Raw genomic sequence first — 288,358 nt, 5'->3', positions numbered from 1 at the left:
ATGCTGGGTAGTGATGAGATTAAAAGAAAGATTCTTACTCCAAAAGCTGATTCTTTAAAAAAACATGCATACTATTAAAAATGTAAAACTACTATTCCTACTCTAAGTTTCTTTTTATATCAACAGATTACTACAATACAACATCAAAAGTCAACAACATCTCAACAAAGAAATCTCAAAATCCACTGGACAACAGCAACATCATATACCAAGTTAATTCTCTGAAATATAACCAACTAACAAAAATAAAATAAATGGAAAAACATACACACACAAAATACATCATCAACATAAAATATTAACAATGTTCATTTTTTTTCCAGCTTTCAAACGTTCAAACAATGAGAGAAAACAAAACAAAAAAAGGTAATTTCCACATCAATAATTATTAACATTTTAAAACTGTACAGTAATTATTTTCCAGAAAATAATATGTTCTCTTCAACAATCAAAAAATATGACAGATACATAAATGTATTATACTTTAATAAGAGATGTTCACAGATAAACACAAATGTAAGTCTTAGCATAAAAAGGTTCATTTTTTTTGTATAATAATAAAACATGATTTTATTGTTCCCTAACCAAATACATGCTATTATATTTCAGAGAAATTATGTAAACGAAATGTAGTACACTAACATTCATTTTCTGTAATCGTTTTCAGACTACAAAACATCTAAAAATATTAACCGCATCGCCGCTAGCGGTTTTCCCCGCTGTGCGCAGTAATTTTCAAATTACCGCGTTACATGACGAGCTCAGCTCGTCATCCGCGTTCGGCGGGTTACGCTCATGACGAGCTGAGCTCGTCATCAGCATGGAAGCGGTTAAATTAAAGGAATAAATAACCAAAACTATTTTATATAGGTAAGATTACAAAAACAAAAACAAACTAATATAAACAACTATGTTATTCTCAGTAGGAAACTTCACCAATAAACTAGAGATACCTAATAAAACTTTAGTTATTATTTTTCCAGAAACACAGACTACAACACTGTTTTAAAAACCCCAAACCATAACCACTCTGCCTCTGCAATGGAGATTGAAGTACATGAAAGAATAAATTAAATTAAAGATATTGCATCCACCTCCAATAAACCCTGTGGTTCACTTTTAAGGGAGGTATCACAACAATTACCCCCACATGTTGCAAGTAGTATGCCCACAATACTTAATTTGAGAATAATTATTCAACGTCAAAAACAGACAAGTAACCCACAAAGAGTAACACCTCAAACACACTCTGACATTATAATTACACCTGAACTCTCTGCTACTGCTTCTAATGAACCTTTCCTTTTGCATGATAATGAAAACCTTCAAAAGAGAATCTTAACATTCAGCACACCACAAAATTTAGTATGGTTAGAAAACAGTGATATTTGGATGATGAATGGAACGTTTCAAAGCACCCCCATCCAGTCAACCAAATATACACTATTAACAATACAGTAATTCCCTTAATATACAGTTTACTGCCTTTTAAACAATCCTCAACATACACTGAATTTTTATTAGTGATAAAATCTAAAATATCTAACAAAAGCCCTAGAAAAGTAATAATTGACTTTGAAATATCTATGACTAATACAATTACAAAAACATATCCAAAAAACCAAGTTCAAGGATGTTTCTTTCACCTTTCCCAGGCACATTGGCGCAAACTTCAAAAAACAACCTTAATTGAGGATTATATATCAGACAGTAAACTACAGTTTGAGCTTAACAAACTAACTGCCCTTTGCATTGTTCCTCCTGATAGTGTAGACGAGTAGTACACCTCAATTACTGAATCAGAATATTTTACAGCAAATGACTGGCACCTATACTAAATTATTTTGAAGACACATGGATTGGCCATCTAAGCAGGTCGGGTCACAGAAAGAGACCACGTTTCCATGTGGACTGGTGGAACTGTTACTCAACCTGCTTAGAGGGAGGAGCAAATACAAACAATGCCTTAGAGGGATGGCACAACTCCTTTAACAAAGCAATTGGAAAACCTCATCCTTATTTCTATCATTTTTTGGACATTTTGAAGAAGGAGCAAAGTTTCCCAGAAATGAGAATGGCGCAATCATTAATAGGTAGTCTGAACCCACTCATTTCTAACAGAACTAAAGAAATGTCAGAAAGACTATTGGGTGTAATTCAACAATTTTGGATGACAGTGGTTTCAGACTACCTTGATAATCTTGCACACATCCTACACTTTTAAAACACATTATTTTTACTTGTCTGTTTTACCCTAAAACAACTTGTGCTAATTCAATTGGTCATATTCACCAAATATTAAATTTAAAAATTAAAGTCGGGTCTTCTTACCTTCAGAAGTTTTCTATCTTCAACTCATGGACTTGCATACCATCCATTACTTCACCAAGAGTCCTTTTATTCTTAAATCAATAGTAGATAACAGATAATCCATTTGAAAAATCCATTACCCGATGAAAAAGATATTAATATGCACACTAAAATCAATGCATATATCAAAAAACGCACCCAATAAAAAAATCCTGAAAATATTTTTATGTTTAGAAAAAAACGCACGAAAATCCAATGATGCAATCCAATGGTAATCCAATTCCAACAACATTTGGAAATCCTTCAAAATCCAAAATAAAAAACCCAAGAAAAAAAACCTGAAAAGTATGTATTTTTTGACAATTAAAAAACACCACTAATTTAAAAAAAAAAATCCATCTAGACCCAAAATCCTGTACAAAATAAGTTATTAGCACATCTAAAAGATATTACAGTTTAAACAATGTATAAATACAGCTAAACGCGGATATAATAAAAATGAGTCATTTACTAAACAACGTACCGCTAAACAAAAAAGGTACACCTTTACAAAAAACTTTTGTTTAATTAAGTGTTTAATATATATACCATCAAGTACTTAACTAAACGAAAGTATTGTAGAAAAATACAGACCCGACGTGGGCCTACTACTGCAACATGTAATGGCGGAAATCAATTCGTAAAAACACATCAAACATACTTAAAAAACATGTCCTAAATAAATATACCTCTCTCATCCCTACTTACAATAAACATTACCACTACACTATGGGGCCCATTACAATGTTGGGCGGATCGCCACTGCCCGCATGGCGGTGGCGATCCACCCAACATTCTGTCCCGCCCGCATGCAAATTCCCCCCACCATATTACTATGGCGGGGTGGACTCCGACAGACAGAAAGACCATCTGCCGTTTTTTTGCCCGGTCTATCAGTCGACTGGGCGGAAAAGCTTTTAATATGGTGGCGGTGTCTGTAGACACTGCCATCCATATTAGGATGCATGCGGGGGTTTGCCTGCATGCAGTGTTTAACATTGGGAGCCTGTAGCGGGCCCCCAGATATTTTGGGGGGTGGGGTGTGCACATGGAGGGGTACCTATGGTACCCCCCTGCATTTGCATGTACAACGTGGCAGGCACCGTGTGGTGCCTGTCACGTTGCGCATTTAAATGCCTAACTTGCATTTTTGGCAATGTTAATAATACGGGATGCGCCCGCCAGTGTGGCGGGCGCATCCTAATTGTATGTGTGGGACCGCCGCATGCATTGCGGGCAGTCCCAGTTCCCGGGTCTATGGCGGGCGGGCAAAGTCCGCCCGCCATACAAATGAGCCCCTATGTATTTTAACAAAGTAAATGTATCTTACCTTAATGCAGCTCTCCCTTGGTTCTGTTCTCTCCAGCGACGATCTCCGTAATAATGAAACTCACGTCTACTCGTTGACGTCATACATTTTTGTAAAAATTTAAAAAAAACAATTTCTCTCATTGAAAACAATGGAAAAGTGTGAGAAACGTATTCAGATATGTATTATAAAATGGTACTATACTTAATATACTTAATGTACTTATACTTAATATAATGCACAAACATTTTTATAAAATATATTAATATATACTGGATTTATTTTAATTTTTTTAAAGAATTTATTACAACTATTCTAAAAATGTTAAATTAACAATAAAAGATTGTGATTTTTTTTACCTGTTTTCTATTTCTTTATAAATGTTTACTAACGTTTATTCTAAATTGAAAATGGAAAAAAATAATTATCATGTAAATATTTAAAAATATATACATAATAATTGTTTTACATTTTTATTAATTATTTACATATACTTTACATTGAAAGATATATAATATTATTCACAATTTACTTTTAACAATAATAACTTTTTACATTACAAATAAATACTTATACGAATTATTAAAACCTGAATATTCATTAATTCAATTTTTAAAAGAAACTATATAACAAATTAATTAGTTATTATCATATTAAATGTTTACCTACATAATTAATACCTGAGTATTTTTATATATCATAATTAATAATACATATTTCTGTAAAGTTCTTCGTATGAATTATAAGAGTAGCATTAATATTAATATCGGAGTATTAATTTTCTAAAAAGTGTATCCTACACCTTAAAATAAAAAATATATATATTATCCTGAAATTAATATATCTTCCAACTACATTAGTATCTGGGTATTATTTTTTATACTAATATTTCTCTAAATATTTCCATATTAATTACAACAGTAGCAATAATATTTATTTTTTATTTTAAATGTTTTATATAGCTCTGGCTGGACCGGAGGCCATCAGAGCACTTTACATGGGTATTGTCTGCAATATAGTAAATTTTACAATGAGGTAGTATTAAAAAAACCAATATAAAACGGTGGAAAGCAGCATAAAAATTACACTATCTAATTACATGAATTTCAATGGGTTACAGCAAATTCTGAGCGATTGGGCTAGTGAGAGAGGGAAAGGATGGAAAGAGGGAGGTAGGGTATGGGAATGGGGAGAGGCTAGGGAGGGGGGTAGGTTAAGGCAATATCATACCGCTATACATGGATACTAATTGTAATGTAACAGAGTTACAATGAGGTAGAACTCAAAAAACCCATCCAGACAGTAAAAACAACTTCAGTTTTACACGATTACATGAATTGCAATGGGCTACAGCACATCCTGAGAGATTAGCCTAGTGTGGGAGGGAAAGGATGGAGAAGAGAGGGGAAGGGTATGTGAATGGAGAGAGGCTGCGGAGGTGGGGTGGTTAAGGCAATACGAAGTGGGACAAAGCAGGTCCTAAGGTAAAGGCTAGTGGGAGGAGTAAGTGGGCGAAGGAAGATGAGGGAGACAGTAGGAGGTGGGGTGGGATGAGTGCCCAGGGGAGGGATTAAGGACCCCAATATTTGTTGAGCAGGAGAAATTTGAGGTCTTTTTTTAAACTGACGTAAGAGGGGTTGCAACGAAGAACTTTAGGGAGGGAGTTCCAGATATTAGGCGCGTTCCCGGAGAAAGAGCAAGATTGTGTGGTTTTCTTGTTTAACACAGGAGGGACAAGAGCGAGGGTGTTGTAGCTCCTTAATGATCTAGAGCAGCCAGCTTTGTGAAGTTTGCCTGAGAGGTACTGCGGGCAGCATAGATGCAGGGCTTTGTGTGCAATGCAAGCTGTCTTGTTGGAAGCTCTTCCTTCAACGGGAAGCCACTTAAGGTCTTTTTGGGCAGGGGAGATCTGATCGAACCATTTGAGGTCGGTAATGAGCCTAGCGGCCAGGTTTAGAACAGATTTGATTGGGGCTAGTTGGACTTTGGGGGTTCCAGCGAGGATGGCGTTACAATAGTCAATTTTTGACAAGACCAGCGATTGGACGACTAATTTAAAGTCGTCTGCAGGAATGAAAGGTTTTATTTTCTTGAGGTGATGGAGTGTGAAGAGAGGGCATTTGGCAGAATTTTTTATGTGGGAGATAAGGGTAAGGTTCTGCTCAATGTTAAAACCAAGGGATTTAACTGAGTTAGATATAGTGAGCGAGCAGTTGAGTGCGGTAAGGTCGGAGATCCAGGATAGAATGGGGAGCGAGTTGTTCTTAGGAGAGAAAAGAATGATTTCGGTCTTTTTTGGGTTGAGTTTGAGGTGGTTTTAGTGGAACCAGGATTGAATCTTATTCAAGGCATCATTGAGGTGAAGAACATCCGAGCGGGATTGAATCTTATAGTAAAGTTGGGTGTCATCGGCGTATAGGTGGTAATTGATTCCCGCTTGTTTAAGGATAGAGAGGGGGAGAGGATAGAGCCCTGTGGGACCCCTAGGGAGACGTGCAAATGTTTGGAAAGGCAGTCACAGATTTTAAATTGCTGGGTTCTGTGATGGAAAAAGGAGGTGAACCATTTGAGGGTTAAACCGTTGAGGCTAAAACGATCTTTAAGTGTGAAGTAGAGTAGAGTGGTTAACAGTGTCGAAAGCAGCAGAGAGATCAAGGAGAATGAGAACAGAGGATTCGCCTTTGTCGAGGGCGTGATGGATGTCATCAATTATGTTTAGCATTGCCGTTTCTGTACTGCAGTCCTTTCTGAAGCCTGATTGGAAAGAGTCTAGAAGATTGAATGAGTCAATGTGTCAATCTAGTTGGAGCAGGTGCATATTTCAAGAGTTTTTGAGAGAAGAGGAAGTTTAGAGATAGGACGAAGGTTATTTAGGTCATTAGGGTCACCAGCGGGATTTTTGAGGATGGGAGTGATTTGTCCCAATTGGAGGGAACCAGGAACACAACCCGAGGTAAAGGAGGAGTTGATGATAGAGGTCCAATAAGGGGTGATGATATGTTTTAGATCTTGGACAAGGTTGGAAGGGAGGGTGCCTTTATTGTGAGATGACGGTTTGAGTCTGGAAATGATGTTAAGGACATCAAGTTCAGTGACTGGTTGGAAGTCACGCCAAGAAGCATTATTTTTTTGCTTAAGTAGGAGGGAATGAAGAGGAGTCATGAGGAAGCGTAGACAGTTAAGGAGAATTGGAGGAAATGTCCGGTGAGGGAAGTAGGTTAAGAGGGAGGGGAGTTAGGGTTAAGAATAGGTCAATTTTGGAGATTTTTTCTGAGAAGTACCTGGCAATTTCTTCACATCTCTCAGTGGTGGCAGTAACCTTGGGGGATGCAGAGGATGTTTGGTTTTTATCATTGCTGACGAATTCCCTAGTTCTGTATTTGGCCCAGTCGAGTTGGGAGCAGAAAAAGGAAGTCTTAGCATTGACGATGTGTTTTTTATAGTTGGATCTAGCGGATCTGAGGAGAAAGAAATGAACGGGGAAGGGTTTTGCCTCCATATGTGTTCAGTCGATCTAAATGCGCGCCTCTCAGCGATCTCAACGATGGATTTATTAAAGTGTTCAGTGAGGTCATTGGCGTTTTTGGGAGGGAGGAGAGAGTCGAAGTTGAGCTTTGATTTTGTTCTCAAGTTTGCCGGGGGGGGGGGGTGAGATGAAGATTCCTGGTCAGTTTTATCTGTTTGATGGTTTTGGGTGGAGAGGGTAGTGCAGAGTTAGTGATCGAGAAAAGGATAAGGTGGTGGTAGGACCAGTTGATGGGAATGATGAGGTAAGGGAGGCCAGCTCATTGATAGTAATGATAGCATCAAGAGTGCCTCCTTTGGAGTGAGTAGGAGAGTGGCATAGTTGTTTTAGGTCATTGATGTCGAGTAGATTAGTGAGGAGGTTAACCATAGGATCGTCCTTTTTGTTCCAATGCAAGTTAAAATCTCTGAGGAAGAGGTTTTTAGAATTGGAAGGGGTCATGGGGATAGGTGCCTGTGGGATCAGAGGGTCAGTAGTCAAAGAGCAAGGTGGGTAGGGATTACAGAGGTCAGGGAGGTCAGAGGCGTGGAGGAGGTTTGAGGGGCAGAATGTTCTAAATGTATCGTTACAGAGGGGGTAGTATCCAATTGCTGGGGGAAAGTAGTGTTGTTTAGTTCACTACACAGGGGAATAGAATGATTGGGGTGATTAAGTGAGGAGATGGGGTGACATCCTTTCTGAGAGAGGTGAGTTCAAACGATAGGTTAGCGAGATGGAGTTCTATATTAAAAAGCGTCTAGGGTATAAGGAAGAAGGGGAATGAGGCAGAGAGTTTGTGGGGACTTGGAGGATGTTCTGTGTTAGTCAAGACGAGAGTTCTGGGGTGAGGGAGGGGTGGGAGCCCAGGTGTAGGATGGAGAGGGGAGTTCCGATTACTGGCCGCAGGTAGGGAGGTGAGGTGGGACAGGGCAGTCACTGGAGATTGAAGAGGGTCAGTAGAAGGAAAGGGTGCTCGGGGACAGTGAGGAGGGTTAACATCCTGGTTAAGGAGGGGAAGGTCAATTTGGGGAGAAGAAGTTGGAGTAAGTGATTGAGTCGTAGGGAGGTCAAACTGAGGGGGCTGGGAGAAAGGAAAGAAGAAGATAGAGGGGAAAGGCTGATGAGAGTTGTTGGAGCCTCAAGAGGAGGAGAGAGAGTTTGGGTGGTTGAGTAGGTCGTTGGTGACTCAATAGGAGGGAAAGTTGTCAAGGTGGGGAGAGATTGAGAATCTGTGTTTGGGAGATTTCCATGGTGTTTTCAAAGTCTGTGTGAGGAGGGGTTGGAGTAGGGAAAAGAGGAAGCATAGGGTCAGACTGTGATTGGGAGGCTGATGGGTCAGAGGAAGGTATCGAGAGTAGGTAGGATAAAGTGTAGAAATGGAGTTCAAAGATGGTGAGATGTTTACAAAACCTGAGGATTAATTTACTCATCACTAACTATTCCCTAAATAAATTATTATTATTAACAAACATAGTAACTCTTTAATAACAATATTAATATATACAAATAATGAACTATAAAGAAATGTTTGTGTTATAAATGAATATACTTTACATTTTTTAACGTCCATAATCTAAAAATTATAACAAAAACTTACCATTCTATACTTACCAATGCGTTGTAAAAGCATGCGTTGTACCTACATATGCGTAGTTATACCATGCGTTGTAAAATATTGCAATGTAAGTGTACCTTCATTGTAAAGATTGCGTTGTAAAGGCATTGCGTTGTAAGGCCTGCGATGTAAATGATGTTTCCCGAAATTATTTAGGTTACAAGTAGACCCAAGGTAAGGATAAAACAAGTAAAAAATAGAGACCCTTTACATTCTCACAGTGCCTGCTTGCACAACTGGGTTTGATCTGCTCTGCATGAGCATTAATATCTAAATAAAAGAGAATTATTGCTACTTTACCTACTGTCACATCGACCTTTTGACATTCTCCACATTTCCAATTCTCTATGGTGGATTGAAACACAATATTCTTATAGAGCTGAAAGTCTATTAGAGTTTATTGTATGCTTGCTGTTGATTCTGTGAGCTATTTTGTGTTGTTAGCTAAAGAGACCTAAGCTGGTTAAATTGAGGTTACATTTACAGCAACTGGTAATGGTCTCTGGATCATATTACATCATCTTGCTTATACCCCCAGAAGATCTTGAGAAAAATCTTACCTTTTATTCGATGGATCTAAGGAAAACAGTGATTGTAGCCCTGGTGTTGTCAAAGATTGATTACTATAATGCCCTTTACCTAGGTGCTAACAAAAGGACCATACACAAGCTTCAATCACTTCAAAACGAGGCAGCATGATTACCACTTAAAACACCCATATTTAGCCCGGTGTCCAAAGGGATTCGAGAGCTGCATTGGTTGCTTGTCCTGTCGAGGGTTCAATTCAAGTCCTTGTGCATTGTTCACAAGACACTTTACGGGGTAGGACCTGCCTTTCTCAATAATCGCATTGGATGGCACGCCCCACAATGCAACCTCAGATCATCGACTACCTCCTTGCTGGTCATTCCCAGGATGAAGACCATAAAATGGGGTGGCAGAACCTTCTTTCACTTGGCACCCAAACCTTGGAACACTCTGCCTTTTACTCTGAGAAGCCAAACCAACAGACATCTGTTCAGAAAGGCGCTGAAAACATGGCTGTTCGCGCCCAACTTTAAACTTCTGTTCGCCTCTTCTGCTCAGATTATGACAGCTCCAGCGGTGAGATGCCTCGTCGTACACGCGCCTGATAAAACTTTTACTTAATTTCATTACATTCACTGTAATTGGCTGATAAATTGGTACATTAAAAGTATTCATTATTATCATATAGTTTGCCTAACCAACCAGCAATCAGATGCTCATCTAAAGAAATACCTTTATATACCTTAATACAGTGTAGGTTCTAAGAAGAACATAAGTTCTGTGCAAGATGAGGTTCCTATTAGCTACTCTTGTAGAAAGGTAAGTACAATATGGACTTCATAATCCTGATGGATTGCTTCTTGTATAAATAATAGCGAAAGGCTTTGTAATCCTAATGGGTGGCTCTTTGTGAGAAAACAATAAGTGCATAATATTAGTTCACATTTTTTAATGATGAAGTCCTGAAATAATGGTAAAATGCAGAGTCTCTTCCCTTTAACAGTAATGGCCTATCAAAATACCTCTCTGTTTCTAGTTATGTCCTTTGCTGACTTACACAATAACAGATTGGAACAGTACCTAACCTCTGAACGACAAACTCCCGGCCGCAGCAACTATAGGCTAAACTTATCAAAAGTTGTTAAGCCCTTTCACCACACAACAGGACTCAAGAGCGACTCAACTCTTAAGCTATATTTATCAAGTCACGCATGGTCACCTTGTGTGGTTCTAAGTAGCTTCATAAATCTAGAGTAACTCAACGCAGCATAAATTGCAGCATTGCACTACTGTGCCGCAGGGAAGCGTTCAATGTACGGAGCGTGGGTGTTTCCTCTCATCCACCCATGGATTTTAGTGTATGTTTGGATTTACCATTACTGATAGACCTGGGAATGAGTCAAAATGCTACACCTTCCCAGGTGAGGTGTAACAAGGAGAAATATCTTCATTTCTTCTTGTTTTATCCTCTTTCTATGTGTGCTGCATTCCGGGGATTGTTTTTGTGCCTGAATTCGTACCTTCCTGCACAAAAAAATCCTGCTTACAGTGCAGACACCCTTCCACCATGTTGGAAGGCTGTCTGCATTGACCCTAGACAGCACATTGTAAAATGTTGAATACATTGCATTACATGCAGCACAGCAAGGTCTTCACTCATGTGTCTAGAGGAGTACATCAGTTGAAGATGTGTAGACTCTTTCCAGATGGCACCTTCACTATCTGCACTCTCCTATACTTTTCTGCGCCTGAAGATTCTTGTGTTCAGGATGTTCGAAGTGGTCCATCTACGCAGGGGCCAGCACGAAAAAGGTAAGTGCTTCCAGTGCATCCTGACACAACACTACCCAGGTGGGCGATCTGTAACTATCTTGGTATATGTCGAGAGACTATCTTCAAAATGTGTGCACTACATTTGTTCATAAATAAATTAAAGCAATTGTGCATGTTATATGGAGAACTCCATTATATACACTAGTTAATTATAAACACATATAAATATCTTGAAGTGCAGCGATCGGGCCACCAATTTTATTGAATACGATTACAAGGAAGGCTTAGAAAACGTATGTGTTTAAAATATCCAGAATTTGCAGAACCGAAGTTCTTGTTTTATTACCTACTCCACAAATTGGTTAACAAACTCTGAAAGATAAAAGGCTGTAATTTAAAAAAAATGTGATGTTCATCTTACACAAATGGTGTAAATTAATGTATTTATGTTGCCAGCTCAGTGAAAGTCGTAACTAAACAATATAAAATAGGAATAATAAATATTACAGACTTACTTGATGAATGAAGTGCAACACAAACGATGACACCCAAAATTCCCCAATGTTTCATAATATTGTTTAGATCCACTAAAATATTATTGATTTAACCCCTTAGCTGCGGCGGCTATTCCGCTGCAGTGCTAGGGGCGAGGGGGCGGCCCGCGGCGCTCCCGTACTCGTGACGGAACCGCTCCGTCACGAGCCTCGGGTGGGCTGTGCTTGTGACGGAGCGGTTCCGTCGAGGCTCCGCCCACTCAATAGAACGTGCCGCGCAGGCGCGGCGAGCGGGGCATGACGGAAACGCTCCATCACCAGCACAGCCCACCCGCAGCTCGTGACGGAGCGGTTCCGTCACGAGCATGGAACAGGTTAAGATGTTCTTCCGCAAACAGTACACAAATATTCTTTCTTTGAACTCAACTCAAGAAGGTCAAATGTCGGACGCTGAAGGCGGAACATGCATGTTGCCCACATGTTTTTTACCGACAGCACCACTGCAGGGAGTAGCAATAGTCTTTAAGCTGCCAAACACTTGGGGCTCATTTATGAGCCCCTATGAGCCTCTTGTGACACTTTTGCGCTGCCGTTGCATCACTTTTCGACGCAGCATCACCGTAAATAATGCGCCACATTGAGCCATATTTACAAAGTGACTCATCTAGGCAAATGCTTCACTTTGTAGCCCCCTACGCCACGGTATACCTGCATCAGGTAAAATGTAGACTGGGTGGACATTCCAGCGCAAGAATGCCTCGTAGAAGTTGCGCAGTGAAATCTATCAGATTTCACTGCACCACTTCTAGGATGCCACTGCATCAAAACTTTACGCCTGCTTCATTGCAGGCGTATGGGTGACCCAGTCCAATAGGTATAGGCCTCCCCCATGCAATGCTGGAGTTGGGTCATGCTTATGACACAACTCCGGCAATGTGTGAATTTTGCACCAACAGATACATCAGGATTCCTGACGCATCTGTCAACCCTTGCAACATGGAGCGCCATACAGTAAATACGGCGCATCCATGGTGTCGCAAGGAGGGTGCAGTGAAAAGTGTTGCATCGCAGGTGTCGCAAGGAGGGTGCAGTGAAAAATGTTGCATCGCAGTTTTAACACAGTCATGCAACATTTTTCATGAATTAGGACCTTAAAATGTTGGCAAATGTGAAAATAGATGGTTGAGAAAAGCTTTCACAATTTGTTAACTATTGTATTTTTGTAGCACAATGATTTTTATGTGGTCAGTTGTATTTTCACTCACTGCAATAAATGCGCCATCAGAACTTGCACTCTCAGTAAGTCAGGCACGATTTTCAGTCGCAGTGTGAACAAGCGCTGAGCATACAGTTTGCTGGATCACAGTTGCCCATCAAAATATAGTTGGTCTGCATGTCATGACTTTTTTAAGTAAGTAAGTAAGTAAGTAATATTTATTGTACAGTTAATAAAAACCATTACAAAAAACCAGCAGCGATAAAAACAATTACAAATGGAAGATATCTGTAGCAACCTAAATGTTAGTTCTTGTGAGTAGTTAAAAACTCCAAAAAAAGGAAGATAGCTTTGCTTAAACAGTACTGAGAAAATTTAAAAGAAAGGAAGGAGAGTTTTTTTGGGGTGAATGATTGTCCGTCACTAAGGCATTGCTGCAGTTCCTCTGGGGCGATTTCTTGTGGTTAACCTAGCCTCTTTTCCATTTCGTAGAGCGTTGCGGACCTCACTCCATTTTCGAAGGAATACTGTTCTTTGTCCCCATATGCTCGAGCCTTTTGGGAGCTCTGTCCGTGTTTATGCCAGTTAGTCAACTGTGCCTCTATGTGGATCGAGTGTTTTATGCTCCAGGGGTATGGAAGATACGGTTTCTTTGTCCATTTGTTCTTACTTTATATTGATTCTGGCTTCTACGGCTTTGATATATTTTGCCAGTCGAGAAGCCATTTGGACTTCATCGCCTGAAAAGCAAGCCAGAACTGTTTGCCTGCAGGACCTGATCCCTTTTTTGTTGAACAGTGGTCTCAGCAGGTTCCTGCGCTCTGTCTGCAGCGCCTTGCATATTGTAATGAGATGTATGATGTTTTCCTCATCGTTCCCGCACAGGCGGCATTTTGCTGGTTTTGGAGGTCGCAGCCAAGGGGCCATGTGGTCTGCGGAGGGCAGTACTCCTAGTCAGTGTTTTAGGAATGCCTCTTTTGTTTTTTTGGTGAAGCTGGTCAAAAGATACGGTTGTGGTGCAAGCTTTTTGTAAGTGTGTACAGTTAGCCAGCCGTGTGCTCGCTCCGTCAGTGAGGCTTTATCCTGTAAGAGAGATTCTTTTCTGACGACATTGTTTACTGTTTTTTTAAAGCCTGCCAAGGTCCCTTGAAGATCCCACAGTTGTCGCGCCCCCAATTGCTTTATCGAGTCCTCCAAAAAAAGCCTTGCTGGGCTATTGTCTTTGCTTTGAAGTTCTTTCCAGAGTAGTGCGTTCAGGGTATTTGCCTCTCCCCTACTGATTTTGTACCAGCTTTTGAGGTAAGCTCCCTTGCGCGACAGCTCTTCTTTTACCAACCCGAATTCGAGTCGAATTTGCGCCGTGAAGTCCAAGAATCTTGCGCATCGCTCTTGTTATTGTTCCGTTTACTGTTTCAGCGTCCCTGCCTCTCATTGCTTAACTTCCATAGGTGATGGATGGGATCAGTTTGGCTTGGATCAGCTTTATTAGTGGGGAGAGGTTTGGCCCAGCAATTTTGTTTTTCAACTTTCTTAAAGATACAGCTGTCATTAGGCCTCTCTTTTTTAGTTCCTCTCGTTGTGGTGTGAAACTTCCCCTGTTGTCTATGATTACTCCTAAATAGCGATATTTGTTTGTGATTTCCAATTTCTTTTCGTCCATAAACCAACTGTGTGTTGATTTCTTTTTGCAATGGTTAAGGCACATGACTTTTGTTTTGTCATAGTTGATGCTAAGTTTGTTTAGTTTGGAGTATTGCGCGGTGATGTCGAGGAGCCGCTGTAGGCCTATTGGGGTCCGGCTAATTAGCACTAGGTCGTCCGCATAAAATAGGTTGGACAGCTGGAAACTTCCTAGTTTAGGTGCGTGAAAGTTGTTTTCATTTAGTGTGGTTGATAATTCGGCCAAAAAGAGATTGAATAGAGTTGGCGCTAACACGCATCCTTGCTTTACTCCTGTACTAGTTGGGATTTTCTTGGTTAGGAAGTCCCCTGCTCCTAATTTGACCTGAACCCAAGTATCACTGTGCAGAAGAATTAGTTGGTTGAGCAGTGTTGTAGGAATTTGCATTCTCTTTAGTTTTTTCCACAGGAGATTTTTATTTATGTGGTCGAAGGCGGAGCTGTAGTCGATAAAGCACAGATATAAAGATTGTTTTGCCTCTAGCGTTGTATCAATGAGAAGCGAAAGGGCTAATAAGTTGGTGGTCGTCCCCATGTTTCTCCTAAAGCCTGTTTGATTGAGTGTTATTGCTGAATTTTCATCCGCCCATGATGTTAGCTCTTGAAGTAAGAGGCCAGCATAATATTTTGCCTCATTGTCGAATAGAGCTATGAGGCGGTAGCTTCTTGGGTCATTTCGGTCTCCTTTTTTGAATATTGGAGAGATAATTGCTCCTCTCCATGAGTGTGGGATTGTTGAAGCCTGCCATATATTTTCAAACATTGGTTTAAGGACAGCGGCCCAGTATTCTGGCTCTTGTTTGAATACGATTGGGGGTATGCCATTTGGGCCAGGTGCTCCCTCTCTTTTCCCTTTTGAGATCCTATTACATATTTGTTGGTTCGTGATTAATAGTTCCTCGTCACCTGGTATGGATTCTTGGGGCGAGGGCTTCTGTTCTTTACAGCTAGGTTTAGTGATACAAGATTTTTTCTGCGGTTCCTGGGGGTTATTGAAGTGTGAACTGAGGTAAGATGTCCAAGCCTCTTCCGTCACGTGGGATTCGATCCCCTGGCTTCGTTCACTAATCAGGCTGTTGATCTTTTGCCAGAACTGTGCGCTGTTATTTGTTTTCACATCGTATAGGAGTTTTCCCCAAAAGGCCTCTTCTGCGTCTTTTTTTAGTTGCCATAATAGTTTCCTAGGGCTGCCTTTTAGCTGTGTCAGTGCTTGGCGAGCGGTGGGATCTGTTTTTACTCTCCGCAAAGTATTGTTAATCTGCGTCTTCAACCTTTTTAGCCGTGTATCATTTCTGAAGTTGTAGATGCTCTTGTGTTTCGCGGCGTAGCCCTTTCCGTCTGGCTTTATGTTTCTAGTTTTTTTTCCGGCTGTGTCTCTCAGATTTTTTGTAAAAGCCTCCCAGCATGTAATTATGTTTGGAGATGCGGATTGTGCCTCTTCTAGCACTTGTTTCGCTTGTAATAGGAGGTTTTTTGGGTCTTTGGTTTTACACTTTATCCGTCTTTCATTTGTTGTGAAGTCCGTGCCTAGTTTGCTGCCGCCTGGAGGACTTGGTATTGCTGCTGCATCTATTGTAGTTTCCTGGGGGAGGTGATCGCTGAGGTCCGTTGTGCGAATGTGGAAATCTCTTTCCCTTTTGTACAGACTGCGAGAGAAGAATGTGAAGTCAATTGTGGAGCTTGCCGTTGTGCTGTGAAATGTTGCAGATTGTGGGCGATCTCCGGGAAATCTGCCATTAAGTGCCCTGAAGCCCAGCTCTTCAAGTTTGACCAGCAGACTCCTGGCGGTTTTCGTACTTCTGCCTCCCGAAGTGCGATCTTGATGATTCTGCTCCGAGACAAACAGATCCTCCTCATCGGTGCTTTAAGAAACCGAGATGCCGAGCATATTTAGGTTAAAGTCCCCTGTGATGATTATGCTGTTCGTGTTCTCAGATTTTATTATTTTTGCAACTTCTTCCTTCAGCTGTTGTGCTCCCTTGATTTTCTCCCTCGGATGCAAGTATAGGTTTATTAAGATTATGTCTTCTTTTTTATTCTGTTCACGAAGTGACAGTCTCAAGGCTTGCATTGCATTTGGGGGGGTTAGCTTGTACGCCAGTGGTACTGTTTTGGCTATCAATTGTATTGCACTGTATGTTGCAAGACCTCCTTTCTTATGTCCAAACGGCGAGCTCTGCGTGGGCGGAACGCAGTTCAGATTAAATCCAGACAGTGCCGGAGGGGTATCTGACCAGGTTTCTTGCAGTGAGATGATGGCGAAGCTTTGCAGGTAGATATTTAGTTCTGCTTCCGAGAACTTGTCTCCTAGGCCATTGATATTCCAAGAGCATAAGCTGACAGTACTAAATGTTTTTTCTGTTTTTGCCTTGCTTTGTCATTGATGTGTATCTTTTGTATTTATAGTCCTTGATAGCCAGCTCCAATTATACTCGGGCGGATTGTCGATGTCCGATGTTCTCTTGTAGGACTGTTCTTGATGGCCTAGGATTTCGGGTGTTTTGCTTCGAGCCCCTCTTAAAACTGTGTTCTGGTGTGATTGTTCCTTTGCTCTTATCCTAAGCTGGCTGACAAGTAATAAAGGATCGGGGTATCTTGGTTTCGAGAAAGGTTGTAGTTTTATTCCCCAGGAGTCGAACTTTGCTTTTTCTTTTAGTAGTCTCTCCGGGAATTCTGCCGGTGCCCATACAGTTTTTGTTGATTCTACTCTGAGTGTTCCCGATGGTTCTGTAAATTCTACTGATTCCAGGTCCCTAGATGTAATATATTTGAGGCTATCTATGGTTTTCAGTAGTCGTAGGATGTTCCCCCTGTTTAGGATGTCCATTGGGCCCCTAGATTGATACTCTGGATGGAATGTTATTGAGGTCATACCAGTTTGCCCCATGTCCTGTGTCCGACTGTTATCTACGTTGTCGATTGAATCCTTCGCTTGGCCATGAAGATCCTCCACCTCTACTATGTGTCGTTTGTCAACCATTTTACAACTTTGCGTCGGTTTTTGTCTGGCCGTACTTACTGATGTCGATGCGCACAGCTCGGGGCTTTCTCCAGGTTGTGTAATTTCCTTTATCTGAAGAGGATTTTTGGAATATCCTCGGTCTTGAGGTGGGCTACTTTCATTGTTTTCCTTGTCAGTTGAGATTGTGACTTCCTGTAGATTGTGCCCCCTATCAGTTGGGTTTGGGCTTCTTGCAAGTTATACCCCCTTTCGGTGTCATCGCTTTTGGCCTTCTGCCTTGCTTGTGGTGGGTTGGGCGTTGCTTTCACGCTTTTGGAAGGAGGGCTATCTGTAGGCCTTCTTTCTGATGGCGGGTTTCTTTCGGGTTTTGTTTCCCTTGGTTGGTTTTTATTTGGGGTATTGCGCTCGAAGTCTGTTGCATTGCTCATCTCGCTCATCTCGGTCGGCCTATCTTGTTATAAGTTGGCTGTTGCTTTCTCTCTAGTGGGGTCGTTGCACCATGCTATCACTGCAGGTGTTATCTTTTGGTTTCTTCCCTTCCTTTTCTGTTTTCTTCCCACTTTTCCTTGTTGATGGTGGGCCGGCGCTCCGTCTTTTTGACATGTTTTTTCAATTTGCGCTATGCTCTCTGTTAGAGGGGTTTGGGGTCCTTTGTGTTTTTGTCTATTGTTAGCTGATGCATTCTTTTCATTTGCTTTTCCCAGGGGCGAAAGCGGATCTGGGGTTGACTTTTGCTTCTCCTGAGATGGGGGCGGTGGTCCTATGTGCGTGGGCAATGCCGTTTCGTATCTATTGTTGGCGGAATTACCAGGCCTGTTGTTTTTTACTGCTTCCTTAATGTCCGAGAGGAGGTTGTCCATTGCTGTTGGTAGTGTCGCCAGTTTGTCCACAATTGAGATACGGGAGCAATTGGATTGTATTAATTGGGTCTCAGCTTGTGCCCTTTTTACCATGCCGTTCAGCTCTGCTAGCTTACCGTCAATATTATTAACGAATGTTGACAGGGAGTTGAGGACGGAGAGTTGTAGGTCCATCTTATCTGACTGGTATTGGATGGCGTTTACCGATAGTTGCATTGTATGCAGGAGGGAGGCCCAAATGTCTTCCTTTGCCTTTGATGATTCCGTCCGCGGGATTTCGCTGATGGTTTTCTCTGGAGAGTCCCTCTTGGAGACCGAGGGATAAGATGCTACCAGTTCTTCCCACTCTTCCGGGGTGAGGTACGAGGATTCAAGGTCCATTATCCTTGATGGTGTAGGTGCTCTGTTGGATTGTAGGGTGGATACAGAAGATTGGCCTAGAGGTTCTGTTTCGGTCGGTTTAGAGCGGCGCCTTTGCCCTGCGCCCTCCTCTTGCTCCTCGGGTTTGTCATGTTTTTCGCGTTGTGGGACATTGGGGTGGGGTGCGCATAGATCCCGGGCTCTTGCATCCTGCGAAGTTGTGTTGTTTGGTTGCCTAGCTGTATCTAAGTCTGCCCTTGTTATGGGTTCCCTCAGATCCCTGAGTTTGTGCCTTACTAGCCTGTCCGCTGACGTTGTCGCTGTGTGAGTGAAGGCTGGTGTTTCTCCTTGTATTAGTGTCTCGGCTTTCTGCGTGGATTCGATCTTCTGCCAGTCGTCCTGCAAGGATGAGACCTGAGGTCCCCTGTTTGCTGCCCCGGCTGGTCCGCCTGGTCCCTTGTCGCTTCCCGGTGAGCATCCAGATGAGCCTTGCCTTCTCATCTTGGCTGCTGAGCATTCAAGGTATTCCTCCTCAGTACAGTTATGGAATTGTTGTGTTTTGTTATGTTTGTGAAGGGTGTGGTGCTCCTTTCCTTGCTGTCTGTTAGTGAGGTGTTAAAGTTTGGGATTGCCCTTTGGTCCGCTATAGTGTGTTCCTCCGTATGGACTTCGGTGATTCTGATTATGTTTCGGTTTGTTTTTGTACTTGGGTCACCCCAGTCCTGTCTTTCTCCCATGGCCTGGGCCTGTGCTGATTGGTCTCCGGGAGGCCCCTTGCTCTCTTCTCCTCTGGCTGCCAATGTACCCTCCACTACGCTGTATTCGCTTTTTTTGTAGTCCATTTTGATCATCTCCTCCTTCGCCGGAGGTTCTTGTTTTGGGGGGGATGTTCCGTTTGTTTTGGTTGGTTGGAGTGGTGATGGTAAATTGCTTGCATTGGCGCTGTTTAGATAGAGAGCCGTGCTGGGATCTATGATAAATGAGAATTTTGTGTAGATTTTTGGTTGAAAGCCAGTTTTGCTCCCTAACGGGCTATGTGAGCATTGACGCACTTTAGTGTCCCCATGGTTAATATGAAGGGGGGAAATCAGAGGGAGTTCACCCTCTTCCTCTCCAATCTTTCCCTTGTCCTTCCCGTTCTCGTTTCCCTCGTTGCAGACGTCCATTAAGTTCTTTTTAGAGTTATTCTTTTGCTTCCTTAGTCTTTTGGGTGGGCTTGTTGGCACCGAGTAGTTCCTTGTCTTCCCGGACCTCATTTCACTGCTTTCCTTTCTTTTTCTTGATTCTTATTTTCTATCTCTTATTGCTTCTTTTGGTCCCCTTTTTTTGTATCCTTTTAAGGCCTTTGCCCTTTGTCTTTTATCCTTGTCCTTTGTTTCCTTCGTATTCGTTCACTCTGTTGCCTTTGAAGGCACCTTGAAGATGCCTTGGTTTTGATAGGAGGTTTTTCCTTAGTTTCCTAGTTGATTAGTTTTGTTTAGCCGGTATTGGTTGTTTGGTTCCTTGGTTGCTCCCTTGTATTCAGCTTAATTAATTCGTTAAATAGGTTGAATGTCCTAGGGAGTGGTGTTTGGGGTGGTATGCGAGGTTCGAGCACAGGAGGGAGCGAGCACTGAGTGAGCACTGAGTCGATGCTCCCTCCTGGTTTGCCCAGCTTGACTGGCCGTTTTCCCAGCTTGCCGGTCTATCCTGTTGCAGTACGGTGGGGCAGAAGGGAAACGAAATGGTGAGCGGTGCGCGGGGCAGGGAACCGCAGGAACCGTGAGCAAACTCACCCGCCCGCGCTGACCTCACTCTCTGCCACCCACCCCTCCTCTCGCCCCCAGGTGCTGCAGATTTCAGGTACTGGGCCAGACTGCGAGATCGTGCAAAACAGAGGTAAACAGAGGTAAAGGGAGGCAGGGAGGCAGGGAGGCGGGGAGGACCGGAGCAAAGCGGGAAGGCACGGCAGGGGTCCACTCACAAGCTCACCTGCTCGTGCTCACCGCTTGCCCTACTGCTCCTCTTCCTTCCTCTCGCACCGAGTTTCCAGGTGTCAGGTGCCGGTGCCAGTTTCCACTGTAGCTCAGGCTTTTCGGAGCTTTAGGTGGGGCTGGGGGAGGAGGTGGGGGCTCCTTGCCTTGCCTTGATTCCTTGCCTCGTCCTCACCTCGTCCTTGCTCCTCGCTGCTCCTCGCAGCCTCCCGTCTCGCTGCTCTCCGCTCACAGGATCACTGGTCAGTCACTGGTCAGACTTGCCAAGTCTGGAGTACTGATTCAGCACAACATCTAAATGTCTTTTCTCAAAGGTAAATTTCCATGAAAGGCTATCTACAGACACAGATTTTCACCTATGGCTAAGTGATGATTTCCACTGGATAGTATTCCCAAATTCTAAAAGGAAATCTCCACCCAGCATTCGAATTTAAGAGTCTCCACATCCTGATATGAGAGGTGACTGGATCTCGGTTGAGGAATAGGATGTGTCCTTGAACCCTGGAAAAGTTCTCCTTCAACAGCCTCCCCTTGTCCTGACACTTTTGATTTCTATGAAAAGTAGAGCCTCGTAAAACTGAAATTACAACCATTTGGAAAATGCTGAGTTAGATTTCTACTATATTCGTTTGTTGGAAGCTCTCTGCCCCAACACTGGAGATCTGTGCCACATGGTGGGGTTTGTTTAGACATCTTTCTCATCATTGTGCACTCTTCTTGACCTATTCTGCCATTGCTATGATAGGGCTTCAACTGGTTCATGTTGTACATCCTCTGGGATTCCTAAGAGTCACCTGTGCCGCCTAGGTAGTTGACATCAGAAATATTTCTGACCACATTGTAGGGGCCATTACATTTGTCCTTCAAAGCTTGAGGGAAATCGGTTTGAACACTAATTCCGCTTTAACTTTTTGCTGCCCACTCAGTATTATTTTCTGGTCATGCCATACCTTCATGAGCTCTAGGACAACTGGAGTTTTTTCACCTTGTTCATCAGCTGTGCAGCCAGCTTCCTGAGGCCCAGCAGAGCATAAAATGGCTAGAGGACTCAGTGGTACCTTCCAGCCCCCCGATCAACATCAGTGGACCAAGGGCAGAATATTAAAACTTAATATGAGCCCATGATGTTTGGCCAGCGGTGGTGCCTCCGTTAAGTCAGAGGAAGACCATCCAACTGCTCTCTGATCAGTGTAAAAAGGAAAAATAAAATGATAACACAATGTTAATATCATTATGTTTTTCAGTACTGAACCAGTTTAGGGCAGGGTGGGGCTGGGCTGTCATCACAGATCAGGGAAGAGGAGTGGTGGGCACCATAGGTGCGCATGACTGTTTGGCCGGCCATCTTAGGGCGGCCAAACCAACATGTGCACTTAGCATTTCTCCACCCGGCTGTGTTGCACAGCCGGGTGGAGAACAGTCCCAGGCTCCTAGGCACTGCTTGAGTGGCAAACCAGACCACGCAGACCAATCGCGATGCTGGTATCATGCTGGTAATACAATTACCTGCATGACAGCAGTGTCATGATTGGCTTAGGGAAGTCTGGGAGCCTGTGTGCTGTCCGGAGTCGACTGGAACACATGAGGATGGAGGAGAGGCTGCAGCTGGCAGGTAAGTGATCTTTTCTTTTTTTCTCCCCCACCTCACCACTTCTGTTTCTTAGCAGCTGCCACTGTGTTTGCCAGATTATGCTTAAGAAGAGCACCTAGGCCCCTTTCCCATATGTCCATAGTGACTAGGCTGAGTGCCATCGGACCCTCACTCAATGGGGCAAATTCAACCCCTTCTTTGGGATCTCCCTGCTGTCAAACAAGATACATGGCGGGAGGAGAAAATGTCTGTTTTTGTTAGGCCAGCACTCTAGGCTTCGTAATATTACCGATTGTGAGCGGATCCATATTGTTATTGCAAGAAAGGTGGTAATATCATACTCAATTTTTCAAGAATACGTTAGACAATATTAAATCTAACTGGTTTTCGCACAGTAGTGGCAGCTACAATACCAGGTTGTGGGGTGGGCGCAAGGGGTGGGGGATGATGAAAGAAGTTAATAAAAACATTTACCTGTGACGGCAGGCCCTCTGCCGCCTCTCTTCCCTCCTCTTCTTCCTAACTTCGGTCCTGTAGCAGGATGCAGGATGCAGGAAGCACCTTGCTCCCATCTTCTGGATAGCCAATCACAACGGTGCAATGCAGCATTGTGTTTGGTCTGAAAACCGTGGCTCGGCGCTTGGTCAGGGAATGGGGACCTGGGCATGTTCTCCACAAAGGCTGTAATGCAGCCTGCATGGAGAAGATGCGAAATGTGCATGAATGCTTGGCTTGCCCAAGAGGCCCTGCCAATGAGTCATGTGCACTTAGGAATGGGCGAACCACTCCTCCCCTGCTCCTCTGTAGTTGGAGCAGCCCCGCCCCAAACGCAAAGCTGCAGCAGAAGGAAACATAACATGACAATAACGCAAGTTATCGTTTTACGTTTCCTTTACTTCACTGCTGCGAAGCAGTCGGGGGACGCTCCTCCGCCTTAGCAGAGGAGCAGCCACTGATTTAGTTATAATTTCTGAGCCCATAGCAACGGATCTTCTCTATATTGGTAATTTCTGAGAATGAGGAAGTGAACGAGCCTTAAAGGATACTTCTCTCATATCTTTTTCACAATATTTTATTCTAAAATTATTTAAATTAACAATTTGTTAAGCTGCTTCTTATTTGGTCAATTGCAGCAAAAGTTTGACCTCACAGGATTTTCACAGACCACAGAAAAAAAACGTTTACATCGTTTTTTTTGTTGTTGCAAGAACCTAGATAGACATAATTATCACAAGGATTGAACCAACATACATTACGTAGTAAATCAACAAATCGAAATTGTCTTACATAGAACGAATTACTAATTGACCACGAAACTAAAAAACACCAAAATAACCAGAAGAAAATGATATGGAATATGCAACAATATATTTACATGCCACCAACATGTATTAATTTGGGGCTACACCATGTATCTCCTCGAAGTAAATAACTAGAAAGCGTAGTTGCTTTGCTCAAGCCGCCAATCTCTTGTATTTCTATTTTATGTGCAGTACGGTATAGCTTTGAAATGGCCTGACCTTCATTTATACGGTAGCTCGCGGCCTCGGAAATCACCTCACAGCAGCACATACCGTGACCTACACAGCACCTCGTGCATTATTAATTCGCACAGATGTTCCTTTAGTGGCGCGCAGAACGTGAAGTTGTTACGAAAGTCTTATCTTGTGAAACGGAAATGATGCGGGCAGAAAACGACGTGCGATGGAGAGATCCCCACTGTTGAAAAATATTATGAAATACTTTACACCAAAGAATGTGTGCTGCATATTTTTCACATACATTTGCTCCTATTTAGAAACATGGCAATTTAGGTCTCTGTCCATCTGCAATGATTATGATTATGCTCTTATTATTCACTCGTGGAAATATGATAGAAAATAAAAAAAAATCCTGTAATTTTTCAAGCCGCTGCTATTTTAAAATGTATTTTAACAATGAGAACATCTTTCTACAGCAGCTAACTACTACACACCCTTTACGTTGTTATTTATGAATTACAACCATAGATTTCTTGCAGAAAGAAAGCCAACGCGTTTGCAATGCCACCATTATTTTTGGACATAAATGAGAACTGTGGATATTTTACAGACAGAGAAACCTGCGCTTCTAAAATTTGTAAATGCATAATAGTAAGAATACCTTGACAAAACTCCATAAATTTTTACACAAGAAGCGAACAGATTCTTTATTTGGAAGACAGAAAATATGCCGATTCACGGAGAAAAGTCGTCCGTCATGTACTGCATTTATGTAGCGTGAAACTGGTCTCACGGGCAACAGAGCGCTTCTTAAAAAACACACCGCAATCAAACTAAGAATTGCCATTACATCGATTGGACATTATTTACAGGCATTAAAGGATCTAGATTTCTAGGTATCAATTGAACTAGTGTATTTTAAAGCCTTTTGAAATGAAAGAAGATAAGGTATTACTCTTATATACTAGTATGTTATGTTATGTTAAAAAAATGTATTGAGCGCGACTAACACCATTAGGTTTCTTGGCGCTTATGCTGAGGGAGCGGTGAGGGAAACATGAGACAGAAACTAAGTATAGGACTCGGTGAAGAGGAGGGTTTTAAGGAGTGATCTGAACCCGGAATATGAAGAAGAAAACCTAAGAGAAAAGGGAAGGGAGTTCCAGAAAGATGGAGCTAGAAATGAAAACCTGAGGCCACCATGTTTCTTCCTCTTAAATCTGGGGACTGATAGCAAAGCCATCTGAGATGACCGGAGATTGCGAGGAGGAACATACGGGTGGAGAAGAGAGGAGATAAAGAGAGGACCTTGGCCTGCAAGAGATTTTGAGACAATGCAGCCAAGCTTAAACTTACAGCGAGCAGATACCGGCAGCCAGTGGAGACTTTTTAGGAGAGGACGAACATGTTGATCTCTAGGTTGGTGATAAATCAGGCGAGCAGCTTGATTTTGGATCAACTGGAGTCTCTTCAGTTGGTAGTCAGGGATGCCTACATACAGTGCATTTGCGTAGTCAAGCCTCGAAATGACTAACGCAAGCAAAGCCAAGGTAAGAGCTTCGGTGGTGAGTAGGCGAGAGATTTTTCGGATTTTCCTGAGTTGAAAATGGCTGGCGGACACTACTGCGCTGATCTGGGGTGTCATAGAGAGATCGTTGCTAATGACAACACCCAGGCTTTTGGCTGAATTAACTGGGGAAGGAGGGCTACCCAGACTACATATACGTATATAGTAGTACATGATATAGGACTACGTGTACGTATATAGTACACTGGTGCTTGATTCACATTTTTTTGGGCTTGACAGGAGAAAGCTTGTTTCAGTGTCTGTCCATTTTTCTTTTTTTTGTAAATTCTGTAGTCGCCTGGACATACCTCTATTGTTCCCCTCCTTTTGAGGGGATCCTCATCTTTTGAGGGGTACCTCTTGCTATACAGTTAGCATGCGAGCTGTGATGCAGTGCTTTATGTGTGATGCAAGTCACCTTAAGGTGAATTCTGGCTGCAAGTGCAGTTTTTAATGATTGGTTTATGTGCTCTGATCTTTCTGCCCTTTGACAAGGAGAACTACCTCATGAATCATGGCGTTGGAGGGCACCAGAGTGAATTGTGGAAGACTTGAAACTAGGGTGTTAGACCAGTCAAGGTGAGAGAACTCTTAGGCCTGCATTGCCTATTCTGAAATCACTATACGGGATGTATGGTTTTACTTTCTTTTGCAAGTTTCACAATGTCAGGTATAATTGATCGTTTTTGGTTGATAGTGAAACCACGCAATTTAGCAGGTGGGACCAGTTAGGGAGAGATGAGTGTTTGGGGTGTTTCCATTTAGTAGAGGAGTAGAATTAACGTCATTGCTGAACTCATCCAGTTTGTAAAAAAAATTCTGAGAAGTACAAAGTTGCCGTATCAGATGGATTGGATATTTTGCCCTACATCTGTGTATCATCCCAACATTGCTGTACAATGATCTTTTTTACCTATAGCATTTGACAGAGAGGTGGCATGTCCAAGCTGAATAGCGACTGGGAGCTAATTATGCCTTGAGGTACCCACACTTTACCTGGAAGGGTAGTAGATCTGCAGGATCACAATTTAACACATTTTGATATAAAAGAGAGGAAATATGCAAACCTGCCCAGTATTTGCCCCCAATTCACGTTCTGATGGATACAATGGAGAGAAGGGTATCACGGTCAATGATATCAAATGCTCCCAGCAGAGCCAGAAGGGAGCTATCACCAATGCCAGTTGCATGCAGAATACCATCCAATATTTGGGGAGCTGTTATCCAGAGCTTACATTCCGGTAGGTATTCTGACTGATCTAAGTTAAAGAGATCATTGTTGGGATTGTGCGACAAGTTGTTGAGAAACTAGTTTTTCAATGATTTTTCAGAGAAAGTGGAGCTTGATTACCGTTCTCAGGTTCTGGAAGACGAAGGGTTCCTCTCCAACCTAACACATCCTGCGCCCAGGCTGCTCAATGCTATCCTCAACCAAAATTTAACACATGCTGTTCCTCAGACACTACATTGTTCCCCCAATGCAACCCAAAACTACCTGCCGGTCAGCCGCCATAATCTCCTCTGCCGTGACTGATATACCCTATCCCCATCCTAATCTGTACATTATCTGTGCCCTGGCAGATCTATCCATCTTTCCAACAAAAAATACTGTAGCTACACACAGGATTTACACATTTTTTAGAGACTAGTCAATTCAATTTCAGTCTTTATTCGATCATAAACAATCATAAAAGACACTTATAGACAAACACAATCTGATATAACAGGCATAACATCTCATACAAATCAATATTTTAAAAGAGCATATCATTTAAAATCCCAAGGGTAATTAAAACAATACTAATTAAAACAATGATTATGTTTAAAAGGGAGAATTCAGGAACACAGGATATTCTGGTCAAAATTACATAGGCTAGGTTTTGGTCTCCAATATTTAAGATGAATGTCTAGGGAAAACATAGGGACACCGAGATATAAGAAACAGGTTACATGCTGCTTTGCGAATTTTTCCTTCTGAGTACCCAAGGGCAACTCAGAAACTTAGCCATAGCAATGACTATGGCTTCAGTAGTTCCGGTTTTTAAAATGCGCAAAGCAGTATGGCTTGATCTTGTTCCAAGTTTTTTAAAAACCGGCTTGAGCCATTTCTGTTGTGGGCCCTTGTATGCAGAGCACACAAACAATACATGCGATAATCTGACTGTAGCCATGTCCATGGTTCCTGAGACCAAGGTGTTTGATGTCCCTACATTTAAAGGCTCGGGTCAGGGGTCCTTTATAGACCACATATTACTATCTGCAGACCTTGTAAATTGGGCCTCGAGATTTGTTATCCATACGAGCATTTATAGTGACCATAACCCGATAACTATCAGCTTGCGTGGGGTTTTATTTGAGCAGAGAATGACGCGCGAAGATCAGGGAACGTTACGCTGTATAAATGGTAAACGCAGATTGAAGTGGTCAATGGTAAATCAAGCAGATTTGTATACTGAAATCAATAAGCTATGTGGAGAGGAATTAGCAGTATGTATGTCTACACTCACACCCCCTAAGAAAATCTTGGCAGATTTCGAGATCATAGCTTCAAAAATAGGATCTATGTTGACAGCACCGGTGAAGGGTGATTTTAGAAATACTCCTAAATGGTTTGACCATAACTGCTCTAAGGCAAGTAGAGACCTGAAAAAGGCATTAAAAATCAAACCTAGAGATTATGGTCAAATTAAAAATATGCGCTTGATTTATAAGAAATCACTAGCTATCCGGAAAAAAGAAATTAAGGCTAGTACTATGGAGTCTCTCCTTGACCAATCAGTGCTGGGGAACAGTAATAAATTCTGGCAAATTATCAACAAACCTTTGTTTGATAATTCTAGTGATATAGCTCTTGGCACTAACATTTCTGCGGAGGACTGGGTCACTCACTTCAGTACAATTTTTAAGAGTAACGAGCAACGGGTAGAAAATGCTTTTTTAATTTCAACTGAGAATTCTCTGTGCTTTTCAGTAAAAGAAGTAGAAAGGGGCATACAAGGATTAACTAGTAATAAGGCTCCTGGCCCGGACGGCTTGCCACCGGACCTTTTCAAATCCAGTATCTCCTCCTGGGCCCCAGTTCTCACCGCTGTAGTAAATGCAGCTGTGATTTCGGGGTGCCCAGGGGCGTGGGGGTTATCGACCATAGTCCCAGTATTTAAAAAGGGCGATCGCAGCAGCCCGTTATGCTACAGGCCAATATCCTTAATCAATTCTGTAGCCAAAGTGGTAGGTGGTATAATCTTGAATAGGTTAGCCACATGGGCAACTGATAAAAATATTTTATCCCCTATTCAATATGGCTTCAGGCCTGGCCATTCGACCATTACACAATGTCTGAATCTATATTTGATTTTAAGTAAATATACCCTGGCCAAGCGAGGAACTGTCTATATGGCCTTTATGGACTTATCGTCCGCCTATAATTTTCCTCTATCCACACGATAGAGGAAAATTATGGACCACCCTGCTAAAGATGGGCGTAGAAAAGAATTTAATTAATCTTCTGGTTGACCTACACACCGACACAAGAGCCAACGTCCGTTACACTCAAGATCTGAAAGTAACGGAGGAATTTAGAATAAACCGAGGTGTTCGACAGGGGTGTATACTGGCTCCATTTCTCTTCAACTTGTACATTAACGAGTTGGAGGAGTATTTGCTAAAAACAGGAGCCGATTACCCCTCTGTAGGCCGTAAGGGAGTCCCTGTGCTGCTTTATGCAGACGATGCTGTCCTTATTTCTAGGACAGCAAATGGTCTCCAGAAACTTTTAAATTCTTTCTTTGACTTTATGGAGTCAAGAGGCCTAAGCATAAATAATTCTAAGTCCTATATTCTGAAAACAGGCCAGGGTTTTCGAAAATCTAATCCTTTCTGTATAAATGGGGAAAAAATTCCTAGCACTAATACTTTCTCATACCTTGGGGTCCTCCTTGATCACAAGCTATCCTGGGGCCCTGCTATCTGCAAAAAGAAGGGTGAGGTAACACGCGTTAATGCGGCCATACTTGGATTTGCGAGAAAAATTGGTAATAGCCCGGTGGCAGCCTTGCTTAAACTATATCAGGCAAAAAGTGTCGCCGTTGCCTGTTATGGAAGTGAGCTCTGGGGTTATAACAAGATGAAGGACCTGGAGGTCACAGAAAATAACTTCCTGAAGAAAATATTGAGGCTCCCAAGGGGAACTGGAAACTTCTCGGTACATGAGGAGTTAGGTGTATCCTATTTGAGTGACAGAATAGCAATGAACCCCGTGTTGTGTTGGCTAAACATTTGGCTTAACAAGGATATACCCCTCACTCACGAAATACTAAAAGAAGCCTTAACGCTGGATGGAAGGTTTAAAGTTCCATGGCTGAAGTATATAAATGATCGCCTGATTGCAATCGGCCGGCCAGATTTGTTTTTAACCCCAAACCTTATCACTAAATCTGATGTTATTTTTGTAAAAAATGCCATGCTGACAACCAGATATACTGCCAGGGAGGAGGTTGAGTTGCAGAAGGACAGTGTAAGGAAACATGTTTTACTTAAAACCTGTCCACAAACGGAACCATATCTATCATGGCCTATGACTGGCTATGAACGTTATCTGCTAACAAGGTTCCGTTTTGATTTGTTTCATCTCCTACTGGCAGTACCAAGTGGGGCCCATCGGGGCGAGGTGTTGCCAGCTTGCGGCTGCGACGGAAAGTCTCCGCAAGACCTGGCACACTTTTTATTTTTTTGTCCTTTCTACATAATACCCCGGCAGCTATACTTAAAGCCTTGCCTAAAAAAACAGAATTTTGCACAGATAAAACCAGCACTTTATTACCTTCAATTATTGAAATGCGACTGCACTTTATTTGTTTGTAGTTTCCTGAAACTAGCAATCACCTTCAGGAAAAGCATGGAGGGTTAATTATGCTGCTAATGCCTTTGGCATTTTTTATTTCTTTTTACTGTATAGAGACTATTTATATTTTTAAATTATTCATGCTGCCTGTTGCTTTTGTCTTTTACATTGTCTGAAGAACCTTGTGCTTTATTAATGAATTACCCGGACTGTTTTTAATTGTTTGTTGATGAACTGTTCTTTTATGATTGTAATGTTTACAATCGAATAAAGATTTTTGACTTTGACTTTGACTTTGACTAGTCAATTCAATTTCAGTCTTTATTCGATCATAAACAATCATAAAAGACACTTATAGACAAACATATTCTGATATAACAGGCATAACATCTCATACAAATCAATATTTTAAAAGAGCATATCATTTAAAATCCCAATGGTAATTAAAACAATACTAATTAAAACAATGATTATGTTTAAAAGGGAGAATTCAGGAACACAGGATATTCCGGTCAAAATTACATAGGCTAGGTTTTGGTCTCCAATATTTAAGATGAATGTCTAGGGAAAACATAGGGACACCGAGATATAAGAAACAGGTTACATGCTGCTTTGCGAATTTTTCCTTCTGAGTACCCAAGGGCAACTCAGAAACTTAGCCATAGCAATGACTATGGCTTCAGTAGTTCCGGTTTTTAAAATGCGCAAAGCAGTATGACTTGATCTTGTTCCAAGTTTTTTAAAAACCGGCTTGAGCCATTTCTGTTGTGGGCCCTTGTATGCAGAGCACACAAACAATACATGCGATAAAGTCTCCTCCACTGTTACACAAGTATCACATTTTGTATCCCGGGCGTCTCCCCACTTTTTAGTGAAGGATTTTATGGGTAGTGTTCCTATTCTAAATTGATGATAGATTTTTCTGTCACCAGGACGTGTGATAGTGTCCCAATAGGCCTCAAGCTTATACTCATATTTAAAATCTAAAAACAGGCATGCAACGGAACCACTAGAAACAGAGGACAAAGACTTTACGTCAACCCTGTCCCTATATAAGGATTTTGAGATCTTTTTTGAGGGAAAAGAGTTCCCTTCTGGGTCCTTCCACAAGTGGATGAGGCCCATGTCTAATACCAATGCCTTGATCTTTCCTAGCCAGGAGATTTTGTTTGCATTGTCAGCATCTCTAATAAACTTAGCAGCTTTTGCATAGGTAGCTAACTCCGGGGTAGTCCAAAGTCTTCGCCAGTAGGCAAGTGGTCTAAAACCCGCAGCCTCCTCAAAGGGAATACATCCTAGATCTAATAGTAGTGTCCTGAGAGGGGAAGATTGAGGAAGGCCGGTCAATGCCCTCAAAAACTTGTTCTGGGCTAAGAATAATGGTGCTAGGTTTTCAAACCCCCATAGTTCCGCCCCATATATTATTGAAGCTCTAACCTTCCCTTGGTATATAGATAGGACTGGGCCAACTTGTTTGGTTTGAGACAACCTAAATTCTTTTAACACGGCCCCTGCTAATTGGTTATGCCTTATGACTAGTAGATCTAATTGTGGCTTCCAGTTCAGACGTTTGCCCAAAGTAACGCCCAGATATGCAAAGGAGTCAGTTTGTTCCAAGGGCACATTATTCATTTCCACGCTAGCTTTCACTACTTTACGTTTATGCAAGACCATGAACTTCGTCTTGTCGACGTTAACTACTAAATCATGGTCTTTGCAGAACAAGGTGAATTGATCAAGGGCACGTTGCAGACCAGATTGCGTCTTGGACAAAATTAAAGTGTCGTCTTGCAAACATTAAGAGCCGAACTCTACATCCCGCAAGAGTAGGTGCGTCCGTAGGAAAATCAGTGTAGTATGAGATAACATTATTTATGAACAATGAGAAAAGGGTAGGGGCCAGGACGCACCCCTGCCTTACTCCCTTGCTCACAGGAAAGCAGTCTGTTAATTCACCCTGCTGACCCCAACGTACTTGGGCATATGTTGGATTCATGGAGTTTTACAATAAAGGATAGGATCTCAGCAGGCATCCCTGCCTCCCTGAGGGTATCCCACATCTTGGGTCAGGGGACTAAGTCAAATGCAGATTTGAGATCTACGAATGCTGCATAGAGTGTCCCCCCTGCTAGGACCACTGTGTTCCAGTATATCAACATGAATCTGAAAACGTGGTCGATAGTCCTAACATGGAAACGACAGCCTGCTTGATAAGTGGTTAGTACATTGGCTGAGGTACATTGACGACATCTGGCTCCTGTGGCAGGGGAGCCAGATCGAGCTCAATGAATTCTATGACTGGCTCAACACCAGACATAGAGACATAAAGTTCTGCATCCAGTCCAGCAAAATAAAAATGACTTTTTTAGATGTGGAAGTCAGTGCACATGATCAAAAACTCAAAACATCATTGTACAGAAAGGACACTGATAAAAATACAACCTTACACTTCAGGAGTGCACACCCAAAGAGCCTAAAAGAGAATCTTCCCTATGGGCAATTATTGCGCATCAGGAGAAACTGCACCGAGCTGTCCGATTTTGAAAAACACGCAACGGTCTTCTGTGATGCGATGAGGAAAAGGGGTTACCCCAAGAAATTGTTGAACCACTCTAAAAAACGGGCCAAATTCACGCCAAGGGAAACATTATTGCAGGCAAAAGAAAAACAAGAACTAGAAAAATTGGTATGTGTGACCACGTTTGGTGCGCAAACCAATCAGTTCAAAAAAATTGTGCTGAGAAATTGGCACTTGTTAGAGAATCTTGAGGTCCCCCTACAAAAACCAATATTCGCCATGAAGAAAAACACAAGTATTGGGCAACAAATTGTGAGAGCCGATGTCTCTATTCCCAAACAGAAAAGTGACTTGATTTCTCAATGGAATTTAAAACCTATACAGGGCCACCATAAATGTGGGAATTGCGTGGCATGTAATCATACCATTGAAGGTAAAGAATTTACCCATAATGGAGTTAGGTGGAAACATGAGCAATTTACTAATTGCAGAACAAGAAATGTAGTGTATGCCATCCGCTGCCCCTGCAGTCGAATATACATTGGTAAAACAAATCAGCAGGTGAATGCTAGAATAACGCAACATAGATCGCGTATAAAGAATAAAGGGCCAGATGTAGGTAGGGTTTTACCGGTCGGTAACGGCCGAATTCGGCCGTTACCGACCGGTAAAAGGATTTTGAGATGTAGGGGGCAGAATCGGTAAATTTACAGTTCGGTAAATTTACCGATCGGTAATTTTACGAATCTGTAAATATACCGGTCGGTAAATTTACCGACCGGTATTTTAACAGATTCGGTAAAATTGATATGTAGGTGGGACTCTTATGAGTCCCACAAGGCCTAAGAAATCGGTATTTTACCATCAAATTCAATTTGATGGTGAAATACCGATTCAGGTGTGCATGCACATGTGTGCATGCACACCTGTGCCATATGACAGGCAGACCTGCCCTTAGGGCAGGTCTGCCTGCCATATGGCCCCGACCCTTTTTTGGGGGTGCTAGAGGGTGTCAAAGTGACACCCCCTGCACCCTTGTCAAAATCGGTATTTACCGATTCGGTAAATACCGACCGGTAATGCCCCATTCATTCCTATGGGCTTCAAAGCCCATAGGAATGAATGGAGCATTACCGGTCGGTATTTACCGATTCGGTAAATACCGATTTTTACCGATTCGGTAAAATACACATCTGGATGGACCTACATGTCCACCCTTCGTATTTACCGATTCTTAATTACCGAATCGGTAAAATTCGGTAATTAAGAATCGGTAAATATTTTTTACCTCCATCTGGGCCTCAGTGTCCACAGCCCCTATAGTGGAACACTTTTTGGAAGAAAAACATGGGGAAAATGATTTCCAATGGACTGTTTTATCAGTCATAAATGCCTCAAATCAGTCTTCCGATATTGAAACTGCGTTATTGCGCAGGGAAGCTTATTTAATAATGAAATTCAATAGCGCAAACACTGGATTAAACAGCATGAGCGAAATAAACAGAATTTGAATATCGATATGTCAGGCGAAATAACGTGGTTTGATTATTGTTAACCACCTGTATGAACAAGCCTCATGTTACTATCTGAGGGACTACATAACCCATAATCCTTAGGGAAGACACAAGGTCACCTGATCAATCAAATGATACTATAGGAACACGAAGACGAAAAAACAGTGAATGAAGGAGACATGGCGACTGAGAGAGGAGACTGATTGTTGGAAACACAAGCTATTAACTGCGGTGAGTCTCACAAGCAGAACACTGGCTTAAATAAACAAAACGATATAAGAAGCAGATACTTAAGATCATACTGTTATTTTGTTGCAGAAAGCAATCGAAGAACAGTTTGGGTGCATAAATTGCACAACGCTGCTTAACTGGTCGGATATCACGAGCAACCAACAGCTCATCCAGGTAGCGCCACGTTTTACTTCTAGCGCATAATGCCGGCTTAGGACTGTTTTTAGTTTTGGTAACAAAAACATTAATGCTTTGAATTTCAGAAAAAAAGCCCCCTGAAAGTATCTGCTCAGCAGCATGATTGAGCAAGGTCCAAGAGGACTTCGTGATTACCGCCCTCTGTGGGTATGTAGCCTTTCAATTGAGAAACTTGTGAACCTGTAAAATCGACTGACACACTGATAGAGGCTTAATATGTTCCCCTGCAGGATTTTGTCGGATGCCCTCTGCGCTCTTTAAAACATTTACGAACATTGGAATAATTAGAAAAGACGAGACACGAGAAACCATTCATTCAGGTACCCTCCTAGTCATGATGGTAGAAAGTGCAGAAATTATAATAGAGAGAGGTCCCCCTTTTCTTTTAATGATCATAATGTTGTCAAAACGTTTTATTTATAGATCAGAATAACAAAGCCCTGAAGAGAGTTTGGTGATTAATTATCCGGACTCGAAACGCGTCGGCACAAGCCTCGTAGTACAACAAGGCGCATTGATTCGTACTCATTCCGAAACGACAAGCTGGTCTATTTTCTATCTAAAAAAACTTCATTGTTTATAATGTATTAATGCTTTGAAAGTGGTATATGTATTGTTGAATTGATCATCAACTTGCATACGTGTTTTGACAAGTATTATCTTTTACTGTATGTAAAACGTTTGTCATTTATAGATATAATTTGATTATTTTTTTCACTGTATGAAAATCTCTTATCCTTTATTAATCTTGGGATTGTGGTATGTGAGTAGAAGTGGAAAAGCCAATGGTAACCTTTTTTCACATAGAAATACATGTCCAAAAAATAAAAATAACAAATGGAATGTTAAATAAATTACCATGATAAACAGAAGAAACGTGTTTATCATTGTTGCGTCAGTAATTGCAAAAAACTAGAATATATGAAGGGTGGGCAAATCTTTTTTGTTTATCTTTAATTAGCCCAGCCGACCCTTTGTCCCGTGGGCTCAACTCCCCCCTTTTTTGCTAGAGTTAAATCGTAAAAGGCATTACATCGCACGCATTTACCGCGCATGCTGTTGCCACGCGATTGTAGTGTCTCTGCTGCTTTGGGGCATTACAACGCAGGTCACCAAATCCCCTGTTGTTACATCTTGATTTTCACTTTTGTTTATGAAGGGACGAAACAGAAGCTCACTCTTTAATGGTGCATCTTCTTATTGTACTGTTTCAAAGAACTGATGCTGTGGGTCTACGTTTTACAGCACATCCTGCTTCTACACCCTCTCCTTTCGGTCCTAGTCGACCCGATCTGTGTGGCTCATTTCTAAATAGTTCCATTCCACGATGTATACGAGTGTTCAGAGGCTTCCAAAAATATGTTTTATTTTTCCAAAATGCGCAGATTTTCTTTTCAAGAGGAACTGCAAAGTGTAATGCACTTGAGGAAAGCCTACATCAATGCGTTTGGACAGTATCATTCATTCTGTCACAATACATGGATTTTTAAACAAATACACATATAAATTCCAGGTAGCTTTTCATGCAGTATATTGCCACCAGATGGATTTCCGCCTTTCTACGTTTCGGAGGACACACCTCCAGCTATGTCAATGTGTCTGGGCTGCAGCTAACATTCTTTTTCAGTAATTATGTCATTTTATGCGCGAGCATGCGTTGTAATCATGCCGTGATTGCTAACATTGGGGCATATTATCAAGGGGGTTTATCTCCGCTTTTTTGGCTTTAAAAGCCAAGAAAGCGGAGATAAAATTATCTCCCTATTACCAAGCTGTCGCTAACACCAGTTAGCGACAGCTAATAGGAGATAGCGACCATCTTGGGCCCCGCTTTGCATGTCAGTGATATTTATCACTAATGACATGCAAAGTGGGCGTGCCAAGATGTTAGCGACTGGAAACAGTCGCTAACATCGCTATCTCCTATTACCAACTTTTGGAGATATTCGCGCTAAGCGCGAATATCTCCAAAAGCTAACACCTGCCCTGAGCAGTTCTTAGCCATGTTATCCAATGGGAGGTGGATAACATGGCTAAGAGCATTTGCTCGATAATGCATGAATATCGCTGACTTTTCAGCGATATTCATGCATTGAGGCCGTTTTTTATCGCATTTGCAATAAACCTTGCTAATAGCAAGGTTTATCTGCGATAAAAATCGCCGATTTGCGGCGATAAGTTTTGTCTCTAAACAAGTTAGAGACAAAAATTATCTCTATTGGTTGGTAATATGCCCCATTATTTCTTGTCTGGTTGCCCTGGTATGTTAACGGCCTGCCTCGATTAGATTTCCTTGTCCCAGTCTTAAGCTTTGTTTGGGTGGCCACCAATTCAGGCTCCCCCTGGCATGGTTTTGGGCAGCTGACCCGCATGGCGTCCAGTTAACTTGTCCGTCGATATAGCAGTATCTTCCTTCCCTGGGTGATATTCAGCACTCAGTGGTTCCGTGCATCGGCTGAAAGCTGACCCCCTCCTGTAAACACACTGCAGGCCTCTGCAGTATTCATCCGGCACCCATCCAGGGTTGTGTCCGCCTTCTGGCACCCATAACGGCATCCTACAAGTACTCTCTTGCCCAAAAACCTGTTCAGTGTGAGATGGGGTGCTTCTCATTGTGGAACTTTGGTGCCCTGCTCCTACGCCGGAGCTCCATCATGTCTAACCAGGTCAATTGTTTGGGATATTTTTTTTCTTCTTTCGGGCTGTCAGTCCAAATTGGGGGTCTCTCTGAGCTATAACCAGCCCTCCATCACACGGAAATATATAAATCATTATCAATTTGAATAAAAAACACAACATACAAACATTCTATTTACATAAGGTTAGAATTAACAGTGCCAGGGCATGCCCATCCAACCATCCATCATGCCCTCACCCAGCAACCCATCTATCCACCTACACATACATCCATACATCCATCCACCATGCATCCATCCACCCATCCATCATGCATCCACCACCCAGCCACCCATCTATCCACCATATAGCCACCCATCCATCCATCATCCACCCATCCACAGATCCATCCACAATTTTGGTCATCCATGCTGCGCACTCACATCACCATATGGACCTAAGCGAAAACGGCCACCCAACCATCATGCATCCACCACCCAGCCACCCACCCATCCACCAACCCATCCATCCACCGATCATGCATCCATCCACCCATCCTTCATGCACCCACCACCCAGCCATGCATCCAACCATCCACCCACCCATCCACCCATCCATCCATCCATCCATCCACCCATCCATCATGCATCCACCACCGCTATCAGTCAGGCCACATCCTCTCCCGTTGTGCGGGCCTGCATTTTGTACATGTTTAATTTATTCCCCGGTCGGCCCGAAATCCCTTTTATAATCCCCACCAAACTGTTGAGCTTGCTGCACCATTACAGGAACATTATGTCTAGTCATTGGCAAAATATAGTTCTGCATCCCAACTGAATCACCTGCTCCGGGACAGTCAGTGTGACAAGCACACGGTTCCTGCTAAATAACTGGCAGAAATAATGCGTGAGAAGGCATGAGCAGAGAGTTCTGGAATGACTTTGCACAGAATGCACCTGAACTACCTGCATCCATCCACCCACCCATCCATCCACCCATCCACCCATCCATCATGCATCCACCACCCATCCAGCAATCCATGCACCCATCCATCACCCACCCATCCATCCATCCATCCACCTATCCATCATGCATCCACCACCCATCCAGCAATCCATGCACCCATCCATCACCCACCCATCCATCATGCATCCATCCACCCACCCATCCAACCATCCATTCCATCCATCCATTATGCATCCATCCATCATGCATCCACCACCCATCCAGCAATCCATGCACCCATCCATCATGCATACAGCCATCATGCATCCAACACCCACCCATCCATCCATCATGCATCCATCCACCCACCCATCCTACCATCCATTCCACCCATCCATCATCCACACACCCACCCATCCAACCATCCATCCATCCATTCCATCCATCCATCTTGCATACACCCACCGATCCAACCATCCATTCCATCCATCCATCATGCATCCACCACCCATCCAGCAATCCATGCACCCATTCATCATGCATCCATCCATCATGCACCCACCCATCATGCATCCATCCGTCATGCATCCACCACCCAACACACATTAAAAACTAGCACTTGTAAACACCCAACACACATTAAAATCTAGCACTTGTAAACACCCAACACACATTAAAAACTAGCACTTGTAAGTGTCTAATTTATTTCTGGGTGTCACGAGGCTCGAACCTTGGTTTCCAGCACCAAAGTCTGCACCGCTATCCCTCAGGCCACATTCTCTCCCGTTGTGCTGACCTGCATTTTGCACATGTTTAATTTATTCCCATCTCTGCCCAAAATCCCTTTTATACTCCCCACCAAACGGTTGAGCTTGCTGCACCATTACAGGAACATTATGTCTAGTCATAGGCAAAATATTGTTCATAGGCAAAATATGGTTCTGCATCCCAACTGAACTACCTGCTCCGGGACAGTCAGCGTGACAAACACATGGTTCCTGCTAATTAAGTGGCAGAAATAAAGAGTGCAGGGCTTACACTGAATGAAAAACGATGTATGCACACATACTACCAAAGGCAAAGATGCCCGCTGTTTCAGAATACCAGAGAGCGAAAATGTAGTGTCAGTAGAAATCAACAGACAAGGCCAAAGAAATGTTAATTCACAGGCGAAAGAAATGTTCATCCAAATCAGCCTCCAAATGTTGAAGTTAAAGTCGCTAGCTATGTAATCGCTAGCGATGTAAACGTCAATGCGATGTTATAGCATGCGTCCTGATAGCATGCGTTGTGAAGCCGGCCGCGATGTAATTGTCGCTTTGCGATGGCAGCACGAGGCAATCCATTCGTTGTAATGGGTGTTTCCCCCCACATCACGTTCAACCACACCACCGAACTCCACTGGACCGACCACCGCTGCATCCACTTCACCTTCAAGAAACCAACCACGCACCACCGCACCCAACAGCTACCCCGCCAATGCTGGAGCAAAGTCAGCAGAGACCAGCTGGCCTTCACCTTTGCCCAGAACCCGCAGACCGACCCCACCGACACAGACTCTACCGCCCGCAACCTCAGAAGACAGTGGATTGACGACTACGCCAACACCCTCGCCCAGCTCAAGAAACTCCCCACCAACCACTCCAGCAAGAAAGCCGCCTGGTTCACAGAAGAGCTCCAGACCTCCAAACTTGCCGGAAGCTGGAGAAGAAATAGCTCCACGACCTCAATACAGACAGCCTCACAGCCCACAAGGACACCGTTCGTGGACATCACCACCTCATCAGAACAGCCAAGAGATTTTCCTTCCAAGCCCGCATGGACAACAAAGCACACAACAGCAAAGAGCTTTTCAAAATAGTGAAGGAACTCTCCAACCCCAGCGCCAACACCAACGATATCCCGCCCTCGCAAGATCTGTGCGACTCACTGGCCACCTTCTTCCAATGCAAGATCGCCGACATCCACAACAGCTCCAACACCTCATCCGCCCCGACCGCTATAGACCCCACCCCGAACACCACCTGCACCAACCAGCTGACCTCCTGGTCCCACGTCAACGACGACGAGACACGCATAGTCATGAACTCCATCCACTCAGGGTCTCCATCAGACCCCTGCCCACACCACGTCTTCAACAAAGCTGATGCAGCCATCGCACCCCAACTACGGAAGGTCATCAACATCTCCTTCGACACAGCAACATTCCCGGAAAGCTGGAAACACGCCAAAATCAATGCCCTCCTCAAGAAGCCCAAGGCGGACCCCAAAGACCTCAAGAACTTCCGGCCCATCTCCCTGCTCCCATTCACGGCAAAGGTTATCGAGAAAATCGGCAACACACAACTGACACGCCACATCGAGGACAACAACATCCTCCACCCTTCCCAGTCCGGATTCAGACAAAACCACAGCACCAAGACAGCCCTCATTGCCGCCACAGATGACATCAGGCGCAAACTAGACAACGGTGAAACATCAGCCCTCTACCTCCTGGACCTATCAGCCGCCTTCGACACAGTCTACCACCGCACACTAATAAAATGCCTCTAAGAAACGTGAATCCAGAAGAAGGACCTGGACTGGACCTCATCCTTCCTCTCCGGTAGAACCCAGTGAGTCCGCCTACCACCCTTCCAATCCAAAGCCACCGACAACATCTGCGGCGTACCCCAGGGCTCATCCCTCAGCCCAACTCTGTTCAATGTCTACATGGCCCCCCCTCGCACAAGTGGCCCGCAAGCATAACCTGAACATCATCTCCTACGCCGATGACACCCAGATCATCCTCTCCCTCACCAAGGACCCGCATACTGCCAAAACCAACCTCCACGAGGGAATGAAGGCCGTCGCCGAATGGATGAGAAACAGCCGCCTGAAACTGAACTCGGACAAGGCGGAAATACTCATCCTCGGCCCCACCCCCTCTGCGTGGGATGACTCCTGGTGGCCGACCACGCTGGGAGCAGCTCCCACACCCACAGACCACACACGCAACCTAGGATTCATCCTCGACTCCTCCCTCTCCATGTCAAAGCTGGTCAACGCCATCTCCTCCTCCTGCTACAACACCCTTCGCTTTGCTTCACAGGATCTGCAAGTGGATCCCACCCAAAACCAGAAGACCGGTGACCAAAGCCCTCATCAGCAGCAGGCTGGACTACAGCAACGCACTCTACGCAGGAATCCCAATTAAACTCCTGCAATGACCACAACGCATCCAAAACGCCTCCGCTCGACTGATCCTCAACGTCCCACGCCCAGCCACATCAACCCCCAACTGAGAGACCTGCACTGGCTCCCCGTCGACAAGAGGATCACCTTCAAACTCCTCACCCACGCACACAAAGCACTCCACAAAACCGGACCAGCCTACCTGAACAACAGACTCAACTTCCACACCCTTGCTTGCCAGCTCCGCTCCGCCAGCCACGCCCTGGCCGCCGTCCCGCGCATCCAACGAACAACATCCGGCTGCAGATCCTTCTCCTCCCTCGCAGCCAAGACCTGGAACACCCTCCCGCTCCATCTGCGACAGACCCAAGACCTGCTCACCTTCAGAAGGCTCCTCAAGACCTGGCTCTTCGAGCAGTAGCGCCCCCCCAACCCCCCCCCCTCAGCGCCTTGAGACCCTCACGGGTAAGTAGTGCGCTTTACAAGTTCATTGATTGATTTATTGATTGATTGATTGATTGATTGACCTTCTTCGGGTGATGAAAATTGGGCCTGATAATAAGCGACCCAAACTTCTGAGGGAACATTATTAACTGGAGCCGGGCCAGCACTGCTATTATCCCATTTTATTATGTGCCAGAAGCGACACCAGTTTTTCCCATTGATTGCATCTAGGAGGTCCCTCCATCTGTTTTCATCAAAGGCTTTCTTTGCCCTGTGTTGGGTGGCCTTATAATCTGCCCTGAGTTTCTTTATCTCCTGTGTAGAGCCCACCCTTATGGCTTGGGGCAATTGTCTAAAAGCTACTCTACATTCCCCATCATACCATTTCGCAGCCTTATGGGTGGGAAGGACAATAGACCTTTTTGTATTTTTTGTAAAATAACTTTCAGCTTAGTAAACAGGGACAATGGGTCGTGGTCACTCGCTGGTCTATTTAAAACCTCCATATCCTTTAGTCTTGACCACAAATCTAAATTAATAAAAATGTAGTTGATCCTGCTACTTCTTCTCCCATTATTAAAAGTGGGATTACCTTTACCATCAGATTTAGTTCTCCCATTGAGTGCCCGGAGCCCACCCTCCAGTGTCAAACTTTTTAATTGGAGAACTGCCTCCGTGCATTTGTTAATTGGAGGGAGCCTTAGAGACGGAACACCCCAGCTCACATCCTCTTCGCTAGTAAGACTAGCATCCTCTAAGCCAAGCGGCTCAAACGTACAGTTGAAATCCCCTGCAATGACCCAGTTACTTGATCCTTCCATTAACTTAATGAAGTGCTCTAGGCTAGTGATGGTTGGGGAGGCTTTCCCACCAGCCATACCTCTAGCGTAGACGTTAATCAATATAAAACCAGGGTCATAAACAAAATTAATTTTAAGTGCCTGGATATCAGGATTATCAATCCCAAGTTCTTCTACCTGGAGGCCCACCAGCTGTCTTACCCAAACCAATAAACCTCCCGAGGGACGTCACTTGGGGTTTGCAATGGTCGATTTACCAAAGGCCAGATAACCTGGTCGAAAGATGGTGCTCAAGGACCAGGTCTCCTGCAGGGCAATGATATCATAGAACTCGATAAAAGTAGACCAGTCAGAAGAAGAGGTCTTTGGTAATAAACCAGCAATGTTCCACGCTAACATACTTAATGTACTCATGGCAGTAACTTCCCCCCGGTCTAACAATCTAGGGGCCTCCATATGCTCAGACCCCCCAATTGTAGCCAGCTGAGAGCTTGGGGCTATCCCAAGAGAGGGGGCAGGTTGATTAGTGTGTGCCTCAGTAACAGATGAAGCTACAGGGGACAGTCAATCTCAGACTCAAAAATGAGTCCAAGCCTGACAAGGGAGCAAATCTATTAGCAAGGTTAAGATTGAAGGGGTCACCTGTAGAACGTTGTGGTGCGGAACTACTCCCACCCACTTGCAAAGAGAGATGATTGTTTCTGTAGAAGAAACCTAAAGGCAGAAGTGAGATTTTCCCAGAGAAACGCCAATGGTTTCTGATCCCTAGATGACCCAGTAGAAATCTAACAACGTGAGCATTATTGAAGTTGGCAGCTACACAATCACCCCACCCTTCCTTTATAGAGTGTCCAACCCAAGGTGCACGTCTAGCCATAATCATCAGGTTGCAGAAATCCCATCCCGGTACCCCCTCCACCTTCAATTGAGCACTAAGCCAGTGCATTGTTTTGGCCATTAGCTGCTCAGTGGATTCCGTCTGCCCTTCTTGTAGGGGCGGTACATTCTTTAGAACCACCACCAGAGGGGCAGCAGCCGATAGGAGGTGTAGGACCATAGAACCATTGCTACAACCCAAGGGATTATGAAGGGCTAGGGGGTCACGGTTATTATGCCCAGCAGCGGAATTGGGCTGATTCACAAATCGACAGTGTTAGAAAATGCGATTTCTGGTTGGCTAAGGCTTGCGCCAAAGCCAGGCAGAAACCACCACTCCAGTCAGGGCAAGGAAGTCACCCGCCAAGATAACCCCTGCTCACCCCCTTGGTATCTTGGCACGAGCAGTCAGGCTTATCCCGGAGGCAAGGTGTAAAGCGTTTGCGCGCGCATCCAGCAACAACACCCAAGGCCCACCACAAAAGAAACTCCACACAAGGTTATATATAAAACTAGCCTTCGTATTATACCAAACACATTAGATAATAAACACACAAATTACACTGTGCCACTGGCGGAATTTACAGGGAATTATATACACAGTACAGGGCCACATGGACCCCTGTCAGGAATAAGCACTTGGTAGAAATAACACTATGTAGAAATAGCACTTAGAACATAGACTAATTGTAGTAAAAAATAGCACTTGTAGAACACAACCAGTAAATACTGGTAAAGGTAGGTACACCCTACGCAACCCTAACCACCTTAGGCATATATCAAGCAGGACACAACCTCACTAGTATAACTATACTAGGCAGAACAACCTCCTAGGCAGGAAAAACACATTTAGAGGTATGGGCAAAGAGCATTGCCTCAATCACATTAGGCAAGTAATCATGTTTGCGCCAAAAAGCACACAGAACTGACCCAGGCCAAGCTGGCCTCTCAGGGGCTCACAGGCCGAATGTCCAGAATGTCTGGGCTGGCTGCGCAGGCAGCCAAAGAAGAATGCGCAACAGTTCCTGGCCTAAACGGAGCAGCTGCCCACTAAGTGCTGGGCAGCTGTGGAACTGAGCCTGGCACCAGCGTGCCTCCTGGCTCTCTTCTGTGCTTCAAAATAAACAGAAGGGCCCAAAAACAATAGGGGAGCCCCATGGGCTCTAGGAATAAACAACTGGCCCTCAGGAGCCTCGTGGGCTCTAAGCAACAATGGTGCCACACTGGGGGAGCAGCCCTCTGCCAACCGGGGCCGCTCTACCCTCTGAAATGCCCCTGAGTACTTGTGGGCTGTAAACACAACGAGTGCTCACCACGTGGGAGCGGGCAACGACAATATGCCCCGATGTGCCCCCTCTCCCCCTCATAATTAGGGAGCTTCGTGGGAGCGGCCCGCTGCCAGCCGGGGCTGCTCGGGGATTGATGCGAGGAGCCCTGCACCTCAAAGGAACCAACAACCCGGGACGGACCTCACTCACCGGGACTCTTCCGGTCTGTCTCTTCTGGGGTGGCACCACTCCTCCCGGTCTTTGGCTGTCTGAGATCTCCTGTGCTACCCGGTCTGCCACGCACCGGGTAGGCTGAAGGCGAGAGCGGGGCTCTTCTTACACAGGAGAGCCCCCGCTGGTGCAGATCTCTTGCCCGGTCCGCTCCTGGGACCGGAGCTGAGCAGGGTAACCCGCGAGACGGGGAACAGCTTCCTTCCGCCCGGGGGAAGCGGAAATGGAGCCCGCGAGGCTCGTCTTTGTCTCGGCCGGCCCCGCCCACCGTCAGGCGCGGGTGCCGGCACCGGCTCGTCTGTCTCTCTCTTCGAGCACGGCAAGGCGGGATGGGCACCCGTGAAGGATGCCACTACAGGGTAGGCTTCCGTTCTGTTACGTACACGATCCCTGGCGGGGTGGGCACCCGCTGGGGTTTTCTGGGCATGGCAATGAGCGGGGTGGGCACCCGCGCCGATAATCAAAGTCAGGGGGATCCCCACGCCGGGAAATCCCTCGGAGAGGCGAAAGCAGCTCCGGGCTGCAGTTAAAAGTAGGAGTGCTCCCAGCACTGAGGACATAGCGCTCCCCTGGTGCTTTTAGATGCAGAGTCCAGCAAAAAGTCTTTTAGAAAGGCAGGGGGGCAAGGCTGGGCCCAGGGGCCAGCACACAGGGCCCTCCAGGCAGTGAATAAAGACAGAGCCACCCTGTAATCCCGTGAGGACTGGGTATAATCAATAACAAATAAACAATTGTCCTCAAAGGAATCGTTTTAGCAAATTTCAATGATTAGTATTGTCGCAAAAAGTGATCAATCATTTAACTGAAAGCAAGGTAAATACAGTTTTTTATACTGTTTATTGTTTTTCAAGAGAATTATTAGTACAAATATCATATCAAAAAATCAATTTCTCAAACATTCAGATCTGGCAACACAATACTACTATAGATCATTAGTTTTCAGTAGTATACAACACCTTCTGCTCTCTACATGGATAAACTGAAATACCGTGTACAAAAAATATATCTCAAGCATATAATTTTGTATAACATCAAATGACATTAATAGAAGCAGAGCGGCATTAGGCGTCGACGTTTCGGTCCTTCTCGGTTGCTAAATCCATAGGACCATCCTCAGGACCAGTTGCACAGAATATATCTACAAGTGAATATACACATAAATTTTTTTTCATTTGTACAAAACCTTGCATTCCAAAAATCGTCTAATCACCGTAAAGGAAAACAACCAAATCAAATGACGTGAAGACCAATCAAAAACAATTAAAAACCATTAAAAGCCACCACCAAAAGTGTCCAATATACACTATATACAACACATAAAGGTCTTACCACTGACCACCAGCCGGTGGACGTGAGGCCCCAAAGGCTGAAATATTTTTGAATCTGAAAGACAGCAAACCAAATAGACCATCTACCTATTATATATAACAATTCAAAGTAACTCCATAGGTTAGTGACCTCAACCACAATGAACCTCATACTTACAAGTTATTTGACTCACTCCTGTATGAAAATCGTGAGAGTTTGGTACCCTGTAACATAAAATAGTACCACAGCCATGTAAATTCATCATACCAGATAAATCACTACTTTGCCATCTCAACACCACAGCGTGAACGCAGCCATGCAAATACGTCAAAATCCATAGAAATACTCACAGCTCGATTTGATCGATGTATTCTATACTCTCCTGAAAACCAAAATGACCTCATTACTAACTGCAACCCTCAATAAACTACCACAAATGTAATTACTCATCCGGCAACCACACTTACTTTTTTATCTCAGAGCGTTCACGTCTCTCTTCCACATGCCTCAACGGTCAGGGAGTGCCGAACCCGGCACTTCCGGCTGTTTTTACCTTTCATTTGCAGCACGTGACCAAAAATGTATAAAATAAAAATATCTACAAACTGCAATGTACCAACAATCTTACACATATTGCGTGTTGGCCATGCCGTATATAAAGTGATAAATGTAAACAATGAAGGACTTGGAACCCTTGTCACTCGTAGTAATTACTCATACAGGAACCACACTATATTCCTTTAGTGGTCCGGTTATTAATAGCCTTTTTATTTACTACTCATTTTTTTGAAGGACTTTGGCCTTTACAGTGAAACACAAGCGGTTTTCAACACAAATATCACAAATACCAAATGTACAATATACAAATATACAATTATCACATACCAAATACGAACAAACCTTGAACAAAAAATGTTGCATAAATTCATGAGACAGTTATAGTGCTTAATTACATATAAACCAATGTTAAACCAATGTAGAACAATTTATTCCACTCATTTCATGCAATGGAAATTTTTTTTAGGGGCTGTTCTTAAACAACTCAGAATTCAAGTTCATCAAGTTAACAAAGAGTCGATGCTTTATTTCATCCAGCTAGATCAATAGCTGTTAGCCGACGCGTTTCGAGCCTCTCTGACGTATCTAGGGACTCTCATCGGGGCGACGCGTTTCGAGCCTCTCTGACGTATCTAGGGACTCTCATCAGGGCTTCTGAATCTCCCACATTGGCTTTTGCCTATAAACAAAAATTAAGACACCTGTCACTCATAAGTGCTGTCTCCCTGTGTACAACCCTTTTCTTACTTTTTGCCTTTTTCTTTTTACATACCTGCCAACGTGGCAAAAAACTGTGCAGACCTTCTCTGTTTCTGAAAATTGGGTGAAAAGCATACACACTTGATCCTGTTCCGCTGTCTGCAAACAGTAAGGATCATTTTTAGGGACAGGTACCTCTCAAACCCCACATTTTAGTACTTCATGTGCCATAACCTGAACGTACCTGGGTACCTTTTTAGAGCAGGTCGGTAAATGTTCACTTCTATAGCGTTCTATTCTAAACACAAACAAAAAGCGCAAAGCCTGGTGAGTTTCAGGTATTCATCAAAATGTGCGCCAAGCGATTTACTCAGGAAGAGACTGGCTCCTACCTTTGGCGTTCGTGTGCGTCTATATTTCTACTTCTTTGCTGACACTGCCTGTCCTGTAACGGAAAGAATGCCGTTGAATCTGACCCATTGAGCGCACGCGTGTGCTCATATTGTGTTTCAAAGCCCAGGCTTTCCTTACCTAAACCGATGTGATTACTCCACTTCTACTATGATTCACCTCCTTCGTGTGGCTGGGGTGGACCGGCGTCGCGAGTGTGTATACGCAATGCCGCTACTCAAACGTGGCTGGTGTTTGTGGTTGGTTGAAGCACCACGTGATCTGGCTAGTTTTTTCAAATAATGAGGAAGCGGGACTTCGCGTATGGCTCTTGGGAAGTGTAGTTTGGAACGAGACGGCAACTCTCTATGCCTCGGGCGTTAGTGGGGCTTGTGGTTCTTTCTGCCACCACGTGACGTGATGTGTTTGTCTCACCAGGTTTTGCGGTGATTTCAGGGTATTATGTGAAACTAGAGTGGAACCATGCTGATTTATAATAAACTGATGTGTGGCTTAACGCTTGAACTTTTTTTTGGGGGGGCTTCTATATGAGGGTCAAGTGTGTTACCCAACACGGTGCAGGACAGTTGGACTGCATGGGCATGACTGCCAACCTTTAAATCCGGGAAATTTCAGTCATTTTGTTCAACCCTGTATGTGCACTGTTAAACTTCATAATTAAATAAGCTTCTTTCTGCAACAACAGTGAATCGATGTCAGTGACTCTTTTAGATGTTTTAAGGACCAGTAACACGGTCCACTTGAGATCTTTTTCAGAATGGCCTACATTTACAAAATGCTCGACTAATTCGCATGCAACACAGTTCCCACACCTGTGGTGACCCTCGAAATATTGCTGCAGAAAAAGATTAAACCCCCATTGGAGAGATTGGTTTGCGTCTCAACTTTTGGACCAAACACAAATAAATTCAAACAGATTGTCCTAAAAAACTGGCACTTGTTGGAGAACTTAGAGTGTGGTTTTCCAAGACCTTTATTTGCTATGAAGAAAAATAGAAGTATTGGTCAAGAAATTGTGCGATCTGACGTTTCATTGAAGGAAACAGGAACTGATTTACGTAGCCAGTTGGGACTCAAACCAATCGAGGGTCACCACAGGTGTGGGAACTGTGTTGCATGCGAATCCACACTGGAGGGTAATGTCTTTATCAACAAAGAGGTGAAATGGAAACACACTACATTTAGCAACTGCAAAACCAAGAGAGTTGTATATGCCATAATTTGCCCTTGTGACAGGGTATATATTGGAAAGACTTCACAGCAGATTAACCAGAGAATAACGCAACACCGGTCGAGAATTAAGAAAAAGGTGTTGACTGCGCCGTTAGTCGAGCATTTTGTAAATGTAGGCCATTCTGAAAAAGATCTCAAGTGGACCGTGTTACTGGTCCTTAAAACATCTAAAAGAGTCACTGACATCGATTCACTGTTGTTGCAGAAAGAAGCTTATTTAATTATGAAGTTTAACAGTGCACATACAGGGTTGAACAAAATGACTGAAATTTCCCGGATTTAAAGGTTGGCAGTCATGCCCATGCAGTCCAACTGTCCTGCACCGTGTTGGGTAACACACTTGACCCTCATATAGAAGCCCCCCCAAAAAAAAGTTCAAGCGTTAAGCCACACATCAGTTTATTATAAATCAGCATGGTTCCACTCTAGTTTCACATAATACCCTGAAATCACCGCAAAACCTGGTGAGACAAACACATCACGTCACGTGGTGGCAGAAAGAACCACAAGCCCCACTAACGCCCGAGGCATAGAGAGTTGCCGTCTCGTTCCAAACTACACTTCCCAAGAGCCATACGCGAAGTCCCGCTTCCTCATTATTTGAAAAAACTAGCCAGATCACGTGGTGCTTCAACCAACCACAAACACCAGCCACGTCTGAGTAGCGGCATTGCGTATACACACTCGCGACGCCGGTCCACCCCAGCCACACGAAGGAGGTGAATCATAGTAGAAGTGGAGTAATCACATCGGTTTAGGTAAGGAAAGCCTGGGCTTTGAAACACAATATGAGCACACGCGTGCGCTCAATGGGTCAGATTCAACGGCATTCTTTCCGTTACAGGACAGGCAGTGTCAGCAAAGAAGTAGAAATATAGACGCACACGAATGCCAAAGGTAGGAGCCAGTCTCTTCCTGAGTAAATCGCTTGGCGCACATTTTGATGAATACCTGAAACTCACCAGGCTTTGCGCTTTTTGTTTGTGTTTAGAATAGAACGCTATAGAAGTGAACATTTACCGACCTGCTCTAAAAAGGTACCCAGGTACGTTCAGGTTATGGCACATGAAGTACTAAAATGTCGGGTTTGAGAGGTACCTGTCCCTAAAAATGATCCTTACTGTTTGCAGACAGCGGAACAGGATCAAGTGTGTATGCTTTTCACCCAATTTTCAGAAACAGAGAAGGTCTGCACAGTTTTTTGCCACGTTGGCAGGTATGTACAAAGAAAAAGGCAAAAAGTAAGAAAAGGGTTGTACACAGGGAGACAGCACTTATGAGTGACAGGTGTCTTAATTTTTGTTTATAGGCAAAAGCCAATGTGGGAGATTCAGAAGCCCTGATGAGAGTCCCTAGATACGTCAGAGGCTCGAAACGCGTCGCCCTGATGAGAGTCCCTAGATACGTCAGAGAGGCTCGAAACGCGTCGGCTAACAGCTATTGATCTAGCTGGATGAAATAAAGCATTGACTCTTTGTTAACTTGATGAACTTGAATTCTGAGTTGTTTAAGAACAGCCCCTAAAAAAGTTTTCCATTGCATGAAATGAGTGGAATAAATTGTTCTACATTGGTTTAACATTGGTTTATATGTAATTAAGCACTATAACTGTCTCATGAATTTATGCAACATTTTTTGTTCAAGGTTTGTTCGTATTTGGTATGTGATAATTGTATATTTGTATATAGTACATTTGGTATTTGTGATATTTGTGTTGAAAACCGCTTGTGTTTCACTGTAAAGGCCAAAGTCCTTCAAAAAAATGAGTAGTAAATAAAAAGGCTATTAATAACCGGACCACTAAAGGAATATAGTGTGGTTTCTGTATGAGTAATTACTACGAGTGACAAGGGTTCCAAGTCCTTCATTGTTTACATTATTCACAAGGGCCCTACTTGGTTCCGGTCCATGGGCCTATCCCCCCTGTTTGTAACTTTGTATATAAAGTGATAGGCACCCGAATATGAGGGAATCGGAAAATTACTTCGAGAGACTTATAAAAAGGGGGCGGCCATGATGGAACGGGAAAACAAGGCATAAAATGCTGAATCTTTTCGGTATGAGCTTGACTTCAGTGGTGACTATGTGACCAAATCCGAATCTCTAGTCACTTTATTTACCATAATCACTCAAAACTATTCAACAATGGCCATATTAGTCATGCGGGCAAAGTCAGCGGCCATAACATGAAGCTTGAAGAAGTATAAAACAACGGACTCATGACAGCCATAATGTAACGAGTAATTTTGGAAGAGTAAGATGTTAAAAAATATATATATATATACTTGCTCTCCATTGGCCGTACTAGCATTGCTTGCTCTTCATTTGCCGTACTAAAATTGCTACGAAGGAGATAACCAAAGCAATAATTAGCCGTCGCAAAAAAGGGTTAGTAGGGGACGCTCAATCTCCTTACATAAATTTTAAGTAACTCACCCTGTATTCGTTGTACTAGGATAGCAACAGAACGATACAATATGGATACTGACCTATATTTATTAAACCAACCAGGGCACAAAGCTTGATGATTTAAACCAGAGACTCATTTCAAATATGAGCTACAAAATCTACCAAGAAAAAGGAATAGAATTGAGCAATGAAGGAGATCAAAGGCTCCTATTGAACGTAAGCCACAAGAACTGCCAAACACAAGGGTTATAGTGTCGATACAGTATGCCATTCAATAACAGAATTAAGCCCCTTTTGTACGGTATCACAAGTCCAGATCCACTTGTTTTCCTTTATAGTGAGGAGACGATTGACATTATGGTAACGTTTAGTGCACTTAATGACATCAATCACAAACCATAACATTTCATCAGGTCGATGTGACATCTTGATATAATGGTCCACCAAAGGAGCTGTCATTACACTACACCTGATACGTGATTGGTGCTGTAATACACGTTTCTTTACTTCTTGTGTGGTCTTACCTATGTATGATAGAGAACATGGGCATTGAATACAGTAGATAACATTTTTTGTGTTACAGTTAGACTGGTGTAACATCTTAATTTCCTTCCCATTAACATTACATCTCTTCAATTCTTTTGTTGTTACACAAGCCACACAGTTACCACATGGATAATGACCAATAATAGGAGCCAGCCCCCACTGTGATTGTAACGTGATCGGTTGTGGTTCTTTATAAGCCTTTACTAGGTAATCTCTCAGATTTCTTCCCCTTTTGAACGCAAAACGGGGTTGTGCCAGATGTGGTTCAGTTTTATTAATCAAATGCCAGTTGTTTTTTATGATTGATCTAATCTGGTTGGACTCAGATCCAAACGTCATCACACAAGTTATGGGCTTGATGTTCACATCGTCCATTTCCGAATGTACTTTTTTAGTTATTAGGGCCTCGCGGTCATAATACCATGCACGTTTCATGGCTTTTTTGACTAATCTGTAAGGGTATGCCCGCATCACCAATTTGATTGCAAAACCTTTGCCTCACGGAAATAATCCTCCCTCCTGGTACAGTTACGTCTGAGACGTAAAAACTGTCCAAAAGGGAGGTTATCCCGGAGACTACGGGGGTGATGACTCTCATATTTAAGGAGGGTATTCCTTGCTGTTGGCTTTGTATACAAACGCATCGCTAGTACTCTGTTGTCATCATATATAGACAGATCTAAGAAATTAATCGAATTTCTATTACTTTCAATTGTGAAATGTAAATTTGTATCTTGTTGATTTAGCCAATCATAAAGGTTCTTCAAATTATCATCTGTGCCCTTCCAAATGAGACAAACATCATCGATGTACCTCAGATAATGTTGTAAGTGTGTACTGAATGGATTATTATTGTACACCACTTTGTCCTCGAATGCAGCCACATAAAGGTTTGCTATATCTGGGGCAAAAATGGCCCCCATGGCTACCCCCTTGAGTTGGCCATAATAGTCACCACCAAATAGAAAGTAATTTTCATTTAGGGCAATTTTAGCACATTGCACTATAAAGTCTGTAGGAACTTGGTGTGGACGTGTCCTTGTTTCTAAGATGTCGCTGATGATAGCTAAAGCATCTCCCTGTGGAATACTTGTATAGAGATTGTCAATATCCATCGTGACTAGAATTTCTGAATCTGAATCAAAAGGTTGGCCCTCTAGTTTGTTGATGACATCCCTACTGTCCTGGGTATAAGCCTTAGTTAAGGGGACAAAAGGTTTTAAAAAATGATCTACATATTCTGCCAGTGGTTGTAAAATTGATTGGCACCCAGCTACAATTGGTCTTCCCGGGGGGCATTCACTGTGCTTATGTATTTTCGGCAAGGTGTAAAATGCCGGAATAACGTAGTCATTTTTGTTCATATATTCAAATTCTTTTTTACTCAACCACTGTCCATCTAGACCTTTTGTAGTGAGTGTAAGAATCTCTTTTCGTGTTCTGACTGTTGGGTCTCCTCTCAGTTTTTTATAGTGGATGGGATTATTCAATTGTCGTAGGACTTCCTTATCTTAGTCCACTTTATTCTGTATTATAATTCCTCCACCCTTGTCCGCCGGTTTTATGATTAAATCATCTCGATCAGACAAGGTATGAAGAACTGATTTTTCTTCCTTTGAGAAGTTACATTTTACATATTTTCTCTCAACAAAGAGCTGTTGTATTTCATTCAGCACAACGTTTTCAAATGTAATTAGATCTTTAGGCATTAAGGCAGTAGATGGAAAAAAGGTTGAGGGACATTTTAGACCACTGATATTTGTGGTATGGACCATAGGATTATCAGCAAAAAAGTATTTTAATCGTATACTTCTAAAAAATCTATATAGCTCCACATGGGTAAGGTATGCATCATTTCTGTTAGTAGGGACAAAGGACAGCCCATGACTTAATACCTCCATTTCTTTGGAGCTCATTGTATGAGTTGATAAATTAAAAATAGGTACAACTGTCAAATTCTGGTCATTAGTCATAGTTCCTAAACCCCCTGGATTTACCATTCGTAATAGTTGTTCCGGGTCTGTCGGAACCCTGGTGTGTACTGGTTGCGATACCAGCCTCTCCTGTTGTTCCGTGACCGTCCCCTCTGTTGATGTTGGCCCCTGCCTAAAAAAGATGATGTATTCTGTCCCCTACTTCCTCTGTAGTTTGAGCCACTTCCTTGATTATGACTATCCTCAGAACTTGATGAGGCAGTATCTGAGAATGTAGTATGTTTGGGAGCCCAGTTGGACTGGTTGGCCGATGACTGAAAGAAATCCTTCTTGAGATATGGATATGTACGATCTCTACTGTAATTCTTCAGATCTTTCTGTAATTTTTCTGTTTTCTTCAGAATATTGTTTCTCTGGAAATCAGTGATTATAGCATCTAATTTTTTGAGGAAATCTTCTGTGTCAGTGGCCACTGTGTCTTCTCGAATTTGTTTTTCTATATCCGCAATTTCTAGTTTTAGTTTCTCAATATGTCTCCAGGCAGTGAGGCAGCCCCCAGTGGTGGTTCCTCCTGGTGCCCAGCAGCAGCAGGCCCCCCTCAGATCAGGATCAGAGTGAACATTTTGCAAGGGGTCACAGCCCCTTTTTATGCACCTAAATCCTTTGTCTAGGCTGCATGGTTAACAGAAAAACCAGACGCAGCTCAGCCCCTCTCCCCATTTAGAGGACAGGCTAGGGTCATCAGTCGCACCACAGGGGGCGGAGCCAGCATTGAGTAGGGAAGGCCCAGCCCTATTCAGGTCCCAGGTGCACTCCTCCCACCCATCTAGCTGTCAATCTCTCTATTCACCACCGGGGCAGACCCATCCTGACTCCTGGAACCTGGCACACCAGCCAGCTCCAGCCAATCACAAGCCAGACTGTCATTTCACCTTTATTACACAGACATGCCAACTTCTAGAAGTGGCACTTCCACACTAGACACATTAACGCCGCACACATCATCGCGCAGCATTTAATCACACGAGTCCGCACATACCAAACACGACCCTGCACTCCCCACACATCAGGAACTAACATGGACACCCTCATTCCCCATGCATTCCTATGGGAGGGCAGGCCAATCTCACCACACGCACTCAGAGTGCGCACACACTTTACACTGGCACACAGTGAAAGTGCGCAGAAGCCAAAAATAACTAACACCAAGTCACATACCAAAGCAAAAAGTTTAGGGGTGAACCTGCCAGAAGGGCCAAGTCCAACAGACAGTTAGAATAAAGCTGGGTGTGATTACTCGAAGCCCTGCCCCGGGGTCTACTGCCATCCCCCCTAGGGGAACTCAGAATCAGCTGAGCGAATTCACTTGACATATTCCCTAACTACCCTCCTGATCCCACAATGGGCCTAGGACATCATTAGGAACAGTACCCACCTCACCGTTCCTACAAAGGGGCCCAGGCGGAGGATTAGGTGAGGGAGGTATAACAGGAGGGGATCTAAAGTTTACAGGGCACACAGGACATTTGTTACAGAATCAAGTGGCCGATTAATTTTCCCCAAAGTGTCCTAAATAGAACAGATATTAGATGCAACATGCAGCTCAAAGTTGGTTATTCTTTCCTCTATCAAAGACAGTCTGTCGAGGATCGGTGACGGAGGACGAAAGAAGAACCCCAACTTTAGCCAACAAAACCTCATGGGCATTGGACAAGGGGCCACCCAATAAATCTGGAGTAGAGGTTGCGGGTAGAAGAACTGGGGGCAATGGGAATGCTGTCCTGCCATTCCTATCAGTCCTATGCACTTTGGGGTTTTTCTGCCTTTGAGGGCTCCCCTCTTCCTCTTTGTCGCCGACTCCGGTGTTGCGACCGTGGTCACCATAGATAGGTTAGGGGCAGACCTTGTGGCAATACGCGGATGTATGCCACCAGACACGTGCTCTTGGACAACCCCCACAGGTACCGGGCTAGCTGGCACCTCCAGTAATGATGAATCGTCTGGGTGCACCTGCGAGGACTGAGTCATGGGATTCAATCACTGTGACCAGGGGACATTCTGGAGAGCGTGCAGATACCAAGCGACCCAGCGCCGAGCGTTAAGTTTGTAGGGGATCAAGAGAGAGTTGTCGCTCGGTCAGAGCACTTTCGTGAGCTAAGACAAGCTGGCTCTGAATAAAAATTGGTCCAGGGTCGCAACAACACTTCCCCCAGTCAATGCTGATCTACATTTACCCTCGCGAGAGTTCATTTTAGCGGGGAAACAGAGAGCACGCACAGGTCAGAGTTCCCAATAGGTTAATGACCAAGATGTAGCCGAGGACAGGCAACAGTAGGCAATAACTAACCTGGACAGCCACAGAGGTTAGAGAGGGGGCCCAGCCCGGCCTCCTCCAGACTCCAACGGGCTCAAATAGGCCCTCCCTTGGCCAGGGCTGTGCCCAGGTGCATCCTGCGATGCGGGGGCCCTGTCGCCCTTTTCAGCGCCTCCTGGCGCTGTTGTAATTTAACAGCGATTAGATTGAGCATTAGCGAAAGACATCTTAGTTCTAGCCGTTATATAGACATTTAAGGGACTCCATTTTGTATTCATGGCAGCCATTTTTGACTGCTACATGCTGCCTCGTGTCGACCATGTGCTTTGTCCTGTCTTCCTGTCCATGGCACTTGAATCTGCCCAGCAACAGGCTATTCATAGCGTCCCTTAATTGGCCACTGACCGTTAGGGTTCACATCTGGTAGTGATTAGCTCTAGATTGTAATGTGTTTGTCAAGCCCCCAAGACTGTTAACTCCTCCCACTGATCGATTGTGCCTCTCGATATTACCTTATATGTACATAAAATGTGCTCTTGTGCTTTGTACCGCCTTCTTTTGAACCCCTGTGTGGGTATAAATAAACCATGCTATCCTAGATCGTCGTGCTACTTCTTGCAATGCCGAAGGGTACTGTTTGAACCGTAGCACCACCTCATGAGGTGTAATAAATGTTACGTTTTCTATTTCCAGTTTCTGTGCCAACTTCTTCCTATTTGGTCTGAGGACTTCGTGCAGAGAAGGACGAACCCCTTGCACTAGCGGGTCTGGCTGAGGCCTGCACGACACATTGGCGCCCGACACGTGGGGCTCATCGACGACTCGGATGCCCGAAGGATTGGTCGTGACAAAGGTTTGGAACCTCGCTGAGGACGCGATTGCTGCCAGAAGAGACCCGAGTCTTGGCACCCAAGGCGTTTCTTCTCTTCTTTCCGATCCGACCTTCCAGGCGGCGCCGGTCTTCGAGTGAGATCTCTTCTGTTGGTTCGCCGTGGAGTGACCTTTTGGTCGAATTTAGAACTTGGCAGTTGGAATCTGGACACTCTATGATTGGTAAGAGCTGTTTTGCGGCACCTATTGCGGTGTTTTTGGATGCCCTTGTATGGTAAGGTAGTTTTAGGAACACTTACTGTGGCATATTTGTATTTGGAAAAGACTAGTCTAATTTGCATTTGGAATTTGGTATATATATATATGTGTTGCAACCCATATAGGCAGGCAATGTGAAGATTTTTCTTCAATTATTTGATTTGAACGGCGCAACGTACTAAAGGTACTTTAAGTGATACTTTGTGTATAATACTGCATATTTTGCATTATTTTCGGCATGCCTGTTTTTAGCGCACTTTGAAGGTTATGTTGCTTTTGTAATGGTACCAGTCTACGGCTTGAGGAATCGCAGCCGGCTCCCCCGGAGGGGACACCTAATAGAATTATGTATGTGAAATTTGGTCTTTCTGCCATAATGTACAGCACGTTGTGGCATAAATATACCAAAAAGGATCCTGAGTTGCGGTGGCCACTGGATGGGTCATTTGATGCACGGAAGGTTGAGTATGTGGAGCGATGTATGTTTGAGCGAAGGTCTAGACGTGATATGTTTGAATGCGTGCGTATGTGGGAGAAAGAAGTACGACAACAAGAGAAGCGTGAGCAAGCATTGATTGAGAAAGAACAGCAAAAGAATGTGTATGAGAAAGCGCTGGAGTTGAGAAAGAAAGAAGTGAAAGAGTTAAAAGAGAGAGTGGAGAAAGAACAGAGGTTGCAGGTATCTGGCCAATATCCTGTCCGACAGCCTCTCTATCCTGTCCTTAATAAACCGCAAGATGATTTTTTTGTTACTAGATCGACCTCCACCTCCCTATGCCGTTCCGTCCGCTCCGGCTGAAGGCGACGAGGATTCTGACACAGAGAAACAAAAAGCACGGGACACTCGGTCCATGTTGACTGCTGAGCGTTCATCCTGTATCAGACAAGCTGCTCGTATAGCATTATGTAATGCTGATTCTGCTCCCATTCTTTTAGCTAGTATACAGGGATGGTCGGAAAAGGAGCAGTTATGTTTTATTGAGACATTTGCTACGGAAGTTGTAGAACTGTTTTGAAAACACTCTCCAGTGTTAGAACCTGATGATATAGCAGCTGATCGTAAACAGATACTGTGATGGTCTTTTTGGTTCTCTCCCAGGTGGATGACACGATTAGACGGTTGGTTAAATTACGAACTGAAGCAACTCACTTGAAGGAGAAGAAAAAGCTTGCGGATGCAGCTGCGCAGCCCAATCCGTCCGGAGTGTCGCAGTCTCCTATCTTCGGAACAGATAAGATAATGCCAGTCAAAATGAGGCCTATGCGGGAAGCCGCACCCTTGTATGTTCCTCCTAAAGGAGCGGGTGACAGTGATGATAAAAATGCTGTTAATGCTAAAGGATATTTCATTTATAATTGGGTGTACACTCCTTGGATTAGAGCAGATGTAATGGCGTTTAAAGCAGCATTACCCGATCCGCGTAAAAATCCAGCCGCTTTCTATGAGGAAGTTGAAGGCACTTTAAATTCCTGTACTATGACCTTATGTAATACAGATTAATTTTACCACCAGATATGTGGCGGACTGTTCGCAAAATTGATGATCAAGTTACTTTTGGTGCCGATAGGAAGGTTTAAGAACGATTGGATTTAGAAAGAGAGCCCGCCAAAAAGCCACATCGGTTGATATAAGACCTCCCCGCAGCCATTTTAACTAAGCTTAAAACAGTTATTCCTCCTAAAAAGATAGATTGGACTGTTTTAGCATCGTGTAAACAAAAGGTAGACAAATTGGTTTCTGATTTCTTTACACGCTTTGAGGAAGCTTTTCATGATTTTAGCGGTCAGTCTTTGACGGATGATACAGGCAGACATCTGTTTGTCGACAAATATGTTATGAATCTGTTGCCAGGGATAGCTAGTTGCTTAAAAGCCAGTGAAAGTTCTTGGACTACCTCCTCTCCAGCATCTGTTTTGACGATGGCTCAATATTATGAGCGTCAAGAATAAGAAACAAAGGGTAGCGAAGAAAAGAAATCTAAAGATTTGAAAACGAAAATCATGTTAGCCCAAGTCTATGGTCCGCCCTCTATAGGCCATGATAGAGGCTATAATAGAGGTTATGATAGAGGCGGACGTGGATCTTTCTATACCCCCTATACTCGTACGAATTTGTTTATCAATCAATGTGCGTATTGTAAGCAGTTTGGTCATTGGATGGCTGATTGCCCAGTGTTGCGTGCCCAACAGAATTCACGGGGGTGGGGACAAATGAGAAATCGTTCAGGTTTTTCAGGGCCTAGGGGAAATACGAATGATCGTGCTCGATTTGATACTAATGCACGAGCGCAGAATGGACAAAACACTTTGGATAGACGAAATCAATACCAAATGTCTGATTATGTCCAGCCTGGCCTTTATGATTCTGCTCATGCATAGGATTGCCTAGGATGGGGTAAGGAATCAGTTGAAGTTCCAGTAGATCAGACGGGTCCCTATGTTACAGCACATGTTTTGGGTTCTAATGATCGGTTTCTGGTTGATACAGGAGCTACTCGTAGCGCTTTGTCTAAACAGTTGGATCCGAGGGCTCCCCTGTCTGGCGTAACTATTACTTCGATAGGTTTCGATGGAACACCTTCCCTTAGCCCATTGTCACAACCACTTGCATTCCATGTTGATAAATTTAGTGCTCCATGTCCGTTTTTGCTTTCCCCAAACACACCAGATAATATTGAGGGTCTTGATATGCTGAAGTATTTCCGAGCCCCAATGCCATGTTCCCCTGAAGGAGTGCGTGTCATTTTGAATGATAATCATTCCGAGCCTGAAAGAGTTTGTCTTGTTAAAGAAGATATTGGATTGGCTTCACTTCCTAAAACTTTGTGGGCTACCTCAGACACTGATGTGGGTCAAATGGTTATCCCATCAGTACAGATTAGTGTCAAGGAGGGAGCTGTGTTAACTCGCTTGCCTCATTATAGGATTTCACAGGAGGGTGAAGAAGCACTCATACGAATTGTACATGATCTCATTCAAGTTGGGGTTGTTGAGGAAGTTCCCTTTAATGTTTGCAACAGCCCGATTCTTCCAATTCTGAAAAGAGACACTGACACACGAATCTACAGATTCATCATAGACTTGAGAGAGGTAAACAAGATTGTCGTACCGCAGTATCCTGTGGTTTCTGACATCAAAACACTTCTTTCTTTGGTTCCCCCGACTGCTACTACGTTTTCTGTGATAGACTTGAAGAACGATTTCTTTTCGATCCCTATTCATCCTGACAGCCGATACCTGTTCGGTTTCACTTTGAATAATCATCGTATAGATTTTGTAGAGTTCCACAAGGCTATACTGAGAGTCAGAGTATTTACAGTCAGGCATTGAAAAGAGAACTCGATTCTTTTGCATTGCCCGAAGGTGTGGCTCTCATACAATATGTCGATGACATCTTGCTGGCAGCCGACACCCCAGAGCAGTGTGAAAAGTGCACTCGGTCTTTGCTTTCTTTTCTTGCTTCACACCATCACAAAGTGTCGAGAAAGAAGTTGCAATATTGTAGACGAAAGGTAACCTACTTAGGTCACCTTTTGTCTAAGGAGGGACGTGCATTGACATCAGATCGTATACAAGCAATTTTAGACACGCCAGTACCTACCACACAGAAAGGAGTACGTGCATTTCTGGGTCTTACTTCCTTTTGCAGGCAGTGGAGTTTGGGGTTTTCATACATTGTTAAGCCTTTGTTAGCACTTTTGACGAAAGACACTCCCATACCCTTTCCATGGGCAGATGAATGTGAAAGTGCTTTTCGACAGTTACGACAAGCCCTTTGTTCAGCACCAGTGTTAGGTACACCAGATTACACAAAGCTTTTTACACTTTACGTGCACGAGAAAGACGGATGTGCATTGTCAGTTTTAGTCCAGTTACATGGCGATAAGCAATGCCCTTGTGCTTATTTTTCAGCATTTCTTGATCCTGTTGCTAGAGCATTACCTGGGTGTTTTCGCTCAGTTGCAGCAACAGCTGTGTCAATACGATAAAGTGAGGGAATAGTTTTGTCACATAAGCTGTTAGTGTAGGTACCCCATGCGGTTGATGCCCTTTTGAATCAGATAAAGACGCAGCATTTAACTAGCGCTCGTCTGACAGGATATGAACTGACATTGCTAGCTCCTCACATTACATTGAAGAGATGTGCAACTTTGAACCCAGCTACTTTGTTGCCGTATCCGGTGACTCAGCCTCAGTCACAAGAAATGCATGGTTGTATATTCCTGACTGAGTAACAGACAAAGGGTTGCATTGATTTGCAAGATACGCCCCTTCGCCCCTTCCAGATGTGGATTGTGAATTGTGGGTTGGCGGGTCTTGTTTGAAACTACCAGATGGTACGACCTCAGCCGCATATGCAATCACAACGCTTGAAACAATAGTGGAGACAGCTCGCATACCACAGAAATCGGCCCAAGCAGCTGAATTGATAGCTTTGACACGAGCATGTGAGCTTAGTACTGATTTGTGTGTGAACATTTACACAGATAGCTGCTATGCTTTGGAGTAGCGCATGATTTCGGCCTACTCTGGAAGGAAAGAAGCTTTCTTACATCTCACAGAATGCAAATAATGCACGGAGAATTAGTGCATAATGTTTTGATTGCATTGACATATCCAAAGAAAGTAGCTATAGTGAAGTATAGCGCGCACAAGAAAGTGACAGACAAGATTGGACAAGGTAATGCCTTTGCAGACCACGTGGCACGTGAAACTGCGACGCAAAGAAACACTACTCCTATGTATGTAGTGAAGTCACAAGCTGAGAGATGACATGATGCTAGGCAAGAAGTACGAGAGATACAGAGGACAGCCTCTGACAAAGAACGTGAACAGTGGTCTAAAGAAGGAGATTTAGATGATGAAGGTTGTTGGAGGAATAAGCAGATGGATAGATGGAAGCTACCTATAACTTTCGTACAACCTATGGTTCAGATGGCACATGGGATAGCACATGTTGGAGCTTCTGCAATAACGAAAATGCTTACGCAAGTTTGGGAGCATCCAGAAATTGCTAGCACAGCTAAAAGAGTAGAACAGTCTTGCTTGATCTGTTTACAATACAATCCTGGAAAAGGAACGCGAGTTCCATCTGGAGGTTTTGCTACACCGACTGCACCTTTTGAAGTCTTGCAAATGGACTACATCCAACTTGAGCGTTGTAATAACTTAAAGTATGTTCTAGTGGTGATTTGTGCCTTCAGTAAATGGATTGAGGCATATCCCACAAAAGACAATACTGCTATTACTACCGCTAAGGTGCTACTGAAGGAATTTTTCCCGAGGTATGGTGTTTGCAGACTCCTATGGAATGATAACGGACCTCATTTTGTTGGGGAAGTTATCAAGTATGTCTTGAAGGGATTAGGAATTAAACAGAAGTTCCATGCAGTGTTCCATCCACAATCAGCGGGATTGGTGGAAAGGTATAATGCTACTCTGAAGCTGAAAATTGCGAAAATTCAAGCTTCTACACACTTGACCTGGCCAGATGCGTTGTCATTGGCATTGTTGTCCATCAGATCAGTACCACATTCTAGAACGGGTCTCACCCCGTACGAGGTGGTATTCGGACGACCCATGAATATTTGGGGAGTTCCAAAACCGAGTTCTGTGTATGATGTACCTTGTGTCTTGATGAATGACTATTTGGCACAGTTAACCGACAGTTTGGTTTCTATTCATCAACAGGTTTGAGAAGCACTTACTGACAGATCTACAGGTGAAGGCCATGAACTCCGTCCTGGCGACCTTGTGATGGTTAAGGCGTTCGAGAGGTCAAGCAGCTTGGAGCCGAGATGGCGTGGACCAGAACAGGTGCTCCTTGCCACGAGAACTGCGGTTCGAGTCACCAACAAGAAAAATTGGGTGCATAGTACCCATTGTCGGAAGGTATCGTCGACCTTGGTGGAACCTGCTGTGCTGACCGATCATCGAGAGATCTTGACCACGGAGAAAGGCCCTGCTGTATCACCTGACGAATCTGCGGAGTTCTTCCCGGACCAGACGACTCCTGGAGCAACGCGATACAACTTGAGACCGAGGAAAGAGTCTACAGTTTTTTGAGAGAAACAGGTTGAGCAATCGCCCTGGGTAGTGGAAACGGAATGCCGATATGACAAGAGAGGGGGATCATCCCTGCGTAGTGTAGTGACACCTGTCTTGATCTGCGGTGAAGAAAACAACGTCTACCCATGGGAGAAGAGCTCCTACGATCATTTTTGTTTTTGTTGTTTCGTTCTGTTTTTGAGAAAGTTGATTTTGTTGCTATGATGACCACTAAGAAAAAGATATTAGGAGTTATAGGTGTTTTTGCTGCTCTGACAATTATAGCAGTGAGCACCTGGTCTATTGAGATGATGGCTCCTGCTCATGAGTTCTTTGTGGTTCCTACTACTCCAGTCCCAGAAGAGCACCAGCATTTCACTCTTCCGCATCATGAGCAGAAGCATCGAGAATCTTATCTTAATAATACGTTTGTCCAGATGCTCCACCATGTACACAACGCTACAAATACCACTAATTGTTGGATATGTGATATGCTTCCAGCGCATCAAAAGAAAGGTGGAACACCTTTTATTCCACTTCCTTTTTCGCATAATGGTTCTAGTCGAGCCTGGTACACTCTTTTGTTTGCAACTAGAAAACCTACAGTAGGTGGACTTCTTTTTCATCTGAATAAAAAGTGTTATCAAGACAAACATGGGTATCCTCAAGCAAATGGAACCATATGGGAATGGGAGGAATACCGACCTGACAATGCTTCTACGCCATATGTTTTCACCCACACGAGAGACTTTACCACAAGCAACCAGTCTGTAATCACTGTTACAAGGACTAAAGCAGACTTATGTGTACAAAGTAGTGGACGAATTCCAGTTGGAATTAGTGATTGTGTTACTGTATTAAATATAGATGGAATAAACAACAGCTCATTTTTGGCCTCACATAACACATATCTAGTATGTGGAAGTCATGGATATCATAGACTACCAGTAGGGTGGTCAGGTGCATGTTATGTTTCTTTTCTATTGCCTCCTGTTTTCCTGGCACCTGCTTCATACCACCGAGATTTTAAACTGTTTAGAAATATTTCAATAAATTGTTATAAGAGGACAATAAGAATTGATGAAGTGGATCAAACCGACACTAGTATGCAGCAATATGTTGATTTTAATTTAGGCCTGTTTCCTTTTGTGGGTGCTGCATTAAATAGTAGAAAAATACGACGATTGACTAGAGTTGTGGAAGCTGTCACTAATAAAACTGCTATAGCTCTTGGAAATATTACAGAGGAGTTACAAATTGCTAGGATTGTAGCTCTCCAAAATAGGATGGTGTTAGATGTTATGTTAGCAGATAGAGGAGGTGCATGTAAAGTTATCGGTAGTAGTTGCTGTGTTTTCATCCCTGATAATTCGCCCTCAGTGTATGACGCAATTCTTAAATTGCATAAGATAGCTGCAGATATTCATACTAAAAATGGCACCTGGACTTTTGCTGGTTGGTTTTGGGCTCTAGTTTCTGCTTGGGGTTGGAAATTACTGACTATTCTCTGTATTGCAATTGCAGTGATTTTCACCTGTTGAATGTGTATCCACTGTGGCCCAATGCTATGTTCTATGTGCATAACTGCTTGTATACCATCCAAGAAGAATACTGTTAAAGCACAACACATGTTAGATAAAGAAGTAGCTGATATGATGCGTATAGATATACAGGATGAATGTTTAGATTACCCCAAAAGAGCATATGTCTTTAGCTAATGCTAAAAGGGTCGTCTGTTGTAATTTAACAGCGATTAGATTGAGCATTAGCGGAAGACATCTTAGTTCTAGCCGTTATATTGACATTTAACGGACTCCATTTTGTATTCACGGCAGCCATTTTTGACTGCTACATGCTGCCTCGTGTCGACCATGTGCTTTGTCCTATCTTCCTGTCCATGGCACTTGAATCTGCCCAGCAGCAGGCTATTCTTAGGGTCCCTTACTTTACCGTTGACCGTTATGGTTCACATCTGGTAGTGATTAGCTCTAGATTGGAATGTGTTTGTCAAGCCCCCAATACTGTTAACTCCTCCCACTGATCGATTGTGCCTCTCGATATTACCTTATTTGTACATAAAATGTGCTCTTGTGCTTTGCACCGCCTTCTTTTGAGCCCCTGTGTGGGTATAATTAAACCATGCTATCTTAGCTCATGGTGCTACTTCCTGCAATGCCGAAGGGTACTGTTTGAACCGTAACACCACCTCATGCGGTGTAATAAATGTTACGTTTTCTATTTCCAGTTTCTGTGCCAACTTCTTTCTATTTGATCTGAGGACTTCGTGCAGAGAAGGGCGAACCCCTTGCACTAGCGGGTCTGGCTGAGGCCTGCACGACAGCGCGATGATGCGGTGCACCACGTGCAGCGCCACAAAGGGTGGCGTGTTTGTGGTCCACAGTCGAGGCACAATGCAGGCTCTAACCCCTAGCGACGGCGTCCCAACAGATAAGTGGCGGCTCGCAGAAGGCTTGGGCTGGAGTATTCTCCAGCGATCACCGTGCGCGGACCAAACACCCGCTTAGGCGACCCTCCCTGTCACTAGGGTCCACTTGGGCAGTTTACTGCTGGACTCTAGGCCTTCACTTATACCCACGCCCAGGGTCTCTCAAGGCAAGGCCAATCTCTTTGTGATCCAGGTCTCTTATAGGTGTTGTGGCCAGGCAGCTCGCGTTTAGATGGTAGTAGGCCCCACAGATCCCACCTCAACTTGTGCTTCACCGCAACTGTCTTACAGTTCCTTGGTGCCAGCAGCGGCCCGCTGCTCTCCGCTGGTGGCCCCGCTGCTCTCCGTCTACCAGGCTCACGGGAGTCTTAATCCACCCTGTATCACCCCCGCTTTCTTGGGGTCCGTTGGGGCACATTGGAGGGTAATATTAATTACAGTTCAATGGCAGATCAGCAATGAGAATTGGCAAACAGCAAAGGCCGTTAGTTGCTGTTAGTTAATACACACCTACTTCAAACTAGTACTTCCGTGGTGAGCGTTAAGTCTAAATCCTTCATGCGGCTCATACAATGAGGGTCTCCTGGTGATCTTGCGGTTTTCCACCGCTTACAATATTGATATTGATATTGCTATTTTATGGCTTTTAGTTTGTGGCTCTTGAAAGACTTGTTGCTCACCGCCTGCTCACCCCAGATTCAGTGCTGCATGCTGCATGCTGCCTTCCACAGACAAAAAGGAAAAAGGCGCCCAGTACCTCAAGATCCTCCACTCCTCAGGATCAGCTCAGGATCAGCTCGCCGCCACTTGCTGCCAAAAAAAGAAGATAGCAGGTACCAGTTGGTTGGGCGGCTGGAGATTCGATTCCTGATTTCTCTTCCTATGCGTTACTCTCTGAACACCGCTTATCAGCCTGCTACCACAGAACGGAACGGAATGGAAAAGGAAAAGCAGCGAGAAGGCAGTAATGTAAGCTGCGGTGACCTCTGCGATGTCTAGGATGTCATAAGCGATATCGCCGGGGACGAGATCTGGCTCAGCACTAATACAGGCGGGTTTAGAGGGTTTAGTGGGTTTAGCGGAGGCGCCTTGACTCAAAACGATCAGGGTCTTCCCGGTGTCTTCCCGCTGTCTTCCCCGTGTCTTTCTGCTTCCCGTTCGCCCACTCTCAATCTGCTGTTCCGCTCGCTGACACTGACTCGGCTACTCCGCTCACTGCAATCGGCAAATCGGCAATCCTAGAGACTAGTTCCTAATTGTACCTAGTGTTGTAGCAAGTTGAGCAGCAGGTGCAGTTAACTTTACAGATGGTGGAGGGAGCTTTTGAGACAAATGAAATGGGAAGCAGTTTCCTAGTGTCTGTAAACACTACACTTTTTAAAATCGCCAGCCAACAGTGAACCCAAAAATTCCTCCCTCAAGCATTAGAGCAGTTTAGTGCCCAGTCATACTAGAGATGCAGTGTTTCAAGAAATGTTTTGGTCTGTTTGTTCTACTGTTGATGCCATAATGATTTCTTCTTGCAAATAATGTCACCACTTCATGGACTATTTGGGAAACATCTTATAGTGAGGCAATTCAGTGGAATCACAATTTCATTTTACCAACTTAAGAAGGTATCCTGTAAAATGCATTTCTGTTTAAAACAATGAAGATTGGTTATGCTAATTATCAAAGCAATTTAACAAAGCCTTCCTTAATGCCTCCATCAACTTAGCTACCTTCCTGACACCTGGAAACATACCACTGTCATGTCCCTACTGAAGGAAGCATCCACTGACCCAGCCAAGCATTCCAACTACAGACACATCTCCCCTCTCAGAGAAACTAATCAACCAACATCTCACTGACCACCTCAACAACTACAACCAGCTCGATCACTGTACAGAAGCAGCAATCATCGCCACCCCAAGCAACATCAATGTGATCCTTGATAGAGAAGACACCACAGCCCTCATTCTACTGGACCTCTCTGCAGCATTCAACACAGTCTCCACCCAATACTGGTCATGTGTCTGCATGAGATTGACTTCCAAGGACTCGCTCTCCACTGATTCTGCTCCCTCTTAATTGATAGATCACAAGCTGTCAGCCTGGAAGCTTATTTCTCAGAAACCTGCAAACTCATCTGCTGAGTGCCTCAAGGCTCATCACTCAGCCCCATCCTCTTCACACACGGTTGATCCCTCTGGCCAAAGTAATCCGTGCACACAACATCAACATCCTCTCCTATGCAGATGACACACAATTCATACTCTCTCTCTCTGACAAGACGCACAAAAGACGGAATATGACTCTATGACCGCACTTGCTAACAGGATGAAAGTCAACTGTCTCAAGTTCAACACCGACAAGACAGAAGTGGTAGTCTTTGGCAAGAACACCTCACCATGGGACTCCAACTGGTGGCCAGCCGAACTCTGACCCACACCTGAAACCCCTTCCAGAAACTTTTAAATAATTATTGTCCGAAAACTGGACATGACTGCACAAGTCAACACCATCACTGCATCCTGCTTCCACCCCTGAAGATATGGAGGAAGATCTTCAAATGGCTGGCAAGCAACACTAAAATACTGTCACTCATGCCCTGGTCACCAGCAAACTGGACCATGGGAACACCCTTTACACCAGTATTACCAAGCAACTCACAGGAACACTGAAAACCATCCAGAATCCACATCGCACCACTCCTCAGGAAACTACACTGGCTCACAAAACATAAACACATTCAATTCGAATTACACACACTATGTGACTCTGCCTCACCTACTTCAGCAGTCGCATGTCTTTCCACCAACCACCCAAACACTTCAGGTGTGCAGGACTCCTACTCGCACACATTTCACGCATATACAGAACCAGATCAGGAAGATAGGCATTTTCTTATATAGCTTCTAAAACATTGAATGACCTCCCACTCCACATCAGAGCCTCTTCCTCGCTTCTTGAATTCCACAAAAAGCTGAATACCTGGCTTTTCAATTAACCAACCTACCATAGGCAAGTGATAGTGAGCTTTACAAATACACATAACATAACATGGAAGGAAAGGACTATGCATTGAAGAGGGGGCCGAGGCGGGGAAGGTGGTTGGCTGTGTACAGTTTGAGAGTGAGACTCACCTTGCTTGTTTTGCGGGTGGCGCATTCAGCTGGCGGTAGCAAAAGCATTAGCCATTGTCCATCGAACTCCATCAGTAAAAATTGCACTCTCAGCACCAGTGGGTCCAGTGATATTTTGGAGGGGTTGGGCTCTCAGCACAATTGAGTTGGAGCAAATCAGGCTGGCGAGGCAATAGTTGGAAATACTGGACTCTGCTTCTGACCTAATTAATGGTACCGAACTCTTCGGTAGTGTACATGGTTCACCGCATTGTACATGTCATGGCATGACACATGTGAGAACCAATGCTATAACAATGCCATACCAACACTGAACATTTCCCATTCCTGTCACAGCTGAAGTATCCCCTGGAAAGCCGGCAGATTGTAGTAATGGGTTGGCCCCACATTCTGCACCCTTACTGCCCGCACCACTATTAAAACAGAGTGTCACCAGTACTGCTACACAAACAGTGCGCCATGAATGCACAGGTATGGAAAGACAGGAAGTCTGAGCCTATCCAGAAAATGTCTTGAAGGATCTTGTAGGCTGCCAACTGCAGAACAAATCAAAAGTTCAATTCCACTACAATAACTGCTGTTGGAACTCTGCATCAGTCCCTTGTGTAGATTATCCAATTACGCGCACAATTTCAAGGGTGCAAGGGTTCCAAAAGGACACCCTGTTGCATCCCTGAATTGTGCATGTGGAGGTCCAGAGGAATGAATGGGAAGCCATTCACTATTACCGATTCGGTAAATACCGAATCAGTAATAGCGGGAGCATATTCAAGGGTGGCAGGGTGTCACATTGACACCCTGTGTTGCACCCCTGAATCGTGCATGTATGTATGCCACATGGCACTTTGAAAAAAGCAAAAAAGTGCTTTTTTAAAGGAAATCGCAACTTACCACCAACTTGAAGTTGGTGGTAATTTGCAATTCCTTAAGGCATTATCGCAATTTGCAAAGCCTACTAGCTTACAGCCTGATTCATGAAGCAAAATTGCACTCGCAAAGGGCAAGATTCTCAGAATCTTGCCTTTTGCGAGTGCAATTTTGGCATTTGGGATTCACAATCCCAAATGCAAAAATCGCTAATGAGGAATTAGCAAATATGCGAGGATTAGCATTTAAGGAATCTCTATTAGAGATTCCTTAAATGCTATTCATGACACTTGCAAAAATTGCGATTTAGCAAAATTGGGCCGCTATTTACCGAGAGGTCAGACCTCTCGGTAAATAGCAAAAACATAGAAAAATGCTTTTAAAAGCATTTTTCTAAGTTGCATGTTGCACACACACATGTCCTTTGGACATGTGTGTGCGCAACACCTGTTCAAATGTGCATTTTAGGGGTGCTACAGGGTGTCCTTTGGACACCCCTGGCACCCTTAAAATCGCTATCTGATTTGCGAGTAGCAAATTGCTACTCGCAAATAAGGGATACTCCCCATTCATTCCTATGGGCCTTTTGGCCCATAGGAATGAATGGGGAGTTATTCCTTTTTTTGCGAGTAGCAAATTGCTACTCGCAAATAGAGAACATGTAGGAATCGCTATTGATTTAGCAATTCCTACATGAATGCCGTTTTGCGTGTCCTCAATAGCGAGTCGCTATGATTCGCTATTAGGGCCACGCAAGACGGCCCGTACATGAATCAGGCTGATAGTATTTAGGGAATCACAAATTGCGATTCTCTTAATGCTTGCGAGTAGATATTTGCCTTCCTACATTGCACACAGCTGAATTGCGATTGCAAGCACTGTAATTCTGCGAATTTCAGCGTTTGGGTTCGCAATTTGGCTTGCTACATCTGGCCCAATATCTTTTGTTGTGTGCCTGAAATCGCAAGTTCCCATTTATTTCTACAAACTCATTATTATAACATTACAATTTTACTAGGAGTGTGCACACTTTGACTAATTCAGTTTCCCATTTATATGCAAAATGTTGGAAAATTATCTGAAACTACACAGGAGGACACGTTTATTACCCTTGTGTGAGCAGTCATGCACAGAATAAATCGCTGTAAAAACGTTGCTTAAAAATTGCATTAAAAAAATAAGTGCCACGAACAGCCTCTTACATACTTGTTATTTTGCACTGTTCCAGTACTACAATTTTATAATAAACAGGGCTGATATTTGTGCAGAAAATAAAAATGTAACAGGATTTATATCCATCGCCTCAAGCTTGGCATTTGATTTTACTATGTGGTAACAATAATGCTGTCTATAATTTAGTCCTAGACGGTGATTTAGTCCTAAACCCACCTGCTTGGAATTGGTCTGTATGTGCTCTGTTTAAAAGACAATCAATGACTCTTTTCATGCCACATCAATGAAGAAAAATAAATTCCTTTAAAGCATGGGACTGGTTCTAGATAAAATGTGTCCTTGCTTGTCTGACGATTCAAACAATTCATTGGGTTAATAAAAACCGTCACAGTCCTAAGGCGCCAATTTAAACGTTATTCAATTAAATGTAACTGTAGGATGGCCAGGAACCAAAATCCCAGTTTCAGTCTTTAAATTAAAATAAATCCAGCATGGTTCGCTCCTCAAAATGACCTGGTTACTTCACATAACGCAAGCTACCACTATATGCAGTAATTTTACAAAACTGGTCAAGATTTTTTAATCAAGATAAAATGTATGATCACAGTTGGAACTTTTTGATATTGTGCTTTAAAGTCAAGATGCATTGATATATTGATGTCAAAGTCTAACCTTTAAGCTTAGTCAGCAGGCTTTATACATTTCCTTTGTCAGAATTCAGAATTCACAGACCTGCTGCCCACTGTACGCTTTGAATAGCAATCCCTTCATGTGCTCTGCGAACTGCTTTGTGAACAAAATAAGTCCTATTTTAGAAAACGGAAACCCAGAAAATACAATTTTATCCTTAGAATCGCATTTCTAGTGAACATGGCACAAACTTTCTTGTCTATCTCAGTTCACCGCTCTTTATGCTATGGCTTTCCCCCCTATGCTGGTTTATGTCCCGCTCCCGAAGCATTGTTTCTTTAGGTCAGTTCTGACCAGAGGGCTTGTATCAGCCTAATGCTCATGTGAGGAGACTACTTTTTTCAGTTCTGTTTCAGCATTCCATGAGAATGCATCACATTCTTCACTCTCTCCCATCAGCTCATTCAACCACACCCCAGGAACTTTCAACAAGTTGTCTATTGTTCTCCATGCACCTCTCCACCCACTGCTTCAGTATTATTATTATTATTTTTGGAATTACATGTGTGAGGCCCAACAGTTGCACACTGCTACAAGGTCACTCTGTTTCCTGTAATGTTGCTCCCGGTCCCTCCTCCCTGCGCAATGCTCTTTTTTTCTGCAGTGGCCCAGCAGCTGCGCACTGCTGCCAGTCTCCAGCTTTCCTGTCCTTTGCTGTCGACCCGTTTCCCACACCTCCACATTTTTTCTGTGAAGATCTGACAGCTTAACATTGCTTATTCAAAATAAGTGCAGTTTCTTGCGGAAGAAGACGTTGTAGAGGAATGGTCGGTATAACTATATGTCCAGAAGTAGGAGTAGGAGTCTCCCACTTTTAGAACTAAGGTCCTCACACACCCGGCAAGGTGTCATGCTTCATCACAGGTCTTGCTCCTCGTCAGGCCGTTGATGCAATACCTGACAGGCACCTTATGAGAGGCTTTTTGTCGGAGATCTTTTGTTCCCAAGCTGTAAGGTGAGGTACAGGTGTAGGGCTGTGCAGTGTAGATGAGAATCAAGTGTATGGGTAGTGTGCGAGAAAATAAAAAGGGAGACTAAGTATAGAACTAATTTTAATTGGTGAGTGTGAGAGACCGGCTCAGTATAGGATGTACACTTATGTAAGTGGACACCTTGAGCTGATCCAGACAACCCTTATGGTGATTTTACTAATCTTATACAACTTTAGAAAGCTCTCTAAGAGGTAGCTGTGGAGAGCAGCCTTCAGGGTTAGTCCAGAAGGAGTGTAAAGCAGCTTGTGTTACCAGAATGTAATCTTATAGATATAGATTAAGTGAAAAAGAATCACACAGTGTATTTATAAAAATATATATTTACTATAAGACACTCACAAACACATACAGATATCTCCTAGCTGGAGATACACACAATGCACACAATACTTTTTAATAGAAACAGGTAAGTAGCAAAGAATACACAGTGGTCCCCAGGGGGAGACAAAACCCTATACTAAAATAGTGGTATGCGAACCATTACTCAAGTCAAGACATTACTCAAAAGACGTAGAAGTGCTGGGGACCAAAGGAACCACCCAAGGTTAGTATCTAGGAGCCCCACCGAGGTTGTGTGCAGTGTAGGAAAACTACCGCCTTCTCCATACAAATCAACGTGAAAATCGCAGTTACAATTTTAAAGAAAAAGGACCCTTCCAAGTGGACCCTGAAGAAACCTAGTGAAAGACAAGAGGTTGGAAAGCCACCACACCTGTGGATACCTTAGGAACCAGGATACCTGCACCAGGGAAGTCGGCTGCATAGGTGTGAAGTGGCGTCAGAAACCGACGTCGAACCCAGTGGAGGACTTCAGAAAAAGGTTGCTGCTGGAGAAGGTGAAAGTGCCTGATGGAACCCAAACGTGGATTCAAGAAGATATGAAAAACCTGAAAGCAGAGGGGACAGAGTCTAGCCCACTCAGGAGTGACCAGAAGGTACAGAAGACGAATGACCACCCATGTCGGCTGTTGAAGGAGAGCTGACGGGGACCTTGAAACTGCAGCGGTGTGGACCAGGCAATGCTGTGGAAGACCAGGAGCTGTAAGCAAGCTATCCCACTTTGGATGTCGAGAGTTGAGGGGTCGGTGTCCTACGGGAGCATCAACAAGCCTTGGCAACTGCAACCAACAGGGAAGTTGAAGAAGGTGCAAAGTCAGGACCAGCAAGGATCAGGAGACTCACCACAAGCAGGGGAGTCAGGGAAGGCCCCAAGCAATCAGGAAGCCAAAATAATTTAAATGTGACCCTCAACAGGACCCACAGGCCGGAGACATTGGAGTTGCAAGAGGACCTTGAGCAGCTTACCAAAGAAGCAGACCCACAGTGCAAACAATGTGGTGCGGTCAAAGATTCTGATCACTGGAGAGGTTTGAGGTTGGGGCTACTTGGAGCCCGAAGATATTAATGGAAGAAAGCCAACAAGCCTTTGCAACAGCAAGTGGATGCAGTGCACAGGGGTTTGGTTCTTGCGGGTCCTACGAGGGAGAGTAGCCTCAAACTTGGTGAGAGGACACCTCGAGGGATGGGGCAAACCACCATCTATGTTGCTGAGCCTTTCGGAGTCTGTGGGAGCCTATGGTAAGCAGACCGGTCAGCTTATTTGCTGTGCCTGCAGATGCAGGGAAGGGGCTCCTTCACTTTAAGGGAGATTTCTCCAGGTGTCTTGGATGCCCACAGGCCTTGGGAGGTTTACTGTTTGGAGCACAGGCATGGATATTGCAGCAGATGAGCATAGCAAAGAAATCAGGAGCAGCAGGAGTCTTCCCGGTTGCAGCCTTGATGCACAGAGCAAAGTCCAGCAAAGCCCAGAGTGCCCAGACGGTCGAAGTTGAAGTAGTGTCCGAATTCAATCATGTCCCACGACGAATCTAGGGACCCACCCTCAGGTAAGTCCTTAACTACCCTAAGGAAAGAATTGGGACGATTCATGGTTCCCTCCCAGGGGAGGGGTTGGGATGTGGGGAGGATACTCCCATGTCCTTTGTCCAGTTTCGCACCAGAGCGGGAGCCAACGGCTCCCTGAGCTGGTTTGAACTGGACTATGCTAGGAGAGCACCAAATTTGCCCCTCAAGCAGTCTGAGTGGCACCTGTAAGCGCTCCCAACCAGCCCTAATACACTAAACCCTGTCTGGGAGGTGGTCACTGCTCCCAGTGACAGGATACCTATTGTTCTGCCTTCCCCTTCTCGAGCTTGACTCAGCAGCAGAAGGGCAGCATTGTGTCTCTGGTCGGTAGCAGCAATGTTGTGCTGTCCGGGTCTAGAAGACTAGTACTGGGAGCACTGAGGACTTAAGGGAGAACCTTTACAGTGCTTAGAAACATAACCCCCCACCATTTACAGTGGTAGGGTATGATTGCAACATGTTTGATACCAAACATGATATAGTTGGTTACAGACAGTTTCGAGATGGTCCTTGCGTAATGACACAGTGCCCCTCTACATGTTATATGGCTGTCTCACTTACAACTCGAGAGAATGGACTCCGAAGGCTGTAGGGGTGTCCTGCTCATGCAGGGGCACCCTCATACTTAGAAACAAGCACTCTGCCTTCAGGATTAAAAAGGCCTGCATTAGGGATGACTTATAGGTTTTAAGTGCAGTGACCTTAGATACATGGAAAACTATATCTTTCGTAAGTGGTGCTAGCACCAGCTTACACTGGCTAAAATGAGAGGCCTGTAGTTGCAAATTGAGTGGTCTCCCAGGGGTGGCATAATTTTTTGTGCAATTTTTAAGCAAGATTTTTACAGTGATTTATTCTGTGTATGACTGCTCACACAAGGGTAATAAACATGTCCTCCTGTGTAGTGTCACATCATTTTCCAACATTTTGCATATCAACGGGAAACTGAATTAGTAAAATTGTGCACGCTCCTAGTAAAATTGGAATGTTATAATAATGAGTTTGTGGAAAAATTGGGAACTTGCTATTTCAGGCACATGACTAAAGATATTGGGCCAGATGTAGCAAGCCAAATTGCAGTCACAAACGCTGAAATTCGCAGAATTTCAGCGTTTGCGGTCGTAATTGCAGCTGTGTGCAATGTCGGAAAGGCAAATACCTTCTCGCAAGCATTTAGAGAATTGCAATTTGCAATTCCCTAAATGCTATGCTAGTAGGCTTCGCAAATTGCAATAATGCCTTAAGTAATAGCAAATTACCAAAAACTTCAAGTTGCTGGTACGTTGCGATTTCCTTCAAAAAGCACTTTTTTGCTTTTTTCAAAGTGCCATGAGGCGCATATACATGCCCTTAGGGCATGTATGTGCGCCACATGTGCACACATGCACAATTCAAGGGTGCAACAGGGTGTCCTTTTGGAACCCTTGCACCCTTGAAATTGTGTGCGCAATTTGCGAGTACCTACAGGGTACTCGCAAATTGCACACGCAATTCCCATTCATTCCTATGGGCCTCTTGTCCCATAAGAATGAATGGGAAGCCATTCCTTATTTGCGACTCGCAACTTGCAAGTTGCAAATAAGGAATGTGTAGGAATCGCAAAAATGATTGCGATTCCTACCTACATGGCATTATGTGAGTCCTTAATAGCGATTCCCTAAAAATCTCTATTAAGGACTCGCTAAACTGCTTTTACCTACATCTGGCCCAAAATTCTTAGGAGAAGAGGGAGAGAGTGCACAGATGACCGAAGAGATCTAGTTATTTACCGAGAAACAGCAGTGGGTGCCCAAAACCTGAAGATGAAGGCATGGAAAAAGTCTGCACAATATCCAACCCTCCACAGAAAGAAAACGGCAGGGAAAAAGCAAAAGCAGCAGAGAAAATATAAATTCTACTGTCAGGAAATGGTTGTACTGGCAAAGTAGGTTGTAAGGGGAAAGAACTGTGCTCACCTTAAATACAAATCCAATCTCCAACAAGAGAAAAAATCTAGAAATACAATCATTTTTATGTAGTGCTCACCCACCTTCGAGAAATACAGGACTTAAAAAAAATGAGTGAATAACTGTAGTGTCAGGTAGTGGACGTTGCCCAGTGGATTTACTATACAAGGGGTTGATGGAGAGTCCCAACAGTAGTTATTTTAGTGGACTGGAACTTTTGATTTGTCCTGCAGTCAGCAGCCTTGCTCTCCCTGGCAACTCATACCTGGGACATAATGTTTCTGACTGAAACGTGGGTCAGAGACTCCTCTAACCCGACCTCAATTTGGCTTTACCTCCGGAATACCACTTAGTGGGAATAAATGGGGCCAACAACAAGCTAGGGGGTGGGATTGCAGTGATTCTTCCGTTAGGATGGGATATCTCTTTGAGAAAAATCCCTAATATTAACCCTTTGGAAGCTATGTATTTCTGCATTTCCTCCACATCTAACCTTGTGCTGGCAGGTATCCTCATCTATAGACCCCCTAACTCCCCACCTCAACATCTTGCGGATTTGTATGATACTGTGACTGATATATCACTTAAACACGAACACTTCACAGTTCTTGGTGATTTTAACCAACATGTTAATGATACCTGTTGTGCTAAAGCCGGTCAACTTTTAGAAACCCTGGAAGGCCTTAACCTAACTCAAAGTGTTAAAGGCCCCACACACTGGGCTGGCCATACCTTAGATTTACTGTTCACAAGCAACCCAAATGTCCTCATTGCCTCACCTATTCCGCTTACTTGGTCGGACCATTTTTTAATCCTATTCAGTATGATCACCTTCCCCCGATCCACTAAGCTATCTCCTTCCTGGGATCGAAGCAGAAAATGGTGCAAAAGTACTTGCAACACTTTGGCCCCGCCCTATCTGTTTCCCAGCCTCAGGGAGGGAGGGATTTGGATCTTGATGTTTCTAGCTTCAATGACTGGGTATCCTCTGCCCTTGATAAGGTTGCCCCTATTCAACCCATAGTCTCCTCCAGACAAAAACCTTCCACCCCCTGGTTTACCTTCATGCTGAAAAAACTTGGTGCAAAAAGTTGGAGCGAAGCTGGAGACTCACCTGAGGCCCCAGCTATCTATAGAGCCTCAATCAAGAACTTTCATAGACTAAAGCACGTAGAAATGAAAGAATACTTTGTTAAGAAGGTAAACTCTAATGGTAATTCTTCCAAAACCCTTTTTAAAATTGTCAAAGATTTTACTAAACCCGCCGCTCTACCCAGTAGGATTCCCCCTACTCAGGAACTCTGTGATGGTGTATCAGGTTTTTTTTACGTAAAAATTCTGGACATCTTCTCCACGTTCGGCCCCAACCAGAAACACCTGATCCAAAACTCAGTGGTTTCAAATCACAGTTCGTTTACCTCCTTTTCCCATATCCCCACCGATCTTGCTTTTCAAAAATGGCTTGCCTGTAAATCTGGATACCCTAACGATCTTTGCCCAGCATCACTTTTTAGTTCTGTGGCCCCCCTCAATATCTTGCCCCTGAAATCCATATGGAACTCCTCATTGCAGTCTGGGGTGTTCCCCTCTGCCTGGAAACTGGCCATGCTGATACATATCTTAAAAAAACAGATGCTGAACCCTCGGTTTTTAAAAACTATTGCCTCATCTCTGTACTACCAAAACCAGCCAAAGTTTAGGTAAATGGGACGTAGATACATTTTCGGTAAAAATTACCGAATCAGTAAGATTCGGTATTTACCGAATCGGTATTTACTGATTCGGTAAATTGGTGGAAACATTCAAGGGTGTCACCTTGCCACCCTATTGCACCCCTGAATCGTGCTTGTGTGCTGATGTGGCACACATACATGCCCTAAGGGCATGTATGTCTGCGACATGGCACAGTTGAAAATGCACAGATTTGCATTTTCAAAGGTATTCCTTATTTATCACCAACTTATAGTTGGTGGTAAATAACGAATCCTAAAATGGGAAAAGTATTCATTTGAGTGCTCCCTACATTGCAAATTCGGTAATTTACCAATTCGGTATTTTAAGGAATCGGTAATTTACCGATTCCTTAAAATACTGAATCGGTAAATTATCGAATTTGCAATTTAGGCCACCTACATCCCAAATGCCCAATACCGGTCGGTAACGGACGAAATTCGGTAATATCGGCAGTTACCGACAGGTATTGGGCCACCTACATCTGGCCCAAAGTGTGGTGTCACTTACATGTATTACTCCACTATTTTCTCTCAGAATGCCCTATTACTGTCAGCGTATTAGTGAAAAAACTAAATTTCCTCATATTATTTATGTGCCTGAAAGCTCTATAACTTCTAGTCAACTGCAAGCTTCCTACCTTCCTGGATTTGCACACTTGTAAAAACAACAGTACTCCACATTTGGGGATGGACCTATGCTTACAGACAGAAAAGGAACCAGAGCCTTATTTAGATCTCGGCAGACTGGATTCTCCGTCACAATGGTGATGGATTTACCGTCCGCTGAAATAGAAATTCCATTATATCCCATTGTATCCTACGGGATTTATATTTCCGTTGACGAGATATCCGTCACTGTTGTGACGGAGTAACTCATCAGCCAAGATCTAAATCAGGCCCTATGTTTTCTACCCTGTGAAGTTGATGAAGTGTCAATGTGGTCTTCACATGGTCACATTGAATAGTAAATCGAGAAGTAAATATAGCCAAGTGCACTTGTTTAATGGAGTTTCCTTTGTTTTATTATCTCTCGATTTAAGTGTGTGCGATCCAACTGATGTGCGCCCTGTTTGGAGAGCGCAATTGCTTATACTAAACTGATGAATGCTAGGTGTAGAAAAACCACTCCCTACTGTCGGTCTCACTTAACATCAAAACCCAAAGGGGTTAAAAAAAAAATTCTGAATGAAACTACTTCAAATATTTTTTCTTTGCTTCATTGCTTTCTCTTTTCCAATAAATTCGATTGTGTCCTCTTTTGGTTATCACGTTTATTCAAAGAGTTTCCTTATATGGATTTCTATATATCCACCTATTTGTCTAAATGGTTAGCTGCATTATTTAATGCCAGACTAGTTTATACAGAAATATTGGTTTACATAATTTTTGGGTCCTACATATAGTTTACAAAAAAAAACAATCTGCTTATTGTAGTTTTTCGATTATTTACTCTGATGGGATGCTATTTGTGTAGACGATATTTAGGGCACAATAGTATGACAATATTCTTGCCTTGTAAATGAGAATGGTTGTTGAGGTATTGGGAATATGGAACATGTCTGTATCACCCCTAAATTAAGCATATTATAAATATTTTCACAGACTTTGGCTGCAAGGCAGTGTTTTCAGTTCTAGGTAAGTGTCGTGGTCTACGACATAGTCTTGCCTTTCTGCACTCAGCAGGTGCGCAAGCTCACTTCTCCAAATTCAGTTGCATTACTGGAAAGAAAAGGATGGCACTGCGCCCGAAACATCAACACCGCCTGGCTAAAGGCTTCACGTCTGTGGAGATCACACTATATAAATGAGCCTGAAGGCAGAGCTACAATTCCCATGAAACCTTCGAACTCTCACGATATAGGGGATTGCTCATGGTTGTAGGAGAGTAGGGTCTGCTTTCCTATGGTCACCCCACTTTTTGCTTTTTGCTTCACTGGTTTTCGACTTAATGTGGCTGTGGGCCTGCTAATCAGACCCACAGCCCTGCTGTTCTCTCTCTAAATTCACACCATGTACTTTAGGTACATCATCAATTGGGAATTGGGTCACTCTTATGAGTCTCTGTACAGTGTACCATAGGTACCCAGCGCATAGGTGCACCCAAGGCCTACCAGGGGCTGCAGCATATCTTTTGCCACCCCTGGCTGGCCATCCAAACTGACACAACTGGCTGATCACTCAGCTGGGGCAAGGTCGTGTAATCACCCCTTGCTTAGGTATAGTATTCCTATATCTAACCTTATATCTAGCTTTATCAAAACATGTCGTGTAAGGTGTCATACGCTTTGGAATACTACCCCCTCGCCAGTTCTGGTGACGGGGTAGCATTCCCCTCTTCTAGAAGGGTAAAGACATGTTGTTCCTACTAATCCCGGTTAGACTTCCAACAGCCCGATCCACAGTCACAGCAGAGCTGAGACCCGTGGAGGTGACGAGAGACGTGGGACCGGCCATCTTGGAAAGCCAGCGAAGTGCTTTCCGTGCAACTTCTGAGGCACCCTCAAAGTTGTGCATTCAGGATTGAGAAGCCCCAGCCCGAGCACCAACTGCACCGAAGATCAGCCCTCCACACTCCACGAGTTCTGCGTGGGGCCCTTCTGCATTTTCCTGCTCGACACGTCTGTTCAGTCACTTGCCCGTTGGCTAGTGGCCTCTGTGACGACGAACCTTTGAATTTACACTACTGGTCTGGTTGCTCTAGACTGGCCCCTGCTTCCCTGAAAAGGAGAAGCCCATCAGACCTGGCTGGTCTGATCCGTAAGTCATCTTTGATTCCTGCATGGGTTGCCTTTGCCAAGGCTTGTTGATTCCAATCCGGAAGCCGACGTCACTGACAGCGAGAACCTTTGTGGGACAGTCCGTATCCAGCTCCTGGTTGTCGTCGACACCTCCTGGTCCACGTTGCTGCAGAGACAAGCTTCACAACATCACCTGATTGCTTCGCGACATCGCCTGGTTCCTTCCTGGTTCCTTCCTGGTCACTGGCTAGTGACCCAGACTCTGTCCTCTCTGCTTTCAGGTACTCTTCATCCTCGATCCGCCCTTGGATCCCCCCGGACACTTCCCTCCTGGTCGCCTGCAGCATCTTTCTTCAAGGCTCCATAGGATACAGCGACGAAACCTGACACACCTTGACACCTATGCACCCGCTTCCTGCGGGTGAGGTAACACGAGTACTTCGGTGCTCCTGTGGGTATTTACTATCCTAGTGTCTAACTTCGAGTAGCTTTCTCCTTGTCCATCCGGAAGTGACCTAAAAGAACTAGTTTCCAATTCTTTCGTTCCCATTCTAACTCTATGGTAACTCGCGTGTGTGTAAAGACACTGCACACGCATCCCGTGGGCCTCCTGCTCCCTATCCTTTGGTAGTACAGCGTAGCCCCAGTGATTCTCCAGGTCCTAGGCCTATCCTTTGTTCGTGATGTGGTTCTTATACCACTATTTTAGTATATGGTTCGAAGTGCCCCTAGGGCATTACTGTATTTTGTGCAACTTATTGTATGTTGATGAAGTATCTTGTTATATGCTTGTGCCTCTGACCTCATAAAGAGTTCAGAGTAATATTTTAGTAATAAAAAGATATATATTTTATATATATAACCTGTGTGGTGTCCTTTCATTTGGTATTAAAGGGGTTACATATGGTAAAACAGCTGGCTTCACATGCCCTCTTGAGTTTAGCCTAAGACTGCTTTGTCCATGCTACCACTAGGATAGCTGGTATATAAGGTTGAATTTACAACCATCACCATAAGGGTTGTTTGGACTGATACAGGGTGCCCACTAGAATAGTGGACATCACGCATCAGGGCAACTTCTCACAATGGTCATTTTAAATTTATAGAGTAGACGTTTCCTCGTGGTGCACAGCTTTCTTGTTGAGCAATGAAACTACTTTGGTGCTGTTTGATTATGGTTAGATTTTTTTATTGCTGTTTGATTTATTTTGTCGTATTTTGAAGTAGAAACTGAATAAAGAAACATATTTTAAGGAATTTATGAATACTTTGGAAAAATAAATTAAAAGCTTATAAATATAATTTTGGAGATAAACCTAGGAAAATTATGAACCAAGCAGAGATAGGGAGGATTCATCTAATTAGAAAATGGATTATTAGTATCATTTTTAGTTAATCTACTTGGCTATTTTATTGGTCTGATATTTATTTATGAATTTACTGTTATATTGGCCTGGTATTTAGTAGAGTGTGCGATTCAATTTTGTGAATGTTCTTCTTTATTTTTATTGCACTGCGTTTTGCATATTCATATTCTGATGTATCTAATGTATCTGTGTGTTGGTCTGTTCTAGCTTAGCTACTACTACCACTACTTCTACCCTTGATTTTTTTTTCATTTTTTTTTTCAAATATTTTATTAGTTTCCAAAAAGGCATATAAATATTTAAATACAATAAGAAAGTGATACAGTTGATCAAAAAAGAAAATACAAGAAAAGAGATTTGAATATGCCACATACAGTTCCTCCAAATATTTCATAGGCGTAGTACAAAAAAAAAAAGAATAACAATGAGGAACCGTAATAGAAGTCAAATGTATCACTGTGATAAAAAATTGATTAAAGGAAAAAAAAAAGGATAAAGAGAAAGAAAGAAAGCAGAAGACAGAAAGAGAAAGAGGAAAAGAAGAAAGGAAGGATCTCCTGCAGCACTACAAAAAGAAAGAAAGAAAGTAATCAGAGAGACACCACAAAGGGATATTGTGCCACCAACCCTTTTGATGCCAAATCCATACATTCTTCTAAAGCTCTCCAAACCCCACTGGAAATAGAAGGGGAAAGATGAGCCTTATCTACATAAGTATGCGCCCCACACAAAAAAGATACCCACGCCCACCAAGTATGATAAGAAATGGAACTAAATGATTTCCATTCCATAAGGATAATCTTCACCGCAATTGTCAACAACAGGTCTAATAACTGCAAATCTACAGAGTCCCATGGTAATGGTAAAGGGGACGCCCATGGACCCAGCAAAATCATGGTAAAGGAGAGCTGAAATTGAATCTGAAATATTAACATAAGATGTTTATGGACCAAATCTCAAAAAGGCTGGAGTAAGGAGCACTCAAAAAACATATGTGGATAAGTACCCGCGGCTAAACCACAACTCCAACAAAGATCATTATCTTTAAGATTGAGAGAATGTAAGCGTACTGGAGATCAATGTAGTAAGTTAAGAGAATTTTTTTTAGATTGAATTAAAGAAGGGGCAATTTTATTACGAAGAGAAAGTCTCCCAAGCAGCTGCCAAGTGTCTGAGTTAATATGTGTAGTAAGATCATGATCAAAATGATGTAACCATTTCTGTTGAGTAACAGTAGTTAAGGCAGGTGGGTTGAAAGACAAAAATGTATAAATTTTAGAAGCCACTTGCCCAGATCTAAGCCACATCTGCAAAAGGGATATAGTAGGAGAAACTGGAGCAAGACGCAGCTTAGCAAGAGCAACTTTTATTTTTAAAAAGGTATAAAAATCCAAATTAGTAAGAGAAAACTGTTGGGCTGAGGAGGAAAAAGGTAGTGGATCATTATTGGAATCATAAAGATGGTAAATCAACGTAATTCCTTTATTAGCCCAATAAGTCATCAAATTGCAATCAATAACGATTTTAATTTTAGAGTTGCGCCATAAAGAGGACCACCTAGACCTATGTATTGGATTAGACACTTTCTTATCAATAGTTTTACCCGCTGCGATGGTGTCTAAGATAATAGCTCGAGAAAAAGGAATAGACAATGTAGATTTAGTTAAGAAAGAGGAGGAAGGTAAAGGAAAAGAAAGTTCTTGTTCAATCAAAACCCAAGATGGCATATGGCGAGGATCTGAGGAGAACCAAAGGGCCCCCTGAGAGGCTAAGAGAGACACTTGATATTTCTCCTAATCAGGAAAATTACAACCACCCATATCATAGGGCTTCTTCAAAGATTTATAAGAAATTCTAGCTCTCTTATCACTCCAGAGGAACTTAGAGGTGAGGGAATCAATATCTTGAAAAAAAGATGAAGATAACCTAATAGGAAGCATAGAAGACACAAAATTAATAATGGGCGTTATCATCATTTTCAAAGTTTGAAGGCGTCCCCACCAAGAAATATGCTTAGGAGACCACGTATCTAAAAGTTGACGAATCTTGAGTAAAGTTTGAGCTTCTTTAAAGGCTACTGTGTCATATAGAGTACTATGAAACCAAATCCCCAAATATTTAATCTGCTTTGATTGCCATTTAAAACCAGCAGTCCCCATATGTGCTGGAAAACAATAAGCATTGAGGGGAAACATCTCCGTTTTGTCTTTGTTAAGGGAATACCCAGAAACACTAGAAAAAAGAATAATAGTATCTGAAATAGCAGGAATTGCTGAAGCTATATCATCAGAAAAAATTAGCACGTCATCTGCATAGGCAGCTGTTTTGATGCAGTGAGAACCAAATGTAAAACCTTTAATATCTTGATGAAGATTAATTAACCGAAGAAGCGGGTCAATAGACAATAAAAACAAAAGAGGAGATAATGGACATCCCTGTCTAGTACCTTGACATAATTAAAAAACGAGGAGGTAGCACCATTAACTCTAATATTCGCTCTAGGGTGTGCATATAAGGACATAACCATATTAACAAAAGAATCAGCAAGATTGTGTGCACAAAGCACTGCATGTAAAAAGGGCCAGGAGACCTTATCAAAAGCCTTCTCGGCATCCAGGGCAAGAGCAGCCGCCGGCAGGGTAGATAATTTTGCTTTCCCTATAATATTGCAAAAGGTACGGATATTATCTCTAGCTAATCTACCTTTAACAAAGCCCGTCTGAGATGGATGAATAAGCAATGGGATATAGGATTCCAAACATTTGGCTTAAATTTTGGTGAAAGGTTTTGCTTCCATATTAAGGAGGGATATTGGGCGAAAATTCTTAGGATCCGAATGATCCTTACCTTCTTTTGGAATCACCACGATAGTAGCATCTGCAGCTGAACCCGATACCGAACCCGATGAAATAAAAGTATCAAAGACATCCTTAAGGCAAGGAACAGCTGATGGAAGAAAAGTCATATAGAACAGGATGGGAAATCCATCAGGACCCGGAGCTTTTCCAGATCGAGTGGCTTTAATTGCATGAATGATCTCTTCAGATGTAATCGGTCCACCCAATTTCACACCATCATCATCCGAAACAGTCTGAATAGGGATCGTCTTTAAAAATTGTTGACATTGGTCAAAGGAAGATTGATTAATAGGAGTATACAATTTACTATAGTACTCACGAAAAACCTCAAGAATCTCCTTAGTCTGAAATTTCTTAGTGCCAGAGCTATCAGTAATACAAGATATCTGAGATGACCTAATATTAGATTCCTGAAATTTTAATGTCGCCGCCAAAATTTTACCTGCGCATTTTTTTAAAAGTAAACGTTTAGATTTCTGGGCTTGAACCCCAATGTGAGCTCTTTTAGTGACAATAGTATTGTATGAGTACTTTAAATTCTTAATATTTTGTAATAATTGTTTGTCTTTAGAATGACGATATAGAGACTCTTGCGTCTTGATATTATGTGATAAGCAGTAAGTTCTTTTTTAATATCAGCATTTCTTTTCGCCATACGTTTAATAATATGTCCCCGAAGCATACATTTAAAAGCATCCCACAAAACTACTGGAGAGCTGACCGAATCTTTATTATCAGAAAAAAAGTTAGCAACCTCCTCATTCAAAGCCGCAACTTGAGTTTGATCATGCAGAATTTCCGTATTTAACCTCCAAGTACGAGGTTCTTTTTTATCAGCAAGATTAAGGAGAGAAAAGGATACAGCAGCATGATCAGAGACAAGAATAGGATGAATGTAAGGGGACGACGAAAACTGTAAAAGAGCTGAGTGGACTAAAAGATAATCAATACGAAAAAAGCTAGAATGAGGAGAAGAGAAAAAAGTGAAGTCAGTAGGGTTATGTAGTCACCACAGATCTTGAAGATTATCCGAGGCACACATATTGGTCAATTGTTTGTGAGCCCAAGGGGGACGGAATTTGAAAGCAGAATGTCTATCTAAAATTGGGTCCATTGGAACATTAAAGTCTCCACCTACTATCAGATTACCCTTATGAGGAACATCGGACAAGTTTTTAGAAATCGAACGCCAAAATGATGGGTCATCACTGTTCGGAGCATAAATATTCATTACATAAAGATCGAGAGAACCATTAGAAAGACGAGTCAGCAGCCATCGTCCTTCTGAATCATGCTCCGCAGAAACCACAGATAACCCCGAATTTTTAGAAATTAAAGTTACCCCTCCATTCTTTTTACCAAAGGCATCCGAGCACAGAACATCAAGGACCCACTCTTTCCTCAATAATAAAGCTTCTTTGTATGATATTTTCGTCTCTTGTAATAAGACTAAATCCGTAGAGAGATGTTTACAATAATCCAAAATTTTTGTCCTTTTCCACCGGGTGATTCAATCCACGTACATTAAGCGACAATACGTTTAAACCTGGCATAAAAACAGAAGAACAAAACACTCGCTAATCACTGATAATAGAAGAAATATTACAAAGATAATAATCACAAAACAACACAGACACAGTAACATCAAAGACACCAAAAATAATAAGCGCCAGCAGGAGATCCAAGAAAATAAAGGAAAGGGAAGGAGAGGGAAAAGAGAAAGAGAAGAAAGAAAACCGGAAAAAAGAAACAGGAAGACAAGAAGAAAGAGACCCACCAGGGGAGGTCTAAAAGAGAACAAATCCATACGAGGGGGGATTACGGAGAAGTGAGCAGAAAGGCCAACAACGAAAAAGAAATAAAAACCCATCACCCCATACAATAAAGGGAGATATAAGGAGAATTATAAAGATTCATATGAGAGATTCACAAACATACGATATAGCTATACATAAGTAAATCCAGTGATAAGAAAGAGAAGAGCAAATTCGGCGAAATCAGGGACCATCAAACAGTAGAAAAAGCTACAGAATAAATGCATAAAAACAGATAAAAGGTAAATCGCAATGCATAACATCAGAAGTATTAGCATAAGACAAATATAGCAATAAATATAAATTCATCAAATTGACTATAAAAACCAAAGAGATATTAATTCATATCTCACAAACCTTACACAAATAGCAAAAAAACAATTGCTTGCATATCTCAATATAGTAAATCAGAAGAATCATCAATAAAGAACGATAAATATAAAGTTAAAACAACAAGAATAAGAAAGGCATAAAACGGAGCAAATGATATACTCACATGAAGACAAATGAAGACAAATGTAGACGATCACCTAATGAAAAAGGAATGAAACACAAGAATGAGGAAACATATTGACAAGACCTCGGAAAAAGAAAAAAGAGACAATAAACTAAGAATAAACTAAATACAACATAACGGAAAAAACAGAACCTGGAATAAAAAAGATTAAAACATGTCAACCGAAGAACCCAACCATAACAGTTGTATAACAAGAAGAATAAAGACCGTAGGATTAGCATACAGTAAGTCCTACAAAACAAGCAGGCTAAAAACAGTGAAACATTACCACCACATAAGAATACATACACAGGAATAGAAAAAGAAATGAACCACATGAATTAAGAAACATATTAACAAAATCTCAAAAAAAGAAAAGAGAAATATCGACCTAAGAGTAAACAGAATACATCATAAAGGAAAAAACAGAACATGCAATAAAAGGTTAGAAACCATTGTATAATAGTGGAATAACTAGAAGAAGAATGACTTTAGCATTAGCATAAACCAAGTCATACAAGCCAAGAAGGTTGCAAAAAAATCTGCAGAGAACACTCAAGAACCAGAGGGACCAGGAGAAGGTGAAGAATCCTTCTAGCACTCCATCTGATTATCCAGGAAGGTGGAAAGATCTGAAGGCTCATAGAAGATCTGAGTGCGACCTCTAAAAGTTATACGGAATCGTGAAGGACCAGCAAAGGAGAACGGAATGTGCATGTCAAGTAATCGTCGCCGTAGACTAAGAAAACCTTTCCGTCTGATAACAGTGTCTCTAGCAAAATCTTGGGAAATAGCAATCCTGTGGCCCTCCCAAGTGACCACCTTGATCTTCCTCATCTGAGCTAGGGTTTGCTCAGAGTGCTGATGACGCAAAGGTTTAAAAATCACCGCTCTAGGATGAGGTGAAGATTTAGGCCGGAATGTAGGAACTCGATGAGCTCGTTCAATTTCAAAGTCTTTCTGAAAGGAAATCTGGAAAACAGAAGGACTCCAATGATACAAAAAGTCTATCAGTGATGACGCTGATTTCTCTGCATCCTAGGGTAGACCAAAAATAAGCAAATTGCTTCTGCAATTTCGATCTTCCTGCTCCGTAAGATCTCTCCTTAACGCAGACATAGAATGTTCCATCTGTTGAAGCGATTTAGAGTGTTGTTGCTCAGTATCTTCCACACCACTTATCCTTGATTGAGCAGCAGAAACACTAAGTGATAGGGATTTAAAGTCATTTCTGATTGCTGCGACCTCAACTTGAAGTAGGTCAGTATTAGTTTTGGTCGACTGCGCAATATCATGAACAGCGTTTAAACGAGACAAAATAGTATCCAACGTAGTACCAGCGTCTTTCTGAGCTAGCTCCGGAGTAGGAGAAATTTGCTTAGATCTTTTAAGGTTACTCTTCAGGTTTTTGGATTTGGGAGAAAGGCCCATGTTGTCAGCCATTAGAGTATGCAAGAGAAAAAATTCATAAACACATAGCTTATAGAAACTCCGTTGGAAGAATTCCAGTCACTTCACAAAACAAAAAACAACACCCTGGAATATATTAGTTTACACAGTATAGGGATAAACACTGACTGATTTACAAAAAAGATCTCAACATAATGTCGCCACTGAGACAGCTTAGTGAAAAAAAGGTCAGCAGACACCTATTAGGAAAAAGCATCAACAACATTGCACTCAAAATACAGATGCCGCCATTTTGTGGCGAACTGACACAGCGCAGGTTCACATGACTGATAATTAGGTCTTCATTGGAGCTCCATTATACGCCTGAGACAAAGGAAAATCTCCTTCAGAAAGACCTAGGCACCACAGTCATAATTATTGCCTCCTCAATGATTGCCAGAAATGTGTCAGGTACATAGTGCATCAACTGAAGTAAAATACTAGCGCCACCTCCAAAACACAAAATGGCGAAAATATTGCAGAGATGGGTGCCACAACGTAAGGATCTTCAAACCGGGCAGTAGGAGCAGCAAAAGAGACACAGACTGCTCACCTTCTATTCCAGTGCATGTATCACCATTTCAGAGAAGCCGGTCACGTTTGGGGACCACAAGCCTCTACTTCATTGTAATTCCAAGAAGTGAAAAAGGAGAATCCCTTGCAGAGAAACCCAGCCAATATAACAATGAAGGAACACCTCTTCACTAGAGGACCGCGCAGGACTCAGGCAAAAGGCACAGCGTCTGAAGAAAAACGCGAGCGCCGCCACCTGGACAGAAAATGTTGGCCGCCCGCGAAAATCCAGAATGGTACCGCGACGAAGGGACACTCAACCCGGACAGCGGGAGCAGCAAAAACAGCACAAACTGCTCACCGCTGATTCTGGTAACGATAATTCCAGTTTCCGAAAAGTTTCACCGAGTGTGGGGACCGCATTCTGCCTTGCCGGCCTCTGTCACCCCAGAGCTCAAGCGCGACCGGCAATTAGAAAGCTGCGCGCAAGCCACGTCCCCCCTCTACCCTTGATTAACTCTTGGCCAAGACCGTTTCTTTTACTTTGTTGAAAATTACAAGGGCTACTCACATGGAGACTATTCCTAAAATATATTCTGGTCTATACCTATCTACAAAACACCCTCTCAATTTCCCCCTTCACAGTCACGTATCCTGAAGCTCTAACAATTGCCCACACAAATATTCAATAAATACCAATTAAATGAAATGAATTAAACTTCTATTTTTCTTACTCTCACCCTCATTCCTCATAAAGAACTAAATATTGATCTTCAATATCATTCTAACAGTCTGTCCCCAGTTCTTCAACAATACCTTCTTACCCCACCTTATGAAACATGTAGCTGCAAGAACCCTTTCTAGAGAGGAGAGACAAAGGCCAGACAGGGGATACCGGGCCCCAACCATGGTAACTGACACAGTTTGCCATTGGTGTCCTGGGACCTTCCTTTTATGGCTCAACAAAGTGATCCACATAGACTCTTCTGCACTTGACCAGCAAGATAGTGAGGGTGAGCAGTCCAAGGCATCACAGAGAGGTAGTGTGGGCGATAGAGACTCAAAAATACACAATCACCCCAATGCTTGCCTTTTTAGTAAAATATATTTATTTTATTCACAATCAAGATTAATATGCACACACGGAGTAAGCAATTCTACAGGGATGCACTACAGTTTTACAGGATTTTCCACATAATGAAAACATGAAAGTAATTGCAATGAAAGCTCAGGTGCAGGCAAAAATGTGGCAGCGAAGTGGCTTCCTCACCTTTTGTGATTTATAGGTCATTCCATAGTAAATGACTATACCGTTTTTGTGTCGGGATAGAAGGGCTTGATAATTTGTCCTAGTCAGTGTCTCAGGCGCATGGATTTGCACGACGTAGTGTTGCATAAACTGAGCCTCTCCACAGCTCTACAGGGTTTGTGTTCACACTCACGGGTGACATGAGTGAACGTTCAATGCACCAATGCTTTAATGAAAAGGTCTGGTTTTAGTAGACTTGTAGAACCCCACCCAACACATAGTTGAAATTGTGTCAATGATTTAGGGTTACTAACCGCCCCTATACAATGACGATGATTTGAAACAAAACCTGTTTTGTCTTCTCAATACCACACACACAAACTGCACTAGGAAAGCCACTTTAACTAAAAAGAGTATTTATTTCAACACTTGTATGCTGTTTCTCAAAACATCTAAAACAACCACACAGAGTACGAATAAAACACCACAAATGCTTGTTGCAAAAAACAAGAATAAAATAAAAAGTTCTATCATTATTAAAATGTAATCAAATAGAAACTTAACACCCAAAAACATACTTCTGTGCACTACGCTAGGAGAACACGGAGTAGCATAACTTGCATCTAGATTTTCTTAGGTCGAATGAGCGTACCTCATACCTGTTTACAGCCATAGACTGTAATTATCAGTTTTCAGAGAAGCTGTGTTCACTGCAAAAGGAAAGCATAGGCTTGATAACAACTTTCAGTAGAAAGTACGATCGAGCAGCATCTCTGGAAGTGTAGATCTTCTATGGCTGCATCTTGTGCGATAATATCGGGCAAAGGACATCTCCTAACAAGGGGTCAAGTAGCAACCCTTTTATACCATATCAATTCTCAAATAGAATTTCCAACATCTCCTTAGGAATGTTTAGTATGACAAATGAGCGTCAAGATAATAGTCTAAGACACATTCTCTTAAACACATAAGGTAATAATATTACAATTCTATACTCTATTGGCTATTGTTCTTGCTTGACCTTGAAATTGAGATAACAAGGCACTTGTTCCAGACTGATGTTGAATCATGTATCTTGTTGATGTCTATGTCTGAGTGACTTGATACAGGATCTTGAAAAGATAATGATAACTGCATCAAAGCATGATGTGTTGATGATTCTGCAGAAATAAAGAAAATGGAGCCTTGGCCCACTTAAAATGTAGTCAGGCCTTATAATCTTTGCATCAGTGGTATGCACTCAACGGTAACAAGTAGGGGTAAACTGTTTGGCTCACTTAACCTCATTTTGGCAACTCAATCTCCTTCCCTCCATGGTCAGACAGCTGTTACAGCAGCAGTTCCACTAAAACACTTCAGACAGTCTGCTCTACCATTTTCAGTGGATAGATCTTCCTCCTTTAGTCTGGAGCACTGGTGTAATTATTGAAGTTTATCAGTCACCACAATATACCTGAGCTTTTCTCCACTGTTGTCTCCGAATCGGACAGTCTTGTGGTTGACACTGGAATGTCAGACTAGACCTCCACTCAGATATGCTCCATTAGGCAATCGTACAGGGAGGTAAGGGGCCGTCGGCACTTACAAGATCTTCTTGGCACTCTACAATGTTTCCTCTGCTCCCTCTAGGTCTATTCTCACCAGGCTCTGTATCTGGGACCTCCGCCATGGGCAGGCAGATGCCTGTGCAGGAAGGCTTTCTTAGCAGACAGGCAGCTCTTGTGGTCACTGGCAGACCCATAGCTTCTTCCAGAAAGCCTTGTAGAAACCAGATGATAGCCACACACCTTCAGGAAACAGGATTTTGGGTATTCTAGTCTTGGAGCATAGCAACTCTTCAAGCAGTGAAGCAGTTGGAACTCTAACAAAGTGGGTAACTTTGGGACTTAATTTTATACACTATTTTCAGACAGGGAATGATGTTTTTCCACTGTCTGGGTTTAGCAAACGGTCTGGTCGCATATTTTTTTCACAGTTTGTTTTTCCTTGGTAGCACAAACAGATACTTTCTGCAAGGTGAGGGCTTCTCACAGCAGGGAGAGATGTTGCTGCCTCCACGCAAGAGTTCCCACGAAATGAGCACAATAAGTGTGAAGCTCAGCACTTGGCTCTCATCATCTTCCAGGATGGGCCACTCAAAGAAAAACAAGAAACCTAGGATCTCTCCAGAATCTTCTCTTTCATTAGCATCTGTCTGTGCTAACTCAACATCATTCCCCCACCATTGACCAAATGGAAGTGTTTAGGAAGGACTAATCTATAATCCCTTGCTAAAAAGGTCCCAAATAATTTCTAAAGGTAAGCCTGTTTCCACCCCTCCACATTTCTGTGTCCATAGATTCACCCTCCACAGGCAATACACTTCAGCTGTTGGGGAGCATCTTCACAATCTCCATCTTGTGCCATGTCAGACCATTGATACATGCACACTCACACAGGGCAGTCAGTGCAGGGTCTGGCATGGCAAGAATGGAATTTTACTAGAGAGTATCTGTAGGAATTCTGCTCATATTCTTGAACAAGTAAAAAAGGCAGGTTCAGCTACCAATTGCTAGAAATACAGCTTGACTGCTCTGTGCCAACCTAGCCGAGGGTGAGCACAGGTTAATTTAGGTTGCATATCTAACTTACTATGACAAGGATTGTGACTCCTGCTTGGACAGGGTGTATACTCTGCCAACCAGTAACCTCAATTTCTAACACCAGGACAAAGACTTGGACTCCAAAGGTCAGTTTGGTGATCCACTGTGCGGCTATAGTGCTACAACAAGCTGCAGGAAAAATGTTCCTGTACTGCCCAGCTTACCAGTGGCGCCTAGACTGGACTTTACTGTTCACCTCTGCCTGATACCCTGGTAGTCTCTAAGTGCCTTTATCAGAGGTTCTGGAGGCTTTAGTAGTATACTCCTGTATGTTTGTGCGCCAAAAGAAAGTTTGGACCCTTTACAAAACTTTCCCTCTAGAGTTTTAGTGGGACCCACCTGGAAAAGTAGCCTACTGGCCCTTCCACAGCCTTAGATTGAATTCCCTATTCAATCTATGAGGAGACTTCCACACATCTGAGTAAACAACAAAGTCCCTTTCTGCTTTGGAACTCAGAACATTTTCAGCAAGAGATCTTCAAAGCTCCAAGGTAGCTGCAAGGACAACCTGCTAAAAGTACTCAGCCTTCCGTTCCACACCAGCAGAGGGTAATGGAAACAAGTATACGCTCCATACCTCTAGCCTATAAAGGCTGAGTCCAGGTGACTGTTGCCCTTAACAAGACAGCAGTGTCTTGGATAACTTTTCATTGATTCTCCTCATGCTAAGTAACTAACGTAGTCATGGAATCACCTAAGTAACTTATAAGAGATGAAGAGGCAATAGATGGAGGATCTAATGACACAAAAAACTCAAAATAGAAGACCTCAGTGGTAAAGGATGGGATAAAGTTAGAGCATTGGCGGATCAATTATTTAACTTGATGCCCTTTAAGACAGAAACCTTTATAATTGGAACCTTTATAAAGAGAAAGGAAGAAGACATTTTTATGAGGAATGTATGTATTTATAGCTTTTTGTAGAGTCTCTGAGTGCTCAATGAGGATGTAAATGTAGGAATATCGTAGAGGTGTTATGAGGAAAACAGAAAAGCATTGGATCGTAGGGAGTGATGATTTGCATTTGCCTCTTTGCATCTGATAAGATGTCAAAGCATTAGGATGTATAGAACAGAAAGTCATATAAGTGCTCAAATGCGATGTAGCACTAACTTGTCTTGGGTGGCTGAGTCAAACCACTTTGAGTACGGCAGGTGTCTCGGAGCTACAACACTTGGCAGGGCAAGATGGACTCCACCAATATGAATACTAGAAACGCTAACTCAATTTTTGGGCAGTTAACATTAGACGGGGGAATGGAGTAGCCTGTAGATTTAATGAGTATGTAGTCAGCAAGCTAAATTGCACAGAAGGGAGCAAAGAGAGAAAAAATTGTCAACACAAAACAGAATGGGGCATTTGAGATTACAAAAGTGAATAACATTTGCTGAAATACAAGACCAATTGGCATCCCAGTAGTTGTATTTACAAAACTGTTTGTTCCCTCCTAGAACATGCTTCAATTACTCAGTTTAATTGCTTACATTATCACTCGATTAATGCGAGAGGATATGATCTTGGTTATTCCACTGTAGTCAAAAAATAATCCAAATGCATATCCTGTAGACCCATAATTCCTCCCAGTACCAATGGAAATTGATTCTATCATATGGCGCTTCCTCAAGCAGGCACTAAAATCCATGGGAGGTGTAAATGCCTTTACATCTCTGTTATTTGCCCTGATAATAGAGCTATTTGTACAAGTGATGTGTTCACAGCCCATCATACAAGGAGTGCACTGAGGAGTTATAACTGTCCCTATGAACGGATGATGTGTTGGTTGCAATCACTAACTCAGATATGTCATTACTCCGTCTTATCCAGAACTGAGAAACACTGAAAAAGTATTGGGGTCTGAAGAAACCTGGTGAAATCGTCCTGTATCACTCGTTCCATCAGATAGAACAGTTAGAGAGCCATCATGAGTAACTCTAGATCAGTATCACAGCAGTGACAAGTGCCTACCTCAGATAATCTGGATCAGGATAAAGCAAGGTTTTCTCAAAGTCCTTTGGGTTTGGACCCATGATTCCCTCTGGATAAGAAAAAAACCCAGATTGTTAAAATATTGAGGTCAGGAAATTCCCAGCATGTAATAAGTGCGCTTTACAGATTATATCACTGCAAATAGCCACTGTGGAGGTTCCACTGTATTGTTAATACAATCTTACCTCAATGTCCCACACCCTGATCACCATTTCATCTTGGGCTGGTGAGGATTAGACAGTAGACAGATTAGGATAGGATAGGATATAAGTTTATATATCGCTCGAATGCCGTGGCATCTTGGCGCTGATGTAAGTGGAAATGGTGCAATCTACATTATCAGATTATATTGAGACAAACAGTCATGTCTTCAGTTCCTTCCTAAAGAGTCGTCTATTAGATTGAAACCGAATGGATGTAGGCAGTTCGTTCCATAGCTTTGCAGCACTTTGCGAAAAGGTCCGTCCCCCCCATCTTACTCTCCTGATTCTACTAATCTGTAGGAGGCCTAATTTATAGGATCTTAAGAGACGGGCTGGGAGGTAAGGCCTAAACATTTGTTGAATGTCTTTAGCGCCTCCTCCATAAGTAGCTTTAAGGTCCAAACACAGCGCCTTAAATTTCACCCGTTGCTGTAAGGGAAGCCAATGAAGTGCTCTTATTCCGGCGGAGGTTGATTGGCCTCTTGGTATTGTCAGGAGAACCCTGGCAGCCGCATTTTGTATGGATTGCAACCTACTCATCAGTGTTTGTTTATTCCTAACAGCAGGCCATTATAGTAATCTAGCTTGGCCAATAGTAAAGCTACTACCACTGTCTTTTTGCAAATCCTGTCCTATAAAAGGAAAGATCTTTCTAAGCGATTTTATAAGAAAAAAGCAGGACGAGGAAAGGCTATTTACCTGGGCGGAAAAATTTTACTGACTGTCAAAAATGACCCAGAGGTTTCTAACCTTAGAGACTGGGCTGAGGCATATTCCAGCTCTCACTGGCCACCAGGAATCATTCCATACAGAGGGCCCTTGACCAAACTCAATGATCTCAGTCTTGTCAGTATTGATCTTTAAAAAGCTATGGTTCATCCATGTGATGAATTTATCCAAACATGTATGGAACCTGATAGCCGTGTCTTCAGGTTGTTTGTTTATTGAGATTATCAGTTGGGAATCATCTGCATATGAAACCAACGCAAATATGTGTTTCTTGACTAGTTTCGCCAGGGGCATAACATAAATAATAAACATGGTAGGTGACAGTGCTGACCCCCGTGGAACCCCACAAGGCAGGTGAAAACTCTCTGACTGCATGCCCTCCCATTACAAACTCTGTTCTCTGACTTCCAAAAATGACAAAAGGAGAGACAGAGCTGACCCATCAGTGCCAACCTCCTGCAGCCTCCGCACTAATACCGTATGGTTCACGGTGTCGAAGGCTGCCGACAGATCTAATAAATCCAGAACTGCCTTACCCCCTCTTTCCACCAACCTCGGACTGCAAATTGTTCCCTCTTCATTCACCTCATTCATTGTAAACGAGAATTCACACCAGCATATTAAGTAAAGGGGTTCGAGGACCGGAGGAAGGGCATTGTACAAACATAGGCCAGATGTTAAAAGTGTGGAGTACAAATCCATGTTAAACCATTCTGCACAAGAACAATTTTCATTATGACCAAATCAGACACTTAGTCATGCTTTCAACAGGAGAACAAAAGCTGCCCCTTTACTTATCTCATTTGAGAAGCTTCTACAAAAATAATTCAAAACATTCGATCTTATACAGACACATGAACATACATTTTAGAGGAGATGAGAGGATCCATTGGCTTTCTCTTTTAGTGATAAAGCATATGCCACTGTGAAATTACAGCCAATAATACAACTAAACAAATTGTAAGGAAAGAATGCAAGTGGTATTTCCCAGTTGAATGGCATTACACACCTGCAAGTTTACATTGGTTCAGTGTCAAATATTTAGACTGCAGGTAAAGTTAACATGTAGAGAAAGGGACCTGTTACATACCCCTTGTGTATGCAGTTTACTAAATAATTTAAAGCAACATATGAAACATTCTTTTTCACTGTATCCCTCGATGGAGAGCTAATTATCAGGGTCATTAACATGAGCCTGCTGCAGTGCCGGTTGATCAATAAGTCCTATCACATATATTAGGTAAGTTGCATGGCGTCCTTATCATTCGTGGCTTTAGGTATAACCCTTGGCAGTGATTTTAGACTCCTAGAATTCTCAGATCACATGGCATTTCCTCTCTGACGAACCCAATAAAATCCCATCACTGTTGATATTCAATTTGATTCAGATGGAGGTACAGACGCTGCGAGTTGAAATTTTTAGTAGGTGCACAAAATATTACTAATTCAGCGGTTTCCTATCGAAAATGAAGAATTCAACATCTATCATAAATTAACTGGCATTTCATTTCTTACATCTTGCACCAACTCCATTCCAACCACACAAAAACTGATACTGTTTCCTAAGTTTTGTTCACTAACGTCTGTGACCTTTCTTCAGTCGTTTCACCTATTCCCATTAACACAAACGGCATAACAACCTCATATTTATAATGGGCAGTTTTCATAATACATATTATACTACATTATTCTTTGGCTAGGGTGTGCGCATGCGTGAACGTGAATAAGTGCGCCTCACGCTCTCATGAGTGCACGCACGTGTGTTTGTTAAGTTGATATTTAGCTTTTCCTATTTTCTGCCATCTGCCTATAGAAGTTTGCACTTCTGTCTGCACTTCTCGGTTCTGTGCAAACTTTTCAACTTTAATGGGAAGAGATAATCCCAGCTCTGAGTTGTTGCCAAAGTCTGGCTATTGCTGTAACACCTGTGGCTGCCCTTGGACAGAGCTGGCTTCACCATCTTGCTTCTGGTATTCTATTTATCCAATAATCACAAGCACCTTGGACTTGCTTTAGCATTGTAAGGCAACAGAAAATCCTCCGACTTGTGGAGGACAAGAGAAATCCACTGCTGGAGGGTTTCTCCTCCGGTGGAAAACCTACCAATTGAATTACCTTTGGCAGCGATATTGTGTGATAGTGGTAATTCTGCTGACTAGAGCCCTGCAACAGAGTAGTTGGTACTTCCTCCAGAACCTGGAACACCACCCATTACTACCCTACTATAAACCAACAAGGGCTGGGCCCTACATATTACCCGCCCTTGTTAAAGGGATGTTTAAGACCAGGGGAACCTTTACAAACTAAAGGATAGGCCTAGTGCCTCCTCCACCTGCTGGAGGTGTCTTGAATGATGATTCTGTCTTGCTATGCCCTAGAACTAGGCCAACTAAAAGCTGCCTTTTCAGGACTCTAAGTGCCATGAAATACATGCAGCTTAGCCTGATAAACGTTAATCAATCAATCGAATATTAGATTGGTAGAGCGCTTCTTGCCATCAGTGAGGGTATCCAGGCACAGGCAGGGTCCAGTGATTAGCCAAAAAGCCAGATCTCGGGGGGTGACTGGCAGCTGAAGGAAATGGCTGCCGCCTTGTAGAGCTGTGGACCTCCGGGGGCTGAAAACAGAAATGCGGTGCATTTATCCGTGACTTGCCCACTGAAACTCACCTGCAGGTGCATCAGAACTCTGTCCGCACTCGTGGAGTGACTTGCCCAGCCTGCAACGCCTTCTCTATTGCCTGTGACGGCGAGATCCCACCAGCGGCCTATGACCATACCGATACCGGGGACTGGCATTGGTACAGCGTCCAGCGCCAATGTGTGCAGGCGCGGGCCCAGCAGCGCTCACTGACGAAGTGCGCCCTGGGCTCCTGAGCGAACATGCAATTCCACCTCCCGGTACCTCCTGACCAGTGACTGCAGCTTCAACCGTGTGACAGGACACCTGCAGAGCTGCGAGAAGAGGGTCCCGTCAGCCTGCTGTGTCCCGCGGTGGAGAGGAGTGACTGTCCTCCACGCCTATTCTAAGGTACTATCTGATCAATAGGCGCCATTTGTCACCGCGGGAACCCTTATTGAGACTATCACGCTCCAACTTGGGCGCGCAGCTGACCTATGAACTGTGGTGTGCTTGATGGACCTTCAGTGCGCTAGGCCGTGGGTGTGAACACCGGCTTTGATCTGGGTGTCGCTCCTGGCGTATAACCCCGCTGCGGATCGCTCCTGCCTGGGGCTATCATAGGGCCCTTGAGCTGCAGTGGTTTTGATTGGGGTGAACTAGGGACCCACACCACGACTTGACAGGCATCCGGACCAGCAAATACTTTGAAGTTTGGGGGACGTCGCCATCTCCATCCGCGACCTGGACCACAGCTCAACACAAGAACGCTACGCTTCGTGCTCTGCACTCGCCCCGGCTTCTGCCCTATGCTCCAGTGCCACTCCAGAAACTACAGTGAGACGCAGTGGATCGCAGGAAAACTGACAGGCCGGGTGCGCCACTAGGTAACATGGTCAGGCATCGGTAAATACTGCTTCTAGGGGCCAGGCACGATGGGGGGCCAGGCCAACTAATGACCCAACAGAAAAAATTGGAGAAATATACCCACTCTAAGCCAGAAAAAGATGTGAACGATCGTACTGAGGCTGAAGCGGCCTCTGCTAAAGAGACTACTCCAGGGAAAGAGATCACACTACAGGACATCATGTCCACCCTAAATAAGGTTCATACCTCTCTAGAATCCTGCATAGACACTGTGACCATTGAACTCTCACTTATCCGTGCCGACTTCAGAAATCTGAGTACCCGTGTGACAGAGGTCGAATCAATAACAGTCACTGTGAATGCAGACACAGCTTCACCTAAGAAGCAAGTGCAACGTCTGAAACTAGACAACAAGACCATGTCACAATAATGTACGCATAGTGGGGGTGCCAGAGGACACATGAGGCCCTGCCCTGGATCTCTTCATGGAGGATCTTGTCAAGACTCACCTGCAGCCCAGGGGTCTCTCTAATTACTTTTCGTTCGAACAAGCCCATCGGGTCCCCGGGGGCAGGCCCCGGCCTGGGACTCCTCCGTGGCCTATACTGGCATTCATTTTTAATTTTCGCAACTGTGACCTTATCCTCCAGATGGCGAGACCATTGAACTCTCACTTATCCGTGCTGAATTCAGAAATCTGAGTTCCCGTGTGACAGAGGTCGATTCAATAACAGAAATCTGAGTTCCCGTGTGATAGAGGTCGAATCAATAACAGCCACCGTGAATGCAGACCCAGCCTCACTGAAGAAGCAAGTGCAACGTCTGGAACTAGACAACAATACCATGCCGCAATAATGTAAGCATAGTGGGGGTGCCGGAGGACACAGGAGGCCCTGCCCTGGATCTCTTCATGGAGGATCTTGTCAAGACACACCTGCAGCCCAGGGGTCTCTCTAATTACTTTTCATTCGAACAAGCCCATTGGGTCCCCGGGGGCAGGCCCCGGCCTGGGACGCCTCTGTGGCCTATACTGGCATTAATTTTTGATTTTCGCAACTGTGACCTTATCCTCCAGATGGCGAGAGCTGCCCCGCCAATTGGATTTCAACAAAGTACAATTACCTTTTTCCCCAATTACACAGCGGCAGTGGCCAAACAACAGCGGTGAAGCAAGAACTCAGAAAACGTGATCTCAAATATTCAATGCTATTTCCAGCAAACTTAAGGGTGGAATCAGATGGAAAAGCAGGTTTCTTTACCAATCCAGAGGACGCACAGGATTGGCTGGAGGGATGACGTCAGGTCCAACATCGGGGGAAGACCCGGTCGGATATCAATCAGGACAGCGATCCATGACCCAGACGGCAGACTCGTCGGAAACAGAAACTCGACCAGAGGAGGACAGAACTAGTCATGCTGGACACTTGTTATGTGAAAGACTTTACGTGAACTACTACTCTTTAAAGCCGTATTGACGCCAACAAACACAGATGCATGATGTCGGGGCACAGATAGAATGAGAAAGGCACTACTAGTTCCTTCAACGGCCCAAAGAGACGGGATACTAGTGATGGACAAGTGACTATCGATCCGTTGTAAGTCTTTATGTGAGCAAGAGAATCATGGCATCTCACAAAATGTTATTGCATAATAGTCGCAAGGGTAATTAATTCCCTGTTTAAGCCCCCGAGGGACACAGTGAGGGCTCTACCTCCCCACACACAGGTACCGAGTAATATGTATTAGACACTCTGTAAAGTTGGGGTGGCGGGCAGTTCAACAACCATCTTGCAGGGAGGGGGGAGGGATTTGGGATTTTCGGGGAAAGTTCATATATTTTGACTGTTCTTGGTTTTATTTGTTCTTTGGCACACAATCTATCCGCTCATACCATTCCTGCAATGTCTTACAGCAATCTGATTGGCACTGCACAAGAAACACACTGGCCCCACGCCGCAGTCACATGAGCCCATAATACTTTTGGCACCCTCCAGACAGCATCTGCCAATCATCTCCTGGAATGTCAATGGTCTTCAGGATAAGCTAAAGAGGGAGCTAGTTCTACAGTAACTGAAACATAAGGCACCAGCAATTACCATACTGCAGGAGACCCACATAACAGGGATAGTCTGCAGAGCCCTAGATAGGTGGGGTTTTAGATTGGCTACCCACTCAAAATTCACACCTGGTTAGAGGGGGTTGGGAATTCTCCTGAAGAAACAATATCCAATCATAGTTAAGCACACATATACTGACGATCAGGGCCGCTTTGCGGCGATCTCGTGTCAGTGGGAAGGGCGTATAGTAAATGTAGTTTCTGTCTACATCACGCCCGCGCTTCACTCCTCAGCTTTCCCGGCACTCAGCGAATTCCTTCTCCGACTCCCACAGGGCTATTTATTAATAGGAGGTGATTTCAACGCCACTTTGAATGACACTTTAGATCGTACACCCCCTCGACAGCAACACTGATCACACTCTGCACTAACCGACTTCCTGGACGCAACAGGTATGGTGGACATTTGGCGCTCCCATTTCCCCCTGACACAACAATACACCTACTACTCTGGGCGCACAATAGCCTCTCCCGAATCGACTACATACTGGCACCTGCAGCTGAACTGGGAAATTTCCTAACAGTAGCACATTTGCCAAGAGGCATTTCTCACCACTCCCTGGTTAGCACTCTCTACACTTGACACTCCACAGCACAGAACCGTATATTCCCCATATATCCCGTATATTTGAAGTCCCCAAAGATAGGGAAGGGACTAACTGACGCTACCAGATATTACTTCACCGAAAACGCACCTTCTGTCTCCTCCCTAATTGTTCTCTGGGAGGCATTAAAAACAGTGCTTCATGAGCAAGCAATCTCACTAGTCACCCAACATAAGAGCGAGAAAGTCAGAACTGTAGAGACACTGGAACGGGAGGTGGAGGACCTGGAAAGAACCTTAAGTCAGGAACCCTCTGACGCAAACGCCCACCTATTGCAGCTTAAGAAACAGGAGTACAGGGAATTTCTTTAGGAGGTAGTGAAAACGTGACTCTCCAAGACCCAACAAACCATTTATGAAAGTGGGGACAAAGCTGGCAAGATCCTGGCTTGACTTGACAAAAGAGAAAAGGCAGACAGATGGATAACAGAACTTCAACTCCCCACGGGTGGCACAACTTGAGATCTTCAGTGCATAGTAGACCTATTAACACAGCATTTTGAACAGATCTATACCTCCACGATTACAGTCACGCAAGCAGATGTGAAGAAGTTCCTCCGAGATATCAAGCTTCCCAAACTGGAGGAAATAGAATCGCAATCCTTAGAGGTAGAGCTCTCAGTGGAAGAAATCGCGCTGGCAATCGGCAAATTACAGTCGGGTAAAGCGGTAGGACCCAACGGTGTTCCCATCGAATGGAATAAGTGTAACACGACAACACTCACACCATATATGGCAGCGATGTATAAAGCCAGCTTAGAAAAAGGGGAACTGCCATGTGACCAGAGGATGGCGACGATTGTGGCCATCCACAAACCCGGCAAACCAGCACAGGACTGTTCCTCCTACAGACCAATATCACTGATTAACACCAAGGATAAGATATTGGCAAAGGCCCTGGCCAACAGACTTACGCCGCACCTAGCAAAATTGATACACTGGGACAAATCCAGGTTTATGTCCTGGAGAAATACGGCATTAAGTTTCCGGCGCCTTCAAAACATGCTGGGTCGTAGTAATACCATCCAGGAAGAAGCTGTAGTGCTGTCCCTAGAAGCCTGCATAGCCTTCGACACAGTTGAGTGGCCCTTCCTCTTTGATGTTTTCAAAAAACTAGGATTCATACCGAAATTCTGCTCCTGGGTCCGATTACTCTACACTGGTCCTGTAGCCAATGTTGTGGCCAATGGGCATAGATCGAGGGAAATGTCACTACATCGCGGCACAAGAAAGGGCTGCCCGTTGTCGCCCCTCCTTTTTACCTTACTGCTGGAACCTCTGGCGGCCTGGGTACGTCAAGACCTGGTCATCCGAGGACTTAAATGGACTGAGGACCAAGAGCACTGCGTTTCGTTATATGCTGATGATTTCCTTTTATTCATGGCCACTCCTAGACGCTCATTGTCCTGTCTGCTAGATATCTGTAGCTCCTATGGCCGATTTTCAGGATATACGATTAATTGGACAAAATTGGTGCTCTACGTCCTGAAGTCCCCCCCCCCACTCCTCCTAGTAGGTTGCGCAGTAACGGTAGTGGAAGACACCTTTAAGTACTTGGGGATCCACATTACCCAAGACCCGGAAGTGTTTATGACCCTAAATCTCCAAGCCCCTCTGAAATGATTGCAAAAAGATTCCAAGCACTGGCAATCCCTGCCTTTGTCGCTCCTAGGGAAAGCGGCCCTTTTTAAAATGATGGCGCTTCCCCGGTTCATTTACGCCCTTCAAAACACTCCCTTCCCAGTCCCCCAAACCTACTTACAGGCTATTGAGGCGGAAGTCACTAAACTCCTATGGGACAATAAACCGGCCCGCATAGCCATGGTGAAATTATATCTCTCCTGGTATGATGGGGGCATCGCACTCCCTAACATACAATGTTACTATTGGGCCGCCCAACTAATAGTGGTGAACCAATGGATTCACGTCCCCCACACAGACCCTGCCTATGCCCCTGATAACTTACAGCATGGGGCGACGGGGCTACATCTCGCACTCAATAACAAGACCCATCCCATGATGGGCCGACAAACCATACACTTCAGATTTGGAAAACAGTGCACAAAAAGTTAGGCTCGCATGACACATTCACATGACACATTCACACGAGCGACACCCCTATGGGTTACAGACAGGTTCGGAAGGTTGGAAAAAAGTAAATGTTTTCACAACTGGGACCTTATCGGGATATCAAAGATGGGTGACCTCTGGGTTCAGGGAAAAATTATTACTTTTAAGCAACTCCAGACGAGATACGTATTGGCGTCAACAGAATACTTACGTTACCAACAGATTAAACACGCTCTCGAAGCGGCACTCCCCTAGGATACCACCCTGCCTGAGGCATCCCCACTAGAGGACAGATTACTGACAGGCTATTTGGACAAAAGAGCGATCTCCTTAACATATAAAAAATTGGTAATAACATGTCAGACCCGATGGAGAAGCTGAAAGACAAATGGCAGACAGCTCTGGGCGATTTGGATGACACAGATTAGCAGGAGGCGCTGGTGTTCCCCAGAGAGGTAGCGATCACATCCAAACTACGTCTAGTACTGATCAAAATTCTCCACATAATTTATTACACTAGGACTACCCTCTGTAAGATTGGTAAAGTTGACAACCCGTTCTGTTTGCGACAATGTGAGGAGGTTGGCACATTTTTCCTTACTATCTGGACATGCCCTGCTATGGTATCATACTGGGAGTCAGTCATGTCCCTGATCACGAGGGTAAGTGGAAACCTAGTCCCTACGGAACCCAAAAGCAGTCTACTTAATATCTGGGACGCAACAGATTTAAATTCAACACTACAGACCTGGGCTACTCTAGGTATCATGATAGCCAAGAGGAATATTGCCAGCCACTGGGGTGGGACATCCACCCATACCTTAGCAGAATGGTGTAGAGACATGGACACTGTTATGGTGGTGAAGAAGACGGTGTATGTGCATAGGGGGTGCACCAAAAAATGGATCACAAAATGGGGAAGATGGAATACCTATACAGGAGATATTTGCGAATTGCCCTCCATACCTCTAGAAAGTGAATACTTGGATATGACCAATATTGCTGATGGTAATGCTATATAAGTCAAAGCTTGAGCGAAACGTTTTTTCTGATGCACATATAAGAGTGCCAACACTGTATAAACGTAAGTGGACCATATCATTCATATGTGACGTGTATTGCGAAATACTGATTGTGCCTTCTTATTTCCAGAAATAAAAATTTAAAAAAAATAAAAAAAGCCAGACCTCCAGGAGCTTTCGGAAATCTGAAAGAGATGGGAAAGTCAGTAGATGAAAGGGTAGCTTGTCCCATGTCTTCGCTGCTAAGTCGGAGAAGGAGCGATCTCCGCTTCTGCTACATCTGATGATAAACTTGAACAATAAGTTATATAAATAGGCCCTAACTGCCATTGAAATCCACTGTTATTCTTGGCTCCATTGTACAGATCTCTCTAGAGCAGCATGAGCCAAGAAACGCAATGCAGTTCATCATTTTAATTCCTGGAAAACTGGCACTCTTGAGCCTGTGCTGATTCTCATTAGCCAGCTGCTAGCTTGAACAACTGCTTTACACTGTGCAGATTTTCATATAAAATGTCATCCTAGCATTTAGCATGTTCTTCACCAATGTATGTATGCATAGCAAATTATTTATTTTAATTTCTGTGTTTCAATTTACTGCTTTCTGTTTGAATATTGCCCAGCTATATACAAAATTCTGCAACCTCACTCTAATTTCAGAATGGTTGGACAGATGAATATTTGAAAGAGCTCATACTTCTCTTTACCGGCTGTGTGCTGCTGTCCTTTCCTCTCCACCACCATCAGGTCACTGCTTCTGTTGGGCTACGCGAAGCGCACAATTGCCGCCTGAGGACTACATTTCCTGACATTCCTTGCGGCGCGCACGTCGCGCACCGTATCCTTCAACGCCAGGAGGCGTTCAAAAGGGGGCTAGGGCTCCCGCCCCACGGGACGCACGACGGTGTGCCCAGGCCGTGCCCGGGCAAAGCCCGGGCCAAAGGCGTGCCCGTCTAAGTCCGTCCGTGACTGACCATGACTGGACTGGGCCACCCCTCTAAGAACCGTCTTGATTTATGCCCTGGGGTAAGCATATGCTTGGTAGAGATTTGAAGGGGAAATAGTCAAGCTTTGTCTGCTTGCTTTGCTTGCGGCTTGGGACTTGCGCATATTGCCTGCTACTGTTTGTATTTGCAATCTTGTTCACGCTGTTTTGTGTTCACGTATAGGCCCAGTAAGGTAACAACTAACCATGAATAGGCGAAAGGGCGCTGCTGGCACCCTTGACACCTTTATCATCAGAGCTGAATCACTTTTAACCCATGAAATTGAGCTGGCGGAGAGACGGCCGTCACTTGATCCCGCCAGGCTACCTACCAATAGACAAGTAAGCTCACCAATTCCCACTTACATGCCACAACCAAATTCAGGTGGTTTAACATCAACTCCTCCTATTAACCCAATAGACTCTGTATTGTCCACTCTGAGTATCCCAACGACCCCTAACCAAGCCGATACTAATAGGCCAGGAATAGCATCAAGACTATGAGCACCAAGACAAGTGGGTGTTCCAAAAGTAAAATCCAAACAGATACAGAGAGCTATTAAAAATGGTTCTAAGAAAGGTATTAGAAAAAAAAAAATAGGAGAACACCCAGCCCACTTAAGGAAACCACAGATGAGTATGAGCAAGAGGTGCCCCTATGTAATACAGTGGGTACCCAAACCGAGGCTGACTGCACCCCATTTTCAGTTTTACCTAGTGAGGGCGTTGGGAGGCAGAACAAATTGTTACATCAACTTTTGAGGCTGTATTAGATCAAATGCTAACCCAGATCATTGAACGGATGGCCAAAAAACTTAGTGATAAGGACACAAAAATAGATCAGTCAAATTTGGCTATAGATCAACTAGGCACTCTAAGACAGAATGTTAAAATAATACTTGAGAAAGGGGTAAAACAATAGCTGAGGTCAGAGTTACATGTATAAGTAGAAGGAAGGATATATGTGGTGGACAAAATCCAGAACCAACTTTGAAGGATAGGTTTAGCAGGGGACAAAACGCAAGGGGCAGGCCAGAGCTAACAGATACTGGTGAGGAAGGTCAAAGTGATGGACTACGCACCCAGGTGGCTGTTGGCCCTTCAAACACGGGTAACGGCTCAGGGATATTACATAGCCCAAAGGGAACTGATATAATTCCCAATGTAGATATTTTAAAGCTACCTCCAGCAGCATGCCCGTATGTTCTGATTCTAGCCGGTGTTTCTACCCTGAAAAGAGAACAGAAAGAATCTTGGCACAATCTCAGAAATAAAGCTGTTGATTGGTTAACCAAGTTTAAAAAATTCAACACACAAAAAATTAATGAAATTTTTATGGTCCGCAGGGTAGGGTGGGTAGGCGAATCCCCCAAGAACATACAAGGGGATTGTATTGTCATAAATGTTAGGCGTCCACATATGGTCCGCAATCTGCTAAGAATTCAGGAGGAGACTTCCGTACAGAGCACTTGCATCTATGCCTTACCCCTGGGTTACTTCTACAGGCCATCTACTGGAAAGTTGGAGTATGACATCGCTGCCCCTTTTTTAACCTTGAACAGATACCAGGAATTATCACCTTTGGAAGCTGTTGATTGCCAACAAATCACAGTGTTCCCTGGGGAAGAAGTATCTGGAACGAGGAAAGTAAAGTCACCAGGGATCCAGGACTTTGTTTTAAACACAGAGGGGCCAGAGATCCCACATATCCGGAAGAATGAGGAAGGGACGCAGGAAGGAGAAGTACAAGAGCGAAAGGATCAGGAGGGTGGGGGAATAGCACTTATCGTCCAGTCTGCTGCACTAGAGCCGCTAGATGAGGCTACAGCAATTGGTGATGTTTGTAATACTAACTGTACTTTGGTAGTTGAGCCCAAGTTGGTTGGTATAGCCGACAACCTACCAATGCTGTGCTTCATCTCGTGGAACGTAGCAGGGCTCAACAAGAACCTCAGAGATTCAGACTGGCACGAGTACATTGAACTGAGTGATATCTGCTTTTTACAGGAGACTTGGGACCTGAAATTTCAAAGGTTTTCTAAATGCTAATTCTATTAGTGGATAACGTTTAAATATGTTAACATCCTTGTGGGACCACCTGAGCAGCCGTAGGGGGTGAGGGTGTTTCTACCCTGCCCCCTTTTTGCATTCTACACGTTTGTTTTTCTGCTTCTTTTGTGCCTCGGTCTACCGAGCACAAGATGGCTGCCCAAACTTCCTGGTTTGGAGTGTTCACTAACCCTGGGCGAAGCACTACGCTACGCTCGCGGAGTTTGCGAAGTTTTCGCAACTTCGCACTACGCGAGCTGCACGTAGCACAGTGCGAACATGCGTAGTGCAGCGTAGCGTAGTGCAGCGGTCATTTTTTGCTTGTTTACGGTCCTGAACGTCATGTTCGCGACCGCGAGCAAGCAACATGACATCCCGGCGAGATTCTCAACGCGAGGAGGTCAGGTTTCTCATTGTGAGTTGTTGCGCATGCTCGCGACCGCTCTCAATGAGAAACTACCTGTTCGCGTAGAGAAAGCTGCCGCTCGAGTAATAATCTACTCGAGCAGCAGAAAACTACAGCTCGCACTGTGCAAGATGCCGTTTTCAATGCTTGCACAGTGCCGGATGCTTGTCCGCACTGTGCAATCATTGAAAACGCATCTTGCACAGTGCGAACATGCTACTACGCAGCTCGCGTAGTGCTACGTGAAGTTCGCGTAGTGCGAAGTGCACTTCGCATAGCTTCGCGTTGCGCTACTTCGTGAACTACGACCAGGGTTAGTGTTCACAGCCTCTCAATGCAGCACATGCTCGGAAAGGTCTGCGCGCAGTCCTGATTGGCTGGCAGTCATCTGTCAACATTCCAAACTGTCCAAACCAAGAAGTGTTGGCCACCATCTTGTTTCTCAGGAGAACTGAGGCACAAGCGAGCCCAAAACAAAAGTGGAAAACTTGAAAATGGGGCAGGGTAGACATCCCCTGACCCCCTAGCCTTTCTCAGGGGGTCCCAGAATCACCCCCGGCAAAAAATATATTTTTTTTTTTCGAAAATCACGTGTTTTTTTCTGGCCCTTGGGGTTCTTCTGGGACCCCCTGAGAAGGGCTAGATGTCCTATGGAAAATTGCATGTTGAAAAACAAGTTTCGGGACCCCCTTTTTCACTGTTTTCCCCTGTGGTACGCTCAGGGAACGCGTACCTGTAAACGCCCCTGTACACGCACCCTGAGCTTACTCCGCAAAACTTTCAAAAAACATTTTTTTTTTTTTGCCCTTCGTGGTCCTTCTAGGCCCCCCTGAGAAAACCTAGGGGGTCAGTGGTTCTCTACCCTGCCCCCTTTTCAACGTTGTCTCCTTTTATTTTTCACCTCTTGTGTCTCGGTTCTACCGAGACACAAAATGGCGGACTCTCCGGACTGTTTTGAATGTTGACAGACACCCGAGAGCCAATCAGCTTTCCGCTCGCGCACTTCCGTGGCGCGCCGGGTGCGCTTACAGGTACGCGTACCCGAAAGCGCTCGAAGCGCGCATATAGATATATAAATGTTTTGAAGTTCATTTTCATAAAAACTACTGGAGCAATTTTCACCAAATATAGAAAAGGCACTTCTGCGTACCAGTCCCTACAATTTTGAAAAGTTTGGTGTAATTCCATTCAGCGGTTCGGGCTGTAGCCGTGTCTGAACGTCCTATTAAAATTAACATGGGGAAAACACCTTTTGGGACCCCCTTTTTTCTCGGCCCCTGCATGACGAATCCCCCCGAAACTTCCAGGGAAGGAGCGGAGCGGAGTTGGCCAAAATTTTGGAAAATTACACGCAAATTCCTCAACCGACGCCAAAGTTATTCCCAATAGAATGTTGCGGATTTCCTATGGAAACTAGGTCCTAACTATATATACCTACTAGCTATTGCCAGTAGGTAATATATATATTTTTATGTATATATATATATATATATTTTTTTTTTTATTACCCTGTACACCCTAAAAAATAATCCCACCCTGGTCCCTTTAAATACCCCTGCATACCCATAATCATAACCCACCCTTACTCCTTAAAATACCCCAGCGCCCTTAAACAGTAACCCATCCTGACCCTAAAAATACACCTTGCACCCCAAAACCAAAACATAGCCCTGAACCCTAAAAAAACACCCTGCACCCCAAAACCAAAACCTAGCCCTGAACCCTGAAAATACCCCTGTACCCCAAAACCCATACCTAGCCCAGATCCCTAAAAATACACCTGTACCCCAAAACCCATACCTAGCCCTGAACCCTGAAAATACACCTGTACCCCAAAACCCAAACCTAGCCCTTAACCCTAAAAATACCCCTGTACCCCAAAACCCACAACTAGCCCTGAACCCTAAAAATACACCTGTACCCCAAAACCTAAACCTAGCCTTGAACCCTAAAAATACCCCTGTACCCCAAAACCCAAACCTAGCCCTGAACCCTAAAAATACCCCTGTACCCCAAAACCCACAACTAGCCCTGAACCCTAAAAATACACCTGTACCCCAAAACCTAAACCTAGCCTTGAACCCTAAAAATACCCCTGTACCCCAAAACCCAAACCTAGCCCTGAACCCTAAAAATACCCCTGTACCCCAAAACCTAAACCTAGCCTTGAACCCTAAAAATACCCCTGTACCCCAAAACCCAAACCTAGCCCTGAACCCTAAAAATACCCCTGTACCACAAAACCCATACCTAGCCCTGAACCCTAAACATACCCCTGTACCCCAAAACCCATACCTAGCCTTGAACCCTAAAAATACCCCCGTACCCCAAAAAGCAAACCTAGCCCTGAACCCCAAAAATACCCCTATACCCCAAAACCCAAACCTAGCCCTGAACCCTAAAAATACCCCTGTACCCCAAAACATATACCCCTATACCCATACTTACCTTATCCTAACATATAAAAAAAAAATGCTTTTACCATTCATGTATTTACAACGAATTTCGTTGTAAATGTATGCGTGGTAAAAGCATATAAAATGTAGTGCCATGCGTTATAATGGCATTGCGGAGTGATAGTAGATTCGTTATAAAAGTATGAGGAGCGATGGTATGTGGGAAGAAAGATAATGGGTGTTTACCCTCTAATTCACCACGGGCTGCCCCAGCCTGTCTCCTGGAATCCCCCAGCCCTGTCACTCACAAACCCAGACAAGGAATACACAACCCAGCAGAGGCAGGCTCAAACGGTTAGGCAAGCAAATACCTGCTTCCTGAAATTGGTATTTGCAAACACAGAATATTAAAATAAACTTTACTAAAATATGTATTTATTATTCTGAGTTCAGGCATACTAAATTCGAATTTCTACCGTGTTCCCTGAGTCAGTTAGGATTATAAAAATTTAATCTAACTGCCAATTCTGGCCTATGAGAACAGGTATCCTTCAATAGTGAAAAATGAAAATGGCTGTAATTCACTATTAGAACATGCTGCACACATCAGAGCATGGTGGCAGGTGCATTCTTCATCCCAAAGGGCATAACCCGGAATTGGTAGTGTCCATCTGGATCAGAGCATGTCCTACCTTATACTTACAATGCACCCTGCCCTAGGGCCTACCATAGGGGTGTCTAATATAAAGCAAAGGGAAGGTTTAGGGACTGGCAAGTGGGTGCACTTGGACAAATTGACATGGCAGTGCTAGACTGCACACAGGCCTTGCAATGGCAGGCCTGAGACACACTTTACAAGCTGCTTCTGTGGGTGGCACAACCAGTGCTGCAAGCCCACCAGCAGCATTTGATTTACAAGCCCTGGGCACACATGCTGCACTGTACTAGGGGCAGACAGGTAAATCAAATAACCTGATCATGGAATAACCAATCAGTACATTAATTTAACATAGGGGGCACTTGCACTGTGGCACTGATTAGCAGTGGCACAGTGCCCAAAGCATAAATCCAGCAAAAACATGTAAAAACAGAGGAGGCAATCTGTCAAAATGGAAGGGAGACTCATGCCAATGATGCCAGGTCTAACATTGAGACTTCAAGGGGTGCCTGCCAACTTACTTGAACAGATAATAAGGCTACATGAAGACAACTATGCAAAAGTAAGATGGGGTTCGAAGGGTGAACTGACAGAAGCAATCCCCATAAAAAGGGGCGTTTACCAAGGATGCGTACTGGCACCTACATTATTTTCATTGTGTGTCAACGATATCCCAAATTCTTTGAATGGCTGTAAAAATGACGCACCCAAACTGGGGAGTGAATTGGTGTCAGCACTTTTATTCGCTGATGACACCATATTAATATCACAAACACCCAAGGGATTACAACGCCTAATAGACTCTTTCCATACATTTTGCAAAATGGAAGGCCTCGAAATTAACATCAGTAAGACCAAATACATGGCCATAAACTCTCACAAAACCTTTCAGGAAAATATAGCTTTGAATGGCCAAAATTTGGAATATGTACAGAGTTTTAATTATTTGGGTATATCATTGGATACAAAGTTATCATGGAAGACACAAATAGAAAAAAGCAAGATAACCCTGAGCCAAAACTCACTACCCATTATGAAAAGACACAGGGATAGCTTTTACAAGGCTGTTTCTCCAACAAAAACATTTTGAGTTGATACATCAATGATGTCTTGATGACCTGGCAAAGAAGCATTGAAAGTGCCAAGAAATTCCTTATATGGTTTACTAACCAGAACCGATACTTAAAATTCACATAAGCTATATCCAATACAGAACAAACCCTTTTGAACATCCACATTTTTCAAGATACTGTCTTCCTTGAGATAGATGTCCATCACAAAACAAGCAAGGGTCTAATCCTTCAAACTACAGGAACAGCTGTACCCTCATAAAAATAGTAAACACAGTAAAAAAAAAAGCACAAAACATTAATTAAAACAAATATTTATAGAGATCAATGAATTAAGGTACCAAAACTCACCTGCCAACACATGTTCAAGAGTTACCATTCCTGGTGCGGCAGATACACTACAGAGTGTTGATCACCTTGGCAACCAAGCCTAACATCACTAGGCCAGACGATGTAGGATGCAGTGGTATGATGCATTATGCCACATATGGCGTCCACGTGCAGTGAGTGACAGAGAAGTGTTATTTCCTACTTATGCATGACTCTTGCCCATCAAAAAGACTGGTGAGACGTTCCACAATGATACAGGTCCCTTTCCAAAGTAAGCGTCTAACCTAGAACTGGTGACTTGAAAAAGTCCCAATGTACTCTCATTTAGACATGGGCAATTGAACAATTTACCAAGGGCAGTCAAACCGGAGCTGAGACAATGGTCTGGAGTGGCTCTAGGAGCCCATGCATTAGCCAAGCCTGCAAATGTTTAGCATGTAAATCATGCACCATCCATCCTGTAAAAATAAGATAAGTCCCCTCAAAACAAAAAAAGCCAACGTATATTCAGCGAATATTTGGCAGCCTGCCACTATATAGATCATATTATATGACTACAACATCCATCTCCACAGGAAGTGACTTCACAGGTTTCACAACAAAGCTGTCTTTGAAAGAAGAAGTGAAGCAGGAGGCCTCCTTTCTATCATCCTTTTATACACGAAGTAAGATCAATGAATTTCCTATCATTCATCTGCTCAGGAAGTCACATTGCTGGGTTTCCCATCATCCGTCTACACGAGAAATGAGATCGCTGGTTTTTCAATCATCTATCTGCACAGGAAGTGGCATCACTGGATTTACATTCATTCATCTGCACACAAAGTGACATAATTAGATTTCCCATCAATCGTGTGCACAGGAAGTGACACCACTACTCCCCCCATGACCTGCTTAGTGGTGAATACAGCATGGACGTGCAGTGTGCCAAAGGTGCACCAAAGACAAGCTTGTCTGTGCCTGTCCATCCCTGGATCGCACCCAGCACCAGAAACCCTGATCCTCCTCACTCCCTCTGCTACCCCTTTACAACCCTCCATGCCTTAACCCCAGCTGCTGCTCCACACACTGCTGCTTTGCCACACCACAAAACTCTGAGGGAGTCATTCCTGCAAGTTTCTATGGTCCTACGCACACCCATCCCAACAGCACCAAACACCCCACTCTCTTGTACTCACCCAGTCCAGCAGGTATAGTCATAATATCGATGTTTAAATATCGATATGCAATAATATTGATGTTTAAATATCAATGTAACATAATATTGACCTGCAAGAATATCGTCTACCAGAATATCAACAAGCAGATAAGAAATATAATTTTTTTTATATCCAAGTTAGTAATTTCGTTAGTCGCAATATTGTTGTTAATAATATTGAAATTTATTTCAGTGTTATGTATTTTAGTATATGTGTTAAAAGTATAATTTATTTTTGTAATGTATGTCTGAAATTTTTAGAAGTAATTAATTTTATGTTAAGTAATTTTTGAGTATTTTAGTTCTGTAGCGGGCTGTGGGTTTATAGGGGAATAGGGTGGGAAGAAATGTAATTGTAATTTTTTTGAAATACATTTTTAAAAATTATAAATTTTTGAAGAAATTAAATATTGTGTTTTAGTTCTGTAGCGGGTTGTTAGTTGATAGGGGAATAGGGTGGGAAGTAATTTAATAAAAATCAATAAATTAATCATGTTAATTAATTCATATGTTTGTATTTTATAATTAATATGGTTTATGGTATTAATGTTATTAACTGGTTATTAATTGGTTATTACTTATTAAAAATTAAATTGTAAATATGTTAATTGTGTCTTTTTTTAGGAGTGGGTTGTGGGTTTATAGGGGAGTAGGGAGGGAAGTAATTTAATTGAAATTAATGAATTACTGATTGATTAATTAATATTTAGGTATTTAATAGTTTATGTGGTTAATTGTTTTAAATATGTTAATAATTCGTTATTAATTTGATATTCATTATTAAAAATTAATTGGTAAACATTTTAATTGTGTTATTTTTATAAGAGCAGGTTGTGGTTTCATAGTGGAGTAGGGTGGGAAGTAATTTAATTATAATTAATTAATGAATACTTTTTATAATTAATATTTGTGTATTTAATATTTAATATTTTAATTGTGTTAAATAATTTGTTATTTATTAATTATTAATTTGTTATTAATTAATAATAATTCGTTGGTAAATAAGTCAATTGTGTCAATTTTTACGAGTGATATGTGTATTTACTGGGAAGTACTGTGGCAAGTATTTAAAAATGAATATAATTTAAAATTTTCAGAAAATATTTATTTATTGTTATTTTATAGTCTTAACCCTTTTGGTGTATCAGACGGGCCCCGGCCATCCAACGTCACGGTGGGTGTGTGCAGAGGTCGGCCGGTGGCCGTCCGTACCACGCCCACCCTTTATTTAACCCGCGGTCAACGGGTTAATAGTATGAATTAATTCATGACTCATTGTTTTTAATGTTATTGTTTATTGTTATTAGTTAATTAATTAGAGGTTAAGCAATTATTGTGCATGTTTTACAATAGTGGTGGTGTTATTTATAGGGGTATTTGGTGAGATGTAAATTATTTGTTATCATTTAAGTATTTGTTAATTAATGTTTATTATTTTGCTTGAGTGTGAATTGTAAATTATTCCCCTCTACTATCCAACACTTTCCCTGCTGTTGCACTCGCTGGAGTGGGAATAGTAATTTTATCTCCTCCGGTATCCAATACTTTCCCTACTGTTGCACTCGGTGGAGTGGGAATAGTAAATTATTCCCCTTTGCTATCCAACACTTCCCCTACTGTTGCACTCACTGGAGTAAGAATAATACATTTTACCCCTCCACTATCCAACACTTTCCTTACTGTTACACTTGTTGGAGTGGGAATATTAATTTATGCCTTTTGGCTATCCAACACTTTCGCTACTGTTGCACTCACTGGAGTGAGGATAGTCATTTCTACCCACTCGCTATCCAAAACTTTCCCTACTGTTGCATTTGCTGGGGTGGGAATAGTAATTTTTAACCACCCGCTATCCAACACTTTCCCTACTGTTGCACTCACTGGAGTAGGAATAGTACATTTTACCCCTCCACTATCCAACACTTTCCCTACTGTTAAACTTTTTGGAGTGGGAATATTAATTTATACCTGTCCGCTATCCAACACTTTTCCTACTTTTGCACTCACTGGAGCGGGAATAGTCATTTTTTACCCACCCGCTATCCAACACTTTCCCTACTGTTGCATTTGCTGGAGTGGGAATAGTAACTTTTACCCCTCCACTATCCAACATGTTGTCTACTGGTGCACTTGCTGGAGTGGGAATAGTAATTTTTACCCTCCAGCTATCCAACACTTTCCCTACTGTTGAAATTGCTGGAGTCGGAATAGTAATTTTAACCCCTCCGCTAGCCAACACTTTTCCTACTTTTACACTCCAAGGAGTGGGAATAGTAAATTATTCTTCTCCGCTATCCAACACTTTCCCTACTTTTGCACTCTTTGTAGTGGGAATAGTAATTTTATCCCCTACGCTATCCAACTTTTTCCCTACTGCTTTAGTTAATGTAGTGTAAAATACTATTTTACAAATAAATATTAATGTTAATATTTAAATTTATATATATATATATATATATATATATATCAAAACAATTCTCCCCGCATGGAGGAAGGATGAGCCGCACACGTAACTTGCTGGAATGCTTTTATTACGTTCTTCTTTGCACAACAATGCCTGGCAATCCTGACGCGTTTCGGTCTAAACATAGACCTTTTTCGAAGGTAAGCCTGCACCTCATATACCGCTTGTCACCACTGCTGAATGTCCGCAATTATAACTCTATCGCCTCCGGTGGCTCCTTTATTTGTTGCATTCTGGGGCATGTGGTTCTAAGCGGCAATCTTTTGATTTGAACCCTCCTGTGGGCGGTGCTTGTTGTCTTGTTTAGAAGTTCACTTTATAGTGTTGTTTCTTTTAAATCCGCATGTTGTTACCCAGTATCTGAGCCCATGATATATATTTTATATTTATATTACAAGTTTATGTGTATATATATATAAATATATATATATATATATTTTTTATATGCATATTTTTTTGCATATAAAAATAATTTAATGAATGAAATGATAAATGTCAATAACTAACTGACATATGTATAATCATGCCAGGACGTTTATTTGCGTATTTGCACAAGGAATAACCTTTTCTTCATAGAAGATGTTGCCTATGTCTATGTTGTCTATGGTCTATGGTCATGTGACTATGGGAAGGGCGGTGTTTAAACTGGTCACTTGAGCATTATAAAAATCAAAAAGCTGCACTAGTTCTTTGCATGTGAACAAGGGCTCTTGAAGCCCGAAACGCGTATTGCCCTCCTGTTTTTATCAGCTGCAATAAAGTGAAGAACCTGTCAATTACGTGGTCTGTCTCCTACTTTGCCTCACCGGTCCTGGGTGGATCTGGGTGGATCAGGAAGTGGCGTTTGTGGAGTTCCTGCATATATATATATAACGAATCAAGCAAGCAATTGTAAAATCACTTCCAGATTGCCCTGCCATCACCACAAGAACTTTCTTTTTAGCTCCCCCCGCAAAAAACTTACCGGACCTGACACCGTGCATTCTGGGTGTTGTGGTCTATGCACACTAAGTGGTTATCAACATGAGGTGAGATTACAACATCAGTGGGTGGAGCGAGCCCTCAGCCAATAAGAGGGCGACTAGATGGACACTCGCAATGCTGGAAGTTGCACAATTGCTTGGGCGCTGACGAGGCTCACCTATAGCCGAAATGCATCCGCCCTTTTGGAAAATAAAAGCTGCTTCCTGAATTCCCCGTTGTGGCTTCTGCTTCTTGAAAAGGAGGTTTTCGTGGCATACAATTTGCGTGTGAGCCAGGGACACGCTACAGAGGCTCCCGTTCCGCAAGTGGTCCTGACGTCACTGGTCTTCTGCCGTCCACGGCGGTTTTTGCTTGTTTCCATGAACATGGTCAGTCGGGACCCATTGAGGAGCTTTGGGGTGAAAAAGCGGTGAGGGGTTATTAACCTCCTTCTGGACAGTACGTATTGCCGCTACTGTCCCCGCGGGATGTATCCTTGAAGCTCCGAGATTGGAACGGTTTGGGGACTGGAGGAGGCGGTTTGCACCAACGAATCAAGCAAGCAATTGTAAAATCACTTCCAGATTGCCCTGCCATCACCACAAGAACTTTCTTTTTAGCTCCCCCCGCAAAAAACTTACCGGACCTGACACCGTGCATTCTGGGTGTTGTGGTCTATGCACACTAAGTGGTTATCAACATCAGGTGAGATTACAACATCAGTGGGTGGTGCGAGCCCTCAGCCAATAAGAGGGCGACTAGATGGACACTCGCAATGCTGGAAGTTGCACAATTGCTTGGGCGCTGACGAGGCTCACCTATAGCCGAAATGCATCCGCCCTTTTGGAAAATAAAAGCTGCTTCCTGAATTCCCCGTTGTGGCTTCTGCTTCTTGAAAAGGAGATTTTCGTGGCATATATATATATATATATATATATATATATATATATATATATATATATATATATATATATATATGGGGAAAAAAAGAAAAAACAGGAGGGGTGCCTCAATGAGAGGGTCTCACCATCACGAGTTGTCGCACACCAATGCTGGTAGTTGTTCACCAACAAACTCTTTCACCTTCATGCGCTAGATCTCCATCGCGCAGCCAAACGCGTTTCGAGTGAATACTCTTCGTGAGTGGTACATTAATGAATACAAGAGTGGCCTTGATTGTTACTTAATTTATTTGGTTAAAGTCCTGCCCCAATGGGTGCACGGCATCCTGGTACTTATAGTCCATAGAATGGTTGCCTGGGCTTCATGCGTAACTCTTTCCCCAGTGGGCCACGCCCACTCTTGTAACTTCAAACCCAGTATATATATATATATATATATATATATATATATATATATATATATATATATATATATATATATATATATATATATATATATGTATTTATAATTTGTATTTTGTTTCTAACATTTTATAATTAAATAAAATATGTATTTATTATTATTATTAATAAGTTAATATATGTATATTTTTTACATATGTATGTTTATATTACATTTATTATTTGTCATTTCTAACTTTTTTTTAAAATTCTAACTATATATTATTTTTAAGACATTTTTAAAAAAAACGATATTTTAAACAACAATATTTTAAACAACAAAATGTTGGTTTAGATATTTTTGTACTTACCTTTGTAGAGATAGGATCAATATTCTGTCCATCAATATCCTGTACTTGATATTCTTGTAGGTCGATATTCGGTCCATCGCTATTCTGTCAGTGATCCAGTCCAGCAACCACCCTCACAAACCTTCACACTCTCATGTATGCTTCTCAACACCTATTCACCAAACACACCACAGAGATCCGGGATATGCCCCACGACAATACCACATAACCACTTTTCGACACAGGAATATGGCTGAACCTTGCATCTGCACCTGACATCACCACAGCCATCCATTCCTTGGCTACAAGATTGCACTGCAAGACAGACTTCACAAGCCAAGAAGCGAAAGTGCCGTCATCCTCAAAAACACCATCAGCTGCAATACTTTCATGGACAAGTCATCCTCCAACATGGAACACATGTTGCTTAAGCTTAATGTTATAGCCAACTTCACCCTAAGAAGCACTCTCAGCTATAGACCAGTGGAACTGCACACCTACTTTACTGACTGCATCATGGACTTTGTTGTACCACTCGCCCTTGAAGCTTGCAACTACATCCTACTCAGAGGCTTGAACTTCCACATGGAAGACCACACTTACCCAAACTGAAAAGCACTCTTTGAAGACCTTGAAAGGCTGGGCCTCACCTACTGAGTAAAGGCACCTACACACATTGCCAGACACCTCCTGGACCCTAATTTCACCCTCTTTGACAACATCCAGGTCAGCAAGCCCACATCAGTCTCCTGGACAGACCACACACTTGTCCAGTTCAACATCCCCAGAACAGAACATAACATAACATAACAGTCCAACCCACATGCACTACAGCTAGACCAGCCCACCGAAATAAACACCTTCACTGACAAGGACATGGAACACTGCTCTTAACACTCACTATCCCCAACACAGCACCAGCCTCCTCAAACCTATCACGAATTGCATCTACTGGATCACCTTCTGTACCTACCCCTCCAAAACAGCAATACAACAAGTTCTAGATCCCAGGCCAGTTGGTACATGGAGGAACTCAGACTGATGAAATGCCACTGAAAATATCTACAGCACAAATAACTGGCGCGTAAATGGAAATTTGCTAAGGCAATACACACACGACCATATTAAAATCTGAGACACTACCATCAAAAGATGTGGACCACAAAGTGCACCGCTCTGGAGGAAATCATTGATGTTAGCAACAACAGAAGCAAAGAAATCTTTACCATTGTGAAGGATTTCAGCTCATCAGTGGCTGCCTCCAACTTGATCACCCCCACGCAGGGCCTCTGCAACAATCTTTCAATTTTTCAGTAGCAAAATTGCTGCTATTTTGGGCAACTTCAATCTGCAACCAGACCCGAGAGGACTCGTCCAATGCTCCCTGATCTTTTCAAAAGAACCAATGCTAACCACATGGCCAGTCATCACCCCAGAAGAAACCGTCGCAACCTTGAGTCCATCCACTCAGGAGCCCCATCGGAACCCTGTCCCCAACACGCTTAAATTAGTGGACAGCAACCTACCAGTGCGAAGCTCAAACACATTCTAAATTTCTCCACCACTTCAGCAATTGTCCCAGATGCTTGAAAGCATGCAATTGTCATTCTATTGTTGAAGAATCCCTCTGGGGACTCTTCAGTGCTCCCCAACTACAGACCAATCTCTCTCCTATCAATCCTGGCCTAGTTTTAGAGAAAATCATCAACAGTTGCCTTACTGAATATCTCAACGACAACCAATTTCTCAGCACAACTCAGTCTGGTTTCATACCCAGTCACAGAAACCCACCAGAACATGGAAACTGCCATCATCGTTGCCACATATGATATCTGCATGATTCTGGACAGAGGAGATGGGGTGGCCCTCATCCTCTTGGACATCTTGGCAGCATTTGACATGGTCTCCTACCATAGACTCATCCAGCACCTACACGACATTGGTATCTAAAGACACACAATCTGATGTGCTCCTTCCTAACTAGAAGGAACCAGTGTGGCAGCTTGGTACCATACACCTCAGATGCCTGCAACCTCATCTGCAGAGTTGTGCAAGGATCGTCCCTGACTCTGACCCTTTTCAACGCGCACGTAATCCCTCTAGCCAGCATCAACCCTCTGTCACAACATCAACATACTCTCCTCGCTGACAACACCCAATCCTTTCGCTCCCTCGTGGACAAGGTGATATCTGGATCAAGTTCAATGCCTTCATAACTGAAATTGTCAAATGTCTAAAGCTGAACACAGGCAAGACATAATTTGTGGTATTTGGGAATAGCGCTAATCTTTAAACGCGCTAGCGGCTTCAGGTCACGCTATGGTTTAAATCTTGCTTGATCTTTTAATCAATTTAAAGTTTACCTTGTGTGCGTGCAGTCTGAATCCCCGGCACCCGCTCGATACACCAGCTACTTCCAGCTTCTTCCGCCCCCTACCCCGGTCCGCCACGGGCTTGCCCGATTGCTGTGGAGGGTAGGCGGGGTGGCCAATCGCAATCTCTGGACGCTGGGAGGGCGGAGTCTGGGGTCAGTACACCAGGCATTTAAGGCGATACACTTTAGGAGGCGCGCAGCGGGCGCGCCCAAGGCAAGCCCGTCTGCGCCCATCCGCGCCTGTGCCGCGTCCAGCACCAGGCAGGCTGCCTGTGGACACATAACAGGGCAAATACTCCTGGTCCAGCCCTCAATTGCTGGCCATGAGGCCGCAGACCAGTACCTGCATCTCTAAGTGCAACCCCCCTCAGCTACTTGTTGACCATTTTGTATGCAAAGACTGCGGCTTCCCTCTAGAAGCACTTATCATTTGCCCCAGTAAAGAAAGCTACCGAACACCAGACCGTGCATTGCCCAGCGAGGTCAAGGCGTGCCTCGTCAACTGTCGTTCCCTCCCGGGACATGCAGGCGATATCTGGCTATCTATCACCATCCACACATAGGACCTGATGTTCCTTACCAAAACGTGGGTCAAAGAATCTTCCAACCCTGACATATCGCTAGCAATCCCCCCAGACTACCATTTTGTAGGGATTAATCGACCAGGGACTAAAGTGGGAGGGGGGGTCGCCATTATTTCTCGGTCCCAATGGAAAATAACCTCCAGGAAATTGCCTAACTCAGGCCCTATTGAGGCAATGTATTTCAGTATCACGGACCCCACTCACCTGATCCTGGCGGGTGCCCTAATCTACAACCCCCCTGGCACACAGCCCTCTCACCTCACTGAGTTATTGGCCACCCTTGCTGACCTATCCCTAAAACACCCGCATTTTACCATCTTAGGTGACTTCAACCTACATGTGGATGATGCTTCCTGTCCAAAAGCGAGGTCCCTGGTAGAAACACTTGCTGGAATAAACTTGGACCTGAGAGTTCATAGTCCCACCCACACGGCAGGCCACACCCTAGATTTGATCTTTTCGAACCTGTCAGCCCTTTCTGCTCTGGCACCATGCCCACTGGCCTGGTCCGACCACTCGCTTATTCCTTTCACCCTGTCTATCCACCCCCCATTAATCACGAATAGTGTAAAACCTAACTTGGGTAGGAAATGGCACAAAGTCACCTACGACGCTCTTGAACCAGTACTCTCAAACATGGAGTGGCTCCCGTCTAAGGATCTAGACGCCGATGTGAAAAAACTCAACTCCACTCTTATCACAGCGATTGATGCGATCGCCCCCTTACTCCCCCTCTCCTCTGCCAGATCGAAGCCCTCCGCTCTATGGTTTTCCCCAGAGCTCCGTACGGAAAGAAGCAAATGTAAAAAACTTGAGCGCCAATGGCGACGCACTTATGATCCTCTCGAAAAAAATATATATAGAGCCGCGCTAAAAAGGTTTCACAAATTAAAACAAGCCACTATGAAGGAATACTTCGCCAACAAGATTAACTCTGCTGACAATTCGGCCAAAACCCTTTTTCAAATTGTGAAAGACTTTACAAAACCTTCAGCCCTTACCCGTCTCTCCTCACCGAGTCAAGAACTCTGTGATGGCTTATCACATTTCTTTCATCACAAGAATGTGGATATTTTCTCCTCTTTCACACCGTCTAAAGGGCATGGTGAGGTGATATCAGTCCTACCTCCTCTACCTGCCTGCACTACCACATTTGAAGCATTCAAATCTATTGTAAGGGATTCTGTACAACACAGAATGCAAACATGTAAATCTGGCTCTCCCCTGGACCCCGTCCCAGCTCAAATACTCACGCAACTGGGCCCACTTATCACCACCCCCCTAATCTCTAACTGGAATACATCCCTTTCCTCTGGCCAATTCCCGTCGGAATGGAAACAGGCAATGCTAATCCCCATATTGAAGAAAGTGGATGCTGACCCGTCGGTACTTAGCAACTACCGACCCATCTCTCTCCTCCCTAAACCTGCAAAAATTCTGGAAAAAATAGTACGGGAGCAATTGGCCGACTACCTGGAATCCAACGCCCTCTTGCATGACACTCAATCTGGATTCAGATCCGGATATAGCACAGAGACGGCCCTTCTGGAAGTATCAGAGACCATAAGAGAGAGCATGGACCGAGATGAGGTGGCCATGCTGGTGCTCCTCGATCTGTCCGCGGCTTACGACACCGTGACCCACTCCATACTACTGGAAAGGCTGCGTGACTTAGGAATACAGGGCACACCACTGGCTTGGATAAAATCATTCCTGTAAGGTAGAACGCAACAGGTATGGTGCCGCCCCTACTTGTCAAAAGATAAGATGCCCCTTGGCTGTGGAGTCCCCCAGGGGTCGGCCCTCAGCCCTCTCTTTTTTAATGTTTACATGTCACCATTGGCAAGGGTGGTTGAGGCCTGTGGTGTCAGAGTGGTCTCTTACGCTGATGATACTCAGCTGTTTTTTTCCTTTAGAGACCACTCTGACAAAGGACTGGATAATTTTAAATCTTGCCTCACCAGCATTGTTCAATGGATGACATCTAATACATTACAACTGAACACCGATAAAACTGAGGTGCTATTTTTTTATCTGAAAACCCCTCTACTGTCCTCCACATGGTGGCCGCCTGAGTTGAACCCACCCCCCATCCCGGCCAACTCAGCCCGGAACCTTGGGTTTCATATTGACAATGAACTTTCATGCAAAACACAAATCCAAAAGGTTACATCTGCCTGTTTTGGCAAATTAAAAATGATTAAAAAAATCTCCCCCTATCTGTCTAGGGACTCGATGAGGACTGTCGTGCACGCCCTCATCACTTCACATTTGGACTACTCCAATAGTCTTTAAGTAGGGGCTCCTGCATATCTACGTCACCGATTACAGATTGTCGGAACGCGGCGGCAAGACTGATCTGTCACGTCCTCTATCGTCACTCCATCTCCCCGTACCTAAAGAACTTGCATTGGCTTCAGATATCTCAGCGCATCCAGTTCAAAGCCCTGGTCCTGGCCTTTAGAGCATTCAATGGGAATGGACCAAGCTATCTCAGAGACAGACTGAAGCAGGTCCAATCAGTCCGTTCCCTTAGATCCAACCATCTCCGTCTCCTACTCCCTCCCCGTTTCCATCGCTCTAGAAGAGGAGGCAGAGCTTTTGCAGTGGAACTCCCTACCGCTTAACCTCAGACTCACTGACTTAGAACCCCTATTCAGGTCCAAATTGAAAACATACCTGTTCTCCAGCTACTAGCCGCCTTAGTCACTACCGTATCTGTCCACAGCGCCGGGACACCCCCGGTGGGGGTAGCCGTGCGCTTAATCAAATTCCATAACAATAAATACAGCAAGGGACCCCATCTGGTGGCCAACAGAGCTTGAACTGACATCCATGCCCATCACTTATGCCAAGAAGCTGGGGATCATCATTGACAGGAAACCCAACATGACCATCAAAGTCAACGCCATCACTGTTTCATGCTTTCATACCCTGAAGATGCTGAGGAAGATTTTCAAATGGCTCTCAGTTATCACCCAGAAAAATGTCATGCACTCCATGGTAACAATTAAGCTAGGAGCAACAAAAAATTCACCACAAGGGTGCAGACTATTCAGAGCTTGGTGGCCAGAATCACTCTCTACCTCCCACACCACACTCACATGACACCACACCACATCTGAAGGAGCTCAACTGCCTTCCCACACACAAAAAAGCACAATTCAAGGCACTACATAATACCTGCTCAGCATACCTCAACTATTGCATGTGATTTCACAATCCTTCCAGACACCTCTGCTCATCAGGACTCTTACTTGCAAAAATCCCACTCAAAAGGAAAACCAGATCCAGCAGTCAAGCGTTCTTTTACATTGCTTCTAAAGCAAGAATGACCTGCCTCTTCACATTTAAGTCACCCCTGCTGAAGACCTGGCTTTTTTAGTGGTTCCACCAGGCCCTAGATTTGGCTAGACTCAGGCCTGTTCAGCGCCATGATTCCTTACCAAGTGACAGTGCGTTCTGCAAATCTGAATAACATTACATTATCTAACATAACATAACAAATAGATTTTTAACATGAACTTAGAATCATTCCTGCCCCATCACTGATAACAATGTCAGTAATGGACTAACAGTCAATTTGTAGTAAAAAAGTGGAGTATAATTTTATGGTGGCTGGTTAGGTTGCACTATGTAATGCTCCCAGAATACCCCAAAGATGATCCTTGGATTCACAATAATAAATCCTTAGCTCAGTTCTGGTAGTGTGGAAAAAGCAGTCAGGCTTTATTAGAGGAACATGTGTTAAGCTAAGCAATTCAGAGTACCAACATGGACCATAAGTAATTAACACAACTCAATAGAAATCTGACACCAATTCATAAAAATAAAGCATATATTTATATCAATTTAGACACCAAAATGAACACAATCAGATACATATAACTGGAGTTACGGATTTTAGGAACAAAACAAAATCAAATCAAAGCAATACTGCAAAGTTTTATCATTGTGGTCAATGTGGAAAAGCACTTGTGAAATTTGTCACTTCCAGATCAAGCTACTTGGAACCCAAGGAGGACAAAGGTGATGGAGGTCCCAGGACCAAACCATGACAGACAGTTTATTTTACCTGGCCCGAGAAGCCCGGGTGTAGAGCTGTCCTGGCAGTCATGGTGATGAAGTGGGAGCCGCAGGGTAGCTGGTTTTTAGTTGCATGGTGCTGGTAAGTAAACGGGTGCAAAAAGTCGATAACAAAGCTACTGCTCTTTGCGGATGAAAGTGTTGTGGAGTTCCCTCGAGGTGCAGCATTGAGTAAAGGCAGTGGTAAGGTCAGGTAAAGGATACTTCGACGTCCAGAAGTCAGGGGAAAGCGGTAGTCATATGATACTTGCTGGTGGTCAGGACTAAGTTTCCCTAATGCACTGGACCCTTTCCTAGTGGGCGATACCTCAGAGGGCCCAATGGCCAGCGATACTTCGGTTCTGGTATGTTGTTTTACATGCTGGCTGGTGGGGACTTGTGCCACTAGTCCAAGGGATTCTGGAGATGCCTTTGGCTCTCAGAAGGGTCCCTCTGTCTGGGGGAACCAGTCTCTGCTCCAGGACGAGTCACACTCTTGCAGTCCCAGAAAGGTTACCAAAGGTGCAGAGTGTCATGACTTTCCTTTGATGCAAGTCAGATCTGAACTTAGGTTGTGGTGACAGTCGTGCCCCTAAATCCTAGATACAGTAGTGTTAGAGGTGTGCGTGCAAGTGGCTAATAGGCAACTAATTCCAGTGGCTAATCTGCCCCGGAGGTGGCCAAATCTGGGGTGTATGTCACCTTTCCTACCCAGAGCCCTCTAGTCTACCAGTAAAAATGGCAGAAAAGGTCCTCAGCTGTACATACCAGGTAGCCCACCATAGGGATGTGGCGAGCCTTCTAGGGGTGTTCACCTCTTGCCTACATAATCTCCCACCTGCCCAGTTGCAAATGTGTCTGGGGGCAAAGGGAGAGCTGTTTACTCATTTGGGAGGCATCCTAGATGCACATACGATGTGGTGAATGCTTTGAAGCTCAATCAATCAATCAGCCTTATATAGCACAGCATGTCACCCAAGGAGGGTCTCCAGGTGCTGGTGAGCTGTGCGAGTCTCAGTCGAAAAGCCAGATCTTTTGCTGCCTCCTGAAGTCCTTCACAGGCTGGGTATTGTGAAGGTGGAGAGGAGGTTATTCCAGGAACTAGTGGTGAGGTAGGATAAGGAGCTGCCTCCACAGCGGCGGATGTGGAGGATGTAGGCCAAGGCAATGGTGGAGGATCGGAGACTCTTAGACGGTCGGTGGGATGTCAGGCGGTTATTGATGTAGGCGGGTCTGAACTTGTGGAGGGCTTTGTAGGCATGAGTGAGGAGCTTGAATAGGCATATTTACTCGACAGGCAACCAGTGGAGAGCTCTGAGGTACAGGGTGATGCTGATTGTGCTGGGGAGTTCTGAATGGTATGAAGGTGGTTCAGACTTTTGTTGGTGGGTCTGGCATAGAGCTCTTCGCCTTGATGTGCCAATTCACTAGCTATCTCGTCAGGGGGGAGGATTCACCTCCTCTCTGTCCAGGCTAATTATTTCAGACTCCTGGTTGTGTTCACACCTCCTAGAAGGGGGCCAGATCCCTGTCTTGGAGGTAGCAGCTGCAGGCTGCCAGACAGAGTCCAGGAAAGGCTGGGGCAACAAGGTGGTAAACCTCTAAGGTAGCCACCTGGCTGCATGTCATATCAAAACTGGCATGAGAATCATATCAGGGATGATGAGACACCTTGTTTAATACCAAACACGACTTATTTCAGTGGTAGCATAATGGAGCTGGCTACCTCTAGGTTCCCGGGTGTCAACCCATGTTATTCTATGGACCACTGATTACTTACACTATTCTTTAATGTAAAAACCTACCATAGGGATATATATAGCTTGCAGTTACATGTCCTTACCTTTAGTATGCTGCACCCTGCCTCCTGGGCTCAGGAAGCCTACCTTAGGGGTGACTGACTCATATTAAAGATAGTGCTTTGACCTTGCCACACATGGTGATGGTAAAGCCGACTTCGAGCAGTTTACACTGCTCCTGCAGTCTGCAATGGCAGGACTGCTGCAATTTGTTTTTCTTGGGTCACTCAGGGTGGCATAAATAGTGCTTCAGGGCCCGGAACCACTTTAACTCTCATGTCTTGGGGACCCATGGTAACACTTACCACAGACTTATAAGGGGGTTAAAGTTCTTGCCAATTGTGTTTGCCGATTCACATGTATCAGTTTATAGGAAGAGAGCACTAGCACTGGACGCTGGTTATCAAGCTTCAATGCACTGTCAGAGTTGAATACTAGTATCTAGTAGTCCAAATGGGGGCAAAAGGTGGGGGGGCACCTTCTAAAAGCCTGTTTTCTTACCGTTGTCATGTATAACCTAAAGCTGGCCTAGATTCATAATACATATGGAGCAACATTATGGTCAATTAAATCACAGCACACATTATGAAAGTCACATTATTTACTTTAAACTGAAGATGCTGATATTTTGACTCGGTGAACTGGGACTCTGCTACCCAGGTCCCATTACATGTGTTTTATTCTCTAAGACATGTTGAAATTGGCTATACTCCTAATTGGCATATTTAACTTACATATAAGTCCCTAGAATATGGTACAACATGTAACCAGGGGATGTAAGTTAAATGTCGCTAGTGGATTGAAGCACCCATTGCGCCACAGACTACAGTGACAGTTCAAACATGACAGGCCTACCACTGTAGCCTGTCTGGGCAGTTTTAAAACTGGCAAATCAACCATTCAAAATGCCCCTTTTTGACATGTCTAAACCTCCATTTAAATGTTAATGTCAACCTTAAGTAGACCTCAATGCCCATCAGGCAAGGTGTATGGTATTTAAAAGAAGAACATGTAAAAGTGTAGTGTTAAACATGCCTAGGCGATCCTGTTTTAGGTTTTAACCTATACCAAATGATAAAACCCCACAGAAAGGAAATTTGCCTCACCATTGTAGACATATAAACACTGATAATCACCTGCACAATCACAACTAAATGTCATTCAAAGAAAGAACAAGGAGAGTGAAAGATTTATTTTTATTTCTTCATGAAAGGCCCAATACAATGTAACTTTGTTATACAAGGTAGCAGCAAGAAAGGCTGGGCTAACATTATTATGCTTGAGGTTTGTGGTTTATAGATGTTGGCAAAATATTGTTTCTTTTTTTTCACTTTTGTGGTCTTTGGTCTAACGATTTAGAAGCACGTTTTTTTGTAACATCTTTTTATTTGCCACTTTATAAGTATGATATAGAGCATTGACACCATTGTAACTAAATACAGTAATTATAATTACAGTTCCACAAATTTGCACATCCTCAAGATCCATATCGTCAGCAATCTTATTCTGTGGTAATACGTTCCCTGTTTCCAACGTTAGGAAATAGTACTACAAGACCAGCACATAAATTCTCTCTATAAGTGCTCTATTGCCCCCATATCTTCTACCAATTTTTAGGGCAGCCCCCGCTCGTCTATGGTATGGTTGCCACTACCATGCACCAGTCCAAATCTTTCTTCCATTCCATCATGTGAGGTGCCCCTCCTTCCCCCACAGGTGAGCTATATTATGCTTGGCAATCATAATTTGCAGTGTCGCCCATGCGATTTGAATCTGTAGCTTCCCAAACATTTAACAGACACCATTTGGCTGAAGGTGTAAAAGCGGTTCCACACACAGTATTTGTAAGGTTTATAACCTTGTCCCTCCCCTCCACATTTGCTCTGCAAGTAGAATCTGACACACTGTCCATTTTTGTTATGACATTATAGGACATATATGACCTATGTAATATTTTCAATTGCACCAGCCGGAATCGTGCCCTGTTCACCATCTACCTGTGAGAGCCTGTGGCCTCCGGCCATTCTTCTTTCGCAAGATCATCTAAGTCTGTCTCCCAGTGGTGGCATAGGGGAAGAAGCGTGTTTGGGGAGTAAGTAATCAACTTTTTATAGGTGCGGGAAATTGCCCCCTACTCATACAGTCTTCCAATAGTCTCTCTTCCATCGTGATGCCTCTGGAAGAACCTCATCTCGGGGAATTGCCGCCATCAAGGCATGGTGCACCTGCAAATAGCGGAAGGTCTCAGTGGCAGCCATTTCATATTCAGTTTGCAAATCCCAAAATGAAATTATTTTGCCCTTGGGCTCTCACCCTTGAGATACCAATAAGGTCCCACTTGTCAAACCCTGCTCTATATTTTAACGTGCCTAATCTTTCTGAATCCCACAGTGGAGTGGCTTGTGTGATTTTATCTTTCCACCCCAGGGTTTTTAGCGCAGTTTGCCAGGTCAGAACCATGAATGCAGTAGGTCTGGTCAGTCACTGATGGCCCTGGGCTTGTGTATAATGCCTGCAGGTATCCTTCCGGGTGTAGCACAAGTCTGTCCATCCGATACACCAGATTGGACCCATTGATTGAGCACCATTAATTGCGCTGTCCAAAAATATTTTTGTATGTCCGGCAAGGTGATTCCACCATCGCACCCCCCCCCCCCCTAGTCAATTTTGCCATAGCCAAAAGAGGGGCCTTCCCATCCTATAGTAAGATACAGACCTCACCCTCTATATTTTTAAAGTATGATGTGAGGACCAAGAATGGTGTATTATGTAGAGCACATAGAGAGTGGGGTAGCGCCATTATTTTGAAGAGGGACGCTCTACCCAAAAGGGAGAGTGACAGTGTTCTCCAGTGTTGGACGTCTTTTTAAGAGGCTATGGAGATTACTAAAGTAAAATAAGGTCAGGGTCCACAGTAACATAAATGCAGAGTTATTGGAATCCCTCCAACTCCACACGCACCCCACAGTCCCTTGGCAGGGCTGGTGTACCTCTGTGAAGAACAACAATTAAGGACTTGGACCAATTACTGGTGTAACCGGAGTATTCTCCAAAATGTTTAAAAAGGTTAATAATTCTGTCAATTGCGTGGAGTGGCTAAGTAAAGTAGAACAACATCTGCGAATAAATATAGATATTCTGTCCTCCCATCCAGATCCATCTGCATCCACGCTGCCAGTGGTTCAGGAATTAGGGCAAAAATAAGTGCTGCGAGTGGACAGCCCTGTCTGGTGCCCACTGTTATGTGGAGATTTGCCATTACTTTAGCCCAAGGTCCCGAATAGAGGAGTCTCAGCCAAGCCAGGAATCTGAGGCCAAAGTCCATGTGGCTCAACTTCTACGCTCCCAAACGCCAGCTTCGATCAACCAGCCACGCCCTCGCCGCTGTCCCCCGCATCCGAAGAGCCACCACAGGAGGAAGGTCCTTCTCCTACCTGGCCGCCAAGACTTGGAACTCCCTTCCGACCGGTCCCCGGTAGCTTGTCTCCTTTCTGGTGAAGAATTGGCTTGGTAGTTTGGTCTGCCCTGTTCCTATGATGCACTGGGCCAGGGACAGACTAATTTGCATATAGCCAGGTTCTGAGCTGGGATGGGGCAGTGAGATAAATAACGGTGATGGATCAAGCCCTGATCTTTGGACTGGGTAAGAGTGGTCTGCTTAATTCAGACACTCTGTTCATCACCACCCCCTTTTCTGACTCCCTTCCGACCCACCTCCGCCTGACCCAAGACCACCTCGCCTTCAGGAAGCAGCTCAAGACCTGGCTGTTCGAGCAGTAGCGGACCCCCTCCCCCCAGCGCCTTGAGACCCTCCGGGTGAGTAGTGCGCTATATAAATGCTCTGATTGATTGATTGATTGATTGTGTTCCAGCACAGTGAAAAGATGTGGCCATTCGATAGTGTTGAAGGCCAAACGGGCATCTAGCGGCATAACTACAGCGGCTTCCTCTATTGTATCTATGAGACCCAACACTCCATGCAGACGCTGCAGATTAAGAGCCGTATTTCTGCCAGGCATGAAGCTGTATTGGTCCGGATGGACTAATTTGGTTATTATCTGTAAGCGTCGGGATGCCAGGAGCTTAGCCAGGGTCTTTGCCTCTGCATTGAGAAGTGAAATTGGCCTGTAGGAGGTGCATTGATCAGGTGGCTTATCTGGTTTATGTAGCGATATGATGGAGGCTAGTCTTTGATCTGCCGGGAGAATACCTAGTGTGTGGCTCTCCTAATACAGTTAAAACACATGAGGAGCGATATCAGCAGAAACGAGCTAGTAAAACTCAGTTGGGAGGCTTACCAGACGGAATGCCACGAATAGCTTGTTCTAACTCATCCGTCGTACGTTCTTCCTCTAGAAAAGATTGGTCTTCCTCTGAAAGTGTAGGGAGGGCAGTTTCACTACTAAGTCATGAGAGTCAGCAAGCATTGTGAAACAGGGAAGTAAAGATGGAAATAGTAGTCTGCAAAGATGTCTGCTATTTCCAGCGGATCGCTTTGTTTTTCGCCTCACATTTTTTCTACTATGCTAGGAGCTTCCTTGCTTTATCACCTAATTAGTAAGGCCAATGTTGAATTGTCTGATATCTAGCTTTAGCATCCTCCGTCACCAAGTCACTGTATTTTTGCTGTTTGAGATTTAAAACATGCTTGTTCTCTACAGTTGTGTCTAATACTAGCATATATTTGAGTATTATATGGTCTTGTTCCACTTTGTCTAATGCAGCCTGTTTTTTTTTGTAGCCAATAGCCAAGGAAAGGGCCTGTCCCTTAACCACAGTCTTATAGGCATCCCACAGTATTTGTGCGCAGCTCACTGATGGCTCATTTTCTGCAAAATAGAGCTGATTGGTCTCTGCCAAACCATCTCTGACTCTCTGGATTATAAGGTACCAAGAGAGATGCTGCATTGAGTTTGGAATCTATCAGAGCTATAGATATCCGGGAGTGGTCCAAAGTCCTTCTTGCTGTATATCGGACGTCAAAAAAGCGGGACACATTATTGGCATGTGTGAAGGGAGAGTCTATCCGAGACAGGCCAGAGAAAAAGGAATAGCTGAATGTCCCCGGATTATGTGTTCTCCAAATGCCTGCAAGCCTCTAAGCGGAGGTTTAGTCCGCCAAGGCCATCGGAGTAGGAGTTGCCCAAATGGGGTGCATCGGTCCACAGTGTCGCCTAGGGACACATAAGTATATACCCAACAGGGAATTCCAAAGGGCCATGCCAAAATCAGGGACGGTAGCATTGTGCATACCCAAAGGCACGTATATGGAGAACAGATTAAGAGTTTAACCCTCCTAGGTCCCAGATGGCCCAGATATCGGCCCAAGCGATCCAACCAGGTTATCTATGATTGGAAATTGTTCCAGAGAAGTATACCCGCCCACCAAGAGCTAGAGGTAAATCCCACATGCACTACCATCTTATAACCCTAGTGATCCATTGCCTTACATGTAGCACCCTTTGGGTGTGTTTCTTGTCAAAACACCACGTCTAGAGAATGCCTCTCAAGATACTGGTATATCCTTCCCTGCTTGATTTTGTCCCCCAAACCAATGACATTCAAAGATGAACATTTAACTTCAGTTTTAGATGCCATAAAAACATTTTAGTATTGGGCTAACAACTGGATCAAGAGTATCAAGTAGGAATGTACTGGCTACCTGTGCCACTGCATGGACAACTAGTCTGGTGCCTGTTAAGAAATGGTGCCAATTATTTACTAAAAAGGAAAACAGATTACTCTTCAAAACTTCCCTCATCCCTCTCTTCCCATAAACGTCTGAACCCCAATCCCCACCTGCCTCCCTGCATGATGATCCCAGAACTGCCCATCCCTCCAACTCTGCAGGGTGCCTGTCATCACCCCCCAACTTTAACATTTCCATTTTGGAGAGCATAACACGCCAGGAAAAGCTCCCGCTGTTCCCCAACACAACAGAATATTGTTACTTGAAGCCAATCATGCTCAAGAGGCCGCACACGAGGAAGCACCATTACCTGGCAACTATAAGCAAGTCCGGTGACACCCAATCTAAGTGTCTCATCTAAAGGACAAGAACCAATTATGCTAAAAGAATATGCTACAGCTGAAACAAGATCACCATATTGTTACTCCAGAAATGGAGTGTTAGTTCCTTGTAAAGTAGTCTTCGTGGGTGAGCATGCTGGTACAATCCCTCAAGGTGCCCGACGTTGCAGAGATTCATGCCCATCTGAACCCTGTTCTGTTGTAGTTGGACTATTGGGACTCACAGGATGTTTCCTGTGCTCCCTTCAGCGATTCCTTGATCCATTTCCATTGACCGTTCACCATCCATCTATCCAGTACCACGCATATTCAGGGGTCAAGAAAAACATGTCCACCCCTCCCACTCCACCCAAAGCTTTGCTGGAAACACCATGGAATATTTTATTTCTTTATCTTTTAATGCCCTCTTGACCTCCAAGAAACTGCAGCATTACCTCTGGGCCAGCAGCATGAAGCTGGGACATCATTTTATTGTTGTATTTTCATATGTGACGGCAGGACACTACGGACAGTTTGAAGTATGGCATGCTGGTCTCGAAAGTTAAATATACGAGCTATGACTGGGTGGGTGGGACCCCGGCTTATTTGGAGAGGCCATGTGGATGTAGTTCCTTAAGTAAGAGGTCCTCGACAAATAAGTCCACTACAGGTCCCTCAGCCTGCTCAGGGACTGCAAAAATATGCACATTGTTGCAATGTTATCTACCTTATTGATTGTCCAGATGAGCTTCTATTATTTTGTTGGCAGTTATCAATTCAGTCACCTTGGTCTTAAGGTTAGAAGTTTCATTGAGCAAGGTGGTTGTGGAGTCCTCCACCTCCTTAACTCTTGTGCTTATATTCCGCCGGTCTGCCTGCAACAGAGAGACCTCAGGAATGGTGGTGTCAATTCGCCTTTCCAGTACCATGCGGACTGCTTTGATCACCACAATAAGGTTGAGCATTGGACGTTGTGGCACCTCAGTCAATGGTGGAGAGGCAGCTTAAGGGGGCTCTGAGGGTAGTCAGGCACAGCAGACTCTTTAGGCATTGTGCATTTGTCTAGTTTCATCTGATGGGTGCCCCATAGTCCCTTGCCACAAGTCATAGTGCTCACAGAGGAGGTTGTGCAGAAAGCAGGGAGGGTTTGGGCGGGCAGGTCGATCTCACCACCTCCCGCCAGAGGGTGCCACAGTTGGGTTTTTCCTGTCTCGTAGGCAACTTTGACTGAACATCTGTAAGCGCAGAGCACTTCCACACAATGTAGGAGTATAAATCTCTCTGTACAGATATTTTCGGGTAAGTAATCTCCCACACAGCCATGCAGCCGAGATATATGGGTGAAGTGCAAGCTCCTCAGTCGCCAGACACCTCGAATGCCACTACTGCGTACCCAGTAAAAGAAAATGGCTGCCTTGTATGTGGAGCAGGACTACGTGTAGGGATGTATGTCATTACTACGCATGCTTTTACAACACATGCCTTTACCACACAACTTTTACAATGCAAGTCGTTACAACGACTTACGTTGGGGGGTGCTGGATAGTGAATAGTTTAATTTACTACTGTGGAGAAGTGTGGCTCAATGGTTAGAGCTCCTGTGAACAACATGAGAAAAGATGTAGCTCAGGGGGTGTGTACGTGCTATGCTAGAATAACGTTACATGCGGGGAGGGATAGTGAAGTAGAGTGATCGACTCATGACAAGCATGTGCCTTTGGATTCAGTCGTGTGGGTTCCATAGTGCTCGTTATGTAAACGTAAAAGTGATGGTCATGGTGGATTCATGACTTTGTTAAGCAATGTGCTCGGAAGTGTAGTTACGTGCTTAAAGGCAGTAGAAGATATTCATCTGTGGAACTCACGTATATCCTGTTCAGCGTAATTCGTGTAGATGTAGGCTAGGCGACAATTTTAGTGACTTTGGCACTCCATGTTAGAATTCTTGCTACTTTGTAAGCAAAGAAATGTTGAGGGGCAATTCAGGAAATTTTATTTTAGATTGCGTGTGAAATGGCTTGTAATGATGCATAGAAATGTGCATTCCCCGTCCATGGAATTTGAAGTCAATGTAGCCTCACCGTGGAGCTCTGAACAAGTTCTAGCTCCCTTACATAAAGAGGAATTTTATACAGACTTTGAAAAATACAGCTTCATTTTTGATAGCTTCAATAAATTTCAGGGCCTCTATCTTCATTGGGAGTGGGTTTCTTAGGGGGCAAGATGGCAGCTGAGTGAGAACCACAATCACTCACCTCCACAATGCTCCACGCTCCGCTACACCCATCCTGAACGAAGAACATCGCTGTTTGGGTGAAAATCTCTGGAGGAGGGATGAACAGCAGTAAACGCATGGCAAGTCCGGAGGCAAGATCGGAGGCAACCCGATGAACACGGGAGGAAACCGTAAAAAAGCACTGGGGGTCCGCCAAGAGAAATGCGAGAATCGGCAATCCTTTCTCGGATCTGGCAGCTATACAGATTGAGCTGCGTCCGCGGAGACCTACACAAGACAGTCAGCCTCACACGGTGGCAATCCATCACTCGGTTTCTTCTGGCAGCCGCCAGGAGAAGGATGCGCTCGGGCTGCAGGCTGGGGTAGAAATGTTGATGAGGAAGATGAACTGGGTTGGGATTACTCGGCCACACAGCTAGTAGGTCTCGGCATTCCAGACATGGAAGGAAGAACACCCAAAGGTCATCAAGCTGGTCAGGATGAACCAAAAGAATCTTATGACGAGGTCCCTGAGCCATCTCTGTCAATGATATTTCAATCACTAGGGGCCCGATATAGGTCGCCATTTACCGGTCGGTAACGGCCGATTTCGGCTGTTACCGACCGGTATTTGGGATTTGACATGTAGGTAGGCTTAAATTTTCAGAATCGGTATATTTACCGATTCGATAAATTTACCGATTCTGTAAAATACCGAATCGGTAAATTTACCGAATCGGTAAATACAGAAGTAGGTGGCACTGAAAACAGTGCCACAGGCCATCACCGATTTGTTATTTACCATGTAATACTATTACATGGTAAATAACGAATTCCAGTTGTGACACACATACATGCCCTTAGGGCATGTATGTGTGCCACATGGCACACAAGCCAGAAACAGGGGTCCAACAGGGTGTCAAAGTGACACCCTGTCCCCCTTGTAAAATCGGTAATTTTACCGATTCGGTAATTACCGAATCGGTATTTGCTATTGAATCCTGTGGGCTTCAAGGCCCATAAGAATCAATGGCATATACTGATTCGGTAAGTACCGAATCGGTAATTACCGAATCTTACCGATTCTGTATTTTTACCAATTTTTTTTCCTACATAGCAATTACCGATTAGTAAATACCGAATCGGTAAAATTCGGTATTTACCATTCGGTAATTTGCTATTACCTACATCTAGGCCTAGGAACCTCCCAGTACGAAATCAAACCGCCAGGCGAGATTAGCCTAAAAAAACTTCAAGGCACCATGTGCAAAATCGGAAAAACATGTACAGAGATCACTGACAGATTGGGCATGGTAGAGAAACGCACGGAAGACCTAGAGAATACAGTGGGTACATTAAAAGAACAGGCATCCTCCCAAGACTGCATGCAAAAGGATGTCATGTGGAAGCTGGAAGAGGCCGAAAATCAGCAATGTAGGAACAACCTAAGACTGCTGGGAATACCGGAAAATGTCAAAGGAAGCGATGTAAGGGGTTTTACTATAAACCTCCTTAAAAACTCGCTGCCGGAGTGAGCACATTGGGACTGGGACAAAGAAGTTCAGTGGGTGCATAGAATTTCTCTTTCAATGCCTAAACGACAAACAAATGCACAAGGGTACCCACGGGAGATTTTAATATATTTTGGGAACTTGCTACTCCGGCAGGCAGTCTATGATCTGGCTAGACAGAATATAAAAAGGATAGGGGAAAATGTTATGTACTTTGCTGCGGGGAAGAGACCTGTTTAGGCTAGTTGGATCAAACAATCCAGAGAACAGGAATCATGGGTGGGAAGCGTGGTGGGGGAATAGGGGTAGCCTCGGGGTGAGTGAAGTGACTAAATAATACTTAATGACTAAAAATGTATACCGGTAACAAAAGGATGTGATTATTCTATGTATCTAAGGATGCTAACTTTGTGTTTATTTTATCACAAGGGGTCTTCTTTTCTTTTCTATTCTATGTTTTTGTGTTTGAGTTTCACAGTTGGAGAGCTGAGCACAGGATGGGAGGATGGGGCGTAGAGGGGGGAGGGGGAGGGAGAGGGAGAGTGGACAATCCAGTCTCTATCATACAGGCTCAGGATTGCCACAAGAGGGGGAGGGTGGGGGTCGAGCACACAGTCATACAGTCGGGATAGAATCCATAGTCAGGGTTAAAGCTACGATGGCACAACAAGTGGCACTGCTATTTGGGGGAGGACAAATGGTATGGGGAATATGACAAGATTAAGGATGGATAGGATCCAAAATTCTGAATGGCTAAGTTAAGAGTGTTAACTATCAATATTTGTGGCCTCAACAACCCAAAAAAAGACAGAGTTGCAATAGGTCTTAGATCAACAGGGGCTAATATTGTATGTCTCCAAGAGACACATGTGGAGGGGTCCCAACTGCACCTTTTGAAAACCCTTGGATACAGATTGATTATACCCACAACACAGGCAACCAAGACACGGGGGTGGCCATTCTGGCAACAGGAGGGGGGCTCCAATTCACCAGATCAGCAGCCGACAAGCTGGGGCGGTGGGCAATCACGGAGTGCCAGTATAGTACTGGGAAAAAACAAACTATCTTCTCCATATACGGGAGCATTACCGACGATCCAGACTTACTGGGATTTATTACAAACGAACTAGTACACTGGTCACTCCCTATGATTGTCTGCGGCGATTTTAATCTTATTCTAACGTCTGATTGGTCATTGGGATCCGACTTTATATATAAAGGAAGGAAACCTAGGGTATTCAAAGCACTTCAAGAACTATGCACCACACATGGGTTGTTGGATTGTTGGCAGTCTAAACACCCTAACAATCCAGGATTTACTTTTTTTTCCAACCCGCATACCAAACTCGCCAAGTTTGATTATGTGCTTGCCTCCCATACTATGATATCAAAGTGCCTAATGAATAGACTACCTCAGGTCCTATCAGATTATAATCCCCTAATCTTAAGTATCGATAGTGAAGGGATACAACAGACTACAACAGGTGTACATTCGAAAGGGCTATACTTCTAAATGAAAAATATTGTCAACTTATAAATAAATGGATACCCGAGTTTCTAGAGGATAACCTGGTCAGTGCACTGATAGAAACAGTGTGGGATACTCTTAAGGCAGGAATAAGGGGAGAAACTCTCCGATTTTTGCTAAAACCTAATCAAGAGGCAAAACTGAAAATAAAAATACTACAAGAAAAACTAGCGGAAGAAGAGGACGGACTTATAAGGGCAGTACAGGGGGGACAGAATATCGAAGGGGCATTAGGAGAGGTGGCTGTTGCAAGAAACAGAGTTGCAGACATTTTCATGGAAAAAGCAATATGCAAGGCTACAATGAACAGGGAGAAAACATATTAACTGAGTGAGCAAGTAGGACATCATCTTGAAGTTCTCACAAGACAACAAAACATGGCGAACATGATCAAATAGATTAAAGATCCTAAAAATGGCCTTAAGCAAGATCCCAAAGAGACAAAGAGATAAGAGTAGCATTTCAAGATTACTATCAAGAACTATACAAAGAGACTAATAAAAAACAAGATGAGATTGAGGAATATCTAGACCGGACTATAGCAGCTAAGCTCCCACGGGAAGATGAAGATAGCTTAGTAGAAATACCTCAGTGGGTAGAAATTCTATTATCAATAAATAGTTTAGCCCCCGGAAATGCAGCCGGGTTGGATGAAATACCTGTAGAGTTCTATGCCAAATTCCATAAATCACTGAAAGGAATTTTAACCGATTTAATAACCCATGTCTTTCAAGCAGGGCAACATCTAATATTGTAGTTTTTCCAAAGAAAAACAAAGATCCAACAGAACTGGGATCCTACCACCCAATCACATTAATAAACTGTGACTCTAAAATGTACTCTAAACTATTAGCTAGCCGATTAGCACCAGTCATACACAAAATTATATCAATTCGACAACATGGATTCGCCCCGAGAAGATCCACCAGTGATCATGTTCAGAGGGTGATTACACTCTTTGACATAGCGGAGGTAGCAGGAGACCCTATGGCACTTATATTATTAGACGCGGTGAAGGCCTTTGATAGGGTCTCCTGGCAATATCTATGGATGGCAATGTCAAAGAGTGGAATTAGGGAGAAGTTTATAAATGCCATCCGCATGTTATATACGAATCCGGAAGCTGTTGTAATGATAAACGGGGAAATAACAGGGAAAATCAACGAATCAGCGTAATAAGAGGGAGAAGACAGGGGTGCCCATGTTCTCCCCTACTATTTGCAAACTTTATCGACCCGTTTATTCGCAGAGTAGAAACGAATATGGCTATATCACCAATTAAAACCCCAAACGGTGACACCAAGACTTAAGCTTACGCAGACGACATCGCGATTGTCACAAATGATCCAGGCGAAGCAGTAAAAGTAATGGAAGAAGAGGCTAATCAGTTTGGGGAGATCTCCGGCTATAAATTAAATCAGGATAAAACTCAGATAATCACCAACGATAAAAGCACCTTTAGGAACGATCGGATAGTGGGAAACGCAATGTACTTGGGAGTCAACATAGCCTGCAATCTAGACAAACTGGTAAAGATCAACATGGATCCACTCATGAAGCAAACGGAAAAGAGCCTCAGTAGATTGTACAATCTGCATGTAACCATAATAGGTAGATGCAATGCTATTAAAATGTTATTTTTTTTCCACATTTTTATATTTTTTTGAGACCATATGCCTAAACATTAACCCACAGATATTTAAAGATATAGACAATATATTTTCTCGATTTATCTAGGGATATAGAAGACCACACACTAGGCCCAAATGGGAATTATAGACAAGAGAGTGTGGTTCCAACACCGCAATGACTCATTCTTCGTAATGAAGCGAGCGAACATCTTTGGCGACTGACATATGTTATGTTATGTTATGTTACGTTGTTTTTGTATAGCGTACGGCTACTCGAAAGGAGTGTCCCGACGCTTTTCCACCCGTGGCTCATAAAAGTAACACAACACAGCTAAAACACAAGACCCTAAAAGGAGAAAAAAAAAGAAACAGTTTAATAAAAAAACAGACTAGGAATTAAAAAGCCAAGTATTCAGGCTCCTCCTAAACTGAAGCAGATTGGCAGTACTGCGCAGCGCAAGCGGAAGCGAATTCCACACCTGAGGTGCTCGGCAGCTGAAGGATCGCCCTCCTGCGCGCGCCTTCCTCACCCGTGGAACCACCGCTTTAAAAAGGGTTTCCGAACGGAGAGAGCGAACTGGATGATAGAAGTTCAGTCTCCGCTGTAAGTATCCCGCCCCTGATCCATGCAAAGCTTTGTGCATCAGGGTCAAGGATTTAAACAGAATCCGCTTCCTAATAGGGAGCCAGTGAAGCTTCTGAAGCAACCCTGAGGCACGGGCACGTCTGCCAAGACCAAAAATTGCCCGGGCAGCAGAGTTCTGCACCACCTGAAGGCGCTGAACCAGATAATCTGGAAGGCCAAGAAAGAGGGCGTTTACATAATCCAGCCTAGAGCCGATAAGAGCCTGAACGGTAATCCTCCTGTGTTCCTCCGACAACAGGGGCAAGAATTTGCGAAGCATCTTCAGGATTCCGTAGCAGGTACCAGCCAGACCAAGGATATGAGTTCGCAACGCCAGCTGATTATCTAGCTTGACACCCAGATTTTTAGCAACCTGGGAGGACTGAGCCGGAGGATTCATGTCAGACGGCCACCAATGCTGCCAATCAGGCTCGACGACGCAGCCAAAGAATAAAATCTCAGACTTGCCCGAGTTGGCCCTCAGACTGTTCCGTTGGAACCAGTCGAAGACCAACGCAAGGCAGTCCCGGATTCTCTCTCCATCAAACTCTTGGTCTTTCCCGCAAGTGAAGAGGAGTTGCGTGTCGTCGGCATAGGAGACGATCTGGGCCCCACAGGCCTCCACCAAGGCCGCCAAAGGGGACATAAAGATGTTGAATAACGTGGGGCTCAACACAGAACCCTGTGGAACCCCAACTCCCAGTGGCGGCATCTCGGCGGAGCTCTGGGAAACCCAGACCGACTGGCGGCGATCTTCCAGGAAAGAGGTGAACCACCTGAGCACCGTCCCCCTGAGGCCGATGTCATAAAGCCTCGCTAAAAGCGCCTTATGGGGGACGGTGTCGAACGCCGCCGACAGATCTAACATGACCAGCATGGCCCTACCGCCGACATCCAGAGTCTCCCTGATAATCTCAGTCACCTCCAACAGAGCCGTTTCCGTACTAAAATTAGGACGGAAACCCGATTGAGATGAGTGGAGCAGATTGTTAGCTTCCAAAAAGCCCGACAGGACTCCGTGGGCGTGTTTTTCCGTGATCTTCGCCAGTGCAGGTAAAAGCGAGATTGGCCTGTAGTTCGCCAAAACCTCGGTGTCAAGACCCGTTTTTTTTAAGAGGGGGATCACCATCGCTCTTTTCCAAGAGCTGGGGACCCTTCCCTCTTTCAAGGAGGAATTGAGGACAGAATTGACCATAGGATTCACCACCGCCGCCATCCCGGCCAAAAATTTGGCAGGGCAGGGGTCGAGTGGGGAGCCAGATTTAAGGTTAGCCAATAACGCCTGAGAGACATCACAGGCAACAGTAGGGAACTGTACAACTGCTACTTTAAAAAAGTTTGCTTCAAAACACTAGCAGGCATTTACACTGCATGGAATCAGGTGCATAAACTCCTGGGTATCGGGAGGTTCTACTACAATACTGTTTTTTCCAGAAATAACAACCTTCCAGAGATCTTTATAGATACATGTATAAAGAAATGGCTAAGAGCTGGGATTACCCAATGTGGTAGCTTTTACTCCTCAACAGGCTTTAAATCATTCAAAGAGTTAAAAAGCGAATTTGTGCTAGATCATAGAGATTTTTTTAAATACTTACAAGTTAGAGATTTTTTTATGAAAAAAGGGGGTGGACGATCTAAATTTCAGAAAATTCAGGCAATTGAACTAGTTAACAAAAATGCTACAGTTAAAATTGGGGAAATCTATGATAATCTGGTCTCCACACTCCCGGATGATATGGATACAATTAGTTTAAAATGGCAGAACAAGCTAGAGATAATGGAAGGGTCAATTCAGAGAACTTTCAAACTATCCCAATCGTTGCTAATGTCTACCAGATTGCAAGCCCAATATTATAAAACATACTTCCAGTTGTATTACACACCAAATAAGATCGCCAAGTGGGGCACTGGCAAAGGCCCGGAATGCCCACGATGCGCACTGTACGAAGCTGACATAATACATATGTTTGCTACTTGAAACACACTTAGTCTTATCCGTAGGGAAATCTCCACCTTCCTATCTGAAATTCTTAACGCAAGAATATAAATTTCAACGGGAGACATAATGCTAGGAGGGGATGGGGACATTCGACCAAAGGGGATGCAATGGCTCATATTTAGTTCTATGTCTGTTTTTAGAATATAGTGGTACAAAAGGGGGTGGTGATGGACGGAGCACCTGAACCAATCAAACACATTGCATATGGCCATGTCTGAACTGGGGTGGCAGAGTGGGCTAAATAACAGTGATGGATTAAACCCAGATCTGTTGACTGGGTGTGAGTGTTTGATTGGTTCAGATGCTTCGTCCATCACCACCCCCTTTTGTACTGTTTTTAGAATATATCTGGCTTCGGCTTGGCGGATCCAAACCCACCTTCCAACAATGGCGGGCTCGACTGTTGGCTACATATAACATACAGATAGATATTTATTGTAGGAAGGGACAGAAAAAGAAAAAGAAGGGGCTAGAAATTTGGGACCCCCTGGTACAGTGGATGCAATGTTTCGGGTCTTAATAGAAATTTGGGAAAGATTGATTAATGTGATTAACCACTATGTAACATGTATGACGTCATTGATATACCTGACTGTGTATAAGCAGCAAACAACAAAATGCCTGGAGGGGAGGGGGGCAAACGGGGTGGGGGTGGGGAGGCAGTAGGTGGGGTACGGTTGTAAATCAGGATAATGCTTTCATAAAGATTTGTTTATGAAAAAAAAATAATCTCAGGGCCTATGCTCCCAGTTCAACGCATATGTTGCAGAACCTGTAACAGAGAACCGCAATCTTTAGGTGCACCAGTATTGGCATGGAAAGCTATGTCAGTGGCCAGAGTTCCCATCTCACGTGCCAATGTTGAGAGGGCATTTTCACAGATAAAAGTTTGCATGGGAAGCAAAAAGTGAGCGCACATGACCAAAGACACACTGAAGAATTATTGTATGGTGTACTACAATAAGTTTGATTTGTAAAAAATGTATTTGGACCCCAAATACACGGTATGTACACTGTCTATATTCTATGCACTATCAGTGCAGAAAGCAAGCAATAATAAAAAAAACGTTCGATATTCATCGGAAAAACACTGTTTCTGTTGTTATTAATGGTTTGAAAATGTATAACTACTGATACCCACTGTTTTATTAAGCGACTGAAATCGCTGGAAAGTACTTAAAAAAAATCCTCTAGAATTTACCAAAAATAAAAACTGAAAACCCTAAACATGTCCTTACAGTGACAAGGTCCCAAGGAATAATTTCGCTGTAGCAGGGTTAGCTCTTCAATAGGAAACCATTTGTACAGAATATTACATTTAATAATAGTGTATCTGCCTATCAATCAGCTACAAAGTAAATTCTTGGACTGTTTAAAATATTTATTACAAACCACATTCACTGATAAAGTTGAAATTGTAATAGATATTTTAGTAAAGGAACTTATAAAAGCCCCCTTTTCCTTGCCCATAGCCTCTACAAGCCCATTTGCACATGCTTTCAGATGTCCCCCAGGAGATGAATGCCCCTTGGTAAGATGTGAGCTTGCTCCCAGAGCTGAGGCAAAGCCCTTGGGTGCAGAGAGGTGTCCTGTTCCTCTGGCAGGGTGATCACCTGAGTTGTTCCCAGTGGCTTATTCATTTGAAAGAGACCTTCCCTGATGTAGCTAAAGTAAAAGCAGATGTAGCGAATACCTTAGCCTGCCACTTCCTTTGACCCTCTTGTCTGCTAGGCACCAATCCCTGTGGGAGAGGAACTGCCGCCAGAGCTGGTTTGAGTGACAACAGAGGAAGGGTTGCTCATTCCCCTGCCACATCTCTGGGCTGAATACAGGGGCACAGCATGGGAGACGAAAGGTTCTGACATGTTGTGCTTAGGTACAGAGGAGTACTGTGGGATTGCTTGCAGTAGGACACCCAAGAACTGCTGCAAAAATGGGTAGGGTTACCCCAGGGAACTGTGTCCCTGTTGGTTAAGGAAAGGTTAGGAGTCACTCCCAGCTAAAGGCTAGTGCGTGACACCCCTAGGCACCCTCTTCAAAGGAAGACATAAACGATGCTGCACCTGCGAGCAGACCCGAGAGGCAAGACCTGCTCCCATTTGTAGCTAGAAGGAAGAAGTGTCATTTGGCTGACTTCTCACAAAACTAAAGGACACAACTTCCTGCTAAAATCCTTTTCCTGAAGAGCCCAGCTAACACGTTCCAACTACACCCACACTGGGCCCTGCTAGTGGCTTCTGCTGGAGTCTATACAGACACCCACGTTCTGTTGCTGAGGTCCTGGAACTCTTGGCTATGTCAAAGTGTGCTACTACTAACATGCTGAAAAACCAGAGATTCAAAACTATCTGGACCTTTGGCGGACCAGCACAAACCTATCTAGTCAACATGACAAAGGAGCGTTGTCATTGGGCCAAAGATTTAGGATGGCTTAGCTCTGAGTTTTTCCACAGCAGCAAATCCAGTTCAGCAGGATTTCTTGCAAAGTATATCTAACCTTGTGGAGCCCTGTTTGGCTACAGCTTGCTGCCTTGCCCCGCTGTAGGAAGCCTAACTTCAAAACAGAGACTAAGGGGTCCATTAGGATGTCGGGCGGTGGCACCACCGCGGTGGTGGCGGGGCGGAAAAAGTCACGTCCGCCACATTAGGATAGATAAATAGAGGTCATTTCCCGTCCGCCGCGGAGCGACGCGCACCGCCATCGGGACTCTCCGCCGTGCAGAATGACGTCCGCCCCACTCGACAAATTAGGATGGCCAAAACAAGCTGACGCCCCGCAGCGGAGACACCGGCCAGCCTGAGCAGGTGGAAACTCGACAGCGGAGCACGAACGCCGAGACCCGGTCCTGACCGCCATGAACCCAGCCCTCCATATGCATCCGGTGATGTTCCTCCTACAACACTATCGTCAGATGGGCCGCCGCGGACGCCGCCGCAGGTACGCAAATACACAAATGCAACACACAACACACAGGCCGACACAGGGTCCAATCACCACACAGACACCCTGCTGGCGTACACAACACATCCACACGGGCACCCACACATCACCCACCTCACAACAAGGCACCCCTCAGCATCCGGGACACACAGCGACCGACAACCAGCAGCAACGTCCCGGTGCCGGTGACGTCACCGCCACGGTCCACACATGCGCACTATGCAGAAGGCAGGGCCTCTCCAAGGCATGGGCAGGCCACAAACACCACAGGGACACACAGCCCCCAAACACACAGCAACACACCCCACCAACCCACAGGCTAGGTGCCCATCCCGTGCACCCCCATGCACACCAACAAGCACTGCAACAACAAGCACAATACACACCCTGCACCATACAACACACAACCAGGGAGACAGCCACTGCAGGAGTGGCTGAAAACGAACACACAACACCACTGCCACACACACTCAAGGCTCACAATACTTGCCAACACACACACACACACACACACACACACCCTGGGTGTAGCCACAAACACCACACACAAACAGGGATGCCTCAACCGATGCCTGCACAAGAACAACACACAAACAATACAGTAACACCTACAGAACTCAAACACAAACACACATACCCTGTCATCCAAAATGGGGAAAATCAATGGGAGCACAGACACAACAGAAGTACACAACACAACAACATCACGCAGGAAATAAACACACACATCATAACAGTAAACAGACAAGAAGTGCATCTTGACCAACACACACAGCCACATCAAACCCATCACAGATGCACATGAAACCTCAATCACCAAACACCACAAGACAACAGGGGATGTACATCAGGCAATGCCAAGGCTACATACACACAGCACACAGCACCGCCTGCACGACAAGCATTGTCTGCATAACAGCCATGATTGACACAACCGCATCACACACCACAAATCAGCACTGCACAAATACAACAGCACACCCAGGAACTGAAGCTAAACCACACCCTACATCCACACATCCAACACAACAACTACACATGCACCACTCTGGGATACAAGAGCAAAGCACCTCCACCACAGCACTGGCCAGCACACACAGCTGAAGTGCACATGACCCCCACAGAATGACCATTAGCACAAGGCCAGCACACATAAACCTTTGGGGCAATGTCCAGAGCGGAACAACACATATGGCCCAAGAACAGCACCACAAAGCACAAGCCCACATATGAAGTGATGGGGAGGCACACACACATGGAAACCAAGGGAAAAGGTGACGTCTAAGTTAAACAGCCTGCATGTCAGTAGCAGACATGTGAGGGGTGTACCACACACAAATAGAGGGACGGAACACCCACTATGGCCAAGCACAAGTGGCACACATAGGGAATGGCCTAAAACCACTCACACCATGCCATACAGGAGTCGAAAAACCAACATATGCCTGCAATGCATGACAAACACAAGCACAATGCCAGTGTGGAGCTGCAGGGCCACACAGTTCACACAAGAACACCCAAGACACATTGAGGACCAATCAAACACAACACTGACGTGCAACTCACACACTTCGTACACTCCAAAGTGACAAACACAACAAGGAGGTGTCTCACACAACACCATGGATACACCTACACACAGCACAGTGCACTACAAACAGCTCACACAAGTGCATACAATCCTCTACCCAGGGCAAGACAAAAAAAACAACAGGCATACAACTCCTGGGTGACACATGTGTGTCTCACACAATACAGGGGTACACCCCCCCCACAACAAACTGACACCCTTCACACTGCACAACTCTGCTACACCCAACACCAGGCATCTCATGTGGGCCATGGCACCAGGACCAAGGCCCAACACATGATGAACATACACATACAAGGCTGGGCACACAGAAAGCAATCCACACACATACTACATTACATATCCCATCCAGCTTAAAAAAATCTGCACATCATCACACCCTGTGCTGCCAGTGTCCCCCAACCACACATGTGAACAGTGTGGGCAACAACAGCAAATCACTAACAAGATAACTGCATGCCATGTAAAATAGCCATCACAGATCACACAATTTGCAAGCTCTGAATGGACTTAAGACCCTGTCACCCCTGGCCAAAATTATGATGGCTGCAAAGAGCCTTGCAATGTTGAAGTGATACATGGAGCATGGTGCACAGGCAATCAAATGCGAACACAAACAGAACTTTAATCAGCAAGGACACCGACAAAACACACACCAGAAGTAACTGTATTTATTCACATATTGCACAGATGCAGCGGTACAACAATAGTAGACAACAGCAAGGCTCAAAATGATGCAAAAATGCTATATACCATGCACAGGTGAAACACAAACAGGAAGGCCAGTGTCCATGGCAGGGGAGAGTACAGCAGAGCAACAGGCCCAGTGTCCATGGCAGGGGAGAGTACAGCAGAGCAACAGGCCCTGTGCCCAAGGCACAGGTGAGAGCACGACACAGCAACAGGCCCAATGTACATGGCAGGGGAGAGTACAGCAGAGCAACAGGCCCAGTTTCCAAGGCACAGGTGAGAGCACGACACAGCAGAGCAACAGGCCCAGTGTCCATGGCAGGGTAGAGTACAGCAGAGCAACAGGCCCAGTGTCCAAGGCACAGGTGAGAGCACGACACAGCAGAGCAACAGGCCAAGTGTCCATGGCACAGGTGAGAGCACGTCACAGCAGAGCAACAGGCCCAGTGTCCATGGCAGGGGAGAGTACAGCAGAGCAACAGGCCCAGGGTCCATGGCAGGGGAGAGTACAGCAGAGCAACAGGCCCAGTGTCCAAGGCACAGGTGAGAGCACGACACAGCAGAGCAACAGGCCCAGTGTCCAGGGCACAGGTGAGAGCACGACACAACAGAGCAACAGGCCCAGTGTCCATGGCAGGGGAGAGTACAGCAGAACAACAGGCCCAGTGTCCAAGGCACAGGTGAGAGCACGACACAGCAGAGCAACAGGCCCAGTGTCCGTGGCAGGGGAGAGTACAGCAGAGCAACAGGCCCAGTGTCCATGGCAGGGGAGAGTACAGCAGAGCAACAGGCCCAGTGTCTAAGGCACAGGTTAGAGCACGACAAAGCAGAGCAACAGGCCCAGTGTCCATGGCAGGGGAGAGTACAGCAGAGCAACAGGCCCAGTGTCCATGGCAGGGGAGAGTACAGCAGAGCAATAGGCCCAGTGTCCATAGTTGTAAACAATAGTCAGGACTAGCACACCTGTATGAGGCACAGGCGCATGAGGGGGATGTCAACTCACTCCTGGAAGTCATGCAGACTTGGACCTGGCTGTGTGTCGGTGACAGCAGGCCCACTTAACTGGGGTGACAGAGCACCAGGTGCTGTGGGGCTAACAGTGGCTTGGCAAGCTGGAGGGCTGTGTGGACCAGGTGGCATAGTGGCACGTGGAGGTGGAGTCATGCAGACTTCTGACACAGTGTGGGTGGGAGAGGTTGGAGGGGTGCCCTTCCACTTTTTGGGAATATGAATTGGCTTCCCTGTCTTGGGGTTGATGGGAAGTGTTGATGACCCAACAGGCAGACACACCAACTGTCCCACATCAGGTGCAGACACTGGCACTACCTCTGGTGATGTGCTGGATCCTGTGGAACGCTTGGTCTGGCTACGCCTCAGGTGCTCCTTCCCCTCTTTTCCTGGTGTACCCCCTACAGTGCCCTGCTTTGCCTTAGTGCCAGGAGTGGTGTCTACAGTGCCCTGCTTTGCCTTAGTGCCAGGAATGGTGTCTACAGTGCCCTGCTTTGCCTTTTTCACAGGGGTGGTCTCCACAGTGCCCTGCTTTGCCTTAGTGCCAGGAGTGGTGTCTACAGTGCCCTGCTTTGCCTTAGTGCCAGGAGTGGTATCTACAGTGCCCTGCTTTTCCTTTTTCACAGGGGTGGTCTCCACAGTGCACTGCTTTGCCTTAGTGCCAGGAGTGGTGCCTACAGTGCCCTGCTTTGCCTTTTTCACAGGGGTGGTCTCCACAGTGCCCTGCTTTGCCTTAGTGCCAGGAGTGGTGTCTACAGTGCCCTGGTTTGCCTTTTTCAAAGGGGTGGTCTCCACAGTGCCCTGATTTGCCTTTGTGCCAGGAGTGGTGTCTACAGTGCCCTCCTCCACCTGTTTCAATGGACTCGGAATTGGGGTAGATGTGGTGGGTGGATGTGTCCCTGTGCTCTTCCTAGGTGCACCCCTGATTTGCAACACCTCCTCAGTGGACACAGACACTGCATGGGTAGGTCTGTGTAAAGTAGCAGTGACTGGAGAGTCATTTCCTGGTGATGCCTCTGCGGAATGTGAGCCTGATGTCAGCCTCATTGATCGCCTGGCCTTGGTCTTCCCTGACTGGCTCTTGTCTGTGCATTGTGGGGTGGCCCTGCTCTTCAGTGGGGATGGTGTCTGTGGGCGGGAGTGCCTGGCTTGTGTCTGTTGTGTGCTTCTTGTGCTGTATGTTTTTGGTGACGCAGGCGAACCATGGTCACTGTCACCTGATGTGGCCACTGACTGGGGGGGTGGACAAAGGCACCAGAGCAGCAATGGGAGCATGTGCCTGTTGGAGGGCTAACGTCACTGTGGTTGACAACGCCTGGACTGTACGGTGTAGGCCACCCACGTCAGAGTGTATGCCCTCCATGTATGCAACCACCTGGCATAATTTCTTGTCATGGTCACTGAAGGCATTGAGTAGGGCGGTCTGGCCCACACAGAGCTGGAGCAGGATCTCTACACACTCTGCACTGATGGCAGCAGGGGGGACAGGTGCAGGGGCAGCGGTGCCAGGTGTGAATGTCACTCGTCTCCTCTTAGTGACACGGATACGGGCAGCTCCTGAGGAAGTGGATGGGAGGATGGGACATGGCCGCTGGGTTGTAGATGATGATGCAGACTCCCCATCCCCTGTGCCTGCCAACATGGATGCATTCCCGCTGCCATCAGATGATGTGCTACTCTGTGTCTCAGCCACGGATTCCTTCTGCATACTTCTGTCCCCCTCAGATGCGCTGGTGGGCTCTGTGTTACTGGCCTCTGCTGCAGCTGTAGTGCTACTCTCGACACCACTGCTTTCTGGCTCATGTCCCTCCTTGGTCTCTTGTGAATCTGCATGAGAGAGAGAAACAGGGTTGTGTAAGTGTCATCATCTGGTCACACGAATTCAAAGCAATGCAGTACAGGAGAGGTGCAAATGTACATGGTAACCACCACACCCAGCAATCACTCTGCAGCTACACACAACATAGACCATAACACTGCCTGCAACGCTGAAAATCTGCCATGAGTGAGCCATGTTGATGCCACACAGCACTACACCCTGCCCCTACATGAAGTGTACCACACACAACTTTGCCTGCCAACACCTTGGGACATGATGAGGGTACAACACTTGTTACCACTAACTGACCTTCAGGGAATAGGAGGGGACAACACACACACCTATTAGGACATCACAGTCCACAATGCCACGTAGGCCATAGCAGGCACCATGTGTTAATCTGGGGCACATTATTTGCAGATGTTTGGGCACCAACGCTCATGGTGCAGGCAAAGCAGGCATACATGAATTCACACTCAGCAAGTGGACACTGCTGTTCACCCCATAATAGATCACACACGCCATCCCAATGATGAATGACCATGTGGAGCCCAACACATCTGGCAATGGGAATGTACAGCAGGGAGTACCTGCTCAGTAAGGCCAGGGTGGCACAATACCCGATAGAAGCACACATCACACCAGCCACTCACATGACACAGCACAGCACAGCAACACATGCACATCACATGGCTCACCGCTGCCACAGGCCCTGTACACATGCATCCACTCCAAGCAAAAGTCACGATCCCCAGATACTCACCAGCCCTGCCCTGGTTGCCCAGCTCCTTCAGACGTGCATCCAGGTCTGGATGAGTCATTGCCAAGATGCGGGCCATCACTGGAGTCATGCTGCGCCGTGCCAAACGCCCTGTGCGTGGTAGCATCCCCAATGTCATCTCAGCCACGGTTTTTGCAAGCAGACTGATGTCATCCCACCTCTTGTGGCAGTGTGTGCGTCGGCGGTTGGATACCCCCAAGGCTCGCACCTTTGCCGCAAGGGCCCTCCACACGACCTTACGCTGGTTCACCTTGAGCTGTATGTATGAGAGAAAATAAGGGTTAATAACCAGTTCCACATTGTCACGTACCAACATCTATCAGTACAGTAGCAAGAGCCAGACTCAGGACCTATTGTAACCTCCCTCCTAAACTGGGGGACCCCTCACAAGGGCAGTTTGCATGGCCCACACAGATGTGATTGCATGCACACATTGGGGCGTATAGGGTCCAGGATAATCTCACAAATGCAAGATGCATCTACATATTATGCATCGACAGAAGTGCGTAAGTCTGCAATTACACCGGGCACAGATGTGGCATATCTATTAATCATTGTGTAGGAAGTGGTGCAAGAAACATGTGAGTCTGGTGGTGTTTATCGTTTGTGTGGACAGCCACTGCTCCTACTCCCTGGGTCACACTGAGTCAGACAACAGGGGCACACAGGAATACTCACACAATCAAGTAATGTCCTGGCACCTACATGGCTAACATTTGTTGGCTCGGTATGGCTGACAATGTAACACTCCCCACACACACCTACAGGTACAGGCATGGAAAAGACTGACATTGTGACACACACACTCCCTCGCCCTGGAGACAGCTTGTCTGTCAGTGTTTGACACAACCCCACACCCTCAGGCATATGGTGCAGCAGGACAACTACACGTCTGACACCCCCCTGCCCTGCAGCTACCTTCATGGTGACTTACCACTACATTGGGACCACCAAACAGCCTTGGGTACTGTGCCAGCACCTCGTCCACAAGGACCTCTAGCTTCTCGCTGGTGAATGGACTGGCACGGATATTCTCTGTCCTTGCCATCACTGTGGACATGGAACACCTGTGGCGGAAGTGAGTGGTGAGGGGTCCTTGGCAGCAGGCTCAGGAGACAGCAGCAGGAGAGGGTCCCAGGAAGCAGGCTCAGGAGACAGCAGCAGGAGAGGGTCCCAGGCAGCAGGCTCTGTGAGCTGTGGAAATGTGAGGCTCACTCCCACAAACTTATAGCCCCCTGGGGTTGTCTGTAAGCTGCAAAGCAGCGCCAATTGGTTGTCCAGGTCTGCCTCTTTCAAAATCATCCAATGACTGCCTACGCGCTGGCGGAGCACACCTTCTGCGACTTTCAAATGTGCATCATGACACCGCGATCATCGCTCCCATTGGCTGTAGCCAAGGCTCCATGGCGGTGATGGTCCGCGGGTGCCCGGGGTGCACTACCGCGGTGGTGCATCATTCAAAAACATCCTATGACCGCCTACGCGCTGGCGGAGCACACCTTCTGTGACTTTCAAATGTGCATCATGACACCGTGATCATCGCTCCCATTGACTGTAGCCAAGGCTCCATGGCGGTGATGGTCTGCGGGTGCCCGGGGTGCGCTACCGCGGTGGTGCATCATTCAAAAACATCCAATGACCGCCTACGCGCTGGCGGAGCTTGCCCACCGCCATGTACACATGCCCATATGCCAATGGCTTCCACACTTGTGAAGGGGGTGGTGCTGGCGTCACACCGCCGGGGACAGGCGGTAGGTACCGCGATTCATGCGGCGGAGCTTGCCCACCGCCATGTGCACATGCCCATATGCCAATGGCTTCCGCACTTGTGAAGGGGGTGGTGCTGGCATTACACCGCCGGGGCCAGGCGGTAGGTACCGCAATTCATGCGGCGGAGCTTGCCCACCGCCATGTGCACATGCCCATATGCCAATGGCTTCCGCACTTGTGAAGGGGGTGGTGCTGGCGTCACACCACTGGGGACAGGCGGTAGGTACCGCGATTCATGCGGCGGAGCTTGCCCACCGCCATGTGCACATGCCCATATGCCAATGGCTTCCGCACTTGTGAAGGGGGTGGTGCTGGCATCACACCGCCGGGGACAGGCGGTAGGTACCGCGATTCATGCGGCGGAGCTTGCCCACCGCCATGTGCACATGCCCATATGCCAATGGCTTCCGCACTTGTGTAGGGGGTGGTGCTGGTGTCACACCGCCGGGGACAGGCGGTAGATACCGCGATTTCCATTCCCACTAATGGCTATGTCAATCCTGAAGAGTGTATTAGTACACAGCCGCAACATGGTAAAGGGCACATCATTGTACACACAATGCCATACTACCATGTCATCCACAGTTGAAGGCACGTTATGTGTGACACACTTTGGTCTGTGCTCCATGCCATGTTACTTATGCACTTAATGGCTGATGATGCTTGACACTCTTGAGCTTGTGTTCATGATGTGGTACAATTCCATTTGTTGTGGGTCAGTGATGACCTTCACAAGGCTTGTGTCACACCATTGTATCGTATCAGACTGGTGCATTCACAACAGCTCATGCACACAACTGAACGTTTTCCTGATACTGTGATCATTGTGTTGATGGATGTGTGCAGGGTTTACATGATGCATTGAGATGTGACAGGTACAGCAGATGGGTATGATACAGACATGGTAATTTCGAAAGCATTAGCGGATGTTGCTGCACCTTGCCTGCACATGTGAATAGTGTTCCCTAGTATGTGTGCATTCACATTCTCCGATGTGTTTGTATCACTTGTGTAGTGACAGTGGAGAGGTGTGCCCTCTGTGTGTATCACAAGGCCAGCAATGTCACCTGGTGTGCCATGCATCTCTCAAGCAGTCGTTTATTTCCCATTACATCATTGATGGTATGTGCTGTGGCCATCTCAAATTGTTTGTCAATGACATTTCATATTTAACTTCTGTACTAGGCGGAGGCCAAATCTCCTACGTCACCTGACAGTGCTGGAGGACATGGAGAATGAGGTATTAATATGGAAATTCCTCCTGGATAGACCAACACTGAAGATCCTGTGTGATCTATTGGAGCCCCACCTGCAGCCACGCCGTCACTATCCAACGGCATTCACACCCACATACAAGGTGATGGCAGCACTCCACTTTTTTGTAACATGTTCCTTCCAGGAGACGGTGGCTAACGCTGGAGTGATGTCGCAGCCCTTGTTCAGCATGGTGCTGAGGGATGTTCTTGCAGCCATGATGCTGTATCGGAATTGCTACATCCATTTCCCTCGGGGAGGAGAATTGGCTGCCGTGAAGGGGGACTTCTATCCCCTTGGGCACATCCCACATGTTGTTGGTGCCATCAATTGCACCCATGTAGGTCTGGTGGCACCACAGGCGACGGAGCACATTTATAAGAACCGCAAACATTTTCATTCCATCAATGTGCTGGTGGTGTGACTTGCAGACATGACCATTTCTCATGTGTGTGCAAAGTATCCCGGCTCGGCGCATGATTCATACATCATGAGGAACAGCATGGTGCCACGGATGATGGAGAATCTGCATCCCGAGCGTGCTTGGATTGTGGGTGAGTATGCCTACTGATATGGTGTGCTGTGTGTTACCTGCTGCACTCTGGCTGTGCAACATTGCAATGGGTGTTTGTCATTCACAGGTGACTCTGCATATCCCAGTCGGCCATGGCTGTTGAGCCCCCTCAGGAATCCCAGGACCCCGGCTGACATCTGTTATAATGACGCCCATGGCAGGACCCGACGGGTAATCGAACGCACATTTGGCCTGCTGAAGTCAAGGTTCCGTTGCCTTGACAGGACCGGAGGTGCACTGGCATACTCACCTGGGAAGGTGTGCAAGATCATTGTGGCATGCTGTATGCTGCACAACCTGGCCATCCACAAGAGGGCCCCCCTGCTCCTGGACGATGGTAAGGAACCAAGGCCACCACCTGCTCAAGGACCTGAGTCCAGTGATGAGGACAGTGGAGAGGATGAAGGAGTAGACCTGCTCCAGCAGCTCATCAAACGCTACTTCACTTGAAGGTGGGTGACTAGTTACAACGTGTACATTGTCTGGTGTGGTTGCTGTTGTTGTGAAGGGCTATGTGCGGACGTAACAGACAGGCACACGTTCTGTCACCTGTGTGTGGTAAAAGTGACATTGACGTTCCATATGTGAACTTATGGTGGACCCTATTTGTTCACACCTGCAGCCCATTTTCTAGTATGCCTGTAGTGTATTGTGTTTGTTTTGTGTACTGTTCTGCCTGTGATGCCACAATGAGACCAGTGACAGTTGTTCTGTTGTGTCTCCCTAGGTGCTACAGACGAATCCTGCACTACATACTGTACATCATTTGGACACATAATGGACATTGTCAAGATTGTAAATAGTGCACTAAAAACGATACAGCACACACACTGGTGCTTCAGGTTTTTTATTTAGACAGTGGACATGTGATTTGTGCGGAAATATTTACATGACAGTGGGGAATGAGCAGTGAGTTGACAGTCCTGTTCAATGAGATGCAAGAGTAGAGTCCACATGGATGTGGTGACCCAGTCCAACAGACAGGTGCCATTGGCATGGAAATGTGGGTAAAGACAGTCCAAACAGTCAATGCAGTAGGGAAGAGGGTTGTCATCACTGCTGGCTCCGTGACTTGCGTGTGGCAGGTGCTTTGACTCCAGAGACTCCCAGGCTCTTCTTTGGACGCCCCCTAGATCTTTTTGGCGGTGGGGGTCCTGCTGAATGGCCAGCGGCGTGAGGGGACTCGTCCCTCTCTGTTGGCGCAGGGGAGGTTGGTGCACTGTCAGCCTGTGGCACAAGAGGAGGGGACTGAGGTGTTGGTTGGGACACAGGCCTGTCCCTCTGCAACGCCACTTGCTGGCCAATGAGGTCCACTATCTGTCCAAGGCGATTGTCAATGGACCTCATCAGCAGGATGAGCTCCCTTAAAAGTTCATCCGACCGACCACTTTGTCCCAGGACTTCTTGGTATGCCTCCACTACTCTGGTGAAGTGGTCCAGGGATGGTGTCCACTCCTCCCAAGGTCTAGTGGGGACCCTGGCCCTCCTATCTGCCCTGCTGCCACCGACCTGTTGCCTCGCCACTGTATGTCCTCTCCCTGCCCTCCACAGTTGTTGCTGTGGGCTGGTCATCCCCTGGGACAGGGAGGGTGCTGCAGGTGGTACTGGTGGTACTAGTGGTAATGGCGGTGGCGGTGGTGGTGGTGGCTGCGGTGGAGGCAGAGGCTGTGACAGCAGGGGTATGCTGCGCTGTTGTTGCAGCAGATGTGGTGGTGGGGAGGATGGGGACCTGGGACCTCTGGGTCTGTGGCATACCAGATGGGCCGGGCTTGAGCTCATCGTCCAAACTGTCCTGGGTCTCCGCATCTGAGAGTCCATGTGCCGGGGGTGGAGACTGGGTCGGCTGGTCGTTGGTGTGGTCCTCAGCAGTGAGTTCTTCATCACCTGTGGAGTAGAGGGGGAATGGTCAGTGTTGGGCACTGTGCAAGTTTTGTCTCAGCTGGGTGTAGTGGACTGTCTGTACACTACACATATATGACATCTGCAGTAGTACAATTCATGGCAACAGTGTGTGTGATTTCATATTGCAGATGAACCTCATTTACTGATACATGTTGGATGTCAATGCATTGCATACAATTGTTGCTGCATTTCGGGATGCAGGTCTCCCACACACACATCTGGAAGAGTTAAGATAGCTACCTACCTGTTAAGTGAGGGTGAGGAGTGCAATGGCTGACACTTGCTCCTGGGAGGGGTGTCTCCATGCTGCTGGGATGTGGGACAGGGGGGATGCTGGTAGTGGTAGTGCAGGCCTCTCACCCCCACACAGTCCTCCAATACAAGATGGCTACGTACCTGTTAGGTGAGGGTGGACAGTGCAATGGGGGACACATGTTCCTGGGTGGGGGAGGCCTCCATGCTGCAGGAGTCTGGGCCAGGGGGCATGCTGGGAGTAGTGATACAGGCCTCCCACCCCCAAACAGTGCTCCAATACAGGATGTCTACCTATCTGTAAGTGTGTTTGTTAACAGTGCAATGGCGGACACTTGCTCCTGGGTGGGGGAGGCCTCCATGCTGCAGGAGTCTGGGCCAGGGGGCATGCTGGGAGTAGTTATACAGGCCTCCCATCACCAAACACCCTCCACGTGAAGATGGCTACCTACCTGTAAGTTTGTTTGTTAACAGTGCAATGGCAGACACTTGCTCCTGGGTGGGGGAGGCCTCCATGGTGCAGGAGTCTGGGCCAGGGGGCATGCTGGGAGTAGTTGTACAGGCCTCCCATCACCAAACACCCTCCAAGTGAAGATGGCTACCTACCTGTATGTTTGTTTGTTAACAGTGCAATGGCGGACACTTGCTCCTGGGTGGGGGAGGCCTCCATGCTGCAGGAGTCTGGGCCAGGGGGCATGCTGGGAGTAGTGATACAGGCCTCCCACCCCCAAACAGTGCTCCGATACAGGTCGGCTACCTACCTGTAAGTTTGTTTGTTAACAGTGCAATGGCTGACACTTGCTCCTGGGTGGGGGAGGCCTCCATGCTGCAGGAGTCTGGGCTAGGGGGCATGCTGGGAGAAGTTATACAGGCCTCCCATCACCAAACACCCTCCAAGTGAAGATGGCTACCTACCTGTAAGTTTGTTTGTTAACAGTGCAATGGTGGACACTTGCTCCTGGGTGGGGGAGGCCTCCATGCTGCATGAGTCTGGGCCAGGGGGCATGCTGGGAGTGGTTATACAGGCCTCCCATCACCAAACATCCTCCAAGTGAAGATGGCTACCTACCTGTATGTTTGATTGTTAACAGTGCAATGGCGGACACTTGCTCCTGGGTGGGGGAGGCGTCCATGCTGCAGGAGTCTGGGCCAGGGGGCATGCTGGGAGTAGTGATACAGGCCTCCCACCCCCAAACAGTGCTCCAATACAGGATGGCTACCTACCTGTAAGTTTGTTTGTTAACAGTGCAATGGCTGACACTTGCTCCTGGGTGGGGGAGGCTTTTATCCTGCTGAGCTGTGGGCCAGGGGGCATGGTAGGAGTGGTAGTGCAGGCCTCCCTCCCTCCCCCATACAGGCCTCCTGAGCAAGAAGGCTAGCTACCTGTTGGGTGAGGGTGGACATTGTAATTGTGTTAAGGTATTGCAAGGAAGTACTTGTCAGTGTGTTGTTTGGCTTTTGTTTGTACTTACCAGCCTCCGCTCCCCCGGCTACTCCTGTGTGACTCTCAGGCAGCAGTATGGCAAGCACGTTCTCCTCCCATGGTGTGAATGTTTTCGGTGGGATGGGAGGGCCACTGCCAGTCACGTTCGCCAGCGTCCAGTTCTTACTCCTCCTCTCCTTGACAACCCTCTTGAGATCATGCCACCGCTTCATGATCTCCTTCCTGCATCTTGGGGTGGTCCCTACTGCATTCACCCTTTGGACTATCCTTTCCCACATTTGTGTCCTCGTGGCTAATGGTGTCTGTTGGACCAGGCTACCAAACAGTTGTGGCTCTACTCTCACAATCTTATTGACCATAACTGTCAACTCACTGTCGGTGAATTTGGGCATTTTTTGAGTTGTCATTGTGTGTGGTGGTTGAGGTGTTTGTGGGTGCAGGGGTGTGGGTGCCCGGGTATGGTGTTGAGGTGTGAGATGTATTGTGTGCTGGTGGATTATTTGTGCTGGTGTAAAGGTGGTTGTGATGTTGGTGGTGGTGGATGTGTGTGTGTGCTGTGCTCTTTTGCCTCTCCTGTTAGTTGTGGGGTATGGCCTTCTAATCTGGAGTGTTGCAAAGGATTGTGCTTAGTGAAGGGGATGGCTTTATACTCAGCTGTGTGGGTGTGTTCTAGTGGATTTTGGCTGTCAGGTGTGTTGTGGGATTTTTCCTGGGTATTTTCGTATATTTATTCTTTATTTGTTATGTGTTTGTGTGTATTAGTTATTTGGGCGGCATGGATGAATTTATTTGTGCACTGTTTGGCATCACTGCGGTGTTTTGGCATCGTCCGCCATGGTTTCCATGTACCGTCCGCAGCGATGTCTATGCTGCAGCTCTTCCGCTATTTTTCCCATTCACTCCTGTGTGCGACCGCGGCGGTCGGTGACAGCGGTTCCGACCGCGACACCCTCGGGGATATCCTAATTTCACGTGCGGTGTGTCTGCTGTCCTTGCGGCGGGTTATAGCATTTCTGCTGCTTTTCCGACCGCCGCGGTCGATTTTTGGCCATCTCCGCCGCGTCGGACGGCTTTGCTTGGTCCGCTTCCGCCGCGGTCGGTCTTTAGTGGAGGTTAATCCTAATGTGGCCGCCGGTGTATCCGCGGTGCAGGCGGGCGGTTGGTTTCCGCCACCATGGGGGTCGGGGTGGTTTTCCGAACGCTATCCTAATGACCCCCTAAGTCTGCATGTACAAAGCTTCACCGGGCAAAGGTGTCAAATGTATCCAGCTGTCGATGGTTCTTCCCTGTGTGCAAATTTCTTCTTCTTGAAGCGATCCTACCGACTCCAAAGAATATCCAGCTCTGAGGAGCCGATCTCAGCCAGCGCCTGCTGCCTTGGCCAATTTGGGATTTTTAACTTCCATTTCAGTGACTGAGTCAGAAGATAACATTTCTAACCAGAGCAAACTTGTTTTTGTATCTGACCCATGCTGTATCACAGGCAGCCTTAAATTGTGCCTAGGTCCACGGTTGACGCTGAATGTTTTAGGTGCTATTTTTAAATTTAAACTTGTAAAAATCATATTTTGATGTCATTTTGTTCATTATATTATGCTCTATATTTTCAGATTGGAGTGCTTTTTTTTGTTTATTGAGTTTTTGAATCTTTAACTGATTTGGTACTTCTAAATGCTTCATATATTTTGTAAAGTTCAGCCAATCTGTTCTGTGCCATAGCTACAAGGGGTGAAGCTAAGATTTAAATTACTGAAACTTTTACTGGAGGTAATCAGAATAGTGATATCATTTCTAGTGGTGCACTACCAATGACCCTAAGAAATAATCTACTTTACTAGAGTTCTTATATGTGATGAGGAAATAAAAGGAGGCTGGGCAAAATAACATATTTCCATACAATAACACAGTTAGGGAGCAGGGCAGTCGGGATTGATCACAGGTTTCTTTTGTTTGATATTGTGCAATTGTGCCACTAGACAGGTATCTCTTTTCCATTCTGTTTTACATGAAAGTTTAATGGTTTGTATTAATTCTTGGCCACTAAGGGAAGAACGGGGTTAGCACACAGAAGCCACACACAAGCTTTGCTCCTTTTGGGCTTAGGGTGCCAAGAGAACCTTGAGCTGAGCCAGAGCTTTCAGTGGCCTGCCTATCTTTTCTGTCATTATATTTGTAATATATTGTGTAATGCTACTGGAAAGTACCTTCTCTACTTTTCCCTATGAGGGGTGGGTAATGCAGTAAAAATCTTCTACATTTACAATACTTGTGCGTTCACTCTGGAGTGCAGTGTTCCAGTGGGTGTGCAGGGTAGCACTTCTTAAGTTTTGCATGTCAAAATATTTGTCTTTACTTCTAATGTTCTGAAGTCTATTATCTTTGTTTCTCCTCCACAGGAACACATCTAGCAGCAGAAACAATGTGAATATCGTATTTCCTTCTCTATGTCTGTCTTAAGTGATATGCGTGCTGTATGTGCTAATCAAAGAAACATCTGACGGCAGAATACAAACAACAGGAGAGTTCAAAGTTCTGAAGAAAGCCTTGTAACCCTGGGAGCATTAGCAAAACAGGCTGAAACAAGTCAACCTATTAGGATAGAGAGATACATAATTTCCCTAACTATTCAAAGCTTTGATTTTATACTTATCTGGAAAGATTGCAGCCAATAAACTTAGGGGGATAGTCTCAAGAACGTGTGATAGTTATCGCAAAATTTACTTACCACAACTATTCACATCGCAGTTTATCACGGGAAAATAACACCGTATTAACGTTGTAGTCTCAACAAGGTGGTACCATGCGATAGTCTTACAATAACGCGTCAAATGACCGTGTTAAAATTAACGCGCTGCCTAAAAAATGCGAAATACGAACGCGAAAAAAGCAGCGATGTCCAAAACCGCGATACAAAAATCAGCTATAACCAGCGACAGGCCTGCAATTCCCATGCGTCATGCGGGAAAATGTACCATGGAAACAGAGAAAAAAAAGTGTGAGATGACAATGTATAAGTTCGACCTCACATCGGTGATGTAGTACATATGTCCACTGTCCTGCATCAAATAGGCATCTCCACACAAACAGTCACAATGTTCATTGTCATGCAGTCTGTATGTAAACTTCACCAATGCAAAAACATACATGGAACACACTGTGAAGCTGCATCTCCCCTTTACATTGAAGAGGGACAATCAACACTTCCTGCAGAGCAGACCCTACATCACTCCAGTGATGATGGAGACAACCCCCGGGACAAGGACTACTACGAACTCCAACAGTTCATGGACAACCTCCGCACCCCACTTCCAGTAGCAGGGCAACCCAGCACCATCAATGTGAGCCCACCCCTGTTCAGACCACACAGCAGGAAGTACCCACCACCACGTCTGACTCCCAGCACCTCACCGAATAACACATAGCGTTCCAATGCTGTGTGTTAGACCGCCAGGTGGAGTTGGCTGAACAGGTGCAGGTGGGGTTCGACCGCATGGCAGCCAAACTAGATGCCATACGTAGATGTCTAAATCCCATTAGGGACCACTTACACTCCCTAACGGACACCCACAGTCTGCCCCATGACCTCCAACAATACATGGCTGGCATCACTGGAGTCATGACTCTGAGACAATAACAACTGTCTAGTCAGAGTGGCTACAGCGATGTCGTCCGTGATATGGGAAACACAAGGAGGGCCATGAAGAACATGGAGCGGATGCAGGCGCAAAGAATGGCTACCATGGCTGCACACGAGAAAGCTGTAGATGGGATCTTCTATGCTCTGCAGAACCTCATCATGGGAGTGATGCCACAAGACATTGCGTAGATGAATGCTGCTGCTACTTCTACATCCACATCTCTGGCCCCTGATGTGTCAGTGTCACACAGTGCTGCAGAACAAACACCACCACCCACATGTGAGGCACATGAAACGTCAAAGGACGAAGATGAATCTGCCTTAGTGGTAAGAATGAAACAGTAGCACTCATCTCCGCCGTATAGCTTGTTTCTGCTTGGTTCTGCCCTCTGCATCATGCCCTGGAATAACACCTTACACCGTCCTCCGATACACTCTGCAACACTAACCTTGGACCTCGACATGGAGCGCCATATTTTGTATGCTTAACAATGACACAGCAATCAGCCTGCAAACTGGACTCTTCCCCTTCCGAGTAACTCGTCAAGCCCTAAAGAACTCTGGCTGGCCCTCCAAGGGGCAATATTGTAAAGTGTTGTCTGGCTCAGTACTAGGACAGCTTCAACACTCCACTGAACGTAAACAATACATACTAATACACCCAGACATGTTATGTCTATGATTAATCAAGTATGAAAGCATGGACGAATGTAGGGGCAGTGATTCCCCATTACGTCCATATTGCTCATGTTGTGGGACGTGAGTCACAGGGTGCATCCCTGCATAATAGTGGTACATATTTGAGCCAAAAAGAAGGCCTGTTGTCAATTTTAGGTCACAAATGACAGCCTATATGTAATGATTTGTGGCACATGTGAAACGCTGATGAGTGGGATTCCGTACTATCTTTGACACACGGAAATGGCATTTCGAACACGTGACACCCTATACATCCTCTCTGTACAGAGATGACACACCCACCATCTATTTTCAAATTATGAGATTGTTAGCACTACATGTTGCTTCTCCACTTGTCAGAGTGATGTGCTTGTACAGAGGAGTGACATGCACTCAGGGAATGTGTGTTGTGGTCATTTTGTACTGTCCCATGATTGCTAAGGACTGTGACAATGTGACATGCTCATGTGAAGAAATTGTCAATTATGGTGTTCCTACTGCAGCTGCAGTGGGGTGTGGTCCACATGCCTCATCTTCCTCATCATCATCTGGTGCATCCGGCACTTGAATCCATGAGGCATTGGTGCAAACACATATGTTGTGCAACACAGAACATGCAATGATCATCTTGCACACAATGTCTGGGCTGTACAGGAGCCTTCCACCTGTGATGTCCAGGCACCTGAAGCGTGACTTCAACACGCCAAATGTGTGTTCCACGATGCCCATGGTGAATTTGTGGACAGCATTGTACTGCCTCTGGGCCTGTGTGTTCGGGGCTCGGAGGGGTGTCATCATCCAAGGGCAGAGTGCATATCCTTGATCACCAAGGACAGTGCAGAGAGACATGAGTCAATAGTTGGTTACGCATGATGTGCTTGCAGGCTCACTGGTTCATTGGTGTGTGATATGTGTGACTCAGTGGTTCCTGTTTGACTGCTTGTAGCAAATAAGCGGCATCAATGTATATTACGTAGGCTCACTGCTGCTCCTCCCTCCCCCTTAGCCTATTTACTAGTTTGCATAGCGTGGTTGCATCACTTGCACTCCTGCGGCACACCATTGTCATGCCTGTCTGCGCATGTCCACAGCCTGACACCGAAACTTTGATGTTGTGCGTTGAAGGTGGGCGGCCACGTGTGTGTAGGCCTATGGTAAGGATAGGGCGGACACAGATGTAGAGTTCATGGCTGGTTGAACTTGCGATGCGGTTGAGTGTAGAAATTTGGCTTATGTTGCGGTAATATCGACACACATAACAGTTGGCATGTTTGATCCCGGGCCCCGAGCGGACCTGCTCTCCTTCATTTACCCCTTTGGCCGAGTCCGCACTCCAAGGGCATGCTACATTGCAAAATTGTCCATTGTGGGACAGGTGGCGCCGACACTACAACAGAGACACACGCAATAGTTACTTACTTGGCAAGACCAAAACTTAACCATGCCCAGGGCCCCGGGTTGATTAACCACACCCCTTCCCTGGACTTTCATACTCCAGTCCACTCTGCTTACGCTTACAGGGGGGTACGGCACAGCTACATGTCCCAGGTCTTCCCCAGTGCCTGAGGTGACATGGTTGCGTCCGCTATAAACAGCACAATTTAATGTGGTAGGGCCCGGGCCCTCATGCATACATAATGACCACACGGACTCATTTAGATACTTTGTGGAACCAGCTACAGGCACGTGTGCCCGGCCCCTTTTATTGAAAGGGTCACATGTCCAGTGACGCCTGAGCTGGATGGGTGTGGGGTGAGAGTAAGCCAGCCCACAGGGAGTGTTTGCTGCTGGAAACAACTACAACAGTGATCAGACAATCAGAAATTCAAAGTTTAAACAGCAGGGGTCCATGACTTGAGCTGTACAGAGGTAGTGGCCCCGGATGCACTGCAGCCAGCAAAGGCACACCGCCACGGGACGGTGACTTGCGGTGCACTGAGGTAGGGCCACGAGAGCTGACAAGGTTCTCTTCGAAGTCCAAGGTGAATGTCGCATAATGTTTCGGGGGTCAGTGGAAGGTGTTCTTCCAGGGCATGATGCAGAGGGCAGAACCATGCAGAAACAGGAAATTTGGAGGAGATGAATGCTACAAACTCATTCTTAAAACCAAGTCAGTATCAACTACATGATGATGAAGACAACCCCCAGGCCATATACTCAGATGCCACCAAAGTTCAACCAGTGAGTGTCCATGAATTTCAGGGAACAGAGTTAGTGGCACCAGAGCTGAAAGGGGATGCAGTCTGCAATGAGGCCTGTACAATGATATAAACTCTGTCTTAAAAAAATCAAGACTCAGTTACAAATGTGTGACCTACTTGACTACAGCATAGGATGGAGGCGGATCGCCGGCACCACCACTTACGGTGTCTGCCTCGTGGTGGGGTGAGAGGCGCCACCCTGGCAGCCACTTTGGCCATTACGGAAGATGACCACACACAGAGCAATTGGCTTTTTATTCACACCCCTACGCTGGCCTGGCGTACGCCGAGCCAGCCCACTCCGCTCACGCTTACAGGGGGGGGACGTAACTAGCTACATTTCCGCGATCTAACCCACTGCCTGGGGTAACATGGTTGTGTCCACTGCACTCCAAACACCATCAGAATATAGTATATGTCGACATGGACATGTCTGTGGTGTGGTCTGCCTACTACAGCCTGGCCAGCACATCCACGCACACTTGGCATTGTGTACATTCTTATTCATGGGTCACTTGCCTCCTTTGCAGATGCCTGGTTCCCACCTCTCCCCACATTCTGCTATTGTGTGGCCGAGGTGCCAGGCCGTTGATGGCTTGTGTACATGGCTAGCCCAGGTTACCACAGTAGGTTGTGCTGTTGTGTCTGGTAGGTCGGCATGTTGTTTGGCATATTGTATGTGAGTTTGTAACTTGTGCATTCCCAGAGTTGTGAGTTGCATGATTGTGAAGTTGAGTTGGGTGGTGTGTTAATTTGGTACTTACCAACGAGCAGTGCATTTCCGTAGGTGCCAGCCTCAAAGTGCTGGTTGATGATAGACTGTCGGAAGATGTAGTAATCATGCACACTGCCTAGATAGTTGGCGATGACATTGGTGAAGAGTCCCCTGTGGTCCACTATTGCCTGCACATTGATTGAATTTTTGTGCTTTCTGTTGCAGTAATTGAATGCAGTGTCAGCAGGGGGCACAAGTAGGACATGTGTGCAGTCAATTGCCCCCAACAAGTGTAGAAAGCCAGCTATGGCGTAGAAGCCTTGCTTGGTCTCCAGCTGTTCCTGCGCAGTGTGGGGGAAGTGAAGGTGCTGGAGTACCAAGCTGATGATGGCATCCAAGTCAGGTGTGATGAACTTTGATAGGGCTGGCTGTGAGACTCCTCTGGCTTTGGCAGTTGTTGGTTGGAAGGTCCCAGAGGCCACAAGTGCAGCACAGCCATCAGCTTTGTCTGCGAAGGATGTTGGTTGTCTGCTGTGTTGGTAGCGTCAGCCTGTGGGCAATGATGGTCAGGATACGAAGGATGGTTGTCCTTTGAGTCTGTAGTGGGCAATGACATCCTCTGGTGTTAAGTCTGTGAGGCTGGTGCGTTTTCTGAAGGTCCGCTGTCTTTGTCTGCGCTGCCTCTGTGATTGTCCGGGGGGAAGAGGGTAGGGGGAGTCCAGGGGGGGTGGGTCTAGGGGTGGTGGGGGTAGGGGTTGTGGCCCTCTTGGGGATCCGAGCTGCATGATCAGTAGCTCCTTGGCAACTGTTGTTCTTCAGGTGTGGCTCTGGGCTGGGCTCCCTTTTATGGTGCTGGTTGTTGTCCAACTTAACACCAGGTAGAAGCAGGTGTTAAATCCCTGCTGCTAATGCGCCTTATTGCCTGTTTAGGGATCTTATCTCCGATCTGGCTGGTCGTTTAGAATGTTGTGAAGTGGTGTTGTCACAGCTTTTTGCACAGGAACGCCTACTCTGCATATCATTAGTGTTAATTGCCGGTGTCATCTGTGGCAATGTTTTTTGAGGCTGCTATTGCAGGAAAACTGGTGATATTGGCTGTTAGCATCAGCTTGTGAATTGGGCGATAACTTTATTGCCACTTTGGCGGCGATAAAGTGCCGCTAACTCGGCAATAAGAATATGCCCCTTATAGTTTTTTCCAAGGCATTTTTACTGTCCAATAACATAACCTATTCTCAGATTTCATTGAAAAAAAGGACCAAAAACCTAAGACCTCCCTCTAGAGTGGTAGAGCCCATCACAAAACACATTTTGTCAGGATGCAGTGCCCGATGAGGGTGCATGACACAAATTGTGCTTGAGGGATATTATACAAAGTATTGTATATACACATTCCAAGGAGTATCACAAAACACACATGGGCTAATTTAGAAGCCCCTTGCGCCGCTGGTGCGTTACTTTTTTTGACACAATGGCGGCACAGTGTGCTGCCCCATATTTACAAGGCCACGCAAAGCCACCCTTCGTGGCTTTTCATGGTCTTGTAAATATGGCCCCTTTTCACAAATCACCTTGTGTGAAAGGAGCATATCATGGGTGTTGCTGTAGGTGTTCCCCTGCAACACCCATGGATTCTGCTGTATTCCCAGATTTATAACATTTCATAAACCAGGGAATGCGTCAGAATCCTTCGCCTTCTGAGGGGAGGGGAGGCATAAGGAGTCTCAACAAGGAGAAATACTTTTATTTCTCCTAGTTTTTTCTTCTTTCCTTGCGTGCTGCATTCTGTAGCACACATAGATAGTGGAAAAAGCCTTTTGTGATTGTTTTTGTGCAGGAAGGTGTCACTTACTGCACAAAAACAATCATCCCTACAACGCAGGCACCCTGGCACCATGGTGCAAGGGTGCCTGCATTGTCGTGTGGCAGCCAATTGTGCGCTAGCACAGGGGAAAGCACAGGGATGTTGCATATTGTTGTTACTATGACACATCCCTGTGCTTTTAAAATGATGCAGCTTGGCACAGCTAAATGGCTTGCGGCCTTCACTGTCTAACTTTACTATACCTTTTTTGTAAGATGCTAATTTCTTAGGGAGGGTGTGGTAGTAGGCTTTAATTCCTCTTTTCTCCCTTTTCTGTATGTAAGGATGAGCAAAAAACGTCAAGCCCCTAAAACCATGTACTTAAACAAACAAGTGTTGTATAATGCCCACAGCCAACAATTACTCAAGTTTTGCCATGAGATGATGAAATCTATTACATTTCTTGACCAAGCTCAAGTGCTCCTTTGACCAGTGACCCTGGTCTTGAGATATGCTGTGTATCTGGTTTGCTTCCTGTGCAACCTGGATAGTAGTTTCTATTTTATGTGTTGTTTGTCCACTGTCTCTGTCACATTCAAGAGTAATGAAGGGGTGAGAGTAACTCGCATCATTCTGTATAGGGTAATCATGCATAATTACATTAAAATTCAGCGAGATTACACAGACTTACACAAAAATAAGAATTCTGCATTTAGCACTGTGTACAAAAATGCTTCATCGCATCTAACATGGACTCGAGGTTGAGTAAGGATAAGTTATAGTGCTAAATGCAACAGAACTCAGTTAATGTGCTCTAGCTGTATGACTCTCCCTCCAAATTACTATTAATTATGGAAGTGGGCGTAATCACAATATCATCGGGAATTCTATGTCAAAGAATAAGGCAGAACTACCAAATTTGCTCAAAATACTCTGGCGTAATTGACATTTTGCCCAGGCCTAGAGTACTGTTTTTATGGAGCATTGCAATTCTGTTTAACTGCTGCTCTGAGACAGAAATTTTTTATATATCTGTAGAAGTCATTTCCTGGGATATGCATTGCATCAAAATATGTGGATTATCAGAATGAAGGTCTTTTTTGATTTCCATACTTATCATTGTATACCGCAATAGTACAGTCAGTAAATTGCTTCTCTTGTCTATCTGGCAACACTAATTCCTAGCATTTCTATTCAACTTACATTGTCCCTTCTGTTACAAGATTGTAGAAAAGTCAGCCCATATCGCACCCGATGCCCAGGCCGCTGGTGCAGGGCGACTCTTCGTTTGCATCTTGAATAGCTACCAAATAAAGAGACGGGCACTGGAAGTAGGAAAACAAGAACAGGGTTTATTACTCATGAGGAGACCCTGTCCTTTGGGACACTCGCATAGTGTCTTCGGGAGGTGCTCTAACAAGTTTCTCTGAGGCTTCGTCTTTTATACACAGGTTTATGGCACACAGGCATCCTTTATTACAATCAACACATTGTATAGTATGGAGGTATTCCAACACGTGGCTACAGTAGGGCCCTTATTCTCCATGCAAATAGGAGGGGGCTATCATGCGGCTGAGTGTCCTGCTGATTCCATTGGAATGTGTGTGCCTGATCGAGTCTCAGGGGGTGGGGTGGTCATGATCAATAGTAGCTTCTTCCAAGAGAGACGAGTGCATAAAGTAGTGGGCAATAAACCGTATCCTCGGGCTAAGGGATGACCAGCGGTCCGTGCAAACATTCAGGCTCGGAGGAAGAGGTCATCAAAGGAGGGGTATTCACGGAGGGACAGGAGGTGTTGGTCAGGCGCGCGGTACGATTCTGAGGGACAGAGTCATGCGGGAGGGGTGGGCTCATGACTCGCGCATGTGGGAGAGGGGGCAGCCAGGGTGCATGGGGGAATGCTTGCAGGGTCAGGGAAGTGCGCTGATGAGCGATCGTGAACAGGGAGACCATGGTATCTAAAATGGCTGTCATGTACATGTGTGCATGGATCTATGCTGGCGGGACAACACACTCAGTGTTTTCGCAATATCCGCTCTGCTTACAACAAGGGGTGCTATGAACACAAATGAACGCCGCTTATGTACATACACATTGCTATTTTTAACAGTCGCCGCTTTTTACATAAGCAAGTTCAATTTCTACCTAGTCGATGTGATTGGCGGAATGCAATACATGTTAATTTACACCTGTTGGGTTCTTCATACAAGCCTAGAGATCGGCATAATGTTTAGTCGGTGTAGAACCAAGAAAAATATTCCGATACATAAAAATCAGCTTCACATTTTCTCTCTAGTGACATCAACATACAGGAAGAACGCTCTGATACCTTCCGACTTGTCAGTTCTATAGGGGATTTTGGAAAACTAACCACATGAGTGACCGACGAAACATTTCTTAAAAGGCAATACAAAATGGTTGAGGGAGGTATTCAATTTGATACAAGTAATTTAGTCAAGGGGCGAATAGAAGGTTCTGGAAAGGGAGGAGGGTCTTTGTCGCAATGTCTTTTAACATAGTCCGTCTTCTTTTGTTGGCGCTGCTGAGCACCGGCGGTGGAGCTATAGGTCCAGCTCGGATTCGTCCTTACACGTTGCAGGGTGCGATCAGTCCTCTGCTGTTAGATCACAGTCCTGTTTCCTAACTCAATTTCTTAGGGGTGCCTTATGCTGGGCACCTGCGTGTCTTTCTTTTTCCGTGACAAAATCCCAGTCCATAGTCAAATTTTATATGAAAGAGTTTGTTGAACAATCGAGGGAGGAGAGGGCGGAGTGGGGCCAGATCTTCGAACACACCAAGGGACCAAGGGAGCAAAGGACAATGAGCAGGCAGGCCCATCAGTCGGACTCAAAAAGGGACGGGAACTTCAGGCACGAGTGGGTCAGCAAGTCGAGGGCTTCAAGGCAGCCCCTTATTCCTTCATCAGCTGAACTTGAAAGTTGTGCCTCGTCCCGCGTCTCGTTGCTCTGCGGCTCCACCTTTGGTCGTCACACGTGCTCCATGATCTGTGGCCAGGCTGTGCGTTACGTCCAGCTCCTCTCCTTTGGCGATTGTATCTTTGAATGAGTGAAAAACAAGTTGTTAGACAAACTGGTCGGGAGAACAGATATACATCTCAATTCCTTCCCTATTCCTGAGTAGGTGGGGGATAGGTTCATCGGTCACAGTCAGAGGTCGTTTTTTATGGAGTCTGTAGAGGGGCATTGCATATTGAATTCATAGACTTGTTTGGCGTTCATTCGCGATATATGATAAGAGAAATTGAACCTTTGTACACAATGTATTACGTTACAAAAAATCGAGTCCTTATGGAGAGACTCGTTCTTCCCTTTAACCCAAATATCGACAATATCACATCTCCTTTCGGGGTCGGCTAATTCTTGCAAGCAGGGGCATTATCATAGGGTTGATCGGGGGCGCGTGGGTGCTTTTGGACAGGGAGCTGGGGTCGATCGGGAGAAGTGGGGTACTCTGGACATCCGCACTTAGGTGCAAGGGGGTGGGGCAATCGGGGCATTTGGGGATCGCATTTCTAACGAACTGAGAAACAGAAGGCCATTGACGTTATAGTTCCCTTATAAAAGGCCAGATATGGGGACATTCGTCGTCTTACCTGTCCTTTCCTTCATTACCAACTCGGGTTCTATCGTTTGCAGAAAGGAGAGGTAGTAATATGGCAAGTCACAATCGCTTTGGTTTTGGTCAATTTTGCTGAACATTTTTGCGTTCGAGAAAACCTAATAATGTTTTGTGCCGGAGGGGCACAACGTCTTTATATTTGAAAAGAGAAAACGGGGTTTTTGGAAAGAGGAGAAAAAAAAAAAAAGAGAGAGAGAGAGAGAGAGAGAGAGAGAGAGAGAGAGAGAGAGACCGCACCCTAAATGGTCCATTCGGTACACGTATGACACAGGGAGGGAAAGAGAGACGTGTACAATAATGGACCGTTCAGTGCGCGTGCAACACAGAACAACAGGGGTTAAGTAGCACGGAAACAGAGGCAGAAGGATGACGTAGATTCATGCATCACGTACACACAAACTCAGATGGGGAAGACAGTACATGTATTATACACAAAAAAATCCAAGACAAAACATGAAACAGTTATTGGCCAAAATTATCCATTTTCTGTATGCTGTGCATTTTTATCATCCTAAGCTCTTTTTACCTTTTTCTTATCTTTTAGTCGTCGGCTGCCTCTTACTGGTGGCTTTGATTGTACACACTTACGCCTTTGGCAACTGGTCGTGAACTAACCTGGTCGGGCTAATGCTCACGGAGGTTTATTCGAATCATTCTTAGCAAGTGCGTTTCCAGGCTGAGACAACAGTTGGTGTCAATTGGAGAGCAATGGGGCAGCTTTTAGTTATGTGCCTATGAGGATGCGGAAAAGGAGGTAGGAGGTTTTCAAATATTGGCAATATCCCTAGTCCTCTCGGCGGAGGATACTTGTGTACCCCTACCTCGAAATATACCCTAAACTTTTCCCTATTTAGTTAAGCGTGGAGTGATTAATCATGTGTGCACGTTATGTTTGGTGGTATTATTCGGAGTGCATGGGCACCATAATCGAACGCCTTTTTCCCGTCTTCTTCGTCCGCCAGATCACCATTTTCTTTCTTTGTATTCCTAATCGATGTTCCAAGGTGACCTGCAGAAAGAGGGAAAAAGAAGGGCGGGGGCAGCATTTAAGAATACAACAGCGCGCATAAACCCGAAAAGGCTTTTACTTACTACATACGCGGTCTATCTCCCCGGAACGCAGTTCTTGCCAATTCGGCATTTAAGCCCAGATGAATCTTTTAGTGTGCGAGAGATGTTTATCGGAAGCCGGTGGATAGCATAGGTCACCCAAGTGTGGTATTACAGATCGTATGTAGGGAGACCAGATGGCACTCCTTTGGAGCGACTTAGGGGCATTTTAGTACAATCTTTCTGATACAGGTAGCATATAAAGTATAGACTGAATTCCAGGATCTTTTAGCGGTTGCTTTAAGCTGTACAAAAGTGTGCAAAGTACATACAACAAAAACCGTACCATTCATTTTTTTTTTTTTTTTTTTTCAGTATCTCTGCGTACTATACCTTTTTAATCTTTAAACAGTGGTCATTTATTCGAAACTTACTAATTCACACGTGACAACTACGTTTGCCTTTTCCAAAAATCTTTAATAAGAATGTCAGTGCAAAAAATATGGGCTTACAACCCCGTGTGCCGGCCACGGAGCAGGCTAGAACTGTAGATGTGGGAATACTTTATTAGAAAAACTTTTAGTGGAGTCCGTTGTCGTTTATTTCATAAAAAGTGCGCCAAGTGCAATAAAAATCATATTGAATCTTTAGTGTGAGCGAATATCATAAGCATCGAAATTTCGAACTTTCAATAATCATGATGCGCCAAATTCAACAACAATTCATTGTCCGAATGTTCAATTAATACCCATCTGATGTCAATTTACCGTCTGAACACATAACCAGTACCCATCCAATATCAATTCTTTGTTCGAACATATAACCCGTACCCATCTCATATCAATTCATTTCCCGAACTGACAGTACACATCCTATATCAATCCATTGTCCGAACTCATAACCAGTACACATTCTATATCAATCTATATGTTTTAAAAAACTTCATACATATCCTATGACATCAAGGCTGAGCAATCGGGGTACAATAAGGAGTGTGAGAGTTTCATTTGCATCGGCGCCATTTTGGGTGCAGTCAGGCAGAACCAGGCATAGTCTAAATGTCTATTAACTCGTGGTTGGCTCAGAGCTTCTCTTGGCAGTCCAAAAGTTCCGTTAAAGGGCAAAAGAAAGGATCGGTGGTTTGAACCATCAGTCAAAAGGGGAGGGAGGCAACAATCTTTTTCTACCGGGTCATACTGTGCTTTCGCCGGAACTGATCCGAACTGTAGTCTGCAGGATTCTAGTCATTCAACCTGAGGCTGGCGACAGCATGGGAGCGCCGACGTCCTGCGGCTACATTACCGTCGTTCCGAGGGCACTCATGGCAATCATTCCCCATCGGGGGTATTTGCGGGAGTCGGGGACTCCCGCGGCTCCTCTAGAATCTTCAAGGTTGTGGAGAACTATGGTGGTGGAGTCAACTGGTGGCCGGGCCATTCCTTCGTGCTGGGCCCGCTCTTGCCAGGTCGATCGCCATTTTGAAAGTTCGGCAACTACTGGCGATCGCGGGGTCAAAGGAGCGGACGGGCTCCACCCTGTCGGGCGAGGTGTTGCAGCATCGCCACAGTGGAAGAACCCTTATCCGGGCGCCTGGAGCGCTGAGGGTGCAGCTGGGAAGCCTCCCCCTGGGGAGGCGGGAGAGGCCTGTTCGCACCGTCTATCTCTCCCAGTGCACCCCACGGCGTCTCGCTTGACATTTGTTATGGCCGGACCAGGCGATGAGGACGAGGGGGGGGTCGGAGGCATGTGCAAGACATCCCCCCCCAGAGTTGTCGCAGCCATTATACAAGAAAGAAGTGGCGCCTGGCGTGTTGTTGCTGCCATTACGGAAGAAAAAAGAAAGAAGTGGTGCCTGGCGTGTTGTCGCTGCCATTACGAAGGAGAAAAGGAAAAAATGTCCCGTCCGTCTTTGGGCCGGGCTTCCGGTGGATGTCGGCCGGACGCCCCTTGCTCTGGCCCCATAAACGGGTTCCTTGGCTCATCGGCTGCAGCCGGATCCCGTCGGCCCCAGCCCCCGGTCGTTGGTGGCCGGGCCGGGAGAGAATGTGGCGGGACTACCTGCAACTCTCAAGGGCCACCACGGCCGGACTGGGAGAGAGAGGAGAGGGTCGAGGACATAGACATTCCCCCCCCTGCAACTCTCCGGCGTTGTCAAGGCAATCCCCTGGCCGGGTCCCTTTGGCCTCGGCCTCTCCTCCGGCTACACCCTACGTTACGATCTCCTGGCCGACTGTTGGCAGCAGGACCCGCCCTATATGTGTTGTTTCCGGCTGGGCGTAGCCGTAAACTTGTTGCACTTTGGAAGTTTCCAGAATGGGGGCGGATGTTCTGCTGACTTGCATTTTCCCCAGTTTATCGTTCTTATTGTTTTCAGGTTTCTTATTACGGGTTACTAAATAGGTTTTACCATTAAGTATTGTTATCGTTTTCCTTGTTCGTTATTTAATAAAAAGTTCGTTTTTCATCAGTGGCCTACTGAATTCGTTTTCCTATTCCCTTCTTTCCAGGTTGTTTCATGCTAAAGTTTTTCTGTTAACAGGTTACAGTGATCACTTCGCTATTATTGTATATGTCCTTTTTACTAGGGGTGCTTTCTGGTCGGGCCAGATGACCTTCCTCTAGTAAATGGTCCGGGTGAAACTGGCGTATCAACCAGTGGGGAGTAGATAGGCATGACAGATTACAACGGGGGACAAAGGTCCGCATTGCCTACCCTTCACTACTTGCAAAGACTAGAGTATGGCGACTTCTGTGCTCGTTTGCAAAATAGAGAATACCTCCAAAAGAACCAATTCCGAACAGTCAATGTTCGGTCAATCAATCAATCAATGAGGAACGAAATAGGTACGACGTGTTAAAGGTTTGCGTTACCTACCCTTCACTCTCTGCAAAGGGAGAGAGAATATTCCTATTCTTCCCCGTTTGCAGGCAGATAAGATTCCTAAGAGAACCAACTTCGAACAATTCAATGCTCGATTCAATCAATCAATCAATGGGGAGGAAAAAATAGGCACGACGTGTTAAAGTTTTGCGTTGCCTACCCTTCACTATCTGCAAAGATTAAACAGAGTATGGCGACTCTGTGTTTGTTTGCAAATAGAGAATCTCCCAGAAGCAATCAATAGGCAATACTAGTATTTTCAAACCATCAATCAATCAATCAATTTCGCAATATTTGTCGTGTGTCACGACCTTACCCGGACCGGACCATGTGGACAGTTCTTCGCCTTCCTTTTTCCAGCGCCCGATCGTTCTCTTTCTCCATGCTTTTACCGCAGCATTCCTGTGGGATATCAGTCAGGACAATAGGTCACTTGAGAGAGGTCCGTTCGGAATCGGTGAAGCTCATTCAATCGGCAGCCGGACGAGGGCCCTCTCAAGGCAGGTATACTCCAATCATTTAGATGTTCACCCCATCGTCTGGACCTCTCTTACCGGACCTTATGTCGCTGATGGGCCCCGCGTTTGGGACGCCAATTGTAGAAAAGTCAGCCCATATCGCACCCGATGCCCAGGCCGCTGGTGCAGGGCGACTCTTCGTTTGCATCTTGAATAGCTACCAAATAAAGAGACGGGCACTGGAAGTAGGAAAACAAGAACAGGGTTTATTACTCATGAGGAGAGCCTGTCCTTTGGGACACTCGCATAGTGTCTTCGGGAGGTGCTCTAACAAGTTTCTCTGAGGCTTCGTCTTTTATACACAAGTTTATGGCACACAGGCATCCTTTATTACAATCAACACATTGTATAGTATGGAGGTATTCCAACACGTGGCTACAGTAGGGCCCTTATTCTCCATGCAAATAGGAGGGGGCTATCATGCGGCTGAGTGTCCTGCTGATTCCATTGGAATGTGTGTGCCTGATCGAGTCTCAGGGGGTGGGGTGGTCATGATCAATAGTAGCTTCTTCCAAGAGAGATGAGTGCATAAAGTAGTGGGCAATAAACCGTATCCTCGGGCTAAGGGATGAGCAGCGGTCCGTGCAAACATTCAGGCTCGGAGGAAGAGGTCATCAAAGGAGGGGTATTCACGGAGGGACAGGAGGTGTTGGTCAGGCGCGGGGTACGATTCTGAGGAACAGAGTCATGCGGGAGGGGTGGGCTCATGACTCGCGCATGTGGGAGAGGGGGCAGCCAGGGTGCATGGGGGAATGCTTGCAGGGTCAGGGAAGTGCGCTGATGAGCGATCGTGAACAGGGAGACCATGGTATCTAAAATGGCTGTCATGTACATGTGTGCATGGATCTATGCTGGCGGGACAACACACTCAGTGTTTTCGCAATATCCGCTCTGCTTACAACAAGGGGTGCTATGAACACAAATGAACGCCGCTTATGTACATACACATTGCTATTTTTAACAAGAGCAGAAAGCTCAGACCTCATTTAACAATTTATGCATGTATCATGTTCATCAATAACAGGGGATGGTGGTGTCCTTGGTGAAGCTGCTAATATGATTTATTGTTGCGACACATTTTCCTCTGCAGCAAAGAGACATGTAATTTGGGTGCTTGCAATTGAACTTTTACTTTTTTTTTTTGTTGGTGCTGTTACTGGTTCGTTTTAGCACTTTCTTCTTTGTAGGGTATCATGAAAAGATTGAGAGGGCGTTTATCATCTTTGTAGGAAATCAGTAGTTTGCATAGTTTTGTTATATTCATACGGCCCATCATTTTTATGTCTGCCTGCATGTGTCTTTTGCTAACCATGGAACCCATTTTTACAATTAAATGTACATATCTGATATTTTTTTTAAATCTGCTGAAATGTGTAAGCAGATGGTGCAGGCTGCCTAAAAGTCAAATATCAAATGTGTGCCTGTAAGCACTTGAGTAACCTTGGTCTTGTATAATGTCATATGTTATTACACTGTTATGCGTATTTTATCATTGGCATGCAATAGTTGCAATAGTGACCATGTTCTATGTAGACCTAGCAGGTACATAGCGTTATTGCTTCCTGATAATGCCTAAAATTGTTATATTATATGAATATATGAAAGTAATGAGCCCCAAACGTCACTGTAGTTCCCCTAAAATCTCTCATGTTATAGTTCTAATTACATGTCACGATCAGGAGAATATTGTCTTGTTCCGCCTTAGTTCCCATGTTTGTGATTGTTTAATCTCTTTTAGCTGAATTGCAGATACTCTAGTTACTATTGAATCCTATTGAGGCATGAAGGAAATATGTAAAATCCAAAAAACGCTTTCATTCATCATTCTCTATAACCTGTTTACCATTGCCAATTTGTTTAAGGTAAGGTATTTGTTGCCGTTTCACCAGATCTATAACGCACTAGGGGCCATATTATCAAGGAAGCTGCGGTAGTTTATCGCCGCTTTACCGGCAGGAAACTGCCGATAGAGCGGCGATGGCCCTGATAATATGCGATTCGAATTTCAATCGATACCCAGGTTAGATGTGTGAACATCTAACCTGGGCTTCGATTGAAATTCGAATCGCATATTATCAAGGCCATTATCGCCGGTGGTGGGTGACTGGCCAGGACTGGCGGTGGGTGACCGGCCAGGACTGGCGGTGGGTGACCGGCCTGGGCCACCCATGCCTTGGTGACCTCATTGCACAGGCCGCTCACCCACTGCCAGCACCCGGCGGTGGGTGACCGGCCAGGACTGGCGGTGGCTGACCGGCCAGGACTGGCGGTGGGTGACCGGCCAGGACTGGCGGTGGGTGACCGGCCAGGACTGGCGGTGGGTGACCGGCCAGGGCCACCCATGCCATGGTGACCTCATTGCACAGGCCGCTCACCCACCGCCAGCACCCGGTGGTGGGTGACCGGCCAGGACTGGCGGTGGGTCACTGGCCAGGACTGGCGGTGGGTGACCGGCCAGCACCCCGCGGTGGGTGACAGGCCAGGACTGGCGGTGGGTGACCCGCCAGGACTGGCGGTGTGTGACCGGCCAGGCTCGGCGCTGCGTGGCGCAATGTGACTGTAAGGGGGGTATCAACTGCCATTTCAAATTGCATATTCAAATGTATGTGTTAGCCTGCACCGCCCCCGTGGAATGCATGCACCGCCATAGCGACGCCAGTGAGTGAATATTTTCAAATGATGCACCGTCGCGGTAGCGCGCACATGCGGTTGCCGGTGTGTGACCGTGACGGTCCGTGCACATGTAGCCAATGGAAACAGGTTACGCGGGGCATGTAAGCGCATTCAAAAATACCGCCACACCAGGGCGAGTCATTGGCTCTTTTTGAATGATGCATCCAGGGAAAACCAATTGCTGCAGACGTGTGCCACAGATATGAGCTCAGGGCCCTATATATGTGTGAAATTCTTCTGCACACATTCACTGCTTCCAGCCACTGCTGCCTGCGACCGTCACCTCGACCTGCTGCTCCTGAGCTATCCAACAACTGCTGCCTGCGACCGTCACCCCGACCTGCTGCTCCTGAGCTATCCAACAACTGCTGCCTGCGACCGTCACCTCGACCTGCTGCTGCTGAGCTATCCAACAACTGCTGCTGTTGTGCCACAGTCCTGGACCTTGCCATGCAGAGAGTGCGAGAGATCTGGTCTCGTCCCTTCACCGCAGCGGAGCTGGATGTCCTTGTGGACGGTGTGCTCAGCCACTATGAACGGCTCTACGGTGCCCCCGGGCAGGCGGTAAGTGCAGTGGGTAACATGTTGGTGGGCATGAGGTGGTCACTGACTCCTGGATTCTGCAAGCTTGGCGGTGTGCTGTGGGACCTTCACGTGTGATGTACTGAGCCTGGCTGCATGAAGATACGTGTTTCTACGATATTTGTGAATGTCAAACTGTCCACTGACGTTCCCCTCTTGTCTCCCATCATGGTAGGTCAAGCTGCACTTTCGCAAGGCCGTGTGGAGGACCATAGCACGTGATGTATGGGCAGTAGGGGTGTGCAATAGATGACACACACACTGCCACAAGCGCTGGGACGACATATCCAGGCTCAGCAAGAATGTTGCGGAGATGACACTGGGGATTATTCCAAGATCAACTCGCCTTGCCCGACGCACCATGACCCCTCTAATGCACCGTATAATTGCTGTGACGCATCCTGACCTGTCCGACCGGCTGAGAGGGGATCAACAGCAAACTAGCGGTAAGCAGACTGTATGTGTCTGTAACTTGTGAGTGCATGCATGTATTGTTGCTCAGACACAGTAGTGACATCCGTGGTGCGTATGTTTTGCAGCAATTGCATGTTGGTGCCATTAGCGGAGTGAGCGTTAGCACCCATGGCCGCCAGGTGGACATTTCAGTTGATTTGTATTTGAGGGTTCCAGGACATGCTGTTGAGGTCTGTGGTCCCATGGCATGACATGTGTGGTGGTCTGCATGCACTTGCCCTGTTTGTATGATGCACATGTTTCACAGACACCCCCGGTTCTTTGATATGAGGATGTCTGGTAGGGGTGGTTCGTGTGCAGGATGGGTGCTACATGTCAATCGACTGTAAGGAAAGGTGTGAATTTGTAACCTTCAGTACTTGAGTGTGGCACTAAGGTTAACATCTATTCCCTCTCTTCCAGCTTTGGCCGAGGGCACTGACTCACAGACAACGGAGATGAGTGGTGGCAATGCATCCGGATCCGAGATGACACACATGCAGACTGACACTGAAGAGGGCAGCCCCGGAGACGGGGACAGAACCGTCCCTGAGGACTCACATGCGGAGACACCATCGTCCTCATCCTCAGACAGTGGTGGTGAGTCAGCACTGTTGACACAGACAGGGACTGGGCAATCAACACCTTCAGTCGGTACACAGCACACAGGGCCCACACTGCCACCAACTGCAACAAGTACTGCTCGTGCTCGCCAGAGTAGGGGGAGCAGAGTTGCCTTCAGCGCAGGCACCCCTGCCCCTGCCCCTGTGCCACAAAGTGCACTTTGTGCTGAGGCTGTTGATCTGCTGCAACAGCTGTGTGTAGGGCAGACCAACATGATCAATGCATTCCAAGACCACGATAGGAAGTTGGGGCAGGTGGTAGCATTCATGGAGGGGATGCATGGCGATGTTGCTGGTCTCCACAGAACAGTTCAGTCATTAGCAAACACTGTGTCTTCAGCCATTCTTCAGTCGCACGGACAGGGTGCTGCTTCTGTTCCCCCATCCACACCACTAGATGTCTCAGGGGAGAGTGAAATTTCAGACCAGGCGTCATTTTCGGGGTATTGCACTAGAAGCAGCCACAGGCAGCAAGGCAGGGCACGGAGGCCACTAACACCATCCCCTAGGACAGGGAAATATTTCACCCATCACGACATGAGCTACACTGGAGTTGACACACAGGATCCTCAAGGGGTGTTGGGGGAAAGGGATTCACATGTAACAGACGCATCCCCCTCAAAAGGTACTCCCAAGGCAAGGGCACCTCCCAAGTCCAGGGACACTCCCAAGGACAAGGACACTACAAAGGAAAGGGCACCTCCCAAGGCCAGGGACACTTCCAAGGACAAGGACTATACACAGGAAAGGGCACCTCCCAAGAGCAGGGACACTCCCAAGGACAAGGACACTACACATGCAAGGGCACATCCCAGGAGCAGGGACACTCCCAAGGACAAGGACGCTTCAAAGGAAAGGGCAACTCCCAAGAGCAGGGACACTCCCAAGGGCAAGGACACTACAAAGGAAAGGGCACCTCCCAAGAGCAGGGACAATCCCAAGGACAAAGACACTTCAAAGGAAAGGGCACCTCCCAAGAGCAGGGACACTCCCAAGGACAAGGACACTACAAAGGAAAGGGCACCTCCCAATAGCAGGGACACTCCCAAGGACAAGGACACTACAAAGGAAAGGGCACCTCCCAAGAGCAGGGACACTCCCATGGACAAGGACACTTCAAAGGACAGGTACACTACAATGGACAAGTCTGCTCCCAGGGACAGGGCACCGCCCAGGGATCAGGGACATTCCAGAGACAGGACACCTCCTACGTCCAAGGCACATCCCAGGGCCAAGGGTTCTCCCATGGACACGAGCTCCATCAAGGACAGGCATACATCACCCCTGGCTGCCCTGAGGCTGATGTTGTTGAAGGAACGTAAAACACATGTGTCAGCGGTGGAGTCCCCACATACCTCAACTCCCATCCACACCCCGCAGAAGCAGAATAAGGAGTACACTGTTGTTGCATCCCCCATTACACATGATGCAGAGGGCAGAAGGCAGGGCCACAGCAAACGTCAATCAGGGTCCAGCACGTCCCCAGAGAGCAGACCACCACAAGCACATGATCCTTCTTTGATGTCTGATGAGGCCACAACACTTACCAGTCCAGTCATGTCCAGGGTGCCCCTACATTTCACAAAGAAACGGAGACACACACCAGTGATACCTGACCACCCCAATGTCGCTCCAGTACAGCTGTCTCCAGCTCCCAGAGCCACCCTGCCTCCTGGCCCATACAGCCCTGTGGCTCATCATTTCAGTGGTCCTAGTGGGTCAGCTGCCGTTCACTCTCATGTGTCAGATAGTGGCACTGTGTCTGTTGTTCGCTGTCATGCATCATGTAGTAGCACTGTGTCAGTTGTGCCCTCTCCTGTTTCAGGTACTGGCACTGTGTATGTAAGCCACTCTCATGTGTCAGATGCTGGCATGGTATTTGTTGGTCACTGTACAGGGACATGTCCTGGCAGTGTGTCTGATTCTATGACTCATGTGTCAGTCACTAGAGCTGTGGCTGTGTCTCACGCTCCTGTTTCTGGTGCTGGCAGTGTGTCTGGGTCTATGGCTCATGTGTCAGTCACTGGAGCTGTGGCTGTGTCTCACACTCCTGTTTCTGGTGCTGGCAGTGTGTCTGGGTCTATGGCTCATGTGTCAGTCACTACATCTGTGACTGTGTATCACACTCCCCGTTTCTGGTGCTGGCAGTGTGTCTGGGTCTATGGCTCATGTGTCAGTCACTAGAGCTGTGGCTGTGTCTCACACTCCTGTTTCTGATGCTGGCAGTGTGTCTGGGTCTATGGCTCATGTGTCAGTCACTAGAGCTGTGGCTGTGTCTCACACTCCTGTGTCTGGTGCTGGCAGTGTGTCTGGGTCTATGGCTCATGTGTCAGTCAGTAGAGCTGTGGCTGTGTCTCACCCTGCTGTGTCTGGTGCTGGTAGTGTGTCTGGGTCTATGGCTCATGTGTCAGTCACTCGAGGTGTGGCTGTGTCTCACACTCCTGTTTCTGGTGCTGGCAGTGTGTCCGAGGCGACTAGTTCAAGCAGTCCACCAGATCCTGTGCTGTGATGTGTAACTCCCATCACTCACATGTAATTTGACTTTGTGTCTCGATTGTCCATTGTAAACACCCTTGCATTGTTACTGTCCTTGGGACGGGGCACTTGACCCACGTACTTGTGTTGCCTCTGATGTACCTGTGCCTTGCCATGGACTGTTGATGCACTTAGCCCCTCTCACGTGCTGCCTCTGATGTACCTGTGCCTTGCCATGGACTGTTGATGCACTTAGCCCCTCTCATGTGCTGCCTCTGATGTACCTGCTCTGTTGTAAACACTGCCCTGTTGCTGTTCTGATACTGCATTGTGCCCTCATGTGCTGCCTCTGATGTGCCTGCTCTGTTGTAAACACTGCGCTGTTGCTGTTATGATACTGCATTGTGCCCTCTCATGTGCTGCCTTTGATGTACCTGCTCTGTTGTAAACACTGCCCTGTTGCTGGTATGATACTGCATTGTGCCCTCATGTGCTGCCTCTGATGTACCTGCTCTGTTCTCTGCCATGGACTGTTGATGCACTTAGCCCCTCTCACATGCTGCCTCTGATGTACATGTGCCTTGCCATGGACTGTTGATGCACTTAGCCCCTCTCATGTGCTGCCTCTGATGTACCTGCTATGTTCTCTGCCATGGACTGTTGATGCACTTAGCCCCTCTCAAGTGCTGCCTCTGATGTACCTGTGCCTTGCCATGGACTGTTGATGCGCTTAGCCCCTCTCATGTGCTGCTTCAGATGTACCTGCTCTGTGCCATGGACTGTTGATGCACATAGCCCCTCTCAAGTGCTGCTTCAGATGTACCTGCTCTGTGCCATGGACTGTTGATGCACTTGGCCCCTCTCATGTGCTGCCTCTGATGTACCTGCTCTGTTCTCTGCCATGGACTGTTGATGCACTTGGCCCCTCTCATGTGCTGCCTCTGATGTACCTGCTCTGTGCCATGGACTGTTGATGCACTTGGCCCCTCTCACGTGCTGCCTCTGATGTGCCTGCTCTGTGCCATGGATTGTTGATGCACTTGGCCCCTCTCATGTGCTGCCTCTGATGTACCTGTGCCTTGCCATGGACTGTTGATGCACTTAGCCCCTCTCATGTGCTGCTTCAGATGTACCTGCTCTGTGCCATGGACTGGTGATGCACATAGCCCCTCTCATGTGCTGCTTCAGATGTACCTGCTCTGTGCCATGGACTGTTGATGCACTTGGCCCCTCTCATGTGCTGCCTCTGATGTACCTGCTCTGTTGTAAACACTGCCCTATTGCTGTTATGATACTGCATTGTGCCCTCATGTGCTGTGATGTACCTGCTCTGTTCTCTGCCATGGGCTGTTGATGCACTTAGCCCCTCTCACGTGCTGCCTCTGATGTACCTGTTCCTTGCCATGGACTGTTGATGCACTTAGCCCCTCCCATGTGCTGCCTATGATGTACCTGTGCCTTGCCATTGACTGTTGATGCACTTAGCCCCTCTCACGTGCTGCCTGTGATGTACCTGTGCCTTGCCATGGACTGTTGATGCACTTAGCCCCTCTCATGTGCTGCCTCTGATGTACCTGCTCTGTTGTAAACACTGCCCTGTTGCTGTTATGATACTGCATTGTGCCCTCATGTGCTGCCTCTGATGTACCTGCTCTGTTGTAAACACTGCCCTGTTGCTGTTATGATACTGCATTGTGCCCTCATGTGCTGCTTCAGATGTACCTGCTCTGGTCTCTGCCATGGACTGTTGATGCACTTAGCCCCTCTCACGTGCTGCCTCTGATGTACCTGTGCCTTGCCATGGACTGTTGATGCACTTATCCCCTCTCATGTGCTGCCTCTGATGTACCTGCTATGTTCTCTGCCATGGACTGTTGATGCACTTAGCCCCTCTCACGTGCTGTCTCTGATGTACCTGTGCCTTGCCATGGACTGTTGATGCACTTATCCCCTCTCATGTGCTGCCTCTGATGTACCTGCTCTGTGCCATGGACTGTTGATGCACTTGGCCCCTCTCACGTGCTGCCTCTGATGTGCCTGCTCTGTGCCATGGATTGTTGATGCACTTGGCCCCTCTCATGTGCTGCCTCTGATGTACCTGTGCCTTGCCATGGACTGTTGATGCACTTACCCCCTCTCATGTGCTGCTTCAGATGTACCTGCTCTGTGCCATGGACTGGTGAGGCACATAGCCCCTCTGATGTGCTGCTTTAGATGTACCTGCTCTGTGCCATGGACTGTTGATGCACTTGGCCCCTCTCATGTGCTGCCTCTGATGTACCTGCTCTGTTGTAAACACTGCCCTATTGCTGTTATGATACTGCATTGTGCCCTCATGTGATGTGATGTACCTGCTCTGTTCTCTGCCATGGGCTGTTGATGCACTTAGCCCCTCTCATGTGCTGCCTCTGATGTACCTGTTCCTTGCCATGGACTGTTGATGCACTTAGCCCCTCTCATGTGCTGCCTATGATGTACCTGTGCCTTGCCATTGACTGTTGATGCACTTAGCCCCTCTCACGTGCTGCCTGTGATGTACCTCTGCCTTGCCATGGACTGTTGATGCACTTAGCCCCTCTCATGTGCTGCCTCTGATGTACCTGCTCTGTTGTAAACACTGCCCTGTTGCTGTTATGATACTGCATTGTGCCCTCATGTGCTGCCTCTGATGTACCTGCTCTGTTGTAAACACTGCCCTGTTGCTGTTATGATACTGCATTGTGCCCTCATGTGCTGCTTCAGATGTACCTGCTCTGGTCTCTGCCATGGACTGTTGATGCACTTAGCCCCTCTCACATGCTGCCTCTGATGTACCTGTGCCTTGCCATGGACTGTTGATGCACTTATCCCCTCTCATGTGCTGCCTCTGATGTACCTGCTATGTTCTCTGCCATGGACTGTTGATGCACTTAGCCCCTCTCACGTGCTGTCTCTGATGTACCTGTGCCTTGCCATGGACTGTTGATGCACTTATCCCCTCTCATGTGCTGCCTCTGATGTACCTGCTCTGTGCCATGGACTGTTGATGCACTTGGCCCCTCTCACGTGCTGCCTCTGATGTGCCTGCTCTGTGCCATGGATTGTTGATGCACTTGGCCCCTCTCATGTGCTGCCTCTGATGTACCTGTGCCTTGCCATGGACTGTTGATGCACTTACCCCCTCTCATGTGCTGCTTCAGATGTACCTGCTCTGTGCCATGGACTGGTGATGCACATAGCCCCTCTCATGTGCTGCTTCAGATGTACCTGCTCTGTGCCATGGACTGTTGATGCACTTGGCCCCTCTCATGTGCTGCCTCTGATGTACCTGCTCTGTTGTAAACACTGCCCTATTGCTGTTATGATACTGCATTGTGCCCTCATGTGCTGCCTCTGATGTACCTGCTCTGTTCTCTGCCATGGGCTGTTGATGCACTTAGCCCCTCTCACGTGCTGCCTCTGATGTACCTGTTCCTTGCCATGGACTGTTGATGCACTTAGCCCCTCTCATGTGCTGCCTCTGATGTACCTGTGCCTTGCCATTGACTGTTGATGCACTTAGCCCCTCTCACGTGCTGCCTGTGATGTACCTGTGCCTTGCCATGGACTGTTGATGCACTTAGCCCCTCTCATGTGCTGCCTCTGATGTACCTGCTCTGTTGTAAACACTGCCCTGTTGCTGTTATGATACTGCATTGTGCCCTCATGTGCTGCCTCTGATGTACCTGCTCTGTTGTAAACACTGCCCTGTTGCTGTTATGATACTGCATTGTGCCCTCATGTGCTGCTTCAGATGTACCTGCTCTGTTCTCTGCCATGGACTGTTGATGCACTTAGCTCCTCTCACATGCTGCCTCTGATGTACCTGTGCCTTGCCATGGACTGTTGATGCACTTATCCCCTCTCATGTGCTGCCTCTGATGTACCTGCTATGTTCTCTGCCATGGACTGTTGATACACTTAGACCCTCTCATGTGCTGCCTCTGATGTACCTGTGCCTTGCAATGTACTGTAGATGCGCTTAGCCCCTCTCATGTGCTGCTTCAGATGTACCTGCTCTGTGCCATGGACTGTTGATGCACATAGGCCCTCTCATGTGCTGCTTCAGATGTACCTGCTCTGTGCCATGGACTGTTGATGCACTTGGCCCCTCTCATGTGCTGCCTCTGATGTACCTGCTCTGTTCTCTGTCATGGACTGTTGATGCACTTGGCCCCTCTCATGTGCTGCCTCTGATGTACCTGCTCTGTGCCATGGACTGTTGATGCACTTGGCCCCTCTCACGTGCTGCCTCTGATGTGCCTGCTCTGTGCCATGGATTGTTGATGCACTTGGCCCCTCTCATGTGCTGCCTCTGATGTACCTGTGCCTTGCCATGGACTGTTGATGCACTTACCCCCTCTCATGTGCTGCTTCAGATGTACCTGCTCTGTGCCATGGACTGGTGATGCACATAGCCCCTCTCATGTGCTGCTTCAGATGTACCTGCACTGTGCCATGGACTGTTGATGCACTTGGCCCCTCTCATGTGCTACCTCTGATGTACCTGCTCTGTTGTAAACACTGCCCTGTTGCTGTTATGATAATGCATTGTGCCCTCATGTGCTGCTTCAGATGTACCTGCTCTGTTCTCTGCCATGGACTGTTGATGCACTTAGCTCCTCTCACATGCTGCCTCTGATGTACCTGTGCCTTGCCATGGACTGTTGATGCACTTATCCCCTCTCATGTGCTGCCTCTGATGTACCTGCTATGTTCTCTGCCATGGACTGTTGATACACTTAGACCCTCTCATGTGCTGCCTCTGATGTACCTGTGCCTTGCAATGTACTGTAGATGCGCTTAGCCCCTCTCATGTGCTGCTTCAGATGTACCTGCTCTGTGCCATGGACTGTTGATGCACATAGGCCCTCTCATGTGCTGCTTCAGATGTACCTGCTCTGTGCCATGGACTGTTGATGCACTTGGCCCCTCTCATGTGCTGCCTCTGATGTACCTGCTCTGTTCTCTGTCATGGACTGTTGATGCACTTGGCCCCTCTCATGTGCTGCCTCTGATGTACCTGCTCTGTGCCATGGACTGTTGATGCACTTGGCCCCTCTCACGTGCTGCCTCTGATGTGCCTGCTCTGTGCCATGGATTGTTGATGCACTTGGCCCCTCTCATGTGCTGCCTCTGATGTACCTGTGCCTTGCCATGGACTGTTGATGCACTTACCCCCTCTCATGTGCTGCTTCAGATGTACCTGCTCTGTGCCATGGACTGGTGATGCACATAGCCCCTCTCATGTGCTGCTTCAGATGTACCTGCACTGTGCCATGGACTGTTGATGCACTTGGCCCCTCTCATGTGCTACCTCTGATGTACCTGCTCTGTTGTAAACACTGCCCTGTTGCTGTTATGATAATGCATTGTGCCCTCATGTGCTGCTTCAGATGTACCTGCTCTGTTCTCTGCCATGGACTGTTGATGCACTTAGCTCCTCTCACATGCTGCCTCTGATGTACCTGTGCCTTGCCATGGACTGTTGATGCACTTATCCCCTCTCATGTGCTGCCTCTGATGTACCTGCTATGTTCTCTGCCATGGACTGTTGATACACTTAGCCCCTCTCATGTGCTGCCTCTGATGTACCTGTGCCTTGCAATGTACTGTAGATGCGCTTAGCCCCTCTCATGTGCTGCTTCAGATGTACCTGCTCTGTGCCATGGACTGTTGATGCACATAGGCCCTCTCATGTGCTGCTTCAGATGTACCTGCTCTGTGCCATGGACTGTTGATGCACTTATCCCCTCTCATGTGCTGCCTCTGATGTACCTGCTATGTTCTCTGCCATGGATTGTTGATGCACTTGGCCCCTCTCATGTGCTGCCTCTGATGTACCTGTGCCTTGCCATGGACTGTTGATGCACTTACCCCCTCTCATGTGCTGCTTCAGATGTACCTGCTCTGTGCCATGGACTGGTGATGCACATAGCCCCTCTCATGTGCTGCTTCAGATGTACCTGCTCTGTGCCATGGACTGTTGATGCACTTGGCCCCTCTCATGTGCTGCCTCTGATGTACCTGCTCTGTTGTAAACACTGCCCTATTGCTGTTATGATACTGCATTGTGCCCTCATGTGCTGCCTCTGATGTACCTGCTCTGTTCTCTGCCATGGGCTGTTGATGCACTTAGCCCCTCTCACGTGCTGCCTCTGATGTACCTGTTCCTTGCCATGGACTGTTGATGCACTTAGCCCCTCTCATGTGCTGCCTCTGATGTACCTGTGCCTTTCCATTGACTGTTGATGCACTTAGCCCCTCTCACGTGCTGCCTGTGATGTACCTGTGCCTTGCCATGGACTGTTGATGCACTTAGCCCCTCTCATGTGCTGCCTCTGATGTACCTGCTCTGTTGTAAACACTGCCCTGTTGCTGTTATGATACTGCATTGTGCCCTCATGTGCTGCCTCTGATGTACCTGCTCTGTTGTAAACACTGCATTGTGCCCTCATGTGCTGCTCCTCTCACATGCTGCCTCTGATGTACCTGTGCCTTGCCATGGACTGTTGATGCACTTAGCCCCTCTCATGTGCTGCTTCAGATGTACCTGCTCTGTGCCATGGACTGTTGATGCACTTGGCCCCTCTCATGTGCTACCTCTGATGTACCTGCTCTGTTGTAAACACTGCCCTATTGCTGTTATGATACTGCATTGTGCACTCATGTGCTGCCTCTGATGTACCTGCTCTGTTCTCTGCCATGGACTGTTGTTGCACTTAGCCCCTCTCACGTGCTGCCTCTGATGTACCTGTTCCTTGCCATGGACTGTTGATGGACTTAGCCCCTCTAATTGTGCTGCCTCTGATCTACCTGTGTATTGCCATGGACTGTTGATGCACTTAGCCCCTCTCACGTGCTGCCTCTGATGTACCTGTGCCTTGCCATGGACTGGTGATGCACTTAGCCCCTCTCCTGTGCTGCCTCTGATGTACCTGCTCTGTTGTAAACACTGCCCTGTTGCTGTTATGATACTGCATTGTGCCCTCATGTGCTGCCTCTGATGTACCTGCTCTGTTGTAAACACTGCCCTGTTGCTGTTCTGATTCTGCATTGTGCCCTCTCATGTGCTGCCTCTGATGTACCTGCTCTGTTGTAAACACTGCCCTGTTGCTGTTATGATACTGCATTGTGCCCTCATGTGCTGCTTCAGATGTACCTGCTTTGTTCTACCCAATGACCATGCTCTTGGGTAGTGTACGATTATACCCCTATTATGTTTAATAAAGCAAGTCAATCATGTGTCGTGGTTTGTCGTTGTCATTCCTGGTTGTGTACTTGAATTGTTGATATATTGGTGCGATCGTAAATGCAGTTTCTCAAACATGACACTCCCCCTCCCTATGTCACAGCCCTGGCAGGTATTCCCCTTCCGACAGCAATTGGTGTTTTGGCGTACCTGCGTCGTCGTCGGCGATGGGCCATGACTTGCTGGTGGTGGAGCACGAAGAGTATCGGAAATGCGTGTAGCGCTGGGTCCATGACGGCGATCTGCTTGTGGTGGGTATCTCTGCAATGTGTTGTATCTCCGCTGTGGTGATTCCGCCGTGTTCAGGCAGGTTGTTTTCCCGCAGCGATTTGATGTGTGTTTTCCGCCATAGTGATTTGGAGGACGGTCGGAGATGTCATTCCGTATGGCGGTGTCTCTGGATTGGTTCCGTCCGCCGTGGGGTCGGGTGTACTTCCGCGGCGGTGCGTGCTCTTCCGCCGCGTATGGACATTTGACAGTGTTTCCCATCCTAATATGGCGGACGGAGTGCCCGCGGCAGGCAGACTGAAAAAAGGCATTTTCCGCCTACTCCAGGATGGCGGTCATCCTTCCGTCCGCCATCGTAACCGACCCCTAGGACGGGACAGGCCACTCTCAGGTCCCTTTCAAGTTAATGCCATTCCTGAACCCTCACCAGCTGCCCTTCTTGAACTGAGAAGAGTTTCATGCCTCACATACAGTTCTTCCCCCCCATAAGGCAAAAAGGCCTAAGCCATTGTTGCTTCTCTGGGAGCAGTTTGCACACCTCATTGAGCTTAGAGAGTATGTTAATTAGCCCACTGGCAGTACGGACAGAAACAGCATACGATTTTAGAAGTTGCTTGTCCAAAATACCCAGGTAAACCTTCACCCACTCACTCATCACCAGCAAGCTGGCCTAAAATAAACCCTCTACACAGGAGTCACCAAGCAACTACACCTCAGGAAATTACACTGGCTCCCGAGACACATACACACACACAGTTGAAACTCCTCACACCTACATTTAAGGCCCTACATAACACTGGCTCCACCTACCTGAACAATTGCACCCCCTTCTCCCCAGAAACCTTTGCTCTGCCAGACTCCTACTCATATACATCCCACAAATAAACAGAAACAAATCCTGAGGTATGGCCCTGTCATGCATTGATCCTAAAGTGTGGAACAATCTCCTAGTATACATCAGAGCCTCCTCCTCTCTTCTTGAGTTCTGCAAGAAGCTGAAAATCTGGCTTTTTTATTAACCTGGTGCCCTGAGCAAGACAAGGCACCCACACCTACTCAGCTCCAGGATACCCTTGTGGGTGATAGTGAACCTATATAACATAATATAACAAAACATGACAATATTGGTTGAAATTCCCACTTTACCAGTAGATTGGGTTTCTAATAAACATTACAAATAGCGATTGAATCATCTCTGTAGCATACCTCAAACTAAAGGTAGCAGGATTTTTATTTTATCTTTACTTTAGTTTATCTCATAGAACAGCTACTGTCTTCTACCATGAAAATAGCTGGTTAGTCACTGTGGGTACATGCCAACACTAAGGGGCATATTCTCAAGGACATATCACTGAGTTATCGGCACTTTATCGCAGCCAAAGTGGCGATAAATGTATCACCCCATTCACAAGCTGGTGCTAACCGCCGATATCACCAGTTTACCTGCGATAGCAGCCGCAAAAAATATCACCACAGATGACCCCGGCCACTAATGCTAATGAGATACAGGGTAGGCTTTCCCTTGCAAAAAGCCACAAAAACAACACTTCGCAACATTCTCAATGACCAGCCAGATTGGCGATAAGATCCCAAAACAGGCGATAAAGAGCGTTAGCAGCAGGGATTTAACACCTGCTCTTACCTGGTGTAAAGTCAGACAACAACCTGCACCATAAAAGGGAGCCCAGCCCAGAGCCACACCTGAAGAACAATAGATGCCATGGAACTACTGATCATGCAGCTCGGACACCCAAGAGGACCACAACACCCACAGAACCACCCCCAGGCTCGCCACTACCCCTCTCCGGGCTCCCCCCGGACAAAGATATGTTACATCAACTTTACGAAATCATGAACAAAACAATTCGCCTGATGTCGCATAATTACAACATTTAACATTCATGTGTGGTCAGAAAAAAAGGAGAATCACTCATTCATCATTGAATTTCCAAACAAAACATTTTATTCAATTTAAACTCAAAACAACTATTTGGAAGAGTCATGGTGGGTCTTCTCTGGACAATCTGTAAGTCACAGCCTCCAAGACAAAATTCAAAATAAGAAGGTGCGTCATGCGTTCATCAAAGGACAGAGAGAGAGAGAAAGAGAGAGAGAGAGACAGAGAGAGAAAGAGAGAGAAGGAGGGAGAAAGAGAGGGAAAGTGAGAGTAAGTGAACGCGAGAGAAAGAGACGGAGAGAGAGAGACAGTGAAAGAAAGAGAGAGAAAGAGAGGGAGTGAGAGAGACAGTGAAAGATAAAGAGAGGGAGAGGGAGAGAGAGAGTGAAAGAGAGGGAGAGAGAGAGACAGTGAAAGGAAGAGAGGGAGAGAGAGTGCCAACACTTCGGACCCGGGCCTCACTGCTCACCTGCTGCCACCGGTTTGACTCCAACCACGTGCCGGTATACACTGCAGTCTACCAGGTCCCTCATCTGAAACAGAGTCCAGATTTATGAATGGCAGAGTTCATACAATTGCACATGTCATCAACGCTTGCCCGCCCCTGCGCACACAGGCTGCTGCACCCCAGCCCCGGCCACCGCCCAGCGATGACTGCCCGCCCCTGCACACCCAGGCCTCACTGCTCAACTTCAGCCACCGGCATGTCTCCAAGAGGGTCCACCATGTGCCGGTGCAAGCTCCAAGCCCAGGGCCCGTGACCTTGGCAGCCTCCACATCATGCAGCTCCGCACCGTGGGACACCAGGTCACACACTTGATTCTGGGCCTTGATTTTTCAATGGCAGAGATCTTATCTGTGCATACCGCATCATCGTGGGCTACACACCCCCTCAGCTCTTCAGGTGCCAGTAACTCTGTGACCCACGAGGCAATGCCACGTGGCGGTAGGCCCGCGCCACCCGCTGGCTCAGGCTTACACTGCGGTCCAGCAGGGCTCACACAAATCCTTACCAGTCCGGACCGCCAGGACGGGGCATCATCGCAGGCTGCACACCCACTGAGCACTTAAGGTGCCCCTACCTCAGTGCACCGCAAGTCACTCCCCTGTGGCAGTAGGCTCGTGCCGGCTGCAGTATATCCGGTGCCACCTAGTCAGTGCAACGCAAGTCATGGGCCCTTTATGATTGAGTCTTGTGGTGCGGACACCATCATGTCACATCCGGCAGTGGGGAATGTGATGTGGTAGAGCCCTAGGCCCTCATGCATTAATAATAACCACACAGATACATCCAGATAGACAGTGGAAATGGTGTCGAGCACGTTCGCCTGGCCCTTTTTATTGGCAGGGTCACATGTCCTGTAACGCGGAGTGGCTGTGGCATGTTAACAACTAGACCTGTGATCAGCAGATCACTACAGGGAAGACCTGGAACATGTAGAGTTGTCGTACCCCCCTGTGAACATAAGCGGAGTGGGCTGGCCTGGCGTATGCCAGTCCAGCGTAAGGGTGTGAACAATGACCATGGGGCTCTGGGAGTGGTTCTGTCCTGGGCTGGACAAAAAAGTAACTAATGCGTGTGTCTCTGTTGTAGTGTTGGCGCCACCCGGACCGTAATCGGCAATGTGTCACTCAGTGACTCAAGTCCCACAACATGAGCAACATGGACGTAAGGGGGAATCATTGACCCTACATTTATCCATGTTTTCACACTTTAATGATCATAGACAGGACATATGTGTGAATATGAATGTTTAATGCACATTCAGTGGAGTGTTGTAGCTGGAGCAGTACAGGGCCATGCAAACCCCACTTTACAATGTTGGCCCGTGGAGGGCCAGGCAGAGTCCTTTAGAGAATGACAAGTTCATTGGAAGAGGAAGTGTTCAGTCCGCAGTCTGAATGCTGTGCCATTGGTGACCAAACAGAATATGGCAGTCCATGTTGAGGTCCAAGGTGAGTGTCGCAGAGTGTATCGGGGACAGTTGAAGGTGATGATGCAGAGGGCAGAACCAAGCAGAAACCGGCCATATGGCAGAGATGAATGCCTCTGTGTCCTTCTTACAATGAAGGCAGAATTATCCGCATCTTCATCTTCTGCTGTCTCATGTGCCTCACATGTGGGTGGTCAATCAAGCAATCAAAAATATCCATTTGTAATGTGCACTACTCACCTGTGAGGGTCTCAAGGCCTGGGGTGGGGAATGCTGCTACTTCTCAAAAAGCCAGGTCTTGAGGAGTTTTCTGAAGGTCAGCAGGTCTTGGGCCTGCCGTAGGTGGATGGGGAGGGTGTTCCAGGTCTTGGCGGTGAGGTGGGAGAACGATCTGCCGCCGGAGGTCGCTCTTTGGAAGCGGGGGACTGTGGAGAGGGTGAGGTCGCCGTAGCGGAGATGGCAGGTGGGGGTGTAGAAGCTGAGTCATCTGTTGAGGTATGTTGGTCCGGTGTTGTGGAGTGCCCTGTGTGCGTGGGTGAGGAGCTTGAAGGTTATCCTCTTGTTGACCGGGAGCCAGTGCAGGTCTCTCATGTGGGGTGTGATGTGGCTGCGGCAAGGGATGTCGAGGATCAGGCGTGCAGAAGCGTTCTGGATGCGTTGGAGTCGTCTCAGGAGTTTGGCCGAGGTTCCTGTGTAGAGGGCGTTTCCATAGTCCAACCTGCTGCTGACAAGGGCCTGGGTGACCGTTCTTCTCGTTTCAGTGGGGATCCACTTGTAGATTGGATGCGGAGGGTATTGAAGCAGGAGGAGGAGACGGAGTTGACCTGTTTAGTCATGGAGAGGGTGGAGTCGAGGATGACCCCTAGGTTTCATGCGGAGTCGGTTAGTGTTTGGGCTGTTCCCAGTGTAGTCGGCCACCAGGAGTCATCCCAGGCTGAAGGGGTGGATCCGAGGATGAGGATCTCCGTCTTGTCCGAGTTGAACTTCATTCGGCTGTTCCTCATACATGCAGCGACGGCCTTCATTCCTTAGTGAAGGTTGATTTTGGCTTTGGGGGGGTCCTAGGTGAGGGAGAGGATCAGCTGGGTGTCATCGGCGTAGGAGATGATGTTGAGGTCATGCCAACGGGCGACGTGGGCGAGCGGTGCCATGTAGATGTTAAACAGAGTTGGGCTGAGGGATGAGCCCTGGGCTACGCCGCGGATGATCTCGTGGCTATGGAGTGGAAGGGGGGTAGGCGGACGCTCTGTGTTCTGCCGGAGAGGAAGGAGGTGGTCCAGCCCAGGGCCTTCTCTTGGATCCCAGCATTGTGGAGGCGTGTTCGTAGTGTGTTGTGGCAGACCGTGTCGAAGGCGGCTGACAGGTCCAGGAGGATGAGGGCCGCCGTTTCTCCATTGTCCAGCAGGGACTTGAAGTCATCGGTGGCGGCGATGAGGGCAGTATCAGTGCTGTGGTTGCTGCGGAACCCGGGCTTGGAAGGGTCCAGGATGTTGTTCTCCTCGAGGTAGCGGGTCAGTTGTTCGTTGATGGTCTTCTCGATGACCTGTGCCGGGAAAGGGAGGAGGGAGATGGGCCGGAAGTTCTTGAGGTCCTTGGGGTCTGCCTGGGGTTTCTTGAGTAAGGCGTTGATCTCTGCGTGCTTCCAGCTCTCCAGGAAGGTTGGTGTTTCGAAGGAGGTGTTGATGACTTTCCGGAGATGGGGTGTGATGGCTGTGCTGGCTTTGTTGAAGATGTGGTGTGGGCATGGGTCTGACGAAGATCCGGAGTGGATGGTGTTCATGAACTTGATGGTGTCGTCGTCGTTGATGTTGGTTCAAGAGAGCAGGCAGTTGGTGCAGATGGTGGTTGTGGGGGCGGAGGTCTCAGTGGTTGTCGGGGCGGTCGTGGCTTTGAAGCTGTCGAGGATGTCTGCGATCTTGCGGTGGAAGAAAGTGGCCAGCGAGTCGCACAGGCGAGGGTGGGACGTTGTTGGTGTTGGAGCTGGGGTTGGATAGTTCCTTCACGATGTTGAAGAGCTCTTTGCGGTTGTGCGTGTTGTTGTCTAGGCGGTCTTTGTAGGAGGCCCTTTTGGCGGATCTGATGAGGTGATGGTGTCTGCGGGTAGCATTCTTGTGGGCTGAGTGGCTGTCCGGTGTTCGTTCACAGAGCCAGATCTTCTCCAGCTTTCGGCAGGTTTGCTTGAAGGCCCGGAGGTCTTCAGTGAACCAGCTGGCTTTCTTGTAGGTGTGACTTTTAGAGGGTTTCTTGATTGGGGCGAGGGTGTTGGCGTAGTCGTTGATCCACTGTCTGAGGTTGCGGGCAGCGGTGTCGGGTTGGTGGGGTCGGCGGGTGGACTCTGGGCGAGGGTGGTGGTTAGCTGGTCTTCGGTGACTTTGCTCCAGCAGCGGCGAGGCATCTGTTGGGTGCGGTGGTGTGTGGTGGCTTTCTTGAAGGTGAAGTGGATGCAGCGATGGTCGCTCCAGGGGAGTTCGGTGGTGTGGTTGAAGGAGACATGGGGGCTTGCAGAGTAGATGGGCTCAAGCGTGTGACCGGTGGAGTGGGTGGGTGTTGTGACGAGTTGTCTGAGTCCGAGGTTGGTTAGGTTGCCGATTAGGGTGGTGGAGTTGGTGTCGTTATTGCTCTCGGTGGTGTTCTGTCTCCAGCACTGTGTGGCATGTCTGCTGCACTGTGTGGCACTGACACTTCAGGGGGCGGAGATGTAGATGGAGTGGTGGTAGCAGCATTCATCCGCGCCAGGCCTTGTGGTAGCAATGCCAAGAGGAGGGTCTCTAGGGCATTGAGGAGCCCAGCTACCTCTTGCTGGTGAGCAGCCGTGGCAGCCGCTCTTTCCGCCTGCGTCCCTCCATGTTCTCCATTATCCTACGCATGTGTCCCAACTCCCGGGTGACATCGCAAGAGCCACTTTGACTTGAGAGTTGTCCTTTTCTCAAAGTCAAGACACCAGCAATGTCAGCCATGGATCATTGGAGAGCATTTATTGGACTGTGGATGTCTGTTAGGGACTTTGAGTGGTCCCTGATGAGACTTAGACACCCACGTATGGCATCTAGTATGGCTGTCATGCAGTTGAACACCACCCACACCTGTTCAGCCAGCTTCTCCTGGCACCCCAACACACGGCGTTGGAAGTCCATGTGTTGTTCGTGGGGGTCCTGGTAGGCAGCCATGGTGGTGGGTGCTGCCTGCTGTGTCGGCTGTGCAGGGGGTGGGGTCTTATCGGTGCAGCTGGGCTGCCCTGCTCCTAGAGGTGGGTTGACGTAGCTGTCAATGAACTCTTGGAGGAAGTCGGTGTTGAAGGTGTGGTGGTTCTCTTCGTCATCAGAGAAGAGAAGTTCTGCTCTGCAGGAGGAGTTGGTTTTCCCTCTGCAATTTGAAGGGGAGATGCATTTGTGTCCACATGTGTGTTGATGCATTGTACATGTTTACATGCAGACTGCATGACGTGGTACATTGTAACTGTTTGGGAGGAGCTACCTATTTGATGGGGGACAGTGGACATTTCAACAACATCACGGATGTGTGTTTGTATTTGTACATTGTCAACTCACATTTTTCTGCAATGCCAAATTTGATTGCCCTGTTTCTACACACATGCAGCACCAGTTGTGTCCTCTGTTCTGGTGTGGACGTGTTGCGGTTTGTACCACATTGTCGTCAATGTTGATGTGCTCTGCATGTTGTGTGGGTGTGCTGCATGTTGAGAGAGTCGCCCCTGCAACTCTGATTTTGCTGCCCCTTATCCCTTTCATGCGGTGAGCCTTTGACTTCTGTGCTTATACAGTGCTGAGATGTTGCATACTTGGATATATTGGTCTCTTGTGGAGAAGTGTGGCTCAATGGTTAGAGCGGCAGACCCTGATGCAGAGGTTTAGCCCGGGACCAGGGTTCAATTCCCCGCCTCGGCGGGTCTTGGGCTCAAAATTCCACGGACCTGATAATTCTCGCCTCGGTGCCTATTCCAATCATGGAGTCCTACTCTGCAACTCTGGGCAATAGCTTGCTTAATCTCCACAACGGCCCCCACAATGCTAAGGATGCCTGGCCTCCACCTTGGGGGTGCCCAGGAGTGGACACCTCACAGGGAAAGCCAGGATGGGTTCCGCAGTGGTATTCGTACAAGCGCCTTGAGACCCTTGTGGGTGAGTAGTGCGCTATACAAGTATCAATTTGGTGGGAGTTGGGGGCCTGGGGCAGGGTTTTCCGTAGATGTGTTGTTGACGTCATAGGTTGTTTGTGCACGTGGATGTGTCAGAGTGTGACCGGCTCCTTTATGGATGTGGTCCACACTCAGCCTTCTCAGTGTCGTGGCGTGCAACATTTCATGATAAATTGACTGCAGCAATGCTATTCATCATGCAGTGTCACTTGCATGGTGAATGTTGCTCACGGACATGCAGCTTTGCGGGGTTGAACACTTGTGCATGGGTTGGTTGTGGGATTGGTGGTATGTGGGACGGGCCCCCTCTGGGCACATAGTTGACGGGGGCCTACTTGCTGTTTCCAGGTGTGCTGCAGTGTGCCAAGGGGATCAGAGACCTGCTCCAGAGTCATTGTGGATGTGCACTGTGCTCTACTTAATTGTGCCTGTGTGCCATTGTGCCCATCTCCCCCTGTCCCCCAGTCCCTGGTCATTACTCACCTTTTTGCTGTTGTGTCAGGTCATGTTGAGCAGTGTCCGGTCCCCTGACTCCTGCCACCGTCTCCACAGTGATGACTGTGGACACCATTTCCTCCATCTCATCTAGCTCCTCCTGTGGCGCTGGACTCCCACCTCCGGTCTACATTGCTGCCTTCTGGTTGTTGCCGAGTTTCTGCTTGGTTTTGCACTTCACATCAATCCAGCACCTCTTGACCTCTTCCATTGTCCTCTTCAGCACTCTGACTGCATTCACCTTGTCCACGATGGACTGCCGTATTCCATTTTTTGTTGCCAATGACACAGTGGAGGTGACGAACAGTAGTTGATGGTGTTCTATCACCGCCGTTATCAGGATTAGGATCCTATTTTCCTGGGGAATTAACCGCCTCTTCCTCCTCTTCTTGTCCTTCCCTGACCCTGAGGTCACAGGCTGGTCCTCCGGGGGGCTTGTGGGGTTCTTGTTGTCCTCTGTACTTGCTCCGGCTACCTCCATTGTCCTTCGCAGTTGTTTTGCTTTTGTTTGTTTTTTCATTTAACTTTTATAGTGATTTTTCAGACCTGACATTTGTGAATTGCAGGCCTGGCGCAGTTTAGCGCTGATTTTGTGACTGCGGTTGGGCCCATCGAAACTTTTTTCACGTTGGGGTTTAGATTTTTATCGCCGTCCCGGTGACTTTATCGTGGACATTTGCTGCGTTATCAGGAGACTATCGCATGTTACTGCCGTGTTGTGAATATGACGTTAACACAGAGTTATTTTCCCGCGATAGATGGCGATATGAAACATTGCGATTTTGCCGATGATTATCACACGTTCTTGAGAATATCCCCCTAAATCTTTTCATGTGCCACTTTAAATACATGTACATACAATACATACATGTATATAAGACAATGTACACAATGAAACACATAGTAAGTAAGCCCTATTACGTAAATACAAATCATCAGTTCACTTATGGGTACAAATAAAAATAAAATCACCATAAACACATAATAATGGCAATTGTACTATAAATACGAATAATCGATAAAGTGGAATTTTTTAGGCAATTAAAATATATCTGTGCCTAATGCTTCAAGCAGGGATTAAAGAGTGAGCTGCAGCAAAAATTAAAAGCTACAGGTCTTGCCGTATTAGATTTAATGATTTAAAAAGTGAGTACATTGTTCCCTAATATCCAAATTCTGCAAGTAAAGAATGAGTCAGTTGGATCTAGGTTTGTGATAAAGTGGCAATACAGTAAAAAGTTCATCTCAGTTTCCTCTAACGGGTAGAAAAAAGCAACAAGTAGCCTGCAGTGTTTCTGGAGACCATTTTGATGTAAACACAGCCAGAGGCAATGTACCCAATCTAAATTTTATGAACAAAATCTTAGCCATATGCGATTCAATTTGATTGAAAAATCCTTCCAACAAAGTTCTACTTCTAATAGAAAAAAAATATTTCAATAGTAACATCTTATAAAATAGCAATGCTGCCGATTGCATAAGAAATATCAAGTAGGAGTTTAATAAATGAATCAAGTTCACAACACCAAAGAAAAGCAGTAAATAAGGCTATGAAGGTCCGAGATGATTCTAATGATCTATTATCCAATTAATATTTGTCAAAAATAATCAATTAATCAATCACTACTTACGGAGTAAACTCACCAGCATCCAGCAGTGGGCATCTAGGGACATATTTACGACTTTAACGGTGCAAGGCAGCACAGCAAGTCACCGGGAAAGGACAGGAAAGCCCCTTATTTGTCAAATACAGCGCATTCCTGTCCCTTGCGCTGTTATTATTTTGGCAGCCTAGTGCCAATGCATGCTCACTTACATCATGGTGCAAGGGTGCCTGTGTTGTGGGCAGGATTGATTTTGTGCAGGAAGGGGCACCGTCCTGCACAAAAATAATCCTGAGAGGCGTTTTCTTATTTGTATGTGTGCAGCACACAATGAAAGGGTAAAAAATGAGGAAAAACAAACATATTTTTCCTTGTTAGGCCTCCCCTGGGTAGGCTTCTCTTTTTTGCGCATTCCCAGGTTTACAAGGTCTTGTAAATCTGGGAATGCAACAGAAACCCACGCAATGCCCATGGAACGCCAACCCAGGACAGAGTAGCTCAATGCGGTGATTAGCACTGAGTTGCTTTACTACATATTTTTGGAGCCACTCAATGCCACGCAAAGTGGCTGTGCATGGCTTCAAAAATATGACTTAAGGTTTGTGTCGTTGCGTGCAGCAAGAGCGACTCAAACGGGGTCGTAAATATTGCCCTTCGTTCTTTTCTTATGAGTTTTATATTGAATTTTGGCTTTGATTCCATAACTATGGTCTGTCATTTGGTGATATGCATTCTTATATAAAACTCAAACATGAACAAAGAAGAATTATTGCTCAGTATGTTACTTTTTAAGTTCAAAGCAAACCTAAAAAGAGGCGAAATAGAGTTTTTAAATGGGGTATTTCTTTTCTAGCAGGAAGAAATAGGGGGATTTTTTCTAGCTCTAGAATATCCTGATACACGAGGCAAGTTGAAATAAACAATGTATAGTCTTTCTTTATACAGAGAAATACATGAATGTATGCTGTGGAGTCAGATGTATAAACCATCCCTACCTGCGAGACAAGGACCATGTCATACAAATCGTAAAGTACATATGAACTGTGCCTGAGAAATGGATGTCACACCTCTCCTAGATGGCCTGCGGAGACTGGTGGAAGTCGGTGACGTCAGGGCCCTATTTCTGCTGGACCTCTCTAGTGCCTCTGACACTATGGATCATCTCACTCTGCTCATGAAATGGAAGAAGCTGTCTTTCCTGGCCTTGTTTTGAAGTAGTTGAAATTAGTGAAATTGACAGGAATCAGACTGTCTCTCTGCCTCCATACTTCTCAAAGCTTTAGACATACATCTGGCTTAGTTGCTTCATCAATTCCCCAGTTTTCTATGTGGTGGACGACACTCAACTAGTTGTTGATCTTTCACAGAAGGAAGAGATCTTAAATGGGAATGAGTGGATCGTCTCCTCTGGCCTACTGTGGAGGATGTCTGCACACGTTGTAAAACAAAATCCCACTATAGTAGAGATTCTAGTTATAGTACATGATCTTTCTAGGTGGAAAGAAGCCCAGTGTCCAGATGTCAAGGTAATCCCCTCAGCCTCTCCCCCACGTCCGAGCCACCAAAACATGTCAACAATTTGGAGCTCTACAATAACACAGATTTGTTCTTTAAAAACTCAGTAGGTCAACGCTTCCAGTTGCTTCGTCCTCCTGTTTGAAACTCCAACAATTACCATTGCCCTTTATTCACCCTGATCACTAGGGCCCGGTGGTAAATAACTTAGTGCACTCTAGTTTCATGAATGTATCTAGGCTTTTAAATCCAACTGCAGAAGAGATTCATTGGCTGCCCATCCGTTGTAGACTGCAGTTCAAATCCCTGAGCAGTACGAGCATGACAATGTGCCATATCTCAAGTTCTACTTATTGGATTTTTGTTGTTTTAGTCCTGTTTTACTCATAAAAATAGCCGTTATTTTTCTAAACTGGTGTGGGGTCTTTTTGTGGTGTTTTCACTGTCTTACTGTCATTATAGCACCCTGTAAACTTAGACATTTGGTCTAAACTTAGAACAAACGTCTCAATGTGCGTATTTAGGAATTTCCAAAGGGCATCTATGAGTACTATCTTTATGTCCACACTCACGGTGGATCTCTAGCCTCCACTTTTTATTTTGTTTCCTTTAATTTGCCAGTAGTCTCCGTTCTGAGAGGAGCCTGAGTTCGGGTTCTGGGATTTGCTGGATCCCAGTTTTGCACCAGTCATAGTTCTCCATTCGTTTAAATCTATATTTTGGCTTGCCGCTGTATGGCGGGAGCAAGCCATGCCCTTGGCTACATCCCCTGTTCATGGCGGGCTATTTCAGCACATGCTTGATGCGTCCGCATAGCTGAAGGCTGCCAAGGACTCATTTCCATGTCGTCTGGTGGTTTTCCTTGTAGGCGGCACACTGCCATATTTTGGTTAGATGCCTGCCTTCTGCTTGTTGGGCGATATCTTGCAAGGGGTTCGCTCCCTTTCATTTTAAGGATTTTATGTTATTTCTCAACTTTTATTTAATTTCCTTTAATTTGCCAGCAGTCTCCATTCTCAGGGGAGCCTGATTACGGAGTCTGGGGTTGCTTGATCCCATTTTAGCACCAGTCTTAGTTGTCCCTTTGTTTTAAACTGTCTTTCAACTTGCAGTATTACGGCGCGAGCAGGCCATGCCCTTGGCCACTCCACATGTCTCATGGACGGCTATTTCAGCACACACTTGGTGCGTCTGCTCAGTGGGCATGCTGCTGGCACACCAGACGCAATCCTGTCTGAGCCTGTCGTCCGGAACACTGCCAGCACCATCCCCCATGCCTGTTTTGTCTCAGAAATCCATCCCATAACCTTATACTCTCATGAGAAGCTGCTTTCCCTCATGTCATCTGGTAAGCCTTTACCCTGTTGTTATTCGACCTGTGCCATCAATTGCCCACTCATTTCTCAGGCTAACGCCCTGGATCCTGACTCACTAGTATCGAACTCTCTGCCATCCCCCACATGCCTAAACACCCACAAGCTGCTTTCTGACACTAGTCCTGGGAAAGGGCACAGTAACCTATCCTACGAGCTGGTCAATGTCAGATCCATTATTGAACATAGCACTGACTTTAATTTATTCTTAGGCACACATAACCTATCACTGATATTTGTTACTGAAACATGGGCTGATCGTTCTTCCAGTCCCAAAATCCTATCAGCTCCGCCTGATGGCTATACCCTCCTAGTAGGGGTAGAAGTTGTCTACAAATTGCATTTTAAGGTCCAAGCTACTCCTGTGCTCTCATCCTTTTGGAAAACGATATCTTTCTATGCTGAACTGTCCAACAGTCAGGCCTTTAAAGGCCTACTAGTTTACCTGCCACCTGGCCCTCGCTCTACATTTGCTTAGGGTATCAGCAACTTGTTTGAAGCTAACATTCTCTCTAGCGATTTCACTATTCTTGGGGATTTCAACTTCCGCCACTGATAGCGGCACTTCTGCTCTGCTCCACACAATGATAGCGCTGGACTTGTCCTAGCTGGTGATGGGGCCTACACACTGAATTGGTCACAATCTTGACGGGATTTTTTCTAACAGCTCCTCCATATCGAATGTACGGACACTTGCACTACTATGGTCTGACCGAAATGCAATTTTCTTTGACATACTTGACAGCTACATCTCCCTCAGCTCTGCTGCATCTTCCTATTGGTATATTCTGCAGGCCGATAAGTTCTCTCTGACTCCTATTAACTCTCTTCCTGTTCTCTCAGAAGATACCGAGTCTGCAGTCAAGCAATTGACTTGGCTGCTCATTCCTTAGTACCTCTGAAAGAGGTTAGGACTGAAGGACATAGGGGCATATTACCGAGGAGTGCATTGGAAAACGCGCAACGCACATTCCCATATCGCCGGCTATCGCCGGATTTCATTGCCTTTTTAACGCGCAATTATAAATGCGCATCAGGCAGGCGAATAGAAATCCGGCGATAGTCGGCAATATGGCACATTAGCGCATGAAAACAAACGTTGTTTTCATGCGCTAATGTGGGCCTTGATAATATGGGGGGTGGATTCAGCTTTATGATCCACACCCCCATGTTATCAATGCCTAACGCCTGGTCAGAGTAGGCGTTGGGAGACCTGCGATAAATGAGTTTATCGCAGGTCTTTTCCTCCCATCGCCTTCCTTGGTAATAGGGTGTTCCCACCTCCAACCACATTTATCATGTGGTTGGACACGAGAACGCCCACTTTGCATGTCATTAGTGATGTTTATCGCCGACATGCAAAGTGGGCTTGGGGCAGGCTTTAAAATGGGGCTCTGGCAGTATCGCCGCTTTCTCGGCACAATTCGCCGAGAAAGCGGCGATACTTGCCCTTGGTAATATGCCCCCTAATTCTTCTGCCCCGTGGTTCTCCTGTTAACTTATAGCCCAGAAACAATGCTGCCGGAGACAAGGACACAAATGGCGTTCTGGCCACTCCGAAGCCGAAAGAGCTGCATGCAAAAAATGTATAATGGAATATAAAGCCTTGATATTCAAACAGAAATCTGCTTATTTTACAAGCAAAATTGAAGCAGCTTACAATTCATCTAAAGAACTTTTCACGGCTGTTAAAAAGTTCACTACTATTCCAACTAACTTTTCTAATAATTTCAGTCTGGCCTTATGTGATACAGTGGCTGACACTTTCCGGCGGAAAGTCGAAGATGTTTTTAATAACTTCTCCGCTAAACCGCCTGCTTCTCCTGGTAAGCCAGATGCAAGTCTATCGGCTTCACTATCATACTCTATTGATAAATTTAATCCACTTTCCTCTGATGAGGTTATTACTTTGATCAAAACTTCCAAATCCGGATCCCTCACCGATCCGTGTCCCCCCAGGGTTGTTTTCCGGGTAGATGAGACCATCGCCCCTATGCTGACTCCCATCTTTCATCTCATGTGCTGTTCTGGCTCCTTCCCATTGTTTTGAAAAAAAGCTTGTGTATGGCCTTTTTTCAAGAAACCATCTCTGGATCCTGAAGATCCCAATAACTATCGACTGATGTTTCACAGACAAAATATCGACTGCAAAAATGTCTACATGCAAATATCAAGTCAATATTATCGATGTCAAAAATATCGACTTACTATGCAGAAAATAAATATCGTTGTCACTAATATAGTTGTCTAAAATATTGATTTTTAAATATATGTACATTTAAATATAAACATTCATTAAATTAAATATTAATACTAATATAAAAAACGTATTTATTTTTTTGTTGAAAAAGGCAACGATTATTTCCAAAATGTAAAACAAAATATTTTTTCCTATGTATATATTTATTCACATATGTCCATTTTAATATTGTTAAATTAATATTTTTAATTTATAGTACAATGTAAAACTTTTTAAAATGTAATATATAAAACAAAATATGTGCATATATCCAATAACATTCCACCATTTTTTCAAAACCCATTTTAATTACAAATAAAAAATGAAACAGAGTAAATTTTTTAATGTAATAAAAAAATATTAAGAACATTAATCATTATAAATATTAGAATTTCGAATAACACAAAACATTAATATATAAGTAAACAATTTAAAGTAAACTACAAAACTATAAAATGAATACATATACTATTCCCACTACAATTTATACAAGAGTAGACACAGGCCCCTATTTCAATGTCGGTCGAAGTTGACTCCGACCTACACCATCTTGGTGCGGGAACTGACCGACCATAGGATGGCGGTTCCAAACACCGTATTTCCATGCGACCACACATGGTGCAGTTGCAATCTTCCAATTCTCTATGCCAGCTTGTGCGGCTGGGGGAAATTGCCCTCAGCACAAGCTCCCATAGAGAAATGGGAGCTTGTGTAATTATGTGCACCATGTGTACCACACGGAGCAAGGATTTACAGGGAGGGGCACCTTCCCCAACAGGAGGCCGCAGGGAGAAAGGGTCCCTGCTAGGGGCCCCCAAAGTCACTTTCTGACAGGCTTCCCAAGTCAGAAAGTTCGACATGGAAAGCCTTTCAGTATAGAATGCAATTTTCTACGACCGTTGATAGGAACGAAGAACACAGTTGCCCTTGAGGCGACGGCTACATGTGGTGAGGAGCTGAGAGCAGTAATGTATGGCTATAAATATGATTGCTGATATCCACTGTTTGCGACATGATGGGATTCCTTTACCTCTTTGTAATGATATTGCTTGATATGCTGAAAATGAATAAAAATCTGTTTAGGAAAAAAAATGGAAAGTCGTTCGGAAACCAGCATCATATTAATGTCTGCATGGGATTATGATGCGTTTCTGACTGTCCGACGGGCTTTATGAGCCCGTCGGAAGCCAGCCAGAAAGACCGGCCGGTTTGAATTCAAACCAAGGATGTCGGCCGAAAGCCTCAGATCTGTGGTCGGAGGCTTTCCGACCGATATGCGAATGAGGGCTGCAGTGAGTTGTAAAATATGCAAGTCTCACTACACTCAAGACAACAGTAGAGAAAGTGTTAGATTGCGGGGAGGTAAAATTAACTATTGCGGCTCCACTCAGTTAAACAGTAGGGGAAATATTGTATTGCAGAGGGGTAAAATTAACTATCCCCACTCCAGTCAGTGCAAAAGTAGGGAAAGTGTTGGATTGTGAAGGTGTAATATTTACTATTCCTACTCCAGTCAGTTCAACGGTAGAGAAAGGGTTGGATTGCCAAGGGGCAAAATTGAGTTGGGATATACATCTGTTATTTCAGCGGCAAGATGCCCCGTTGCTGTATAACCCTACAAAACTCATAACCTGCACCTAAAACTTGAACAAGCAAATTATTTACGCTATCTTCATGAATGTTGATCTACAAACTAATCATAATTAATAAAAAAGTAATTATTAATTTAATATAAATAATTTACTTCCCATAATATACTCCTACAAAACACACAACACACTCCTTAAAATTATCAATTGAATAATTAATATCAATAAAAAAATTATAACCTTATTACAATACATTTTCCTCCCACCATATAACCCTACAAAACCCACAACCCACACCTAAAATGTAAATTAAAAATAAATTAATTACACAATTAACACAATTAATTATCAATATAATAAACAATATCGATTCAAAAATTAATTATTACCTAATTAAAATGTATTTTCCTCCCTCCATATACCCCTACAAAACCCACAACCCACACCTAAAATGTAAATTTTAAAAATGTATTTGCACAATTAACACAATTAATTACCAAATAAATAACAATTGTTAGTAAAAAATATAAAAATTAATTACTTAGAATTAATTTACTTCCCACCCTGCACCCCTATAAACCCCAAAAGCCACACCTAAAATGAACTAAAATAAATTATTACACAAGTAAGAGAAGTAATTTACTCCCCACTGTGTGCCCCTACAAACCCCACAACCCATACCTAAAATGAATGTAATTACACAAATAACAAATTTAATTATCAATTAAATAATTAATATGAATGAACTACTAATTATTAATTCATTTGAATTTACTGCCCACCCTGTACGAGTAAACCCCGCAACCCACAGATAAACTAATGCAATTCCACAATTAACATAATTATTTATCTATTAAATAATTGCTATTAATGAACAACTAATTATTAATTAATTAAAATGAAATTACTTTGTATTCTGTACCCCTAGAAAGCCTACAACCCCCACAAACAAATGTAATAAAAAAACGTATTTAATGTAAATGTAATAACTACTAAAAATATAACAATTGTATTAAAAAACATAAACAATAATTATACAAAAAATGTCAGGATTGTCGGGGAAAATGGCGGCTGCTAGCTAGTAGTGGTTGCAGGCTTGGCAGTACACCCGGGGGATATGCGTGAAGGAGGACACACCAGGATGTAGTGAAGGCGGAATCATTTAAAGAGTGACCGAGAAAATGCTGTAAATTTAAAAGTAGAAGCTCTTACCGCTTGGAATCGTGGTTTGGTGTTCTCGCCCGATCGGGAGAGATTTGCGGAGTGGGTTCTTCGGCTTGCAGCTTGAGGCTCTGATGCCGGCTGCGGGACGTTCGGGACACCTGGATTGCCTCCCAGGGTGGAGGTGGGGAGTCGTGGAGAGGAGAGAGGAGAGACTGAGGCGAGTAGCGGTTTCATCGGCACGGGTCCCTGGCGGGAGTATTTGCCCTCAGGGTCGATATCACCAGGTTTTTTTCCTCCTCTCAGAAGTGTACACGGACGCTGCCCCATGGTGAGCGATAGTCTCTGCTTTTCGACAGGAGCTGGTGAGTGTGTTTTCGCTTTTGGTGCGGCGTTGCAGTGTTTAACCTGTAACTGACTAGAGGCTCGGTTAAACAGAGAGCTAAACAGGGAGGCAAACACACGTCAGGGGGGCCACAGTGTGCCTTCATGGTGATATAGTGTACTGAAAGGAGATTTAAGCTCAAGCCAGTAAAACGGTATATATAATATTTTTTATGCAACAAGAGGCAGACAAAGACGCTTTTTTGAGGAGTGTACCTTTTCGAAAAAGGCTTTTTTCTAAAGGTCTTTTGGTGGGTGTGGCAGCTAAGGGGCATAGGAGATAAGGGCGCCAGGTGCAGAGGCGCCTAGCCCATCCGAAGAGCAGAGAAGTGGCGGCAGGAGAGGATTTGCTGTTTACTGGTGGACGCTGGTCTGAAGCAGCCGCAGGCCTGGCAATTAGAAGGGGAGTTTAGGCCAGAGTGGAACTTCGCACAAGCTCAGCTCCTGCATGTCTCGTACGATTATCACCAGTAACCTGTGAACAAAATGTTTTCTGTACTTCAATGTCGACAGTAAGGCAAAAGAGGAGAGACTGGGGGCCAAAGTTACACTAGGAAAGGGAGAGTGAGTTACAGGAAAACCAAGCTAGGAATTCATTATCGGAAGCAGAGAAGAACGAACCAAACAGATATACCCTTAGGAGCAGGGAGATCTGGGGAGCGGAGAGCTGTGCCTATAAAATTGCAGATTTAAACACGGCAGGAGACCAACCTACAATAACAATAAAAGAGATAAAAGAGGCGAAAGTAGCAAAAAGCGCAAGCTCGAACAGAAAAGTAAAAGTTAAAACTGCAAACCCCCTTAATAATACCCCCTCAAAGAAGGAACGAAAAAATCTTGCCAAAAATAAAACGAGCGGAACGTGCGGCACAAGAGTCACTCCATCATTCAGATCTTTTTTTTAGGTACAGAATACACAATCGGTATCAGCAAAAAATGCGGCAGATCCAAAAATAGCAATAGGAGTAGAGGAAACCAGTCACTCTTGTCAATTAGGGTGTGCTAATAGGGGGTTAATGGAGCCAGTTCCACTGGAGAATAGGTATGAGCCTTTGACGCAAGAGGTAGATGAGGACGCAATAGACTTACCTCCTGTACCGCCTCACGCTTCTCCATTTGTACAGGCTAATACAGAAGGCGCCACCATGAATGGAAAAGGAATTGAAGTGGGTGCATCAAACACCATAGACATAGCAAGGGAAAAGGGAGCGACCTCGCTAACGAAGGGACTTTTAACAACTTTGTTAACAGAAATCAGGGATAAGTTTGTGGTCTATGAGAATAACCAACTAAAGGTACAATCTGCCTGCGAAACACTTGAAACTAAGATGAACGCAATCTCTGATAGAGTGGGCGCTATAGATTAAGTAGTGGAGAACCTAACAAAACAAGTGGATAAAAACACACAAGAAATACAGGCATTAAGAAGCGAGGATAGATCCCTGAAAGATAAGCTAGAAAGTTTAGAAAATGCTGCCAGAAGAAATAACATCAGATTTTTAAACATTCCTGAAGATGCAGAAGGTGAAGACGTAAGAACTTTTGTAGTAAACCTCCTACTAGAGTTACATCCTGATATTGATAAGAAAAGTCTAGAGGAAGATATACAGCGAGTTCATCGTGATCCATATATAAAAAAGCCTGGCAAGAAAAAACCCAGGAAAATCCTGGTTAATTTCAGGACATACATGTTAAAGGAGAAGATATTGGCAGGAGGTTTGAAAGCTGGAGAATATAAGAGACACGCATGGACATTCCGCATTAGATCGGCTATATCCCACATGACCGAAGAAAAACAATGGGAGCTAGGGAAGGTTATGCAGGAATTGAAAAAGCTAGGTGCATCAGCAAACTTGCGATTTCCAGCTTCCCTTAAAATTATGTGGGACAATTAAATGTACACATTCAGAGATCCGGCGGAAGCAAACGCCCTGTTATGTAAAATTAAGAGTACTTCATTCGTATAGCACTTTTAAAAAAAAGAAAAACCCTGAGTAGAAAAAGAGCCTGAAACCGGAGGTTTCCCTCTGATAGTAGAAGGGGAGGTTTCCCCATGGGGTGGGGGGTGGTTTCTTCTGTCAAAAAATATGAATATCTTTAGTTCACAATGGGTGGGGAGCATGTGGGAAAAAATTTAAAAAAACGATTGATTGCCCTCATTTGAAGATGAAAGTAAATTTCTGGCCTCATTCGTCAATGTAAGACATAGAGGAAGTAGACACAACATTTTATGGCTAACGTCAGGATAAAAGAATTAGAAATAACGAACTGGAATGTAAATGGTCTGAGGGTCTCGCAGAGAAGAAATAAGATCTTGGAATATATGAGACTATCAGAGAGTAAAATTTTCCTTATCCAGGAATCTCACCTATTAAAGGAAGAATGGGTCTCAATTTTAAGACAACAGAAGTGGGCGGAACAATATATATGTACAAATCAGACCTGTATAACGAAAGGAGTGGCTAGTCTTATTAAAAAATCAGCAGCTGCGGTACTGGAAGAAAGTATAGTAGACCCAGGAGGAAGATGGGCCGTTGCCAAAATAAAGATCAATGGAGTTGGTTTTACGCTAGCAAGCAATTATGGGCCGAATATAGGTGACCCAACCCACTTATATGCCTTGATGCCGCAGCTAGTAGAAGGTGATAATCACATAATTTTAGGAGGATATTTTAATCTAGTGCTCAATACAAGTAAGGATTCGACCTCTCATAGAGCAACAATAAACACACAAAAAATGAGAAAAACTTTAAAGCAAATAATGCACGTTCTAGGCTTAATAGACATTTGAAGCGAATTAGCCACTAAATCTGAAGTTAAGGGTGGGAATTTTACCTTCCATAACAAAAAACATAGACATAGGTCAAGGATAGATTTCTTTTTGGTTGGGTTAAAAGCTAGACAAAACATCAGCCAAGTTAGGCATGTTCCTGAGCATATGTCGGACCATTCGGCTGTAAGCCTAAGAATAAATGTTTGTAAAAATCAGACACAGAAAAGGTTCACTGTAAATAGAGCACTATTATTGGAGCAGAGTACAATCGATAGGCTGAAAGCAGAAACCAGAGAGTTTTTTTTATCTAAACCTGAATACGACATCAATTCAAATTGTATGGGATACAAACAAAGCAGCTCTGAGGGGGGTGTTATCAAGTTTGTCTTGGGCACAAACCAAAACAATTAAAAAGGAGACTAAAGAGTTGGAGAACGAGATACAGAGACTGTCTGATATTTTGGAGGGGGATAAGGAGAACCCGACTATAAATAATAGCTTAACAGCTGCAAAACAAAATTTCGCAAACTATTTAGAAGATATACTAAAAGAAAAATGGGATGCCAGTACATTGGCACACCATGAGTACGGAGAAGGATGCAGTAAGCTTCTTGCATGGAAAGCAAAGACAGAAAAAACAAGAAACTGGATAAGAGACATAAGACTTCCCAACAGTGGAGGGATTGTCACTGAAAGTAATGAAATTGTAGAAGCTTTTGCCCAGTTTTTTTAAAAATCTGCACACGGAAGAGGAAATGATAGATGAAGCCTGCATGGAAGAATTCTTATCTGAGATAGATCTCCCAACTCTACAACAAGCTGATAGAGAGCTCATAAATGGTCCCTTTACAACAGAGGAAATATATCAAGTAATTAACTCCTTAAAAAAAGGAAAAGCTGCTGGACCGGACTCCATCCCAAACGAGATCTATAAGATCCTAAAAGATTAACTAACACCTGTATTAGTACAGTTACTTAACTCCTCTTTCATTGAAGGAAATAGTCCCCCAGTTTCTTGGGAGGAAGCAATAATAATAATTTTGTTAAAACCTAATAAAAATCCGCAAGATTGTGAATCCTATCGACCAATCTCGCTGTTGAATTGCGATCATAAAATCTATACGCAGGTTATCATGCAACGATTAAATAAAGTATTGGGGTCACTCATACATCTGGACCAAAAAGGTTTTATGAAAGGGAGCCAGTTAAGTGAGCTGACTCAAGATCTTATTGGAGCTATAGATGTGTCGCAAACATATAAGATCCCTCTGGCGGTAATGACATTCGATGGCGCCAAGGCTTTTGATCGAGTCAACTGGAATTTCTTATTTAAGGTAATACAGAGATTTGATCTGGGAGAAAATTGCTTAGAAGCAATTAAAAATATTTACAAAAACCCCTCCGCGAAAATCTTGGTCAATGGGAATTGTCTAGAGAAATAAAAATCAAAAGAGGGACAAGACAGGGGTGTCCTCTTTCCCCGTTATTATTTAATATGTATATTGAGCCCTTAGCCTTTAATTTAAGAACATCACGGAAAATTATCCCCTTTAGCTACAATGGATGGGTGAAAAAAATAGGGTTGTATGCTGACGACGTCATGGTATACACTGGGGAAGTAGAAAAATCTTACCCAGAAATGTGGCTAGAGATAGAGCGGTTTGGAAAGTTCTCTGGATACCTGTTAAATCAAAAAACAGAGTTAATGAAGTGGAATTCAGAGTTTGTAAGTACCTATGAAAAGAAGGAGATACGGTATTTGGGAATACAAATAACCCAAAACATAGATAAAATTGCACAAGTCAATTTTGATAAGGTTACAAAAGAAGTAAGTTCACTCCTAGAAACTTGGGGACCATATCTCTTTCTTTCCTGGGTAAATCCAATTTAATAAAAATGTAAATTCTTCCTAAATACACCTTTTTATTTAACACCATTCCCCTTGAATTTCCCAAAAACTGGTTTAAGAAGGCGCAGGGTCTCTTTACAAAATTCATATGGGGGAATAAGAGTCCTAGGATTTCCCTGAGAAAACTTAGAAAGAAAAGAGAGTACGGCGGGATTGCCAGCTCGGATCTCTATTTATATATGTGTGCATTCCAGCTAAAAAACTTTCGACAATTATTGATGGAACACAGTGTATTTTCACCCCTTTTTAAAGCACTTACACAGGCAGTAACCCAACAAACCGACGGTTTTCTTCTAAAATTTGGCAATCTGAAATTTTTTAAAAAGGTGAAGTTTGGTCACAAGTAAGTCGCCTCTTGAAAATTCCATATTTTAATGATATTACTCCGATTTGGAACTCTCCGGGAATGCCAGCATGCTTGACAGATGCATTGGCATTGCCTTTGTGAAACTGTGGAATCCTACTGTGGGGCCAATTGTTAATTGATGGACATCTTATATCTTGGCCACATTTATCAACGATAACTGGAAACTCAATCTCAAAGTTTTAATACTACCAATTATCAAATTGGGCAAAAGCAGTGGGAAAGGATCTGAAAGGAAATTCACATCTATCAGTAAATATTTGCTCTAAAAGCAATAAAGGAAAGGAGGTGGCAGTCTGGTATTGGTTATTGGTACAAAAGGGAGAAGAGGAGCAGGCCTCATTTATGGAAATCTGGAAGAAGGACCTGCCAGACGAAGACCTCGAATCTTTGGGGCAGGTATTAATGTCACTTCTTTGGTCATGTATAATTGCTGCACCGTTAAAAAAGAATCACCTTTTTACAGCCCACAAAGCATATTGGACCCCGAGGAGAATCTCAAAGATGGGAAATCGGGAGATAAAGAAATGTCCTAAATGTGGAGACGACAACGCAAACAAGGTCCATATGTTTTGGAGCTGTCCGGTAATATATGAATTTTGGAATAAAGTGGGTAAGATCACATCAGATGTTATGGGGACAGAAATAACATTAACCCAGAAATCAGTAATTTTTGGGATTCTTGCTAGTGGGGGGGTGATTTAATATTAACAAAAAAACATAATGCCTTGTTTTTTTACCCTGATGTTAGTAGCACAAAGGGAATTGTGTATTAAATGGATATTAACAGGTGCTCCCACAGAAATTGAGTGGATTTATTCCATCCAGAGGACGGCACGGCTTGACCATGCATGCAATTACACACAAAAAAACAAATATTGGGAAATTTGGGATAATTGGGTGGAGACAGGGTCTCAACACACATAATGAGGAACGGGGTTTTAAATAATAAATTTTCATTGGTTTAAGTTTCTATAACCTTAATGAAGATCCTGGTGTTTCGGAAGTCCTATGATTAATAATATGCTTCAGACATGGTCCTGGGGACAAAGTCTGAAATGGGCCATTCACTGGGAAGTGAGAATATATGGGACGCTTTCCTTCACAAGATCGTGGTTTGGAAATCCTAAAGAAGTGTTGAAGGTGCGGCTCTGGAGATACATAGTATCCTTTCTCCCCTACGGGGGTGTAACCAGACCGGTAATTAAAATAATACATCCTTCAGACACTGGAAGGGGCCAGAAATGAACCATGTATCTTGTCTTGACTAAGGAAGCATATTATCTTTAAATGAGGATAAAAATAATAATAATAATAATAATTATACAAAAAATGTACTTCATATTAATAAAAATGATCTACTAAAATGCATAACAATAATTAAAAAAGGAAATTAAAAACAACTATAATTTTGTAAACAATAATCACTTTGATATTTTAAAAAACAATATTACTGACTTTAAATTCGATATTCGGGACAATGATATTACCATATCATGATATTTTTTGCTCTATATCATGGTAAATGGATATTTTATACACAATATTTTGTCTTGACTCCTCGACTGATCTCCTGTCTGCCTCTGCAGGCCAAGTTTAGTGAGAAATTCCTTAATAAACAACTCATGAATTACATGCAGGCTAACAACCTTCTAGACGACACTCAATTGGGCTTTTATGTGGACCCTAGCACCGAGAACGCACTCATTAGAGCGACAGAAGAAATGAGACTCTCAAAAGATTGGAGAGGCAGAGCTGCCCTCATCCTCCATTACTTATCAGCAGCCTTCAATATGATTGATCATGGGTTGCTGATGTATCAAATGAGCAGGTTGGGAGTGACAGTCCCTGCCTGGATGCTTCTCCATTCTTTTCTCAGTGGACGGAAACAATTGGTTCAACCAGGCTAGTTCATTTTGGACACCTACTCCTTACCGTGCGGCATCTCTAGGGGGTCCTCGTCAGTCCTACATTGTTCAATATTTACGTCACTCCTCTGGCAAAACTTATAAAATCTTTAGGCTTCTCCCTGACTTCATATGTGAATGATGTGCACATTCTCATCACATTTGACTCTGACAGCATCTAACGTCCAGAACTGCAAGCAGGCTGTCAGTTCCTGGATTTCCTCTAACTGTTTGAAATTGAATTCAAGCAAGACAGAGGTTTTGACTTTTGGTCCTTCTCCTTCTTTCTGGTCCCCTGCCTTGTGGCCCTCTGATCTAGGTATTCTCCCAACACTTCTGAGGGCAATCAAAAACCTTTGAGTCTGTTGTATTCTCACATGAGTTTTTATGTTAAGGTACCTTGGCCTTTAAGTACTACATTCTACTGTTATGGTTCTAGTGTTGCTATGCTTTAATGACATAGCTGTGTTCCTTACCAGTCAGTTATCTGCTGGCTGGAGATGGATCACCAACGTTGTCTCTTGCTCTCCAAATAAATGTGCTAATTAACACTTGCAAAGTTGTGGAGTCATCCTTAACTACAACAGAGTCACTATCAATGACAAACTGCCATGTCATCAGGCAGGCAAATAATGTCTCGTCTTTTGTCTTTTACACACTCTGCCTTGTTAAAAAACAATTTACCTTTCATTCCGGCCACCTTACAGAAGTCATTAGGCATGTTATTTATTCTCTCTAAGATTGACTATTGCAATTGTCTTTATCTAAATTCCCATCAACATGTCTGAAATAAACTCTAGACTCAGTAAAAGGCAGCGGCACAGCTGCTTCTCAACATTCCCAATTATCAATATGTCTCCTAATTTCTTGGGAAGCTCCAATGGCTGTCCATCAGGCAAAGAGTATTTTCTAAGGCACAGTGTATTGTTTTTAAAGCTCTGCATAACCTGCGCCCTTTTTATCTTCAAAAGAGCTTTACCTGGTACACGCCTGCCAGATCTCTTTGCTCAGCCTCTGCGCTGCTTGTCGTGGTGCCCAGCTTCAGGTGGGCCACCTGGGGTGGCAGAGATTTTGTCAGTAATGTTGCTAAACTTTGGAATTACATTCTTCTCGGCAAAACATGCCAATCTGTGAAAACCTGACTGTTTTCCACCATCTAATTCTTTTTGCTTTACCTCTACTATTCTTTCTGTTCTCTTCTTGCAGCTCTGCCAGTGACAAGGCACCCCTGGACATTTGTGCGCTCTACAAAACATTTCAACATAACCTAACAACATAACAATTGTCTCTAATCTCCACTGGTATTTTTTCCTACTCTCTGGAATTGGCATTTTTTAATTTTCCTATTCTCCCTGATTGGCATTTTTGCTTTTTCCTAAAATCATGTCTGTAATTGGAGGTCCCATAGCTGTACCACACCTGCATACATGGATGTTTTGTTTGGCTAATCTGTAGAAATATACTGTAAGTCAACTCAAAGATTTTTACAAGGGGTTTAAGGTTTCTACCAAAGGTTTTACCAAGAAGGCGGAGCTGCAAAAGGCACTGAGGGCCTGGATGGAATCTAGGGATGCAGCACATGAGACCACACAGGATGGGAATGAAGAGATAGAGGATGATGAGGAGCTGAACCAGGATTCAGTGGAGAATCTGGATCTACCTCTGGGACAGTGGGCCAACAGCCAGCAAGGTGATATGTTTACCCTCAGAGCAGGGAGCAGTGTGTCCTCTAAAGGCCTGTCACCAGAGGAGCTGCAGGAAAGGAGGGAGGAGAGAAACTAAATGTACAACTTGACAAACTAAACCTAGAGGCAGAGCAAAACAAACATGCCTTAGAGGAGAAAAGGCTGACCATGGAGATGTAAGAGAAAAGATTGGCTATGGAGGAAAAGAAAATGATGTTGGCTCAGGATCTGAGCCTGAGAGATCTGTACTTGTAAGCCAGAAGGGTTGGGTCCAGCCAAGATGGTGGCAGCATTTCTTCAGTGCCCTCTGACAGAAGGGTCCACATACCCAAGGGTCTGGTGTCTGACTTTGTGGTAGGAGACGCCATTGAAAGATGGGTTGAGGCCTATGAAAGTGCTCTGCAGATACACAAGGTCCCTGAGGAAAACTGGGTAGCTAGCCTGTGGAGGCATGTCCCTAGTGACACTTTACTGCCCCTAGAAGGGAGTGACAGGATGCGGAATTCCCACCATGATGGAGGCCCTAACCAGGAAGTTTGGTCCAATCCCAGTGCCAAGACACCCATGGGTAATTGCGTGCTTTAGAAATGAGCATAGCATAACACCAGAAAAGTACAGACAAAAGTTCAGGGACAGTCCTAGGTGGATTGTGTAAATCCTTTCGCAAGGCACTGGATGGTTGGGTGAAGGGCAGTGAGGTAAAGGATTACCAGAGTCTGTAAAATTTGTTTACAACAGAGCATATTTTCAGTCTTTGTTTTTTTGGATTTGTGCAGACACCTTGTTGACAATAATCTTACTGGTCCCAAAGAGCTTGCTAAAGAGGTGGACTGCTGGGTCAGCACAGGAATGTATCTTTGGGGGATCACCACAATGGTGGGCAGGGACCTAACCAGAGGATGGAGGGAAGCGACAAAACAAGAGCAGGGAGTCCTCTAAAGGGCCCCAAACAAGTTCTGTAGGTAAGGATTCCCTTACCCCTACTGATAAGAAAAAAAAGTGGTTCCCTGACAGTACGTGCAGGGAAGGCTCCAGTGAATTGTTATGAGTGTCAGCAAGAAGGACACTACAAAGGGGATGTCAAGTGTCCCAACCGGGCACAGCCCCCCACTGGTGGGCAGTCACTGAAGTTGACTAGTGTAGCGCTTGGGGAGAAGATTGCCCCAGATAAGGAGAGTGTAGAGGTTACCCCAGTGTCCCTTGGTAACAGAGAGAGGGTGCAGAGAATCCACATGCCTGACATTACTAGGAAGTTCAGTCAGTGGATCACCAACAATGAGCAGAGGGTGGAGGCTCTGAGAGACACAGGAGGCAAGTGTATTCAGAGCAGTTAATTCAGTTCTGATTAAGGTAGCTGTGAGTCAAACCATGCCCGTGGATTGTCTGCTCGGCAATGACCTAGAGCATGCAATCTGGAAGGAGGTAGAGCTCAGGTCACACTTGATGATGGGGTTGCCTGAGTCGGTATGGCTGATGACACTGTCCATGGCAGCTTGAGCGAGTATTTCGAAGGACCTGGAACTTGGAAGGATGGCCAGGTACATGGCAAGAAGAGGGAGGGCCAGTGGTGCAAGAACCCCACTCCTGTAACTCCCACTGTCCGGGAGAAGACTGACATCAAAGGGAATGCCCTGCTACCTTCAGTGGAGGATGTTGCTGAACTGGGGAACCTGGCTCAGCTGACCAACTGATAGCACCAGGAAGTGTGGCCCTTCAATGGAGAGCTCTGCAGGGCACAGAAGGAGTGCCCCACTCTTGTGGGTCTTCAGTAGCAGTCTGGAGCCAAGGCAGCTGGTGGCGCCTGTAGCAAGCACCTGATTTACTGGGAGAATGATCTCCTGTATAGTGAGCCTAAGGCTCCTGAGCCTGATGCAACATATATGTTGGTGGTACCCCAGGGCTTGAGGACTTTCATAGTGGGTCTGGCTCATGATTTGCCACTGGCATATCACTTGGGGCAAGAGAAGACTTTTTACAGGCTTGTCACCCAAATTTGTTGGCCTCCAATATGTTCTGTAGGTCCTATCCTACCTGCTACGTGAGTGGCAAGTCAAGGGGAAGTGCAAGGTCTCCCTACAACCTTTTCCTGTCATTAGCACCCCATTTGAGCTTGCTGGCATTGACATTGTGGGGCCTCTGGATCACAAGATAGCCATGGGCAACAGATGTGTTCTTCTCTTGGTGGACCATGCCACCTGGTACCTGGAAGCTACCCCCCTGAGAACCGTGACTGCACCTGTCATAGCCAGGGCACTGATGGGGATATTTTCCCCAAAGAAGTGTTATCTGACCAGGGTACTAACTTCAAGTCCAATTACATGAAGGCCATGTGAATGGAGTGTGGGGCAACCTATAAGTTCACCACTCCTTACCATCCCCAAACCAATGGGTTGGGTTTAAGTTTCAACTGCACCTTCAAAGGCATGATAATATGTCTACCCGAAACCATTAAGGCATAAGTCAGGCATCCTCCTGCCATGTCTTTTGTCCACCTACAGGGAGATGCCACAGGAGGGGGTTAACGTCAGACCATTTGAACTTCTGTATGGGCATTGATCACCCAATGAAAGGACCTCCCAGTTTGTTTAAGGAAGACTGGAACCATGCTCCCAAGAAGCCACCCAAGGATAGAGTGAGCTATATGCTGGTGTTCCGCAACGAGACAGCCCACTTCTGGAAATTCACACAGGAGAATCTGTAAGCTAGCCAGGAAGACATGAGATGCTGATATGACCAGAATACCACTCTGGTTTACTTTCAGCCTGGTCAAAAAATGTGGGTATTCTGGCCTTTGGGGGCTGCCACCTGCTCCACCACGTCTTCTCAAAGCAGAGCGAAGAAAGTCCCTTCCTTGAAGGATTTCTTTGCCAGGTACACGGCGAAAAAGGCAAACCAAACACCAGAGACGACCACGTCGGCATCACCCAGTGAAGGTACTCTGGTGGACAAGATAACTCCTCGGGATGCCCCGTAACAAATGCCTTTCTAGAGGAGCTTTTGTGACTCTTAGAGATGAGTTGGCGTGACTCAAAAAGGACATAGCCATAGAGATTAAAGACATGGTGTGCAGGAGCTGGGCCAGAGAGTGAACTCGCTAGAGGAGTGACATGATGCACGTGAGGAGGAGCTGAATGGCCACCACCATAACCTATTGGAGCTGTGGGATTAGAACTAGAAGCTACGCTATCAGCTCAAGGACCTGGAAAATAGGTTTTGGCGCTTGAATATATGCATTATAGGTATTACATGGCACTCAGTTTCTGTTAACCTTGAAGACTTGGTCGTCTGTCTCTTCGAACACATGGTGCCATCGCTAGGGGAACTGGAGATCGTTCTAGAACTCACTTGCCATTCCAGATTCCTGGCCAGCGTACTGGGTCACCCACTGGACATACTCACTTGTCTACACTACTATGATCAAAAACACGCCGTGGTGGCTATTGATTTTGAGGGCCACAGGTTATGTCCATAGGTACTGTCCGCACTCTTGAGGATGCCCGTTCACTCTCAGATATACCCACATTTCTCTCTGATTCGTGGGCCACATGCCCATCCCAAGACCCCTGGACTGCTGGTCATGACTCCCAACACTCTACCTATCACAGGAAGAAGTCCGTGAGAAAGCCCTCTGAGGATTATAGCTGCAGGGAATGTGGTTGGCTACCCAGGAAACTACAATGCATAGACAATGTCACTGAAGCAGACAGCGATCATTGACTTTTAGTATGTTCATGCACCTGTTTAACTCTCACTGGAGGGCCCCCACACTCACTTCAAGTTCTCATCCAGGTTTGTAGTGACTTCCCCTTGTTCAAAGCCTGCAATATTTGATGGCTGAGCCCCACCACTTGATGGACCAAGTGATCAATTAGTGTCCTTGCCCACGACATGGACCCGCATTTACCAGTTATTGTTGTCCCCAGGCTGGGGACGTGCTTCACCTTTTGTCTTTCACCACTCCTCTATGTCTCCTCCCTTCTTTTTTCAGTCTTAACCTCTATTCTGTCCAAAATGCATTTTACTGCATGTATCATTGGAACTGGCTTCATTTTCTTTCAAGCATCCCGTACATTACGTCACCACACACACACCAATGGTAATATCTATACTTAGCCTTAATGTTAGAGGCAATAATGCACAGGTAAAGCGCCTGGCACTACTCTCATTTCTCAAAGATGCCAAATGTGATATATGTCTTCTGCAGGAGACTCACCTGTTTCAGGTGGAATGCTGGCAGATGCGCTACCGCTAGGTTTGACAGCCAATATTTTCATCTGGGTCAGTCAAGGAGGCTGGAGTTGTGATTCTTCTAGTCACGCATTTCCCGGGATGGGTGGTACAGGTTTATAACTGGATACTGGGCAGATTTTTGGCCTTGTGTATAGACGTGAAAGGATTGGGTTCAATAGGGATGCCATGGGTCAGATGCTAGCTACGCCGGATTCGGATATTATTGTGGGCGGGTATTTTAATATAGTAATGGATGCACTGAAGGATAGGTCCACACCTTGAATGGGTCAGGTTGGAGGCTCTACAGTGGCTGCTTGGTAGTGTCTGAGGGAAATCTGGCTCATGGATATATATTGAGGTACACTCACCCCATGACCACTAAATACACTTTCTTCTCCTCCGCACACCAAATGTATGCATGCATGAATTTCTTTTTCACCTCTCCATGTATAACACAGGAGTCTGTGGATATTGCAGTTGCTGCACTCTCTGTTCACTCTCTCATAATACTAAGGTATGAACCATGTAGAGATTCACCGACACCCAAGATCTGGTGGCTCAACGCAACACTTCTCACCTATGACCATATACTCACTGACATTTTGACAGTCATAAAGATTCCTAAAGATTAACATTACTAAAGATTAATTATACACTAGGCACCTTTGCCTTGATCCTGTGGGAAACCCTAAAGCTGGTGGTGGGTGACCACTTTATTGTGATAGCCACAGGCAACAATTGGGATAGGTGTGACAAGCTTCTCAAGCTAAAAAACCAAATCAAGGAGTTGAAAATCTCGCACACCCAATCCGGCTTGCTAGCGGTTCGTTGTCAGCTGACGGCAGTGTGGAAACAATTGAGGGCATTGGACATGGGTAGGGTGGAATACTCACTCCTCAGGGTAATACAGAAATATTACTGTGGAAGTAATATTGTGGGTCACATGCTGGCACACTGCCTCCGAGCGCAAGCAGTGTATCAGAGGATCACTGAACTGCAGGGGCCCGGCGGCTCCCCACGGTCTTGAGATGATGACATTGCCCATCATTTTGAGACCTTCTACGCCTCCTTATATGCGGCGACCACCCTCCAAGATCTCACAAGCCACGATCACCTCCCTTGTCAAAGATATTACCAGAGAGGTGGCTCTGGTGGCCATACAGCATTTAAAACAAACCAGGTAGGGTTCTTTGGCCAGATGGCTATGGCGCTGAATTGTTAAATTCTTTTGGCACATAGTTGACACCTGTATTATCACGCCTCTTCAACACACTTAGCACCTGTGCTGTACTGCCAGATTCAAGTATTCTGGCACACAGATTTGCCCCCTATTTTCAGGGGTCGATTGATCCCGATCAAACCGGCTTTGTTCCAGAGCAGGGAAGTAGTGACAATACAAAGCAGGTGTGCCACTTATTGGCTAAGATGCAAAATGTACATGTACAAGCCCTTTTTTTGTTGATTGATGCCAAAAAGGCTTTCAATCGGGTCCATTGACCCTGCCTTCATATAGCGCTTGAACATATGGGCCTTGGCCTGCGATTTCGTCAATGGGTCCATTTCTGCTACAATTCCCCTAGGGCTAGGGTGAGGGTGAATGAGTTGATGTCTGCACCCTTTGCCATCATCTATGGAACTAGACAGGGATGTACCCTATCGCCCCTGCTCTTCACTCTATATATGGAGACTTTTGCAGAACGGACCCGCGGCATCCCCCAGATTAAGAGCATTCAAATTGGAGTTAGGGAGCATAAAATTATGTTATATGCTGATGAAGTCCTCCTGACTCTAACTGACCCTCGTATTTCGCTTGGGGCAGTAATGGTAGCATTTGGTGGTGTGTCCGGTTTTAAAACCAAATTACAGAAATCCTCCATTTTAATCTGACCATGCCTACCCCTGTGTAGGTTTGCCTTGCCTCCCAGTTTCCCTTTAGATGGGTGGACCAGGGAATATCTTTTCTACGTTTGCAGATATACTCCACACCTGAAAGCCTGGCTGCACATAACTACAGCGGTGTTCTGGCAACTACGAGATCGGATTTTACTAGGTGGAAGTGCCATGGCCTATCTTGGCCTAGACGCCTGGCGGCAGTCAACATGACACTTTTGCCAAAAATCCTTTATAAAATTCTAACACTTCCCTTACAACCCCTTCCCCCACGAATATTAGACAAGCTGCAATACCTTATCTGGGACTTTATCTGGCAGAGCAAGCATACATAGATGGCCAGGGCCCACGCGTATTTTTCACAATTGGCTGGTGGTTTTGAACCTGCGATGCTATTATAAAGCCGAACAACTAAGGTATATAATAGAGTGGTCTTGACCCTGCACTGAAAAACATTGGTGCTTCATTGACCAGGCTGTTGCTGGCATCCATATTTGCAAGGTGCCCTGGCTGCCAAAGCCCCATAGACCGGCGGGAGTCTATATCTCTCCGGTGGTGCGGGCTAGGGTGAGGATTTGGGATAGGGTACAATTGAAACAATGCCTTTCTACCCCTCTGTCCCCACCAATACTGACAATAGGCAATCTGGACTTCCCTCGGCACTAAAGGTGAATGTACTTGAGGACTGACTTGAGGTTAACTGCAAGCGAATAAGAGACCTTTGTGATGTGGATGGTCTCATCGACTTTCCAATGCTCCAATCAGCATTTGGTCTCCCCACCATGACTCAGTGGCAATATATAGCCATTTGTCATTGGGTGATGCAGCCTTGGCTTTGTCCTCATGCTAGCTGGGTGCTTACGCCATTTGAGAGATGGCTCCTTACTCGCCTCTCTGACAAGAGGATTCAATCTGACATTTACACTTTTCTTCTCAATCCTTGGAATCCATTGAAATCTGCTGCACAAACTAGATGGGAAGGGGAATGTGGGCATACTTTTATGGACAAAGAGTGCAATGACATTTTGCACCATGCCCCCACCCTAACACCACTAGCAAGGAGATGTTTCCGAAGATAGCCCACTACTGGTATTTCACTCCAGCTAGAATCGCCCTCTGGGATCCAAGTAAAGATGGAAATTGTTGGAACCAGTGTGGAGAGCAGGGCATGTTACACATTTGTTATGGCAGTGTCTCAAATTGTAAACCTTTTGGGATGGAGTACTGGAGGCAGTGAATACTATATTTAATACGGACATCCCTAATTTTCCTAGCTATGTGCTCACGGGTGTCACCAACCCTCTAACATATCCATTGACGTCATGTAGAGGCAAGGCACTCGCCTTGGGACTGGTTGCCATTAAGCAGGTTATCTTTCTAAGTGGTGTACCATGGTCATACCAGTACATTTAGATTGGCTACATAAACTTAGAGAGATACTGGGAATAGAGAAGTTAACAGCAGTCGCCACGCACAACCTTCCCCTATTCGATAAAATGTGGCAAACATGTATCCAATACATGTAGGAGGAATATCATGAGTTGTCTTGTCTGCTGTATCTGCGGATTTTCTGACTAACTTCATCAGGCTACCCTCCTTCATAATCGTCGCCAATGTGCCAACCATTTCATTCATCTCAGCCAACACATGTCTTGAATTGTATCATATCCTCTCTTCCCCCTGCACACATACTATTGTTTAGTCTTTGTACATATTAGTTTTTGTGTTACACGACACTATTGATGCGCACATGCCTTATAGTTGGATGAATCTCCACCAGCCAGTCGAAGTAGGTGCGCTGTTGATGTATCTTATGGTTTTTCATATCAATAATAAAAAGATCTCCAATCTAAAACATGTGTGTAATAGAGCCAGTAGAGCCCAGGTCCTGCAAGACCACTTGGCTGGGCCTTATGAGGTGCAGACCGCATGAGTGATGTCACCTACTTGATGGACCTCATAACTCCTAGGAATCCTTTGAGGGTCCTGTGTGTGAATCGCCTCATGCCCCACTTTGAGAGGTCTGAGGTTACCATGTCCCTGGTTACTGATGATGGGATGGAAGAGGAGAGTGAAACTCTCCCTGACCTCTCTTCCAAGGAGCAGGATCGGTCAGTGGAGGGAGTCAGCCTCTTCCCTACCCTGACCCTAGATCAAAAGAGGGACTGCCACCAGTTGCTGAGGCAGTTTGCCTCTTTGTTCTCCCTTACCCTCACTACATGTTGTACCCATGATATTGATACTGGGGACAGTATACCTGTGAAGAACAACATTTACAGGTTGCCTGATAAGGTGAGAGCCAGGATTAAGAAGAAGGTCTCCAAGATGTTAGTGTTAGGGGTTATTGAGCCCTCAAACAGCCCGTGGTGCCAGCCCCTTGGTGTTGATTCCCAAGGCTGCCCCTTCAAGTGACACTCCTGAACTTAGGTTCTATGTGGGCTACAGTGGGCTCAATGCAGTCACTAGGACTGACACACACCCCATCCCCAAAGCTGATGAGCTCATAGATCAGCTTGAGGCTTCCGAGTTCCTCAGCATTTTTGACTTAACGTCTGGGTCTTGCCAGATTGCCTTGACCGAGGGTCTAAAGAGAGGCCCCTGTTCTCAACACCAGAAGGGCACTTCCAGTTCAGAGTCATGCCCTTCGGTTTGAAGAATGCCCCTGCCACCTTCCAGAGGAAGGTTGATCAGATACAGGCTGGGTTGGAGAACTTCAGTGCCACCTCCGTATACGACATTACGGTATTAAGCTCTAGTTGGAAGGATCAATTGAACCACCTCCAGGAAGGGCTTCGGGCTTTGCAGAGCACAGGTCTAATTATCAAGGCTAGTACATGCCAGATCGGGTAGGGCCTGTGGTCTACTTAGGACATCAAAAAGGTGGCGGTAAGGTGTATCCCTTGCAGCTAAGGCCATACTTATTTGGCACTCACTTCTGGGTTCAGACAAACCACAGACCTCTAAGATGGTTAATGTAGATGAGGAGTTAGATTTCCACACTGAGATGGTCCATTTCCGAACAGGGAATTAACTTTTTGGTGGAACACTGTCCTGGCAAAAAGCAGGCCAATGATGATGATCTCTCCAGGTTCTTCCACCTTAGTGAATAGAATTCCCAACGTGCCGGGTAGCTTGCCCAACCTTCAGATACGGGGACACGTGTTAGACCTGGCATCCTTAGCGTGCTTCCCCTGACTTTTTGCCATCTTATCTCCTGTTTTGATGACTTCATTTTTGATGGCTTTAGTGTTCTGAGCACTTTATCACTGCTAACCAGTGCTAAAGTGCATGTGCTCTGTACTTAAACATGGTAACATTGGCTTATCCACAATTGCCATATTTATTTGGCTTCTGCGTCCCTAGTAAAGTGCACTATACATGCCAAAGGCCTGTAAATTAAATGGTACTAGTGGTTGCCACCCACTTCAGTAGTGCTATAAACCTGTCCCAGGCCTGCCATTGCAGAGTCTATGTATGCAGTTTTAAACTGCCATTTCGAACTGGTAAGTTCACCTACTTGCCAGGCCCAACCCTTCATTTTTATTACATGTAAGTCAGCGCTAACGTAGGCCTTAGACAGTGCAGGAAGCAGTGTATGTAGAAGGTAGGACATTTACTTTTAAGTTTTACATGTCCTGGTATTGAAAAACTCTTAAATTCATTTTTCACTACTGCAAGGCCTGTCTCTGTTATAGGTTCATAAAGGGGGTGGTGATGGACAGAGTATCTGAATTAAGCAGAACACTCCTACCCAGTCAAAAGATCAGGGCTTGATCCATCACCATTTTTTAGCTCACTGCACCATCCCAGCTCAGAACCTGGCTACATGCAAATTAGTCTGACCCTGGCCCAGTGCATCATGGGAACAGGGCAGACCAAACTACCAAGCCAATTCTTTACTGGAAAGGAAACAAGCTTCCGGGGACCGGTTTCTGGCATTACAGCCGTCTTCGGCCCAGCTTGATTGAATCCTGATGGTGCAGTGAGCAAGGGACTCACATCTGAGCATACCCTTCCACACTTGTGGTGGCCAAAACGATTCATAAAGGGGGTGGTGATGGACAGAGTATCTGAATTAAGCAGAACACTCCTACCCAGTCAAAAGATCAGGGCTTGATCCATCACCGTTTTTTAGCTCACTGCACCATCCCAGCTCAGAACCTGGCTACATGCAAATTAGTCTGACCCTGGCCCAGTGCATCATGGGAACAGGGCAGACCAAACTACCAAGCCAATTCTTTACTGGAAAGGAAACAAGCTTCCGGGGACCGGTTTCTGGCATTACAGCCGTCTTCGGCCCGGCTTGCTTGAATCCTGATGGTGCAGTGAGCAAGGGACTCACATCTGAGCATACCCTTCCACACTTGTGGTGGCCAAAATGATTCATAAAGGGGGTGGTGATGGACAGAGTATCTGAATTAAGCAGAACACTCCTACACAGTCAAAAGATCAGGGCTTGATCCATCACCGTTTTTTAGCTCACTGCACCATCCCAGCTCAGAACCTGGCTACATGCAAATTAGTCTGACCCTGGCCCAGTGCATCATGGGAACAGGGCAGACCAAACTACCAAGCCAATTCTTTACTGGAAAGGAAACAAGCTTCCGGGGACCGGTTTCTGGCATTACAGCCATCTTCGGCCCGGCTTGCTTGAATCCTGATGGTGCAGTGAGCAAGGGACTCACATCTGAGCATACCCTTCCACACTTGTGGTGGCCAAAACGATTCATAAAGGGGGTGGTGATGGACAGAGTATCTGAATTAAGCAGAACACTCCTACCCAGTCAAAAGATCAGGGCTTGATCCATCACCGTTTTTTAGCTCACTGCACCATCCCAGCTCAGAACCTGGCTACATGCAAAACAGTCTGACCCTGGCCCAGTGCATCATGGGAACGGGGCAGACCAAACTACCAAGCCAATTCTTTACTGGAAAGGAAACAAGCTTCCGGGGACCGGTTTCTGGCATTACAGCCGTCTTCGGCCCGGCTTGCTTGGGTAGGAGTGTTCTGCTCAATTCAGATACTCTGTCCATCACCACCCCCTTTTGAATCGTTTTGGCCACCACAAGTGTGGAAGGGTATGCTCAGACATGAGTCCCTTGCTCACTGCACCATCAGGATTCAAGCAAGCCGGGCCGAAGACGGCTGTAATGCCAGAAACCGGTCCCCGGAAGCTTGTTTCCTTTCAGACTAATTTGCATGTAGCCAGGTTCTGAACTGGGATGGTGCAGTGAGCTAAAAAACTGTGATGGATCAAGCCCTGATCCTTTGACTGGGTAGGAGTGTTCTGCTTAATTCAGATACTCTGTCCATCACCACCCCCTTTTGAATCTGTTATAGGTTAGCATTGGGATTACCTTCTCACAATTTATAAGTGTCATTTTTGATTGGGAAAAGATAGAAGCTTGAAGTATGGTGTTTCCGGACTCACAATTTAAAATCAAAACCTATGGTGAAGTTGGATTTTAAATTGTAATGTCACTTTTAGGAAGTTTGCATTTTCTTACTTTAGCCATTAAGTCACTGCCTGTCTCTGAATACAAGTCTGGAGTGGGTGACAGCTGGTCTTTTTTCATCCCATCTTCACAATGGGAGCTGGGTTGTGACACTCACATCCTGAAGGCCCATCACCAGAATGACGGGCCTTCCTGAGCTAGATTTGGAGGGAGGACACTAGCACCTGAAAAGGCTTTGCCTGTTTATATAGCAAGAGCTGCATACCCCCATGTCGTGAGTCTGGAGCCATGACTGGAAAGGCACGACCTTGTGTACTTCAAAGGCCTCTTTAAGGTCTCCTCCATGTCAAAGGCACAACTGGGTATAAGTACTGGACCCCTGACATCACTAATTCAGTAGACTTCTGGATCTGAGGACATTCTGCCAGGATGAAGGACTGCTGTGTTGCCATGAGGGACTACCATTCTGATTATCTGGTTTGCTTTGTTGGCGTGCTGCCTCTTGCCTGGCAGTGAGAAGGACTGGACCTGCTTCTCTACATCCTCCAACATCTTAAGTGACTCCAAGGGCCTGCTGGCTTGCCACCTGTTTCAATGTTTCCGGGCCATCAAAGACTTCTTTCAACTCTGTTTCAGCTGCTGAACTCTGCCATCTGTGAGTCCTGCCATGCCAAGATGTGTCAATCCAGTCCTGGGCCTCGAAAGTGGGTTCTGCAGTCATAGTTTCTACAACAATCGACGCATTGGCAACTTGCAGTGTCCGTAAATGAGGCAGTGCCATTTTACGCTGACACAGCGATGCTTCAAGGACATTCCTGCACAGCTTCACGACGACGCAGGACCCGACTGCGAGGCTTGACAATGACTCAGTGCCTGCTTATAAGGAGGTCACCAATAATGCAGGACCAGACTGTGAGGCTTGATGACGATGCATCTACCCGATGTCGTGGATCGGAACCGACTCATCGAGGCTTCGTCGCCGATGCTTGCTCCATCCAAGGTATTTTTTAATGGAACCTGTGTGGGCTCTGAAACCGGCCAGCCCTTCATCGCCGTTGGTCTAAATTTTGGATTTCCCCAGTTCTGCGTGACTTGAAGTAACCTGTAAACAATGGTGAATCCTGTTGCTCGTGCCAATATTTTTTGTTTTATCCTAGACTGACTTCAGGAATGTGTATGTATGCATTATGGCCATCTTTGAATTGAATATGTAAAAATAAATATAAATCCATTCAAAATTGCCACTGCCAATGCGTGTCCATTGGCAGGTGCAATCGTTAGAAGGATGTTATTTTTTGAAAATGTAATTCAAAGATGGCCTTTCTGGACACATGCACCTCCATGGCATCCATCTTTGAAAGCATTGTATTTAATTTAAGCATGTTTAAAAAAGTCTGCTATGCATGCCATTGCATCTATGGTGACCATCTTTGATTGAAATTTGGAGACTTAGGAAAAAGACAATGAATGATGCCCACTGCACATCCAAATGTATTTGCAGAATCTCTGACAGAATATCGAGGCTTAAAATATCGACAGACAAAATATCGACGTTGGAATATCAAAGGCAAGTATATCGACACCCTATCTACAACATGGTAAGTACAAAAATATCGAAACAAAAATATCGATGTTAAAAATATCGTAATTAAAAATATCGTTTTTTAAAACAAAGGTAAAATTAAGTAAATAGTACTTATATATATTTGAAACTTATGTTAAAATGTGTTATAATGTTTAAAATGAATAAATAATACATATTTACTATTAAACATTTAATTAAAATTAATAATTAAATATATAATATATACTTAAATAATTATAATATATACATTATTTTTTAAATAGTTATAAAATATTAACAAATACTACAATTTAAAAATACATCAACACTCATAAAATAATAACATAAATAATAATAAATTAATATATTTAATAAATAACAACAATTAAATATACTTTCAATATTTTTAAAATTAATTAAATACAACATTATGTAACATCTTAAATACATAAATAAATATAAATAATATTGAATAGCATAAGGGTAAAAATTACTATTCAAACTCTGGAGTGTGCAACAGTAGATAAAGCATTGGATCGCGGGTATGTAAAAATTACTATTCCCACTCCAATGAGTACAACATTAGTGAAAGCGTTGGATAGCGTAAGAGTAAAAATTACTATTCCCACTCCAGAGAGTGCAACAGTAGGGAAAGCATTGGATAGCGGGTGGGTAAAAATTACTATTCCAACTCTAGTGAGTGGAACAGTAGAGAAAGCATTGGATAGCGGGTATGTAAAAATGACTAATCCCACTCCAATGAGTGCAACATTAGGGAAAGCGTTGGATAGCGTAAGAGTAAAAATTACTATTCCCACTCCAGAGAGTGCAACAGTAGGGAAAACGTTGGATAGCGGGTGGGTAAAAATTACTATTCCAACTCCAGTGAGTGGAACAGTAGGGAAAGCGTTGGATAGCGGGTATGTACAAATGGCTATTCCCACTCCAATGAGTGCAACATTAGGGAAAACGTTGGATAGCGTAAGAGTAAAAATTACTATGCCAACTCCAAATGGTGCAACAGTATGGAAAGCGTTGGATAGCGTAGATTGGCTAATTACTATTCCAACTCCAGAGGGTGCAACAGTAGGGAAAACGTTGGATAGCGTAGGGGGAAAAATTACTATTCTCACTCCAGAGAGTGCAACAGTAGGGAAAGTGTTGGATAGCGTAGGGAGAAAAATTACTATCCCCACTCCAATGAGTGCAACATTAGGGAAAGTGTTGGATAGCGTAAGGGTAAAAATTACTATTCCAACTCCTGTGAGTGGAACAGTAGGGAAAGCATTGGATAACGTATGGGTAAAAAATAATATTCCAACTCCAAAGGGTGCAACAGTATTGAAAGCGTTGGATAGCGTAGGCGGGAAAATTACTATTCCAACTCCAGAGTGTGCAACAGTAGGGAAAACATTGGATAGCGTAGGGGGGAAAATTATTATTCCCACTCCAAAGAGTGCAACATTAGGGAAAGCGTTGGATAGCGTAAGGGTACAAATTACTATTCCAACTCCAGTGAGTGGAAAAGTAGGGAAAGCATTGGATAGCGTATGGGTAAAAAATAATATTCCAACTCCAAAGGGTGCAACAGCATTGAAAGCGTTGGATAGCGTAGGTGGGAAAATTACTATTCCAACTCCAGAGGGTGCAACAGTAGGGAAAACATTGGGTAGCGTAGGGGGAAAAATTACTATTCCCACTCCAGAGAGTGCAACATTAGGGAAAGCGTTGGATAGCGTAAAAGTAAAAATTACTATTCCCACTCCAGAGAGTGCAACAGTAGAGAAAACGTTGGATAGCGGGTGGGTAAAAATTACTATTCCAACTCCAGTAAGTGGAACAGTAGGGAAAGCGTTGGATAGCGGGTATGTAAAAATGACTATTCCTACTCCAATGAGTGCAACATTAGGGAAAACATTGGATAGCATAAGAGTAACAATTACTATTCCCACTCCAGAGAGTGCAACAGTAGGGAAAACGTTGGATAACGGGTGGATAAAAATTATTATTCCCACTCCAGTGAGTGGAACAGTAGGGAAAGCGTTGGATAGCGTATGGGTAAAAATTACTATTCCAACTCCAGTGAGTGGAACAGTAGGGAAAGCGTTGGATAGCGTATGGGTAAAAATTACTATTCCAACTCTAGAGGGTGCAACAGTAGGGAAAGCGTCGGATAGCGTAGGGAGAAAAATTACTATTTCAACTCCAAAGAGTTCAACAGTAGGGAATGCCAATTAATAAATATTTACAAAATATATTACACATAAAAATTTTTACTTATTTACAATTAAATTACTTACCACCCTATTCCCCTATAAACCCACAACCCACTCTGGTACTAAAACATAACATTTAATAATAATTAATATTAATTACCAATTAAATAAATAAGTTATCAATTAAAATAATTAATTGCCAATTATTAATTTAAAAAATATTAATTATTTACAATTAAATTACTTCCCACACTATTCCCCTATAAACCCACAACCCGCTCTGGTACTAAAACATAACATTTAATAAAAATTAACATTAATTGCCAATTAAATAATTAATTTATCAAATAAAATAATTATTTGCCAATTAATAATTATTAATAAGTTACTTCCCACCCTATTCCCCTATAAACCCACAAGCCACTCTTGTACTAAAACATAACATTTAATAATAATTAACATTAATTACCAATTAAATAATTAATTTATCAATTAAATTAATTAATTGCCAATTAATAATTAAATACAAAAAATGAATTAATTACAATTAAATTACTTCCCACCCTATTCCCCTATAAACCCACAACCCGCTCTGGTACGGAAACATAACATTTAATAAAAATTAACATTAATTACCAATTAAATAATTAATTTATCAAATAAAATTATTAATTGTCAATTAATAATTACAATTAAATTACTTCGCACCCTATTTCCCTATAAACCCACAACCCGCTCTGGTACTAAAACATAACATTTAATAAAAATTAACATTAATTACCAATTAAATAATTAATTTATCAATTAAAATAATTAATTACCAATTAATTATTACAATTAAATTACTTCCCACCCTATTCCCCTATAAACCCACAACCCGCTCCGGTACTAAAACATATAATTTACTTAAAAATAAATGTATTTACATATAAAAATAATACACATATAATATAAATTAATTTAAATACTTTACAAAAACATATAACACATACATAATAAAAATCTAAAAAATAATACAAATATCGATATTAATAACATCGAAATTAGTTACATCGATATATATGCTATCGATATTACTAACTTCGATATTACTTACATCGATATAAATGAATTCGATATTACTTACCTCAGGGTCGATATTCTGTCCTACGATATTATTGACATCGATATTCTGTACCTTCGAAATTTTAAACACGATATTTTGGTAGGTCGAAATTTTCAACTCGATATTTTGACTGTGTACCGTATTTGCACACACTTGTAGGTGGCCATCTAGCAATTGTCATGAACCACTTTAAAATAGCTGACACTGATACCTTGGTGGGTAACAAAAAACAAGTGAGGAAGCTGCAGGCAGGCCAAGAAGCCACTGACTGGAGGTGGAGAAGCGGAAGGGGGTAAAAAAGAGGGGAATTAAAAGAACAGATAGCCAGGCTAAAGTGCAGAGAGAGGTATGAAAAAAGTCCCTTGCAAGCACAGTAATGCAAGGTCTTACCTCAGCAGTGGAAGGATACATCAACCAATCATAACTCTGTGAGACTGAAATTGTCCTGTCTAGGGCAAACACCAAAATAAGGAGGAAAGTGGTTGGATCAGGAGCAGGAAAATGAGATAAATAACAAAGACATTGAATCAGCTAGGGGCTTACCCAATGCTCACTCTAAAAATATGGAGCTTATTATGATGTTGGTCGGAGTTGCTCTGACTGACACTGTCTCGGACTCAAGAACGACTGACCTGAGGTCAGCGGTTCTGACCGCCTTACTATGATGCAACCAAAATCTGTTCCCTATGGGAGCCTGTGTTACGGCTGTACACCAACCGTAATACAGGCTCCTATGGAGAAATTGATGTATGTGTACAAAACCCAGGATGCCTGCCACACAGTGCAGGGTTCTACAGGGTATCCTAGTTACCTCCTCAACCACAGACCATAGACCGCAGAGGCAAGAGGGCCCTGCTAGGGGCCCCCCAAACTCCATTTCCGACAGCCTTTCCATATTGAAAAAGCCAGCATGGAAAGGCTGTGAGAAGCCGACGTCGTAATCCCGATGGCAGAAATACCATCCATAGAGGATTACGGTGCGGTTTCATGCTGACAGGAAGGCTCCGAGAGCCGGTTGGAACCGAGTCTGAATGACCGGTCGTTTTACTTTCCAACCGCTGACATCGTAATCGGTCGATCGTACCACAAACTGACCGAGTCGATCGGAAAGCCTCCGACTGTGGTCTGAAAGCATTTAACTAGCAGTTGGAGGCTTTCCGCCCGACATTGTATTCGGCACCTATATGTAATGTGTTGGAAACAATAGATATTACCAACAGACAGCTAAAGTTGCCTGGAACTAAGACATAAAAAGAACAGCATTTATGGAATTACACATTAAAGTATTGTTTTCATAAGCCATACTGACAGCATAACACATTTGAATTGTAAGAGAAATCTGTAATGTAACTGAAAGACGTTTTGGTATGCATGGCGTGGTCATTGCAACGAACATGCTAACAGGTAGATGGTTCTTGTTTAGAATTTGTTGTTATAAGAAATGATATTACGAAGCAAGATGTACCACAGATGTTGACAAATATTTGTTAGTTATATTTTTTAAACCAAACATTATTTTTTTCAGTATTTATGTAATTATAATACATGAAATTATGCAATTACTATATTAAAAACACTTCTCTAATGTATTTATAATTGGTAACTTGTGTGTAACCGCTCAACTGCAATAACTTATAACAATTGAGGTCTGACATCATAATGCCTGCTGCCAGCAGCCAAGGGGAAAGGCAGGTCAGGTCATGGAGCATAATTAAACAGCTGTTTAAAGAACGAACATTAAACGCTGCTTTTTTAAATTCTGCTCTATTTATCTAGCTGCAGAGCAACAAATGCGATATTTATGGCAATAGTTTTACTTTTACACTCCTTAGGTAATTGTAGAAAAGTACTGATCTTTTTGCATAGTTCTACACATTCCAAGCTACTATGCGTTCTTAAAAAAACTGACAAACCAATTCAATTATCTTTTTGCAACAAATATCTAACAATTTTTTAGATGTGTATAATTTTGCACTAGCAATTCTATATTTACTCTTCATGTTTACAAGCATTCTCTCTCTTTCATATGAAAGAGTTATGCACCAAGGGCCTTATTTATGAAGGACTTGCGCCGCCGGTGCGTTACTTTTAACATGGGAAAAAGTGACGCACCGGTGGCGCAAGGCTTTCATAAATGAGGTCCCAAGGATTTAAGTGGTTTGTGGGAAAGGCGATGATGTGACCATGTATTATGAGAAATAAAGTAACCCCTCCCAAACATGATGAAGATATTGCAAGTTGTCCGGGAGTTCCATAACCTCTAAATGGTCATGGAACTCCCTGGTTACTTGCAATACCCTTATAATGTATGGCAAGAGGAACATGTTCCCATTTATAAACGGGGGGACAACAGTATGTGCTGTGGGAAAATGCCCTAAAGAGATATGTTGATTCATTTGTCATAGAAGGGGTTTCCTGGGCCCGAATACAAGCAAGGAAAATGGGCAGTTAGTTGGATAGTAAAATAGTGTCATATATGTGGCTTAGTGGACTAAAAGTCCTGGAGCCCAGTGCCACTGCACCTATTGCACTATTGATAGCTACAGCTGAAGGAGCATTCCCATACATTGATACATTCTGGTCTACGACTTGGCATGAAGAAATATGAAGTTTTAGAAATATTAAATAAACGAATGAAACTGGAAGCGAAATGGCATTTAAATTATGGGGAATAAAAGGCCAATATGAAATTATAGGCAGCTCTCCCGTTTACACTCTAGATCGTGTACAGTTTTCTAAACCGAATGACAAGCTCAGAGATATGATTTGTCCTTAAAATATGAAGCTCTTAACATCAGTTTAGGAAGCTGACCCTAGGAGCTTCAATCGCTGCTGGGGCAATGTGCTCATAAAAATGTAAAACACCTCCACTATTTTTCAGATTCGGAGATCAAATCCTATTTAATGCGGCAAAACGTTACGGCTCACACATTAATATCAATGCCTAGGGTTTCCTGAAGGTCAGTTGCTAATCTCGGAAGGCAGACATTTTCTTCCAGTGAATACTGTAATCAGCCTTTGCCTACACACTGAAGAAGTGAGTGAAGATGCGTGGGCGCAAGCCGGTCGAGGCTTGAGTGACATCCGAAGATTGAAGTTTGTTTAAGATCAAACAACTCTTTTTTTCTGTTTGCAAAGCACAACTCTTAGTCAGGAGTATTATGCCCATTACACAGATGCAAGAACAAGTCATTTTGTGTCTTAGTTCAATCTTGTGTTCCGTTCTTTTTACAACAGGCACATTTGCAATTTCTATGCTTTTTGCGGTGGAAGTTCCAGTAGACCTGCCACAAATAGGATCTACTGAATTCAACTATGAAGTGTGATTTAAAGAAAAAAACACAGATAAATTAACAAGTCGTCAGTTCGACATTGGCTTGATTTGCACATCTTTACTTACAGGAAGCAGGCCTGTTTACAATGCTCCTAGGTTTCAACTGTGGCATAGTGGCATATGTTGTTGGTCACTGAGACAGTGCTTGATGCCTAAAAATAAACAAAAACATAAATAAATGTAGGGGGCTCAAGTTTTTTAGGAGTCTGCCACCTGTGGTGTTGAATGCAAAGGTTGTTGATCACTGAGGCTGCCTAGTCTTGATTTCACCTCACACTTCTCTCAGCACCAACTACTTCCTGAATCTCTCCTGCAGGTTCCTGCTGCCTCCATTTTTTTCATTGTTTTCCTGTCTGTCTCTTTTTCCCGAATTTCTCTCTTACTCTGGAACCATGTCTGATGATGGAACATTAGTCTTGGTCTCAAAAAGTAGTAATGGGCTTCACCATCTAAACTACTTCTTTAAATTAAGAACATGAACCACAAACAGGATACTTTTGACAGGTTAAAAAATAAATATCTTTTAGACCGAAAGCCAGCTCCAAGGTCCAAAAAGCATAATCTCAAACTTTCTTCGTAGCAGTTTGGTACATGACCGAAAACCAAACACCTGGAACCATTTCTCATGCATTCTTATATACATATCAACACAGCTGCTCCATTTGGGATTTAGTACAATTTCCCGCAGATTGCATCTGCTACAGTTTGTAGACCAGTCAGCAAAGAGAAGCATATAAAGACCCTCCCAACCCCATCAAAATGTTGTATATGCTTTTTTTTGGTCTTACGAGCGTGTCGGCTGTTGCTTTAAAAAATAAATAATTCTATTCATTATCAAAGGTTACAACTTTCTGGAACTCAGCTTCAACGTGTTGAGGGATCTTGTAGAAATCACATTGCCTAGTTTGTCGAAGGCGGATTATAGAACGACCTATATTTTATGGGTTGAAACCGTGACCAGGAGCCCTGAAATGCCCATTTTCACCGCAGGTGTGCCTACATTTTGGCAACGGTATGAGACTGGGTTAACATGATTGATGGAGTACTTCCCTTTTCTGTGGTAAGCCGCTGTCTACTTTGCAAGGTTGTACACAACAGCCAGGTCGAGAGGATAGAGCCCTGTTCCCAGTTTGTTGTTCTCCAGCAAACAGGCTTGTAAAGCCACCAACAAATATGTGTATTCTGTATTAACTCATTATCTGGGTATGATTTATTTTATGCAGTCATATAACGAAGCTGCAAATACAACATTGAAATCACCACTATCTATTAAGGAAAGTGGGAACTAGGTTTGTGCAAGAACATGATGGGCACCTTGATCTGTATTACAGTAGTTTGCCATGCACTCTGGATCTAGCAAAAACATGTTTTTAACATGCAGCTACTTAGGATATTGAAGAAGCATAAGACCCTTTGCTCAGACAGTGATGAATTGTGAATCAATAAATGGGAATCACTATTGTAGCTGACATTGATTAGGTAGAAAGTTCCCTCATGTAAATTCACAGTGAAGACAGCAGTACACCCAAGAGCCGATAGCACTGTTGTATAACATTTTAGGACCCTATTGTAAATTTCCAGATTCATGCCCTTATATAGGTATAAATCACCATATCCTTACATAGGCATAAGAATCATAACCATATTTAGACATAGCTCATGCAGTCCAAATACGCAGGGCTACTTCCACTAGTTCTGAAAATCTACAACGATTTCTTGGAAAACTCGGCTTCAGCAGCTAGGGACTTCCCCTTGCTCGAAAACTGACTTGTCCATGAACTCATGACGTTTTCAAAGAACTGAGGCTCTTTGATGATGGTATTATGTCCACCTTTACGTCAAGGTATAAATATGTCCACTGTTGGACCCGGGCTTCTTTGGCTGGTTCACCCCTGAACTTTTTGCTTTTGATGGCGACCTGGCGTTCATGATTTCTGGCTTGGCGCACTTTTTCCCTGGGTCCCAGGGTAAAGTGCGTGCGTGCAGTAAGGTTGGTCTGCCCTCCCATAGGAATGCATGGGGAATATCTGGGTCCCTGGTAGTTCCTGATGTATGGGGAGTGCAGGCTCGAATTTGGTATGTGGGAAACTCGTGAGATTGAATGCTGCGTGATGATGTATGCGGCATGTATGTGTCTAGTGGGGAAGTGCCACTTCTAGACATTGGTGTGCGTGTGCAGTGAGAGTGCTGGTGTGTGATTGGCTGGGGCTGGCTGGAGAACCTGGCTCCAGGAGTCTGGATGGGTCTGCCCGGTGGTGAGAGTGGAGATTAGCATGCTGATGGCTGGGGAGGGGCTGCACCTGGGTCCTGAATAGGGCTGGGCTTTCCCCACACAGTGCTGGCTCCGCCCCCTGTGGTGCGTCTAATGACCCTAGCCTCCCTAGTGAATAGAGTGAGGGGCTGAACACATCAAGGGTGCTCCAAAACCAGCTGCGACTGGTTTCTCCCCCACCCTGCACCCTGAGACAAAGGATTTTACAGTATAAGAAGGGGCTGTGTCCCCTTACATGTGGTTCTCTTTCCTGATCCTACAGAGGGGGGCTGCTGGGCGCCAGGAGGACCGCCACTTGGACTGCCTCCCTGCCTGGAGGTCCAGTGAGCTGGCTCTGGGCCCAGCCTTGCCCCCCTGCCTGCCTAAGGAGCTTTGCTGGATCTGGACCTTGCCCTCAAGCGCAGGAGAGCGCTGGATTTGCCCCTTCCTTCCTTACTTTGAGCTGGGACCCTGTTCCCTAGGCGCTGTGCTTGGGGAAGGCCTGCTGGGGGGCCTGCCACGCCGAGAGGCTGCCTGGAGAGCCCCTGCCTGTGGTGTGCGGCGCTGGTGCCCACCCCGCGTTGTCTGCCGCTCCTGTGGCCCCTAGCTCTTAGGAGCGCTTTCTTTTATTTTAGCCCCGTTTTATTTATTTATTTAACAGGTGCCACCCCGCTTTATTATTGATTCTTGAGGGAGCCTACCCCTTGTGTGTGTCCCCTGCATCACCGCCGCAGCCCGGGACAGCCGAAAATTGCCGCCCGGCCCGCGACCAGGAAGTCAGGCAGGCCGGGGGGGGGACAAGCGGACAACCAGAAGCAGGAAGTCCGGCCGGCTGAGGAGAAAAGCACCGGCCGCCGTGCAGCGAGGCTCTCCGAGTGCGGAGAGAGCCCCGCCACAGCCAGCCAGAGAAGCCCAGTGGAGCCGAAGCCGCCACCGCCTGCAGAGGTCTCGAGGGAGAGCCCCGGTCTGCCTGGTAGTGCCCGCGGTGAGAGGAGCCCCGCCCGCGGCACCAGAGCAGCCGCCGCAGGAGAGCCGGTGAGTGTAGGAGGGCTGGTGCCTCCCAATCGCAAGCAGAGCGACCCCGGTTGATAGCGGGCCGCTCCACCGACAGGAGTAGTGTTTCTTTAGAGCCCTGAGAGGGCTCCAGGGGCATTTGGTGATTGGAGCCCCGAGGCTCCTGGGGGCAGTTTGTGTACTTAGAGGCTCAGGGGGCATTATGATATTCAGAGCCTGTCGAGGCTCTAACGCGGGGCATTTTTGTTACTGTTTTGAGTCCAACAGGGACTCCAACGACGGTGCCAGTCATATTTCGAGCCGAGGCTCGAGGGGGCAGGTTTGGTTATTGAGAGCCTGAGAGGCTCACGGGACATAAGTGCCTGAAGCCCCGAGGCCCCAGTGAACCGGTTGTGAACACGAGTCCCCCGAGGGGGGACTCCCATGTTCAGGGGCATTGTTGTGCTAGAGCCCTGAGAGAGGCTCACCGCCCATATTTGTTTTAGAGCCCCAGAGAGGCTCTGGAGTGCCATCCTGTTGTTCTTGAGCCCATGAGGCTCCAACGATGCCCCATTGATGATTCAGCTGCCCAGCACTTCGTGGGCAGCTGCCACGTTTAGGCCCCTGACACTGGGACACAGGACGTCCTAGCCCCAACAAGGCCAGAGGGCCTAGGGACTGCCACAGGTTGTGGCTCATGTGAGTTTTGCGCAATTGCTTGACCTTACACCTCTGAATGTGTTTTGATGCATCATGTGTTTTCCTTCCTTACACCTCTGAATGTGTTTTGATGCATCATGTGTTTTTCTTTCCTACACCTCTGAATGTTAATGCATCATGTGTAATGTTCCTATGCTAAACCCCTAAATGTTGGTGATACTTAGGTGGTTGTTTTCTTCTAGTACAGGTGTTGCTAGTGAGGTCTTGGTTCCCTGCGCAATATTTTCCTAAGGTGGTTAGGGTTGCGTAGGAGGTACTTACCCTTTACCAGTTGTGTGCCAATTTATGCTACAGTGGTTCTACATTCTATGTTCTATGTTCTAAGTGATATTCTAAGTGCTAGTTCTAAAAATGCTGATTCCCGACAGTGGTCCAGGTGGCCCTGTCTTGTACATATCCCCTGTAAATTCTGCCCGTGCCTGTTGTCACATTGTAAAGTGTGTGTTCTTATCTAATATGTTTTGGTATAATACAAAGGCTATTTTTATATAACCTTGTGTGGAGTTTCCTTTGTGGTGGGCCTTGGGTGTTGTTGCTGGGTGCACGCGCAAACACTTAACCTACATAGCCTCCAAGTTTAGCCTGGCTGCTCGCGTCACATTACCTAGAGGGTGAGCAGGGGTTATCTTGGTGTGTGACTCCCTTGCCCTGACGTGGAAGTGGTGGTCTCTGACTGACTTTGGCGCAAGCCTTGGCCAGCCAGAGATCCAGTTTCTAACACCCACACTTGCCATATCAAACACACAGTGGTTTGGAGCAGTTCGACTATCTACTAGCCCGACGCAACCTGTTACAGCAAGTGACGAAGGAAGCTGACCCTCCAGCAGACGGACTGAGAGAGACGCTGTCTTTTCTCTTGCCCAGAAATCCAGCTCCAGTGTTTCCAAGCTACCCTTGCGGGTTGTTGGGAAATCGAGTCTTGAGCCTGACCTTCTTCATTCCAAATCAAGATACGGAGCTGATTAGACCCTAAGAGAAATCTTGGACTAAGCTTAGGTTAGGTCCATGGGGGTAGGTGTATTTTAGAAGCACCAGTTGAGTACTTTTAGCCTCTGTTATTTATGTATGTATTTATCTATGGTCTAGGTACCATACAATGCTCTTACAGTATTATTTTATTCTACTCTTTTTACTGTATGCATGATATGTTGCAACCAGTTTTACGATTGTAGCAGTTCATTTCTTATGCTTGAGAAAAAAGTCTGTTCAATAAATCCTTTTATTGAAAACGCCCATCTCTCTATTTGCCTGCACCTCTGGTGAAACGAAGCATGCACAATTGACTGAGTGAAATATCTATCTGTTGTTTCCACAACTCTGAAGATCCATTTTATCTTTGGGAAACAAAGTTGTCATGTTTATGCGTTTGTCAGAAACTAAATCCCTTCTTGTGAACTCTGGAAAGTTTCTAGTGACCTCTGAGCTAGCTGGCACTCACAATTAAGTCTAATATATTTCGATAGAGACCTAGTCGACATCAGTCCTACGTCACATCTATAGGATATATTATTCCAATGCGCAAAGCCTTCTGGGAATATAGGAACTACACTACAACACCAAGAGTTACGGAATTGATGAACTCTGCATTATGTAACAACAGTGATGGCCAGCGGCAAAGAAAACTGGGGGGGTAAATGTTTAGGCCCACTGACAGGCACTGATACAAACCAGCAGTGCCCTTAGGCTCAACGCCAAAGCTCTTACACGTGGTCCGTTTTAAACAGTGTTTATAATGGGCCACTATTGAGAGCTCTGGAGTTGGGGCGAAAGGCACTGCAAGTTTCTCACAGTGCCTGTCAGTGAGTAAAATCAACTTTAAATAAAAAGAAAACTAATATTTAAATATATTTAAATATTTATTACCCACTGCCTCAGTGCTCCTCTTCGTCTCTGCAGTCCGGGGCTTCAGCACAGTCTCCCAGAGCCTCCATTAACTCCTCTCTACCAATCCGGATGCTGCTAAGGCAGCATGAGAGATGCACCACGATTGGCTGGAGCACGCTGGTTCGATGCTCCTTCATGCTCTGTGCCTGTTCTCCACCAAGCTGTCTAAGGCTGGGTGTCACAATACAGCTGGCCAAATGACGTGCACATTTCAAACTGAAGTGCACACTGTTCCTCCCTGTTGCTGACCCTGTCCTAAGACTCGACTGCCATCGCCAGCATGGAAAAAAGATAATAAATGGGTTTTATTCCCATTTTATTTTTAATTTTTGCTGCACTCACAGTGGAAGGACAACACTACTCCCCCCTAATGGAGGTACCACTGCTGAATAAAATAAAATAATATGAGCCACTCTCATAGCTCTTTCTGCCTCTATTTCTCCTTTAGTTTCCACTGCATCATCTACTTGATGGCCCGCTGCATCTCTTACTCTAGTGATTAATGGTCCCTTTAATGGGGGGCATGTTGAATTCTGAAATGTATATGCATGCACCTAATCCACATCTCTCTGTTTTGTCTTCAGATATCTTCTATGCCTTGCTGTTTTTGCAGTAGAGACTATGGGCTAGATGTAGGTAAATCATTTTTACCGATTCTAAAAATACCGAATTTTACCGATTCGGTGTTTTATAATCGGTAAATGTGATGTAGGTAAATTTTCGGTATTTTTTACAGAATCGGTAAGATTCGGTAATTACCGAATCGGTATTTACCGATTCGGTAATTGACATTCATTCCTATGGGCCTTGAGGCATATAGGAATGAATGTCAATTACCGAATCGATAAATACCTATTCGATAATTACCGAAAAATTCAAGGGTGACAGGGTGTCACTTTGACACCCTGTTGCACCCCTGATTAGTGCTTGTGTGCCATGTGGCACACATGCATGCCCTTAGGGCATCTATGTGTGCCACATGGCACAGGTGTAAATGCACATATTTGCATTTACCTAGGAATTCATTATTTACCACCAACTAATAGTTGGTGGTAAAAAACTGTTTAAAGTGCTACCTGCATGTCAAAATACAGATTCGGTAATTTTACCAAATCGGGAAATTTACCGATTCAGTAAAATTACAGATTCGGAAAAATTACCGAATCTGTATTTTGACATCCCCTACATCTCAGTATCCAAATCCCGGTCGGTAACGGCCGAAAATCGGTATTTTCGGCCGTTACCGGCCGGTATTTGGATACCTACATCTGGCCCCTAGTGTCTGGAACAGGTGTGAAGGTGATGTGCTTCCTTTTCGGCTCCCATGTATAGAACAATAAGCTGGCAGTCATCAGGGAGTGAGCAGACACCTTGCAACTGTCCCCTCTCCACTTCTGGGTCACAAGTGTATGCTTCATAATTGCGAGGGCTGGTCCTCTTACGAAAATGTAAAACAATTGTGACATTAAGTGGACAGTGTAGCCAACTATATGTAGGCGCCTGTGAGGTGAGATTTGTTCAATTCATTGAAGACACTATCTTGAATCTTCACACATGAGTACCGGTAAATGCTGATTGATCAAAGCAGGAATCTTGTGTAAGTGTTTCTTTTGATATACCTAAGTAGAAAATATACCCACACAGTGTATGATGTTTTATACGAAACAAGTATTTCGGTAAGGCTTCTCTTGTAGGCACAAACACTGGACATTTTACTTTTCACCCGTTTTACCGATGCCCGGTCAAAAATGTCTTAAATATTCAGTTTCATTAATTGACACATAGCTGACTTTTTAATAATCAGCTATTCTGTAGATTATAGCCTGTATCTGCCTGCTCAACTGAACACCGTCGTCTTCATCATCCCACTCATCCTTCTGTGTATCTAGTTGTTTAAATGGACACCACCTCTCTTCTTGTGATGTCACTCAGGTGCACATTTATTAATACGTTTTTCCCTCAGTAAGCCACAAAGTGCATATGTGGTGGGAGCGAGGGGGTGGTTTGGGATACCTACGAATACTAGGCCTGGGTGATGAACTCCAAAGAGCACGCGGCATTCCGAAAAACTCTGCTTTGCATAGTGGAGTGAAGCATTTTCCTCGCTCGCACTCATTAGTGAGCATGAAAATCCAACTGTAGACCACCTCCCAGAGAGCTTTCTCAATGTGGGCGTTCACAGATGGTCGCAACCGCTCGTGTTGAGAAACCATCCGGTCACATTTAGGAAGCTACCGCTCGAGGAGGGCAAGCGGCAAAACGAAGCAGCCTCCATTTGCGCTGCGCATGGTACTGTTCGCGCTGAAAACACCTGGGGCCATATTATCAAGGAAGCTGCATTAGTTTATCACCGCTTTACCGGCAGGAAACTGCTGATAAAGCGGCGATAATGGGCTTGATAATATGCAACTTGAATTTCAATCGAAGCCCAGGTTAGATGTGTGAACATTCGCTTTTGGAAACATGGAAATCAATTAATGCGTTTTCTAGCTTTACAAGTGTTTGTGTTTCTGTCTAGATCTTCAGCCAGTCAGACTATTGTATTCTGGTGTATTCGGGGGATCACTGACTAAATATCGAGGGACAAAATATAGACTACCCAAAATATAGATTCCAAAATATCGACAGACAAAATATCGAATTCCTATCTACAAACAGATAAGTACCAAAATATCGACCCCAAAATATTGTTTATATATATATATATACATTATAAAAATATCGAATTTCTTAAAACTAATGTAAAATTAAAAAAATATTAAAAATAAATAGCTAAAATATATTTAAAAATACTTAAATTACCTTAATATTATTAAATAACTAATTTAACTTATATAAAAAAATTACAATCATATCTGTTAAAACATATATATATATATATATTAAGATAATATTAATAAAAAACTACACAATATTATTACCGTAGGATAGCGGAGGTGTAAAAATTACTATTCCCACTCCTTAAAGTGCAACAGTAGGGAAAGCGTTGGATAGCGTAGAGGTAAAAATTACTATTCCCACTCCAAAGAGTGCAACAGTAGGGAAAGCGTTGGATAGCGTAGGGATAAAAATTACTATTCTCACTCCAGAGAGTGCAACAGTAGGGAAAGCGTTGGATAGCGTAGGGGTAAAAATTACTATTCCCACTCCAGAGAGTGCAACAGTAGGGAAAGCGTTGGATAGCGTAGGAGTAAAAATTACTATTCCCACTCCAGAGATTGCAACAATAGGGAAAGCGTTGGATGGCGTAGGGGTAAAAATTACTATTCCCACTCCAGAGAGTGCAACAGTAGGGAAAGCGTTGGATAGCGCAGGGGTAAAAATTACTATTCCCACTCCAGAGAGTGCAACAGTAGGGAAAACGTTGGATAGCGCTGGGGTAAAAATTACTATTCCCACTCCAGAGAGTGCAATAGTAGAGAAAGCGTTGGATAGCGTAGGGGTAAAAATTACTATTCCCACTCCAGAGAGTGCAACAGTAGGGAAAGTGTTGGATAGCGCAGGGGTAAAAATTACTATTCCCACTCCAGAGAGTGCAACAGTAGGGAAAACGTTGGATAGCGTAGGGGTAAAAATTACCATTCCCACTCCAGAGAGTGCAACAGTAGGGAAAACGTTGGATAGCGTAGGGGTAAAAATTACTATTCCCACTCCAAAGAGTGCAACAGTAGGGAAAGCGTTGGATAGCGCAGAGGTAAAAATGACTATTCCCACTCCAGAGAGTACAACAGTAGGGAAAACGTTGGATAGCATAGGGGTAAAAATTACTATTCCTACTCCACACAGTGCAACAGTGGGGAAAGCGTTGGATAGCGTAGGAGTAAAAATTACTATTCCCACTCCAGAGAGTGCAACAGTAGGGAAAGCGTTGGATAGCGTAGGGGTACAAATTACTATTCCCACTCCAGAGAGTGCAACAGTAGGGAAAGCATTGGATAGTGTAGGGGTAAAATTTACTATTCCTACTCCAGAGAGTGCAACAGTAGGGAAAACGTTGGATAGCGTAGGGGTAAAAATTACTATTCCCAAACCAGAGAGTGCAACAGTAGGGAAAGCGTTGGATAGCGTAGGGGTAAAAATTACTATTCCCACTCCAGAGAGTGCAACAGTAGGGAAAGCGTTGGATAGCGTATGGGTAAAAATTACTATTCCCACTCCAGAGAGTGCAACAGTAGGGAAAGCGTTGGATAGCGTAGGGGTAAAATTTACTATTCCCACTCCAGAGAGTGCAACAGTAGGGAAAGCGTTGGATAGCGTAGGGGTAAAAATTACTATTCCCACTCCAGAGAGTGCAACAGTAGGGAAAGCGTTGGATAGCATAGGGGTAAATTTTACTATTCCCACTCTAGTGAAAATAAATTAATATAATTCACATAATCATCAATTAATAAAAATTATTTATCAATTAAGAATAATTAATTACCAATTAAAAATTAATTAACAATTTATTCTAAATAAATACCAATTAATTAATTAACATATTTAATTAATTATAATTTAATTACTTCCCACCCTATTCCCCTATAAACCCACAACCCGCTACAGAAAGTAAATTAATGTAATTCACATAATTATCAAATAATAAAAAATAATTATCAATTAAGAATTAATTAATTACCAATTCAAAATTAATTAACAATTTATTTTAAATAAATACCAATTAATTAATTAACATATTTAATTAATTATAATTAAATTACTTCCCACCCTATTCCCCTATAAACCCACAACCCGCTACAGAATTAAATTACACAATTAAATAACATAACATTAATTACTTAAAATAAATTACAAAAATATATACACTTTTCACACATATACTAACATAAAAAACACGTAAAATATTGCGATATTAAAAATTCGATATTTTTAATAAACTATATTATGTACATCGATATTTTGACTGTCTATATTTCTAAACTCGATATTACATTACTTACCTTTAAAACGATATTTTTGATGTCTATATTCTGTCCATTCGATATTTTGTCCATTCTATATTTTGGACTCGATATTTTGGTTTGTCTATATTTTGGAATCGATATTTTGACCATTTACCGTATTCGGGGTCAGGAAAATACCTTAATCCTAATGTCAAAAAACGTTTGAGAACTTTTTGATGTTGGGTATTTTTCCTGGGAAGTGAATAAGTAATGCTAGATGTATTGTGACAGTTATTTTTAAATTAATGGGTGCTACATTCCTTTAAATGTCTCATGCTTAGTTAAATGGAAAACGTTTTTCACACAATATTCAATGTCTACATCAGACCATTGTCAGGTTTTTGAAGGTACCAACAGTACTAATTCTTTTTACAGCTTTTTCAGCTGGCTCTCTGTGCTTCATACAGACCTGGATGTATTTAAGATAAATGGACAGGTTTTGGCTTTATTTTCCAGACGAGTGTATGATTTCTGTTTTTTAACTCCTACATTCATTGATTCTCTTCCGTTTAAATAGTTCACTCTTCTCAAATCAGGGACCTTTGGTGCTTCAAAACACATACACCAGAGTATGATTAGTAGGGATAACAAAGTAATGAAATTCAATGTCAGTTCTCTTTATCAGAAATATCACTGAGGACCTATTCATGTAAAACAGTGTGGGGGTTAGTCAGGATATCTCTTTAACTTGTCGGCACGAAGACCTCAGAGGACATTGTCTCTGTACCACTCATTAGTGGTGGGCATGGATTCCACTCTGCTGCAAAATGTTTGCTACTCCGTGTTACGCTTCTAACGTGGAGTTCCGGACAAATCCTGCCAAGCACGGCGACCAAGATTTGACATTCTCTAGCGCGGTTTTCAGTCGCTAGGAGTGCATCGGCGAGATTTCTTCAATGTGAGTGGAAATCTTCCACTCAAGTAGAAAATCGAGCAGCAGCAAAATCAACTTGAGAAGCTGCGTCCTCTGGCACGCCGCATGGTGCCGTTCGCGCTGATTGTACAGCGCGGAATGAGCTTCTGGCGCTAAATCACAGCGTGGGCAACAATACATGCCTGTTTCCGCCCTTTTGCAGAATTATGCGGAATCTCGCATAGTTTTTTGTAACGCTGTGGAATTCTGCTGAGTAAAACTTGGTGAAATTTGCCCAGGCCTACCACTCATCTGCCATACGAGAAAGAGCCTGGTAAGGAGCTGCTCATGGCCACATTGTCCCACGTTTTAGAAGGAACCCAGGTTTAACTGAATGAAGCACATTGTTTTTATGTCTTCTCATATTTATCTGGTCTAGGCATTTGACATTAAACAAAATCATATTCTGCCCGGAACACCAATGTATTAAGGGCAAAGCTAGGATCATACGTTCCCAGGATGACGTCTGTAATACTAGATGTGAGGCACATTGTGTGCCCTCTGCACTTTCTTTAAAATGTTCCTGAATGCTTAGCACTCATCAAAACATTTTAATACACGCATACCTGAATTACGCCATAAGGTGTTTGTGTGCTTCTTTTGCATGCCTATAACTCTTACATTAACTTGAAATGTCTTTGAATTAGTGCGTGGGATTCAGACAGCAGAGCTCATTAATAAACAACAGTAATTACCTCTTTGTGTTTCCAAGCTCACCTGGATAACAGCCACGGACTCCTGCTTGAAAGTTTAGAAGACTAGGTAGAAGATCATGTAATACCTTAAGTTGAGGTATTGATATTTGAGGAGTATATAAAGTTGATAAACATGCAGGATCCTGTTGGAATAGGGTACTATCTGAGTAATGCTTGGTTTAATGGACAATGATTTGTACGTTGGATACTCTTTGCTTTGGGAATTGGGTTAGAGGATGGTGGTCTTCTTTAAAGCATTGGGCTCTACTTAAGTAGGCTATGAATGGTTTTATGGACTCAAATTCTTAGAATCAGTGTTTGTGGCCATAAAAATGCCATAAAATGCTTTTTCAGATGTACTAATTCCATTTTAGGACCCAGACAAGTTATCTCGACTCCCAAATTAGAATTGTGAATGGATATCAAATTGATATTTTAGAGTGTTATGCTGTAGGTGTAGATTCCAAATAACAAGTCAGTATCAGTATCTTATGTGTGAATGTTTTGCTACCTCCCTAAATGTAAGACTACAGGAAATGCCCTTACTACAAAGCAGTACAATAAACCCCATGTTGAGCATACATTAGGGTGCTTGTTGGTGGTAGACACTGTTTTTATCACATCTGCGGTGCTTAGTACATGTGCAGTGTACCCATATTACCTTTGGGTACCTCACAGAGTGTGTTTTGGATTGGCCACAATGCCGTACTGGTATAATCCCAGTGCTTTTGTAATAAATGTTTTAATTTTTTTTAATAATATTTATGCATTTTGGTACTGTATTTACATAATCGCTTATCTTATTCTAATGCAGATAAGTCTTAGTGGATGAATACAACTTTGTTATAAATAAACACTTGTTATAATTGGGGTCTCTAGTTGGCAGTGTTTTGCACCCTGGCCAAGTAGGGACCCTCACTCTAGTCAGGGTAAGGAAGTCACACAGCCCCTGCTCACCACCTTGGTAGCTTGGCATGAGCAGTGAGACTTATATCAGATGCAATGTGTGAATATTTGTTCACACACATACAGTAAAACAGTGAAAACACTGCAAAGAAGTCCATATCACTTTAGAAAAATAGCCAATATTTACCCAAATGTAACAAGACCAAAACAACAAAAATCAAACATACACAAGCAAAGATATAACTTTTTAAAGGTTAAATAAGGTCAGGCCATAGAAATCTATGGATGCTTTTCTTTTAGCACAAACTACCGTGGATGCTTCAAAATACAAAGACGAAACAGATGCAGGGGAGGTGAGACTCTGGAAAAGCAAAGCGATGCATTGATTAATTACTCGCAGGGGAGGTGATGCTTTGGTTCCTTACTGCCAGGGGAGGTGATGCGTTGGTTCCATACTATCAGGGGAGGTAATGCATGGGTTCCTTACTGGAACAGGAGGTGATGCATCAATCTCCAGACATGCAGCCTCGGTTCTTAATCTTTTTCGATTAAAATATTGGCACCCAGGGACAATGCATCGAAAATCCAGATGCCCTGCATCGGTTTCACAGCGATGAAGCAGGCGCTGCATTGGAGTTAGAGCAGTGCTCACTGACTTCGGTGATGCGGTGATCGAAACTCATGCTACGGCGGTTATTCTTACGCACTGCAACGGAAATCTAGGGACTGCAGTGAAAACGGTGGTCGAAAAAAATCCAACATACACAAGTCAAAATATCACTTTTAAAAATTCAAAAAAATCAATGACGAGGCAAGGCGCAGGGGTAGTGAGGTGCAGGAAAAGCAAAGCAATGCATTGGTTGGTTCCTTGCTACACAGTGGAGGTGATGCTTGGGCGGGGAGGTGATGCTTGGTTTCCGGATATGCTGCCTCAGTTCCTTACTGTGGTGCGGTGTCTATGAATAATCAGCCCCCAGGGACGATGCGCTGAAAATGCAAATGTGCTATGTCGATGCAACAGCGGCGATGCAGGTGCTGCATCGATTACTCAGCCGCGAAGCAGGTGCTGTGTCGGAGCGGGTGTCACGGATGTCGGCCAGGCAGGGCTCAAGACTCGCGTTGTGGCAATTAATCTGATGCACTGCAAGGGCGGGCTGAGATCTTTGATGAAAGCTGTGATTGATGTGTCGAGCAGGAACCATGCTTCGGTGCAGACATTGGTGATGCGCCGATCTTTTGCAGCGATGCATCAATAAAACAGGCACTGGGAGTCAATGCATGGATCTTTTCCTTAAGATCACCAGGTTACACTTCCAAGGGCCCAGGAACTGGATTTGGAACCAATTGGCAAGTCAGGTCTCCCAGCACTGGCATGTGAAGTCGTTGATGGCCCTGAGACTTCTTAACAGGAGGCAAGCTCAATTCAAGCCCTTGGAGAAACTTGAAAGCGGGTTACAGAAAGCAAAGTGCTGTCCTTTCACTCCCAGAACAGAAGCAGCAGGCCTGCGCAACAAAGCAACAGGCAGAGTGGCAGCCCTTTTTAAAGCCTCCAGCTCTTCTTCCTGGCAAAATGTCCCCAGTCCAGAAGTGTTCTGATTCTGTGGCGTCAGAGATCCAATACTTATACCCCTTTCTGCCTTTGAAGTAGGCAAACTTCAACGGAAAGTCTTTGGTGTGCACAAGACCCTGCCTTCGCCTGACCTGGATTCAGACACACTACAGGGGGTGGAGACAGCTTTGTGTGAGGGCAGGCACAGCCCTAATCAGGTGTCAGTGACAACTCTTCCCACCACTCTAGCTCAGGAACGTCCATCAGCCTGGTGATGGGCCGTCAGTATATACAAGTCACACCTTAACTCCTTTTGTGTGACTGTCTAGACTGAATTCACAAGAGCCCAACTATTAGCCAGCCCAGACGTGTATTCTACAGACAGGCAGAGGCTCAGCATGGTTAAGCAAGAAAATACCCACTTTCTAAAAGTGGAATTTTTAAACATGCACTTTAAAAACCAACTTCACCAAAAGATGTATTTTTAAACTGTGATTTCAGGAACTTAAAATCTCTATCTGCCTCCATTGGGAAATTACACCTAAAAGTAGACCTGGGCAGTGAACTCCACTCCGCTCGTGGAGTTTGCGGAGTTTTCCGCACTCCGCGTTATGCGGAGATCGCGGAGTTCCCAAAAACTCTGCTTCGCGGAGAGGAGTTTTTTCCTCCAAGTTGGTGAGCGCAAGCGAGGAAAATCAACTTTCCGGCGAGAATTTTCCTTGTTTGCAATCGTCAACATCAAGTTGGGGAGCACGAGCGTGGAAAATAAACATCCTGGGGAGATTTCTCAACGCGGAGGGGGCAGGTTTCTCATTGCGAATGGTCGCTTATGCTCGCGACATCTCGCTTTGAGAAACTGGCCGTTCGTGTTGAGAAAGCTGCAGCTCAAGTAAAAATCTACTTGAGCGACAGAAAAGGAAAGGCTGTGCTGTGCATGGTGCCGTTTGTGATGATCGCACAGTGCGGACAAGCATCCAGCACTGTGCAATCACTGCAAACAGCATTTTTCTATGAAACTATGCCACTCGCAGAGATCCACGTAGTGTGGCGGAGTATTTTTACCACTTCGCAGAGTTTCGCGTAGCACAACTCCACAGAACTCTGCCCAGGGTTACCTAAAAGATATTTCCATGTTACATTACAGGAGGGATAACCCTTGCAATAGTGAAATACGAAATGAGCATTATTTTACTATTAAGACATGTAAAACACACTAGTACAATTCCTACCTTTTAAATACACAGCACCCTGCCCATAGGGCTCTAACCAGTGCTTAAGTACCTGTGCTCTCTCCTTTAAACATGGTAAAATTGACTTACACCCAATTTGCACATTTGCACATTTATTCGACTTGTGAGTCCCTAGTAACGTGGTACTATATGTATCTAGGGCCTATAAATGAAATGCCACTAATGGGCCTGCAACACTCATTGTGCCACCCACTTAAGTAGCTTTTTTATACGTCTCAGGTCTCCATTGCAGCCTGTGTTTGCAGTTTTCAACTGCCATTTCAACCTCTTAAAATAAACCTTTTGCTGGGCCATTGGTGCCTTTGAAGTTGGGGAAGCAGGTCTTATACATGCACAGAGGCCCTGCCCTTCCTGCCCTGGCACCAGGCTCACTACAAGGGGTTATGCAGTCTTTTGTGTGGGGACAGGACACAGTCTATTCCGGTATAAGTGAGGATGGGTCAAGCTTCTCCCTTCCAGCCTGCCAGTATGACCCATCAAGTCACATCTAAGCTGCCAGGCATCTCAATACTGTGTCCTGATGGTGGTCCTGGAGAATGTTTAACCCTAAGAGACCGAAATATTGACAATTTCTCCTCTCTAACATCATTGATAGTGATATTGTGTTCATCAGTCCTTTTCAAAATTGGAAGACAGAAGAAGTAATTCAACTAGACTCTGTATCTATGAACATTTTCAGTTAGGAGGATTTATCACTCCCTAATGATCTTTTTGAGAAGCATTGCATATTTTATGGTTAGATCATGTGGGGTGCAACAGTGTTATTACATTAATATGTCTAAAATATATGTTTAACCATGAATATTGGTTACATAATAATTTTTTTGTATGATCAGGAGAAATTGCAAACATCAAATAAGAAAGGTTTTGCTAAATCAGTATGTCTGGGGTCTGATTATTATTTTTTAGTTTTAGGTTAAATAATTTGTTTTTGATATTAATAAAACCATTGGATTGATTTACCAATAAACTGATAAGTATTTCTGAAATAATTCCTCCAGATGCTCTCTGTATACTTTTATTCCATTGGCATTATCTTGTCATAACCATTTGGTGCCTGTAGCCTGACCCTGGGTCACTTGACTAGGTGTAGTTGGCAGTGGGTTTTGTGTACTCCTCTCATACATCATTACAATAAAGGGTCTGAGTGCTGGCAGGATGGGCCATCCTGGCTTAATAGGTTTAGGGCGGAGCTGTAACCTGCCACACTTGCACTTCAAAGACACTGGACCAGTAGTGCACCCTCAGACCCAATTCTTCAGATCCCTTTAGGACGTGAGGAAGGACTGATCAGCTGCTAGCAGCTCTGCTTCAGAGCGAGGCGGGGCAGGCCTCCTGAAACAGACAACCTGCCCCGATTTATTTAGAGATACAATCGTATCTCTAAATAAATCGATCTAACTAATATGTTTATATGTAAATGTGTAGGAATTTCAGAGGGGTGCAGCCCCTGAGCCCTATTGGAGAAACTGCCCCTGTATTTTGTGCTCTTTACATTGTTATATGTTGTGTCTATTTGCTCTGCCTGCAAGAAGGACTGCTCTGCTGCCTGAGGAAGCAAGATTGAATCTACACCGTGAACCCAGGACCACCAGAGTGACTCCAAGGCCTAGTTGGCTGGCCTCCTGTTGTGAGCAACGGGCCCAACAGGCTCCTCTGTGCTGCTGAGACTCAAAGCATCTCAACATAGGACAACGCATCGCAGCTCTTGTTTGGTGGATTCTCAAGAATAGACCCTGCATGACGCATCTCGCTGCTGACAACTGGCCAAGCTCAATGCCTCTCAACGCACCTTAACGCAGACCCGTGCATCACAGTTTCTATTTGTCTGCTTCGTAATCTGCCACATCACGAGATGCATCTCGACCCGACAATCGGCCCAGCTTAATGCATCTCAACTCAGAGTAATGCTTCTAGTTGCAGCTTTATTGGTGTGCCGCACCTCAGTGCCTTCATCGCAGTTCCTAATCGACGTCTTTACTGAGACAGCGCACTGCAGTCAATGCAGGACCGCACACTTCAAGCTCTCGTGGCCAGCACCTTGATGCTTACGCAGGCCAATGCAAGGATTTCGTATCTCGATGTCGAGGACACAAGGTACTTTTTTAACAGCGGACTGAAGTCAGTCATTTATATGGCCCGCACTCCATCGCAATTAGCCTGACTGTGACTTGGAACTGGTCCACCACAACCAGATAACCACAATTGGTGCTTCTTGGTTCTAAGCAAACTGGTTAAAAGCCTAACATTTATTGTGATTGTGGTACAATATATGGTGGTCCTGCCCCACAGATGCTCAGTCGTGGGACCCAGAGCCCACTCCTGTTTTACAATCTGAGGTTGCATGACTACAACTGCTATTCTGATATGGACTGGTAGGTAGACTGCCTGTGGTGCTTATTACACAGAGGAAAACTGGGAGGTCCCAGGTGCTACAATATGTACAAATATTTTAGCAACATTATGCTCTGCTTCTCAGTTCAACCTCACTACCATCCCAGCAAGGTCATTTAATTGTTGACATCTTGCAATAAAAGTTTATGTTTCACATTAGGTAATGTGTCTGATAGTCAGCAGCAATGGACCATGTGGAAATTGGACACGTGCAATATTTTAAAAACTCCGGACACTACAGGAAGTCTTGACAGATGCACAAAGGAATCCGATTGTCAGGCATAGAATCATTTTAGCGCAGCTGACTAACACATGAAGCTCAGTAATTGCTAATTTACTGTTAGAAATCTATTCATGGTACCTACCCCGCATAATCATAGCTTGTGGACACTGGGATGGCAATTAGGCAGTCTATTTCAAGTCATGCCGATTATATTTTATAATTAGGCTTTTGGAAGCTGTGTAGTGGAAGACTGAATACACGTTTTTGATATTTAAGAATAGTAGCTTTAGCAGTACATCCCATAAGATCGCCAGATCCCTTTTTCTGATCAAATTCCCAGTAGTAGTGTTTATGGAGAGGGACATAAGCACTCTTCTCTCCGACGTATTTCACTTTTTTTCAGACATGGGCATTGATCAGAAAGATGTTTTTGACTGTGCAATATTGTATTAAAAGTAATATATATAGAATGTGATAGTAACCGTTTAAATACAGGCTATATCAGGTGTTGCCAAAACAATTCAACTTTGCATCTCTGATCACAAGACTACAGTTGCGACCTTAAACCATAGATCTTCCCTCTGACGGGGTTTCACAAGCAACCTTGAGAGATGGATGTATTGATCGTTGTCTTAGTTAGCTTTGTTTTTCAAAACTGAAGCCTGATATAATATTTTAATTTTAATGTTGATGACGCATGATTCTAAAAGAAACTGTTTATCCGAGGAATACAGGGTTTAGTGAGCAGCAGCATTTTCTGTGTAATTACAATCTTGCTGCTCCTTCCACATAGGCCAACATCTGCTGCATAATATGCAGCTTTAAAAGAATACTATTTTTAGAGCAAATAGATCAAACCTCACAAAACACCAGGGGTTAATTTGAACCGGTGGGGGCCACTGGCACTTATTTTTGTGGACCATCAATTATAGTTCCTGAATATACATTTCCCGAGAACAAGGGAGAAAAAAATAAAATACACAAAGGTGAAGAATAAGGAGAAAAACTGTCACTAAGGGAGAAAACAGGCACTGCAAGAAATTAACAAGCATTGACATATCCATTAGGTCTGGCCTTTGGGACCTTATAACTGTTTAGCTAGGGCTATTGGCTTTGGCAATATGTTTAAGGTATGTTGTAGAGCATTGTGGCTGTTGAGCAGCATGTTGAAAAGTTATAATAAAAAATAGTATAAGCATTTTTGTTATCTTTTATATAACCAAGAAGATATTATGTACAACCGAATGACCCTATTAAAAAAAGAATAAACATAAAAAATGCCTTGAAGTGTTTTTGTCCTGCTTAGGTGGTGCTGGTGCTCAGGTGGTGGTGAGCTGGTGCTCGGGTGGTGCTGAGTGATACTGTGTTGGTGCTGTGCTGCGTTGATGCTATGATGGTGCTGCGCTTATGCTGAAGTGGTGCTGAGTTGTTGCTGAGGCAGGGCTACGCTGGTAATGAAGTAGAGCTGCGCTGGTGGTGGTGCAGTGATGTGGATGTGGTGCTGTGCTGATGCTGACATGATGCTGTGCTGATGCTGAGATGGTGCTGCGCCGGTGTTGAGATGGTGCTGTGCTGGTTCTAAGGTAGTGTTGCTCTGGGGGTGATGCACGGTATACAACGGTAACCACGCATTTTTTACAACGCGGTACCGTTACCACGCTACTTTTACCACGTAAGTCGTTACCACGACTTGCGCTGGGGGGCGCTCCAGGATAGTAAATAGTTTAATTTACTATCCAACTCCTTTCCCTAGAGTCCACGGGGACTGGAGTTGGAATAGTAAATTAAAAAATTTACTATCCAGCGCCCCTCCACGCAAGTCGTTGTAACGACTTGCGTGGTAAAAGTAGCGTTGTAACGGTACGCGTTGTAAAAGTACGCGTGGTACCGTCATACATCCGTGATGCACTGATGAAATGCTGCTGTGTTGATGCTGATATGGACAAACGTGTATCAGAGAGGGGAGCAGGGAGGCACTGAGGAACCAGATCTGGAAGGGGCCGGGTAAGGGTTTGATAAAATGATGACAAAGTTTGCCAGACAGTGGATGGAGGTATGAAGACATTGGATAGTGGGTTTTCAGACAGCAGAAGAAAGGAGAAGAGAGGCAAGTATCTGAAAGGGCAAGTTCAGTACTAGATTCTTTTACAAAATACTGTTAAAAAAATAACTAGGAATGTGGCAGTCAGGTTGGAGCACTAGCCGGGAGGAGGTGAAGCCGGACCCGATGGGGGCCTGTGCAGAAACCTTGCGTAAGTGACACATTAGACAAGGTTAGTGCTGTCATAAAAGTCAGGACCAAGCAGAAAGTAATGTAGGATGTACATTGCCATGGAGGATATGAATGACCAACCAATAAGTTGCAATATGTATAATTCATGTTTGAAATAAAACTGGGGCTTTTCTATGCACCATATCTTGTCGTTGCTGGAATGATTTATGGGCAAGGAAGGACGCATGTGGGGATGACACCAAGGGTGAGTGGGGGACTGTGCCACTTGGGTGGGGTTAGTTAAAAAAAGAAACAGGCAGGGGATAGCAAAGGACAATGTAATGACGGGATGAGAACCAAGTGGTTTCCTGTCATATGGTCCACCTTCAGCCGGTGCAGGCCAGAAGGTAAATCATTCCAAGGCAAGCATACTCTAAATGAAAAACGTGAAATTGCATTACCCAGGATACATGTGATGTTGGTTAGAAAGAAAGAAAGCAATGGCAGAATGTGTATACATGTAATTGCACCTGGGGGCAATGTACTAGAAACAGAGAAAAAATACTGCATATGAGTAGGAGATTTTAGTGACAGGAAAGGGGCTCTGAAACTCTGGAAAATGACCAGGCGCTCCTGGCGAATAGAAGGAGGGCGCCCTTAGTAGCCCCACGGGCAGGAGGCAAGACCAAGAGTTCTACATCTGTTTTTGCCTTGAAGAGGGGTGGTGCTCGTGACATCATCCGGGTGCTGCACTAGATAAGGCATCGCAAGACTATGAATCAGCCTCTTTTCTCTCAACAGCGCACCCTGCCAACATGCTGAAAGAACCACGCACCCACCTGCTACTGGAGGAAGGAGGAATTGGTGGAATTTCTTGCAGCAGAAAAAGGAGGCTGCATAAAATTTGAACTGACTTACTGAACTTACACCTTGGAGAGGTGTTGTTTTGTGCGGTCATTGGGCAGGCAGGAGGGGGAACTGACTTCCTGGTGGTCCTGTACCTTCTTGCCCTACCCCGGGGAAACCTGGAGTTGAACATTTTGGGGGGTTTTACCTGGTGACTGGTACCCCTGCAGGGACGGAGCGATATGTGGTGCCCTGGTGTATGTGGAACTGTGGGTATTGCCCATCCCTCTAAGTGATGGAGGGGAAGTTGCCTCTAAGTTATGCCCCGAATTCCCTTGGTTGTGGGTGTGGGTGTTGATATGCTAAAGGGGTCTGCTGGCACTTTTGCATTCCGAATTGCTGTAATGTGTGGAGACAACTGTTGTATTGCTTGCACAATCTTTGAGCTGGTTGCTGAACTTCGACCTGTATGTTCATAACCCTAATGTCTTTTGGCTGATCTTCTACTTGTGAACATTAATGTATGTTTAACTATGGTTATCATTCCTCATTGATGGATGTGACTATGAGAATAAAAGGCTGCACCCTTGGTTAAACCACAATAATTGCATTTATCATCTTTTTGAGAATCTTTTCAGTGGGAGGCAGTGAGTTGCACGTGTGAGCTCACTATGAAAAAGGAAAGGACAGTTAGAAAAAAGAACAAGGGTTTGCAATGAAATCTCCATATTAGACAATATCTCAGTCTGGTTTTTTTATTTTTATAAAGGAAACTTAAAAACTCACTCATTTAGAGAGACAAAGGTGAGTGCTAAAATCCTGTACATGCCTACTTCCCCGAATACAACCCCCTCATCGGCACGACTGTACATGCTTGGCAGTCCCCGCCCCAAATGGAACACCTGAATGGGGAAGCATGTGCGGCCACAAACACCCCTTAGCAGTCACTATAGCATGCTCCCGCTTCGTAAATGACTGTATCTTGAAGCTTTTTAGTTTTTGTCACAAATTTACACATAGTGATGCCTTTACCTTATCAACCTCGCACCTTACTATAAATTTGCCTCTTTCCTCTAGGAAGCGTCGCCGACAGAGGTACAAAATGGAAGTGAGGGAGGAGGCAGGCGCCTTTAGTAACAAATTACAGCCTGGTGTAAACATAGAAGACGGATTAGGTAATGTATGTCGGAGACAGAGGAAGCACCAGTCTGTTATGATTATAAAGACAAGGAAGGACTGTCTGGGGGTAAAGTAAGTAATTCTCTCAGCAGGAGGGGACGAATCCTAACATCAAACCCGTGCTCAGATTTTTTTCCGTCTCCTTATAACATTGCAATGTAACGCTAAGTTCACTATGTACATCTCTGCCACTGTTCCAGTTTTCAAGTGGAATCTATTTAAAATCTATGTAATGTTAACGAAGCAGTGATTTAGTAAGGTGTCGAAATATTAGGACCTCATCCATCTCAAACCCAGTGGCGTAACAAAAGTTGAGGGGGCCCCCCTGCAAAGTACATGGAGGGACACTTACTTTTTTCTGCAACGGTTCCTGGCTCTAACTTGGGAGGCACAGCACCACTTCATCAAGCGCATCAGCGCACCGGCCCACTCCTCGCCGCACCCGCTCTGCGGGTGCCGCTTCGCCTTGAGCGACGGACATCCTGATTGCGGAGCACTGTTTGTTTGTGGCGGTAAGGCGGCACCGGGTGTGAGGCCACAGCGGGGCTGCGAGCGTGCGGGGACTTCATTACCCAGAAGCCCCTGCAAGACCGACGGATAGCTTCCGGTCCGCTCTCCCTGCTGGCCCGCCCCCCGCCCCTCCGAGGCTCTCTAAAAGGTGCTTCCGACCTCCAACTTGTGGGACACTTACTTTTTTCTGCAACGGTTCCTGGCTCTAACTTGGGAGGCACAGCACCACTTCATCAAGCGCATCAGCGCACTGGCCCACTCCTCGCCGCACCCGCTCCGCGGGTGCCGCTTCGCCTTGAGCGACGGACATCCTGATTGCGGAGCACTGTTTGTTTGTGGCGGTAAGGCGGCACCGGGTGTGAGGCCACAGCGGGGCTGCGAGCGTGCGGGGACTTCATTACCCAGAAGTCCCTGCAAGACCGACAGATAGCTTCCGGTCCGCTCTCCCTGCTGGCCCGCCCCCCGCCCCTCCGAGGCTCTCTAAAAGGTGCTTCCGACCTCCAACTTGTGGGACACTTACTTTTTTCTGCAACGGTTCCTGGCTCTAACTTGGGAGGCACAGCACCACTTCATCAAGCGCATCAGCGCACCGGCCCACTCCTCGCCGCACCCGCTCCGCGGGTGCCGCTTCGCCTTGAGCGACGGACATCCTGATTGCGGAGCACTGTTTGTTTGTGGCGGTAAGGCGGCACCGGGTGTGAGGCCACAGCGGGGCTGCGAGTGTGCGGGGACTTCATTACCCAGAAGTCCCTGCAAGACCGACGGATAGCTTCCGGTCCGCTCTCCCTGCTGGCCCGCCCCCCGCCCCTCCGAGGCTCTCTAAAAGGTGCTTCCGACCTCCAACTTGTGGGACACTTACTTTTTTCTGCAACGGTTCCTGGCTCTAACTTGGGAGGCACAGCACCACTTCATCAAGCGCATCAGCGCACCGGCCCACTCCTCGCCGCACCCGCTCCGCGGGTGCCGCTACGCCTTGAGCGACGGACATCCTGATTGCGGAGCACTGTTTGTTTGTGGCGGTAAGGCGGCACCGGGTGTGAGGCCACAGCGGGGCTGCGAGCGTGCGGGGACTTCATTACCCAGAAGTCCCTGCAAGACCGACGGATAGCTTCCGGTCCGCTCTCCCTGCTGGCCCGCCCCCCGCCCCTCCGAGGCTCTCTAAAAGGTGCATCCGACCTCCAACTTGTGGGACACTTACTTTTTTCTGCAACGGTTCCTGGCTCTAACTTGGGAGGCACAGCACCACTTCATCAAGCGCATCAGCGCACCGGCCCACTCCTCGCCGCACCCGCTCCGCGGGTGCCGTTTCGCCTTGAGCGACGGACATCCTGATTGCGGAGCACTGTTTGTTTGTGGCGGTAAGGCGGCACCGGGTGTGAGGCCACAGCGGGGCTGCGAGCGTGCGGGGACTTCATTACCCAGAAGTCCCTGCAAGACCGACGGATAGCTTCCGGTCCGCTCTCCCTGCTGGCCCGCCCCCCGCCCCTCCGAGGCTCTCTAAAAGGTGCTTCCGACCTCCAACTTGTGGGACACTTACTTTTTTCTGCAACGGTTCCTGGCTCTAACTTGGGAGGCACAGCACCACTTCATCAAGCGCATCAGCGCACCGGCCCACTCCTCGCCGCACCCGCTCCGCGGGTGCCGCTTCGCCTTGAGCGACGGACATCCTGATTGCGGAGCACTGTTTGTTTGTGGCGGTAAGTCGGCATCGGGTGTGAGGCCACAGCGGGGCTGTGAGCGTGCGGGGACTTCATTACCCAGAAGTCCCTGCAAGACCGACGGATAGCTTCCGGTCTGCTCTCCCTGCTGGCCCGCCCCCCACGCCCCCTATATTACAACCTCCGATTCCCGCAGCGCGGGACGCAGCCCGGGCGAAGACTGAGCAAAGACTGGGCCGTTTGAGGCCGTTCGAGGACAGCAGAGGACGGCCCCGGCCCATAACCCCTATATTGGTTTTGTGATACACCCAAGGTAGGCGGGACAGTTAACTTCTATTCATCTATTTTAAAACCCTGAGCGCCTGGACTCAAGAAACATTTTATTGTCTGTGAGGATTTTTATGTTATTATAATCATCTTGTGTAAATAGCGTGTCTAGTTGCCATTTCCTCTACTGGTGCCACGTAGAAAATATGTCATTACGTTCAGGCAAAACACGCATAGTTCAAGTCCAAACTCCCAAAGGTGTGGTTTCAGGGCCATTAGATGCATTTATTACTCGTGCCACAGGAATACTTGAAAAAGAAATTGCTATGGTAGAAAAACGTCTTTCACTTGACTTACTCAGTGGAAAGCGCTCTTCATTGGGTAGGCTGGCCACGATCCCTAGCCCCGTGGCACAAGCTCATGCAGCCTTTAACTGTATCCACTCAGTTACCACCGAGGCCTTAGTCCATATGGATAGTGAGGGGGTTGATTCTCCTGTACATACACCAGTCCATGTTGAACACCACCTGGATGACCTTAAGGCAAGTAGAGAAACCGCATCCCAGGTTAGCTTTGAGTCAGGTTATACCTCAGAAACCCCCGACTCACCTTCCGATTCTCCAAAGACTGTTTCCACTAGACCGACCCACATGGATTCGGCAGGCACCGACATGGTAACAAGGAAGAGAAAGCACGACACGAGCCATATGGGGGGGAGAGAACGCAAAATGCCTAAACTAAAAGTAAAAGACACCACCGGTAATCCCTACGGCAATCCCACATCACCAGCTATGGGTAATTTTAGTGATAAACAACGTCCCAGTACATTTCCCAATGTCTTATGCCCTTCCCTCACCTCTTTAGGATCTTCTGACCCATGTCCTACCTGTCAAAACAGTGATGAATCACTGTTGGTTAAAATCGAGGCCCTGATGAAAAATCTCTTACTACCTGTTCTGGAGCGGACCAGGTTAATGACTTTAAAAATAGACACCCTGGAGGCAGTAGTAAATACGAACTCAGCCCTACTACTATCTCTAACTGGCCCGAGCCAAGGGGGGACTAAACCAATACACCCAGTCCCCAAGCCAACAAATACTTCTACCTCTCTTAATAATAAACTCCCTGGGGCAGCAGCTAACAGACCAACGAGGGGTGGAGAACCTAAGACCACATCAAACAACGTAACTGAGGTCTCATCTCAACTTACGCATAGGACGAAGCCCACGGACAAATCAGATAGCCTAAACCCTGCTAGACCCCGCTCAACTAAACCACCCTCCCTTGGGTTAACCTAGTTCGAATACTTCCCGGCATCCCCCCCAAGGGCCTTTTGCTAACCATCACCGTAACATCATAAAACCTCTGGTAGAAAAACATCGCAGGCATACCAACCCGCGGGCCGACCTCCCTATTGAGGCTGAACTATATACAATAGTTTTGACTGGTGTAGCCCCCCTTCCACCTGGCAAGAGGGAGACTTTCGGCGACCTGCGCAATAAGGTGACCTATTGGTTAAACAAAAACCGACCGCTACCCCCCTCTTTGCCAACTGAAATTCTGTTTGTAAGAAGGGTTGACTGGGTGGGTCATGGCACAAAAGACCTGGAGGGTGATTGCATTTTAATCTCGTTTAAGGACCCCTGGGTGGTGGAAATGATCAGCAGAAAAGCTAGGTTTGCCAGACAGGGGGATGTTCAGACACTGGGCCTATCATACTTTTATCCACATAGGCAGAGTAGTATCCTAACGGGATCCAGACACGGTCAACCTACCATCAGGAGCTACCCCACGACGAGGACTCCCCAACCCTCGCACTTCCCATTTCTTTTCAACCAATTTGGCCCATTATCCGATCTTGAGGCCAACGATTGACTCCAATCTCTGTCTTGCACAATCGAACCCACAGTAAATCCTGGGTCTCTGGCAGTTAGGCCGAGCGATAAGCCCCCGGAGCCTGTAATTATAGAGGAAGAGCGAATGGGGGCCTCAATAATAGTAGGAATTCCCATATCACCTTTAAGGGAAGTGGAAGCCTCCTTGAAGACAGGGGAAAATCAGAGCACCAATGGGTGCACCAAAAATGGGTGGGACGCTGAGATCAGTCAGGGCACTCTAGTAGTTCTGGACTTGGTGGTACCCTCTGTGGTCCACGTCCCAGAATTACTCACCCTTGTATCTTGGAATGTTGCGGGGATTAAAAGTCGTATCCATTCTGACGACTGGCTGGAGTTCATGGATAAATATGATATTATCCTACTCCAGGAAACCTGGGCAACCGAACCAACATTTAGGCAGGGATACATAAACTTCTTTAAGCCTGCAATTAGAAGTGCCAAAGGGAGAGCCTCAGGGGGCTTACTGATTTGGGTGAAACAATCCCTGGGATTCTATTCCACAGAAATCACAGTACAAGACCCTGATCTCCTCATCATTAAGCTCAGTAAGATTGGTTGTCGGGATCTGATCCTGATTAACATATACGCCCGAGGATTGCCAGGAGGCCGCCCCCCTCCCCTGATGGAAACATTGGATACCATTCTAGCTGACCTAGATAGTGATCATGCCACCCTCCTAGCTGGAGACCTAAACTGTACCTTCAAGCCATTACCTGACTCAGGGGACAGTTGGGGCTCCGCGGAAGATGCAGTATGGGGTATTCCTGATCTGATGACCATCAAACCAGTAATTACAACTGAGGCAGCGGTGAATTGGACGGCTCTTAGTCTTAATAGGGGCCTTCGGGCTGTTAATGGCCGTGCAAAATCAGATCAGGAAGCGAATTTTACATTCGATAACGGGTTAAGAAAAAGCCGTATCGATTATATCCTGTTAAAACTAGGAGACTGGCCCCTGCTGGTGGACATGGCAGTACTTCCCCGTCCAGAAAGTGACCACAACCCCCTGTCCCTAAAATTAAAGATACCAGGTTTAGTAAGATCCGAGAACCCCGGTACCTCACAGACTGGGGACGCCCTCCTAACCAATGATAGGAAGAGACTAAAATGGTCCAAAATTGTGGAGGATGTCACATTAAGGGATAAGGTCAACGCAAAGGTTAGCAACACATATAGTGAGATGTTGGCATATGATCAGTTGGGGACAATTCCGAAACGGCCAACTACATTATAAACCTCCATGATCGTTGCTTTGCCGACCTCAAATCCCTGCTCTCACAACCACGGCCCCAGGCAAACCGTAAAATACCGATCTGTCCTAAGAAATGGTATAACAACAAATGTAGGGAAGCCCACACCCAACTCATTAGAACAGTCAAGTCTCGGATTATGGGTTCCGTGAAGGAGGCTAGAGCAAGCTATAGGAAAACGCAGTGGGAAGCCAAACGGGAGTGGGAGGACAAGCATTGGTCGGATCTATTGGAGGCTTCTACATCAAATAACTCCATCAAGTTCTGGGAAATAGTCAAGTGGGGGAAGGACCCGGATGCACGCATCCCTGTAAACCATATGTCCCCCGCGGAATGGGTAACATTTTATTCGACCCAGTTCTGTGCCGAGATTCCCAACCCCCCCAGCTTCCTGGCGATGGTACCACAGTCACCCATGCAAACCGAGATCATTACTTTCTCGGAAAAAGAGGTCGAGCTGGCCATAAGCCTTACTATGCAAGGGAAAGCACCGGGCATGGATCTTATACCAGCCGACTTGTTCAAAACCGACCCCGCCTTGTGGACGCCCTATCTCACTAAAGTGGCCAATTCCATAGCTGCTGGTGCAAGCATACCCAAATCCTGGAAGGGGGCTGAGATATTACCTATCTACAAAAAGGGCAGTAGGTCTATTCCTGGTAACTATCGCCTGATTAGCCTCATCGACACAACACAAAAACTCATTGCACGCATGATCCTGGGTAGGGTCCAAGGATGGATCGAACTAGAGGACATACTATCTCCAATGCAGGCGGGCTTCAGATCAGGAACGAGCACCATCGACCAGGTGTTCAGATTCTGTCTGATCTACTGGAAGGTGGTTCAGCTTGGCGGTGGCACCATCTACGCAGCGTTCATTGATCTGAAGTCCGCGTTCGATCTAGTCCTGAGGGACAAACTGTGGGGAGTTTTGAGGAACTTGGGAATGCCCGAGGAGTTACTTGTCCTAATAATCAAACTGCATGAGGACAATTTTGCGAGGGTGAGATGGGGAGGCCAGGGTCAAGTGACGGAACACTTTCCAGTAACCCGAGGTGTCCGTCAGGGGTGTGTTCTTGCACCAACCCTTTTTTTATTGTTTATTGACCAAGTGGTCAAATTTTTTAAGGATACCCCGACGGACGCCCCGATGCTAGCAGGACAGCGATTCCCGATGCTCATCTTCGCTGATGACACCCTTCTCCTCTCCCGAACACGCTGCGGTCTACAGCGGGCGTTGGACCGCTTTGAGGAGTTCTGTGTCATCAGCGACCTCAAGGTGAACGTCGGGAAAACCAAGTTCATGGTACTAACAAAGAACCGCCCTGTCCGGTGCACAGTTAGTATGAGTGGTGTTAAACTGGACCAAGTGGAGAACATGACATATCTGGGGGTCACTCTAGACAGCCGCCTGAGATGGAAAGCTCAAGTCGGTGCACAACATCTAAAGCTTGCCCGCCTCACCGGCTGTCTACTTAGCGAACAAAAAAGATCCATCACCAAGCGGGTTTCTCCGGCGCTTAAGATCTATGACGCCAAAATCAATCCAGCAATTTTATATGGTGCAGATCTGTGGGGCTACATGGACCTTACGGGTTTGTTTAAAATACAATGCAAATTTTTGCGTAACCTGGTGGGCCTGCCACCGTCGTCACCTTCTATCCCTCTCTGCCTGGACATGGGTTGTCCCCCGATCAATGAGATGGCCAGATTCAGACTGGTTGCTTTCTGGAGGCGTTTATGGATAACCCCTGAACTTACCTTATTTGCTAATGAGGTAGCTGAAGTTAGGTCACTTGGGGGCTCAGGAAAAATCCAATGGTTCAAAATGGTAAAATCTACTTTGACGGATATGGGGCTAGAGCAGCTTTGGACATCTCCTACTACTAGCACCTTTCCATCCAAACCAGCTTTTAAAGAACTGTACTGGGCCACGATTCGTCAGACTAGAGTCAATGCTTCAAGCTCCACCAATCTCACGGGTAGGTTCCTTTCCTTTAAGCTGGACTCGTCCCGTGAACATTACTGGGACATAATCTCCAAAACACTGGACAGGAAACTCTACCATCAGTTCCGGGTGGGTGCTTTGCCATTGAATACATTTACGAAAAGTTGGACAACGAGTACTACGGATCATTGTAGATGGTGCCCCGGCCACAAGGAAACCGTAGGACATTTTCTGTTTGCCTGCCCTAGATATTTGGCACCTAAAGCCAAATGGTTAAAGCCACTGTTCCAGCGCCTGCCCATAAGAAAATCTGACGAGGCCATCTGTGTATTAATAACTAACACCTCAGAGGTCATTTCAGTGTGCCTGGCTAAATACCTGGGGTGGGCCTGGATAATAGGGTCGAAACCTTAGTATAACCATTGTGATTGCTGTGATTTACTTTTTTCCTGATCAGATTTTTGTACAGCCTACTGATCATGTAAATGCTCCCCTATGACCTACTTAGCACCACAAAATCGGACTGTCCATCTCTGTTTATGTTACTAAACACTGTTTGGAATTTATTCGTAAGCTCTCCCGTTTTTACTTTTGTGTTTTAATTTTAGTAATTTCCCCTCAGGTTTGTCTTCTATGTTACTTAATACTAGTTTTATGAACCTAAAGATTATGTATTTTCAATTAAGCAACGTCTGTTATTACTTGTCTTTTATGATTTTTTTCTGAATCGAAATAAAGACTTTAAAACCTCACATGGAGGGCCCCCCCCCGGCCACCACCTACCACTTTTGCAGAGGAGGCCCCCTGGAGCTTGAGGGCCCACCCTGCACCGAGGGGGCTGCAGGGGCTTATCTTAAGTCACTGTGAAGATGCCAGAAATGCCTCTTAATTCAGTTATGGGGCTATCTCTTTAGAAAAACAACGGACCTACAACTTCAGGCTATAAGACATCCACTTTGACACCAGGTAAAAAACAGAACAAATTCATTTTGCACTGACATAGCAACAATAATAAGCCCATAGTAAGTTTATTCTATTTCGGTCACAGCACAAAAATAGAAAAACGTTCTCATGTGCCCCAGCAGTGAGGTCTGTGGGACTGGCAGGTTTTTGTGCCTGGGGAGGTCTGTCGGACTGGCAGATTTTTTAGCCCGGGGAGGTCTGTGGGACTGGCAGGATTTTGTGCCCTGGGAGGTCTGTGGGACTGGCAGGTTTCTCTGCCTTAGGAGGTCTGTGGGTCTGGCAGGTTTCTCTGCCTGGTGAGGTCTGTAGGACTGGCAGGTTTCTCTGCCTGGGGAGGTCTGTGGGGCTGGCAGGATTCTGTGCTTGGGGAGGTCTGTGGTGTTGGCAGGTTTCTCTTCTTGGAGAGGTCTGTGTGGATGGCAGGTTCTGTGCCTGTGTAGGTCTGTGGGACTGGCAGGTTTCTGTGCTTGAGGAGGTCTGTGGGGCTGGCCAGGTTTCTGTGCCCAGGGAGGTCTGTGGGGCTGGAAGGTTTCTGTGCCCAGGGAGGTCAATGGAACTGGCAGGTTTCCGTGCTTGGGGAGGTCTGTAGGGCTGGCAGGTTACTGTGCTGGGGAAGGTTTGTAGGGCTGGCAGACTTCTGTGCCCGGGGAGGTCTGTGGGGCTGGCAGGTTTCTCTGCCTGGGGGAGGTCTGTGGGACTGGCAGGATTCTGTGCCTGGGAGGTCTATGTGGCTGGCAGGTTTCTCTGCATGTGGAGGGCTGTGGGACTGGCAAGATTATGTGCTTGGGGAGGTCTGTGGGGCTGGCAGGTTTCTCTGCCTGGAGAGGTCTGTGGAGATGGCGGGATTCTGTGCCTGTGGAGGTCTGTGGGACTGGCAGGTTCCTATGCTTGGGGTGGTCTGTGGGGCTGGCAGGTTTCTGTGCTTGGGGAGGTCCATGGCACTGGCAGGTTTCTATGCCCGGTGAGGTCTGTAGAGCTGGCAGGTTTCTGTGCCTGGGGAGGTCTGTGGGACTGGCAGGTTTCTGTACCCTGGGAGGTCGGTGGGGCCGGCAGGTTTCTCTGCCTGGGGAGGTCTGTGGGACTGGCTTGTTTCTGTGCCTGGGGAGGTCTGTGGGGCTGGCAGGTTTCTCTGCCTGGGCAGGTCTGTGGGACTGGCATGTTTCTCTGCCTGTGGAGTTCTGTGGGCTGGTATGATTCTGTGCTTGGGGAGGTCTGTGGGGCTGGCAGATTTCTCTGCCTGTGGAGGTCTGTGGGCCTGGCAGGATTCTGTTCTTGTGGAGTTCTGTGGGGCTGGCAGGATTCTGTGCTTGGGGAGGTCTGTGTGGTTGGCAGACTTCTGTGCCCCGGGAGGTCTGTGGGGCTGGCAGATTTCTCTGCCTGGGGGAGGTCTGTGGGACTGACAGGATTCTGTGCATGGGGAGGTCTGTGTGGCTGGCAGGTTTCTCTGCCTGTAGAGAGCTTTGGGACTGGCAGGTTTCTCTGCCTGGGGAGGTCTGTGGGGCTGGCAAGATTATGTGCTTGGGGAGGTCTGTGGGGCTGGCAGGTTTCTCTGCCTGGAGAGGTCAGTGGGACTGGCTGATATCTCTGCCTGAGGAGGTCTGTGGGACTGGCAGGTTTCTGTGCCCGGAGAAGTCTGTGAGGATGGTAGGTTTCTGTGCCTGGAGAGGTCTGTGGGACTGAGAGGTTTCTCTGCCTGGAGAGGTCTGTGGGGCTGGCAGGTTTCTCTGCCTTGAGAGGTCTGTGGGGCTGGCAGGTTTCTCTGCCTGGAGAGGTCTGTGGGGTTGATAGGTTTCTGGGGCAGGATGCTGGTTGATCTTAACACAATCACGGAGTCAAGGATTTGGAGACATTTATGGACCAGAAACATTGATCCTTTTACTGCTCCTGAGCGGAGTATGACGGCTTCAGGGTGGAAAAGTGCACGAAGCGCCCCACAGTTCAAAGGTCGCAAGTAAGGTAGGTTGTGCTGGTGTTAAAAAACAAAAAAGTCCAGAAAGAGAAGAGAGTTAAACGCGCTGGTGCCTGTTTCCATGGAAGTCACGTGCAACCTCTGGTAGAACATGCTTCGTAACGTTGAAAGGCTGTAAATGTTATTTTTTGCCTTTCATATCAATGGGGTACGATTGGTGGCTCTTTGCAACAGCAGTAAACAGAGGGGAAGTACATGGGATTCAGTGCCATGAGAATTATGCAGCAGGTACTCAATTATGCAGCAGGAAAAGGCAAATTATGCGGTCTAATGCTACATGTTTTGTGATACTTATACTTAATTTTTTTACATTTTTGCCCCTTTTAAGACTGTTCTGGCAAACGTTTCACCTCAGTCTCATATTAACAACCAAACAGCAAAGAGTAACTGAAAGGTGGCCTGTCAATTTTAGTGAAGGGCATTCGACTGTGCAGCAATGCATGTTGCTGTATTTTAGTAACTTTTATCTGTTTCAGCTAGAAACCATTTGTTCTGCAAGCTGCAATTTATGTAGAACCACTGCCACCACAGCCCCAATCCTCGCCCTCTCTGCCCCAACCCTCCCCTCCCACTCCACCCCACCCACTCACACCCTGATGTCCAGTTCAGCTGGACCCACCCCTTCAGAACTGACATCACTCGGAAACTAGAAATCAGCTACAAGAAATCGGGTCAGTTTTGGGGGGAAGTGGGTACCACTTTACCTTGACAAAGTCGGGAGAAACCGGGAAACTTCTGCCAAAGTCACAGACAAAGGTGTAAATTCATAGGTGAAGGGTTAATTTAGGCCCACAAACTTCAAAGACAATTTTTGTGTTTTCTGTAAAATCCGCAAATCAACATAAATCGCAGGTGAAACTGATGGCACACACTTTTAATCTTTAATGTGTAACATAACCCCCCCTCTTTTCCAAACAACCTTCATGTACCAAATGCGCTTTTCTTTTATTAAGTGACTTCACTCTAAACTGGAGACCTTAGGCACAGAAGTGGTCATCGCAATGAATTTTGGGTGGGGTGCACTTGTCTGCGGTGGGGTGCCATAGACTGGGGGAACAGACAGACTCACCTGCGCGGGCAGCAGAAGACAGGGCAAACAAGGCTAGTCAGATAAATAATTAAATTATGGCCGGTGGTCGCCGTCACACGTTACCTCTCAATTGTCTCCACTCTGGCCTCTGGGATGCCTCCTCGCTTCACCAGTCAGCAATGCATATGACAATTGGTCACCAGCCCTACCCTAAGGGTGAAGAGTAAGACCGCGCAGACGCGGCGGCAAAGACATCTGCATGCTGTGCAGTGTGCACCATTACCATTTTTTTACATTTTACCATTTAATTTATGAAGAAAAGTCTAGAGCGAGCGTAAGTTACAAAAATCTACCTATATTAATTAATTACCGATCCCAGACGGTCACTGATCTGTAGTGCTTGCTGGCACCGCTGAGGGGGCACCTGGAGCACAGGGGCCCCCCGCAACACGGGGGCTGCGGGGGCCTGTGTTATGCCCCTGGGACCAGTGTTACGCCCCTGGGGCCTGTGTTATGCCCCTGCTTATAAATCCACGCCACACAATTCAACTATAAATAATTTAACCCTACAACATTCCATACCACATAATCACAGAATAACATTCCGCACAACTTAATACCACTCCAACCACATAATTACACTCCACACAACTCAACTACACATAATTCAACTTCATCCTATATATTTACACTTCACACAACATATTTACACTCAACTCTAAAACACATAATTACCCTCCACAAAATACAACACTGCAACATGTTGCATAATTTCACTCCACATAATTATACACCACACCATGCCACATAATTCCACACGTCAAACAATTCCACAATTCATCCCCACACAATTTATCACATAGCATGATAACACTCCACATAATACCACTCATCTCCACATAATTATGCTCTACTCCGTACTGCATACATACACTCCACATAAATCCAGTCTATGCCATGTAGCAACACTCCACATAGCTACACTTCACATCATGCCTCATAATACCACTCAACATAATTTCACTCAACACCGCAACTACCACGTCACACAATTCAACTCTACACATTTCCATTCCACACCACATAATTCACAACAAACTACATAATTCAGACTAACACCACAAATGCACAACACACCACATACATCCAATCTACAACACAAAATTCCACACCATGCTACAATATTTAACAGCACACCACATAAGTAAACTCCACTACATACCACTCCACAACACAAAATACCATACCAGATAACACCACTCCAAGTCACAAGATCCCACTCCCCTCAGTACCACATAATTACACTGCATACCATGCCACATTATTTCACTGCACATATCCAATCTTTGCAACACAATTCCACAACTAACAATTCCAATCTAAACCATATATGTCCACTTGACACCACACACATTCCCTCCTCCAAACTGAAAATGCATAGGTAAAATACATTGTACATTACAACATTAATAGCTCTAACTCTCACCTTCCAATGCGTCCCAGCAGATCCTGTTTCTGGAGCTGCAACCTTTCTGGCTGAAGTCAGCTCTGTGCTGCCTCAGAGGAGCAATGCCCTGTGGTGAATGCTGTCTCTGGGGCCCCCACCCCCATCCTTTCCCCGGGCAGCTCTCCTCTGTGCTGCCTCCTGCTCTCTGGTGCCCCCACCCCCATCCTTTCCCCTGTCAGCTCTCCCCTGTGTGCTGTCTCCTGCGCTCTGGGGCCCCTACCCCCATCCTTGTCCTCTCCCTTCTCAGAGGCTGTGCCCTGTGGGGAATGCTGTCACTGAGGGCCCCCACTCCCATCCCTGTCAGGGTCCTGAGCAGTGCTCTGTGCTACCTTCTGCTCTCTGAGGCCCCCACCCCCATCCTCTTGGCTTTGACTGAAGAGAAATAATGTAACTTGTTACATTGTTTCTCTTCAGTCCTGGGTCAGAGTGTGAGGCTCAGAGCAGGCTGCAGACACTGCAGCTGCTTCAGAACCTCTCACAGATCTTGACCTGAGCTGAGGGGGCCCCCTTCACCTACTGAAGACTGGGGCCCCCCCGCACCGCGGGGGCTGCGGGGGTGTTTGTTACACCCCTCCTCAAACCTTTGTTAAGCCTAAGTGCAGAGGTACTTTAGCTGAGAAGCAAAAGAGAAACAAAAGGCAACTTAGAATGAATAACTTGTTTTCCTTCAATATTTGTTTACATTTCTTTAAATACATAAACTGTGTACTTCTGTAGTAAATCAGAGAAGTACAACATTTTTAGTATTAAGGCAGAGGCTTTTGAAGGCAAAAGGATAAATTGCCCAGGCCCCCACCTTTTAAAGCACCATCTCCCCACCCCACCCGGGGGAAAAGTGGTTTATAGTTCCCTGTGCATATTATTGTGTCACAACCTTTCGCATAGATTTTGAAATAGTTTTGGATAATGTGACTTGAATTGCCATAAAGTAAGTAGTAATAAAAAGTTGTTCTTAACAGCCCCTTCCCTGCCATCCCCCCACAATATTGTTTGCCGGAAGACCCCAAATTCCTTAAAATTACACTGATTTAAGGGTTGTGCGAAACTACTACAAGAGAAACAAAATGAAACTGCAGCAGTGACGAAAAAATTGATGCATCAGCAACTGTGCAATACACACAAACATTGGTAAACGCATCAGGTTTCACCTATGTGATGAATAATAAGCAGTTTTTGGTTGTAAGTTGTACCTTGCTCAGTAGTTGTACAATATAAGTTGCAGAAAGTCTGTTAAAGTGTTATGATTTGTTTATGTACAAGAAGGCAATATATTGTGCTGTTACTAATGGTAATGTGTAGGTAAGTAAAAGTAAAATGTTGAAACATTTTATGAAAGAGGGAAATAATAGAATCAATTGATGTAATAGCAAATATTATGTGTTTAGAGGAACTCTTGGGTCCGGTGCCTCTGCACCTGCTGCAGCATTGAAATCATGACCCTATTGCCTGTGATGTAATTGCACCTGTGAATGCCTGTTTAGTAGTGGAATATAGCAATATTTGGGGGCTTATTTATGAGCCCTTGCACCTGTTTTGTTCCGCCATTGCGTCACTTTTCATGACCCTGCGCAGCGTAAAACATGCACCACATTATGACATATTTACAAGGTGATGCATCTAGGCAGATGCGTCACCTTGTAAAGCCCTGTGCTACATTATACCTGCATCAGGTATAATGTATGCAGGGTGGGTGTTCTGTCATAACAAAGCCCCGTAGAAGTGTCGCAGTGAAATCTAAGAGATTTCACTACGACACTTTTATGCTGCCAATGCATCCAAACATTACGCCTGCCTCATGGCAGGCGTAAGGGTGACGCAGGCCCTTTCACATGTGAAAGGAACATTGCTGGAGTAGCGTCAGGCTTCCGACACAACTCCAGCAATGCACAACTTTTTGCGCTGACAGATGCGTCAGTAATACTGACAAATGTGTCATTCCTTGCGACATGATGCGTCATACTGTAAATTTGACGCATCATTGGTGTCGTAAGGAGGGCGCACTTCTCATAAATGAAGCTGTTGGTGTCACACGATGATCTGCAGTGATGCGAAGAGATTAGAGTTCAAATCCCAGCTTCCCTAGCCACGGTGTACGATCATAGGCAAATCAACTGCATTGGTACCTGATTGTGGTAGGTTCTTTAACTAAGTTTGGGGCACTCAAACATTACAGTTCTTCTAACATGATGGTTGAATACATATGCTGTCATTGGTTTAGCACCTGTTACGTGTGTGCTGCAATCTAAGTTCCACTGGAACAATGCAAAATAGAACATTTCCCGGATGGCAATGATGACCTCTAAAAAGTACTTGATGCCCTGGGCTTGTATTTGGCTATGGGCAGCTCTAGGACGGGTGGGGGGGTTAAACGGACTATAGATGGGTCCTGAGGCTGGGGGTAGGGGAAGACAATGGAGCAAAGAACTTACAGGAGGGCTGCAGGGGGTTCGAAGAAGCCCAGAAGCTACAGAGGGGCTCGGAGGACGTCTGAGGCAGGACGAGGATCAACAGACCACAGTACCTTAAGGCGGGATCAGGACAACTGAGGCTGGGGAAGGGTTTCAAAGCTGCACTAAGATTGTGTGGATCCGTGGAGCACTCTGAGGGTGCAGGGGTGTGGTTAAAGGGGCACTGAGGCTATATAGAGGTCGGACCCTGGTGCTGCTGGTTCATACCAGGACGAGAAGAACCCGAAGGCTGCAGCGTACTCGGAGCACTACTGAAGTTGTTGGAGAGGGGCCATATACCAGCACACAGGGGGGTGAAAGGCTGAAATACAAGCAGATAATGACCAGAACAGGTGGCCGCAACGTTTTTCAACTTTGCAAGAAGTATCTGAAGCAAACAAAGGGAGACAGTCATGAACATAGAAGGAGGACATTTTCTTACTAAATGAAAGTGAATATTCCAGGATGGCGGCGGGCTCGGCTGTTGAAAGAAAAAACCCAATGATTTCAAAATTAATTTAGGCGAGATTCGTTAACGCGCAGCATGGTGCGCTGTTGAAAAAAAAAGACTGATTTAAAAATTAATGTAGGTGAGCTGCGCAGCACAAAATAGTTAATGTGTAGTGCTCTATGACGTATTTCACAAATAATACATAATTAAAGTTAAAGCGACATTGCAGTGTGGGGTGAGCACTTTTGTAAACATAAAGCACCCGCAAAAGAGGTGCTGCTACCATATTTCAAGTTCAAGTATGGCATGGGGCGAGTGCTTTTTGTAAATATAAGTGGTGACTTGCTAAGCAACTGTAGCCAACGTGGGGGAGCAAGCGCAATTACAAAAAAATAGGGCCGACACGGCCCAGCCCGTTTTGTGGAAGTGCCGCATTGCTGCGAAATTGCGGCACGGCAAAGGGGCTAATGCTCATAACCCTAATACAGCATGTCTCACTCAAGGAGAAAAAACGGCAAGGAGTTTCTGTTAGTGGATTGGAGAAGCATGAGGTTGGATTGAAAACCATGCAGTCTTGGTAATCATTGTGCTGACATTTATAAGTGCCGGGTGTGGGCTTCTAAGCAGAAGTTGGGGCACCGGCACTAATTCATTTACAAATGAAGCACAGCAAAACATAATACACTACATATTGTGCAGCACTTCGGCACAGTCACTTTCACTTTTTGATTGCTATATTCAGTTAGTACACCAGTAGTAACGAGGTGAAACTCCCTTCCAGGAAATATTAATGGTCCCAATTGAGGGACTACAGTAAGATTTTTTGTGTGGGACCTGAAAAGGGTTCGGACTTATTTAAAATATCCTTAGGTGTATTTATTTAATTCTATTTTATATTGGTTCTATTTTCGAGGAGTGGTGTCCTGTCTGCATCTTAGATTGAATGACACAGAGAGAGCAATCTTAAATGCAATTCGGACCAGACCAAAATTCTTCTCTTCGGGCCCTCTCGAGATAACAGGCAGGAGGAGACCTGTTGCACAGTTACTGACCTCTTCCACAGCCTCCCCGTGGCTGGTACAGCAGTCAGGAATCAGGGAAGAATTTTGTCCTCAAATGTTTTCAGTTTTTTTAACCTGTTTTACTTTACTCTGTTCTCCTAAGAAATCTCTTTCTCACCTACTTCCCTTGGAGACTCGTACACCAGTGGATCACCTCGCTCATAGCAGGACTCCACTATGCAAACTTTCTCTAGTTTGTCCTCCCTGCTCACTTGGTTAAATGCTTCTAGACAATTCAGATTGCAGTAGACTACCTGAATGTGTAGATCCCTTATTTTTTGCCTGTCTCATACCATCTCAAATCGCTTCATTGGCTGCGAGCTCACAAGGAGATTGATTTCAATGCTCTCTTATTGACCCCATAGATCTTTTCATATAGCTCAAGGCAAAATACTCATGTGACCATTTTGCATACTTACTATTTGCATTCTTCAGAGGCCTGTTTGGGTAGCACTCCCCAGTTCATACTTTCCAAGAGAGGAGGTTGCTCCTTCTCTTTTCTGGCAGCAAAAGCCTTGAACAACCTTCTAACCTGGTTATTTGCTTCTGCTAAATTGTGTTGCTTTTGTCGATTCTTCTGGACACTCCTAGAAGCTGTTGGGCTATACAAATCATTATTATTCATCCATTCATCTTGCAGTGCCTCCTATCAATCCACTGACATGATACCTATTTACTAGAAAATACTTTTCTGACCTTATTGTAAATGAGGTGTAAAACCAAAGACCAATTCTTAGACCACAACTAAGAACTGCAGATTAAAGGAGGCACACTGTTTATTATACTCTGGTAGTTACACTGGACATTGTTAATAGAATGGTGTTCCTGTTTTTCCATGAACGATAAAATCAATAATTGAGGGTATTATCAATAGCACAACCATGGTTCGTGCAGGTAACAGAGGAAGGGCAGTGGGGCCGGGTGTGGGGGATTTCGAAGGATGATGCCTAGGAAAAATTAAATAACTAATTAATTTTCCCTCGTTATCGCCAGTCGGAATCTCCCGCAACTGCCCCACCTCTGTTACCTGCAGGGACCGCGGCTGCAATAGCATCTGGTGAAAGTGTATTGTTTTCTTTCTTAAGAAACATTTGCATTACATTGAGATCCCTCCTATGTCAATGTTTGTTAAATAACAAGAGAGATGAAACATTACCTCACATTGTTTCATATAATTCTGCATGATTTGTTTCCTTCTGCCACATGATTTTAGCAAATCCACTGCATAATTTGTTTCTCCGCTGCAGCAAAAGTTTTAACATATCTCGGGCACTACCCCATCTGAAAAATCCATTCATTTCTTTAAAAATAAATACAGCAAAACCAGTAGTGACATAGTAAACTAACACAAAATTGTAAGTTTACCTTTGGGAATGAGGCCCTTAGAGCGCACGGAAGAGAATCTGGGGCAAATAAGTAATAAATGCATAGTAATGCACACTGAAATGTTATAACAGGTACAAGGGGGCAAGCTAGATGGCCTAAACCAAACTCCTTTTTGATGGTTAGAAGCGTGTCCAACCAGATGAAATGACAGTCTCACAATACCAAAACTGTTTTGCATGAATTGATTTCACGGTTCGGAATGTCGGTTTCTCTTCAGTCAGATGGAGGTACCCACTTTAACAGTGAGGTCCTCAAGATGATCTGCCCAGCATTAATGATTTAGCAAAGACAGCACTGTAGCTATCAACCTGAGGCTTTCGGTATAGTTGAGCAACTCAATGGGACCATTAAGTCTTGACTAGCTAAAGGCAAACAGGCAACAGTCGACGAATGGGGGGTTGGCCACTACTTTGAAAGTTCACCCACTTTATGCTGTGCAAAAACAAGCTAGAGGCTGTCCCAGATCAGTCAATTTGCCTTCTTGCACCATTACAGTTCTGTGAAGCATAGGGGGGGTTACACAGTCTCTTTACCTGCTTCAGGTTGCTCTTGGAAGTGTTGCTCAGCCCAGTCACTTACTCTTACCACTCAGGCCCAATCCAGGTGATAATATGTGGCAACACAATTTCATCGGGCCTGGGGAGGAGAGAGCAGTTAATTCACCTCACTGAGGACAAGATAGAACTCTCAGTGAAAGGGGGCTCCAACTGTCCCCGCAAACCAGGGGGAAATGATACACAATGTCTGGTGCATGTTGATCCGAGTCTCACCAGACAATACAGTCATAATGAACCATGAGTCGGGTTCTCCGTACCTCCCTGTAAATGAGGCACAACCTCTGGTGGACGATGATCTGAGTGACACCAGAGAATCTAGTCCTAATCAACCCAGAGTTAGGTTAATTGTACCTCCCTGGAAATGAGGCACAACGTCTAGTTCACAATAATATGAGTCACACCAGACAATCGGTTCACACATACACAGTCACAAGTTCAGTATTAGCACACGAGATAAAATGAGGCACTGACACGAATTTGCCGACCCTCCAAGGGTCACGACCCATGAATTGCACACCGCACACAATGAGCATGCAGTCGGCGAGTCTCATGGGAGAGATGCAGCACGGACGATGAAGCAGGCCGCACTGAGTCGTGCAAATAGTGAATCCGCTCACCAGCAACAAGGCGCTTGTGCATGCTGGGGCCCCACGATGTAGTTCCACGCTCACACCACTCTGCAGTCAGGATCCAGCAGATGAAGTTGGCGCTTTAGAGGGCACCGCTCTCCAAGTGGAATGAACCCTCATTCTTAGTAATCTTGCCCCATTGGTGAGGCCATAAACATGTGTGTAATCCCAATTTAGTTGTCATTTATTGTGCAGGTGTACCCTCGAGAGGTGCTCCTTCACCTTCCCTCATCAGTATCATAGCATGACCCTTCATAAAACACTTAAATCTTTAATACTTTTCATGGGGTGTTCCCTTCCAAATCGCGAGTCTCAAAACAATGTACTAGTGTTTTGTGGCTGCGATTGTGGTTGCAAAACACTCACAATTACGACCTACTTCAAGTAGGTGGTAATGCATCACAAATGCATGTGAAATAATGTTTTAATGACAGGCAGTGGTCCCAGGGACCACTGCCTGCCCTTAAAAAATCAAACGAAAACGTTTCATTTTTTTTTTTTTATGCATCCGGTTTACCATTAAGGAAAACAGGCTGCATTTAAAAAAAAGCTATTTTATTAAAAAGCAGTACCAGACATGGTGGTCTGCTGAGCCCAGCAGGCCACCATCCCTGGGAGGGCTAGCATTCATAATGGGCTTGCAAATTGCAGGAGTCTCATTAATAATAATGAGCCTCTCAATTTGCAACCCCATTGGGAATCGCAAGACAGTGTAAACACACTGTTATACGTTTCATTTAGCGCCTCGCAATCTGCAATGCGCGATGTGTCACAAATTGCGAGGCGCTAAATGAAAGGGTCATACATCTGCTCCCTCATGTTGAGTTAAAGGTCAAAGGAAAAGGGTGAGAGGGAGCATAAAGCTAAAAAATCAACCAAAGCAGCAGAACTTCCCATAAAGAGTAATTCATGAAACTAAATAGATTCTCAGCAATTACGCAAATAAGCATACAGTTGTCAGATCTCAATGAGTGCGACCAGATCTCAATGAGTGCGACTGACTGCTTGGGATAGAAGCTGCAGCCCACTACAATTCAGTCAGCCTCATAAATACTCAGATCTCAATGAGTGCGACTGACTGCTTGGGATAGAAGCTGCAGCCCACTACAATTCAGTCAGCCTCATAAATACTAGGTCAAGTAGTGTCGAGAAAAGGGACAATGAGCCTGTCTTGCTTGGTACCAAAGAGAAACGCCACGTGAATGTACATTCTGTGCACGGAGTTCCGGAAAACGTTGATAGGATCCTCGATTCTACTTCTAATAATCCCAGTAGCAACAGGACATGCAGTTCATTATCTAATTTTGGCTTAGTATCCAGTCGGCAAAATATAGTGCAGTCTCAGGTTTCAGCTATACCAGATAATAGAAGTCTAAACCTTCTATCATGGAACCTTGCTGGTATTTCTAACAAAATGATTTCCCCAGAATGGTGTGAATTCATAGAGCACCATGACATAATTATGTTTCAAGAAACCTGGGCAGTGAACCCAGTCTATCGACATGGTTTCCTGAATTTTTATGTCCCAGCAAAAAAGAACCTCAAAGGGCGGCCATCAGGGGGATTGATTATCTGGGTGCGCCAATCCTTGTATTGTAATATCCAGGAAAGATCCCTCAATAATAGTGACATCCTGTCAATTAAGATTACCTGGGCTAGTGGCCAAGAGACGGCCATTTATAACATATATGCTAGGGGAGTTGCAGGGGGAAAAACCTCAGAGGTAATAACAGCACTTGATAATGATCTTGATCTCCTCCCATCTCATTTTTCTATCTTGGTGGGTGGAGACATGAATACGACCTTCGAACCTTTGGGTTCGGAGGACGGTGAAATGTCCTTAGATGAGGATAATAAATGGGGAATCCCCCAGTTAGACCTGCCATTTGTCAAGAGATGGTCTGAGGTAGCAATTCAAATGAAGAGCTTGTGCTTAGCAAGGGGGTTAAGAGCAGCTAATGGGCGGACCCCGTCTGACCGACTGGGTGCCCATACATTTGACAATGGAAGGGCAAAAAGCCGAATAGATTATCTCCTAGTGGATGTGAGAGATTGGCACAGGCTGGTAGATATGAGCATCGCATCTAGATTAGAGAGCGACCATAATCCACTATGTTTGAGTATACAATTTAACCAGGAGGTGCCAGCTTTAAGCCCGGGAAGGGGCACAGTGACTTTGGATATTATCTCCACAAATAACTAACGCCATGTAAGGTGGGGCAGGCTGATAGAGAAGCCAGAGATGTTAGAAGATCTAAGGAAGTTAGTTGTCTTTGAGATTAACAATATGAAAGCACACTGTACCGAACCTAACTTCCCCAGATTTATGGAGGAGGCACACTCTGAGCTCTTTTCTAAAATCCAGGGCTTCTTTTTAAAACCAGTAGGCCAAAAAAGGTGGTAAAATCACCCATTAAACAGGGGTGGTATGATCTAACATGCAGAAGAGCACGCCAGAAACTTAGTCTGGAGATTAGGAGTCAAAACAGAGAAGGAGTGAGGAAGGCCGGGGATGTCTACAGAAAAGCACAAACCAAAGCGAAAAAGCTCTTGGACGAAAATCACTGGCTTGACCTCAAATTAGCATGTGCAGCCAAGAAGCAAAAAGAGTTTTGGGCAATCGTAAAATGGGACGGGGGGGGTAGCAGAGCGTCCACAAAACAACGTTGCAAAGAACTTATGGATAGATTTCTTTAAGCCACAATATGCATGCAATCTGGACCCAGGCCATTACCCACCTCCCCCGATGGTCTCCTTCAAAGGCGAAGTGTTTTCCCTGGGTGATGTAAACATAGCGTTGGATGGGGTGTCTGCGGGGAGAGCGCCAGGAATGGACGGAATACCGGCCGATGTATTCTTAAGCGACCGGGCTTCATGGTGCCAATATTTTGTTTGGCTAGCAAATTCCATCGCCCATGTAGCTTCCATACCAAATTCATGGAAGGGTGCGGAGATCATCCCAGTCTTTAAAAAAGGTGATAAGTCACTCCCGAGCAACTACAGACCCATCAGTCTTATCGATTCTGCACAAAAATTGATGGGTCGACTGATACAAAACAAACTACAAGCTTGGATAGATGAGAAGGATGTTCTCTCCCCCTTCCAAGCCGGTTTCCGCCCCCTAACAAGTTCTATTGACCAGGTCTTTTATTTCTAACTTTATGCTGGAGAAATGTGACTTTGATTAATGGTCCACTGTATGCCGTATTTGTAGACTTAAAGTCAGCATTCGACTTAGTCCCGCGACAAAAATTGTGGAGTGTCCTCGCGGAAATTGGTATCAGCCCCAAACTATTGACATTGATAGTCCGCATGCATGAAAATAACTATGCTAGGATTAGGTGGGGGGCCCAGGGTGAGGTAACTGATTCTTTCCCTGTAGAGCGTGGGGTTAGACAGGGATGCGTCCTGGCTCCCACCTTATTTTCATTATACATCAATGGCATAGTGGACTATTTGAAGAAATCCCCTACTGATGCCCCAATACTTGATGGGGTTCATGTACCAGTATTAATGTTTGCTGATGACACGTTGCTGGTATCACGGAAGATCCGGGGCTTGGAGTTAAATACTTCAAAGACTAAGTTTATGAGCATGAATCCAGCAAAGCCATTTAGGGGCACAATACCTTTTAATGGGGCGGCCTTAGAACAAGTGGAGGCTTTTACTTATCTTGGTATCTCCCTACAGGGCAATATGAAATGGAAGTCCCATATTGACTTAGCAGCTTTAAAGTTCCATCAACTAGCAGGGGCCCTAGCACTTAAACATAAGTCTTCATTAACCAAACCAATCCATCCTGTGTTAGAGATTTATAGTATGAAGGTGCTAGGTGCCAGTTTGTATGGCTCAGAGTTGTGGATAGGAAGTTGTACTTGTGATTTGTGATTTGTGATTGTATTTGTAGAGCGCAACGGTCGCTCCGAAAGGAGCATCTTGGCGCTATTTCTGGGGGTATGCAGTATTTACGTAAGCATGATTAGATGGCGGTCATGACATAGTCATCTGGAAGATTAAAAATCCAGGTTTTCAGTTGCTTCCTGAACTTGGATTCTAGAGTTAGGGATCTAAGGGTTTTAGGCATGGAGTTCCAGGCTCTAGAGGACAGATAAGTCAAGGTTTTGCCCCCTTTGGTTTTGAGATTGAACCTAGCTATCTTTATTTGGTTGTCGTTAGAGGAACGTAGAGTCCTGGGGGGGTTGTAGTGGGGGTAGCGCCTGGTGAGGTATTTAGGGCCTGTGCAGTGGAATGTCCGAAAGGTAATGATTAGAATTTTAAAGAATATTCTTTTGTGCAAAGGTAGCCAGTGAAGAGTTTTTATGGCCTCAGAAGCAGAGGATTTCCTGGGCAATTTTAGAACTAATCTGGCTGCTGCATATTGTACACTTTGCAGTTTTTTTAGTGTAGATTTTTTAACTCCTGCCATCAGACTATTGCAGTAGTCTAAGCAGGAGAGGATTAGGGCCACAGCTACCGTCTTTCTTGAGTCTGTGGGCAGGAAGTCGAAGAATTTTTTAAGGGATTTAATGATGCCGAAGCAGCTTCCGGCAACCTTCCTGACGTGTTGGTCAAAGGACAGCTCAGTGTCGAACAGGACTCCGAGGTTCCTTGCTGTTGTAACGGTATGGGGAGGAGCAGTGGAGCCCTCCGGCCACCAACGGTTGGGACAGAAATTGAAATTTTTTCCCATTGGGAGGATTTCGGTTTTGCTGGCGTTACATTTGAGGTGATTTACTTCCATCCAGAGGAAAACGTCCTTTAGACAGCTTTTGAGATTCAATTCGGCATTTATAGATTGTCCTCTAGTGGCACGATGAGTTGGGTGTCATCGGCGTACGAAGTTACTAATATGCCAAATGATTCAATCAAAGAGATAAGTGGGATTAGGTAAATGTTAAATAGTAGAGGACTCAGAATGGATCCCTGAGGGACTCCAGAGCGGACTTTCTTCTCTTTGGAAAGGAAGGGGCCCAGGGCAATGGTTTGGGATCTGTCTGTTAGGAAGGATGTTATCCACGCGAGAGCCACGTCTGAGATACCTATGTCCTTTAGTCTGCCTAGAAGTATGGAATGGGAGATGGTATCGAACGCCGCAGTGAGGTCCAGTAGAATCAGCACGGAGTTCTTTCTTTGGTCTTGAAGCAGCTTTATGGAGTCTGTCAGTTCAATTAGTGCTGTTTCTGTGGAGTGATGAGGGCGAAACCCTGATTGTTGGAGGTGGAGGATGTTGTAAGTTTCTATGTGGCTTTTCAATTCTCTGTAAACCAATTGTTCGGTGATTTTACCCAAGACCGGGAGGAGAGATATCGGGCGTAGATTAGAGAGGTCTGAGGGTGATTTATTATGTTTTTTCATCAGTGGTTTAACAATTCCCTGTTTCCATTTTCGTGGCACAATGCCTGAGTTGAGGGAGGAGTTCACGATATTGTTTATAATAGGATTCACCACATCAATTAGCTGATGTAGGATTCTGGGGGGGCAGGGGTCTGAGTGTGCGCCTGATTTACAGGCTAGGATTACTTCACGAGTTTGGGCTAAACTGACCGGAGTGAAGATTTTCAAGAGTCCTATGGGGTTTTCTCCCAGTTTGGAGGGGGAAGCGGCAGGTGGGGCTAGATGTGTGGGAAAATTTTTCTGAATAGAGTCAATTTTCTCCTCAAAGAAGTCCGCTATCTGATTGCAGAATTCTGGAGATGGGGGTATTTCAGGCTGAAGTGCTCTAGGATGGGTGAAGGTTTTAACTATTGAGAACAAAGTTTTTTGTTTGTGTTTGGCTTCTTTGATAGCGCTGTTATATAAATCTTTCTTGGCAGTTTTTATGTTGGTATGATAGGCCTTCCTCAGCTGGATGTAGGTATTTCTATCTGCCGTATTGTAGGTTTTGCGCCAGTTGCGTTCGCCTCTTTTACATAACAGATGGATTTTAGCTAAATCTGGAGTAAACCAGGGGGCATTAGTTTTGCATCTTTTCTCCCTTCTTCAGGGTCGATTAGGTGGTGCACGTATTTTCATCTTGTGTTGTATCCAATTTTGGAAGAGTTCAGGGTCATGGTCTACGATTCCCGTCAGACTGGGGGTCTGAATCTGGATGATAGGAGTAAGCTTAAGATTTTCCTCTACCTTTTTCCAGTTAACATGGTTATCAAGAGGTGACTTGGATATGTTGGAGATCTGTGGGAAAGGGGCTTTGATGCAGAATGGGATCAGACTATGGTCGGTCCAGATAAGAGGGACCGGAGATTGAGTTTTTAGGAGGGGAAAGTTCGTACATACCCCATCAAGTATGTGTCCAGCTTGATGTGTAGGTTGTTTGATCAGTTGTTGAAGATTGAAAATTTCCAGGGTCTGATGGAAATTGAGAGCCTGAGGGTCTGTTGTAGAGTCGAGGTGCAGGTTAAGGTCCCCTAGGAGAGTAAAGTGTGGGTAACGAATGAGGAACTGGCCTAAAAAGTCACTGAGAGAATCAAGGAATCTTGTAGCACTGCCCGGGGGGCGGTAAATTAATCCTCCTGAGAAGGAGGAGGTCTCGTTTAATTTAATGGAAAATCCGAGTCCTTCTATGCCTTTGAGGGGGTCTAAGTTGAATGTATGGCATTTAAGATGATTTCTTAATACCAATGCCACACCCCCGCCTCTCCCCTTCAGCCTGTCCTGCCTGAACATGGTATAGCCTTGTGGGAGGGCGATGGCTAGGTCTGGATTGCTGTTATCAGTAAGCCAGGTTTCGGTAATGAGGAGGCAGTCAAGATCTAAATCGAGGATAAGATCTTTGATGTCTTGGCTATGGTTGCACATGGAACGAGTGTTGATCAGCCCTCCTTTGAAGTGCGACATTTTGTCGGCCAAGTCGTCTGGGGAGGTCTTCGGCGTGGCTGGGGATCCTGCAGAACTCCACCTACAGAGCTTGCAGCTAAAGGGCCCTTTGATGTTACTCATTTCAACCTTACAGGTACAGCTATTTTCTATGCGTAGACTATAAAGAAAGTCGGGCTGGTACTTTATAGAGGAGGGGTCTTGTCCAGAGCTTCCTACGCCTGGCGCGTTCTTGGCGCGGACGGGCGCAGACAGGCTTGCCTTAGGCGCGCCTTCGGCGTGCAAATGGCACGCCCGCTGCGCTCGTCCGCTGCGCTTCCTGTCCATGCACATCTTTACCGTAGGGGGGGCGTGGCCTCAGGGGGGCGTGGCCAACGAGCCCGGCGGCGATGGCGGCCGCTAGAGTAGCTGTGAGCGCGACAGCGTCTGATCGGCTGTGCGCTAAATGTCAATGGGCTTCTGCCTCGAGATCAGTAGGGAGGGTAAGCCTGATATATTTTAAAATACAATAGAAAGATTACATTCAAAGTTTAAAAAGATCGTAAATACAATGCGTTCCACCAGCTCCCGGCTGCGCCTCAGGAGTGGGATCAGGGACTCTAAGGACGCTTGTAGTCAGCGCCTTTTGAGCAGGGCGGGGGG

The sequence above is a fragment of the Lissotriton helveticus genome, chromosome 6 (genome assembly GCF_964261635.1).
Source record: "Lissotriton helveticus chromosome 6, aLisHel1.1, whole genome shotgun sequence".
In the NCBI taxonomy this organism is placed as follows: Eukaryota; Metazoa; Chordata; class Amphibia; order Caudata; family Salamandridae; genus Lissotriton; species Lissotriton helveticus.
Note: the sequence above shows the minus strand (reverse complement) of the source record.